Genomic DNA, 288,358 nt, shown 5'->3' with positions numbered 1-288,358 from the left:
CCCTTTTGTCCATTCTCTTCATGGGGAAAGTCCTTGGGGTTGATTTCATAGCTACCGTGAGGAACGAGACCTCGTTGGGTGAATCAGAGGGGAAGGTTCTGGGCTCCTCCACAGAGTCACTGTCTGAGAGGGTCCCAGGTCTCTTCTCCGAGAGCAAGTTACTCTCAGAGGACGATTCTGACAGAGGCCTCTTGAGGTACTGGGCGTGGTTCAAGAGGGAGTTCAGACACTCATCCAGGGGGTCCGGAGGCCCGAGGGGTCCCATCGCCTATGGTCCCGAGTTCCATTTGGGTTTCAGGAATGGAGGCCTTCTCAGGCCTCTGTTCTCCCTCCCCCGTCTGTGTCAGTGGGTGGGACTCCCTCAGGCACCACCACCCCCTCCCAAGTGTGTGTGGGTGGAGCCTCCGCAGACCCCACCTCCTCCTCCTGGGTCTGTGTGGGAGACCACTTGAGTGCAAGCCTCCCTGCCCATAATCCCCACACCGCCGGCAGAGCTTGGGTTGTCCTTGGTAGTGGATGTAGCCCCGGTTATCCCCCAGGACTATCATACTAGGTAGGTGCTTCAGGCCTTGGTAGCCCTGGGGGTCCTGCATTGTTGGATGGGGACCCTCCAGCTGCCTGTCCAAATGCCATCCACATCTCTGACCTTGATAGCCTGGCCTTTCACCGTGCAAAATCTTCCCAGCCACATACAAATGTCATCAGCACTCACAGTTTCATTGAACATTCTAACAATCACATGTTTCAGTGAGTTGTCAGTCAAATTCTCCACAATAAATGCTGTAAACTGGGGCTTCACCCCTTCAAACCTTGTCCAGAATTCTTTCAGAATTATCGCAGAGTGAAAGCTCACATCAAAGTCTTTGTTGAAAGGCAGGGTCAAGATACAGTTCAGGTCATCGGCTTTGAAATTCAGAGCTTTCTGGACGAGGTGTCGTGAAACGTGAAAACTGTGGTACTTTTCCAGACACCTCCTTCAGGGTGAAGCACACGCTGTGGTGCCTCCTCCTGCCGGCATGGGAGGCCGACATTCTGGAGGTACCAACAGCTTAAAACCAAATAAAACTCACTAAACCAAAACCAAATATAGTTTAAGATACTACACTTGCTCTTAGCCAAAAGGCCGAGAAGCGATACCCACAATGGGCTCTTGAGGTCCAACTCAACTGGACCCTCGACCGCCGCTCTTGCGGCCCGACTCAACTGGACCCTTGAAGCCCGACTCAACTGGACCCTTGAAGCCCGACTCAACTGGACCCTTGAGGCCCGACTCAACTGGGCCCTTGCGGCTTTTGGCGCTGGAGTCTGGGACCTTGCGGCCCGACTCAACTGGGCTCGTGCGGCTTTTGGCGCTGGAGTGTGGGACCTTGCGGCCCGACTCAACTGGACCCTTGCGGCCCGACTCAACTGGACCCTTGAGGCCAGACTCAACTGGACCCTCGACCGCCGCTCTTGCGGCCAGACTCAACTGGACCCTTGAAGCCCGACTCAACTGGACCCTTGAATCCCGACTCAACTGTACCCTTGAAACCCGACTCAACTGTACCCTTGAAACCCGACTCATCTGGACCCTTGAGGCCCGACTCAGCTGGACCCTTGAAGCCCGACTCAATTGGACCCTTTAGGCCCGACTCAACTGGACCCTTGAGGCCTGACTCAACTGGACCCTTAAGGCCCGACTAAACTGGGCCCTTGCGGCCCGACTCATCTGGACCCTTGAGGCCCGACTCATCTGGACCCTTGAGGCCCGACTCAACTGGACCCTTGAAGCCAGACTCAACTGGACCCTTGAAGCCCGACTCAACTGGACCCTTGAAGCCCGACTCAACTGGACCCTTGAGGCCCGACTCAACTGGACCCTTGAGGCCCGACTCAACTGGGCCCTTGAAGCCAGACTCAACTGGACCCTTGAAGCCCGACTCAACTGGACCCTTGAAGCCCGACTCAACTGGACCCTTGAAGCCAGACTCAACTGGACCCTTGAAGCCCGACTCAACTGGACCCTCGACCGCCGCTCAACTGGGCTCTTGCGGCTTTTGGCCCTGGAGTCTGGGACGTTGCGGCCCGACTCAACTGGGTTCTTGCGGCCCGACTCAATTGGGCTCTTGCCGCAGGAGTCTGGGCTCTTGCGGCCCGACTCAACTGGGCTCTTGCGGTCAACTGTCAACTCAACTTTCATAGGTCGGTCAAAAAACTACAAGATGCAGTACCTATCCAAGATGCTGTACCTATCCAAAATGCAGTACCTATCCAAGATGCAGTACCTATCCAAGATACAGTACCTATCCAAGATGCAGTACCTATCCAAGATGCAGTACCTATCCAAGATGCACTACTTGGGAAAAGATGCACTGCTTGGGACAATATGCACTACTACTACTACTACTACAACTGAAAAAACTGGGCCCTTGCGGCCCGACTCAACTGGGCTCTTGCGGCTTTTGCCGCAGGAGTCTGGGCTCTTGCCGCAGGAGTCTGGGCTCTTGCCGCAGGAGTCTGGGCTCTTGCCGCCCGACTCAACTGAGCTCTTGCGGCCCGACTCAACTGCACACTTGAGGCCCGACTCAACTGGACCCTTGAGGCCCGACTCAACTGGACCCTCGACCGCCGCTCTTGTGGCCCGACTCAACTGGACCCTTGAAGCCCAACTCAACTGGACCCTTGAAACCAGACTCAACTGTATCCTTGAAACCCGACTCAACTGTACCCTTGAAACCCGACTCAAATGGACCCTTGAAACCCGACTCAAATGGACCCTCGAGGCCAGACTAAACTGGAACCTTGAGGCCCGACTCATCTGGACCCTTGAGGCCCGACTCAACTGGACCCTTGAAGCCCGACTCAACTGGACCCTTGAAACCCGACTCAACTTGACCCTTGAGGCCCAACTCAACTGGGCCCTTGAGGCCCGACTAATCTGGGCCCTTGCGGCCCGACTCATCTGGAACCTTGAGGTCTGACTCATCTGGAGCCTTGAAGCCCGACTCAACTGGACCCTTGAAACCCGACTCAACTGGACCCTTGAAGCCCGACTCAACTGGACCCTTGAGGCCCGACTCAACTGGGCCTTTGCGGCCCGACTTAACTGGGCTCTTGCGGCTTTTGGCGCAGGAGTCTGGGCTCTTGCGGCCCGACTCAACTGGGCTCTTGCGGCTCTTGCCGTAGGAGTCTGGGACCTTGCGGCCCGACTCAACTGGGCTCTTGCGGCTCTTGCCGTAGGAGTCTTGGACCTTGCGGCCCGACTCAACTAGGCTCTTTTGGCCCGACTCAACTGTCAACTCAACTTTCATAGGTCGGTCGAAAAACTACAAGATGCAGTACCTATCCAAGATACAGTACCTATCCAAGATGCACTACTTGGGACAAAATGCACTGCTTGGGAAAATATGCACTACTACTACTACTACTACAACTGAAAAAAATGGGCCCTTGCGGCCCGACTCAACTAGGCTCTTTTGGCCCGACTCAACTGTCAACTCAACTTTCATAGGTCGGTCGAAAAACTACAAGATGCAGTACCTATCCAAGATGCAGTACCTATCAAAGATGCAATACTTGGGACAAGATGCACTACTTGGGACAATATGCACTACTACTGCTACTACTACTACAACTGGGCCCTTGCGGCCTGACTCAACCGACTCAACTGGGCCCTTGCGGCCCGACTCAACTGGGCTCTTGCGGCCTTTTCCGCAGGAGTCTGGGCCCTTGCGGCCCGAATCAACTGGGCTCTTGCGGCCCGACTCAACTGGGCACTTGCGGCCCAACTCAACTGGGCCCTTGCTGACCGACTCAACTGGCCTCTTGCGGCCCGACTCAACTGGGCTCTTGCGGCCCGACTCAACTGTCAACTCAACTTTCATAGGTCGGTCGAAAAACTACAAGATGCACTACCTATCCAAGATGCAGTACCTATCCAAGATGCAGTACCTATCCAAGATGCACTACTTGGGACAAGATGCACGACTACTGCTACTACTACTACAACTGGGCCCTTGCGGCCCGACTCAACCAACTCAACTGGGCCCTTGCGGCCGGACTCAACTGGGCTCTTGCGGCCCGACTACACTGGGCTCTTGCGGCCCAACTCAACTGGGCTCTTGCGGCCCGACTCAACTGGGCTCTTGCGGGCCGACTCAACTGGGCTCTTGCGGCCCGACTCAACTGTCAACTCAACTGTCATAGGTCGGTCGAAAAACAAGATGCAGTACCTATCCAAGATGCAGTACCTATCCAAGATGCCGTACCTATCCAAGATGCAGTTCCTATCCAAGATGCAGTACCTATCCAAGATGCAGTACCCGACTGGGCCCTTGCTGCCCGACTCAACTGGCCTCTTGCGGCCCGACTCAACTGGGTCCTTGCGGCCCGACTCAACTGGGCTCTTGCGGCCCGACTCAACAGGCCCCTTGCGGCCCGACTTAACTGGGCTCTTGCGGCTCTTTCCGCAGGAGTCTGGGCTCTTGCTGCCCGACTCAACTGGCCTCTTGCGGCCCGACTCAACTGGGCCCTTGCGGCCCGACTCAACTGGGCCCTTGCGGCCCGACTCAACTGGGTCCTTGCGGCCCGACTCAACTGGGCCCTTGCGGCCCGACTCAACTGGCCCCTTGCGGCCCGACTCAACTGGGCTCTTGCAGCTTTTGGCGCAGGAGTCTGGGCTCTTGCGGCCAGTCTCAACTGGAACCTTGAGGCCCGACTCAACTGGGTCCTTGAGGCCCGACTCAACTGGGCCCTTGCGGCCCGACTGAACTGGGCTCTTGCGGCTTGTGGCGCAGGAGTCTGGGCTCTTGCGGCCCGACTCAACTGGGCTCTTGCGGCTCTTGCCGTAGGAGTCTGGGACCTATCGGCCCGACTCAACAGGGCTCTTAGGGCCTGACTCAACTGGGCTCTTGCGGCCCGACTCAACTGTCAACTCAACTTTCATAGGTCGGTCAAAAAACTACAAGATGCAGTACCTATCCAAGATGCAGTACCTATCCAAGATGCAGTACCTATCCAAGATGCAGTACCTATCCAAGATGCAGTACCTATCCAAGATTCAGTACCTAACCAAGATGCAGTACCTATCCAAGATGCAGTAGCCATCCAAGATGCCGTACCTATCAAAGATGCACTACTTATCCAAGATGCAGTACCTATCCAAAATGCAATACCTATCCAAGATGCAGTACCTCTCCGAGATGCACTACTTGGGACAAGATGCACGACTTGGTACAAGATGCACTACTACTACTACTACTACTACAACTGGGCCCTTGCGGCCCGACTCAACCGACTCAACTGGGCTCTTGCGGCCCGACTCAACCGTCAACTCAACTGTCATAGGTCGGTCGAAAAACTACAAGATGCAGTACCTATCCAAGATGCAGTACCTATCCAAGATGCAGTACCTATCCAAGATGCACTACTTGCGACAAGATGAACTACTTGGGACAAGATGCACTACTACTACTACTACTACTACTACAACTGGGCCCTTGCGGCCCGACTCAACCGACTCAACTGGACCCTGGCAGCGCGACTCAACCGGACCCTTGCGGCCCGACTCAACCGGGCTCTTGCGGCCCGACTCAACTGGGCTCCTGCGGCCCGACTCAACTGGGCTCCTGCGGCCCGACTCAAACGGGCTCCTGCCCGTCTCCTGCGGCCCGACCCAACCGGGCTCCTGCCCGGCTCCTGCGCCTCCTGCGCCATTGACATCGCTGTCAATGGCGCACCCGGAGCCATCAGCGACGCACGCGTCTTCCTCGCGGCAGAAGTTGAAGCCGGCGCATTGAGTTTTAAGACGCGAGAGACCAAAGTTGTCACTTTATTTCTTGAACAGAGTTGGTTATTGTTGGCCGTAACCATGGTGATGGAACAGGAACATCAAAAACTACCTCGTCTCCTGAGCCCGCTCTTAGCTCCGCCCCAGAGACCACACACGCGCACTAGAGACGAGGGTCGCTACAATATGAATAAAATAACTGTTATGTTGTGGTGTGATGTAGCATTTATTTAGGTGGGTTAATGTGCAATATACATATTTATACATCTAAGTAAATACTAAGTCAAAGGAATATTGTTTAATTGCTGGATTAATTAATTGGAGCTTATATTTTGTAATAGCGTTTGTATTCTAGAGTTATTAAATATGGTCTTGTGTTTAATGCTTTTAATATGATGTATTGTGTGTAATGTAAAATATTTTCAAATTCTATTTTTGATACTGCTAAGTTGATTGATTTATAGTGGTTCTAGTTGACTGTTATGCTAGTTTTTGAAGGTTTTTACATGACCTTGAAGCCAATGGATCTGCAAAATTAAAGAGTGGAAATGTATCTAAAGCATTAAACTTCAAGTGTGGGAAACAGCCAAGTCAAACCAGTAACACACATGACAAACACAGTATCAGCTGAAACAGCTGCCCCAATACCAATACTCAACTTGCTCTTGTTCGGAAGTTGTTCTTATAGTAAAACACATGAATTTGTGTTAGCTAGCTAGTAGCTTGTGATTTGCAAGTTGTAACTTCTGTTAATAAACAGTGAGTAAACCAGATAAATTGAGTTTATTTCAGTCTGCAGTTAAGCCTTGTGTTTGATAGTCGTCCTTGTTCATGTGTCTTCAACTTAATTTAGCCAAGTAGCTTGTGTTATGCTGTTATAACATTATGCAAAAATGGCATGAGTTCAGCCGGACTCATTAGGTCCGGACCTGAACCTGAACCTCTGGATTCGAATCCGGACTTAAACCTGAACGAGGGTTTAGGTATGCATCCCTACACGTGACCCACAGTAAACACACGAGACCCACAGTAAACACTGTTATTGATATGTATAGTGCTATATAGTGCCATTTTTGTGCATCAAAACATCTCTGTCTGTTTTTTAGCTAAACCCATCCGTCAAGGCCAACTTCTCGGAGCGTTGCCTAACCCCGGAGTGACCTGAGCCAGCCTGCTGAAGGCAAGAGGAAGCCTTCTCCTGGTCACTCTCCTCTTTGTTGTTCAAATCAGATGGATGATGCTGTGCTGTCCTCTCTCTGCAGCTGCTTTGAGGATGAAGAATAGGCTCCACTGAACAGACTGTAGAGCTGCACACACCGTGGAACAGCAGAAGACACCAGCTCCAGACTTACCTGTCTCACCCTCTTCTTGTGTTTGCATCAGGGCTGAAGGAGAGAGTCATGTCATATTATCATTTGATAACCTCTAGTTACAGTGAGGGAAATAAGTATTTGTGTGACTGAATCCAGAAAATTGCCAGTACTATCTCAACAATATTCTGCAGAAAAAAAAAACATTTGTGTCTTCTGGACACTGTTTTTGAAAACTTCCATCCAAAAGTGACTCTCAATCCGTCTGGTCTGAGACCTCAGATATTTATTCTCTCCAGAGTAAGCCCTGCTGTTTTTCTATGTGTTTACACTGTCTAAGTTTCACCTGTTCACCTTTGTTCCCCTGACAGCCCTGTCACAGCACCCTCATCACTGATGGGCTGATCCAGTCACATGGTTTTCAAAAATACTGCTGTTCACTACTGGTACATTAAATTGAACTGTCATATGGTACTTTATTTTTATTTAAATGTATTTAAACATAGTCTTGAGTACTTTTAGTTTGGCACCTTATGTTTTAGAACTAAAAAAATAAATATTTCTAACAAACAGAATAAATTTGAGATTTTTGGTTACTCGCCGCACTCCAAATTGTGTGATTTCCCCTTGTGACCACGAGCTGGCACCACCACTCAACAGTGTCGGATAACACTCACTCTGCCACTCAGCCACCCTCTGCCCAGTAATGCAGGGTCCCCCTGGGCTCAGTCCTCGGCCCCCTCCTCTTCATCTGCTACCCCCTTGGTCACATCCTCCGCCAACTCAACCTGGACTTCCACTGCTACGCTGACGACATCCAGACCCTCACCCAAAACCAAACCCCTCCCCTCGTCCACATCCGAACCCTCCCCTCGCCCACATCCGAACCCTCCCCTCACCCACATCGAAACCCTCCCGTCACCCACATCCATCACCCCCTCCATAAGAGTTTTGACCTGGAATATTTCGCTCACGGCCATACCACCCCGGACCCGCCAGATCTCGTCTGATCTCGGAAGCACACAGAGCACGCCATGACTGACCCACACACTGTGACTGACCCGCACACCGTGACTGACCCGCACACCGTGACTGACCCGCATTCAGAGTACACCGTGACAGACCCGCACACAGAGCACACTGTGACTGACCCGCACACACAGCACACCGTGACTGACCCACCCACGTGACTGACCCGAACACAGAGCATACCGTGACTGACCAGCATACCGTGACTGACCCGCACACAGAGCACACTGTGACTGACCCGCAAACACAGCACACCGTGAATGACCCCCAGACCGTGACTGACCCGCACTCAGAGAACACCGTGACTGACCCGCACACAGAACACCCCGAGACTGACCCAAAACACAGAACAAACCGTGACTGACCCGGACACCGTGACTGACCCGCACACTGAGCACACCGTGACTGACCCGCACACAGAGCACACCGTGACTGACCCGCACACAGAGCACACCGTGACTGACCCGCACACAGAGAACACCGTGACTGACCCGCGCACAGAACACACCGAGACTGACCCGCACACAGAACACACCGTGACTGACCCGCACACCGTGACTGACCCGCACTCAAACCAAACCGTGACTGACCCACACACAGAACACACCGTGACTGACCCGTACTCAGAGCACACCGTGACTGACCCGCACACCGAACAAACCGTGAGTGACCCGCACACAGAGCACACCGTGACTGACCCGCACACAGAGCACACCGTGACTGACCCGCACTCATAGCACACCGTGACTGACCCGCACACAGAGCACACCGTGACTGACCCGCACTCAGAAAACACCGTGACCCACCCGCACACAGAATACACCGTGACTGACCCGCACACAGAACACACCGTGACTGACCCGCACACAGAACACCCCGTGACTGACCCAAACACAGAACAAACTGTGACTGACCCACACACAGAGCACACCGTGACTGACCCGGTCACCGTGACTGACCCGCACACTGAGCACACCGTGACTGACCAGCACACAGAGCACACCGTGACTGACCCGCACACAGAGCACACCGTGACTGACCCGCACACAGAACACACTGTGACTGACCCGCACACAGAACAAACCGTGAGTGACCCGCATACAGAACACACAGTGACTGACCGCACACAGAACACATCGTGACTGACGCGCACACAGAACACACCGTGACTGACCCGCACACAGAACACACCGTGACTGACCCGCACACAGAGCATACCGTGACTGACCAGCACACCGTGACTGACCCGCACACAGAGCACACTGTGACTGACCCGCAAACACAGCACACCGTGAATGACCCCCAGACCGTGACTGACCCGCACTCAGAGAACACCGTGACTGACCCGCACACAGAACACCCCGAGACTGACCCAAACACAGAACAAACCGTGACTGACCCGGACACCGTGACTGACCCGCACACTGAGCACACCGTGACTGACCCGCACACAGAGCACACCGTGACTGACCCGCACACAGAGCACACCGTGACTGACCCGCACACAGAGCACACCGTGACTGACCCGCGCACAGAACACACCGAGACTGACCCGCACACAGAACACACCGTGACTGACCCGCACACCGTGACTGACCCGCACTCAAACCAAACCGTGACTGACCCACACACAGAACACACCGTGACTGACCCGTACTCAGAGCACACCGTGACTGACCCGCACACCGAACAAACCGTGAGTGACCCGCACACAGAGCACACCGTGACTGACCCGCACTCATAGCACACCGTGACTGACCCGCACAGAGAGCACACCGTGACTGATCCGCACACAGAGCACACCGTGACTGACCCGCACTCAGAAAACACCGTGACCCACCCGCACACAGAATACACCGTGACTGACCCGCACACAGAACACACCGTGACTGACCCGCACACAGAACACCCCGTGACTGACCCAAACACAGAACAAACTGTGACTGACCCACACACAGAGCACACCGTGACTGACCCGGACACCGTGACTGACCCGCACACTGAGCACACCGTGACTGACCAGCACACAGAGCACACCGTGACTGACCCGCACACAGAGCACACCGTGACTGACCCGCACACAGAACACACTGTGACTGACCCGCACACAGAACAAACCGTGAGTGACCCGCATACAGAACACACAGTGACTGACCGCACACAGAACACATCGTGACTGACGCGCACACAGAACACACCGTGACTGACCCGCACACAGAGCACACCGTGACTGACCCGCACACAGAGCACACCGTGACTGACCCGCACACAGAGCACACCGTGACTGACCCGCACACAGAACACATCGTGACTGAGGCGCACACAGAACACACCGTGACTGACCCCCACACAGAACACACCGTGACTGACCCGCACACCGTGACTGACCCGCACTCAAACCAAACCGTGACTGACCCACACACAGAACACACCGTGACTGACCCGTACTCAGAGCACACCGTGACTGACCCGCACACCGAACAAACCGTGAGTGACCCGCACACAGAGCACACCGTGACTGACCCGCACTCATAGCACACCGTGACTGACCCGCACAGAGAGCACACCGTGACTGATCCGCACACAGAGCACACCGTGACTGACCCGCACTCAGAAAACACCGTGACCCACCCGCACACAGAATACACCGTGACTGACCCGCACACAGAACACACCGTGACTGACCCGCACACAGAACACCCCGTGACTGACCCAAACACAGAACAAACTGTGACTGACCCACACACAGAGCACACCGTGACTGACCCGGACACCGTGACTGACCCGCACACTGAGCACACCGTGACTGACCAGCACACAGAGCACACCGTGACTGACCCGCACACAGAGCACACCGTGACTGACCCGCACACAGAACACACTGTGACTGACCCGCACACAGAACAAACCGTGAGTGACCCGCATACAGAACACACAGTGACTGACCGCACACAGAACACATCGTGACTGACGCGCACACAGAACACACCGTGACTGACCCGCACACAGAGCACACCGTGACTGACCCGCACACAGAGCACACCGTGACTGACCCGCACACAGAGCACACCGTGACTGACCCGCACACAGAACACACCGTGACTGAGGCGCACACAGAACACACCGTGACTGACCCCCACACAGAACACACCGTGACTGACCCGCACTCATAGCACACCGTGACTGACCCGCACTCATAGTACACCGTGACTGACCAGCACACAGAACACACCGTGACTGACCCGCACTCAGAAAACACACCGTGACTGACCCGCACACAGAGCACACCGTGACTGACCCGTACACCGTGACTGACCCGCACTCAGAGCAAACCGTGACTGACTCGCATACAGAACACACTGTGACTGACCCGCACACAGAGCACACCTTGACTGACCCACAATCAGAGCACACAATGACTGACCCGCACTCAGAGCACACCGTGAGTGACCCGCACACCGTGACTGACACGCACACCGTGACTGACCCGCACACAGAGCACACCGTGACAGACCCGCACACCGTGACTGACCCGCACTCCGAGCAAACCGTGACTGACTCGCATACAGAACACACTGTGACTGACCCGCACACAGAGCACACCTTGACTGACCCACAATCAGAGCACACAATGACTGACCCGCACTCATAGTACACCGTGACTGACCAGCACACAGAACACACCGTGACTGACCCGCACTCAGAAAACACACCGTGACTGACCCGCACACAGAGCACACCGTGACTGACCCGCACACCGTGACTCACCCGCACACCGCGACTGACCCGCACACAGAACACACCGTGACTGACCCGCACACAGAACACACCGTGACTGACCCGCACACAGAGCACACCGTGACTGACCCGCACACAGAGCACACCGTGACTGACCCGCACACAGAGCACACCGTGACTGACCCGCACACAGAGCACACCGTGACTGACCCGCACACAGAACACACCGTGACTGACCCGCACACAGAACACACCGTGACTGACCCGCACACAGAGCACACCGTGACTGACCCGTACACCGTGACTGACCCGCACTCAGAGCAAACCGTGACTGACTCGCATACAGAACACACTGTGACTGACCCGCACACAGAGCACACCTTGACTGACCCACAATCAGAGCACACAATGACTGACCCGCACTCAGAGCACACCGTGAGTGACCCGCACACCGTGACTGACACGCACACCGTGACTGACCCGCACACAGAACACACCGTGACTGACCCGCACACAGAACACACCGTGACTGACCCGCACACAGAACACACCGTGACTGACCCGCACACCGTGACTCACCCGCACACCGCGACTGACCCGCACACAGAACACACTGTGACTGACCCTCACACAGAACACACTGTGACTGACCCGCACACAGAACACACCGTGACTGACCCGCACACAGAACACACCGTGACTGACCCGCACTCCGAGCAAACCATGACTAACTCGCACACATAACACACCGTGACTGACCCGAACACAGAACACACCATGACTGACCCGCACACAGAGCACACCGTGACTGACCCGCACACCGTGACTCACCCGCACACCGCGACTGACCCGCACACCGCGACTGACCCGCACACAGAGCACACTGTGACTGACCCTCACACAGAACACACTGTGACTGACCAGCACACCGTGACAGACCCGCACACCGTGACTGACCCGCACACCATGACTGACCCGCAAACCGTGACTGACCCGCACACAGAGCACACCGTGACTGACCTGTACACAGAGCACACCGTGACTGACCCGCACACCGTGACTGACCCGCACACCGTGACTGACCCGCACTCAAACCACACCGTGACTGACCCTCACACAGAGCACACCGTGACTGACCCGCACACAGAGCACACCGTGACTGACCCGCACACAGAACACACCGTGACTGACCCGCACTCATAGCACACCGTGACTGACCCGCACTCATAGCACACCGTGACTGACCCGCACACAGAACACACCGTGACTGACCAGCACTCATAGCACACCGTGACTGACCCGCACACAGAACACACCGTGACTGACCCTCACACAGAGCACACCGTGAATGACCCGCACTCATAGCACACCGTGACTGACCCGCACTCATAGCACACCGTGACTGACCCGCACACAGAACACACCGTGACTGACCAGCACTCATAGCACACCGTGACTGACCCGCACACAGAACACACCGTGACTGACCCGCTCACAGAACAAACCGTGATTGACCCATACACAGAACAAACAGTGACTGACCCGCACACAGAACACATCGTGACTGACCCGCATACTGAGCACACCGTGACTGACCCGCAAACACAGCACACCGTGAATGACCCCAAGACCGTGACTGACCCGCACTCAGAGAACACCGTGACTGACCCGCACACAGAACACACCGTGACTGACCCGGACACCGTGACTGACCCGCACACTGAGCACACCGTGACTGACCCGCACACAAAGCACACCGTGACTGACCCGCACACAGAGCACACCGTGACTGACCCGCACACAGAACACACCGAGACTGACCCGCACACAGAGAACACCGTGACTGACCCGCACACCGTGACTGACCCGCACTCAAACCAAACCGTGACTGACCCACACACAGAACACACCGAGACTGACCCGCACACAGAACAAACCGCTAGTGACCCGCACTCATAGCACACCGTGACTGACCCGCACACAGAGCACACCGTGACTGACCCGCACACAGAACACACCGTGACTGACCCTCACACAGAGCACACCGTGACTGACCCGCACACAGAGCACACCGTGACTGACCCGCACACAGAACACACCGTGACTGACCCGCACTCATAGCACGCCGTGACTGACCCGCACTCAAACCAGACCGTGACTGACCCACACACAGAACACACCCTGACTGACCCGCACACAGAACACACCGTGACTGACGCGCACACAGAACACACCGTGACTGACCCTCACACAGAGCACACTGTGACTGACCCGCACACAGAGCACACCGTGACTGACCCGGACACCGTGACTGACCCACACACTGAGCACACCGTGACTGACCCGCATACAGAACACACTGTGACTGACCCTCACACAGAACACACTGTGACTGACCCGCACACAGAACACACCGTGACTGACCCGCACACAGAGCACACCGTGACTGACCCGCACACAGAGCACACCGTGACTGACCCGCACACAGAGCACACCGTGACTGACCCGCACACAGAACACACCGTGACTGAGGCGCACACAGAACACACCGTGACTGACCCCCACACAGAACACACCGTGACTGACCCGCACTCATAGCACACCGTGACTGACCCGCACTCATAGTACACCGTGACTGAGGCGCACACAGAACACATCGTGACTGACCCGCATACTGAGCACACCGTGACTGACCCGCAAACACAGCACACCGTGAATGACCCCAAGACCGTGACTGACCCGCACTCAGAGAACACCGTGACTGACCCGCACACAGAACACCCCGTGACTGACCCAAGTACAGAACAAACTGTGACTGACCCACACAAAGAGCACACCGTGACTGACCCGGACACCGTGACTGACCCGCACACTGAGCACACCGTGACTGACCCGCACACAAAGCACACCGTGACTGACCCGCACACAGAGCACACCGTGACTGACCCGCACACAGAACACACCGAGACTGACCCGCACACAGAGAACACCGTGACTGACCCGCACACCGTGACTGACCCGCACTCAAACCAAACCGTGACTGACCCACACACAGAACACACCGTGACTGACCCGTACTCAGAGCACACCGAGACTGACCCGCACACAGAACAAACCGTGAGTGACCCGCACACAGAGCACACCGTGACTGACCCGCACACAGAACAAACCGTGAGTGACCCGCACTCATAGCACACCGTGACTGACCCGCACACAGAGCACACCGTGACTGACCCGCACACAGAACACACCGTGACTGACCCTCACACAGAGCACACCGTGACTGACCCGCACACAGAGAACACCGTGACTGACCCGCACACAGAACACACCGTGACTGACCCGCACTCATAGCACGCCGTGACTGACCCGCACTCATAGCACACCGTGACTGACCCGCACACAGAACACACCGTGACTGACCCGCACACAGAACAAACCGTGAGTGACCCGCACACAGAACACACAGTGACTGTCCCGCACACAGAACACACCGTGACTGAGGCGCACACAGAACACACCGTGACTGACCCGCACACAGAGCACACCGTGACTGACCCGCACACAGAACACACCGTGACTGACCCGCACTCATAGCACACCGTGACTGACCCGCACTCATAGCACACCGTGACTGACCCGCACACAGAACACACCGTGACTGACCCGCACACAGAACAAACCGTGAGTGACCCGCACACAGAACACATTGTGACTGACCCGCACACTGAGCACACCGTGACTGACCCGCAAACACAGCACACCGTGAATGACCCCCAGACCGTGACTGACCCGCACACAGAGCACACCGTGACTGACCCGCACACAGAGCACACCGTGACTGACCCGCACACAGAACACACCGTGACTGAGGCGCACACAGAACACACCGTGACTGACCCCCACACAGAACACACCGTGACTGACCCGCACTCATAGCACACCGTGACTGACCCGCACTCATAGTACACCGTGACTGACCAGCACACAGAACACACCGTGACTGACCCGCACTCAGAAAACACACCTTGACTGACCCGCACACAGAGCAAACCGTGACTGACCCGCACACAGAGCACACCGTGACTGACCTGCACACAGAGCACACCGTGACTGACCCGCACACCGTGACTGACCCGCACACAGAGCACACCGTGACTGACCCGCACTCAGAACACCCCGTGACTGACCCAAACACAGAACAAACTGTGACTGACCCACACAAAGAGCACACCGTGACTGACCCACACACTGAGCACACCGTGACTGACCCGCACACAGAGCACACCGTGACTGACCCGCACACAGAGAACACCGTGAGTGACCCGCACACAGAACACACGGTGACTGACCCGCACACAGAGCACACCGTGACTGACCCGCACACAGAACACACCGTGACTGACCCGCACTCAGAACACACCGTGACTGACCCAAACACAGAACAAACTGTGACTGACCCACACAAAGAGCACACCGTGACTGACCCACACACTGAGCACACCGTGACTGACCCGCACACAGAGCACACCGTGACTGACCCGCACACAGAGAACACCGTGAGTGACCCGCACACAGAACACACCGTGACTGACCCGCACACAGAGCACACCGTGACTGACCCGCACACAGAACACACCGTGACTGACCCGCACTCAGAACACACCGTGACTGACCCAAACACAGAACAAACTGTGACTGACCCGCACACAGAACACATCGTGACTGACGCGCACACAGAACACACCATGACTGACCCTCACACAGAGCACACCGTGACTGACCCGCACACAGAGCACACCGTGACTGACCCGCACTCATAGCACACCGTGACTGACCCGCACACAGAGCACACCGTGACTGACCCGCACACAGAACTCACCGTGACTGACCCGCACACAGAGCATACCGTGACTGACCCGCACACAGAACACACCGTGACTGACCCTCACACAGAGCACACCGTGACTGACCCGCACACGGAGCACACCGTGACTGACCCGCACACGGAGCACACCGTGACTGACCCGCACACGGAGCACACCGTGACTGACCCGCAATCAGAGCACACCGTGACTGTCCCGCACACAGAACACACCGTGACTGACCCGCACACAGAACACACCGAGACTGACCCGCACACAGAGCACACCGTGACTGACCCGCACACCGTGACTGACCCACACACAGAACACACCGTGACTGACCCGCACTCAGAAAACACCATGACCCACCCGCACACAGAACACACCGTGACTGACCCGCACACAGAACAAACCGTGACTGACCCGCACACAGAACAAACCGTGACTGAGTCGCACAGAGAGCACACCGTGACTGTCCCGCACACAGAACACACCGAGACTGACCCGCACACAGAGCACACCGTGACTGACCCGCACACCGTGACTGACCCGCACTCAAACCAAACCGTGACTGACCCACACACAGAACACACCGTGACTGACCCGTACTCAGAGCACACCGTGACTGACCCGCACTCAGAAAACACCGTGACCCACCCGCACACAGAACACACCATGACTGACCCTCACACAGAGCACACCGTGACTGACCCGCACACAGAGCACACCGTGACTGACCCGCACTCATAGCACACCGTGACTGACCCGCACACAGAGCACACCGTGACTGACCCGCACACAGAACTCACCGTGACTGACCCGCACACAGAGCATACCGTGACTGACCCGCACACAGAACACACCGTGACTGACCCTCACACAGAGCACACCGTGACTGACCCGCACACGGAGCACACCGTGACTGACCCGCACACGGAGCACACCGTGACTGACCCGCACACGGAGCACACCGTGACTGACCCGCAATCAGAGCACACCGTGACTGTCCCGCACACAGAACACACCGTGACTGACCCGCACACAGAACACACCGAGACTGACCCGCACACAGAGCACACCGTGACTGACCCGCACACCGTGACTGACCCACACACAGAACACACCGTGACTGACCCGCACTCAGAAAACACCATGACCCACCCGCACACAGAACACACCGTGACTGACCCGCACACAGAACAAACCGTGACTGACCCGCACACAGAACAAACCGTGACTGAGTCGCACAGAGAGCACACCGTGACTGTCCCGCACACAGAACACACCGAGACTGACCCGCACACAGAGCACACCGTGACTGACCCGCACACCGTGACTGACCCGCACTCAAACCAAACCGTGACTGACCCACACACAGAACACACCGTGACTGACCCGTACTCAGAGCACACCGTGACTGACCCGCACTCAGAAAACACCGTGACCCACCCGCACACAGAACAAACCGTGACTGACCCGCACACAGAACACCCCGTGACTGACCCAAACACAGAACAAACTGTGACTGACCCACACACAGAGCACACCGTGACTGACCCGCACACAGAGCACACCGTGACTGACCCGCACATAGATCACACCGTGACTGACCCGCACACAGAACACACCGTGACTGACCCGCACACAGAACACATCGTGACTGACGCGCACACAGAACACATCGTGACTGACGCGCACACAGAACACACCGTGACTGACCCTCACACAGAGCACACCGTGACTGACCTGCACACAGAGCACACCGTGACTGACCCGCACTCATAGCACACCGTGACTGACCCGTACTCATAGCACACCGTGACTGACCCGCAATAAGAGCACACCGTGACTGACCCGCACACAGAACAAACCGTGACTGACCCGCACACAGAACACCCCGTGACTGACCCAAACACAGAACAAACTGTGACTGACCCACACACAGAGCACACCGTGACTGACCTGGACACGTGACTGACCCGCACACTGAGCACACCGTGACTGACCCGCACACAGAGCACACCGTGACTGACCCGCACACAGAGCACACCGTGACTGACCCGCACACAGAACAAACCGTGAGTGACCCGCACACAGAACACACAGTGACTGACCCACACACAAAACACACAGTGACTGACCCGCACACAGAACACACCGTGACTGACCCTCACACAGAGCACACCGTGACTGACCCGCACACAGAGCACACCGTGACTGACCCGCACACAGAACACACCGTGAGTGACCCGCACACAGAACACACAGTGACAGACCCGCACACAGAACACATCGTGACTGACGCAAACACAGAACACACCGTGACTGACCCTCACACAGAGCACACCGTGACTGACCCGCACACAGAACACACCGTGAAATATCAAGCCCTTCCACTCAGAACGTCTCCGACAATTTTACTCACATGAGGGTATGATGGCACATTTGCATGTAACGTGACGGCGAAAACAAACTGAATGACTTTTTTTAACCTGAGAGAGGAGGTGCACCGTTCTCGGAGGTACTGCAATACCGAGCCGATGCGTGGAGTGGACGGAGCAAGCCCCAAATTCCATCTCCCTGGTCCAAAAATCTATTTAATATATGGTCCCCGGGTAGGGGACGTATCAGATATTAAACTGATAAGAACAGATACTACACTTGATCTTAGCCAAAAGGCCGAGAAGCGATGCCCACAATGGGTTCGGGGAGCAGTGAGCTCTCCCCACGCTGACCCTCCCGTCAACGGTCCAAAGCGGCACCCGCGCAAAGCGCCCGGCGGAGAGGCCGGAGCACGAGCGGCGTACATGAAAACGACCCTTTGGTTTTTTTTTTATCCTCTGACAAAAAACAAGAGGGGAGAGCGCGAACGCAGTCCCCCACTACCAGAAATTATGCAGTTGAGATTCCCACATTTGGGGAATTCACAGGGGTCAGCACATCCTGTTTGTGCAATGGACGAGCCTCGCCCTGGGTGAACCACCTTCCTGATCATGGTGTCGCCCCTGCCAGGTAAGTATGAGTTGCTCTGCTCCGAGCCAAGGCCCAGGCCCTGGAAGAGGCAATGTGGCAGCATGGTCCTTCCAGCCATTTGCATGGACCAGCTTCCACCCGACGATTGAGCCCCAGGTTAACCCTTTAGGCGCCAGAGATTATGGATGAAATAAATGTATAAATAAAAAACTTCCTGAGATACAGAGAACTGAAGCCGGGGCACAGCTCTGGGTCGGCAGTGCCCCTGGAGGCCCGTAGAAGCTCCACACTCCAGTTGATTCTTGGATAAAAGTGCACCCAGCCGGTCTCGAACTTGCGTGAGGCGGAGCATCCACCCCGCACACGGCCAGACTTTGCCCGGCCAGGGAGCACCTTCTGCGGGTCGGAGGCTCCGGGTCGGAGCCCCTGGAGCCTGGAGCCCTCACCGGGCCCCGAACTCGGCTGCCGGAGGCAGTGCAGTGCCTCATGGATAAAAGTGCACCCAGCCGGTCTCGAACTCGCGTGAGGCGGAGCAGGGATCATCCATGAATCAACCATGAAAATGGTACAAATCATGGTTCTATGTATACCGGACAAGGAGCTTGGTCTATTGGCACTCAAGACCCGCCATCGTAGGGCCCCGTTCTGGTTTTATCCAGCTTCGAAGGCTCCTGCGCACTGCGGGTTTGTTTACATTTTGCGGCTGTGGTTTTGCTCCGGCTAACCTCACGCCGGACACGTCTCACCCAGGTTTTCTCCCACGGATGTCCCACCAGGCGCGGGGCGTCAGTCTGACTGGCTTCCCCCGCGCCTGGCCCCTTGTCTCCGGAGATGGGACCGTCACTCACCCCCGCACTGAAGGGCGCGCGGCTTGAAGGATGATGGCTGCGCTTAGCCCCTGTCCCAGGGGCTCTGCACCAGTCCCCTTCAGCCTCAACGCGTCCGGTGGAACAACAGTCCAGGCCCACTGTCACTCACCCCCGCACTGAAGGACGCGCGGCTTGAAGGATGATGGCTGTGCTTAGCCCCTGTGCCAGGGGCTCTGAGCCAGTCCCCTTCAGCCTCAATGCGTCCGGTGGGAACACATAGTCCGGGTCCACTGTCACTCACCCCTGCGCAGAAGGACGCGCGGCTTGGAGGATGATGGCTGCGCTTAGCCCCTGGCACAGGGGCTCTGCACCAGTCCCCTTCAGCCTCAACGCGTCCGGTGGAACAACAGTCCAGGCCCACTGTCACTCACCCCCGCACTGAAGGACGCGCGGCTTGAAGGATGATGGCTGTGCTTAGCCCCTGTGCCAGGGGCTCTGAGCCAGTCCCCTTCAGCCTCAACGCGTCCGGTGGAAACACAGTCCGGGTCCACTGTCACTCACCCCTGCGCAGAAGGACGCGCGGCTTGGAGGATGATGGCTGCGCTTAGCCCCTGGCACAGGAGCTCTGCACCAGTCCCCTTCAGCCTCAACGCGTCCGGTGGAACAACAGTCCAGGCCCACTGTCACTCACCCCCGCACTGAAGGACGCGCGGCTTGAAGGATGATGGCTGTGCTTAGCCCCTGTGCCAGGGGCTCTGAGCCAGTCCCCTTCAGCCTCAACGCGTCCGGTGGAAACACAGTCCGGGTCCACTGTCACTCACCCCTGCGCAGAAGGACGCGCGGCTTGGAGGATGATGGCTGCGCTTAGCCCCTGGCACAGGGGCTCTGCACCAGTCCCCTTCAGCCTCAACGCGTCCGGTGGAACAACAGTCCAGGCCCACTGTCACTCACCCCCGCACTGAAGGACGCGCGGCTTGGAGGATGATGGCTGCGCTTAGCCCCTGTTACAGGGGCTCTGCGCCAGTCCCCTTCAGCCTCAACGCGTCCGACGGAACCACAGTCCGGGCCCACTGTCACTCACCCCCGCGCAGCAGGAGGCGCGGCTTGAAGGATGATGGCTGCGCTTAGCCCCTAGGCCCAAGGGCCAGTCCCCTTCAGCCTCAACGTGTCCGATGGCTCTGCGCGGGGCGGGGGGCAGGGCCGGCGCATATTTTTGGTCCGACTCCGGTCCCTTCCTTGTCTCTTGAGTTTGTCAAATGCGGCGCCTGTCCAGGGCTCACTTTGCTATCAACTGGGGTCACCCGTGGCTGGTCACCGCCATCGTAGGGCCCCGTTCTGGTTTCATCCAGCTTCGAAGGCTCCTGCGCACTGCGGGGTTGTAGGCATTTGTGGTCCTGATTTGCGCTGGCTCACCCTCACGCTGGACACAGCGCCAGATGATATATTTGGTCGGACTCCGGTCCCTTCCTCGTCTCTGAGTTTTTCAAATGCAGCGCCTGTCCAGGGCTCACTTTGCTATCAACTGGCTGGTCACCGCCATCGTAGGGCCCCGTTCTGGTTTCATCCAGCTTCGAAGGCTCCTGCGCACTGCGGGGTTGTAGGCATTTGTGGTCCAGAGCCCCGGCTCTAAATTAAACCTGTTACCCTAGTAGGCCGGCCTCCGGGTCCCCCTCTCTTCTTCGGTTATGGAGTACACTGGGCGCGGGGGCAGCCAGTGGAGGGCAAGGGCCCTGCCTCCAAGTGTGGTGTAGGGGACAGGGGAGCCAGGGCCTTGGGGCCCTGGTTCTTTTTATCTTTTAAAGTGGCTCAGAGTACCAAGGGCACGGACTTCCAGGGGGCTGCACCAAGGGTGTGTAGCTCGTGTGGGGGTGCTTAAGTGTGGGTACCCGGGGACGAAAGGTGGGCCGGGGCCGGCGCGAGCCTCTGTGGTGAGTGCTGGGCCGTTCCCTTGGTACTCCAGTCAGAGTACCAAGGGCACGGACTTCCATGGTATAGTACCAAGGGCACGGACCTCCAGGGGGCTGAACCAAGGGTGTGTAGCCCGTGTGGGGGTGCTTAAGTGTGGGTCCCCGGGTTCGAAGGGAGAGCCTGGTCCCCGGTGGTCATCCCCGGAGTCCCAGAGCCCGCAACCCGGGGAAGAGTGGCCCGTCCCCAGACTGAGTTTGGGGGAATGCGGGGTGGCTCTGGAGGTGCTCCGTGGGTTCCAGGGGGTGTTCAGTGGAGGCCATGCCCAGCCAGAGTGGCCCTTCCCCGGGCAGAGTCTGGGGAGAGTGGGGGGTGGCTCTGGAGGTGCTCCGGGGGCTCCAGGGGTTCCAGGGGGTGCTCAGCGGAGGCCATGCCCAGCCAGAGTGGCCCTTCCCCGGGCAGAGTCTGGGGAGAGTGGGGGGTGGCTCTGGAGGTGCTCCGGGGGCTCCAGGGGTTCCAGGGGGTGCTCAGTGGGGGCCATGCCCAGCCAGAGTGGCCATTCCCCGGGGTGAGTCTGGAGGAGTGGGGGGTGGCTCTGGAGGGGCTCCAGGGGTTCCAGGGGGTGCTCGGCGGAGGCCATGCCCAGCCAGAGTGGCCCTTCCCGGGGTGAGTCTGGAGGAGTGGGGGGTGGCTCTGGAGGGGCTCCAGGGGTTCCAGGGGGTGCTCAGTGGAGGCCATGCCCAGCCAGAGTGGCCCTTCCCCGGGCAGAGTCTGGGGAGAGTGGGGGGTGGCTCTGGAGGTGCTCCGGGGGCTCCAGGGGTTCCAGGGGGTGCTCAGTGGGGGCCATGCCCAGCCAGAGTGGCCCTTCCCCGGGGTGAGTCTGGAGGAGTGGGGGGTGGCTCTGGAGGGGCTCCAGGGGTTCCAGGGGGTGCTCAGTGGGGGCCATGCCCAGCCAGAGTGGCCCTTCCCCGGGGTGAGTCTGGAGGAGTGGGGGGTGGCTCTGGAGGGGCTCCAGGGGTTCCAGGGGGTGCTCAGTGGAGGCCATGCCCAGCCAGAGTGGCCCTTCCCCGGGCAGAGTCTGGGGAGAGTGGGGGGTGGCTCTGGAGGTGCTCCGGGGGTTCCAGGGGTTCCAGGGGGTGCTCAGTGGAGGCCATGCCCAGCCAGAGTGGCCCTTCCCCGGGCAGAGTCTGGGGAGAGTGGGGGGTGGCTCTGGAGGTGCTCCGGGGGTTCCAGGGGTTCCAGGGGGTGCTCAGTGGAGGCCATGCCCAGCCAGAGTGGCCCTTCCCCGGGCAAAGTCTGGCCGTGTGCGGGGTGGATGATCCCTGCTCCGCCTCACGCGAGTTCGAGGCCGGCTGGGTGCACTTTTATCCATGAGGCACTGCACTGCCTCCGGCAGCCGAGTTCGGGGCCCGGTGAGGGCTCCAGGCTCCAGGGGCTCCGACCCGGAGCCTCCGACCCGCAGAAGGTGCTCCCTGGCCGGGCAAAGTCTGGCCGTGTGCGGGGTGGATGATCCCTGCTCCGCCTCACGCGAGTTCGAGACCGGCTGGGTGCACTTTTATCCATGAGGCACTGCACTGCCTCCGGCAGCCGAGTTCGGGGCCCGGTGAGGGCTCCAGGCTCCAGGGGCTCCGACCCGGAGCCTCCGACCCGCAGAAGGTGCTCCCTGGCCGGGCAAAGTCTGGCCGTGTGCGGGGTGGATGATCCCTGCTCCGCCTCACGTGAGTTCGGGACCGGCTGGGTGCACTTTTATCCAAGAATCAACTGGAGTGTGGAGCTTTTACGGGCCTCCAGGGGCACTGCCGACCCAGAGCTGTGCCCCGGCTTCAGTTCTCTGTATCTCAGGAAGTTTTTTATTTGTACATTTATTTCATCCATAATCTCTGGCGCCTAAAGGGTTATTCCAAGTCTCACAGCTTCATCAAACCTGTGCATTATTGAAGTTGCCACTAGAGGGAGCTGTGACAAAACCAACGTCAGGACGTTTTCTCGCTGAAGTTGGGACCCCGACCACAAGGGGGCGGTGTGAGCCGAGGCAGCCTCCCCGTGTGTGCTGTCGCGTGCAGCGTGGGTACATCTGGGTGCTGTCGCGTGCAGTGTGGGTACATTTGGGTGCTGTAGGGTGCAGTGTGGGTACATTCGGGTGCTGTAGGGTGCAGTGTGGGTACATTCGGGTGCTGTAGGGTGCAGTGTGGGTACTTTTGGGTGCTGTAGGGTGCAGTGTGGGTACATTCGGGTGCTGTAGGCTGCTGTGTGCGTCCTAACTCCACAGGTTAGTGCTGTTTCTGGTCCTTTGGTGTGCGTGTATATGTGCCACAGCCTGTGCCACCGCAGGTTGGAGACTGCGCACGTGTGCACTGGAGTTATTGGCTCTGTTTGGTCCCGGATCGTCCCGTTTCCTGGGTTTGTGCTGTTTTTAGCCTTGTACACTTTTACTTTTGCAGAGAAGTGCTGCCTACGTCTGTGTACTTTTCAGAGCCAGTACTTTAGTGTATAACAGGCTCTTACTCAAGTGTTTTTCCTCTTAAATCTACAAGTCACCAACGCTTTGTGTGACAATATTATATGGTTAAAACATTTCTTCGCTTCTTCAGATTCAGTTTTTCTAATTTTCCTTTGAGAACAGTTTTTGGCATGAGCCGCCTTGTGTTTCCTCCACCACTAAAACTGTGTAATTAACAGTGTTTGGCAGTAACTGTATGAATGTATTAATGACTACAACTGAACAAAATATGATATTAAATCAGATGAAAACATTGTGGTATTTGATCATGACATTTAGGCTTCTAACTTTACTTAATCATTTGAAAAATTGAAATTACAGCTCTCAAAGCGTACGTGCAAATTTTACTCAAATGCATAAACAATGAAACAGAAATACAAATCTGTTTCAATCCGTGGTCATGTTTTCACACTATAATATTATGTAGAGTTTTCTAATACAAGTATTCCTAATACTACATTATGATTAGACCAAGTACCGTATTTTGCTCCAAAACACACTTTAACGTTATTATTAGGCATTCTGTAACTAAATACATTTTCTAAGTATTTTCCCACTGCCTCTATCGGCCCTAAAGCTCAAGTACAGGCCGAAACGGAGTAACTAAACTAAAGAGAGTAACTAAAGCTTCATTTGAACACTTAATGAAGAGGGCAAAACGAGACTCCTCAGTGTAAAACTGGAGTGTGGGAAACTCAAACGGCGCTTTATCTTACAGTATCTCAGCCTCTGCAGAGCTTATCGGCCTCAGGTTTCTCTGGTCATCGCCATTAGCCATGTTTACTGCCACGTTTTTACAGCGCCCATCTAACAATCTAATCTGTGTGCTTTCCTGCAGATCATAATGCCAAAGAAAAGCCGAGGCGCGATAAAAAGAAGCTCTGACCCGGTGGTGCAGGGCGAGCAGACGGTTCCCCCTAAGCGCACAGCCCAGGAGGAGTGCCCTTTGCGTTTCGAGAGCCCGGCGGAGCTCTTCGCCCGCCTCATCGCCCCGCTGAGCCCGGAGCAGTTCTTCACCGAGCACTGGGAGCAGAAGCCGGTGCACGTGCGCAGGGACGAGGCCGCGGTGGCGCCGTACTACCGCTCGCTGTTCAGCCTCGCCGACCTGCCCGACCTGTGCGCGCTCGGCCTGGAGTACTACCGCGACGTCAATGCGGTCCGCTGCGTCAACGGCAAGAAGAAAGTCCTGAACAAAGCGGGAAAAGTGAAGTTTGAAGCGCTCAACAAGCTCATCGCGCAGAGTAAGGCCACGGTTCAGTTCCACCAGCCGCAACGATTCAAGGTGAGAGCGCTCGGCGAACAGAGCGCCTTCGGTAAACCTTGTATGCCAAACATTAATTTAGGAGGTTAAGCGGTTACTTCATATAAAGTCACTCTAAACAATCTTCCATGTGTCAAAATATGGAAAGTCAACATTTGAGTAGGCCATTAGACTCTTTTAGGAAACAGTTTGACTTTACCTTGAGTATGATGTCTGTGTAACCAAAAGCCTCTTTTTTTTTTAAACAAAAATACGATTTAGATTTTTTTCCAGTTGATCTTTAGATACAAAAAATACACTATTCAAAAGAAGGTGTGGACCTTGGATCCCTTAATCAATTTGCCTTTTCTATTATACACAATGCAGGAATTTGTTGAGAATATATTTAAACTGCTGTAAATAAGAGGGTTACTTTTGTTACTATTATTATTATATTTATCTTTTATTTTTATTTATTTTACTTTTTATTAAGAATATAAGAGTTTTTTTTCATAAGAGTTTTTTCCTTAAAGCTTTCTCTAAGTTATCTGTTCTTTTACTTCTGTACCCACTTGCGTTGCAATACCAAAATGTCCCCAATGTGGGACAAATAAAGGCTTATCTTATATAAAAACAGCATGGCTCCTGCACTCTCCTGTCAGTGGGGCTCCTGTGAGTCACGCACCGTGGACAGCACAGGTCTGGATGTGGATCATCCGCTCCAGTAGCTGCTGTCGGCCCCTGGAGGCCGAGCACAATGTGCTTTCTAAATGTGGACAAGTAGATCGAGGAGGAGACGTGTGATTGGTACACAAGCCTCTGCACAGTGTCCACCGCCTGTTTGGTCTGGTCCTAGTTTAGTCCTGGTCTGGTCCTGGTCTAGTCCTAGTCTAGTCCTGGTCTGGTCCTAGTTTAGTCCTGGTCTGGTCCTGGTCTAGTCCTGGTCTGGTCCTAGTTTAGTCCTGGTCTAGTCCTGGTCTGGTCCTGGTCTAGTCCTGGTCTGGTCCTGGTCTGGTCCTGGTCTAGTCCTGGTCTGGTCCTGGTCTGGTCCTGGTCTGGTCCTGGTCTGGTCCGGACAGGGGATACACTCCATTCTCCAGGGATGAAAGAGTTCACCACGGTTACGCAGAGCTGCAGAACCTCCTGTACTCTACAGGCTTCTCGTCCAAGAGCTACGGTTACTACTGCATGGTCTTGGCCAATGAGACTGGGCCATACAGATTTGCATATGGACAGGACAACTGGAGAGGACAGTGGACCTGATCCAACCTCACTCTGCTCCGGAGCTGACTGTGGCAGTGCCATGCACAGAGGCGGAGCCAGACATTCCAAACATCTGTGGCTGAGCTCAAAAAGATGATGAGCATTGCTCATTCAGGCCAATAAGATGTGGTTTTAGTGCCCCCCAATACTGTATTTCCTGTACATACAGTAAGCCTCCTTTGCCTTGTTAAAACAGAACAGCAGAGGTGGTAGTATTTTGTTACATTTACTTGAGTAACTTTTTCATGAAATTGTACATTACTTATTAGTTACTTGGAGTAACTCTCTGACGCAATACTTTTACTTGAGTAAAATGTAGTTTGAATTAACAGTCTCTTACTTTATGGTTGATGAGACAACAGGTAAAAAGAGCCAGCATCCAATCAGAGAAGAGCGAACATGACAGACAGCCAGAGCAGCCAATCAGTGCTCAGAGCAGGGAACCGTGCAGAGAAGGTCGGCATCAGCTCTGCACGAATGACACGTTTATTCATGAAACTGCTGCTGTTGAATAGAATGCTCTGTAACAAACACTAGAGACTTTGCAATCTATGACTTTAAAAAGTTTCAATATGAAAAGAACAAAATGATTAAATTAAAGGCGCAATGGACTATTTTTCGGCGATTTGAGAACGCAGGCGGAAGTGCGCATGCGCACTGCCCCGTGCGGACTGATACAACACACACGTGCGTTTGTTTATTAGCGCGACAGATCGCATCGCATCTCTCGTCTCCCGTAGATTTCCGTCTTCTTCTGCGTCAGCTCGAACTGTCTTTCTCCGTCTTCATTTTGCCCCGTACACTGAGAGAACTGTATAATGATAGATCAATGCGCTCAGACACGCGGAAACGTGGGGACGAGCCTGACGCGGTTGCAGGTGAGCGATAGGTGCGTTTTATGATTGATACGTGGCAGGACTAATCGGCCGTCCACGCCACGAGGAAATAAGACTTAGATTTGGGCCAAAAAAATCGTCCATTCATCCTTTAAGGTCAGTGTGGGTCTCGAGCCTAGATCACTCGCACCCCAACGTATCATTTTACCTGCTGAGCTAAACCTTAGTATTCTTTGTGTATGTAGCATTTTATGATTAAATTAAGACAAGAATTATTTAAATTAAGACAAGAAGGAATTTATTGGTATAAGGATTTTGTTCTGCAAATGACCAAATTCCCCTTTTTTAAGACTCAAAGATTTTGGAAAAACATCCAAAGCTTGAGCCCCCTAAGCCACGCCCCCCGCTCCGGCGATGCAGGGCACTGTCCTCGCATTTCGCGGCCTGCTTATAGTGCGGAAAGTATGGTAATCATATATGAAAGAAATTAAATGTTTTTTCTTTGTTCTGTGGGCTCAAATTGTGCTCAGTTTAAATGTAGTTCTATCAAAGGTTGACTATTTCACAGAGTTTATTCTTGTCAACATTTACTTTTAAAAAATGTTTTGTCTGATGTTGGGAAAAACGTTTTATATTCATAGATTAAATGCATGCATCAGTGCTTGTGCCGAAGCAGCTGGGCGTGAGCGGTCTGATAAAGCATGCCAAAGCGTGTAGTGACAGTGGTGACTCGCTCAGGGTTCAGGTTAACTCTGTGGAATGGAAAAGTCATGAGTTTGGACTGGACCGCCGTCTTGACCCTTGACCCTACATCATACAAACAAACAACCTGTTTTCTTTCAGGACGAGCTGTGGCGCATCCAGGAGAAACTGGAGAGTTTCTTTGGAGCTCTGGTGGGCTCCAACGTTTACATGACCCCAGCGGACTCCCAGGGCCTGCCCGCTCACTATGACGACGTGGAGGTAACACTGTCCAGTCCTGTGTGAGTCTCTGAACCAAAAGGCAAACTCTATACATGATGCATGAACCTGTCTTAGGCCAAAAAAATTAAAAATATAGTGTGTTTCCGGTAACATTGAAAAAAAATCCAGGTCGGTAGGTCAGATTTTAATTTTAATTTTTTTTATTTTAAAATCCTCCTTTTCTCAGAAGTGAGCGCTTTGCATTGAAGCGGCCTTATTGGTATGCAGATATTGAATCAAACAGTGATCTAGTAATCGCCGCCCTGTTGCCTGCTCTGTCGCCCGCCCTGTCGCGGTTTGCTCGCGTTTATCTCACCGGTTAGATTAACTCGCCGGATGCTGAAGAGGGGGCGGGGCTTCGGCTTCTATTCACGCCGTGGCTCCGATGAGGAAATGAGCGAACACGGGATTGTTTGGTTTTGTAGTTTACCCACAAATGTTTCCAATCATTGCGTTCACACGTGCTATCACAGGCAACGCAACACCGCTCTGTAACCAGGTCTTGCTGGTTTGCTCACGGCGACAAACCACACTTTTTGGTTGCTGCTCTGAATTCAGTTAAATTCAATTGTATTTTTTAAATTTGTAACGCCCAAAATCACAACAGTTGCCTCTGAGGCCGACAGTAAAAAACGGATTAAACAATGTCTGTGGGGGCGAGGGACCATGTTCCAGAGTCCCCTGTCCTTAGACCCTCCTTCTTGGCCAGGAAAAACTACAAAAAACCTCCTTGGGTAAAAGTAGAAACCTGGAGCAGTTCCACAGTGAAGCGGGGATCTGACTCCTATAGACGGATGCGAGGGAGACAGTGGAGGTGGACCCACTCAAGAGGAGAACTAGCTCTTCAGGAGCAGAACTAGCTCTTCAGGAGCAGAACCAGCTCTTCAGGAGCAGAACCAGCTCTTCAGGAGCAGAACCAGCTCTTCAGGAGGTCTTCAGGAGCAGAACCAGTTCTTCAGGAGCAGAACCAGCTCTTCAGGAGGAGAACCAGCTCTTCAGGAGGAGAACCAGCTCTTCAGGAGGTCTTCAGGAGCAGAACCAGATCTTCCAGGCAGATAAAGATCCACATGGGGTAGAGACCGCTTCACCAGGAGAGGATCATCTGGGTCCACAGGTCCTCAGGGATAGAAGGGAGTGAGAGAAAAAAACAGAAAAGGCAATGAACAGTTTGCAAGTGGAATTAAATATTAAATATTGTTTGATAGAATAAGTAGTCAGAAGCAGAGGATAGAACAGCTGCAAGTTCCCCGAGTTGATCTGGCGCTGTACTCGCACCACGTTTGTGAAAGATGCTCATAAAACGATTATATGATTATATCCCACAAGTAAAGCGGGCTTATAACTTCACCGCTGAAACACCGGGCGTGCATATCGCCCCCGCCATGGCTGCCGGGTCTGCACCCTGACCAAATAATAGAGCATTGCGCGCAAACATGAATGCGCCCGTAGGTAAAACAAACCTATCAAAAGTGCAGTGATTTTCATATCTTACGATCCCCACAGATGATTTTTCCCGCAGCTTTTGGATTCGCTCTCAAAATGTTACATTCTCGAAACATACGGCCAGTAAATCTGCGATAAAATGTTTAAGGTCGGGTTTTCATTATTTATTTATTAGGGGCACTCTTGACCGCTTGTTTCATCCATACTAGGGGCACTCTTGACCGCTTGTTTCATCCATACTAGGGGCACTCTTGACCGCTTGTTTCATCCATACTAGGGGCACTCTTGACCGCTTGTTTCATCCATCCTAGGGGCACTCTTGACCGCTTGTTTCATCCATACTAGGGGCACTCTTGACCGCTTGTTTCATCCATCCTAGGGGCACTCTTGACCGCTTGTTTCATCCATACTAGGGGCACTCTTGACCGCTTGTTTCAGTGATACACCTGCACTGTAAACTGTCCTTGAGAGCTCTCGCAGTGCTGCATCTTTACCACTTTCTGGCACCATTTCTCCATCACTACATGACATCTCAGAAACTGACATATCAGTTTCAGTTGAAAAATCCTGGTGGAGAAGTCCTGTCGTCTCCGTGGAAACCATTTCACTCAGGTTTCTTCTTGGTGGTTTGTGTAAATTCAGCAGTGGGAAGTCTCGCTGTAACCTCTTCTTCAGAAGATCGGATCTGTAAAAATTAGACAAGGAATAGAAATTCATAAGTATTGATAGATTACTATTTTATTTGTGTTTTAGTTTTAGAATTATTATTTTATTTTGTGTTTTAGTATCCTATTGTTTGTTGTTTATTTTGTGTTGTGTTTTAACAGGGTAACCACTTTTCTCACTGGGTTTTCCCTGTATAAATAAACAAAATGAATGGAAATATGTAGACTCCTGTAGCTAACTGGATTGGTTTGATCTTGAATGAAATTTTATGAATAAACATAGCTGTGATGTTTATCTGATCTTCTATTGTTTTCTTTCATAAACAATAAGAAGAATTTAATTACCGGTAACTTCCATGACCAGGGTGTTTTTTGATGAATTTCTGGAACAGGGACAAGAGCTTCTTCATTCTGAGGATTTCCTGATTTTCAATCAGTTGTGTCCGGATGACAGTGTCACAGAATGCTGTATGTCTGCCGTACTCCCAGACTTTAGGTAACCTGTATAAAGCAAGGAAATGCAGTGATTGAAATATACTAGCTCACTACAAACAGAAATTTGCTTTGATTCAAACGTCTTTAAAATTATCGTGTAGTCATTACAATAATTTTCAATTAAATTATGAATTTATCTAAATATATGGAAATATATATATTTTATTTGATTACCAAAATGTTACCTTTCATCACTTGTCTTCTTTGTCGGAAAGCTTGAGTATTCTTTGTGACACCTCTTGTGATAGAGGTGCCTCTGGTAAACATCAGGATGGATTCATCTGCTCTTGATTCAGCTGCTTTGACCAAACTTCCCAGTAAAGGAGAAGTAAAAGAATTTCAATCAAGGGTGAGCACAATCAGTAAACAATCGCAAAAGTTGTATTGCCTTTTTATTCAACTCACATCATCATACAGTCTTACGTACATTACATCTACACCTACATGTAATAAACTAGGCACATATTCCTATAGTGATCTGTTCTTTTCTTCTGTATCTACCTCTGGATCTTCCTGCGTTGCATCAATGAAATGTCCCCATGTGGGACAATAAAGGATTATCTTATCTATGTATATTTTGGCCAACTTATTTCACTGTGATTAGTCATATTTACCACGAGCAAGAGAAAACACACATGCAATAATCAATATATAATCTACTCACCAGCAGTTAAAGTTTCAGCTTGGACCAATTTATCTTTCTTTGTCTTGTGAGCCTCTTTGATACAGCGATCAACCTTCTGCAAATGATGCAAACTGCAGGAAGTACATCCCTTGACTTTTTAGATGATTTTGTCTTTACATCTGTGGTAGATCTCAGTCGTTTGGGAGAAGGTGGCAGAGTAGATGTGGTAGATTCACCTTCTTTTCAGCACTAGTAATTCGTTTCTTGTCAATGAAACGTCTATAGCATGTAGGGTGAAACGTCTATAGCATGTAGGGTGAAACGTCTATAGCATGTAGGGTGAAAGCCTGGCTTGTTACTCTCCAGAAAATGAGAAAGATTTCCGTCCGAAGAAGCCACAGAAGACGTAGGATAGTTTTGTTTGGCGAAGTCATCATTGTGTACACAAACAGCTGCCGCTAACGCGCGGTCTATTCCATCGATTTCTATCCACTTCCGAGCACAAGTCACCAGCTTCCTCCAGCGGACAACAGTCTGTGGCTGTGTTTGCTCTTTTTCTACCGCTGAAATGTGTGTGATGCACGTGTAATCCATATTTTCATAGCGTTTTCTATCGGCTCGAGAGATAACATGCCGGTCCACGGGAGCAGCCATGTTTGATGTTGTTGTAGTAATCTCTCCCCTGATTGGCTGATTCAGAGGCGGAATGGTTCAGGCGTAGGGATATTGCGCTATCAGGCTGAGAATATAGTTCCGCCTTTAAGTTATCGCCGTAAAAAAACTGGCGTGATGCGAGTGGAGAACTTTTGGTCATGAGCTAATGGTACAATGATAATTTTATATTTGAAGTAATTTTTTAGTCTTGTGACAGGTGTAGCGAACTTGAACGATACAGGCTACAGCCTATGGCCTATTAGTAATAGAAATGGGTCCACTAACTTACTGTTCAAAACTGCCAAACGTATACGCCCCACCTCTTCATAGTGGTAGAGTGCAGAGCAGTGGGCGGGGATATGGGGCAGGTGAAAACTGGACGTTTTGGAGCACTCAAGCCTCAGTTGCAGAACAAGGTTTAACTCAAACATGCAGGAATCAGACAAAATACAACTGAGTCAACTAATGGTGAAGAAATACTGTTGTCATTTTGTGTGTGTGTGTTTGTGTCAGGTGTTCATCCTGCAGCTGGAGGGGCAGAAGCACTGGCGCCTGTACAACCCCATTGTGCCCCTGGCATCCGACTACAGCCTGGTGCCCGAGGACAAACTGGGGAGCCCCAGCCATGACATCCTGCTCAAGGTACGGACACAATGCACTGTAAGCCTAACAATAGAATCATCTGACTTGCACTGTGCAGCGGGATGTTTACATGGCAGTACATGAGTCAAATACATGAGGCGTCCCGCGGGCCAACTCCGGCCCAGTATTAAAAATATAGCTGTTTACGGCGGCCAAAGCCCCGGTTCATCTTAAAACTGCTCTGTCAAAGCATATACGTGTAGTGCTGGAAGTCTCATCAACAAGGAACGTCACAGTAGCACTGGAGGACAGCGGGTTTCTCAGGCCTGGCCGTCGGATTGAATGGGCTAGTAGGATTCATTATTTGTATTGTCATTAGCCGTTAAACATGCTCTTGAGTACCTTTTTTAGTTTTTGCATCTCATGTTTTAGAACTAAAAAAAATGCTTTATAGCAAACTAAATTACATGTGATTACTGCAGATGTAATTTCACACAGTTTAAGATAAACAGAGATCCATGATTTCAAGCTGGCCTCTTACTTCTGGGTCTTAGCATCCACTAAAAGACACAGCGGCATCAAAACAATGATGAATATAAAAATATGTGTGTGTATGTATATGTGTATGTATATCTGATTGATTGATTGGATTGATTCCACGGTGAAGGTGCATTTCTGAACAGGTCTCTGAAAGGTCTCTGAAAATCCTGAGCCACAATCATTAAAGATTAACAGGCCACTTCAGAGGTAACGTCAGAAACATTGTAATCTCATGAAACATTAGACACTCAAAACACATTTTAGGAGCAGCAGAACCAGTCTAGTACCAAATGTCCCTAAACCAGAAAACACTTCAGTACAGTTTGTAAATTCTTAGAACTTGACACTAAAGCGCCATAACATTAGTTGTGCAAACAAACACTTAACCAGTTAAATAAAAATAAATACATTGTGTACATTTTAACTTAAACAATGTTTTCAAACACAAAACTAAAGCTTATTGCCACTGCCAGGGCATTGAAAAGAACCAGAAAAGTTTGTAGATTCCTAAAACTGGGTGTTTTTTTTACTCCTCTGCACTAAGCCAGTTGCTAAGGCACCAGATTATTCACGTTTTCATCTGATAAAGACGCGCGCCGGGCCCTTCTCGCAGATCTCCCCAGCTACGACGCCCGTCGGGACCTGCTCATGCGGGCCCCCGGCAGGACCTGCTCACCGGCCTCCTGCTGGTGCCCAGAGTCAGGACTAAACATGGACCGGCCTCCTGCTGGTGCCAGAGTCAGGACTAAACATGGACCGGCCTCCTGCTGGTGCCAGAGTCAGGACTAAACTTGGACCGGCCTCCTGCTGGTGCCCAGAGTCAGGACTAAACATGGACCGGCCTCCTACTGGTGCCAGAGTCAGGACTAAACTTGGACCGGCCTCCTGCTGGTGCCCAGAGTCAGGACTAAACATGGACCGGCCTCCTGCTGGTGCCAGTCAGGACTAAACATGGACCGGCCTCCTGCTAGTGCCCAGAGTCAGGACTAAACATGGACCAGCCTCCTGCTGGTGCCAGAGTCAGGACTAAACATGGACCGGCCTCCTGCTGGTGCCAGAGTCAAGACTAAACATGGACCGGCCTCCTGCTGGTGCCCAGAGTCGGGACTAAACATGGACCGGCCTCCTGCTGGTGCCAGAGTCAGGACTAAACATGGACCGGCCTCCTGCTGGTGCCAGAGTCAGGACTAAACATGGACCGGCCTCCTGCTGGTGCCAGAGTCAGGACTAAACATGGCCGGCCTCCTGCTGGTGCCCAGAGTCGGGACTAAACATGGGGAATCTGTGTTTCAGTTTTATGCTGCTAAAATCTGGAACAGTCTTCCTGAAGATGTGAGACAGGTTCTATTTCATCCCTACTGACCGCCAGAGGCGGTGCATAAAGCACTGGATGATCATCCTTGCGCATACACAGGTCGAGAATTAATAACAAAAAAGTCACCTTTGACCCCCTGGTGGCTCACGTGAGTCTATATAGTCACGTGACACCGGGAGCTCAGTCCCTTTTCACCTTCTCGCATGCAGGTTGTATACGTGGTTGTTGTTCGGCTAATATTGCTGTTTTCCCACAAAGTTTTGTTCGTTTTGCCGCTTGTAGCCTATTAGCCCTGTGACTGTGGTACAGTCGGTGCAGCGAGTTCGCTCGCCCTCCTGGGGCTGCACAAGCGTGTCGGACCTGTTGCAATAGGAGGTATATTTACGTTGTTTTCTACGACTGGTAAGTACCCCTTTAATGCATTTCGCCGTAGCCGTGCGCTCGGTAGTTTTTTGTTGAATTTGAACCGTACAATTGTACCCGGTTCTGTATTTATCCGTGAGCTAAAGCCGGTTGTTTGGTTTACTGATACAGCCGCGCGGCTCTAAGTTCTAACTATAGCCGTTTTAGGGTCATTAGTTCTGAACTGCTTTGTTTTCAGCCAGTTATACACCAGCGGTGGCGTTTTCGGCTCGACCTGGTGGTTACATGTAGCTGGTTTTGTGTTTACATTGGGTCATTAGTGGCGTGCTCAGCTCAGTCTGACCCCGCGGTGTCCCCTCATATAGCGGGTCATTAGTGGCGTTCACTGCTCGACCTGACCCCGCTGCGCCCCTCTTACCGGGGTAGGTAAGAGGTTTTACATCTTAGAGTCGCTAGTGGCGTTCCGCTCGACCCGACTCTATTGGCTCCGGTCTTATCATGCTGGAGTCCCTGTGTTACCAGTCCTGCCTGGCGCCGCTGCAGCCTGACGATGGGCATGATCTCTGCCCTGCTTGTCTTGGAGTGGATCATCTTCGGGAGGCACTCTCCGATGATGCTTGCTCCAACTGTTCGGTTATGCCCCGGTCTGTGCGCGTGGCACGCTTGGCGGCTTTCGAGGACGCTTCAGACTGGTTGTCTGTGGCGCCTCCGAGTCAGTTACCAGCTGGCCAGACTGGGGGCCTCAAGCGGCCGTCCACGGCTACTCAAGGCGGCCCCCCATTTAAGAAAAAGAAGGGCCCCGGGAAGTTAGCGGCTCAAGTGAGCACGCTGACATCTGAACTGGCCCAAATGCGGGCAGTTATCCAGACTCTCCAGACTGATGCCAGTCGTGTGGTGGCACAACGGCATGAGGGGCATGGCACAGCCTCAGTATATGATGACGTCATATCTGTGGCTGCTTCAGACACGCAGTTTCAGCTGGATTCTGACCTTCTGAGCTCCAGAGTTTCAGAATCTGGCTCACTGGCCTCTGCCGGCTCTCAGGCCGACAGTGATGACACTGTCACAGCGCCTTTGCGGACGGCACTTTCCCGCTTAAAGCTGGATGTTCCGCGGGATGAGGCGGCACCCTCGAGCGCCTTCTTTCGGCGCCAGGCTGCAGCGTCCCACTTTGCAGTTCCTCCCTCGGAGGAGTACATTAAGGAACTGCATGCCTGTTGGACAGACCCAAAGGCATTTTCGAGGCCTACTTCAGATGGCAGGGTTTTGGCACTGATGCAGGATCCTCAGAAGCTTGGCCTGGGACATATGCCGGCAGTGGAGCCGGCTATTGCCTCCCTCATCGTCCGCCCAGAGGAGACTTTACGGACTAATGCCCGGTGTCCACGACCACAGTGCCGGGTTACAGACGACCTTCTGTGTAAGGCGTACGACATGGGAGCTCGTATGGGTCGCATTGGGAACTCATTGTCTCATTTAATGCTTGGCCTGTCGGTTTCCCTTGAGACGGTGCCAGTGGACCAACCAACACATGGGCTGGTTGATGCCTCCTTGCAGGCTTTTGCCCTCATGTCAAGGGAACTAGGGCGACTGCTCTCTACATTAGTGCAAGCTCGCCGCCAAGTATGGCTGGCACAGTCTCCGCTCTCTGAGGCCAGTAGGAAGACCTTGAGGGGTGTTCCAGTTCTTCCCGGAGAACTATTTGGCCCGGCCGCCCTGGAGGCTCTAGAGCGCACGGCCCAGGCTTGCCGTACACGGCAACAGTTGGCAGGGCTTCATAGGCGGGGGTCTCATCGACCGGCTCAGGCCGCCCCTCCCGTTCCTTCACGGAGATACACACCACCGCCCCATCATGACTCAGACTTTCAACAGGCCCCAAGATTTGGATTTCGTCCGTCCCGTGCGTCCCGTTCCTCACAGCCCGGCCGTGGCCCCCACAAACCCGGGCGGGGTCGAGGGGCCTCCAGATGAGGCCACAGGGCCGGCGGTAGGACATTTTTCCCCAGGACAGCTGGAGTACTGGACGGCTCACTCCCCAGATATTTGGGTGCTGGCCACGCTGTCCGAAGGATATCGTCTGCAGTTCCGCCGCCGGCCTCCTGTTCCTGGTCGGATCCGAATGACAGTTATTCAGGATTCGGCCAAGGCGCAGGCGCTCTCTCAGGAGATTCGCACCTTGCTGGACAAGGGGGCGATAGTTCCTGTGGACCCCCTGCTGGATCCAGGGGGCTTTTATTCCCATTATTTTTTAGTACCCAAGAAGACAGGCGATTTACGCCCAGTTCTGGACCTCAGGGGTCTAAATATGTTTTTAAAGGTACTCCCTTTCAGAATGTTGGCGGTCAGACAAGTGCTCCAGGCGATCTCCCCAGGCGACTGGTTCACAACAGTAGACTTGAAGGATGCATATTTTCATGTCCCCATTGCACCGCCACATTGGAAGTTTCTCCGCTTTGCTTTCCGGGGAGAACACTTCCAGTTCAGGGTCCTGCCATTCGGGTTATCTCTGTCCCCTCGAGTGTTTACAAGGTGTGTCGCTGCAGCCTTGTCCCCCTTGCAGGCCCAGGGGTTGCGGATTCTGCCCTATCTGGACGACTGGCTCATTTGTGCGCCCAGTCACGAGCAGGCGCTTCAAGATACAGAGACTGTGCTCAGGCACGTGGCCAACTTGGGGCTGTGGGTGAACTTGGCAAAGAGTTGCCTTGTGCCGTCACAGGTAGCAACTTTCCTCGGCGTGGTCCTCGACTCCCATACAGCGACTGCACGCCCTTCGCCCAAGCGGGTGGACGATATTTTGGGAATGTTGCGGGACTTTCGACAGGGGAGTTCTCTTCCCTACGTCTTGTTCCTAAGCCTCTTGGGCAAGCTGACTGCGGCCGCAACGGTGGTTCCTCTGGGGCTGCTGTCTTTGCGCCCCCTTCAGATGTGGCTCAACAGCCTACACCTGGACCCCACACGTCAGGATCACAGGCGGCAGCGGCTACCTGTATCTCCCCAATGCCGGGTGTCTCTATGCAGGTGGCGGAACGAGGCCTTTATGACACAGGGCGTTCCGCTGGGGCCTCTTCCTTCCAGACGGGAGGTTGTGTACACCGACGCATCCCTCTTAGGCTGGGGTGCGACATGGCAGGCACGGATGGTGCAAGGGTCATGGTCCCAGAGGCAGAGCAGGCTGCACATCAATGTGCTGGAGTTCTTGGCTGTCGAGCTAGCGCTGCGCCATTTCTTGCCACACCTGCGCGGCCGTCATGTCATGGTACGGTCCGACAACACCAGTGTGGTTTTTCACATAAATCACCAGGGCGGCACTGGGTCGGTGACCCTGTTCAGGATTGCACAACGGGTCCTGACTTGGGCTACCCCGCGCCTTGCCAGTCTGAGCGCTGTTCACATTCCGGGGGTTTGGAATGTGTCCGCGGACTTTCTGTCTCGCCATCGGCCGCTGCCGGGGGACTGGCAGCTTCACCCGGAGGTGGTGAGGGACATTTGGGAGACCTTCGGCAGGGCACAGGTGGATCTTTTTGCCTCCCGCGACGCGACACACTGCCCTCAGTGGTTCTCGCTGGCAGACAGGGCCAGCCCACTGGGTCAGGATGCACTGGCTCACGACTGGCCGAGGACGATGCTTTATGCATTTCCCCCATTCCCCCTGATTCATCAGACGCTTCTCAGGGTCTTTCAGGAGGGCCACAGTCTCCTGCTTGTGGCCCCGTTTTGGCCAGGGAGGACATGGTTTCCTTTGCTGCGCAGGCTCTGCTGCGGCACAGTGAGACCTCTCCCCCCCAGGCGGGATCTCCTCTCTCAACTAGGGGGTCAGATTCTGCACCCCAATCCCGAGCGCCTGAAGCTCTGGGTATGGCCGCTGCAGGGCCCGGCCTGACCTTCTCGAAGTACGCCGGGGAGATTGGGAACACAATAAGCAATGCTCGTGCCCGGTCTACCCGTCTTCTGTATTCCTGCAAGTGGAAACTGTTTGACGCCTGGTGTCGCAAAAGCGGGGAGGATCCAGTACATTGTGCTGTGTCAACGGTGCTCGCATTCCTGCAGGAGCTACTTGGCCAGGGGCGCTCTCCATCTACCCTGAAGGTATACATTGCCGCAATTTCTTGTGGGCATGTGGGGTGGAATGGTTTCTCGGTTGGCCGTAACCAAGATATTTCCCTTTTTCTAAAGGGTGCTCGGCGTTTGCATCCGCCGGCCCGGTCTGTGGCCCCGGCCTGGGACCTGTCCCTGGTGCTGGAGGCGTTGCGATCCTCTCCATTTGAGCCTCTGTCGCAGGTTGACCTTAAATGGCTGTCAATGAAGACGGCATTCCTTCTGGCGATGGCCTCTGCGAAGCGGGTGAGTGAGCTCCAGGCTTTGTCCGTGGCAGAATCCTGTTTTCGTTGGCACCCCGACAACTCTGGGGTTTCCCTTTGGCCGAATATAGATTTTGTTCCAAAGGTGATTTTGTCGGAGGCGCACAACCGCCCGCTACAACTTGCACGTTTTGGTGCGGGATCTGCCGCCGAACAGCTGTGTCCTGTCCGTGCGCTTGAGGCATATGTGCGTGCTACAGCGTTGATACGCAAATCTGAGAGCCTGTTTGTTTGTTTTGCCGGCCCACGCAAGGGCCAGGCTCTGTCCAAACAGCGTCTCGCGCGCTGGATTGTTGATGTAATCACGGAAGCCTATACTCGGCAAGGGCGACCGTTGCCGTCCGGGGTGAGGTGCCACTCCACAAGGGGGCTCTCAACTTCGTGGGCCGCTATGAACGGAGTGTCCTTGGACGTGATCTGTGCGGCGGCCTCTTGGACATCCCCGAATACATTTGCAAGATTCTACAGAGTGAATGTGGTTTCTCCACAACCGCTGGAAGAGGTTCTCCGGCAACACTCTTCTGCGTCCCATTGAGGTATGGTTTTGTCTATTCCTCGGGACTCTGCTGGTATTCGTCATCCAGTGCTTTATGCACCGCCTCTGGCGGTCAGTAGGGATGAAATAGAACGAAAGTTACGACTGTAACTACGGTTCTATGAATCCCGGATGACCGCCAGAGCATCCGGTCCCTCGGAATTCTCGTGCTTTGCGAGAAGGTTTCCAGGGACTGAGCTCCCGGTGTCACGTGACTATATAGACTCACGTGAGCCACCGGGGGGTCAAAGGTGACTTTTTTGTTATTAATTCTCGACCTGTGTATGCGCAAGGATGATCATCCAGTGCTTTATGCACCGCCTCTGGCGGTCATCCGGGATTCATAGAACCGTAGTTACAGTCGTAACTTTCGTTCTGCTCTGACAATGTTCAAATCTAATCTAAAAACTGTTGTTTATGTAATTTCTTTGTGATTTTAATGCATTTAGCGTGTAGTTAGTGTGTAGTGTGTAGCGTGTAGTTAGTGTGTAGTGTATAGTGTGGAAAAAATATATTTTTTTAATATTACTTGGCATGTTTGGCGGGCCGGATTATAAAGACAAAACGGGTCACATGTGGCCCGCGGGCCGTAGTTTGCCACCCCTGTGCTAGAATTTAAAATTAAATGGACTTGAAACAAAATGACGAAGGCACTGCAGCTTCCAACTCACGGAGATGAAACTGCTCTCTTTCAGGAAGGAGACTTGCTGTACTTTCCGAGGGGAACAATCCACCAGGCCAACACTCTGCCCGGAAACCACTCCACCCACCTGACCCTCAGCACCTGCCAGAACATGTAGGCCCGCCACCCACCTACCGAAACATTTAGGTCCCACCACCCACCTGCCAGAACATGTAGGCCCGCCACCCAGCACCCACATACCGGAAAATGTAGGTCCCACCACCCACCTACCGGAAAATGTAGGTCCCACCACCCACCTACCGGAACATGTAGGCCCACCACCCACATACCGGAACATGTAGGCCCACCACGTAGGCCCATCCCCTGCCTACTGGAAAATGTAGGGTGGTCCTACATCCAGTAAGCGGATACCCCGTCTACTGGGAAATGTAGGCCTACCTGGAATACAAAACAAGTGTCACCTGTTTGTTTTTTTGACGCACAACTAGGGCTGGGCACAGTTATTTGGTTCCAGCGTGTTAACAAGCCCTATCTGTTTATAAATCAGCCGCTCAGCGCGAGCCGAATGCGGAGCCACAGGAACACACAAGCTCGAACAGGAGAAAAAGAGGAGACGGGTAGTGCCAGAGCGTAATCTTACCTGATTGGTAGACAGGTTAATTGTTATAATAAACATATTTTCTTCTCACAAGAATATCTGCGAGTTTAAACATAAAACATACTATATAAATGTTTCCTTTTTCCGTTTTGTAGAATCTTGATATTTCTCGTGACTCTAAAATTTGATATACCCTGACATCCGTAACCAGAACATGAACTATCAAGCAGCAGTCAGTTATTGAGGCAAGTCTTGATAAGCCTCTACACTGATGTTCTGCTGTCCCATGCAAGAGATGACTTGTCAGAAGAACCAATGCTGATGCCTGTGTGACGAGATGTCTCTCCTGCAGGTCCTGGTCAGATCTGCTCTTGGACGTTCTCCCTGGCATTCTAAGTGAGAGCAGCAGAACGGAGATACGCCTAAGACAGGGCATGCCCAAAAGGATTTTACTGGTAAGATTTTCTTCAGTTCAATATCAGACAGACAACGATATCGATATCACTCATAAACCATCCCTAAAAGCAATAACATTTGTTGAATTTGTGCTGCCAATCAGATACTAATCAATAATAAAACTATTATCTAAATGAGATTCTGATTAGATTAGAAATTATGATTTATGTGTTAAACTTAAGTCTATTGTTTAAAAAATGTATATATACATAAAATTAAATACAATATTTTAATTTGTTTTAAAATATATTGCAAATTTAACAACATAAAATTTACACATAGCAAATAATACTATTTTAACTCACAAATGAATAGAAAATATATGTTACTCTTTTGACTAAAACATTCATTTGTATTATCTTATTTAGAACAGAAATAACTAACTGCCTCCCCTCAAATTCTGAGGCCTCAAATGGCCTCGTCTTTTTCGAGTGATCCGTGTGTAAATGTCTCCTCTTGCTGGTGATTGTAGCATACTGTCAGTGCGCCGTGAAGTGCGCCGTAAAGTGCGTGTGTGTTGCAGGGAGCCTGTGACGACGCAGGCCTCAGGAGGCAGGTGGCTGCTCACTTGCACCACCTAGCTGACAGACTGGAGACTCACACAGGGGACATGAGCTCTGCTAGTCTAAAGAGGGACTTTATCATGAATCGCCTGCCTCCACACGGCCTCGAGGAGCAGCTGGCCCCGGGTATGTCTGCACATAGACACACACACACACACAGACACACACACCGACAAAAGTGAAAAGCGAGCACAAGATCCAAAACTGGAGAGTTTTTGTAACTTTTTCAAAAAAAAATTTAAAGCTCTTTGTTGCGCCCCCTTTTGGTCTTCAGTGTTATTATAGAATTGGCTTCAAGTGGGAGATGACAATGTATGTATTTGGAAGCTGTGGGTGTTTTTTTTTTTTAGGGAGTGTCTGCAGTGCCGCAGCGCGCGGCCGAAACTGCCATATTATTTTTGTGCCGGCCGCGCGCCGCGGCTCCTGAAACTGCGCCGCTATTTGACCGCGTTTTAGACCGCGCCGGGTTAGGGTTAAGGTTAGGGTTAAGGTTAGGGTTAAGGTTAGGGTTAAGGTTAGGGTTAGGGTTAAGGTTAGGGTTAGCCATGATGAGGCTATAACGGGCTATAAGGGAAATTCCAGCCACGGCCTTTTTTTTAAGGCTGTGGGTTATTTGTTGTTTATGAATCTATAGTTAGGCCGAGACCGAAGGCTTTTTGCCATTCAAGTGGCTCCTCACTGGCTTCTCTCACCGGCTTGAGTTGTACACGAGTACACCCATACTCATATGTGCATTCTAATCATGAATACATAAGTTAGACATTGATAATATGGAAAGCGATTGTATTGTTTTAAATAATAATATATTTAGATATATTATATAATTATATATATATATATACAATAATATATATTATATCATAATAATTAAAGACAAATAATCCCTTATTGATTACTGTGAAATATCTAAAAGGTAAATTCACAAATGTATTAGTAACTATGCTCATTAACCTCTTATATTATAACAATTTTGCATTTTTGCTGCCCCTCATTTGTATTAAATATTATTGGCCTGTAGCATGTTATGATCATCATGGAGCCTTTTAACCAAATCCAGCCATAGCAATCAAATGAGAAGCAGAGATCAGACCCGCACCAGACAAGTTACATAATGCACCTTTAAGACAAAAAGCATCTCATTTTGTATCCCCAGCCCAGATCTGGCCAGGCCACTGACCGACTGAGATAGTCCAGTTCTGTCATGAGGCATTATACAAGGGAAAGCAGTGAGAAACCAATGAGAAGACAAAGAAAAGCCCGGGACAGAAAACTGGGGCCTCAACCCAAAGCTAAACCTGCACCAGGACGGGGCCAAGCGGGGCCAATCGGGTATAGATCAGGTCAAAACTTTGCTCAGACCAGGACAAGTTTGAACACACCCAAAACCCAGACTCTCCAACATGTGTGTGTTTTATGTGTGCGTCTTGTGTGTGCGTCTTGTGTGTGTGTCTTGTGTGTGCGTCATGTGTGTGCGTCATGTGTGTGCTTCATGTGTGGGCTTCGTATGTGTGTCATGTGTTACAAGTGTGTTGCATGTGCCTCATGTGTTGCATGTGTGGTTCATGTGTGCTTCACATGTGTGCTTCACATGTGTGCTTCACATGTGTGGTTCACCTGTGTGCTTCACATATGTGCTTCACCTGTGTGCTTCACCTGTGTGCTTCACATGTGTGGTTTACATGTGTGGTTCACCTGTGTGCTTCACCTGTGTGCTTCACATGTGTGCTTCACCTGTGTGCTTCACCTGTGTGGTTCACCTGTGTGGTTCATGTGTGCTTCACATGTGTGATTCATGTGTGTGTCATGTGTGTTTCATGTGTGCTTCACACGTGTGCTTCACATGTGTGCTTCACATGTGGGTTTCATGTGTGCTTCACCTGTGTGTTACATGTGTGCTTCACCTGTGTGTTTCATGTGTGCTTCACCTGTGTGTTTCATGTGTGCTTCACCTGTGTGTTTCATGTGTGCTTCACCTGTGTGTTTCATGTGTGCTTCACCTGTGTGTTTCATGTGTGCTTCACCTGTGTGTTACATGTGTGTGTCATGTGTATTACATGTGTGTGTCATGTGTATTACATGTGTGCTTCACCTGTGTGTTACATGTGTGTCATGTGTGCTTCATGTGTATTACATGTGTGTTTCATGTGTGCTTCACCTGTGTGTTACATGTGTGTTTCATGTGTATTACATGTGTGTGTCATGTATGTTTCAGAGGGGAGGCTGCCGCAGCTCCATGACACCGTCTGCTTGACCTTCAGAGAACACATGCTCTTCACTCTGGAGCCCGCGCACAGGACCAGCGTAAGTCTGTAATGACGCTTACTTTTGACATTTGAACAACTTGTACTTTTTGCAGTATTTTCAAAAGTATTAGTACTTTTTCCCCATTGAAATGAATGGGGCATTAGAATTATTATTCTTTAGACTTTATTCTTTAGGCTTTATTCTTTAGACGCTGGTATCCAAATGTTATATTACCGCAATACTGTACTTTTACGCTAGCACGCAGACACTCGCAATGGCTTCAGTCATTGCACATTTTCTAGTGTTTTTTAATCTAAAACAGCTCAGTTATAGAAACCGGTGCATTGACTTCCTGTTCAACACTGTGATCTGTCTCTGTAACGAGCAGCGCAGTCATTTGTCATACAGCGCACTCATACGTCATAAGGCGCTGGTACAGCTGGCAGCCCGGTGTAAACGCTCTCTCTTCTTTCTCACACTTATTGTGCTTTATCTCCTATATTTTGTAAATATAATTAGTATATTTTTTCTATTTTACTGTACGATAGGGACATGCGCTGGAATAGTTTTTTAATTCAACTGTTTTTGACTTTTTTCGGCTGGATTTGAGCGTTTTTCGTTGCGTTCGTTGTGTTGTTGTGACGTGAGCTAGCTCCGAGCGAGCCCACCAGCCCCCCCCCCCGCGCCCTCCGGCCGCGCTAAAGTACGGCGTGTCGTTGGTACACGTTTATATACACGTTTATATGAAAGAGGAACTTCACGAACGATCGGGACACGCACTGGAATCGCTTTAAATTAACTTGTTTTGACTTTATTCGGCTGGATTGAGTGTTTTCGTCGTGTCGTTACGATGTGTCTTGGCTCTGAGTCCCGCGGCTCCGGCCCCGCCCCCCAGCCGGCGCCGTACCGCGTTTACACAAAGGAGGAACTCATGAAACTGCGGAGAACAGTCGTCTTACCCGGAGATCGTCACGTTATCCCGGCGGACATCCTAAGGAAAACGCAACGAGGCAGACGGGCTGGACGTAAACTCCGAGAGAAGAGAGGGACAAACAGGAAGTCGGTTCCCGCCGTAGTCATGGGTAACGTGAGGTCCCTTCAAAATAAAATGACGGAAATAGCGAGCCTCATGCGGTCCCAGAGGATTTATAGGGACAGCAGCGTCTTGATTTTCACAGAGACCTGGTTAACAGCAGAAATGCCAGACTCTATTTAGGTTTGGACAATTTTCATCTGCTGCGGGCGGACAGAACGAGAGAATCCGGGAAGAAAAGAGGTGGAGGTCTGGCGGTGTATGTGAACACGAGCTGGTCCAAACCCGAACACTGCACAGTGAGGGAGCAGCTATGTAACAAGGATATTGAACTATTGGCTATTGGCATGAGGCCATATTATCTGCCCCGGGAGTTCTCACATGTGATTTTGATCGCAGTCTATGTGGCCCCGTCTGCCAATGCTGAAAATGCTTGTGAAGCACTGCTCTCCTGCACTTGTAGGCTGCAAACACAGCATCCACAGGCTCTCTTCCTCATCTCTGGTGACTTTAACCACGCTTCTCCCTCTTCTGTTCTACCAACATACACCCAGTATGTTACCTGCCCCACCAGAGAGAATAGAACATTGGACTTGTTTTTTGCCAACACCAAGGAGGCTTATTCTTCTTCCCCCCTCCCTCCCCTGGGCAGCTCGGACCACAACCTTGTACATCTGAGGCCTGTGTATGAACCCATCGTGCGCAGGCAGCCTGTGGTGTCCCGTGAGGTGAGGATGTGGTCTGCTGAGAGCGAGGAGGCTCTGAGGGACTGCTTCAGCACTACTGTCTGGACTGAGCTTTATGACCCACATGGGGAGGACATCAACACCATCACAGAGTGCATCACGGACTACATCAACTTCTGTTTTGAGAACATTGTTCCCTCCCGGACGGTGCGGTGTTTTCCAAACAACAAGCCATGGATTAACCGTGTACTGAAGGCTCTGCTGAAGGAGAAGAAGAGAGCCTTCAGGTCAGGGAACAAGGAGGAGCTGAGGACTGTGCAGAAGGAGCTGAGGAGGAAGATCAGGCAGGCTGAGGCCGGCTACAAGAGGAGGATGGAGGAGCAGCTGCAGCAAAAGAACATTCAGGGAGTGTGGAGGAGCCTGAAAACCATCTCGTGCTTCAAAATCCCCCCTGCCCAGACAGAGGGGGATCTACAGTGGGTGAATGATTTAAATGCTCACTTCTTGAGGTTTGATCGGTCACCCGCCCCTCCCCCTGCACAGCTGCATGCTCCCTCTTCCACAGCTGGACAATGCCCTGCATCTGTTCCTCTTCGCTTATCTGCCCCGGACCATCAGCTCCCCACTTCGCCTGGACTCACCCATCCCCCCAGCACACGGTCCCCCTGCCAACCACTGACTGTCACAGCAGCACAGGTGAGGAGTGAGCTGAAGAGGATTAAAGTGAGGAAGGCAGCAGGACCTGATGGCATCAGCCCCAGGCTCCTTAAGTCCTGCCCAGATGAACTGTGTGGAGTTATGGAGCATGTCTTCAACATGAGCCTGAAGCTGAGGGTGGTACCACAGGTCTGGAAGACCTCCTGTCTGGTACCTGTGCCTAAGACACCGCGCCCCAAAGATCTCAACAGCTTCAGGCCAGTGGCTCTCACGTCCCACCTGATGAAGACACTGGAGCGGCTAGTCCTGGACCACCTCCGCTCCACCGTGAGCTCAGCCATGGACCCGCTGCAGTTTGCATATCGGTCTGGCATCGGAGTGGAGGACGCCGTCATCTCCCTGCTGCACCGCTCTCTCTCTCACCTGGAAAAGCCTGGCAGCTCTGTGAGGATTCTTTTCTTCGATCTTTCCAGCGCCTTCAACACCATCCAGCCGCTGCTCCTGAGGGACAAGCTGGAGATGGCTGGTGTGGAGTATGACCTGGCAGAGTGGATCCTGGACTACCTCACAGACCGACCCCAGTTTGTGAGAGCCCGGAACTGTGTGTCTGACACTCGGACCTGCAGTGTGGGGGCGCCCCAGGGCACTGTCCTCGCGCCCTTTCTCTTCACCCTTTACACTGCAGACTTCAGACATGACACGGACAGCTGTGTCCTGCAGAAGTTCTCTGACGACTCTGCCATCATCGGACTCATCACGGACGACGATGTTGCGGAGTACAGAGGACTGGCGCAGGACTTTGTGGACTGGTGTCAGCGGAACCACCTCCTCATCAACGCGGGGAAGACCAAGGAGATGGTGGTGGATTTCCGCAGACGCCACCCCACTGCCCCCTCACCAGTGAACATCCAGGGACGGGACATTGAGAGAGTGGACTCATACAAGTACCTGGGTGTTCATCTGAACCACAAACTGGACTGGACTCATAACACAGACGCACTGTACAGGAAGAGCCAGAGTCGGCTCTACCTCCTGAGGAGACTCAGGTCTTTTGGAGTGACAGGGCCACTTCTGAAGACCTTCTACGACTCTGTGGTGGCATCAGCCCTCCTGTATGGTGTGGCCTGCTGGAGCAGCAGCATCACAGAGAGGGAGAGGAGGAAGCTGGACAGAGTCATCAAGAAGTCCAGCTCCGTCCTGGGCTGTGCTCTGGACTCGGTGCAGGAGGTGGGGGACAGGAGGGTCCTGGCTAGATTAACATCTATGCTGGACCATGAGTGTCACCCCCTGCAGGACACTGTCCGCTCTGGAGAGCAGCTTCAGTGAGAGACTGATCCACCCTCGCTGTGTGAAGGAAAGGTTCCGTAGGTCTTTCCTTCCTGCTCCTGTCAGACTTTATAACAAAAACTGTTAGTACTGAACACTCGCAATACTGACCTAACCATGTGCAATTCTGTCATATGTGCAATTGCTGTTGGAATTCATGTGCAATTCATGTGCAATTACTATGAAATTCATGTGCAATCTATGTGCTGTCGTGACACATATTCATGTGCAATTACTGTCGTGATCACATGCAATGGTATTTATGTATTTATTTATTCATTTGTCTATGGGAGTTTTTATTTATTTATAGGAGATCTTCTACTGAAAGTGTTTTTCAGACTTCCTATAAGTGATCTGTTCTTCTGTATCTACCTCTGTATCTACCTGCGTTGCACCAATGAAATTTCCCCATGTGGGACAATAAAGGAATATCTTATCTTATCTTATCTTATTTATTAGTTTTGAAAATGTGAAAAATGCAGCAGTTTTCAAAGGATTTGCAAGTACAATTACAGAGCCATAATCTGCAGCCCATGGAAATCTACTCTTTGTCTGGTGTTCCACAATTTGGCATTGAACTGATCTATCTCCATGGAAATGATCAGGTGACGCCACAAGGCCACTGTCGACCTGTGGAGAGGCGACCCTCAGTTCATGTTTTTCAATGAGGATTAAAAACACCTGTGTTTAAATAAATGCAAGTTGGATAAATATAATACCACTCTGTGGAAGATGAGCAGTTTGTGGACCCTTCACCACATTCACCCAGTTATGTTCTGGGTCCAGAGCAGCTGACCCAAACAACTCGTGTTTTCTTTATGAATTTATGAATAACCCGCCTCTATAGCCCCGCTGTGTGCTTCTGTTGCAGGATGAGGCCCCCGAGATGGCTGTGATTGTCCTGCACTCTCTGAGGAACCAGAGGAGCCAGCACATGATGAGTGAGGGCCCCGAGGACAAGGAAGACCCACATGTGTCCAGTGTAAGCGTTCTGCATGGACCCCTGCTCCAGCTTCAACACACTCGCACAAACACATCATGTGTGTGAGGGCTCAGCAAATCACTTCAGTTCATTTCAGTCTGAGTGTATCCCAGTATTACAGTGGCACCTCACAGGGCTTCAAAACATTTTAAAAGTACATATTTTATGTTTTAATCATTAAGCATTTCTACTATAAACAGTATATCTGAAAGTGAACGTGCATGTGAAGGATGTGTCTGTGCTCAGCCCCGCAAAGTTACAGTTGCACTCCGTCTCACTGTTTCAGCCAGAGTTCTATCCTTATGAGGGTTTCTCTGGAGCCATGCTCAAATAATCAGTATTTAAATATTACACAACAGACAGAGACACAAATAAATCGCTACTGAATTGAAATCAAAATGGATGCAATTCAAAGGTTTTTTGAAGTCATTTCCCCCACAAATGACAAAATATCGTAGTGTGACTTTACTGGATGGGCAAGCAGACTTGGGGTGTTCATCAGTATTTAGTGGATGACACAAAAGTGGGTGGGACCCCTCGGTGGGACTCCTCCTACATGAAGGGCTGAGCCAAAATAAAAATTTAAATTTGATATTTTGCACAAAGTGTTCTAGAACAAGCTCCACCCTGGCGCTTCCTGAATTGAAAGCAGGTGAAAGCATCAAGTGTTGTGTGTTCTAGGGTCTGCAGTTCCCCCTGTCCCACCTGGGGGCGCTGCAGCAGCTGCAGCGGGAGGAACAGCTGTGTGTGACTGACCTTCTGCTCCCTTGTCCAGAGGAACAGCTCAGCCTGGTGGTGGCGCTGTGGAGCGAGAGCCTGCTCAGGGCCCTTTAACACACTCAAATAAAAATCACTGACTCAAAGTGCATTGTTTATTAAATGTGGGTGAAGCGCAGGGTCGTTCTAGAGGTTTGCTGTTGGGTCGATTGTGTAACAAACACATGTAATAAGCATGCCAAGATGCATCGCCATTCTTAACTGTCACCATAAGGATTGTACAGATGTCTCGATGTCAAATATACAGACGCACTGAAAAACAACATTAAAACGACCCTGCGAGTCGTGTGGCTTCACGCAGACAAATGTGAGTGTCAAACTATCATCATCGTACGTGCTCGACACAGCTTTGATCAGATGTTCGCCACTCTTCAAACTTCCTCCTTTGTCTTTGTGAGAGAGGCAGAGGCCACGGACACGCACGCACACAGACACACACACACAGACACGCACACAGGGACAGACACGCACGCATACACAGAGACAGACACACAAATGTCCCTGAGCCCAACTGTCCCTGACTGGACAGTTGGGCTCATGGGCACTATCTCCTCTGTGATTGGTCTGATGCAAATGTACAGTGGCCAATCAGATGCTTAATTGTCCGTATATAACGAGCTCAGTTTTTTAACAGATGCCGTTGATTGGCAAAAAACCCCGACCTGCACTGTGTTTTGGAGAGAAAAAAACTTTTGAGTGTGATCTGAATGTTTAAAACTGATTCAAGCCTCTGTCAGAATGTGTTCATGGGTTTCAGTCACGTGACTTGTTGTCGCCACCATTTTTAAGACGGAGCATAAAGTTTAAAATGAAAAGGGTTGATATTTCTTATCTAGCACTCTGCACCGGACACGCTCTCTGCACGGACACACCCTCTGCACCGGACACGCCCTCTGCACCGGACACGCCCTCTGCCCCGGACACGCCCTCAAAGCTTTCAAGAGCACGGACTTTGTGTCTGATTCTAAAATATTACACCTGGACAGTGCAACGTGAGTTCTTACAGTGCGCTGTAAGACACACAGACACACACAGGCACACAGACACACACACAGACACGCACGCACACGGACACACACAAACACAAGTGAATTGCCCCGAGACAGCACATGTACAGGCAAAGCAGACAGTGGTGTATGTAAATCTGGCTGTAAAGACGCAAAAACGTGTTTATGCAGTAAAGAAGCTCCCACGTGAAATATGACGGGCACAGGCTAAAGTCTGAAGAAGATTCATATGTAAAGCCCTATATGAAAGGAAACCAAATATCATGAACTTTCAATTCTATTTATTTTGTAACGCCCAAAATCACAACTGCAGTTTCCTCGAGGGGCAACAGTGTGAACGGATTAAACAAGGGACTTGGCAATGTCCCAGCATCCTGTGTCCTTAGACAAATGTCCCAAGCTCCCATGTCCATAGACCCTCCTTCTGCAGGAAAAACAACAAAACCTCTTTGGGAAAAAGTAGAAACCTGGAGGAGTTCCACAGTGAAGGAGAGATCCGACTCCCTCAGACGGACAGGAGGACCCGAGATAGACAGTGGAGCTGGACCCACTCAGGAGGAGAACCAGTTCTTAAGGAGGAGAACCAGTTCTTCAGCAGAACTATGTAGGGTATGCTTACTCGTTTCCTCCTCACATATTTGTACCAAGATGTAATGTATATTCTCTGGGACTAGCCATTACATTGTGGACAACACGTGAAGGATTTTAGGTAGTTAATGTTCATATTTAGAACATTAGAGTAGAGAGTACACTCAATTAGGCTACAGTTCAATTTACTTATTTACAATAACTGTAATTAAAATACAGAATTAATTATTGCACCTACGCAGATACAGGAGAACATGCAAACTACACAGAAAGACCCTACACAAAACGGGAATTGATCTCGGGACCTTGCAGTGAAGTGAGTGCTAACCTTTGCTCTACATCAGTGGTCCCCAAACTTTTTGACTCGAGGGCCACATCGGGTTCTAAAATGTGGCCGAGGGGCCACAGGAAAATATGGTGTTTGTGTGAACAAATGAATTCCTATAAATTACACGCAAGATTTGACCTGTAACTTGTAACAAAGCAACAAATGCAAGGCTCAATGTACAAATTGTTTTCCAAATGTATTAAATAATGATTCATTATCTACTGTCTTCTACTGTCCACAAGAGTCTTCTTCTGTGTCAAACACTTGCCCTTACTTTCTTTCTCATTCCATCTACTGTCTAATAAAGCCTACGGCAAAAAAAAGAAAAAAAATATATATATACATTTTTATATTTTATTTTAATTTTTGATATAACTTGACCAAGCTTGGCGGGCCGGATTGAAAGACCCAATGGGCCGGATGTGGCCCGCGGGCCGTAGTTTGGGAACCACTGCTCTACATCTTTGTATTGCTGCGTACCTCTCACTGAGACAGACTCACACCTGGAGACATGATGGGGTCCGAATAAATGATTGTACTGTAAATGATTATTGACTCTGCTGCTGCTCTTTCTCTTTGGGGTTGAACGTGGATAATAAAGTACAAATAAAACAACAAAAATGATATTAGCAAGTGAAACTGGAAGGTGTGAGGGCTAAACTAGGGTGAAGTAACTCTTCAGTAACTTTTCCACCCCTTCCATGTGAACGCAGTGCACTAAACCATTCAAATTAGATTAATCACACCTAAGTTTGTGCACTAATGAGTGGATAATGGTTTATGTTTTTCTTGTGACCAGTAAAAGGAATTTTGTAAAAGTACTTAGATCAGGGAAACCCCTGATCTAAGGTAAACTCATTTTCCACCAGCAGGTGGCAGTATCTTTCTAGAATCTAGAAGAATCTTTGCATCGTTGTTCAATTGACTAAAAAAAAAGAAGAAAAATGATTGGTTTGTTTTTGTGTTTTGTTTTTGATTCACAAGACCAATATTTTTTATATCTGCTTTTTAATTCGATCATTTAACGTTCCATCATTTAGTTTTAAGTAAGTAAGTAAATAAGCTCAGTCCATCCATCCAGCTCCACTTGGGCAAGACACTCCCCCGGCTCACCCTCAGTGTTTGTCCACTAATGCGGAGAAGTGACCATTAACCATCCCCAGAGAGCCTTGTCCTCCGGCCTGCTGAGAGTAACGAGACGCTGTAAACACAGACAAGCCCGACAGCAAAATGTAAACCAATCTGACCGCTGTTTGTTCCGCTTCACTTTGTCTGGGAGAAAATGACAATGTTGTATTTATTCATCTTCTCCCTTATTTGTGTCCGTCCTGCTTCCTCTGCTCCATTTGTGTCCACATTACCTGGATAAATGTCTCCACTAAAGACAGACTCATTTTCTCATTGTACCATTGCTTTGGATGTGTCCTGCTGATGTGTCCCCCCCCTCCTGCTTCCATTTAGCTCGTTTATCACCCAAATCTCCTCCATAATAATAATCTGAGATCATATTCGCAGCCTGGAGAGGGTTTCAGCAGATATTTTACTGGTGTAGTAGAAAAAACACTGTCTGAGTTCCGCAATCATTCAGTTTGAGAATCTTTAGTCCTGTTGCTCTGGTCGTTTGGTTTGTGAAGTTTGTGACATAAAAAGAAAAATTGACACATGAGCTTCTAACCTTGAGAGAATGTTCCATCATCTACTGTACGTTTGTGTTGTATGTCTCCCATTTCAATGTGACGTACATTTTTGTTTTGATGAAGTTCTCTGATTTGAACAAATTGAGACAATTTAAACTTCTTTTAATTGAAAAACTATACATTTTATTGAGGGCAAAATATTATAGAAACACATAAATAATTTAAGATTGAATCCGAAGACCATCTATTGTCATGACCGTTGGGTAATGACCAAAAGGACAAGATAGCGGACACAAGCGGTCAAAATGAGTTTCCTCCGCCGGGTGGCTGGGCGCTGACTTAGAGATAGGGTGAGGAGCTCAGTCACATGAGGGGAGCTCAGAGTAGAGCCGCTGCTCCTCCAGCTGAGGTGGCTCAGGCATCTGTTTCGGTGCCTCCTGGGCGCCTCCCTGGGGGAGGTGTTTAGGGCATGTCCCACCGGGGAGAGGCCCCCGGGGAAGACCCAGGACACGTTGGAGGGACTATGTCTCTCGGCTGGCCTGGGAACGCCTCAGGATCCTTCCGGAGGAGTTGGAGGAAGTGTCTGGGGAGGAAGAAGTCTGGGAGTCCCTTAGGCTGCTGCCCCCGCAACCCGGCCCCGGATACGCGGAAGAAGATGGATGGATGAATCCAAAGATTCTGTGAAGATTATGGTTATGATATAAGGCAGTAGTGAAAAACAGAACTTTAAACTCTTTGCTGAGGTCCAAAGTTATTGCTCACTTAATTCTGAGCATCCATATTTTTATGGTTTGTATAATTAAACAGCACACAGTGGTCTGATTTTGACACTAAGATTTGGGGGAGGATGTGGAGGAAGGGGGAGGATGGGAGCCACACCATGAGTTGTGTAGAATTGACTGTTTGGGCTAAAATCAGAAGGTTCTATAGTTCGGCTGCTGGAGCAGGGGTGAAGATTAAGACGGAATGCAGAATGCGTGTTGGTACCATATATATAGAGAGACAGACAACTTTTAAACATACATGGGAATGGCCATTCAATTGTTTACAATAGAGGATAGAGATATGTACATCAGAGGTAAACGCAAATTAGTTCAGTCATATGAATCCATTTATCCAAGTATGAAAGTTCATGAGGTTCCAGCGTATTTCATGCTGACACGTAAGGCATTGTGTGGTTGAAATTGTCCATGGGCAGGAGGAAGTGTAAGGAAGAAGGCAATATCTGTACGAAAAGTGTCTGAACCATCAGCAGCGATGCAATTTGAAAGAGTTCTTGAGTAAACAAAAAGAAGGGTGGCTACAGGAGCCTCCTACCGGCCCAACCAGAGCAGATGGAGTTCTCATTGTAGAGTCCGGACTGGTGGTAAGGATGTAGGCTTGCTGCCAAGAGTTCTCAGGTTCAGGTTCAGGTTCTAGCTCGCCATCCAAGCTGGCTTGTACAGTAACAGGACCAAATAAATAAATAAATCATGTGCACGTCAAAAAGATAAATACAACTAGGTTTCCAAACATAAATACAACCAGGTTTCAATATCAGTGTTGAATATTACAAACTATCAAAAGAGCACCATTTATAATATAATAAATAACATTACAAAAGTAGATCAATGATCAATCATGTACTTAAAAACAGTGTATTGAATTAGTATAGATTAAAAGTAAAGTGCATGAGGCTTAAAGTGCTTTGAATGGCATAGGAGCAAACAATTAAGTTTCGACCTTAAAGTGCTTTAAATACATTCACAAATAATCAATAAATAGTTTTAAATAACATGATATTTGCAGAAAGACACTCAAGATATGCTAACCGCTCCATTGAAAACAATGGATGCGGCTAGGCTAAGCTAGTTAATATAGGGCACTCACCGGTTTCAAACGTTAGTGTGCTGGCCGGGTCGTGGACGAATCAGTTATTATAGTATTTTGTTGCAACAACGAGAATATTTCTCAAAGGCACGCAGATAAGTCGATTAAGAAGGAGGCTGGCCAGGTTCCATTTAAATTACACATTTTTTATTTCACAATAATATTGCACACAAACAGTATTTTAATCAATTTAATTAGCTATATAATCTTTACTAAAACACATTCACTCTCTCACTCATTCGCACTCACTCATTTTTCTAAAACTAACCCCGAATTGACTGCCTGTCAGTCAAAAATCGGGGGAAAGTGCCCCGTGCACAGAGTCCCCCTGTCCAGCCGTAACCTGACAAAGCAAAACAGGTGAACAAAACAGATCAACACAAGACCGAACAAGACAAAACAAAACCGGGAACAAGACAGAACAAAACAGAGGTAAAAGAGGGGCGAAATAAAAACAAAATAGGGACAGAGCAGGAACAAAACAAAAAAAAGCCAAGAAGGAACAAAACGGGACGGCAAAATAGGCACAATACGGGAGCAGAACAGAGCCGGAACAAAACAGATCGGCAAAATTGGAGCAATATAGGAACAAAACAAAAAGAAGCCAAGAAGGAACAAAACAGCAGAGGGGGGCGTGCCCAAGCCGCTGCAGACCACCACAGGAGACCTGCAATATTACCGGTGGGATTACTACATTCAATCGAAACTGATCTAAATAAATTCACGGCACATACCGGGGATGGTTGACGGAGTAGCGCGATACTTCCTTAGCTGCTCAATGGGATCGCTCCACACCACATGCTGCGTCCAAACTGAGTGGACCAGCGCACGCAACGTTGGCCAGCTGTTGCCTTCGCCGCAATCTGCGGCGCGTGCTCACGGACAAGGCGTTAAAAGCCAAACGGGTGTACTTGACCGGGATTTAGGAGCATTGAAACTGAATGACTGAGGAGAATTGGGCGTTCATTACCTGCGAGGTGATTTGACAGAGCCCCGGACTGGATTGTGGGTGCCTGTGGCACTGCAGCGGCACTACCGGAAGAATTTAATTCATGAATTTGTGAAATGAATGAATCGAAGCTGCAGGATTGTCATTACCTGGAATGGAGGACGGAGTGGCCAACAACCAAGGCCCGGAAGAGCGTGTGGGCGAAACCAGAGGCGGATGAGCGCGCTTAAATAGTCTGCCAGCTGAGCGCCACGGAGCACAGGCCTCCACAGCCCATCTTGCCACATTAGCAAAACACACTCTTAATTGGACGATCTGGGCCCTGTAGTCGGCTCCTAAGATTCGGCCCGTAAATGTATTTAATACATTGAACAAATGCAACAAAAAGAGGACGATCCATTACTATTTCAACCCAACTGTAGCATTCCCTGATTTCCCTCGACCGGCATGTCATTAGCTGCAGTGATTTCCTGATTATATGCAGATGGTTGGCTGCGCGCCGTCACGTGACGGACTGACGCGAGAGAGCGAGTGTGCTAGGGAACGCGCAAGTGAGTGAGAGAGATCAAGGCAGAGTTTTTAACCAGGGTTACATTCGCATCTCTGGTATTTTTGCCGATGCCCTTCTGAGCAGTGATCCTGTGTTGATCCATGTGCCCACCTGTCTTGGCCGCCATTATGCCCGAAAGGAGCTGCCACGTTGTGGAGAGACGGGTTATTGGCCGATAGTTGAACGGGCCTGTGCCCTTTGAAGACGCCCTTCGGTTAGCCATTCAGGGTGAGTTTTGTCCCTTAGCAGTGTGTTCATTTGGGCTGCTAGGCACTTGTGGAGTGAGCTTCTTGAGCCAGTATGTATCGTGTCAGGGCCCGGTGCTGTCCAGTTTTTCATGCCTGAGACTCTTTCCTGTATGTCTGCCACATTGATGGTAACTGGGTTCTGCTCAGGGATGTTGCTGTGGTCCTCTCTCAGAGCCATCAGCCACTGTGCATCTCGGTTTTTACCCTGCCACTAAGTGTACACTTTCGCCGGTTGAGACTAGAACAACTTGTTTATTCTCCTGGCTTAATTCTCTCTCGTGTACCTCCTTAGGCGGCTGACCAAGGCTTGGATCCTTTGTTTGGCAATTTCGAGTGCTTCGGGTATGGGCATCTGGTTGTGCTTTCGCATTGCACCTTTCCGGGCCTCAGACAGTTGGCTCACCTCTCTCCGAGCTGTCATGATCTCAGCCTCCAACCTTCTTTTCCATGGTGGGTATTTCATCTCATGGTTGCTCTTATGATAGCCGAGTGTCTCAAGGATCACTGCTGCTGAGTTGTATATCAGCTCATTGTTTTCAGTGATAGTTGCCGTAGGGATAGCTGTCAATGCTGCATTCCTGAGTGTACTTCACTGAGCCATTGTAATGGGCTTGTGAGTTGCCTGTTGTGCATTCTCGCCATGATCTTATCCTTCATGTCAGTTGCTGTCGTGCTCAGCGTGGTTATTGGGGCTCCGTACCCCCCCCCCTCTCCTCTCTCTCTCTCTCTCTCTCTCTCTCTCTCTCTCTCTCTCTCTCTCTCTCTCTCTCTCTATATATATATATATATCTATATTAAATACATATAACTGTACCCCCACATTTGGTTCCAACGTTTAGTGGATGTGATACTGTACATGGCCCTAGATATGTTCCTCTGGTCTCCATGTCACACGTGTACTCGTGTGAGTCTCGAGTGACTCACACGTCACATCTGCTCTCATCACAAGACACTACGCATTTCACTAAAGAAATTAATTGACTTAAGTTTGGGAGATGCCTTTTATAAAGCTCACATAAAAGCTTGAAAATCAACTTCGCTCCAGGGAGAGTAAAAAAACCTTTCGAAAGACAAAATGTTCTACAGTCTAGCATCTCAAAAGCTGAGCTGTCAAGGACTCCTGAATTTTTTAAGTTGTGTTGACTCGGATAATGCTGCTCAGGGCTTTGGGTTCTGATGACACAACTGTGGGTTTGAAGTCTTTATTCAATATTTGGACTGAGCAACTGTGAAAGAACCTGAAATGTCTCAGAGGCATCAGCGCGTGCACAGCGACATGCCTTTGTTTGTCCACTGTCGCTGCTTATTATCATTTTTATTTTACCTTTATTTAAACAGGATACACCTCATTGAGGTTTAACAATCTCTTTTGTAAGAGGTTGCAGCCCAGTATACACTCACAATCAATCAGCATAAAGTGACTGTTTTAATTAAAACATTTGCAGGATGATTGCTTTGTTTTGCACATAACTGTGACAGCTGTCTGACCGCACTGTGATGATATGTGATGATATGTAGCCTATCATTAATGCACAGTCTAGAACAAGGAACACAGCAACATGGTGATCAGTTCATTCCATTAGTGACAATGGTCCACATTATCAAAAGCCTAGTCAAGGTCGATACTCAAAATGCCTGTTTTAACATTGATTTGAAGGACACATATTGTGCAAAATGGACCTTTCTGAGAATTTAACCCTTTTCTAACATTGTTCCCTCCCACACACTTGGAGTTGCGTTTAGCTTCATTCACACTAGTTTGATGAATCCTGGTTAGAAAGTCTTCTCCCCCCGAGCGTCAGAAACACTCCGTTCTGAATCTCCTCGATGACTGACGTTTTCTCGACGTGTGGCGTGGCCAAGGCCCCGGAAGGCAAGATGGCCGCCATTGAAGCCTATGGAGCGTGCTCATTGGCGCGTGGCTCCCAAAAAGTTTTTTAGCATTACTTCCTGAATACTGTCTCATCTTCTCCCACTTTTGTGACGACATCACCATGAGGCTTTGGCGTCGGGAGCGAGCACGCCGAGAGCAGACTGTGTGAAAGACTGAGAAGAGTCACCGCGGACTTTCGGAATATTTCCACTTGTAATGGTCTATTTACGTAACGTATAATGATGAATTGTTTATATCCATCTTTAAATATACATGTATGATGTTGTAAAGGTCTGATATTTAAGAGAATTATAAAGAGGTGTGTAAAGAAGTGTAAAGAAGAAATGGGCAAATTAAAATTTGCCCATTTAGAGGTGTAATAACGTCCTCATCATTGTCTGTAGTTTTTGGTTTGGGTATTTATTTTGTTATTAACTTTTCAGTTATTAATTTACATAATATAATTTAGCCAATATGCAGATTTTTTTTTTTATCAAATGAGGAGAAATATAAAACATAATCATCGATTCTGTTACATAATGGAGTTAATCAGTATTTAATTGTATTCAGTTTCCTTGTGTGTATTTTTGTCTCTTCTTTATTTTCTTTAATAAATACAAAAAAACATTTGTTTATTCATCTATTTAATAAGAATAATGAACATGAATGAACTTGTTGAATAAATGTATATCTGATTATAGCTATAAATGTAACAAAACAATACAACAGACAAATAGAAGATTAACACAACACAAGGAATCAGGTTTGATTTTAGCCACAGTTTGAGTTGAGTTTTAAAGCTTCAATGTGGGAATCCCTTATTAAGAGGAGTTCTGGAGTCCGTGTACTGTTTATTATTATTATCATTATTAGAATCTGAATCAGAAAAGCTTTATTTCCATTGTCAAAGAACAGAATTCACAAACATAAGATCATGTCTTGGTGATTCAGTGCAACATAAAACAATGAACAATGATAAAACAACATGTATAAGTCAAATAGAACATACTGAATACTGAATATATCAGTATTTAACAAGACTTTGTTTCCATGGCTACACAGTCTTCTGGAGAAAAGGACTTCTGTAAACAGCTCCGTTCAGCTCCATCGTTTGACTGAGAGACAAACAGAACATGTCACAGCTTTAGATGATACAACTCATAAAACATACCACTTCAAATGTTTTAGATGATACAACTCATAAAACATACCACTTCAAATGTTTGTCCTGAACCTGCTTTACAGACACATGTGACACAGCAGTGGCTCTTTTGTAGAACAAGTATTATTTAGTTTTTTTGGTCATAACAAAACTAACAGACATTTTATAAGTTCAAAGTACTGATTCTACTCACGGTTTACTTTTAGTCGAGGCACAAGTTATTATTAAAATACCTTTTGCTGTGGAGTTGTCAGGAGTTTACTTGAGATGACCATGTCTGCAGTGACCTGTAGTGACCTGTAGTGACCTGTAGTGACCTGTAGTGGCCTGTAGAGCTCTGGTCAGCACAGACAGAGACCAAACTCACTGGTCAGGACGGTCAGCTCTGGACAGCTGCTTCACTCTGGAGAAGATGAGAAAAATAATCATTAGAACATCGATATATAATGTTGTAAAAACTGGATTATGTTATTGACACATTTACATTTCGCTCTGTAACACAAAAGTTCCTCTTTTCACAGTCATTTTTAAAGCTAGAACCAAAAGTCATTTACTTATGCATAAGTTTAAACCTTCGAAGTTAGAACATAACTGACATGTTTGCTAAATCTCTGCACATATTCCATGGAAGTAAATCCATGACATTCCTAAAGAAAACAAGCGTGTGCTTTGCTGTTTAAACACAGCACACTTCATTATGAAATTGGTGATAAAACCTCAAATGTAGTCACGACTGTCACATTTAAATACGTTTACATTTATGTAAACGTATTTAAATAGGTAAGATATTACCCATTTCAGCAGGTCATATTTGAATTATTGGTAGTTTTTGCACATAATACAAACATCACTTTATTTCCCCTTCTTTCTCTAGTTTCCCTTGGTCTGTGCTTAACCTTTTGTCTCTTTTAACATTTTGTAGGCAGAAATAATGAGTTATTTATTTGCAGAAGGCATGAGCCATCACAGCGCGTCGTTCCAATGCATCTTTGTGTAGCTAAACGTTAGCTTGTGTTAGCTTGTGTTAGCTTGTGTTAACTGTGTAATCGTTGATTTACACTTCATATTGAATGATGTGTGAAAACGTGAGGAATGACAAACAAAACAACGTTTTCGTCGTTCTCCCGAGGCTCGTTCATGAGGATTGTGCGCGCGCTCTGTGCGCGTACATCGTTCACCGTGAGGTTAAAAATGTATTTTTAAAGTATTTTAGAAACACTCAAAGAGTGAAATTCCTTCTATTTTATTTTTCATCCATCCATCCATCCATCCATCTTCTGCCGCTTTATCCGGGGCCGGGTCGCGGGGGCAGCAGTCTGAGCAGGGACTCCCAGACTTCCTTCTCCCCAGACACTTCCTCTAACTCCTCCGGGGGGATCCCGAGGCGTTCCCAGGCCAGCCGAGAGACATAGTCTCTCCAGCCTGTCCTGGGTCTTCCCCGGGGCATCTTCCCGGTGGGACATGCCTGAAACACCTCCCGAGGGAGGCGCCCAGGAGGCATCCGAAACAGATGCCCGAGCCACCTCAGCTGGCTCCTCTCGACGTGGAGGAGCAGCGGCTCTACTCCGAGCTCCCCCCGTGTGGCCGAGCTCCTCACCTTATCTCTAAGGGAGCGCCCAGCCACACGGCGGAGGAAACTCATTTCGACCGCTTGTATCCGCGATCTTGTTCTTTCGGTCACTACCCAAAGCTCATGACCATAGGTGAGGGTAGGAACGTAGACCGACCGGTAAATAGAGAGCTTTGCCTTTCGGCTCAGCTCCCTCTTTACCACAACGGTCCGATGCAGCGACTGCATCACTGCAGCCGCTGCACCGATCCGCCTGTCGATCTCACGCTCCATCCTTCCCTCACTCGTGAACAAGACCCCGAGATACTTGAACTCCTCCACTTGGGGCAAGGACACCCCACCCACCTGGAGAGGGCAAGCCACCTTTTTCCGGTCGAGAACCATGGCCTCGGATTTGGAGGTGCTGATTCTCATCCCAGCCGCTTCACACTCGGCTGGAAACCGTCCCAGTGCATGTTGCAGGTCCGGGTTTGATGGAGCCATCAGGACAACATCGTCTGCAAACAGCAGAGATGAGATCCTGTGGTCCCCAAACCGGACACCCTCCGACCCCTGACTGCGCCTAGAAATTCTGTCCATAAAAATTATGAACAGAACCGGTGACAAAGGGCAGCCCTGGCGGAGTCCAACATGCACTGGGAACAGGTCTGACTTACTGCCGGCAATGCGAACACAGCTCCTGCTCCGGTCATACAGGGACCGGACAGCCCTGAGCAAAGGGCCCCGGACCCCGTACTCCCGGAGCACCCCCCAAAGGACACCCCGAGGGACACGGTCGAAAGCCTTCTCCAGATCCACAAAACACATATGGACTGGTTGGGCAAACTCCCATGAACCCTCGAGCACCCGATGGAGGGTATAGAGCTGGTCCAGTGTTCCACGACCGGGACGAAAACCACTCTGCTCCTCCTGAATCCGAGGTTCGACTATCGGTCGGATTCTCCTCTCCAGTACCTTGGAATAGACCTTACCCGGGAGGCTGAGGAGTGTGATCCCTCTGTAGTTGGAACACACCCTCCGGTCCCCCTTCTTGAACAGAGGGACCACCACCCCGGTCTGCCAGTCCAGAGGCACGGTCCCCGAACGCCACGCGATGTTGCAGAGACGTGTCAACCAAGACAGTCCTACAACATCCAGATACTTTAGGTACTCAGGGCGGATCTCATCCACCCCCGGAGCCCTGCCACCGAGGAGTTTGCGAACAACCTCAGTGACTTCAGCTTGGGTGATGGATGAGCCAGCCACCGAGTCCCCGGTCTCCACTTCCTCTTCGGAAGACGTGACTGAGGGATTAAGGAGATCCTCAAAGTATTCCTTCCACCGTCCGACGACATCCCCAGTTGAGGTCAGCAGGCCTCCACCCGCACCGTAAACGGTGTTGGTGAGACACTGCTTCCCCCTCCTGAGGCGCCGGACGGTTTGCCAGAATTTCTTTGGTGCCGACCGATAGTCCTCCTCCATGGCCTCCCCGAACTCCTCCCAGGCCCGGGTTTTTGCCTCTGCGACAGCACGAGCCGCGGCTCGCTTGGCCTGCCGATACCCGTCGATGACCTCCGGAGACCTACAAGCCAGAGTGGCCTGATAGGCCTCCTTCTTCAGTCTGACGGCATCCCTTACTTCCGGTGTCCACCACCGGGTTCGGGGGTTGCCGCCACGACAGGCACCGGAGACCTTGCGACCACAGCTCCGAGCAGCCGCATCAACAATGGAGGCGGAGAACATGGTCCACTCGGACTCAATGTCCCCAACCTCCCCCGGGACATGGGAGAAGCTCTCCCGGAGGTGCGAGTTGAATACCCTACTGACAGAGGGCTCCACTAGACGTTCCCAACAGACCCTCACAATGCGCTTGGGTCTGCCAAGTCTGTCCGGCTTCCTCCTCTGCCAGCGGATCCAACTCACCACCAGGTGGTGATCGGTTGACAACTCTGCCCCTCTCTTCACCCGAGTGTCCAAGACACGCGGCCGGAGGTCTGATGACACGACAACAAAGTCGATCATTGACCTCCGGCCTAGGGTGTCCTGGTGCCATGTGCACTGATGGACACCCTTGTGCTTGAACATGGTGTTCGTTATGGACAATCCGTGGCTAGCACAGAAGTCCAATAACTGAACACCGCTCGGGTTCAGATCGGGGAAGCCGTTCTTCCCGATCACCCCTCTCCAGGTGTCACTGTCATTGCCCACGTGGGCGTTGAAGTCCCCCAGTAGAACAACGGAGTCCCCGGCCGGTGCACTGTCCAGTACCCCTCCCAAGGACTCCAAGAAGGCCGGGTACTCTGCACTGCTGTTCGGCCAGTAGGCCGCCACAACAGTGAGAGACCTGTCCCCCACCCGAAGGCGGAGGGACGCGACCCTCTCGTTCACCGGGGTAAACTCCAACACGTGGCGGCTGAGCTGAGGGGCTATCAGCAAGCCCACACCAGCCCGCCGCCTCTCCCCGCGGGCAACACCAGAGAAGTGGAGCGTCCAGCCCCTCTCGAGGAGATGGGTTCCAGAGCCCAAACTGTGCGTGGAGGTGAGGCCGACTATATCTAGTCGGTATCGCTCAACCTCCCGCACAAGCTCAGGCTCTTTCCCCCCCAGCGAGGTGACATTCCATGTCCCCAGAGTTAGTCTCTGTGTCTGGAGATCTGGTCGCCGAGGCCCCTGCCGTCGACTGCCGCCCAAATCTCTCTGCACCGGCCCCTTATGGATCCTCCTGCGGGTGGTGGGCCCACGGGAGGGCGGCCCCACGTCGCTCTTTCGGGCTGTGCCCGGCCGGGCCCCGTGGGGTAAGACCCGGCCACCAGGCGCTCGCCATGGAGCACCCATCCCAGGCCTGGCTCCAGGATGGGGCCCCGGTGACGCCGATCCGGGCGACGTAAACGGCCTTGTTCGTGTCGTCGTCATAAGAGGCTTCTGAACCGATCTTTGTCTGACCCGTCACCTAGGACCTGTTTGCCTTGGGAGACCCTACCAGGGGCATGAAGCCCCCGACAACATAGCTCCCGGGATCATTCGGGCACTCAAACCCCTCCACCACGTTAAGGTGTCGGTTCAAGGAGAGGTTTTTTCAACTAAAAATAATTTAGCATTTTTGGTAATTTTAGAGGCCGAACTCCTGAAATTGTCAAACCAAGAGGCTGCATTCTGCGGAGTGGCCACTACTCAATTTGGAGCCAGAGGCAGAGGGGGCGTACCCTATCCAGATAATATAATACATCCATGGGCGTGGCTCTGAGAATCTTCTGTCCATAATTCATCTCCAGACTTGTTCTGTGAATTTCTCCCGTCTGACCACGATCAGTACAACTGTGTATTGAACCCCGTAAGTGAGGCAATTTTGAAATGCATTAAAATGTTTATCTTAAACTCTCTGTTGCCAATAGATGATGTCAAAACACAGGTAGCCCTGGGTTAAACAGCAGAGATCCACATGTAATATTGTTTGTTATTCAAAAAAAAGTACTAAAGAGCATATTTAAAGCCTAATAACAATACAAATAATGAATCATATTTTCCCATTAACTAAAATATCTTAATACTGTTACATTTAGATCTGTGGATATTACTTTCATTTTAACAGTGCTTGAAAGTAACTTAAGTACAAAAGTAAAAGTACTGTAAGTACGATTTTTAGATATCTGTACTTACTTTACAGTGGATACTTTTTATTTTTACTTCTGAACATATTTCTACTCCACTACATTCTTGAAAAGGATGGAAAAGTAATACATAAGTTCTGAATGGTTTGACCCTAACCATGAATTTCTGCCTAAACATTTTGAGTTCAAGTCTTGGCTTTCAGCAAACAAAACAAAGAAAATAACAAAACAAAAGAAAGCCTAGACAAATTAAGAATTTGATTCTCGACCTTTCTGGATCACCAAATCTGTTCAAAATTAACATGCCCATGTACTTATTCATTATTTGTATTGCTATTGGCCTTACAACATGCTTTAGAGTACTGTTACTTTGGCATCTCATGTCTTAGAACAAAAAAAAACTTCTGGCTTTTCCCACAGTAGGAACTGACCTTTGGCTCCATCTAGTGGCAGTAGATGTAAATACATAAATGGCTTGTCTCTGCATGCTAATGCGCCACCCAGTTCTAAGTAGGGATGTCCCTATCAAGTTTTTTTGTCCCAGAGCCGATTCCGAGTCACCTGATTTCGGGTATCTGCCGATACGGAGTCCCGATCTGATACTTTCGTAACACATAAAAAAAATGCACAAATGCAACATAAACAGGTTGTCCCCAGTTTTTATTTTATTTTTTTAACACTTTAACAGTGTACCTTTCTTTGAGGTAGCTTGAATAAGAAATAATAGTGCAAAATTTGAATAAAATAAAAATAGCAGCTCAACTTAAAATACCCAGCAGGCATGTAAACAAATAAGCAAAGTGTAAAATGTGATCCATTCATGCATTATACGGAGGTGAGAGACTTCTACTGCGGTTTTCATCTCTAATAATAAGATTGAAATGCGCTGAACAAACTAATGTTACATTCTTCCCCTGACTTATGACTTGTTTGCAACACGATTTTATTTAGGTACATGAACCAGGATGCAGAGAGCATACGGGCCGGCAGCGGCAGACACACGCGAGCCCCGAAAACACAACAAAAAACACCAACACACTTCTGGGCTACGCACAATTAGTGTAAGATGTAGATCCATAAATATATCACTGATCAGGATGCAACATCCGATTCCGCTCTTGTCAGCTTCACCTTGAAAATAATTGACAGTCCTCACTCCATTGCCATCAGTTAGTGCAGAACACTCCCACTCGCCTCCTGACCAGTTCTTCCACCTACATCACCAGACCGCTTTGGAAAGCTAGTGCGACTCGCAGGCTGCTTTGGACCCCTTAAACGGGCCGGTACAGAGTGGAGGCTCTTTCGGATCCTCGAGTCGCTCCAAAACAAGGCCACTTGATAGGGGCTAATAGACTGCAGTTCATAACACTGATATATTTCAAATCTGTCTGCGTAAAGTATAATTATTGTGTTAATGTTAGGTGGCCACCCTCTGTCGTACCATCAACCTCCTAATAGTCTATGATGGTGGCCCCTGTAGTGGGCCCCTATAGTGTAGCCTCTGTAAACTGACTGTGTTCTGCTTTAGCCTCATGTTCCCACAGGGATCGATACAACTCAGTGCTTTCTAAATACCCTCACTTATATTACGCCTGTGGTGCGTGAAATTGGCTATTGTTGCAAACACTGTCATTTATGAGAAATGGCTTATTGCTCTAAGTGTCGTAACAAAATGTCACTTTGGGAAAGTTTCCTGAAGTGACTCATCATAGTTACGAGCAGCTTGTTCACAGCAAGGTGAGGATCCAACCCTGGTAAAAGGAGAAGTTGCCCAGAAGAGGCAGTCTACAGCTTTACGGTGTACAATACAATACAACACAATACAGCACACAAGCATCATCCCACACACATTATCATCTCTTGAAACTTCAAAAACAAGAAACAGAGAATAATTTCAATAAAAATATAAAGACAGAAAGAAGACATCAAAACAAAAGAAAATCAAGATATACAAAGTCCAAAATAAACGTCTAATTAAGTCGAAATAGATTTTTTAAATGATAAATTATAATGTCAAGCAGCGCATCAACTTCATAATACTCCTCACCTTCAAAGCTCTTCACCACCTAGCCCCCCCCCCCCTACCTGTCTGACCTCCTCATCCCCCACCGCCCCTCCCGAGCCCTCCGCTCCTCCTCCACTCTCACCCTGACTGCACCAACATCCCGACTCAAAACTTTTGGTGACAGAGCGTTCTCCCAAACAGCACCCAGACTCTGGAACTCCCTCCCCCAACCTGTCCGCCACTCTCCCTCACTCACAACATTTAAATCCCGCCTAAAAACATACCTCTTCACTCAAGCCTTTGACCTCCCCTACCCTTAGCCTCCTCTACTCCACTGTCTACTCTTCTACCCCCTGTTACATCCCCATCACTTTCTTTCTACTTCTTCTGTCTTGTTCATTTTATTGTGTATTGTGCGTGCTGTCCCCCCCTGTCTTTAAATACCCCCCCTTTTTTGTATATGTTAAGCGTCTTTGGGTCACTGAAAAGCGCTATAAAAATAAAAGTTATTATTATTATTATTATTATTATTAATGTCGGCCCAGTCCTTGATCGTAGGTGCAGTTTGTGTCACTTACTTTTTGGGATGGCCTTATTCCCTGTAACCAGAGGTAGAGTCCAAAGATATCCATTTATTTATTTATTATGTCCATGGCAGGAGTTTTGAGACCCAAATACACAGTTCTAAAATTGAGTGGGACGATATTGTCAAGAATAGGTTGCAGTGCCTTGTTAATTTCAGTCCGTATTTTTGAGCAACAGGACAGTCCCAGAACACACAGTAATTGTGTTCCTCCTGGCATGTACAATTTCTCAAACATTTCACCCTGGAGCGACTCAGACACAGGACACAGAAGAGAATGATTAGCGAGCTTTATTACGGAGGTTATTTGGCGCTCAGACCCCGGTGGAAGACAGTGATCATCATGGGCACTCCATAATCTAATTGAATTAGATGGCTCCCCTCGGAGCCTGGAGACTGGTGGTGGTAGATGTGGAGAGAAGGTTGAGGATGAGGGGAATGCAGAGGAGGAGAAGGGGAGGCGGTGGGTCGCAGTACGGTTTGAGTGGCCGAGCCATCTGCCTGAGGGCTCAAATGCGACCGCCTGGTGCTGATTGGGAGCGGGGAGGAGTCACTGAGAGCGTTGATTGGGGATGAGGAGCAGGTGCGAGAGCCATGATGCAACGCTTCCTGTCCTTTCACCATTCTTCTAGGCCGGGAAAAACTGCATAACCTTTTGGGATAAGCGCAGAAACCTGGAAGAGTCCATGGTGAAGTGAAGGATCTGACTCTCACAGACGGACAGGCGGACGCCGCTTGAGTGCGATGATGGCGCTTCCATGGTGGCCGACGGCGATTTACGTTAGGTCTTCCAGGTGAATTTACGCAGGCTTCATTTCACCCCGGAGAGACTCAGACACAGGACACAGAAGAGAATGATTAGCGAGCTTTATTACGGAGGTTATTTGGCGCTCAGACCCCGGTGGAAAACAGTGATCATGGGCACTCCATAATCTGATTGAATTAGATGTCTCCCCCAAAAACCCGGGGTCTGAGCCGCCATGGTTATTGCAGATGCCGGGCAGACGGCAGAGGGTAGGACTGGAAGTGCCGGCAGACGGCGGAGCGCAGGACTTGGAAGTGCCGGCAGACGGCGGAGCGCAGGACTGGAAGTGCCGGCAGACGGCGGAGCGCAGGACTGGAAGTGCCGGCAGACGGCGGCGCGTAGGAGTGGAAGTGCCGGCAGACGGCGGAGCGCAGGACTGGAAGTGCCGGAAGACGGCGGAGCGAAGGACTGGAAGTGCCGGCAGACGGCGGAGCGTAGGACTGTAGGTGCCGGCAGACGGCGTTGATGGGGAAGTGCCGGCAAACGGCTTTGATGGGGAAGTGCCGGCAAACGGCGTTGATGGGGAAGTGCCGGCAAACGGCATTGATGGGGAAGTGCCGGCAAACGGCGTCGATGGGGGAAGTGCCGGCAAACAGCGTCGATGTGGAAGTGCCGGCAAACGGCAGAGCGTAGGACTGGAGGTGCCGGCAGAAAGCAGAGCATAGGACTGGAGGTGCCGGCAGACGGCAGAGCGTAGGACTGGAGGTGCCGGCAGACGGCAGAGCGTAGGACTGGAGGTGCCGGCAGACGGCAGAGCGTGGAAATGCCGTACGGAGGGGTGCATGAGAGATGTGGGACATGAACGGGAGCGGGACAGCGGGAATGGGCAGCGGGGAAGGCGAGGGATGACTGGGACTTGGGTCACGAACGGGAGCTGGCCGGAGGCTGACTGTGGGACGTGGGATATAGGATATGGACTGGAGCGGGACAACGGGTATAGATATTACAAATTGGGATGGACGGGGAGTAGGCGGGGCAAGCGCGGCCTAGAAAACGAGGGGACAGGTAATGAGAAAATCCCCTGCGTTAAGAGGGAGAACCTGCGCCGTTTGGTGCTTCCCCGCGCCTTTGGGGGAGGGGGACATGCAGCCGCTCCGTGCCTCCTCCGCCTTTGGGAGAGGGAGAGCACGCAGCCACAAACATGAAAAACAGTTGAAGCAAATAAGCGACTTGTGCAATTTTACGCCTATTGAGAATAGACTGATTGATGCCCGAAATATCTCTGAGATTGTGATTATGCGATAGCCAAAAGACAGAATAAGACGTAGGAGAATACTTAATTCGACTGGGGGCGCCGTTGGGCATTCGATTTAGGGCCGCATGGCTGCAGCGGGGGTGTCGCCGCTTGGCCGGGGAGTTCAATTGAATGCATGGACTTGTGTTTTGCGGTGTCGCTACGCGGGGCGCTAAGCCATGAGACGTCATGGAGTTGACGAGAGAACCCATATGCTGTGAGTGCCCCTTCTCGTGCGTGTGCGCTCCATCAGGTGTGTGCTCCGTGCTCGTGTGCGCTCCGTGCTCGTGTGCGCTCCGTCAGGTGCGCGCTCCGTCAGGTGTGCGCTCCGTGCACGTGTGTGCTCCGTCAGGTGTGTGCTCCGTGCACGTGTGTGCTCCGCCAGGTGTGCGCTCCGTCAAGTGAGCGCTCCGTGCTCGTGAGGGGAGGAAGGAGAACGTGCACCGCAAACATGAAAACACGGTTTAAAAAACTCTACACGACTCTACGACTCCATTCGTGTATTGGGGAAACGACGTGGTTGAGACTCGAAAATATAACCACGATTGTGGTTTGCGCAATATACTCGGAAGAAACATTTAAGAATACTCAATTTCGACTGGGGGCGTCACCAGGCGTCCGGCTTGGGGCCCGGCATGGCTGGCAGCGAAACCTGGGGCCATCCTCCTGGAGTAGAGGATGAGAGCGGTGACGGCGTGTTAAAGCCCGACGCGGAGAGGAACGTGCCCCAGAGCCGCCGGGCGACGCAGCCGGACCCAGGCGTCAGCGCGATCCGGCGGAGAGACTCCGCGGCGCGGGAGGAGCCACGCGAAGGAGACGTCCCGATGCTCGATGCGAAGGAGAGGCGGCGCGGTGCTGCGGCGTGCGCGGGAGCGGCTGATGATTTCCTGGTTCCTGATGCGGGGCGCGCGGCTGGTGGATGGGAGTGTTTTGAGCGAAAGTGAGGAGTCCTTGTAATGAGAGAACGCGGCAAGCCGCTCAGCTCTTCCACCGGGTCAGGTGAATGCGCTCTTCCGAGCCGGAGGACCGCGGGAGGACCCGGAGCCCCCGTGAGAGGAAAACGGAGGGTCATCTGATTTGAAATCTGACATAATATCAGTCGCAGTACGGTTTGAGTGGCCGAGCCATCTGCCTGAGGGCTTAAATGCGACCGTCTGGGCACTGATTGGAGCGGGGAGGAGTCACTTGACAGCGTTGATTAGGGATGAGGAGCAGGTGCGAGGGCCATAATGCAGACGCCCCCTGACCTTTCACCCTCCTTCTTGGCCGGGAAAAACTGCATAACCTCTTTGGGATAAGCGCAGAAACCTGGGAGAGTCCATGGTGAAGTGAGGGATCTGACTCTCACAGACGGACAGGCGGACGCCGCTTGAGTGCGATGATTTACGCAGGCTTCATTTAGCATTTCCCTGTGAATAATGAGCACTTTGACATGGTGTTATGAATGAACAGGATTCATTCTTTCTAGACATGTGACTTTGTGGTCTCCATTGTGAAGTGCATATATTTACCCATTCTTTGTCAATCAAAACAAAATGATCTTAACTTTCCCATTTATTTTTAACATATTTAGTAGAGTGGTTGTCCAAACTATTTATGCATTTATATAATTAAAATATTACTCCCTTGAAATATTTCAGTCATAAGGTTATAATGGTCCCTGTTTAATTTCTTGGTTATAATAATTTCTTATTTGTAAATATCTATAAAAGTCCTGTTTCTCCAAGTCAAAAGATTTCTTCATCATATCTAGTTTTTAAATTGTTTTAAAAAAAATATTTTAAAAGGGGACCATGTACATTTAGAACATAATGTTACCATTTGATGCATTGTACCAGAGTTAGCCTTTGGCTAATTTACATCTGCCCCTGGCAGGGAAAAGTACAACCCACAAACCTTTGACTCAAGCACATACATTCTTCAAACATGGTTGAAAATCGACATCCATCACAACGGATACTGACACATACAGAGCCAGTGCCATCACAGCATGGGACCTGGAGAGTCTTATGGTTTTTCTGGGGGCTTTTGAGATGCTTTTTTAATTTCAGTTTTAAAGCTTTGGATTGTTGTGGATGTATGTCCTCATAGATTCTATAATTTAGAGTCAGGCAGAATATTCCACTGCATCGTGGTCTTCACTGAGAAAACTGATTGTCCAAAATCAAAGCTTTTCATTTTATTAGGCCCGAGCCCCAGCAGGGCGGAGGGCCTATTACTCCCGCAACGCTGCCGAAGGCAGTGTTGCAACTGTCTGACCAAACATGCGGGCGCAGCCCGCATGTTTGGTACCCTGTCGCCCCTGGCAAGTACAGTGAACTAGCCCATGCCGAAGGCATGGATCATGCATACTTACTCCTGCTATGACAGAAATAGTCAACAATGAGTGAATGGGCGTAGCCCATTCACTTATTGTTGACAACAGCAGCGCAAAGCGCTGCATTCCTCCAAAAACCCTCCTGGCATCGTCCTGTACGCGAGAGTCCATGCCGCAGGCATGGGCCATGCTTGTATCTGCTCAAATCAATGGAAGTCTATGGGGAGTGGGCGGGGCATCCTGACGGAATAGGGAGTGACGAGCGCGTAAGGCGTAACGGCTATATTGTTTTTGCTAAAAATATTATTACTAGGCCCGAGCCCCAGCAGGGCGGAGGGCCTATTGCTCCCGCAACGCTGCCGAAGGCAGCGTTGCATTTAGGGAGTGACGAGCGCGTAAGCGCTCGTAATGATGATTCCACCCCATGGCGGCATCGGGAAGGCTTAGAGCTTTCAAACGATGTATAATTTGTTGTTATAGTGGAAACGGCTATATTGTTTTTGCTAAAAATATTATTATTAGGCCCGAGCCCCAGCAGGGCGGAGGGCCTATTGCTCCCGCAACGCTGCGTTGCAACTGTCTGACCAAACATGCGGGCGCATGTTTGGTACCCCGTCGCCCCTGGCAAGTACAGTGAACTAGCCCATGCGTAGGCGTAGCCCATTCACTCATTGTTGACAACAGCAGCGCGAAGCGCTGCATTCCTCCAAAAACCCTCCTGGCATCGTCCCGTGCCGTGCCGAAGGCAGCGTTGCAACTGTCTGACCCAACATGGGGTACCAAACATGCGGGCGCAGCCCGCATGTTTGGTACCCCGTCGCCCCTGGCAAGTACAGTGAACTAGCCCATGCCGAAGGCATGGATCATGCATACTTACTCCTGCTATGACAGAAATAGTCAACAATTAGTGAATGGGCGTAGCCCATTCACTAATTGAGCCAAAGTCATATTTTGTACGGCGTAACCGTAGCGGTGACAGAAACATCCCATGTTATCCTTATGGGAAAATTGTAGAATCGCTCAAATCACCACATTTTTACGCTTCACACTTTAACGAACTCCTCCTAGGGCGATTGTCTGATCAAGTTCATATTTGGAGAATATCATCTACACAAGTGGGGCATCAAAACGTATCCATATTTTGATTCTAAGTGCTACGGTCTCTGTGTGGCGGACCCGCAAATATATGTCAGAAATGGGAAAACAGCGAAATCTCTAAAATGACCACATTTTTACGCTTCACACTTTAACGAACTCCTCCCAGGGCGATTGCCCGATCAAGTTCATATTTGGGGAAATCATCTACACAAACGGGGCATCAAAAGTTATCCATATTTTGATTTTAAGTGGTACGGTCTCTGTGCCGTGGAGCTGCAAATATACTGTCACAAATGGGAAAAACGCCAAATCCTTGAAATGTTCACATTTACGCTTCACACTTTAACAAACTCCTCCTAGTGCGTTTGGCCCACCGATCTCAAAATCGGTGTACCTCCTCTATACAAGTGGGGCATCAAAAGTTATTCAAATTTTATGGATAACATTTACGGTCTCTGTGCAGCTGAGCCGCAAACTTTTCGCAGAATTTGGACTATTTGGCCTTCAGAGTGGCCTATAAAAGTTTTTCCAAATGACATGACATTTTGCACACAATTCTCATTTGCCATCCCCAAAATAAAAGTATGGGAGCCAAAGTCATATTTGGTAAAGCGTAGCCGTAGCGATGACAGAAACATCCCATGTTATCCCTATGGGGAAACCGCAAAATCTCTAAAATGACCACATTTTTACACTTCACACTTTAACAAACTCCTCCTAGGGCGATTATCCGATCAAGTTCATATTTGGGGAGGATCATCTACACAAGCGGGGCATCAAAAGTTATCCATATTTTTATTCCAAGTGTCACGGTCTCTGTGCGCTGGAGCCACACTTTCGACCCACATTTGTGTTCATTTGCACTGGTTAAGCACAGCATTGTACATGTACAATGTGTCACTGTCTTAGTTCTTAGACAATTGCGTTAGCGCCATCTCTGTAAAATGCAGAGAGCAGAGTCGGAAGGCCGGCGGCCCGCGAGGGCCGTTGGATGCCGCTTGCGGCTTTAATTTTTCTTGTTCTTCTTCAGCGCTTTGAACTCTAATTTGACCCAATGAACATGCTCAAAAACTCACCAAACTTTGCCCAAAATTCAGAATCGGCGAAAAATTTTGTTTTTTCTGGGCCATTTTTTTTTTTCTTTAAAAAATGGCGCGACAGCGCCACCGACAAAAGTCAAAATACATTGCGCCTATGGGAGACACCTCGAGGTCAACTTTGGCGTAAAGCTACGAAATTCGGGACACGCATTCCTCTCGTGAGGACAAAAAAAAAATATTATTGTGGCCACGCCCCCAGACTTACCCTATAGCCGCCATCCTCCTTTGAAAATGAAAACACGCTGTGTTAGCCATTTTGTTCACGTCAAACTTTGACGAACTCCTCCTAGGGCGTTTTGCCCACCGACTTCAAAATCGGCGTACGTCCTCTGGACAAGTCGGGCATCTAAAGTTATCAAATTTTTTGAGATACCTTTTACGGTCTGTGTGCGGCGCAGCCGCAAAGTTGGACAACATATTTTGGAATATTGCAGATCTAAAAATTGCTCCCATTTGATCAAAACGAGTCCGATCAGGACCAAATTTGAATCAGTTGTTAAACTTTCTAGTTTGGACCAGTTTAGGCTGACAAAATTGAAATGGGCGCGATAGCGCCCCCTACAGAGTGACCTTTAAATTAACATTGAAGGTCAAAAATTAGTTTTACCAAAATTGTCTAAACTTTACCCAAAATTCTATTTTGCCATCCCGATCACAAAAGCCAATCACAAAAATGCCTAAATTTTTACGGCGTAGTCGTAGCGATGACAGAAACCTCCCATGTTATCCCTATGGGAAAACCACAAAATCTCTCAAATTACCACATTTTTATGTTTTACACTTTAACGAAGTCCTCCTAGTGCGTTTTGCCCACCAACCTCAAAATCGGTGTACGTCCTCTAGACAAGTGGTGCATCTAAAGTTATCCAAATTTTAAGGATAACTTTTACGGTCTCTGTGCGACGGAGCCGCAAACATTTCCCAGAATTCTGACTATTTGGCCTTCAGAGTGGCCTATAAACAATAGAGTTTTTCCAAATGACATGACATTTTGCACTAAATTCTAATTTGCCATCCTGATCATACAAGTATGAGAGCCAAAGTCATATTTTGTACGGCGTAACCGTAGCGATGACAGAAACATCCCATGTTATCCTTATGGGAAAATCGCAAAATCACTCAAATCACCACATTTTTACGCTTCACACTTTAACGAACTCCTCCTAGGGCGATTGTCTGATCAAACTCATATTTGGGGAAAATCATCTACACAAGCGGGGCATCAAAAGTTATCCATATTTTTGTTTTAAGTGCTACGGTCTCTGTGTGGCTGACCCGCAAATATATGTCACAAATGGGAAAACAGCGGAATCTCTAAAATGACCACATTTTTACGCTTCACACTTTAACAAACTCCTCCTAGGGCGATTGTCCGATCAAGTTCATATTTGGGGAAAATCATCTACACAAGCGAGGCATCAAAAGTTATCCATATTTTGATTCTAAGTGCTACGGTCTCTGTGTGGCTGACCCGCAAATATATGTCAGAAATGGGAAAACAGCGAAATCTCTGAAATGTTCACATTTACGCTTCACACTTTAACAAACTCCTCCGTGGGCAATAGCTCGATCAAGCTCATATTTGGGGAAAATCATCTACACAAGCGGGGTATCAAAAGTTATCCATATTTTTATTCCAAGTGCTACGGTCTCTGTGCGGCGGCGCAGCAAATTTGACTGACACTTGTGTTCATTTGCACTGGATTGGCCATGTCCAATGTGTCGCCGTCTGTCAAGTTCTTTTTTAATTCAACACACAATAAGGGCGCCATCTTTATCAAGTCGAAAGCGCAGAGTCGGAAGGCCGGCGGCCCGCGAGGGCCGTTGGATGCCGCTTGCGGCTTTAATTTTTATTGTTCTTCTTCTGCTTTTTGAGCTCTAATTTGACCCCCTGAACATGCTCAAAAACTCACCAAACTTTGCCCAAAATTCTGAATCGGCAAAAAATTTGATTTTTTCTGGGCCATTTTTTTTTCCGTTAAAAAATGGCGTGACAGCGCCACCGACAAAAGTCAAAATACCTATACGCCTATGGGAGACCCCCCGGGGTCAACTTTGCCGTAGAGCTACGAAATTCGGGACACGCATTCCTCTCTTGAGGACAAAAAAAAATGTAATTGTGGCCACGCCCCCAGACTTACCCTATGCCCGCCATCTTCCTTTGAAAATGAAAACAAGCTGAGTTAGCCATTTTGTTCACGTCAAACTTTGACGAACTCCTCCTAGGGCGTTTTGCCCACCAACTTCAAAATCGGCGTACGTCCTCTGGACAAGTGGGGCATCTAAAGTTATCCAAATTTTTGATATACCTTTTATGGTCTGTGTGCGGCGCAGCCGCAAAGTTGGACCACTTATTTTGGGATATTGCTAATCTAAAAATTGCTCCCATTTGATCAAAACGAGTCCGATTAGGACCAAATTTGAATCAGTTGTTAAACATTCTAGTTTGGACCAGTTTATGATGACAAAATTGAAATGGGCGCGATAGCGCCCCCTACAGAGTGACCTTTAAATTAACATTGAAGGTCAAAAATTTGTTTTACCAAAATGTTCTAAACTTTACCCAAAATTCTATTTTGCCGTCCCGATCAAAAAAGCTTATCAGACAAATGCCTTAATTTTTACGGCGTAGTCGTAGCGATGACAGAAACCTCCCATGTAATCCCTATGGGAAAACCGCAAAATCTCTCAAATTACCACATTTTTATGTTTTACACATTCACACTTTAACGAACTCCTCCTAGGGCAATTGCCCGATCAAGCTCATATTTGGGGAAAATCATCTACACAAGCGGGGCATCAAAAGTTAGTCATATTTTGATTTTAAGTGGTACGGTCTCTGTGCCGTGGAGCTGCAAATATACTGTCACAAATGGGAAAACGCCAAATCTTTGAAATGTTCACATTTACGCTTCACACTTTAACAAACTCCTCTGTGGGCAATAGCCCGATCAAGCTTTACTTTGGGAAATATCATCTACACAAGCGGGGCATCAAAAGTTATCCATATTTTTATTCCAAGTGCTACGGTCTCTGTGCGGCGGAGCAGCACATTTGACTGACACTTGTGTTCATTTGCACTGGATTGGCCATGTCCAATGTGTCGCCGTCTGTCAAGTTCTTTTTTAATTCAACACACAATAAGGGCGCCATCTTTATCAAGTCGAAAGCGCAGAGTCGGAAGGCCGGCGGCCCGCGAGGGCCGTTGGATGCCGCTTGCGGCTTTAATTTTATTTTGAATCTGCTAAAAAGCATATTTTCTTTGGCAAAGGCGTTGTGCTTTCGATATAGTTATTGAGGGGACCTTAACTCCAGTCCCGGATACAAATTCTGGGATCACATTCTAGCTCTTCGTAGTCTTGTTGTCCTGCAGTTTCACCACCTCAGCCTTCAGCTCCCACAGCTCATCCATAATGTCTCTGATACGCTGCTCCGCCTCAGCGCCGTGCCTGCCGCCTCCTCCCTCTTCAGTTTCTATTTTGTCAATGTCGCCGTGTTAAGATGAGTGAGTTTATTTATTGAGACAGTGATTGTGCGCAATATACCTTCATATTAACAGGAGAGATGCATTGTACCAGGTTGTAAGTACTAATTTCCACCTTTAGTCGCTGGGCAGGCTGATGTTATTAAGTCCCACTTAGATGTAGCATCTCTTTGTCACGCTGCACTTCACATAGCTTTAGGGCCAGATGTTATAAAGTTATGTCCCCTCGGAAATTGCGTGGTCTTGTTAGCCGTGTTAGCTTGTAGGAGGGTCTGTTTCCCACTCTACAGTGTGTCAGTTTTGAGTCCGTTTCTAGCTCCCATATCATTACCTTTGTTTTTTGTTTAGTTTTTTTTATTAAGATTTTTCCCCCCAAAATGTTTAAAGAACAAGAAAAAAAATGAATAAACAAAACAAGATCAGAGAGAGAACAACATATATAAATTTAAATACATCCAATAAAACAATTGTCAAGTTGTCTCACAGAATGTCATATTTGCCCATTTTCAAATTTAGTCTGAATGTGATTTTTTTCCATAATTCTAATGTCCAATAATGTTCTAATGACCAATAATGTTCTAATGTCCTATAATGTTCTAATGTCCAATAAAAGGTCTGTCCAATCTTTCATTGTCAGTGCATTTTGTGTCTTCAGTTTATTTGTAAAGGCTTTTTGTCACTGTCACTGTCACAGTCTGCTCATCTCCTGTCTGCTGGTGTCTTTCCACTCTGCCGGTGTCGATGTTGAGTCTATAACAGACTGCGAAAGGCGAGGATCGTTCTCAAGGTCTTTATTTGATCAAAACAGGGAAAAACAGTAAAAACAGTAGCATGTTGGTCGTCTGGCAGCTGAGATTGGACTTTCCACAAGATTTAACTGTGTTTTATCTATCTGTTGCTTGGATCTGATAAAATGGCGTGACATCAGCTTTAAGATTGTTTATACCAGTCCACAGATAATCAGAAAGTACACCGAAATTTCATTGTGACCCATATGCAGTAAGATCATCGTGACCCATGATAAATAGGACACAGAAATATAATATAACTGCATGATAATGCATGGGCACGGAGGGCTGCCACCCGTTCCTCACAAACTATTCCATACTTTCGCTTCTGAGGATGCCAGGATGGCGTTCATTGTGAATCATCTGACGGGGAGCATTCAGCTGTGGGGAACAGCCAAGTGGGAGCGTCGCACTCCAGCATGCTCCACAAAGTATTTTGAGAAGCTTCCCGAGGTCTGGACGATTCTGGAGGGCTTCTGGGCCTAGGGTTGCCAACCGTCCCGGGTCCCGAATTATGGGCGGGGCAGCTCCAGTCCCGTATTCCAATCACAGCCTCGCCGGCCAATAATTGGCTACTGCAAACGCGCTACGCACACATTTACCACGCGCCTCTCGAAGCACCACTTCCTGGAATTACCGTGACAGACGCGCGTCTCAGCCAATCAGCGCGCAGCAACTGAACAGCGGCTGCTGCGCGCTGATCCGAGGTTAGATTGAATTGAAATACCTGGCCTGTCCTCGCTCTCTGACTGCCACCGCCAGCTCAAGATCAAGTATTATTCATATCCAGAGAGGGAAACTGAAGGTAAAGCGCGTTTAAACCGAGGCGAACGATTTTGACTTTGTTTGTTAATTTAAAATTCTTATTTATGCCCCACACATAACCTCATAGGTTTGGGGCAGTATTTCTCAAACTAAGAATGATTTGTTTCTGTAATTTACTGCAGGGTAAGAGGAGGTCCATGAAACAGACAGCAAATACACAGACAACTGAGGATAACAACAGAGACACAGTCAAGACAATACAGTGTAAGAAACAACAGAAACAGGTCAGGAGAGCAACACCAATACAATTTATGTATGAGAGAAAAACTGAAGACAGATGGATAATAACAAAAAGTTCTAAACCCGTTAAATGACATGTTTTTTAAAAGCTTAAATGTCAGAGTTATAATAAAACGTTAATATATAACTTACATAAATGTCTGTCTTTTTCCCTCTTCAATATGATATGGCCTCCCATGTGTATTGCTAAGAACTGTGATAAATTAGTTTGACAATGGTTTAGGCCTAAAGCTTTTCAGTGTCTGCAGCATATGGTTATAGTCTAATGCTAACATGACATTTGAGAGAAACTTGTAATAATTGTCTTCACTATTCCCATGAACAATACATCCAAGCAAGTACAGTAGTGGTTTGCCAAAATTACACTGAAATTAGTAGGTTTATAGTATGGTTAATGAAACCTTGCAATTTCCATTATTGTTGGTCAGCTGTTGGCGCGCGCGCGCCTGGAAGAAGGTGTCCCTCATTTGGGGTTGAGGTAGTTGGCAACCCTATCTAGGCCTGAACCAAGGATCTCGTTCAGTGGTCGATTACTCCATCCAATTCCGCACCCAGGCTAGCTCTAGTGAGTAGAACCAGGCAGCAGGAGTGCAACGCATTTCTGTGGGGAATCGCCGACTACATTAAGGACGAACTAATTTCGTATGTACTTCCCACCACTTTCAATGGCATGACGTCTCAAAACCCTACTTCCTGGTCCTAACAGCTCCTATGGGTAGAATACACCCACAAGACCTTTACCAGCTCTGCCACCGGCCTCTCTCCCTTTTGAGTGCACCTATGGGTTCCAGCCACCACTTTTTTTGGGGGGGGGGCCGTCCTCCCGTGGACCCACCACCTGCAGCAGGATCCGTAAGGGGTGGGTGTAGAGTGATCTGGGCGGCAGTCGTCGGCAGGGGCCTCGATGACCAGATCTCCAGACACAGAAACTAACTCTGGGGACATGGAATGTCACCTCGTTGGGGAGTAAAGAGCCTGAGCTTGTGCGGAAGGTTGAGCGGCATCGACTAGATATAGTCGGCCTCACCTCCATGCACATTTTGGGCTCTAGAACTCATCTCCTCGAGAGGGGCTGGACACTCCACTTCTCTGGTGTTGCCTGCGGGGAGAGGCGGCGGGCTGGTTTGGGCTTGCTTATAGCCCCTCAACTCAGCCGCCACGTGTTGGAGTTCACCCCAGTGAACGAGAGTCCCTACGCCTTCGGGTGGGGGACAGGTCTCTCATTGTTGTTGTGTTGGCCTACAGGCTGAACAGCAGTGCAGAGTACTCTGCCTTCTTGGAGTCCTTGGGAGGGGTACTGGACACCGACCGAGGACTTGTTGTTCTATTGGGGGACTTCAACACCCACGTGGGCAATGACAGTGACACGGGTGATCAGGGGTGATCAGGAAGAACAGTTCCTCCCGACTGGGGATGTCGTCGGACAGTGGAAGGAATACTTTGAGGACCTCCTTAATCCCACAGTCACGTCTTCCGAAGAGGAAGCAGAGACTGAGCACTCGGAGGCTGACTCGTCCATCACCCAAACTGAAGTCACTAAGGTTGTTGGCAAACTCCTCAGTGGCAGGGCTCCGAGGGTGGATGAGCTCAGGTTGGATGAGCCCTGAGTACCTAAAGTCTCTGAATGTTGTAGGACTGTCTTGGCTGACACGTCTCTGCAACATCGCATGGCGGTCGGGGACAGTGCCTCTGGACTGGCAGACTGGGGTGGTGGTCCCTCTTTTCAAGAAGGAGGACCGGAGGGTGTGTTCCAACTACAGAGGGATCACATTCCTCAGCCTCCCCGGTAAGGTCTATTCCAGAGTACTGGAGAGGAGAATCCGACCGATAGTCGAACTTGGGATTCAGGAGGAGCAGAGTGGTTTTCGTCCCGGTCGTGGAACACTGGACCAGCTCTAGACTCTCCATCGGGTGCTCGAGGGTTCATGGGAGTTTGCCCAACCAGTCCACATGTGCTTTGTTGATCTGGAGAAGGCTTTCGACCTTGTCCCTCGGGGTGTCCTTTGGGGGGTGCTCTGGGAGTACGGGGTCCGGGGGCCTTTTCTCAGGGATGTCCGGTCCCTGTATGACCGGAGCAGGAGCTGTGTTCGCATTGCCGGCAGTAAGTCAGACCTGTTCCCAGTGCATGTTGGTCTCTGCCAGGGCTGCCCTTTGTCACCGGTTCTGTTCATAGTTTTTATGGACAGAATTTCTAGGCACGTGTGAAGAGTGTGAATCGGCTGGGATGAGAAACAGCACCTCCAAATCCGAGGTCATGGTTCTCAACCGGAAAAAGGCTTCCTGTTGTGTGGAGAGTCCTTGCCCCAAGTGGAGGAGGTCAAGTACCTCGGGGTCTTGGTCACGAGTGAGGGAAGGATGGAATGTGAGATTGACAGTTGGATCGGTGCAGCGGTTGGAGTGATGCAGTCGCTGCATCGGACTGTTGTGGTGAAGAAGGGAGCTGAGTCGAAAGACAAAGCTCTCGATTGACCGGTCAATCTATGTTCCTACCTTCACCTATGGTCAAGGTAGGAACATAGATTTGGGTAATAACCGAAAGAACAAGATGGTGGTCAAGTGGTCGAAACGAGTTTCCTCCGCTGGGTGGCTGGGCCTTCCCTTAGAGATAGGGTGAGGAGCTCAGTCGCAGGAGGAGCAAGCTGAGGTGGCTCGGACAACGGTTCCGGATGCCTCCTGGACGCCTCCCTGGGGAGGTGTTTCGGGTATGTCCCACCGGGAAGAGGCCCTGTGGAAGACCCAGGACACGCTGGTGTGGCTATGTCTCTCGGCTGGCCTGGGAACGCCTCGGGATCCCCCGGAGGAGTTGAGTGGAGTGTCTGAGGAGAAGGAAGTCCTGGAGTCCCTGCTTGGACTTATGCCCCCGCGACCCGGCCCCGGATAAGCGTAAGAAGATGGATGGATGGATGGATGGATTGAAGGAAGCATCCCGCCCCTCTGTCCAGGACTTCACCCGCCGCTGTCGCAGAACTTGGAACTCGGCTCTACTCCAGGTCGCTGATCGTTACACCGCTGCCTCCAATTGCCACTGCTCCAAGGCCCCGGACTACCAACCGGGTCAGAAGGTTTGACTCCCCACTTGCAATCTTCCCCTCCGGTTGGAAACAGGCTCCTTGCTTCATCGGCCCGTTCGAGATCCAGGAGATCGTCAACCCGGTGACAGTGAGGCTCAAACTCCGTACATCCATGTGGGTTCGTCCCACGTTCCACGTCTCCAAGGTTAAACCGGTCCGAGAGAATGCCCTGGTTCCTGCCGAGCCGCCTCCACCATCTCCTTGCCTCATCGATGGAGGTCCCACCTACACGGTCCGTCGCCTCCTGCTGTCTCGCCGGCGTCTGAGGGTATTCCAGTACTTGGTGGATTGGGAGGCATACTGCCCTGATGAAAGGTCCTGGGTCCCTGGGAGGGACATCTTAGACTGCACACTCATCAAGGACTTCCATTGACGTAACCTCACCCAGACGTATAGAATCAGGCCACCTCCCAGACCGCGCCCTCCATCGGAGTCCCCGAACGATAGCGACGAGGATAGGGCGGGTCCCCCCTACTCTGAGGAAGACGACGACACTTGTCATCTCTGAGGAAGACGACAACTCTCCCTATGAGACCAGTATAGAGTATAGACGAGTATAGACTTTTTTTTAACCCTGGCTCTGTGTGAACTGCTAAAATCTGATGTGAGAAATAAAGGTCATTGCTGCTTTTGGGTCCTCACCATACCCGTGTAATTTTTTGCTGCTGCCAGGAGGATGCTCCAGAGATATCTGCTGGTTGTGTCCATGGCAGGAGTCCTGAGGCCGAAATACATTGTCCTGAAATCCAGCGGAATGGATTGTCATAAATTGTCTGCTAAGTTTTCTATATATTACAGGACAAGATAAGATAAAATAAGCCTTTATTAGTCCACACAGACAATCCCAAAACACATGATACTGGTTGGCCTCATGACTGCCACATCCTCTCCAACAGTCTGCATTTCCCTGTGAGTAATGGGCACTTTGACATGGGGTTATAAAGAAACCAGACACACTTTTCCAAGAGAATTCCCTCCAAACATGTGATCCTGTGGTTCTCCAGTTAGATGCACATATGCTTTCCCACTCTTCATCAGCCAGAACAAAGTGACCCTCTCTTTCCGATTTACCTTTTAATATAATCAGCAGAATAAAAGGCCAAATTGCCAATACATTTATATAAAATGGATATTATTCCAAGTGAAAGTTCTGATATATTATCTTTTTTAAATATTTCAGTCAAAGGCTCATCAGAATGTGACAAGGTCATCATTCTGTTTAATGTATTGGTTATAATAACTTAATATTATTATTTGTAACTACCTATAAACGTCCTGTTTCTCTAAGCCTCATCAAAGCTCTTCAGATGACTCTCCTTTACATTCTGGTAAAAGACAAACATACTTTTTGTCCAGACTTTAAATCTTGAGTCTGCTGTTAGGTGTGAAATTTTGATTGTAAGCCAACAATTTAAGATTTTAACACCTTTGTTTAGTTTGTATATTTTGATTAGCTCCTTCCATGTTGCAAGAACAGATTTCACCCAAGGGTTCTTAACCTTCCCCAAATGACTCAAGCGTCCGTCATCTGCCAGTAAAGCCTGTACAGGAACCCCCGACACAACATTACTCTCAATATTTTTCCATTGAGCTTCATATTCTGGATCTCACCAGTAAACGCTATCCTCCTTTTTCTTTTGATAATTGTAAAGTTTTGAATCCGATTTGAGGTTTCTTGCCTTAAAATCTATAAATCTAGAGATTGCTTCATTCCACTCATCAAACAGCTGGTTGAGGATGGAAATTGGAATCTGGAATAGATAAAGTAATCTGGGCAAAATATACATTTTTATAGTTTCAATCCTTCGATTTAGACTTACGTATATGACTAAATAATCACTACTATAACTTAAATCTCTCCACTGTTGTCCCAACAGCGTGCCTTGGATTGGTCCTGAGCCATAATCTCAGGTGGCGTTGTTGGCGATTTGTGTTTAATAGCTAAATAAAGATTTGCTACATCTCTTTACACAGTCCTATTTTACCAGTGATAAACAGCTAAAACACCAGTTTAATTCCATGTTAGATGGTGTTAAAAGCATTTCAAAAGCAGAGACGTGACAATGAGTACAGTGGCGAGTTGGAACAGCGGCGCTGGAGCAGCGAATGTTCTGCTCATACGGACTGAACAAAAGGAAGGGGTTTGTTAAAGGAAAATAAATTACATGGAAGAGATTTAACCAACTATAAGATTCATGTTTGAATAAGAATTGGCGAGTCAGTGAGAAGATCAGAGGGGGACACTGTGGGGGACAATGTGGGGGACACTGTCAGAGAATATTGCTTTGAACTGAAAGTGTGACATGTGTTTGTGTTGCTGATGGTTGAGTGAGGTTTCATCCAGAGTGAGCACAGACAGAAATGACCAGATGAACCTTTCCGACCTGGGATCGTGCAGTCCCCTCTCCCTGTGCTCTTCTGCTTCGGATGTGGTGGAGATGATGGACCATGAATGACTTTGGAAATAAGAAACATGGTTAATATTTAACCATGTTTTCCAAGTCCCGAGTCCCTTTCAAAGGCCACATTGTCTAAAACCAAGGCACAAGCTACTTTAGCATCACACACCACCAATATGACTACACAGGACAAGACTGTGTCTGCCAACGGAAGACTGAATATTTCATTGAGCACTTTTCATTAAATAAATATGCTTTCATAACTTTTTGTTTTTAGTCGTCGGGTTATAGTTTCCTATTCGTGCAAGAGAAGCACAAGAAAAGTAGAAGAATGTGAGAGCTGCTATGTTCAGACTTGTCACCTACAAGTCACACACATGAACCTGAATAAAGGAGTGCAGACTGCTGTTAGTGATGGGACACCCCAACACCAATGTCACGGCGGAATGAGTGTTATGGAGTTGGGGGCAATGGTTGGATTGTTGAGAGCAAAGGTGGGTGGGACCAAAATAACATAAAAGGATAAGGTTTTCAAAATTGAATAAAGACATTTTTTTTTAAATAAATGAAATTAGCTAAAACCAAGCCTAAAATGTTGTTGGGGCTGGTGACCCAACAGTAATTAAAAACACTGCAAACAAGGAAAGGAAGACAAGACAGATTAATATATTTTACTCGCGAGGAGAACGGTCAAGGATAAACGACTCAGTCACAATAAGCGATCAGGGTCAGATCCCTGCTCGTTCTGAGCTCCTTTGGCCGTTCTCACCGCATTTATTGAAACTTCTTCACGCCCAGAGTTACATAAAACAAGTTGCCCGAGCCTGAAGGGAGGGGGGATAAACGCCAAGGCAACTTGGAACATAAGATAAAAATAAAAGACATCAAACATATAATGAGCAAAAGGGAAAGGGAGCTTCCCTTTTCCCGTACACTCCTAAAACCGTGATTCCGCTGCAGATGTTCACAGCACTCAGGGCAGGTCGACCTTGAGCGTTACTGGACACATCTCTGTTGCTCAAAAAACACATCATTCATTTCACGACACAGAATAATAAGAGTAAAATAATAGGAGATAATTATATACATTTTTCTAACAAATGTGTAATAATAACACTTGTTAAATACGTTAATTAAAAGGTGAGGATCATTCCATACAGCCTGGATCTTCCAGCCTTGGTCCGCTTTCCCATGCGCTCTGGACACTAAAGGACACGGGCCCAGCCAAGCACACGACACCCACACTTGGACTAGTCAGCCCATGTTCCAGGTTCCCCACTAAACAGCACGTACTGGGGAGGCAGAGCCAATGTCTTATGACACTCTCCCCCATCCACAGGGGGTGCCCAAGGCAAGGTGATGGCCCCCCTGGCCCCTTGCAGGGTTTAACGTAGCCTCTTATAGGATTATTTTGTCATGAATTTTATAGATATTGGGCCATCAAAAAGGGTCTATGAATTGATTAGTTCAGTTCAGAAAATGAAAAGGGTGTTTAGATGTGACATCAGTGCAGTAGCCCACAATAACACCAGTGCAATAACTAAAGTCAAAGACGGAATGAGATGTTGGTTTCTATAGGCTGAACTATTTTGAATGAATCCATATAGTCTTTGATTTTGCTCAGATGCAAAATATGAAATACAGCTAAAGCATACCTAATATAACAAATGAAAGTAAAACACAGCCATGAAGCCTACTTGTGCCAGCTGACAGTAATGCTATGTCAAGTATCCTGAGGGACATGGTCCAATGACTTCTCTAGATCCACAAAGCACATGCCACAAGTGTTGTTGTAAAAACTCATTCATAAAAGGGGTGGACATGTCCCTCTCACTTTTGAAAATGAGTGATTATGTCAATCCCACTTTTCACAGCAGCTGCTTGTCACTGTGAAATCTGACCTTCACTTTGCTGCTCTGCATCCCTGTCTCTCTGATCTATTGGCAAACTGCCATGAAATTCCCTCTTTTAAGTCAAATCAAATCAAAATCAATTTATTTTTGTAAGGCCCAAAATCACAACAACAGTTGCCTCTGAGGGCCACAGGGAGAAATGAATCAACAATCGAACTCTCTGAGCTCCGTGAGGCTCTTTCCTCCGTGCTCGCTGCACAGTGTGCTCCAGAGCAGGAGCAGAGCTGCAGTGTGTGTGGTCAGTGTGCAGGGCAGAGGAGGAACCAGAGACACAGCAAAACATTTTTAGCTCTTTGGGAGTTTTTGTTTAAACTCGATCCTTTCAGGGATTAAATAAAAAGCACTCAAGTGTCAACTTGTCAATGACGTGAAATACAGCAGGTTAATTCACCGCCCTCTTGATTCTTGTTAGCGATCGATAATGGCAGCACGCAGACTTTTCAGATTGTTTCATTCACATTTCAGTGTCTGTAATATGACAAAATCAGGCCTGTATTCACTTGTCTTTGGTGTTGGTTTACTTGTTTTTTAGCAGAATAGCAGGAGGAGAAGACCGGCTTTAGATTCAGATCATTCAAATGAATTTGTATTGTTCTGTAAAAAAATGACATTTGACGGTAATTGACTGAAGCATTAGCAATTTTTTGTTTTATCATGGAAGGTTTTGACTTTTCTGGTGGAGGTGCTTGTCTCCATAGAGCTGACCTCTTGCCTAGAATGTTCTGTATGGCATATAATATCTCCATGGAGACAACCAGTGGCCACTCCAGGCCCAGATACAGATCAGATCTGTGGAGGTGACCCCGCTCACTGTAAGAATACAGATTTCTCAAGGTAACTCTAACCCTGTAATTGTTCTACTGCATAGTGGGACATTCCAAGCAATACCATCTCCATGGAAACAAGAAGGTAGCGAATCCCCACCAGAAAAGCTACATGGTGCACCTTTAAAATAAACAGAATTGATCAGTTCATCTTCTGCTCAAAGGGCTCCAGTCTGCAGCTGTGTGATACAAAATAGGCCAAACATTAAGTGTGTAGGTTAAATAAAGTAGGCAATTTACAATAAGCTGTGAACCTGAGGTTTAGTCTTTAGGCTAAAGGCTAAAAGCCATGATTTTACTCACACTTCATCCAGCTATAGGAAACTGTAAGACTGCACCAAAAATCAGGAAACACTTTTGAAATAGCATGGTTTTCACAGAGAAAACAAGATGCAAAAAGGAAAGAAAAGAAAAGAGAGTTCTGTCGCCCCAAACTCTGACTTGAACTTAAAACAAAGCTAGCGCTCATTAACATAAACTGTTTCCTGTTTATAGATGCAAAATATTCGTGTCAACACCCAAAATATTATATTCTAAACCCAATGTATTACATAAAAGGATACAGAGGATACAAACTTGGAATAACTAAACGTCTTTTTGTGAATTGCTGTGATCGGCCACAGGATTAAAAAGTGTATTTTATTAAGGTACGATTTAGTATTTATTTGTTATGTTTGAGTGACGTCAGCATCACCGGCCTTTTCCTCAGCTACACCACCTCAGCCTCTCCATGTCTCCTTCTTCACTCCTGCCAGCTTTTAGATTTTACTTTTTTAAGTTTAGTATATTTTCAAACATAAAAAAGACAAGAATAGTACAAGAACAGGACCAGAGAAACAGCAGCAGTCAACAATCATAGTAAGCAGACATCCAACAGGTGAGAAAATAAAATAAAGAAAAATCAACCAAATCGTCCATATTCCTTCAAACTGGTCCGTCGTTCAATGTCAAATGTGAGTTTTTAAATTTTTTGAATGTCCAAAGTAATGTCTGTCCAGTCCTTTATTTTTTTTGTGATCCTTTATTGCTGCTGCCTAGAGTATCTTCCAGAGGTAACTGTTTATTGTGTCCATGGCAGGAGTCCTCAGGCCCAAGTACAGAGTTCCAAAATCAAGAGGAATGATAATGTCAAAAACTGTCTGCAGAGCATCTTTAATTACTGTCCGAAAGGTTTGAACCACAGGACAGTCTCAGAATACGTGATAGTGATTTGCCTCCTTGCTGCCACAATTTCTCCAACAGTCTGTCACTGTTCCCTCTAAGCTGCACACGTGTGCAATTGCGCACTGCTCCAAAGGTCTCTGCGCACAGAAATTCTTCACTGCGCACAAAATAAAAATCCAACCTGAATTGAAAAATAACTAAACACATAAAAATGTATGTGATTCAGTGAGTGACAGACAAGGGTGAACTGGCATACGGAGATTTGCCCGGTGGGCTGATGGGCAAATGGGCCGGTGTGGGCCGAGCTGTAGAAGAGGCGAGCAGCGCATCCGGCCCCTGTCTGCCCCTGTCTTAGCTGTGACTAGAGACCTGTGGCAGACGGGATTTCCCGCAGGTCAAATGCTGCAGGATCAGGTGGATTTGCATGGCTTTATGTGAGCGTGCCCCTGTCCCAGAGAGCAGCGGGCTGCAGAGTGGTGATGCCGGGCAGTACGCTCGGTGTGTGCGTGAGAGCGTGTGACCACTCACTGTAACAAAGGACAGAGCAGGTGGAGATGAGAGGAGGAGAGCTCTGCATCAGGGGATGTATTATCACAGGACACTTTGACCATGTGAGTAGAACAACTCTTTAGGAATGAGACAGCACAATGCAAGAGGCGTGGCCGTAATGCGAGACGTGTGGCCGTGATGCGAGAGGCGTGGCCGTGATGCAAGAGGCGTGGCTGCGGCGCAGTCTGGATTAAAGGAATAATAGAGGATTTTTGGCGACCAATCTGAGTCTCATTTCCTCGTGGCGTGGACAGCAGAGTAGTTCTTCCACATGTCAATCATTCCCTGCGTGCAATACACACCTGCAGCCTCGTTCCTTGGAGAGCATTACGTTTCCCTGGCTGTGCATGCGTGGTTGATATGTCGGTGTGTGTTTAGCGAGTTCCTTCAGTTACAGTACAAAAATTATGAGAGAAAGACTGTGTTCGAGCTCAGAAGAGACGGAAACCTGCGGAGACGAGAGATGCGATGTGATCCGTTGCGCTAAAAAACAAATGCAAAAGCAGCTAGGCTTTTGTGTGCTTCCGCACAAGGTTTGATGGGAGGTGGCGTCTTGGAAACAACAGGAGGGTGGGGGATGAGTGTGCGCATGCGTATAAGTTGCTTGAATCTCTCATTTCAGTAATATGAACGGGCCATAGCCTTCAAATACTAGGCCTATTTGAAGCTGTACTCTACACTAGTGTATTTTAAAGTATGTTTCAAGCATTGGTTCTCAAACAGTGGATGAGGGTCCACAAATGGGCCACAGAGAGTACACTATAGGTCAAAAGAACATTAGGCTTCTCAGATGAAATGAGCTTCACATTCTGGGTCACACCAGCTACGCTCTGATCTGAGCTGAAATAATGTGATTTTTCAGACAAGGCAAACCCCTCCTTTTTCTTTTGATAACTTTCCCCACTCTCTCCTTTCATCACAGAACATCTCCACCTGCCACAATCCAAGCACCAGGGTTTGTCTTGACTGATTCTCATGACCACCTCTTGTACATCTTCTTATAGACTGTACTTTCCCTGATGTTCTGAGCATGTGCACGAGGCTGCAGACAGCGTGGGTCCCGAGGAGGCAGCTGTCCGCGTGAGTCGTGCTCTGTGAAGGGTGCGTTTGATTCGCTGCCTGACACCTCTCTGACACTTACAGCGTATATTCTCTCTGCGCCCTCATATCTGTGCTGTCACGCGTCACGGAGGCTGCTGAGTCCATATCTCCCAGTGTCATTGGAGTCTTCTTATGACACGCCTCTTATCCCCGAAATCAAATCAAAATCACACACTGTGTAATCCCGAGAGCACAAACAACATTTTTTCAAGCACATACCACAACTCAAATATACGGATATCTGTGACACGAGGAGATTTAGAGTGTATCCCTTTTCTACAAGAGAACCTCAGAGGACACATCAAACTATCATGTTGGAGATATAGTTAGGAGTTAGGGGTACGCGGGAGAAAATAGCAAAATGTCTGAAAAACATGCCGCCCGACAAACAAGTCCCATTTCAGAAGAACTTTGTGATAAGGTGAGTCTAAGTGGGTAATGGGATTCAAAACGTATACACCGTTAGCCTCATTACCTAATTGCCTAAGTCAATCATCAGGCATCTTCTGGCATCAGAGGGTTGCACTCAGGGAAAAGGGGCTGAATACATTTGGAGTGTCTTTTTTATTTTTTTATCTGGAAATGTATAATTTTCCTTTCACGTCACAATAATGTGTCACTTTGTGTTGGTTGCTCTTTCACCAATACAATGTATATAAGTTTGAGACAAAATGCAGTAAAGTTCCAAGGGTACCACTTTTGCAAGCCGCTGCAGCTGATTTATCTCTGCAGCCCTAGTGCAATACAATATTCTTGATTGTATATTCTATATCTTTATACAATAGACTGATGTGCGTTGCATGATGACTCGGATAAGGTCTGTGCACTTACCACTGCTATGTCGTGGGTTCGATCATCATTTCATCATTTCACTTTACTACTGTAAATAGCACACGACGCAGTAGAGAGACATCAGACCAAAAAATCCACAAGGACAGCAAGACATCCACTGAAACCATTGTCCCTCTCATTTATAAAACATGCTTTTGTTAGCGTTGTGAGGGTAAAGAGGCGAGGAGGACATGGGGACATGGTTTTTGTCCTTCAGTACCAGCCTACTTTGGCCAATAAAGAGCTGATTTTGCTCCCCTGTGTGTTACCATGGAGAGAAAGTAAGAGGTATTGAAAAAAAAAAGCAGATTTGATAAACCACTGAATGATTATTTGTATGTTTTATTTCAATAGTACTGCAGTTTATTGTAATTCCTCTTAAGTCCATGCAACAAACTTTAATGATCATAATACAACATAGTTTCTGCAATCCATCTGTAACAGATTCATCTAATAACTTCATATTCAATTAAACATGAAATATTCTAATCTCAATCTCAGTTTTTAATGTTGTTTGTCTGAAAGAAATTAAGAACCGCTGATTTAGACAATTTTAATGATAGATCTTAACAATGGTTAAAGGAGCGCTATGGTGCTTTGTTTAAGTATAGCATTAACTGTAGCCCATAAGAAGCACAAACTGTGACTCCTGCTCTAGCTCTGCAGTGAGGGACATCGACATCAAAATATCGGCAGAGCTGATTGGCCATCGGCAGCTCTGGATTCAGCAACAGTATCAACCATGAGGGAAACACAGCGCTGTATCTCTGACTAAATCTCTTCAACAGCTCAGAGTGAAAAACAGTTTGAGGGACAGGAAGGAGTATCAGTTTGAATTTCTCACTTGGAATGTTTTTTAACCCTGAAAACCAAAATTTGCAGTGTATGTTTTCAATGTCTTTTTCCTCTAAATATTTAAGAATGTAGAAAAATAATTAAAAAAATATTTAAAATAATTCCAAACATTTTCCAGTAAATATGAATAAATAAAATAAATCACACACATTTTCTAGCACTTCAAGACATTAAGATGAATGAGTGAATTAAATGTAGTAACATTTGTCCAAGCTAACCTCATCTCCTTGATTATTTAACTGTAAATCCCACCAATCCACACAATCGATTGTTCAGGGCTTGGCATCTTGAACCGCTGCTGCTTCTGTTTTTACACTTGTAGAAATGTTGAATTTGAGGGCTTCAAAATCTATGCCTCGAAAAAGGGGATTTTTTTAAATTGTGAATTTATAAACAACAAAAACACATTGAAAATGTAGAAAATTAAGCTACTGAAATTCGTAGACGTTTCAAAACCTGATGGAAACTAACTAAAAGACTAGCAGTTATGTAGTAATCTAGTCATTTAAATGTGTGATGTGACAACAGTCGTATATGCATTACACAACCTGAAACCACATTGCTATACTGTTGAATTATAGATATGTTTGGCCCATTAATTTATTCATTAAGTCATTCATTAGTTTTTGTTTCTCTCAAAAGTGGAACAGCAGCTTATGTCTCAGTGGGCTGCTGATTCAGGCCATGTTTTCTCTTCACAACATGTTAAGATTCTTATCATTTATTATTACTATCCAATTTATTTATCAGCTCACACACAGACACACTTACAGAAACTCATCCATTTCTTTACTGCCTTTTTGCTGCAGCCAAAAGTACACTCCACAGGTATCCATTAATCATCTCCATTGCTGGAGTCCAACATCCGAGGTACATTGTTTTAAAGTCAAATTGAATATGAGTATCAAAGACAATCTTCTCTTTCCCATATATATATATATATATATATATATATATATATATATATAGGGTTCAGAATAAGCGGTATCGCATCGCAAAATGCGACGCAATTTCTCTCAAATGCGATGCATTCGTCAAGAAAAAGAGTGTTTTTGTATCGCAGCTTTTGCGATAGAAAAATGCGAGTTCAATTGTGTAACCAAAGCGCCTAAAAGTACTGATCACTCGTCAATCGATCGTCAATAACAACATGACACATGTAGGACACTGTGTTGTCATGACGAGTCCCGCTGCTGTCTCAGATCGAGTCTGAAAGTGGGAGGAGCCACGCGTGGTAAAGTTAGCGTCACAGATTCAGACTTCCGAGGTCAATAGCTCCTAAACGCAAAAGTCTTTGCAGATCATACACATGCCAAAATAATCATATTTACACTGCCAAGTGACGACAACCTCGTTTTTAACAATCAGATGCGTATTTTGGGCGCAGTGAATTACACTGATCCAAATGTGCAGCCGTAGCGGTGACGAGAGTACTTAGGGACCGTCATCAAATAGAAAAACGAAAAATGGAATGGAATGTCAAATAGAGCGGTATAATTTGAATAACACATAAAATACACCATGATGGACGCCACAGCAATCTTTATTTTTCCAAGTGTAATGACAATTAATATGTAAATGAGACTCCTGCAAATAGTCTTCTGATTAATGATGATATGGAAGAAAGTTGTAAATAAGGCCATCTGACTTTGCGTTGATTAATTTGTTCAACAATTGATTTTATTTGCAAGTTTTATTTAAAGAAAAAATGTTTAAAAAGTGTTTAAAAGTTAATTTGTTAAGAGTTTTCTTTAATAGAATGTTTACAAATACATTTTAAATAAATAATCGTGTTATATCAATGGAAAATATTGATTGTTAGTCACTTTCGTGTTTTGCTATGCAATTATGAAATTGCTATACAAATTTCGAAACATTAACGGATTGTTTAGCAGCACCGCTATACAAGTGAAAATCCTTAATCTGAGCCCTGTATATATATTATCCCCCTTCAAGCTCGGGCCTGGGAGCTTGAGGGTTCTTCAGTATCTTTGCTTTTCCTGCACTGCACTTTTCTGGACCGAGATGTCTGATGTTTTTCCTGGGATCTGCTCAAGCCATTCCTCCAGTTTTTCGTAGTGCTCCGATCACTACGGGCACCACCAATACCGTCACGCTCCAGGCCTTCTCCAGCTCCTCTCTGAGGCCTTGGTATTTCTCTAGTTTCTCATGTTCCTTTTTCCGGATGTTTCCATCCCATGGTACTGCTATGTCCACCACCACGGCTTTCCTCTGACCCTTGTCAACCACCACTATGTCCGGTTGGTTCGCCATTACCATTCTGTCTGTCTATATCCGGAAGTCCCAGAGGACCTTGGCTCGGTCGTTCTCCACCACCTTTGGAGGCGTTTCCAACCTTGTCCTTGGGGTCTCCAGCCCGTACTCTGCACAGATGTTTCTGTACACTATGCCAGCCACCTGGTTATGGCGCTCCATGTATGCTGTCCCTACCAGCATCTTGCACCCTGCAGTTATGTGCGGGATTGTCTCAGGGCCCCCTTTCCGCAGCCTACACCTTGGGTCTTGTCTGGTGTGGTAGATCTGGTGTTCGTGCCATGATCAAGGCCTCTGTGCTGTCCTTCAGACCGGCGCTTTCTAGCCATTGGTAGGATTTCGTGATATCAGCCCCTTCAGTTATGTTCCGGTGGTACATCCCATGTATGGGCTCCCATGATGGTCCCTCCAGCACCTCGTCATCCTCTATTCTCCATTGTCCGAGACATTCACTGGATAGTGGCTCTCACACTCACTAGTCCCCGGCCTCCTTCCTTACGGCTAGTGTACAGTCTCACAGTGCTGAATTTGGGATGGAACCCTCCATGCATGGTCAGGAGCTTTCGTGTCTTAACATCCGTGGTCTGCATCTCCTCCTTTGGCCAACTGATTATTCCTGCAGGGTATCGTATCACTGGCAGGGCGTAGCTGTTTATTGCCCGGGACTTGTTCTTGCCATTGAGGTGGCTTCTGAGGACTTGCCGCACTCGTTGTAGGTATTTGGCCGTAGCCGCTTTCCTTGTTACCTCTTCAAGGTTGCCATTTGCCTTATGGATTCCCAGGTACTTGTAACTGTCCTCAATGTCTGGTATCGTTCCATCTGGGAGTGAGACCCCCTCTGTGTGGACTACCTTCCCTCTCTTAGTCACCATCCGTCCACACTTATGGGACATTCCAATATCCGAGCTGTTAATCCTGGTGGTGTGGATCAGGGAGTCAATGTCCCGCTCGCTCTTAGCATACAGTTTGATGTCATCCATGTAGAGGAGGTGACTAATGGTAGCTCCATTCCTGAGCCGGTCTCCATAGCCAGTCTTGTTGATTATTTGGCTGAGGGGGTTCAGACCTATGCAGAACAGCAGTGGGGACAGCGCATCACCTTGGTATATGCCGCACTTGACGAGTGGTTTGCCATTGGCCTCAAGGGTGGTTTTCTACAACCTCATCGAGTTCCCTATGAAGGTTCTTAGAACCCCATTGATGTTGTACAACTCCAAGCATTCAGTGATCCAGGTATGTGGCATTGAGTCGTATGCTTTCTTGTAATCAATCCAGGCAGTGCTCAGGTTGGTGTGTCGGGTTCTACAGTCCCATGCAACTGTTCTGTCTACCAGGAGCTGGTGTTTCGCATCTCTGGTATTTTTGCCGATACCTTTCTGAGCTGTGCTCTTGTATTGATCCATAAGCCCACTTATCTTAGCCACCATTATGCCCGACAGGAGCATTGTGCACATTGTGGAGAGACAGGTTATTGGCCGATAGTTGGGCGGGACTGTGCCCTTTGAAGGATCCTTCTGGATCAGGATCATACGCCCTTCGGTTAGCCATTCAGGGTTAGTTCCAACCCTTAGAAGTGTGTTCATTTGGGCTGCTAGGCGCTTGTGGAGTGAGCTTCTTGAGCCAGTATGCATGTATCGTGTCAGGGCCCGGTGCTGTCCAGCTTTTCATGCTTGAGACTCTTTCCTGTATGTCTGCCACATTGATAGTAACTGGGTTCTGCTCAGGGATGTTGCTGAGGTCCTCTCTCAGAGCCATCAGCCACTGTGCATTTCGGTTGTGGGATGCTTCCCTCTCCCATATGCTTTTCCAGTACTATTACTACTATACTACTCAGTTTCCAGCCTTGGTGGGTCTGCTCTGCTGTTATTACCCTGCCACTGAGCGTACACTTTCGCCGGTTGAGAACAACTTTATTCTCCTGGTTTCATTCTCTCTCGTGTACCTCTTTAGGCGGCTGGCCAAGGCTTGGAGCCTTTGTTTGACAGTTTCGAGTGCTTCGGGTATGGGCATCTGGTTGTGCTTTCGCATTGCACCTTTTCGGGCCTCAGACAGTTGGCTCACCTCTCTCCGAGCCGTCTTGATCTCAGCCTCCAACCTCCTTTTCCATGGTGGGTATTTCATCTCATGGTTGCTCTTACGATAGCCGAGTGTCTCAAGGATCACTGTTGCTGAGTTTTATATCAGTTCATTGGTTTCAGTGATGGTTGCCGTAGGGATAGCTGTCACTGCTTATATACTGCATATGTGTATATGTGTATATGTGTATATATGTATATATAGATAGATAGATAGATATAGGGTGGTAACCCTTGTGCAGTGGAGATTTCTGAGCACATCTACAACTGGCTTTGGGAAAAGAGAGAGGCGACATCACTCGAGTCCGAGAGTTAATTTAAATGATAAACAAGTAAAGATAAAGAAGGCCTACTAAATGCTTAATTGTAAAAGGAACAGTGCAGCTGCTGCACAAATAGCCTATTTTGTCATTCAATCCAAACTGCCTGGTCAAGCTGGTGGTGCCCCTCAGAGCCCCTCATACCCTATGTGCATAATGGATGGGGCGGCACCACCGCCCTGCCCAATCGGATCAATGCTGAACTGTACAGCCGCTTTTCAGCATTTATGTGCTTGTTATCTAGTTGGTGCCCTTAAAACCATGTACATAGTATTTGTTGACAAATGGAGTGTGTTTTGGGGAAAGCCCACGCTCATACGACCTAAGTCATCTGAAGTGACCACCCAGAGATGAGCCCTGGGGGCAGTGCAGCAGTGTCAGACGCTCCTCTTCGTGTGTTCAGATTCAAGAAAAATAGAAACTGTGTGTGTCCCTCATCCAAATAATGCCAAAAAGTCAAATCTCACAAAAGCTATTTCAGGTGTCAATCAGATCAATTCAATTCATAATATCACTCACACAAGATACAAATACATAAGCATGTAAAATGTGGACTGCTAAACATTAGGTCAATTTCCTCCAAATCACTTTTATTTCATTAATTAATTAGTGGTTATAACATAGATCCTCTAGCTCTAACTGAAACTTGGCTTCAACAAGATGATTATGTCAGACTAAATGAGTCCACCCCACCCACCCATGTTATTTTTCAGACCTCCAGGAGCACAGGCCGGGGTGGTGGTGTGGCAGTGATCTCACACTCAAGCCTACTCATGAGCCCTAAAATTAACAGTGCAATTCAAGCTACCATTCACTCATTGTTCAATTTAATTCATTTTTGTAATGTCCTTTTTCACCACAGCAGTTGACACGAAGGGCGACAGTGAAAACAGATTAAAAAATGTTCATGAGAAATTAGCAAATGTTCCAGCATCCCCTGTACTTGCCCTCTTGGCAAGGAAAACCCAAACCCAACCATTTTGGGAAAAGTAGAAATCTCAAGGGGTTCCACTGTGAATGAGAGGAGACAATTCATGTTTATCACAAGCTAATCCTAGAAAAAGATTCAATTGTAGTCATCTGGACCCTGTTTTGACGTTTCGACTTTCATCCAAAAGTCATTCTGGTCTGAGGGGTATGCTATTTACCCAGAGGGCGTCCAACGCTCAAACTGCCAAATATTCAAAACACAGGATTCACGCCACCTGGACGCTCTGGACACACCGCAAAAACACTGGATGCCTTGGACGCATGTTTGCGTAATGGAGTGACCACTAGATAGTGCACTTGTGCTTTGTTTTCATTAAGATTATAATACTTTCATGTCCAAGGTCAGCCCCATAGCGAGGTTGTGCAATACAGCATTTTTTCTTACTTCCGGTGCTGGTGAGTGCCGGCTGCCCGTTGCAACACTCTCTCTCGCTTTCAAACTTTCTGTGCTCTATTTATTGTATTTGTGTAAATATTTTTGTACATTCACTTGTACGGCTGGGGCTCGCAGACATGCGCTGGACCCGCATTGATTCAACTTTATTCCCCTGGATTATTGTGTGTTTTTGTCGTTACGATGTGCACTGGCTCAGGGCCCCCCCAGCCTACGAGAGTTTACACAAAGGAACAGCTGCTAGCGGTGCGTAGCGATGTGATTTTCCCCCGTGATTTTCCCCTGTCACGTAATCCCGGTGGCTAGCCTACGTAAAACACGGAGAAGCCGGCGAGCTGCTTCAGACCTGTTCTCCCCGCCATCGTCACGGGAAACGTGAGATCCCTCCAGAATAAAACGGTGGAGCTGGCGAGTCTCACGCGGTTCCAGAGGGACGACAGGGACAGCAGCATCATGCTTTTCATGGAGACGTGGTTAACCCCAGAAATGCCAAATTCTATTATCGCGTTGGATCACTTCATCTGCTGCGGGCTGACCGAACGAGGCAGACATAATCATGTGCAATACTGACATAATCATGTGCAATACTGACTTAATCATGTGCAATACTGTCATATTCATACGCAATACTGTCATATTCATGTGCAATACTCTGACATAATGTCAATCATATTGGTGCAATATTCTTCGTCCATATAACTGCTGTAAATAAGAGTGTTACTTTTGTTACTATTATTTTTGTTTAAACTTTTTATTAAGAATATAAGAGTTTTTTTTATAACAGTTTTTAAGTTTTCTATAAGTTATCTGTTCTTGTGTGTAATTAATAGGGATGAAAAATGTATTAGATTATTAATTAAGGTTCCTGAAGCTGGGGAAGCTGAGACAACTGGGACCACGCCAAGCCCCTGGGGGACAAGATAGCTGTCAATTCAAGTCAATGGCGTGTGTTAAGTTGGCACATGTCGCCAAAAATATCTATTTTTTCCGCATTGGTTTTCCAAGCAGTGGATTAGTATGAAGTTGACCCGGGTACGAATCCTGCAGTCACATTATTCATGTCTTTCTTTTCATATTTAAATGTTTTAAACGTGAAACATGTCATTTGTGCAGAGCGGAGGGTCACTCTCCTCAAAAATGGTCAAATCGTTTATCAGTCATAAAGTAAGAGACTGTTAGTTGAGAGTCCAAGAATGGGTACATTTCAGGAAGTTTGCCTAGCTCAGGTGGTAGAGCATGAGACACTAATTCTAAGTTCGAGCCCCGGTAGAGAATAAATGGTTTTTCATATTGGTTTTGTCACCGTTTGTTTTAAATCAGAACACCAAGATGTGCAATTTCTTGAAAAAGTAAATGTAACTAAATGCGACCACCTCTGCTGTTCTGTTCAACATGGGTCTGTGTGCAGCTAAGTCTAAGTCGATCCCACACTGGTTAAAGCGCTGTTTTCGGACATTACATGACCTCTCAGTTGCTTTCTTATGGACATTTCACTCACTATTCATTGAGATTTGCACTGTTATTTCTATTGTGTGCGTATTTTGCACTGGACTAAATGTAAATACTGGGTTTTATGTTGTTTGTCAAATGCACTGTTAAATATATGGCACAGCCATGAAACCTAATTAATTAGTATTCTGTATTATTACTTACACGCACCTCCGATAGTTGACCTAGAATCTTGCGCACCCCCCTTCAGAATATCCTGGATCCGCCCCTGACTGCATGCATATTTTGCCGTACACACCCTTATAATCAGTGAATGAGAGTGGCCACAGTGTCAAGTGGCAAGCCTGTCCCAATCAATTCACATAAAGTATAGAAAGTATGTGTTTGTTGTATTTGTGCACTTACCATCAGCACATTACTGGGACAGTTGTGGAATGTTTGAAGGAGCCCAGGTTCAGAAAGGCTGTAAATGTGTGCTTTCACTTCTGTAGGCATCGCTCTGTTTGCCGTGTTGCTTTTGGTATCAAAGAGACAAAAACAACATCAACAAAACTTGTGGCAAATCTTGAAAATGGAGAAATCTGTTTTGCAAAACTCTTTACTGTCTCCTTTAAGATACAGTTCACTGGATAAAAGTAGATGATTGATTAAAAATAGAACCTTATGTCAAACCAGGAGTATTTCAGAAAAAGACAAAATGAACGTTTGCGTGTATTGTTAAATATTGTTTTTATTCAGATGTATAATATACTCAACGTCAATAGGTGATATTTAAAACAACCTCTACAGTAACTCAAGTACACTGCTGTTTGTACAGCAGCTCTGCTTCGTCGTGACAATTTCATCATGAGTGGACACATTTTGTGGTTTACAGAAATGAAAGACTAGCTTCATTAAATAAAATAAATATTACCCTGGTGATTGTGTCATCCCTTTATCTTCTATCGATGTTTGCTACATGTAGTGCAAAAACAATTTAAATGTAAAAAAACACATTTGTCATGGGATTACCTGTTAAATCTACAAGGAGGAAAAAGAATCAAATGTAACCACCACACAAACGTCAGAGGGCAGTGTCTGGATAAGTTTCCCCTCGGCCTCGGTCTGTGCAGTCACAATATGCCCACAGTGAGAACAGTAGCTTCATATACAGTCAGTGTGGACCCTTTTATAAGGCATTACAGTAGTTGAGCAGGAGTGTGACGAGCAGTAGAAAATGTACAGAATCTGAGAGGAAACGATGCTGTGCTGATCAGATGGACGTGTCTAACTTTGGCCCAAACTAAACTCCATGAACATCGTCTCCCTCTCGTGTCTGACGGAGTGCGTTCAGCAAGGCCTCATGGCAGCGTGATTACAGAGTCACTGTCCCGGCCCAGTCCCCGGCCCAGTCCCGGCCCAGTCCCACCCAGTCCCCAGTCCCGGCCCAGTCCCCGGCCCAGTGCCAGTCCCTCAAAGTGCACGTCACTGCACACTGCAGACAAGTCATGTATGACTACAAAGCAAGAATCCTTAAGTATTCATTCTTTTTTCTCATTCTTTTTGTATTAAATCACAAAATAAAACATCTGCTCAAAATGCTTTGCAACCTCTCCTGCTGACAGCTACATGACTGTGGAGAACATTTGGAATGCTTTCTCTTGGGATATTTCAAAATATTTGTGGCTCGTAGGTTCTTATAAAAAGTTATAATTTCAAATTTTAAGCATTCTTGCTTTACAGACGCCCTTACACCTGCCCGGTACATGGCGTGCATGAATGTGAACATGGACAGTCCAGTTGGCCTTGAGTCTGCGTAGAACAGTCACTGAGGTGTAAAAGAGAAACAAAAATGAAAGTCAGGATTAAAAGGTGGCGTTCTCAGGCAATCTCCTTTATTCTGCGCATGTAGTCGTGCAGTTCCTCTGGGTCCTGGAAGCCCATATCCTGGCAGACCCACTGAATGTCCTGCTCGTCAGCGACAGGGATGGCGTTGTAGGGCAGCTCCTCACTGGGCAGCGTGCTGAACGTGGTGAACTTGACCCTCTTGCGTTTGGAGGTGGGTGAGCTGGCATCCTCTCCGTTGTCTTTGGTGGAGCCGCCTGAGCTGCCGTCTCCTCGCCCGTGAGCCTGGCTCTGCACGCTGGTTTGCGAGCTGCCGCTGCTGTGGTGGTCGCTGTGGCAACAGGTTTGGACGCTCTCTAGTGGGTTCCCGGGCGTGTCGGCCTGCTGCGGAGACATCTCACACTGGGCTCGGAGCGGCTGCCCGTTACCCAGAAACACCCAGTGGTGAGAGTGGTCCATGTTGGCCTGGCCCTCTGGGGGGATTCTCTTGTGGCGGTATTTAAGCACAAACACAATGCAGTTGATGAGAAAGACGAGGATGGCGAGGCAGAAGACCCCCAGCAGAGCGTACATGCCAATCTCCAGATCAGTCATGTTCCGAGGCGAGTGGATGAACTCCTCCTCGTCTAAGTCGCTGTCCGTGGGCTGCTCCTGGTTGCTGATGGTTGGAAAGTTGGTATAATCGATAGGAACACTTGCTGGTTGCTCGTTGGAAGTCTCATAGACTCTGCCACCGTTACTAGGGTCCAGCGCTGGTCGGCGAGTGAAAGGAACCATCTCCATCTCTCCTTCTGTGGTGGTCTCTTCCTCCGAATCCTCCTCAGGACCAAAGCGCACCTTAACAAAGACATTAGCGGAGGCGATGACACTCTTGCGTTTGGTTTTCTGGCAGGCCTCACAGATAGTCATCTCCACTCGGACCAGCTCGCCGGACCCCTCGCCCTCCGCTGCCACCACAGGCCAGCGCTGGCCGGGCTCCTGAACCACAGCCACCACCTTCTCATCCAAGGACGAGCCATTCAGAGTGTAGTCTTTAGGGTCGAAGTACGTGAGCGTGGCAGCCGTGCGGTCAGTGAAGAGCATCCAGATGGACAGAGACGCCTCCTGCAAACACACAAGCACAAACCAAAGGGTCAGAGAACAAAGACATCTGACCCAACACCATAAAGAAGTGACAGACTGCTTCTCAGCCAACACACAGCTGAGTTTATTTAGTTGTTCATTTATCAGGGCATAGGCTGTATAGGCATGTTATGGCGCACGGTGGTGGGCGTGGCTGTCATATGTACCTGGGTCCACATATTCAGTAAAACAGCATATCGGGAAATCAAAGACTGAAAACAGTTTGGAATCTAAAATTATATCCTGTATCCAATAAACCTTTAGCCGACCCATTTCTCTCCACATTTCTGCTGAGTGGTTTTAGCTCTTTTAAAAGTGACACAACAAGTAACACAAGTATTCTTATAATAAGCAATGGCTTCATTTCAATCTTGAGAAGTCTACAAAGAGAAATATATACATATATATTTTCTATTATACCCCAGGTTTTATCTGACCTCCTACTTTCAAAACGACCTGCTGCAGAATCAATATGGATTTTATCCCATCACCACTGCACCACTACTGCCAGTGGAGGCAGCAGGGCAATATAACAACACTAACACTAACACCGACAACGACAACGACAACGACAACGACAACGACAACGACAACGACAACGACAACGACAACGACAACAACAACAACAACAACAACAACACCAACAACACCACTGACACTGACAACAACAACAACACTAACACTGACAACAACAACAACAACACTAACACTGACAACAACAACACTAACACTACCACTGACAATGACAACAACAACAACACTAACACTAACACTAACACTGACACTGACAACAACAACACTAACACTAACACTGACAACAACAACACTAACACTACCACTGACAATGATAACAACAACACTAACACTGGCAACAACAACACTAACACTGACAACAACAACACTAACACTGAAAACAACAACACCACTAACAACAACACTAACACTGACAACAACAACACTTAACACTAACAACAACACTAACACTGAAAACAACAACAACAACACTAACAACACTAACACTGACAACAACAACAACACTGACAACAACAACACTGACAACAACAACACTGACAACAACGCTAACACTAAAAACAACAACAACACTAACACTGACAACACTAACAACAACAACAACAGCACTTAACACTAACAACAATGACACTAACACTAACAACAACACTTAATACTAACAACAACACTAACACTGGCAACAACAACAACACTAACACTGGCAACAACAACACTGACAACAACGCTAACACTAAAAACAACAACAAAACTAACACTGACAACACTAACAACAACAACAGCACTTAACACTAACAACAACACTTAATACTAACAACAACACTAACACTGGCAACAACAACAACACTAACACTGACAACAACAACACTAACACTGGCAATCACAAAACTGACAACAACAACACTGACAACAACACTAACACTGACAACAACAACACTGACAACAACAAGAACAACAACACTAACAACAACACTAACAATAACAGTAACACTAACAAGAACAACAACACTAACACCAGCTATAAACTATAAAAACACTAACAACAACAACAACAACAACAACAATACTGCCTTACACCTGTAGCTCTGTACTGTGTCATTATTCATTCACTTCACACTCAGCAATTTTAACACACTTATGTAGCCACAACTGCCCTGGGGGAGACTGACATAAGTGAAAAAGTAAAAACAAATCTTATGTGCCTGAAAATGAAAAATCCTTCTTGTTCAGATCTCAAACTCTCTCATTGGCACTGACTGTGATTTGAATGCTCACATTGCAGCTTTGAAGTCCTGGCCCTGACCCAGAACATAAATCTGCAGAGAGTAGAGAGGACTGCAGTAGAGCTGCCCAATCACTCCCACAGGAGCACCAGCGCTGTAGAGCTCAGCGCTGTGGAGCTCTGCACACTGCAATGTAGAGCTCTGCACCAGCGCTGTGGAGCTCTGCACCAACGATGTGGAGCTCTGCACCAGCGCTGTGGAGCTCTGCACCAACGATGTGGAGCTCTGCACCAGCGCTGTGCTGTGGAGCTCTGCACCAACGCTGTGGAGCTCTGCACACTGCAATGTAGAGCTCTAGACCAGCGCTGTGGAGCTCTGCACACTGCAATGTAGAGCTCTAGACCAGCGCTGTGGAGCTCTGCACACTGCACTGTGGAGCTCTGCACCAACGCTGTGGAGCTCTGCACCAACGCTGTGGAGCTCTGCACCAACGCTGTGGAGCTCTGCACCAGCGCTGTGGAGCTCTGCACCAGCGCTGTGGAGCTCTGCACACTGCAATGTAGAGCTCTAGACCAGCGCTGTGGAGCTCTGCACACTGCAATGTAGAGCTCTAGACCAGCGCTGTGGAGCTCTGCACCAGCGCTGTGGAGCTCTGCACACTGCAATGTAGAGCTCTAGACCAGCGCTGTGGAGCTCTGCACACTGCACTGTGGAGCTCTGCACCAACGCTGTGGAGCTCTGCACCAGCGCTGTGGAGCTCTGCACCAACGCTGTGGAGCTCTGCACCAGCGCTGTGGAGCTCTGCACACTGCACTGTAGAGCTCTAGACCAGCGCTGTGGAGCTCTGCACACTGCACTGTGGAGCTCTGCACACTTCACTGTGGAGCTCTGCACACTTCACTGTGGCGCTCTGCACACTTCACTGTGGAGCTCTGCACACTTCACTGTGGCGCTCTGCACACTTCACTGTGGAGCTCTGCACACTTCACTGTGGAGCTCTGCACACTTCACTGTGGAGCTCTGCACACTTCACTGTGGCGCTCTGCACACTTCACTGTGGAGCTCTGCACACTTCACTGTGGCGCTCTGCACACTTCACTGTGGAGCTCTGCACACTTCACTGTGGAGCTCTGCACACTTCACTGTGGAGCTCTGCACACTTCACTGTGGCGCTCTGCACACTTCACTGTGGAGCTCTGCACCAGCGCTGTGGAGTCCCCCAAGGCACACTAGTGGCCTTCTGTATTTAGGTAGAAAATCAATGCCCTTTAGGCTATAGTTCAGTAATTCTTCCACGCCCCTCTCTCACTCCTCTCTCACTCCTCTCTCGCTCCTCTCTCGCTCCTCTCTCGCTCCTCTCTCGCTCCTCTCTCGCTCCTCTCTCGCTCCTCTCTCACTCCTCTCTCACTCCTCTCAGTCCTCTCTCACTCCTCCCATGCTCCTATCTTGCTCCTCCCATGCTCCTCTCTTGCACCGCCCATGCTCCTCTCCCGTTCCTCCCATGCTCCTCTCCCGTTCCTCCCATGCTCCTCCCATGCTTCTCTCTCCCTCCTCCCATGCTACTCTCTCTTTCCTCCCATGCTCCTCCCATGCTCCTCTCATGCTTCTCTCTCGCTCCTTCCATGCACCTCCCATGCTCCTCTCTCTTGCTCCTTCCATGTTCCTCCCATGCTCCTCTCGCTCGCTCCTCCCATGCTTCTCTCTCGCTCCGTCCATGCTCCTCCCATGCTCCTCTCTCTTGCTCCTCTCTCTTGCTCCTCCCATGCTCCTCTCTCTTGCTCCTCCCATGCTCCTCTCTCTTGCTCCTCCCATGCTCCTCTCTCTTGCTCCTTCCATGCTCCTCCCATGCTCCTCTCTTGCTCCTCCCATGCTTCTCTCTCGCTCCGTCCATGCTCCTCCCATGCTCCTCTCTCTTGCTCCTCCCATGCTCCTCTCTCTTGCTCCTTCCATGCTCCTCCCATGCTCCTCTCTCTCCCTCCTCCCATGCTCCTCTCTTGCTCCTCCTCTCGCTCCTCTCACACTGTTCACTATCGTCTGTTTGATGGTCCCACATAGACTTTGATATGGATGAGGTTAATAAAACATGGGAGTTTGGCAGATCGCTGACTGCACCAGTGAGAGCTCTGAACACGAGCTGCGCCTGTGTTTAAGGACATGAAAAATTATGTTTCTTCTGAATAAACCAGAACATGCACGGTACAACGAAGGATGTGTAACTATTAGAACAGTAATATGCAGAAAGCACAATTTACAATCTGAAACGGTTGTGATAAAGACTTTACAGTGTAAAAGGTAATTCCTTTGTCTAGCTGGAGTGAGGCACATCATTTTATTCCAATTAATTTTGTTGTATTTTATGATATAACTTGACAATCAGTCACTCTCAAAGACAACATTGGGACAATTAGAAAATGCAACAGTGTTGGATATGCAGATGTCCTCCCCCTGTTGCCATGGTGACAGGAATGCGGGCTAGGTGTTATCTACTGCCCGTGTGGAGTTTTACTGCCCTCAGAAGAAAGAGGACGTGATAGCGACAACAGAGACGCTCTGAACTTTGAAAATAACTCTTCATCAAATGACTCCTTTTGGATTACAGAGAGTAACGATCTCTCCAAGACAAACGCTAAAACGCTGAAAGACTATGCGGCTTTAGTGGTTTTAACAGGCAATCATCAGATTGCAAAAATGTGTCCACCAGATGACTTTACATGTACATATTGTGTCATCGTGTTTAACATGTCATTTTAACTGTTTCATAACTTGTTTTGTGGACAATTTTACCTTTTTGTGTAACTCTTGTGGCCTAAAGCCAGATCTCGTCTCCTTATCAGCTCTGACCCCAGTGTGCATGCTGATTGGCTGAAGCCACGGCGCCAAAACCCCCGCGGGGAAAGACAAAAGGAAAGAGCAGAGAGTTACAGACCAGTACCATCCGAGCTCCAGTGCGAGTTCCATCCGAGTTTCTTTCGAAGCTCGACCCTCCATCCAGGGTCCCACCAGCAAGGTCCATGAGGCCTTGGGAGCAGGCCTCGGGCCTAGTTAGCGTGAGCGATGCTACGCTACGGGACAAAGACTTTTCCAAGAGAAGCTAATGTTCCCTCCCGGAACTAAGAAACCTGTGCCCGTTTTTAAAAACGTGATTGATGCTGCATCACGCAAAATCAAGCAAGGACCTTTTGCAACTTTTTCAAGTCCACAGCCTTTTAGATCAGCCACATCGGTGGAGCAGCACGACGGTCTTTTCATTCAGGAACGCCTCAGAGCCAAGGAGAACGCCTCAGAGCCAAGGAGAACGCCTCAGAGCCAAGGAGAACGCAGATCGCAGAACCGATCCAGTCCTTCTTTGGCCAGACAACGTCAGAGCCGAACTCCAGAGCAGGCCCTTGGACCCCACGCAGGCCCTTGGCCCCACGCAGGCCCTTGGACCCCACGCAGGCCCTTGGACCCCACGCAGGCCCTTGGACCCCAAGCAGGCCCTTGGACCCCAAGCAGGCCCGTCTCCTCAGGATCACAGCTTCTGGTTCCGTTCGTATGAATGCACCTCACAGGCTGGCTGAATTTCATCTTAGAGTTAACTCTTGCACACACCTAGATAGATCTAGAACCATCATGTCTAGTGTTTTCCATCTGTTATCGACTCATTTGCATATTCCTGATTCCTATTTATCTGTTTAATTCTTTGGTCATTAAATCTTCATAACCCACATTTGGTTAAGTGTTCCTTCATTTCCAGAAAAGGGGTCAATGTCACGGTTACGTTCTCAAACCTTTAGATCAACGAGCAAATTAATTTCTAATTAATTAATTAATCTAGATATCTGATTTGTTAAATTGCCGATTATCCGGCTGGTGCCCCATTCTTCTCTTAAAAATACGATTCAAACTTACCCACACTTGGGCAGTGTGTCATGTTTGAATTCTTGAGTAATTCTTTAATCAATATCAAACCTTGAATGCCCCGCCCCCTTTACAAGTGGGTGGACATTCATAACCTTACAGTACTTGTACTAGTATGTTACCCTACAACAGCCTACACTCTTTGGTCCCACAGTAACAGCATTCCTCCACCGCGAGCCCGTCTCGGAGGGCATTTAGAGGGATATATTACAATCATTTCATTATAAGAAAGCAGACTTGTGGAATTTGTTTCTCCCTCACTGTTTTCGTCGCCTTTAGGCCACACAAAGTCTGCACACAACCCTCAGGAACACAAATGTTCATTAGCTGTGGACTGTGGACATAAGGGCAGTTCTCTCATTTCTGCTCATTGACACTTAAGCAGGGGTCCATGGATTCCTGTGGTGAAGCAGGATAATGTGCAGCTTTATGGCCGTCCTTGTGAACAAAGCCAACTGCAGCTTATGGAATGTACCCAGGAATGATTTCATTAGACAAAGTGAAACCACAGGCTTCAAATGACAACGAAGGCCAGGAGCAATGGAACGTTTCCCGATGGGCAACACGGCTTTTGGGCCAGTGTCCACGGGAATAAACCACCATTTCTCAAGGTTAAAAACAATAAGAATTATCATCAGGAAATGTTTTTCTGATCACCAGTAATGAAGACAAGTCATATCAAGATGACAATATGACCCTTTAATAGTTTACTCTTAAAGTACATTTTTGAAAAGTGTGAGATGTTTTTTTTTTCTGCTACTAGTATACTTCTTATTCCACCCCTGAAACCAGCCTATCTTGTTAGAATATTACTGGCTAAATACTGCAGGAAATATCTAACACTAAAAGTCACAAGAAACAACATTAAAACCATCCATTAAAAGCTAAATGTTGTGAATAAAAGTGTAGCAGTGGCTCAGAGGAGAGGTTTGAGCCATCTATAATAATAGAATACAAAATTAAAAATTAAATTAAATAATACATACTATTTTCATAGCGCTTTTCTGAACACTCAAAGAAGCTTCACATTGCATTATTCATTCACACCACACTTGGTACAGCCTAAGCTGTCCTGGGGCAGACTGATAGAAGTGAGGCTGCCAATCTGCACCATCTACAAGGGCTAAAGCCAAAAACTACAGCTACGGGACTATGGTTGGCTATGTGTACATTATGTAATTAGGGGCTTTAAGAATCACAATGAAACAAAACAAGACTAAAGAGAGAACAGTAGACAGACAAAAAAGAGAAAATAAGGCACATGTAAACCAGAACAAGCGTCATTTAGTCCATAGTCTGTTAAATGTGTATATTTTCAAATCAAGTCTGGATGTTACTTTTCCATTTTGTGAATGTCTAATATAATGTCGGCCCAGTCCTTGATTGTCGTGCAATTTGTGTCAACCTTTCCTTGCCCCGCTGCTGCCAGGCGTATGGTCCAGAGAGAGCCATCGATCGTGTCCATGGCAGGAGTTTAAAGGCACAGTCTGAGCAAGAGGACAGTCCCACAAACATGGTAATGGTTGGCCTCCTGGCAACTACAGTTTCTCCAATAGTTTGAATTTACTTGAATAATGTGCACGTTGCCATGGTGTTAAAACATTGTGACACATTTTTCCAACAGAATTCTTTCCAAACTTGTGATTTTAAGGTTTTCCTGAAATGAAGTATTTTTTCAGACTAGGCAACCCCAAGCCTCCTTTTCCTTTATGTTTTTTTATGTTTAATCTTTATTCCACTTATTGAACAGCCGGTTGGGGGATGGAGGATTGAAAGAGTCTGAAATCAATAGAGAAATCTGGGCAAAACATACATTTTTGAAGCCTATAACTTTGACTTATGGATGGGATAAGAGTCCATTCGTCAAGGTTTTTAATTAGTTTAATTAGAGAAAAGAGGGGTGTATTAAGATTGTTGATAAATCTTTATGGATGACACTTAAATATGGAAGAGATTCCATTTGACATTTAAATGGATAGGTCTTTCTCAAAAGGGGGTTGCGAGAAAGAGACCTCATCACAACACTGAGACTGCTCTTGTCATGGTGACACTGACACGGGCAAAGCCTCAGTCTTAATTCTGTTGGATCTGAGTGCTGCTTTTGACACTGTCGATCATGGGATCCTCTTACAGAGACTAGAGGACTGGGTGGGCATCACTGGCACTGCCCTAATCTGGTTAAGGTCCTATCTGGAAGACAGGAAGTACTTTGTTGAAATTGGTAGCTGTGTCTCAGACCACATGACCCTGACTTGTGGAGTGCCCCAAGGGTCAATCCTGGGACGCCTACTCTTCAACCTCTACAAGCTGCCGTTGGGTCAGTTGATACGCAGTGAAAATTATGCACAATTATGCAGACGACACTCAGATCTATGTTTCACTGTTCCTGGCAGGTGAATATGGACCAGTGGATTCACTCTGTCACTGCATCCAACAGATCAGTGTGTGGATGCAAAACAACTTTCTCCAGCTGAACTCAGACAAGACTGAGATCATCGTCTTTGGTCCACAGAAACAAAGAGAAAGTGTCAGCGGTCACCTCCAGAGTCTCGCGCTACAACCTACAAACAGGCCTGATGTATACGTGGCATTGTTATCTCTGCCATTATAAGGATGAGCATTTCCTTGTTTAACGGATTAGAGAGGGAGAGACTTCTATGTCAGGGACAATGATTTTTGCCAGGGGCAATTAGTTTAGCTGGATCTAAATCTAGGAGGGTGCCGGCGAGACTGAGTCTGTCGTTAAAGAACCAAAATTGCCACACAGAATGTGGGGGTTGTGGTAAAAGATAAATATTAATGACGAGTGTCAGTGCACTTAGAGGAATTGGCAGATGGAGGAGGAGGAAGGAGGATGAGGAGGTCAAGGAGGCAGCAGGAGGACCTCGTGAAAGTTTCACCTAACGCAAAGAACACTGATGAAGAGTGTGTGGAGTGTCACACCAAACCCTGGTGATATTCCGCAGTTTTCAATAAAAATACAAATAAAAATGTATTCTGCACCAGCAACTCCGACTCTGAGTTAGATCACTTGCGTCAGAACGTCAGAGAGCTTTAAAACTCTCACAACTCACGGCTTCCTAGATCGACCATAGATCAATGAGATCGACTGGTAGATTAACTTAACCTGTTACCACCCACCTGTCCGCCGGCGAACATTTTCTATATCTCAAATATTCTCTTACATCATCACTTTTATTTCCGTGGTCAATACCAGCAAGCTATACATCATTTTAAAGCTTACTTTCTCAACAAAACGAATATGTCATTGATTTACATTAAATAATATGCCCCAAGAAGCAATTGCCAATAGTTTGTGAGAAAGTCTCAACTTTTACAAACGCATGTCCTGTTTGCTGTTTATGACGGACGAAACGGCTTTAATTCTGTACATCCTTGTACTCAGTCTGTCCGTAAGGAACCATTGAACAACAATATCCACTTGTATTTTTCCTGAAGTTATCCGATTTCGAGATATTGTCAAGTAAACAAACTTTTCTTCGTTTCTCGCCGGACGAGAATGCGCTTGTCCGGCGCATTTCTCCGTCCATAACAAATGACCTGTTTGACCTATAAAATAATGTTGGATATCCTTCTTTTCCTCAGACTGTTACCTACAGAATGAGACCATCCACAACTTTCTGTCCACGGGTTTGTTTGCTACAGCCTCCGCAAAAAAAAATGCGCCGCTTGCGACGCACATGGATTAGTCTGTTTACATCTAAATAGCGCCGCGTGCGAATGACGTAGCTGAGATTGATTGACATATTATTCTAGCCAATGAAAATAGCTTTAGAAAGAGAGGCGGGACAAAGGGCTTATTGACACAGAATCTTCTGTATTCTCTTAGCCAGATTTCTCGGCAGGATTTTGCGCATAACGTTTTCTGATTTTATTAGCCTTTTGGATGTGCATATTGTTAGATATATGTATTATTATACCAATACAAAAATAAAATAAAAATATTATAATTTTTTATTTTTTTTTAACCTCTATATGGGAAATTCATGGGTAAACTCATATTTACACATTTTCACAATTTTTTTTTTAGCAGTTATAATTGCTATTAGTGGCCTACAAAACATCAAGATGTATGATTTATGATCATAGAGGAGCTAAAATTGTAATAAAACAGTTTGGCACAGTTGGCACATATTTGGATCACTTGTTCCGAATATCCTTTTTGATACAAAAAGGTCAACAGCACCAAAATGCCTGTTCCTAGAGATCTGAAACTTTACACAGTTGTTGTCAACAAGATAAACATCATGTACAGTGAACAGCATAAGCACACAATGAAGTATGTCATGCTCAGGACCATTACAAATTAACAATATTCAGGCGAGACTAAAAAAGGATGTTTTGTTTATGTTTGGGCCTCTGTAGTGTAAGTTCTGAAGCCCTGACAGTGTGTCATGTGCATCTGCAGAAACTAGAAGGCCTAAGCTTTCTAATGATGCATCACACTTGCATGTGGAACATAAGATCCTCTTTTAATAAGAAATGCCATTTGGGTATGTCCAACCATTGTGCACAGGGCGAAAATAGGTGGATGGTAACAGGTTAAAGGATGCTGGGTGGGCGTGGCTTTGGCTTGGGCTCCCATTCATTGAACTTGTCGCGTTCGAACGAGGAAATGAAGAATACGCGTTTTGACCGATTACATCAGAACCATTTTGTCGCTGCCTTTTAAAGGAATTATGGAGGATTTTTTGGCGCCAAATCTGAGTCTCATTTCCTTGTGGCGTGGACAGCTGAGTAGTTCATTCACATGTCAATCATAGGATGCACCTATTGCACAGCTGCAGCCTCGTTGGCTCATCCCCAGGATAGCAGCACGTTTCCCTGGTTGTCTAAGCCAGGGATGGGCAATTATTTTCCTCCGAGGGCCATATTCGAATCCAGGTAAGTAGCGGAGGGCCGGCCTGCGATCATTGGTGTGAAAAAAAAAAAAATCCCAAAAATTGAATATCAAATAAAATATCACTTTTCTGTCAAATATAGGCTATAGAATCTATTATTCAATTAATTTCACGTCATAGTTATTAAAGATACAAGTGCAGACAGATGCCTGAGGGCAAAAAATATTACTTGGACAAGCTTGGCGGGCCGGATTGAAAGGCCCAGCGGGCCGGATGTGGCCCGCGGGCCGTAGTTTGCCCACTCCTGGTTTAAGCGCATGGATCTATTATAATATAGTTCCCTCAGTGTACAGGACAAAATTAAGACAGAGAAAGACAATTCGAGCTGCTGAGAAGAGACGGAAATCTACGGAAACGAGAGATGTGATGCGATCCGTCGCGCTAATAAACAAACGCACGTGTAGCAGCGAGGCTTGAGCGTGTGAAAGATTCCTACGCCACAGTCACTGTGGCCAAATTTAAGCTGCTCAATAAGACATTTTCATTCATTGCACACTTTGTGTTCCTGTCAAGACTCAATAAAGTTTATCAAAGCGACTTGTTTGGTCACGGGATGATCCATTTTCTGAGAAGCTGTCAGTCTGGGACAACTTTCTGTCTGATCACTGTGAGTTCCACCTTCCATTAAACAGTTTAGTTTATGACATTGCAACGGTCCATCTCTGAAACCTATGGAAGGAATGTTTACTTTAAAAACAAAGTACAATGGATGTAAGTGTGTTAAACATGAATACAGGCCATCATAAAGGTGAAGTTCACTCATTCACCAGGCTTAGGGTTAATCACATTTTGTAGTCTACTTTATTGTGCAGTTGGCCAACATTTAATCAAAAATTATTGTGAACAGGCTGCACACCAGTGGTGCATCATTGACATTTTGCTGGAGCCATCTTTTTCAAAGGCATTTTTGTGCCGCTCAGTATAATCAGGGTTATTTTCTATTTCTTGCATTGATAACTATAATTATGTAGATAATGTAGAGAGGTGGTAGTAGGGCCTATATTCTAAGAATCCAATAAATGTATTTAGAATAAAATTTTATTTTTAAATTCAACTCCGACTTCTGGATGGTAGAGATGTGATTTGATAACGTGAAAATAAAAACTCTCGCCTTAGTTGTGTTCTGTGGCTTGTGCCAAGTTGTTGTTGTAAGTTGGAGCAAAGCTAACGCGCTAACTACAGCCTCAGCGTCGGAGTCCCACTCTTCATAAATAGACTTCAATTTTTTGTGTGGCCCGTAGGCTTTATTAGACAGAAGAGGACAGGGTGAAATGGGGACAGAGAGAGGGGAGGACATACAGTGAATCATCAAAGTCAGCATTCAAACTCACGACACTGCAGCCGGCTGCACTTGGCATACGTGTGCTGTGACTTAACCACTCGACCAACGGGCAGCACAGACTATAGACTGTTCAATTTAATTAAACAAACTGGAATAGAATCGCAAGGAACCTAGATTTATTGGAAACCAAATCTATTAGTTCCTTAATACAAATAATCTCAGCCGATTCGATTAAACCCAGCTGATGTAAACTTAATTACTGAGAGCTCTGTAGCTTATCAAAGAAAGAGAGAGGCTATTTTGACTGACAGCAATCAAATACTGATTTTATTAAACTTTGGAACAAGAGGTAAAGAAGCATTCTGATTTGGTATATGGTCAATATTTTGGGGAATGTGATCAGACAGGACTAGGGCTGGGTAAAAAAATCGATTTAATTGATTTTGGATCGATGTTAAAATTTAGCAATATCGATTCATAAGGCATGAGATAGATTTTTCCCCGTGAAGTTAACCCCAGTAGTCTTGTGCAGGTGCAGCAGTGGCGCGTTTACGTCCGCCTGTCAAGCGTGCAAGACGCAGGTAAAACTCGGCTCAACGAGCCGTCCCAACTCAAGTCTGACGTCTGGAACCATTTCGGATTTAAAACAACAAAGGACAAAGAGCCGGAAATACTACAAACCTCACTTGACCAGGTATCACACTACGCTAACGTTAGCTTCCAACAAAAAGCCGTCCAGCAAAACAAATGAAACTGAGGGAATCACTAACATGACCAGCAGATTCTCCGCGGGTCATAAAGACTCGGTAGTGCAAAACGAACGCTTCAAGCGGCTTGTTCCTGTGCTAGATCCACACTACGTTATGGTGCAACGTAAACATCTGACAGAAAGTTATCCCGTGTGTGTGAAAATACGCCATCCTAACGAAAATGCCGAATCTGCAGAGAGAGTATGCATAACACTTGGACTTCACGGTCAATGCAGTCGTACCTGACAGTGACCTGACAAGCCACACCGCTAATAATATGGGAGTGTCTACAGCGCGCGGCCGGAACTGCCATGTTATTTTGTGCCAGCCGCGCACCGCGGCTCCTGAAACTGCTGCGCTATTTGACCGCGTTTTAGCGCCGTTTTAGACCGCGCCGGGTTAAGGTTAGGGTCAGGGTCAGGGTCAGGGTCAGGGTCAGGGTTCCTGAAACTGCTCGGCCATTTGACCGTGCCGCGGCTCTGCAGCCACGGCCTAATTATATAGCTAATATGTTGACGGGGGCCACACAGGAGTGGGGGACTGACCAGTAAAGACCCAGCAGCCGTGACGGACAAAGCTGCAAATATAATGGTTTGTGCAGTGGAGATAATGCAGCTGATGCACGTCACACTGAACTTAGCCTCACAAGCAGCTCTAAAAACTACTTTATATTTCAAAATTGCACTTTTGAGACTTGAAACAGTTTTGTTACAGCTGAAGTTTAAACTGTCCAATTTACAAGTTTGCACTTAAAACCTGTTTATGGTGAAAAGAAAAAATGAAGTACATTTGTATTTTGTAACACAATTGAGCCATTTTCATTATTTAAGAGCAGATTAAATTGAATTGAATCGTATTGAATAAAATAGAATCGTGATTAATCGATTCAGGACGTTATGAATCGAAATCGAATCAATTTAGGAAATTGGCCATGATACCCAGCCCTAGACAGGACACTTCCCTTTTCCCGACAGTCACAAAAAGATTTGTTTTAACATGATTTAATTTTAACAAATGTGCACAGAACAAAAGATGAACTTTTTGGTAAGTGTCGTTAGGCAGCTAACGAGCTCAAGCAGGTGCTGATAATGTAGATTAATAAGTGGAGGTGAACTTTTGAATGGGACTAACAGGTCTTTGAGAGCCAGAATTCTTGCTGATTGGCAGGTGTTCGAATACAATTTGTATTTTTGTATGATTTAATATCATACAATGTGATTTCCGGATTTTTTTTATGATTCTGTCTGTCACAGTGGAAATGCAGCTACGATGAAAACGTCAGAAAGTTCAAATACTTTCCTCACTGTAATAATGGGGGGACCGCAACTCCAGTCTCAGATACATGTTCCGGGATCATGGTCTTGGGTGTTGTCACCCTACAGGACTCCCACGAGTCTGAGATTGTTTCTGCGGGATCTGGACTCTAAACAAAGAATCTTGCTCTTCATGGTCTTTCACCACCTCAGCTTTCAGCTCCCATAACTTGACCATGATGTCCGATATATGTTGTTCTGCCTCAGCGACGTGCCCGCTATCTCTTACCTCTATCTCCTACTGCTATCTCCTACTGCTATCTCCTACCGCTATCTCCTACCTCTATCTCCTACTGCTATCTCCTACTGCTATCTCCTACCTCTATCTCCTACCGCTATCTCCTACCGCTATCTCCTACCTCTATCTCCTACTGCTATCTCCTACTGCTATCTCCTACCGCTATCTCCTACTGCTATCTCCTACCGCTATCTCCTACCGCTATCTCCTACCGCTATCTCCAACCCTGCACATCAACTTCTACTTCTTGAACCAGGCACTGCTCTCATTGACGCCATATCACGCTGCAGTTCATGTAATAGGGGCAGCTGTCTTCTCCTCCGCCCAGGCTCTTTGGTGGGGGCATTCCCCTCAAGAGTCGTGTTAGCAATGTTAGCCTCGTTAGCTTGTGATAGTCTGTTTTCCACTAGGATTACAGTCCGTCAGCTTTGATTGTTTAGCTCCTGAAGCATTACCGTGTTTATTCAACTTACTTCTCGTTTTGTGGGGTTATGTGCGTGAAAAGGATATTTCTATGGCAAGTGTCGGCAGAGGCAATGCATGCGTCTATACCCGAGCCATAACCGGACGTCCCCAGGTCTTCCTGTTTTAATAAGTTTAAGATTTTTTATAGTAAGACGTGGTGTCTGGTGTTTACCTGATTGTAAATCACGATTACAGCCGTACAAATGTTCTCATATCTGGGATACAGCTCTAAAGAAGTGAAAGAGCTTATGTCATCCAATTTTCCAAGTAGGAAGACACCAAAATCATCAATAATTTCCGTTCGGTTCAATTTAACCCTTCTTATTGTAAAATATTGTCACACCTTGCTATGGTTATTGCTAAGAAACAAGCCATGAGGCATGTTTCCATGGCTGCTGTCTTTGCCTCTGGAGGGTTATGTCCAAGAATTTGCCAAAAATAAATCACTTACTAGGCCTAAAACAAACTTATGTTAATATACCAAAAACATTCATTTAGTGGAAATAAAAAACAGAAATCTATGTTTAGAGATTTAAGCATCTCTAAACATGGATCTTGAATGGGATGATTTAATGCTTTTATTTGACATGACATTTTTGCAGTTCACAAATGATTTCATAATAATGTTTTTCTCCCTCTAAAGCTCATCTGTCATTTGTGCTCCAGGACAAGCCCTGGGCTTCAGGGTTTAAGCTTCTTATTTTTGTAAAATCCTACTTTTCTGAAAAAGTTTTAACATGCACTAGTTTGATTTCCTTCAGTTTGACAGTTTTATGTCCTATAAATACAGTTTAGGCTACATAATTATTAATACACACTGTAGACATAGTAAGTAATTTATGAAAAAAGTGTAACTCTTAAAATATATACTTTCTTTAATGTAATGAGTCTGTTCCAGGATATCTAATCCTCAAATCTACAAGCTCAATGTCTACATTACGTAAATATTGTTTCAAATATTTGTTATTTCAATTATGACCGAAGTGTTTTTTCAATACGGAGCACACCTGGTTAATATGAAATTACTTTATTGCTATCATCTCTTTCCAATTCACTTGGTTTTCCTCCACAACAAGGGCCATCTCCTGTTCGGAGCCTCAGTGTAGAGACCTGCTCTGTCTGGTCTCTCCATGCCTGCCGTCCGAGAGATCCCGACGGGTCCAGAGCATTTTGGGTTTTGTTTTATACGCCAAAGAGGCAATAAAAAAATAAGTCTATTACACACCTTATGAAGGCTCCGGCTTTGTCTTTGTCCAGAGACAGTCCATACCATAATAAAGCCTCACTTGTAATACTGGGATATTATAATGCCTGGGAACTCGAAACTGTTCAGAGGGTCAAACAGCACATTTCACAGTTCTACTCACATGGTCTTGCCCAATCCGAAAGTATTTCCTGCCCATTGCAGGTCTCAGTGCTCAGCCTGGAGCCAGAGCCTGTTTACATATTCATTAGCGAGCGCTTTATATGAAGTTAATTCCCATGCACTCCCCGTGGGGCTGAGCACAGAGTGTAATTACAACAGTGTAGTTAGACAATAAAGGAGTGTGACCCTGAACTCAGCAGATCATTAACAGCTCAATTGACTGTCTTTCCTCCAGTGCCTTGAAAGCAGCAACGAGCTCCTGCCCTCTCAGAGAAGGTCTCTGTGAGGAGCTCCTGCTCAGAGAAGGTCTCTGTGAGGAGCTCCTGCTCAGAGGAGGGCTGTGTGAGGAGCTCCTGCTCAGAGGAGGTCTGTGTGAGGAGCTCCTGCTCAGAGAAGGTCTTTGTGAGGAGCTCCTGCTCAGAGAAGGTCTCTGTGAGGAGCTCCTGCTCAGAGAAGGTCTTTGTGAGGAGCTCCTGCTCAGAGAAGGTCTCTGTGAGGAGCTCCTGCTCAGAGAAGGTCTCTGTGAGGAGCTCCTGCTCAGAGAAGGTCTCTGTGAGGAGCTCCTGCTCAGAGGAGGGCTGTGTGAGGAGCTCCTGCTCAGAGAAGGTCTGTGTGAGGAGCTCCTGCTCAGAGGAGGTCTGTGTGAGGAGCTCCTGCTCAGAGAAGGTCTTTGTGAGGAGCTCCTGCTCAGAGAAGGTCTCTGTGAGGAGCTGCTGCTCAGAGGAGGTCTCTGTGAGGAGCTCCTGCTCAGAGGAGGTCTCTGTGAGGAGCTCCTGCTCAGAGAAGGTCTTTGTGAGGAGCTCCTGCTCAGAGAAGGTCTTTGTGAGGAGCTGCTGCTCAGAGGAGGTCTCTGTGAGGAGCTCCTGCTCAGAGGAGGTCTCTGTGAGGAGCTCCTGCTCAGAGTAGGTCTGTGTGAGGAGCTGCTGCTCAGAGGAGGTCTCTGTGAGGAGCTCCTGCTCAGAGGAGGTCTGTGTGAGGAGCTGCTGCTCAGAGGAGGTCTCTGTGAGGAGCTCCTGCTCAGATTATTTGGTGCGTTTTAATTGAGTGAATAATAATAAGTTAATAAAAACATGGAGATTGGAGTTCAGACTTTGGTAGAAGAATTTTGACAATGTTTTGTTTTAAATTCCAATTTGTCTTGTTTATGTCCCAGACATTTTTTATTTATTTATTAGATTTATTTGAGGACAAATTAAAAAGGTGTTTGTTCAATATGAGGAAACAAAATCATGATCACATTTTTTATTGTTGTACAGCCCAAGATGAGTTAATGGGCCCAATCCAGGTGGTTTGAGGGCCTTGGGAGGGGCCGATTCTGGAGATCTGAAGGTGCTCTGTCTCTGGTGGTAAACAAGTTCATGGAATGCCTCACTCGTCAAAGTAATCCAGACTTCCATCCAAAAGTCATATTCAATCTGATGGAAATGGTTTGAATGGCAACAGTTAGACTCTTCTGAGCTCTGATTGGTCCTGCCCAAAGGGAGGAGTCATAACTGAAACTCGCCCCTGTCTTTGTTTACAAGTCTGTCAGTTTTAGTCTTACAGTTTTGGGTCGTTAGCTTTAGACTGGCTTGGTTTCTGCCAAGGTCTTGTGGGGCTGTTATAGACTGAAGGGAGGTTGTATTTCAGACCCACGTTCCTATTTAAAGACGGTCTCTGTCACCAACCATCCATTCTCCTGCTTACAATTTTTACTTAGATGAATTGTGTCCATCCATCCATCCATCCATCCATCCATCTTCTGCCGCTTTATCCGGGGCCGGGTCGCGGGGGCAGCAGTCTGAGCAGGGACTCCCAGACTTCCTTCTCCCCAGACACTTCCTCTAACTCCTCCGGGGGGATCCCGAGGCGTTCCCAGGCCAGCCGAGAGACATAGTCTCTCCAGCGTGTCCTGGGTCTTCCCCGGGGCCTCTTCCCGGTGGGACATGCCTGAAACACCTCCCGAGGGAGGCGCCCAGGAGGCATCCGGAACAGATGCCCGAGCCACCTCAGCTGGCTCCTCTCGACGTGGAGGAGCAGCGGCTCTACTCCGAGCTCCCCCCGTGTGGCCGAGCTCCTCACCTTATCTCTAAGGGAGCGCCCAGCCACCCGGCGGAGGAAACTCATTTCGACCGCTTGTATCCGCGATCTTGTTCTTTCGGTCACTACCCAAAGCTCATGACCATAGGTGAGGGTAGGAACGTAGACCGACCGGTAAATAGAGAGCTTTGCCTTTCGGCTCAGCTCCCTCTTTACCACAACGGTCCGATGCAGCGACTGCATCACTGCAGCCGCTGCACCGATCCGCCTGTCGATCTCACGCTCCATCCTTCCCTCACTCGTGAACAAGACCCCGAGATACTTGAACTCCTCCACTTGGGGCAAGGACACCCCACCCACCTGGAGAGGGCAAGCCACCTTTTTCCGGTCGAGAACCATGGCCTCGGATTTGGAGGTGCTGATTCTCATCCCAGCCGCTTCACACTCGGCTGCAAACCGTCCCAGTGCATGTTGCAGGTCCGGGTTTGATGGAGCCATCAGGACAACATCGTCTGCAAACAGCAGAGATGAGATCCTGTGGTCCCCAAACCGGACCCCCTCCGACCCCTGACTGCGCCTAGAAATTCTGTCCATAAAAATTATGAACAGAACCGGTGACACAGGGCAGCCCTGGCGGAGTCCAACATGCACTGGGAACAGGTCTGACTTACTGCCGGCAATGCGAACACAGCTCCTGCTCCGGTCATACAGGGACCGGACAGCCCTGAGCAAAGGGCCCCGGACCCCGTACTCCCGGAGCACCCCCCAAAGGACACCCCGAGGGACACGGTCAAAAGCCTTCTCCAGATCCACAAAGCACATGTGGACTGGTTGGGCAAACTCCCATGAACCCTCGAGCACCCGATGGAGGGTATAGAGCTGGTCCAGTGTTCCACGACCGGGACGAAAACCACTCTGCTCCTCCTGAATCCGAGGTTCGACTATCGGTCGGATTCTCCTCTCCAGTACCTTGGAATAGACCTTACCCGGGAGGCTGAGGAGTGTGATCCCTCTGTAGTTGGAACACACCCTCCGGTCCCCCTTCTTGAACAGAGGGACCACCACCCCGGTCTGCCAGTCCAGAGGCACGGTCCCCGAACGCCACGCGATGTTGCAGAGACGTGTCAACCAAGACAGTCCTACAACATCCAGATACTTTAGGTACTCAGGGCGGATCTCATCCACCCCCGGAGCCCTGCCACCGAGGAGTTTGCGAACAACCTCAGTGACTTCAGCTTGGGTGATGGATGAGCCAGCCTCCGAGTCCCCGGTCTCTACTTCCTCTTCAGAAGACGTGACTGAGGGATTAAGGAGATCCTCAAAGTATTCCTTCCACCGTCCGACGACATCCCCAGTCGAGGTCAGCAGGCCTCCACCCGCACCGTAAACGGTGTTTGTGAGACACTGCTTCCCCTTCCTGAGGCGCCGGACGGTTTGCCAGAATTTCTTTGGTGCCGACCGATAGTCCTCCTCCATGGCCTCCCCGAAACTCCTCCCAGGCCCGGGTTTTTGCCTCTGCGACAGCACGAGCCGCGGCTCGCTTGGCCTGCCGATACCCGTCGATGACCTCCGGAGACCTACAAGCCAGAGTGGCCTGATAGGCCTCCTTCTTTAGTCTGACGGCATCCCTTACTTCCGGTGTCCACCACCGGGTTCGGGGGTTGCCGCCACGACAGGCACCGGAGACCTTGCGACCACAGCTCCGAGCAGCCGCATCAACAATGGAGGCGGAGAACATGGTCCACTCGGACTCAATGTCCCCAGCCTCCCCCGGGACATGGGAGAAGCTCTCCCGGAATGAATTGTGTATTTTAACATATTATTGGACTGTATTATAAGAAAAGCAGCATTCTACACGTTGTTCATGATAAAGGTCTAAATTCTAAAATAGCTTAGTAACAGAAACAGGTCGATTGACTTCCTGTTCAAAAGGGACATTTCACTGTAACAGACAGCTGACATTTTAGAATATTTTCACCATCCTGCAGACAATACAGGATTAACTCAAATATGCAGGAATCAATCCAAATACAACTCTGAGGATGGTGAAGAGGAAAAACTGTTGTAACCAGGTTAAATGCTCATTAAAGTTGAATTAGCATAATATGTCTGACAAATGATTAAACAGAAAAGCCCTGAGCCATGTGCCTACCTGTTTGGGGGCGATGAGCGTCTGCACCCCTGCCGCCTTGGCTACCATGGTGTGGCTGTTCCCTGGACTGGGCTGGACCGACATGCTGAGTCCAGAGATGGCGTGGACTCTCAGCTCAGTGATGGACACTTTGTCATCGGTGACAGAGAAGGCGGCCTCTCCCAGGACCGCGTCCACAGCGAGAGGAGACTCCACCTGCAACGCACAGCAGCAGGGCTCACAACACAGGCTTTAGACTGCACTAGGACTATTTTTCAAACTTGTAAGAAATAATAATAACCTTCCCACGGCTAGTACATTTCAGTTGTAAAGTCATTTAGATTTCAGTGTCTTTTGCATTTGACTCTCTGTTTGAGGCTGTTTCCGATCAAAATTATAAGTGAAACACTGAGAATTTCGTTGTATCATTTTGTGATCCGTCCTGAAATAAAACATCCATATCAAATAAATGTAGAAGTGTGTAAAAACAGGATTATAAAAAGAAACATTTGGCTTTAGTCTGCTTTAATCTACTGTATGACTACCATCTACTACAGGGGTGGGCAAACTGTGGACCGTTTGTCTTTATAATCCGGCCCGCCAAACATGCCAAGTAATATTTAAAAAAGTTTTTGTTTTTTGTTTTTGCCCTTAGGGATCTGTCTGCACTTGTATCCTTAATAAATATGACGTGGAATTAATTAAATAATATATTCAATAGCCTCAATTTGACAGAAAAGTGATATTTTATTTGATATTTAATTTTTTAGATTTTTTTTTTCCAAACCAATGATCGCCGGCCTCCGCTACTTGCCTGGATTCGAATATGGCGCTTTTTATATTTTGGACATTTTAAATCACAATATTGGTGTAAAACTTCATATCAGAAACAAGTCAGCTGATTTCTGAGTTGAAAACTGTGGCACTATAATGAAGAAGAAAAATAAAGCAATGATTATTATATTACTCTGACTGAAATCTTTATTAATGCATGTAAATCTGAACTTTCAAGGAGAATAATACATCAATTATATAAATGCATTGCTGACCCGGACAAACAATCTACTGAATATATTCAAATTACATGAGAAAGAGCGCAATTTTGTTTTGACCGATGAGAAGTGGGAACATGTGTGTACTTCACAGTGGACCACAAAGTCCCATGTTTGGAAAGAAGTCAGTTGGAAGAATGTGAACCGTCTTTTAATATCACCATGTCAAAGTGCACATTATTCAGAGGAAATGCTGTAGGTTTCCTGGAGGCTCACCATCTCCATGTGTTCTGCAACTGTCCTGTTACTCATTCATGATTTTTGACATCATCGCACACATGGACCCAATGAATGGATACCTCTGGAACATACTTCTGGCAGCAGGACAAAAAGTACAATGGACGATACAAACTGTGCCGATGATCAGGGACTGGACCAACGGCATAATCGACATACAGACAATGAAAAAAAAAAAATGAAAAAAAAATCTAATTTGGACTCACATTTGACATATACTGGACAAAATGGGACTTTTCCTTTGGATGCCTCACTGATCTGTGCCTTTCCCTTTATGGTACGTCACTGTAAACATTGGGGGAAAAGAGTTGGGGCCATGGCGTCTTGGATACATGAGAATAAAGATGACTCAAACAGCATGAATCACTCTAAATACAAGTTTGAGTGGGAGAAGATTTTTTTCCACCACAGCCTCACAAAGTAGGGCCAATGTTCCACTCCACAGGTGTGATTATTGTCAACATGAGATTGACAAGTTTGTGGAGCAATAACTAAACTAATAATGAACATTTAGAGATTTATTTCCAAAGCAGTAAATCTCCCATTGAGTTATACCATCTGAGATTGATCAAATACTAGAATGTGAATGCAAATGATCGAGCAAAGACCCAGAAGCTTCAGGTTTAAACGAGCTCTTCAGACCAATACTTCTGGAGTTCAAAAACATTGTCCAGATGACTACCTTGGAAACCTTTTCTACCAACAACAAAAGTGAACAGCTAATGTAGGAATTTCCTCCAACATTACTTCAGTTTGACCACACCGGACACATAATCCACCTGTAGTAACAGCTCAGACCCTCACAAAATGACTGAAGGCCAGAGGGAGATGGTGGCATTTCTGAACCACGCTTGTGTTAGTGCAGGAAAACGACTCGACTGAATGTCAACATAAAGCAGCAATGTAAACAGCGAGAGTGTATTCACGGGAGACAAGCACTTTATTGTCTTTGTGAAGCTCATAAAGTCTGTGACAAGCCAATTCAAGATTCAATTATGTGTACAAGCCAGGCCTGTCTGTCAGAGGAACGCACAGACTGAATCCATCAAGAACAACCGCCTCAGCAAACACTTTTCATCCAGGAGTGAGACAGAGCTTCACACACAACAGCTCAGCAGACAGAGGTGGCAGGAGTCGACAGAGATTGTACTCCAGTAAAAGCAGCTTCAAATAATATTACTATTTATATAATATTAAGATTGAAGAAGTGGTTCAAGGAATGACTCAAGCAAGAATAACTGTCTGGAATGAACATCTCATCATTTGAAGTGAAGTATGCACCTGATCATTATAACAGCATGTAGGAGAAACAATTTGGAATCTAAAACTATGATCTTTATTCCATATGCTTTCAGCCAGACTTTATTTGGGGTCAATCTGCATTTTAATCACGAATTACGAGCAAAAATTGCAGATGAACTAAAATGTCTGTAGATTTAATAGTGCAAATTACTTTGACACATCTGTTGATGGTGTACACCCCAGATTACAGAGAATTACTGTTGTCTGCTTTGTTCAAAGATGTCTAACTGCTACAAAACCCAAAGTCAGTCATTAAGTTCAAATGTCTTGGCAAACATTGGTGAAAGAGAAATATCCAATAGTTAAAATACTGATGGTTGTCATGTTCTTTCCCCTTCAGTTTGTCTCTGCTGTGTGTGAATAGTCTTCTGCGTCGCTATGATAACCCTGTACACGTCGCCACAGAGCAACAGAAAGCAGACATTCTCTCTCAAGAAATGAATTCAAAAAGGGCCAGTATCTGATCTTTTGCATGTCAAATATTGTTGAAAGCATCTATTCAGGTGAAAATGAGACCACAGCGCTTTCTCTGCCTCTAATGCTCTTTTCAGGAAGGATGTGTTCTCCCTTCGGACCTCAGGTAAATAGTAATAATTATGAGTGTAGTCTGTGTTTCTAGTCATTCATCATGAATCATCCATGTCTGTAAAAATGCCTGCAAAAAATCCCCCTAGTTTTACTTTCTGTAATTCAGCAAACTCAAAGTAATTTAAAGAATTTTGAAGTTCCCATATTCAAAATGTCTTTAGAATCCAAATTTGCGCTGGATTAATATGATTAACGTCTCAAATCCAATCATTATTATTTTTTTCTACAAATGAAATGTAAAAAACACAAAACAGACAAGAGACATGACCCCGGTAGTCTCATGTTTCATAAAAAGTGTCACCACATTTTCACACTACAACCCAGGCACATAACGCTCCAAACAACTATGCAATAGTTGAAAATAAAAGAAACACTGGATGGATGAATTAAAAGGTTCGTCAATGTAATTACCAGTTTGCCATTTCCAGAATAAAGTCTGTAAAAATGACTGACATTGCTGATCAAAAAACAGACAAAACACAGGGTTCGTTTCAACTTTACAGACGTCCTGGGTACGGCTAAGGTTAAGATCATGACTTGCACTGGATCGTGTATTTCTCCCAGTGAATATTATAAAAAGTGTTCCACAAGCTAAAAGTTCAAAAATCATTGAAAGCTCATGATTCACCACATATAGACAAACCCATGTATTGAGATCAAGATATGACAAAACGTGATTGTTGCATCCCTAGTTTCAAGAGCAAAACACATGGAAACAGCCTAAAGAGATGTAAAGTGGCAGCACATGTGTTTGTTTGAGACCGGCCTGCACATGTGCATCTGCAGTGGTGAGTGGTCACGTTCTGGGATTGTACTTTTGATCGATACACACGCTGTGCTGTGCTGTTGAGACATTAGTACACAGCTCCACATCGATTCTCTTCTTACTCTCTTTAATCAGGCTCTAAGAACACTGCTGAGTGGAGCCCCAAATCAATGTGAGCAAACAGCCACAGTCTGACGCTGTGGACAAAAAAGGACTAATCATGTTCATGGAATTCCCAGCAAATAGTATTCTGAGAGAATCCGTCGCCTCTATAAGAATCTGCTCACATTCTGTCTGTTAAACGAATTATTTGATATAGAATTGTCGCATTATTTCAAGTTTTAGATTACCATTCCATTTTGTGTTGGTTATCAAAGGTGCACTATGTTAATGCGTTTCCTGCCATGTTCCACAGTATGGCATTTCTGTCTCACGGAGAAGAGCTGGTGGCGCCACAAGGACAAGAGTGCAGATTTTTCAAAGATGGATACTAAAGCCTGATGCGACACTGTGGAACCTTCACTAAGCTAAGCCATAACATCTCTATAGCCACATTTCCACTGGCCCAGGCCCCCAGACCGGTTCACTTGGGAGGGTCTCGGGCCGCGCGTCCTGCAGCACGTGGAGACAAACATAACTGTTCTCTTTATGAATCAAATTCACAAAAAGACGTTCATTCATTCAGAGTATTTGTGTGCGTGAGGGGCGTGGCCATAGGTAGAGTAAACAGGAACAGTTTTGCCTCATTTCTTTCACTTCTCTTCAAAGCCTCTACGCTGCGTCCAACCTCTCTTTGTGTCATGCTTTGGCTCTGGATAATGTTAAGATGCATTATGAACTGGAAATATTATATTTTGGGTCTTGAACTTTTTCCAAAATTCAAGCTCAACAAATAAAGTCATCATGAGCGGAAATGTGTCGGCGTTTGGTGAGAAATTATTATATTGGATTTACATCAGCTTGAAATCTGATTTATGATTTGTAATTGATTTAGGACAAAATCTTAAATGAATAACAAAATCTGATATTTTCAAAGGATGGACACAAAAATTAGACAAACTACATCAAATGTGAGTGGAATCCGTGTAAACCATGCATTAGGTTCATAAATCCGGCTGAGAAGTAGCACTGTTGAGCCCAGATTAAACAGTTGTTGTTTTCGCTGGTGTGTTTGTGTGTGTCCGTGCATGTTTGTGTGTGTTTGTGTGTACACAGATATTAATGGAATAATCTCCGTTCTGTAGAGTTATGCCCAGCATACGACTGAGCGGTCAGCCTTTGTTCATCTGGGGATTAAAACCTTCACTACTGAAAATCCGACATTCTCTCAAAGTCATTACTTCCTTTCCACTAGAGATAAAATTAATTTAACTTAATTAATAAACCCCTAACAAGCTTAGCTAAACAAAGCTAGCAAAGCACGTTAGCAACAGCTTTTTCCTGTTTATCGACGCACGGCACTCGCTTCAAGAGCCAAATATGATATTTCCAGGTCATATGCATCTAAGATTATCCAAAGCCAACGCATTAGACAAAGAGAGGTTAAAATGCGGGTTAGAGGCTTTGCAGAGAAAGGAAATAATGAGGAAAAAGCTGTTCCAGCTTTAGCCATGTCTCACAGACACACAAACCTAGAATTATTAAATGTCTCTTTGTGAATTGCTGAGAACCCCCTCATGTTTAAAAAGTATAATTCAGGTACGATTTAGGTTTTATTTATGAAGAAACCTGAGTTATGTTTGGGTCAGTTGAGCCTCTGGACCCAGAGCCAGGCCCTGAACATGGAGACACACTCAGCCTGTAACAGAAGTGATACAAAGTGCTCTAAAAGGAAGCCGGCCTGGGGATCAGGGCCAGTCGAAACGTGGCTTTTTACTTTTGGTTATCAAAGACAAATACATCCTACTGATAATCTGTGAGTGCAGTAGACAATCACATAACATAGAATGGTGTATTGTATGGGACTTATGCTGAGGCCTCTAATCACTCTGAAGTCTCCAGTGGTTTATGCAGCGATGACATGTTCAGCTCAACATGTCGGCCGCTTCTTTTCTTTGACTCATTTTCACAAACCGTCACACTCTCACGACCAGCACTCATCCAGTCACAGGGTAAGCGGATCACCACGGAGACATACAATGTTCTTTTAGTGCCACAGCTTCACTCTTTGCCATGTAATCCTTTTTCTAATTGCACTTTCCCAGGCCTCTATCACTGCGGCACTCGTTTTGTTTTACAATGAAACGCGGACCGCTAAAGCTCCCCGCTGTGACCTGATTGGCTTCTGTTGGTCATGTGACTGTGACCATGGGAGCAGTGATAGATGAGTGGCTGAAGCAGGAGTGACACTTTAAAACTCCAGCTGCGTCCTGACATTGGACTTTCCTGTTGATGTCTTGTAATGTGCAGTGGTGCATGCTGGGAAATGAGGTTTGTTCCCAGATGACATTAGTGTGGACTAACTGAGTGAGTGAGATGCAGCGGGCCAATCACCAGCCTACATCAGGCAGGTACAACTGGCACTGATGACTAATGTGAGCACTCTTGCCTCACAGTAAGAAGGTCAAGCTCTGGAGTTGGAGCTTTTCTCCTCACCCAACATCCATCACCCTGAGACTGTACGTTAACCATAACGAAAGAGGCCATGGACTAGTGAGAGCCACTATCCAGGATGAAACATACGAGGCCCCAAAAGATGACGTGCTCAGTGAATCTCTCAGGCAATGGGGAACAGAGGATGAGGTGCTGGAGGGACCATCATGGGAGGACAAGCCCCTACATGGGATGTACCACCGCAACATAACTGAAGTGGCTGATATCACAAAATCCTACCAAGCGGACCGGTCTGAAGGACAGCACAGAGGCCCTGATCATGGCAGCACAGGAGCAGGCCCTGAACACCAGATTAATAGAGGCCCAGATCTACCACACCAGACAAGACCCAAGGTGTAGGCTGTGCAAAGGGGGCACTGAGACAATCCCGCACATAACTGCAGGGTGCAAGATGCTGGCAGGGACAGCATACATGGAGCGCCATAACCGCCATAGTGTACAGAAACATCTGTGCAGAGTACGTGCTGGAGACCCCAAGGACAAGGTGGGAAACATCTCAAAAGGTGGTGGAGAACGACCGCCATAGAAAAGACAACATTAAAACTTTCCTGAATAGTTTTAAAATAGTCTTGATTAGGGCTGCTCAAGTATGGCAACAATTATAATCACAACGATTTGCCTCATAATTGAAACCACAATTAGTTAAAAAAATTACTTATTTTTGGTTAAAATTAACCTGTATACAAACTGAATATATTTCTAATACATATACTAATGTTTTAGAAAAGTGCCTTTACTGTGTCATAAATAATACATTTAATTGCCTTCTGTTCAGAGTTATACCAATTTTGTGATTGAAATCACAATTATATATACAAATAATTGCACAGCCCAAGTCCAGAACTTGTTTTTGAAAATTATTATTGTCGTATCAGAATTGGTATCATATCTTCTCCTTGGTATTGGAATCGAAAAGTGTGAAATATTTGTGACAAGAGAGACTCAGAACCCGAGTCAAAGTTCAGCCGTTCTTGCTAATTGAGTGTGCAGGAGGTAAAGATGAGTGGGTAAACACTATTTATCTACTTTGATGACTCAATGTGTCAACTTTTATCTGGAGGTAAAAAGCAATTACTCATATCTGCCTGATAATAAATGAGCCATTATTCATTTGAGAGACGCTGTGTGTGTTTGGACTCGTTAATTTCGAGACACATCCATCAGAGGCTGTTGTGAGTATATGCCCAGCCCACACACTTAACCCCCGCCCCGGGGAAGGACACACCCACAAAAATCATCTTTAACATATCCAAGACTATTACATTTTTTCAATTCAATTTATTTTTGTAACGCCCCAAATCACAACAACTGTTGCCTCTGAGGGTGACAGTGAAAAAACGGATTAAACAATGTCCATGGGGACGAGGGACGATGTTCCAGAGTCCCCTATCCTTAGACCCTCCTTCTCGGCCAGGAAAAACTACAAAGTTTAATTAAAGCCGCACTAGCGGCGATGATGGCTCGCACGACCGCCTTCCCGCGCGATTGCCCCGATACTGCATTCTCTTAGACTTTATTCTATAGACTTTTTTCTATAGACTTTATTCTATAGACTTTATTCTATAGACTTTATTCTATAGACTTTTTTCTTTAGACTTTATTCTTTGGACCCCTCCTCCCTGTACCTCCGTCACCTAGCAACAGAGACCCGCCGCTAATGCTGATGCTAATGATAAGACCACGACACGAGAGGAAATGTTCCATCAAAATAAAAGAGGAAGAGGAAGTGCTGCTGGCTAATTGTGAAAATACACAATATCTGCGATGCACTTTTTTTCATGGCGTCTCGAGGAGAATATAATCCATGAGTTTCAAAGTTTCAATCAAATCAGACAATGTTGAGTTTTTCACACAATGGGTAGGGGGCTCTATAGTAAATTTTTTACATGGTATTAATTATTTCCAATCAGATCATAAAAACGCATTAGTGAGTGAAATATGGGCTCCGTAGATCACTTCCAATAGGCGTGACTTCTTGAAAAAAAAACAGGAAATTAAGCCTTTTTTGAGGGCGTGTTACACGGAGACCGTAAGGATTATCAACATTTTTTTAAATATTTATTCAATTTCAATGTCTTTAGATGCAAAAAGTGTTGTTTTGAGCTCGATCGGACAAAAAACCTTGGACAAGTACGATTTTGAAAAAAAAAAGTCAAACGTGGTGGTGCCACTTTGATTCAACATGACTGACTTCCTGTTTATCATAGAGCGATGCTGCCAGGTGCGTTTTACTCCTCAAAGGTCAGAGGTCAAAGGTAGTTCTATCACTGTCCCAAGTCTCATGTGCCTAGGCCAAAGATTAAGAGTTTGATGTTTTTTTCTTTTTTGAACTACGTGGCGCTGCGACGGGCGTTCTCCCAACCTCCATTTTATTGGAGTTCGGGCCGAGCCGATCGCGTCTATGTCTCCATGTGTGACATTCATCAATGTTAGGGGGCAAAATGACCATGAATAATAATAATAACAATAAGAAACCAGGCGAGAACAAAGTCTCTTCACATTCCATGGAATTAAATCCATTCCATGCGCGAGCCAATAACTACAAACTACTAATAATTATGTTAAAATTAATTCAGCCTTAGTCACAATTTATATTAAACATTGGTAATTTTGTGTGATATTTGTAGCTCTTGACTGCTTTTTTTAAATGACTATTAACATAAACACTTGCACATGTTTTTCAAATAGAGCAGAGTAAAACGCTCCTAAAAAACATATGGACATTTTTTCTAACAGGGCACAAAGTATAGCTAAAAACGTTCCAAAGTGGAATGGTCTTTAGCTATAAATTGATTTGAAACATTCTCTTTCACACATGCTGTCCTTTTCAAACAGAAGTCTTTGAAGATGTCCATACCTTGATGGTGGTGGCCCCCAGCTCCAGTCCCACCAGCACAGTGCGGTCCACCAGCTCAGCCACCCGTGCGTCGTCCACCTTCAGCGAGTCCTGCACCAGCTCTGTCACGTCCAGCTGCCAGTCAGGCCCCAGCATGGTGATGACCTGGTCTGTCCCCTCGGTGGACGTGGTGTGGAACTGTGTGAGCACTTTGACCTGTGCGCGCTGGAACTGAAGAGTACATCCGCGAGTGATGCGCCGCTCGTCATCGTCCTCCTCGCCCTCGCTGTCCCGCGCACTCCTGACCAAGACAAACAAGCAGAATACATTAGCCTTTATTGTCTCCTCATCATTTATGAATTTCCGTTGGACAACAAAGACAATAAACATTCCAGTCGCAGCTGTGGCAGTTACCAAAACCCAACATGGTTTGATTCTGCTATACAAACTGATCAATAGTTTCCAATCTGAGGCACATACAAATTGCACCCGGTCCTGGTACAAACACCACTGCTCAGCACACAATAAATCAATCCAAAAAGTACAAATACGCTAGCTGAAGTGACATACTAGTATCTGACAGTGAATCCACATCACTCAATTACCACAAGCAGGACAGTGTCTTACGATTTAGAGGAGAGATTGAGATCGGGACCATGGAATGTTTGTGTCTGTTCAGTTTCGTTTGGCTCTGTATCGTTTGTCGGAATGCATCAACTCAAACTCCGTCTGCAGGATGTGATTTTCTGACCCTGCTTCACAACTGTCTCCAGCGTTTCCTGCACCAGGCAAACCACTAATCTTTTTGATAGTATTTGTGATTTATGTTTGAATGTCAGATTACAGAACCAAATAAACGAGTCCATGGACGCGCTAGATAAAAGAAGCATTTGCTTTTCAGAGATTGGAGATTATCCAAAAAGAGTAAAGTTACTTCAAAATAACTTCACTCAAGTAATATACAAAGCAAAGATCCAAATAATGACCCTTGTGTGCTTATGCTGTTCACTGTACATGATGTTTATCTTGTTGACAACAACTGTGTAAAGTTTCAGATCTCTGGGAACAGGCATTTTGGTGCTGTTGACCTTTTTGTATCAAAAAGTATATTCGGAACAAGTGATTCAAATATGTGCCAAACTGTTTTATTACAATTTTAGCTCCTCTATGATCATGAAACATACATTTTGATGTTTTGTAGGCCACTAATACCTATTATAACTGCTAAAAACAATGTATGTGAAAATGTGTAAATATGAGTTTACCCATGAATTTCCCATATACCTAACTGAAGCATCTGAAGAATCTGAAGAAAAGATCGATGCCAAACACCATCTTATAAGTCAAACAGGTAATTTGTTATGGACGGAGAAATGCGCCGTACGAGCCTTCATTCTGAATATCGTCAGAGAAGAAAACTTTGTTTACTTGACAATATCTCGAAATCGGATAACTTCAGGAAAAAATACAAGTGGATATTGTTTTTTAATGGTTCCTTACGGAGAGACTGAGTACAAGGATATACAGAATTAAAGCCGTTTCGTCCATCATAAACAGCAAACAGGTAGGACATACGTTTGTAAAAGTTGAGACTTTCTCACAAACTATTGGCAATTGCTTCTTGGGGCATATTATTCAATGTATAAATCAATGACATATTCCTTTTGTTGAGAAAATAAGTTTTAAAATGATGTATGGCTTGCTGGTATTGACCACGGAAATAAAAGTGATGATGTAAGAGAATATTTGAGATATGGAAAATGCGCAGGTGGATGGTAACAGGTTAAGTAAGAGTACTGTTACCTTAGTAAAAATATTACTCAAGTAGGAATAAAAGTATAGCGTCGGTAGTACATGACCCACAATTCCTTTTGGATCGGAACTAATCTCTTTAGTTTTTGTCACATTTAAAAGTAGATTGTGCGTCTCACATATTCTTGTGTTTTTTGTGTATTAAACAGAGTATCATTGTTATCTGAGAATTAGAGAATGCAGTTGTTGAAAGCCGCTGTACTCGTGGGTGTAGAGAGTGAGTTTACCCATCCAGTGATGAAGAGGCAACGTTTGAAGACAGTTTAAAGCTCAAAAAAAGTCACATTTTACCACAGAACCGCTGAGGGATTACACAGACTATTTTTCATTACCATGGCACTAACGTGGAAAGCATTCATTTTTTATTCAAGCTGAAGTTTGTTATTAAAAATCTTAACCTTGTATAAAGCCATTATTCAACTGTAATTAGAAAATATTTCATCAAATTGATTTTATTAGTTTTTTTTCCATGATTTTGATTTTATTTTAAAAACAAATAAAAATACCGTTCAGTACAAATCTCCTGAAAATCGGTTTTAATAATTAACATTTAACACAAAAGCACTATAATGTTTTCGTCCAAACCGCGTTTTTACTCAGAGTTTGCATCCAGAACAAACAAAAGACAGAGTTCCATGTCAATAAAAATGTAATTAGTTGCTCAACAGTTTATGAAAAGCTGACTTACTATTGAAACTCTTTCAAAATGAAAGAAAAGAGAGGAGGAGGAGGAGGAGGAAAAGAAGAAGGAGAGTAGTGGTCACATTCTTCCAACAAAATCCCCTCCAGACATGGGACTTTGTGGTTCTCCAATGTGAAGAACACACTTTTCAAACTCCTCGTCCGGCAAAACAAAATTACCCTGTTTTCCATTTCATTTGAATGTATTTAGATTGGCTGTCAAGGTTTTTAATGCATTTATATACTTTAGATATTATTCCCCCTCTTGAGTCAAAGAGTTATAATTATCGTTACTTTGATTATTTCTTTATTATATGTATTATAATAACTCCTTATTTGTAAGTACCTATCTATATATAAAGGGGAACGCAAGAGGCAAGGCAAGGCAAGTTTATTTGTAGAGCACATTTCATACACAAGGCAATTCAAAGTGCTTCACACAGCAGGAAAAATGCATTCAAATCACAAAGAAATTACAGAAATACAATAAAATTAACTAAGTTAAAAATTATCAATCCAACTGATTTTCTAAACTAATAAAATCACAAACAAAAGAGAAGAGTGCAACGATAAAAATTAACTACAATAAAATTAACTAAATTAAAAATTATCAATCCAACTGATTTTCTAAACTAATAAAATCACAAACAAAAGAGAAGAGTGCAAAGAAAAAATCCCTGCAGTCATATGCGCAGCTAAACAAAACTGTTTTTAGCTTAGATTTGAACATTGTCAGAGTTGAAGCCTGTCTCACATCTTCAGGAAGACTGTTCCAGATTTCAGCTGCATAAAACTGAAACGCAGATTCTCCATGTTTTGTCCTGACTCTGGGCACCAGCAGCAGGCCGGTCCCTGAGGTCCTCAGAGTCCGAGATGGTTCATATGGCACTAACATATCCAAGATGTACTTTGGTGCTAGGCCATGGAGAGACTTGTACACAAGCAGAGCTGCTTTAAAGTCTATTCTCTGAGCCACAGGGAGCCAGTGCAGAGACCTGAGAACAGGACTAATGTGATCATACTTCCTGGTTCTAGTCAGGACCCGAGCAGCAGCGTTCTGGATGTACTGCAGCTGTTTTACAGCTCGTTTGGAGAGACCAGTGAGCAGGCCGTTACAGTAGTCTAATCTACTGGAGACAAACGCGTGGATAAGTCTCTCTAAATCTGGTTTTGACACTATATTTTTGATTTTGGCAATGTTTTTTAGATGGTAAAAAGCTGCTGATGTTATTGATTTGACGTGGCTATTAAAGTTCAAGTCTGAGTCCATTATTACCCCCAGATTTCTAATTTAGTTTGTAGGTTTTAGAGCGAGACTCTGGAGATGACCACTAACACTTTCTCTTTGTTTCTGTGGGCCAAAAACAATTATTTCAGTCTTGTCTGAGTTCAGCTGGAGAAAGTTGTTTTGCATCCACAAACTGATCTGTTGGATGCAGTGACAGAGTGAATCTACTGGTCCATAGTCACCTGCCGATAGTGAAACATAGATCTGAGTGTCGTCTGCATAATTGTGATAGGACACATTTTCACTGCGTATCAACTGACCCAACGGCAGCATGTAGAGGTTGAACAGAAGGGGACCCAGGACTGACCCTTGGGGCACTCCACAGGTCAGGGTCATGTGGTCTGAGACACAGCTACCAATTTCAACAAAGTAGAAAAAGCTTCAGTTGTAGTCATCTGGACTCAGTTTGAAAAAGTAGACGTTTCGACTCTCATCCAAGAGTCATTGTCAATAACAGAATTTAGGTCGAGAACTCCGATATTAATACTGTTCTGTGGTAAGACCCGCCCATTGGGAGGAGCCCTGGCTGAGCCAGGGTCTCACTAAGACAAAGAGGTTTTAACAGCCCATTAAGATTCTGAATAGGCTAGCTCGGTAGATACAAGGGGGGAGTTTCTGTTGAAACCAACAACTCTTTCTACTTCAGGAAGGCTCCTCCCAATGGGCGGGTCTTACCACAGAACAGTATTAATATCGGAGTTCTCGACCTAAATTCTGTTATTGACAATGACTCTTGGATGAGAGTCGAAACGTCTACTTTTTCAAACTGAGTCCAGATGACTACAACTGAAGCTTTTTCTACTATGGAACACGCCTGGACGAATGAGGGATTACACCGACAATTTCAACAAAGTACTTCCTGTCTTCCAGATAGGACCTTAACCAGTTTAGGGCAGTGCCAGTGATGCCCACCCAGTCCTCTAGTCTCTGTAAGAGGATCCCATGATCGACAGTGTCAAAAGCAGCACTCAGATCTAACAGAATTAAGACTGAGGCTTTGCCCGTGTCAGTGTTCAGGCGGATGTCATTTGTCACCTTGACAAGAGCAGTCTCAGTGCTGTGATGAGGTCTAAAACCTGACTGAAAAACATCAAATGAGTTGTTTATTAAGAGGAAATCTGTGAGCTGTTGGTAAACAACCTTTTCAAGGACTTTGCCCCAAAATGGCAGATTAGAGATGGGCCGGTAATGACTCAGTACTGCGGCATCAAGACTGCTCTTCTTTAGGAGAGGCTTTATGACCGCAGTTTTCAAAGACATTGGGAATGTTCCAGATTGAAGCGACATGTTAACTATGTGAGTGAGTGGTGCTAACAAACTGTTCAGCACAGACTTTAGAAATCTGGTGGGTAACACATCAAGGCAGCATGTAGATGAACTCAGACTGGTGATGATCTCATGGACAGTTTTGTCAGTTACTGGTGCAAAGTGAGTTAGCTCTAAGTGTCTTGGTGGTTTTAGGGTAATTTTTTGCATTGTGGGATTTAAAGCATTTTTAATGCCCTGAACTTTGTCATTAAAGAATAATGAAAACTCATTACACTTGGATGTGGAAATGAGTTCTAACGGCAGCTGAGCTGGAGGGTTTGTTAATCTGTTTACTGTGGCAAACAGGACACGCGAGTTGTTACTGCAGCTTCCAATTATTTCAGAAGAATATCTTTCCCTAGTTCTACATAAGATTAGGTTGTACATGTTCAGCTTTTCTTTGTAAATCTCTTTTTGAACCTGGAGCTTTGACTTGCGCCATTTCCGTTCGGCCCTGCGGCACTCCCTTTTCTGTGCCCTGACCGAATCATCATTTCTCCACGGCGCCTTCTGCTTATTTTTAACCATTTTAGCCTTTATAGGGGCGATGGTGTCCAGAACATTCAAAACACTAGATGTAACAGAGTTCAACAAATCATTTACATTAGAACATGAGACATTTTCAAAGTTTATCATTTCCATAAACAGTGCACCTGTGCCATCACTTATGTGTCTCCTCTGAACAACTGCAGGACCAACCGGAGGTTTGGGAGAAACAGACAGGTCAAAGAAGACACAGAAATGATCAGACAGAGCAACATCGATCACATTAACATTTGAAATATTTACCCCCTTTGTAATTATGAGATCTAGAGTGTGTCCTTTGCTGTGGGTGGGGCCTCTCACATGCTGAGTAAGACTGAAGGTTTCAAGGACAGCATCAAGCTCTTTAGCGTTTCTGTCACAAATATTATCAACATGCACATTGAAATCACCTGTAATGACCAAACCATCAAAGTCTGTGCATATGACTGAAAGCATCTCAGTAAAATCATCAATAAAACTTTGGCAGTGCTGGGGAGGCTTGTATAAAACAATGAAGAGAATGGATGGAGACCGTTTTAGCTCCATTTTAAAGGATACATACTCAAATGATGAAAACACCCCAAAAGACAACCTGCGGGTAATTATTTCATCTCTAAAGACAGCACAGACTCCACCCCCTTTTTTGTTTTCTCGTGTTTCAGATTCAAACTTAAAGTTGGGTGGAGCAGATTCTATCAGAACTACATTTCCTGTGTTTTTGTCAAGCCATGTTTCAGTTAAAAACATAAAATCAAGATTATAAGAAGAAATAAAATTATTAATTAAGAGAGATTTGTTACATAAGGATCTGACATTTAGCACAGCAAGTTTCAGACTAGTTTCAGTGAGACTGGGCTTTATCTTTTCACAGGGAATATGAATCACATTTCTCAGATTGGGCCTGACTCGCATTTTGTTTTTCCATCTGTGTGATGATGTGGCTACAGAAATAGCACTAGGGGGGGCTCTTTTTACATAGGGCCCCGGGTTGGTTTGATTTTTAATGTGACAATATGTCCCGGCAACGCTGAGACCCAGTGCATCCTAGCTATGGGAGATACCAGGTGAAAGGCGAGGTTGGATGGGTGGTGGGGCTTTTGTAGCCAAGGAGAGTTTGGGACCAGGTGAGAGGCGAGGGGGGATGGGTGGTGGGGCTTTTGTTGGTGTAGTCGGCATAGCCCTTGCTATATTGGGCGTGAGTGGAGCCATCTTAATGCCTGATTTGATCAGACTTTCAAAATGGCTGGGAAGGCCCATGGGTGAGAGTGGAGATGAGAAGGGGAATGATGAATCTTTAGTGGGAGTAGATGTTGCAGGGGGAACCCAGGGCTGGTGTGAAGGCAGGGGCGATGACAGGGATGTTGTTGGGCTTGTCACAGATGGGTCCAAGGCCTTTGAAGATTGTTCCTTTGCTGAAGAGGACATTTTATTATTCCTCTTGGCCTTTGCAAGAGCATTAAAACTTAATCATGTGTCAACAAAGATCAAGCAAAGAGGAAGATTCAAAAGTCTAAAAGATCAAAAACAAACTGAAGAGAATAAAGTCTCTTTTCACCAAAACATTGAATTCTTTTGCAGACACAAATCATCTGCAGTGTGTGAGGGAGCCTTGTCATGATCAAAGCAGAAGCATCACTCTGGACCTATCGTTGTCCTGGGGCCTTGGGCAGAGCCTTAAAACTATTCCTCCTTAGGTCAGTATGAAGCCAAGTTTAGACAAAAAGATGCACATGATTAAAATGTGGAAGCAGCTACTTCCTTCAGTCTTTGTAGATCTTCTACAAAAAGTCCATTCAATACAGTTGTATAATAATTCAAGGAAATATATAATGCAAAGTCAACTCTGAAGATATATTTTCAGATGTTTCTGTCTTGCTGGGGAGAATGTGATGGTTTTGTCTGTTGTCATGTCTATGTTGTGTGCACAGTGTCTCATTTAAAGGACATGTATTTCCCCAGTCTTTTGATGTCTTTCTGTCATGTGTATGGTGTTTTGTGCCGGTTACATGTCCTGTTTTCTTTCTTGTCTTTCTTGTCACAGATGGGACACAGAAGAAAAGGATCCTGCAGGGCTAACTCTGGCCCATTTACATGTTGGACTCACATGTTCATTATTACACTGTCCCAGAGTCAAAGAGCTTGTTTTCCCTTATTATGAAACCAGTCTAAGGTGTGTATGTGTTAGTAATCATTATTCTTCTGCATTTAAGACACAATTCCCCCTGCTCATCCCTGCTCTTCCCCATGGCTCCTCTTGCCTACAAAGGGCCCGGTAGAGTAGAATTGGCCCCTATCACAAGCTGTGCAGTGTTTACAGTAGCAGCAGTAATAGGGCTGCCCTTTGTCAGTCTCTTTCATTATTTTGGCAGCCAGGAGCTCAACTGCTGCGCCACCACAGATTACATCATTCTGCAGAGTCCTCGTCTGATGACATCATTCGAGAGTCTTACAGACAGGCCTACTTTTGAATGTCAAACACAGACACTTGATTTCTACTGCTCAGTCAAACACTGAGAACTCTATCTTGAATAACTGTGTAAAGTTGTGCTCAGCAATCTGCTTTTGACTGAAAACTGTACTTTTATCAAAATGTACTGCACTCTTAGCTAGCCATGTTCTCTCATGTTCTCCAATGTTCTCTCATGTTCTCCAATGTTCTCTCATGTTCTCCAATGTTCTCTCATGGAATGTTCTCCTCACCGTAATCCCAGAGCCAGGTTAGAGAGAGCCGTGGCACCAAACACGTGTTGTGAGCATGTGCGCTGCGCAACTGTTGACTCTTGTCCTCACGCCAAAGAGACGTAAACTTTCAGATGAACGTTTTGAAAAGCTCATTCTCCTTCATTATAACCACTATTTTGTATCTGAGGAGTAAATGTAACAGCGATGTGGTGAGTTTGATTTAAATAAACTACAGTTTAAAACAAGTATGTTCTGTTATGCATCGGTGCTCTTGCAAATCCACTAATATTGTTTTAGCGATGTTTTTCATTGCTTGAGGCCGACACGTGCTGATTGTGTGGCATTGTATTGTCATACATAAAAAGATACATAGAGCTCTACCAAACCCATTTACTTTGTTTTCTATTTGATAGCTTAATGATTATGTTACTGTGTTCAGCAACTCAAAGGCATTGTGGGCATAGGTTACACAGTATAGTATATAATGTTCATTATTGGTAACGTAAGAGTACTCTACTGCGTTACCTTTTAACTCAGTCGCACAGTAACATAACGCCTTAGTTTTCCAGGGCAGTCACAAGGTAACGTAACAAGGTGCTAGTAAGTAAGTACCGCTACCCAATCCTAGTCATGACGGGTCATGTGTTATTACATGTTCCGTTTAGAAACTGGCTCATATCTCACAGCCGTATTCTTGAACTCAAGTATCTATGAAAAGGGTTTGTGCAGAGATGCACTTGGCTTGACCTTTCTTTTTCCAGATAACGATGTTTGGAGACTAAATGACAGTAATAAGCTGTCATTAGTGGCTCTGACATTAAGCTGAGTGGGGCGGAGAGGAGGTGAGGCACCCTTTGCCCCTGGTCATTCTTCATTAGTTCATGTTCAGGCTCGCAGACATGAGGGGCACATGGAAGCCTGACTCATTTATTGTAGCTCATGTCAAGGAGACACAGACGATGTAGGTCATGCTTGTGCAACACAGTCCAGCTCTTTCTGTAATCTGCTCTCTTTCCACAAAGCACAAAGGTGTTGCGAATTTCTGTATGAATCATTTGAGGTGAGTTTCCATTCCCCATGTTCTCCATGTCAACCTAATAATCTTCAAGATCTCCTCAAAAAGTTTGAGAAAAAGTGTTATGTGAAAATGTTATAAATACAGTCACGTCACTAAAATCTAAAAACACCTAAAGACATCTAAAGAACACTTGTTGTGTTACTTTTAATGGCGGTTGGCGGCCAACTCAGAAGGTGCATTTACCATTTACCGCCACCTACCGTAGTTATATGTCTTAAAAGTTTGTGTTTTATGCTGTACCATAAAAAGAAAGGGAGAGAAAGAGAGAGAAAGAGAGTGAATGAATGAGAGAAACAAAGAGAGAGAGAGAGAGATAGAAAGAGACAAAAAAAGGTTAAAAACATCTAAAGAACATTTTAATACACCTAAAGACCCGTAGAGAACAACTTAAGCATACCGTAGGACACCTACAGACCCCTAAAGAACATTTTAACATACTGAGCCTTGTACTGAGCCCCTAGTTTTACCCACCCAACAAACCAAATCTACTACAGACACAATAATCAAATCATTTAATTCACTGATCACTGTAAATTGTGCAGGACATGCAGTACATGTGTACCAGGTGGCAGAGAGTACAATCAGAGCCTGTACGTGCGTGACTAGGCAGCAGTGGCGCAGAACGACACAGCTCGTGCACAGCCCGTGCACAGCTCGTGCACAGCCTGTGCACAGCCCGTGCACAGCCCATGCACAGCTCCAGCACAGCTCCTGTACAGCTCCTGCACAGCTCCAGCACAGCTCCAGCACAGCTCCAGCACAGCTCCAGCACAGCTCCAGCACAGCTCCTGCACAGCTCCAGCACAGCTCCAGCACAGCTTCTGCACAGCTCCTGCACAGCTCCAGCACAGCTCCTGCACAGCTCCTGCACAGCTCCTGCACAGCTCCAGCACAGCTCCAGCACAGCTTCTGCACACTTGTTGTTACTCACAGATGATTTAATGACGCCTTTGTAAACACATGCACATTCATTATGGCTCATTTCAGAATGACATCAACAAGGTCAGACACTCTTGTTATTGAAGCTGCCACCAGCTCTCAACACTTCACCGTCCTCATTTGTCTCCAGCTCTGCACCTGTCCACTGAGACCAGCTCTGCACCTGTCCACTGAGACCAGCTCTGCACCTGTCCACTGAGACCAGCTCTGCACCTGTCCACTGAGACCAGCTCTGCACCTGTCCACTGAGACCAGCTCTGCCGCTCGGCCTTGTGTATTACTGCAAGTACATGTGTCGACATTAGTCATGTACATGTACATGTGATGTCACTGATACTAATCGAATACTAAAACGAGTACTGAAAGTATCAATACTACAAAAATTGTGACCTTTCCTGCAACTTCATTAGAACTGACATAAGACCTCATGGTGACATAATGAAAGTACTATTACTTTGTGATATCTGATGGTATCAAAATTAGTATTGAATATAAAGATTTTTCCTTAGTATTGAAATGAGTATGAGATTATAATATGGTGAGAATATTACCCCGGATGTTACTGCTTTGCCTGGAATGTTCCAGAGTAAGGGAGTGTAAATATAAGTGTAAATTATTTTGAGGATAAAATTCCTCTACATGGATATTGTCCTGGAGCAGAATCTAAACCTGATAGACACTATCTAGACTCGTTTGTTGCTGTACAATGTTTTTTCTCTAAACGGCAGGTCAGGCATTTTCATGTTCTTTGATTTTGCCAGTCAACATTTTCTGATTAGAATGGGTTATAAAAAACAAAAGATACGCCTCATAGAACATGGGCCTTAAACAAACCCATCCGTCTTACGAATATGAAGCATTTACTGGTGGATGATTATGTAGGTGATTTTACTTTACTGTATTTCGTCCACATTTAATCTGTGTAGCGGCTGGAGGTTTGATGTTTGAAGCCCTTAAAATGTTGCATTCTAAGGCGATACAGGCCCTTTTAGACGCACAGCTCATTAACCCTGCGCGTCTAAAAGGGCACAATTTAAAACGGCAGCAATCAGAGAAACGCAAAGAGCACTTTACTTCCCTGAAAAGCACTGGGAAATTGTGTGTGATTTCAGGTCCACTGCCAGCGCCAGCTTTGGAGCCATGAAGTTCAGTCGCCTCAGACAGTTACATGTTTGGCTTAAATCAAGCAAATTCCATATGTGGACAATTTTGAGGAGTTTTTCCAAACAACTTGAACTGTTTAAACATGATTGACTTCATCGTCTTCTCTCTTTTAACATCGACCTCACTCTTGCATCTGCAGCAGTCGATGTGTGGCAATCATGTCTGATGACTACAAATGCTCATGGACCGCTTCAGATACAGTCAGGATTACACTCTATTGCACCTCTGCAAATGGGAAAGGAATCAGGTGATAATTGTGTAGTGAATAATAAATAAAACAGTCAAAACAGACAAAAAAAAAAATACACAAAAAACTTTAATCAACATCAAACCAGCCAATATCAAATATTCAATGCGATAATGTTCTAAACACCGACTTCAATAAATCAACTTTTGAATAAAAAAAAAGGTCTTATTATTATTCACATGAATGTGTGAAGGCGTTAGAGTGTGATATTTACTGTCATACTCATACGCAATAATGTCATAATTCATGTGCATATAACTGCTGTAAATAATTTTACTTTTACCACTATTATTATTATATTTTTTTATTTTGACTTATGTTGTCTTATTTTAATTTTGATTTAATTAAATTATTTTTTTTTCTCTCTATTCCTTATTAAGAATATAAGAGGTTCTGTCAATAGGAGTTTTGTTTATAAGAGTTTTTCTGTTAAGAGTTAAAGTGTTTCTAAAAGTTATCTATCTCTATTCCTGTATCTACTTGCGTTGCAACACTGAAATTTCCCCATTGTGTGGACAAATAAAGGCTATCTTATCTTATCTAATTTTGGGTAAAAAACACTGTCCTATTGTGTGTGCAGAAGGCAAAATGTATTAAGTCCAAATCAAGTTTAACTGTTAAAAGGTCCTGTAAGTGTTTGACACATGAAGACCTTTAATGATAAACATGCCCCTCTTAAAAGAGTCAGGGTCAAGAATAAGAATAATCCATGCTTCTATCCAGAAATCGCTGCATTATGGGCAGAAGCCACGGCAACCAAATCAGCAGCAGATCTGCAGCAGTTTTGTCATAAGCACAATAAATATGTCACTACTGTTCATAAAGTGAAAACTTTCACAGAATCACAGGGCAATTCTGCTATATTTTGGCAAACGGTTAAATCCTTATTGCAACATTCTACTCCCTCTTTATCAAATGAAATTATAAATGATTCAATCAGCTTGACGACAAAAATAATATTTGTGATGCGTTTAATCAGCACTTAGGTTAGGTTAGGTGTCTTTATCCGTACCCTTGGGTAAATTGGTTTGCTGACTCTGGAAATATCTTTGATGATGTTACTCCAAAACATGAGAATAAGATAAGATAAGATAAGCCTTTATTTGTCCACACAATGGGGAAATTCCAGTGTTGCAACACAAAGTAGGTACAGAAGTAAACAACAAAGAACAGATAACTTATAGAAAACTTAAAAAAAAAAAAAACTCTTAATAGAAAAGCTCTATAATAAACTCTAAAAAAACCTCTTATATTCTTAATAAAAAGTAAAAAATAATAATAATAGTAACAAAAGTAACACTCTTATTTACAGCAGTTATATAGACGGAGAATATTGCACCAATATGATTGTCAGAGTATTGCACATGAATATGACAGACCTGATGATCAAGTATTTTCCCTTAAGCCCTTTACATAGTATGAAGTATTAAATATATTGCTCTCTATAGATCCTGCAGACGGGAAGCTCCAAATAGAAGTACAAAGGAAACCGACACACACGGATTAGTACCTGCTCTTAGGCTCTAACCGCCCACTACAGCAGTGATTCCCAACCGGGGGCACGCTTACCCCTAGTGGTACGCAAGGGTACCGCAGATCCAAGGTAAAAGATAATAGAAAAATCCAAGTAAATATTATATATAATATAAATTATGTTTCTCCACGGAGACTATAGTACACTGGTCTCCAAAAGGCGGACCGCGAGACGATCTGGACTGGCCCGCACATTAATCTCTCAGAGACCACCGCAATTATAGGAAGGTCCCTGATAAGACTGTCTTCAGTTAGATTGCTTTCATGTAATGACATACAATAGTCACTAGTCCAATGTGAGATTCAAACCCCTCTCGATAGAGTTCTCAGTCAGGGTGCAAAAGGGAAAAAGAACAGAGAAGGAAGGGTGTTTCTATCTCTTTTGTATCGGGACTGTCCATGCCAACACAAAAACAGAGCAATGTAGTTTACTCTATCCAATGCAGTGAAGAAAATTGTAAAGAGCGGTACATAGAGAGACTAAACAGCCACTGCACACGAGGCTTTATCAGCACAGAAGAAGCTCGAGTTCAGGACCACAGAGCGCCGTGCATCTGCATCTTAAAGGCACAAACCACTCTATTGAAGACAGTGAGGAGAAGATTCTAAGCAGGGAAAAAATAGTTTGAAAGGAGTTAAAGAGGCAATCGTTGTTAAAAAAGAGAATCCGTCTTTAATCAAATTTGGAGGTTTAAGATTCAACCTTCCGGTCGTAAATAATAATGTCTTGAAACCGATCCAGGGTTTCAAGAGGAGGTAGACAGCCCATTACAGGACTGGTAGTAAACAAAGAGGGTATTTTTTCAAGTGCATCAAATACTCCCTTTAACAGGAGGCCCCGCCCTGGTCCTGGGGGGCCGGGCTTACACAGAGTCGGATAAATCGCCAGATGATACAACTGAATCTTTTCTACAATGGAACACTCCTGGACGAATGAGGGACTACACCGACATCTTTATCTCATATTGTATGTATACATCTATTGGTTCATTTTGTTGAATGTTTCATTTGTGTTTTAGTGCCCTGTGTTTGTTTGTTGTTTATTTTGTGTTATATTTTAACCATGAAAACGATAACTTTTCTCATTGGTTTTTCCCTGTATAAATAAATGGAGCCTGTTGAACCCTGTGCTCACATTGATCGCTCTGAGTTTCCACCGTGCTAAACGCCTCGTCCAGTGTTCACACATGTTCCTGCTTCCAGGTCTGTTCGCCTCAATCGCGCCGCTCGATTCGCCCGAAACACGGAGCGTCGCCCAATTGACCTAAGCCGTGCTGCTTTGCATGTTCCTGTCTGTGCCGTTCCACTGCACATTTACTATTTGGATTAAATGTGCACATCGGATCTTAAACAGATATTCATTCCCTCATATTTCATCATGCGCGCCTAACAACACTCAATACTATCGCCGAAACGGTACTGAATAAATTAAACCGAGTTGTAACGAGCGTTCCAACACATATGCTGTCTCCAGAGCCGAGCCTGGCTGGACCAAAGGCAGCACAAAGAAGTCATAAATGATAGATCTCAGGCGGATGAGACGAGGCGGCTTTAATCCTCGCTCTGCTCCTCAGTGACACTTCAGTCAGCATGCAGCGTGTTTGATTCACCAAGATGGAAGCTCTCACCAGGGGTCAATAAGGGTCAGCGCTCAGGCCCAATGGACCGTGGAACGCTTCTGACAAACGCATCCAGCTACGCTCTGGGTTGCTGTTGGAAAAGAGAAAGGCTTTTGTCAGGTTTGTTCCTTTTGCGGCTGGTTCTAGCTTGGGGTTGGTCAGATCTGGAGCCTTGGACTGGATTTCCAAAGGTGCAAAAGGTCCAAAGGTTCCAAAGAGCAGCGGTCGGCAAAAGTCAAGTGCGTTGATCAAATCTATGGTAAAAATTGCTAAAGGAACCGTATGTAGTCTGAGCTCTTACTGGTTCAAAAAGGAACTACAATCACAACTGCACGTATGTTGCCAGAGCTTTAACCATTTAGTTTTAACAGGTTGCAGCTCTTATTAATGATGAATCAGTGAACAGGATTCACAAACTAGGAACTTGCATTATGAATAATAATAGCTGTAAAATATATCAAATAGGGCATGCATACAATTTATAATTTTTTTTTTTTTTTTTTTGGTCTGAATATATACACAATTTAAAGTTGGGCAGAATAGTGCAAAAAAAAAGAAGAAGAAATGAGCAGGGCAGTGAGTGGTTATTGGTTTGAATAATAGTTAAAGTGGCAGGTGTTAAGCGCAAGGGCAAGCGGCCCTGGAGAGTTCGTCAATATTTAGAGGATCATAGAAAATAAAAGGAAAAAAAAGGTTTGAACCGTTTGGTCTCCCACATAAAGGACCTTATCTACATTCTACATGGATTCAACCCATTGGCTCACTTCACCGAATAATTGATAACACAATTTAGTGCTCTATGTTGTTAAATTAATGCCTGTATTTCTAACTAATGTCTAACCATTGGAAGCATGAAAAGAGCCTGAGCTACAAACAAAGACTTGTCTCTAAAAGATAGTTTTTAAGTCCGTTGTAGAAACTTGGCGCTGCTGTTGCTTCACTTCTCCTCTGCACATGCTCAGTTATGGCAAAACCTGCAAACATATAAGATTCCCATCCATCCATCCATTTTCTACCGCTTGTTCCCTTTCAGGGTCGCGGGTGACTGGAGCCTATCCCAGTGACTTCGGGCCTTAGGCGGGTTACACCCTGGACAGTGGCCAACTTGTCGCAGGGCCAACACAGAGACATAGACATTACAGACAGTTCACGCTCACATTCATTAGGGCCAATTTAGAGTCACCAATTTTGCCTAACACATGCATGTCTTTGGACGGTGGGAGGAAGCCGGAGAACCCGGAGAGAACCCACGGTAACACGGGGAGAACATGCAGACTCCACCCAGAGAGATCATGTGATGTTAGTCTGGTCCGGGAATCGAACCCACGATCTCCTTCTTGGGAGGCAAGAGCGCTAACCGCCTTTGCCACCGTGCACCCCGTATAAGATTCCCACACAGGTTTATTCGGCGTGGTTTGAGCACAGATCCATGTGTTTGAGGCTGTGTGGGCCTCAGAGCACATGCGCAGAGCTCTAAAACAAGCTGCTGTCTGCTCTGGTTCTAAAGGCTCATGTTAGAGAGCGGAGCATGAACGGGCCTCTGAACACGATCACAGACTGAGCAGCTGTGGATAAAGCAGAATCATGCTTCCCTCGCAGTGATGCCCAGTGCCCTGTAGAGGCCAGTAAAAGACACAACATCAGACGTGCGCACTGTGGTCACGCCAGTAAGTTACATACTTTTAAAATAATCACATTGCAGCAGTCATTTCTGTTAGATTACTTTAAATTAAGTGATTTAATCCACTTTAAAAAAGACCCTGTGTAGCAGGAGCGGAGTTGAAGGCAGAGCAGCCCACTATGACACCATAATATTACAGTCATATTTACTCCTGGGAGTGCTATTCATTCCATATTTATTTATTTTATAGACTCAGTTGGCCATAGTCTTATGATATCCCAGTACATAATGTCAGCTTGTTTCAATCGGTTTGTAATGTAAACAGATCTGAATATTGGTTTATATAGATTTTTAACAAGATGAATGAAAGATAGATGAGATCATACTGAGGAACCTTCCAGGCAAAGCAAGAACAATTTTGTGAGAAAACTTACATACAGCACCTTTAAACTCATTTCAACCTCATTTCACCTGAGAAGCCTAATGTTCTTTGGACCTGTGGTCTACTCTCTGTGGCCCATTTGTGGACCCTCACCCACTGTTTGAGAACCACTGTTTTAAACATACTTAAATACACTAATGCAGAGTACAGCTTCAAATAGGCCTAGTATTTGAGGTCCTATGGCCCAGGCCGGGCCGTTGCAGATCATCTTACTGCAATGGGACCGTCTGTAAATGGGCCACATTTAAAGGTGCCATAACATGCTTTTTTTCACATTTCGTAGTCTATCCTAAGTGTATAATTGATAATAATAAGGGTTGTGCAACACCCCTTAACATAATAGTTAAGAAATATCACCCAGACCTTGGACCCCCTCACCAACCCGGAAATGCAGACGGCTTGGTTTGACATTCGCCCCCACCCTTGTGAAGAGCGATCTGGCTCCCCCGCCCAACCCGTGACGTAGTCTCAGAGCATGTGTGTGCCCCGCCCACCCGTGACGTAGCCCCACAGCTGTCTGCTCCGCGATGCGCAGCTCCTGCCGCGCGAGTGAGTGAGAAACGATAGAACTTCAGATCAACATTACTTTGAGCCTAAATAAATCTGGTGTTTATTCTACAGCGTGTGCAGAACAGATATATATATATATAGATATATAGATATAGATATAGATATAGATATAGATATATAGATATATATATATATATAAGTCTTATGTCCATCGCGCTCTTATTTCCTGGTTTTTTCGGTATCAGATAGAACTTCTCTCCGTTTATTTTCCCGGTTGCTGCATCAATTGCCTCATAAACCTTCACCATTGTGATAATAGTAAAGAGTGCGATATCATTAATGAAGTTTTGCGCTTCTTTGAGCCGTGTTTCCTCGTAAATCGAAGCAGAAAAACTCCGGGGCTTGTATTGGGAGACGAGCAGCGCGGAGCCGGGGGGAAGGGGGCGGGAGGCGGCAGGCGGGAGGGGGAGGTGGGTGGAGAGGGGGAAGGGGGAGGGGGGATGATGACGCGTGCCTGTAGTTATGACGCGGTCCTGTGAACACCCCTCGTCAGTTTGGAGATTCGAGGAAAGGAGATAGTCTGTAGTATAGCTAAACACTGCGGGAATCAATCAAAAAAACACTCTGGACATATATGAAGCACAAATAGCAATGTAAGAAGGTTAAAAGCTCTGAAAAGTCGATTTTGCCCCTCGTCTCTGCGCAGCCCGCTGCTCTCTGGGACAGGGGCGCTCTCACGTGAGGCCATGCAAATCCACCTGATCCTGCAGCATTTGACCTGCTGGAAATCCCGTCTGACACAGGTCTCTAGTCACAGCTAAGACAGGGGCAGACAGGGGCCGGATGCGCTGCTCGCCTCTTCTACAGCTCGGCCCACACCGGCCCATTTACCCATCAGCCCACCGGGCAAATCTCTGTATGCCAGTTCACCCTTGTCTGTCACTCACTGAATCACACACATTTTTATGTGTTTATTTTCCATTCAGGTTGGATTTTTATTTTGTGCGCAGTGAATATTTTCTGTGCGCAGTGACCTTTGGAGCAGTGCGCAATTGCGCAGCTTAGGGAACAATGAGCGGCTGTAATCCGACCTGCGTCCAAGAGCCCTGGAGACGTAGAGGTCCTGCAGAGATGGAAGTCTGCAGCCGATCACCTTCTCAGCAGAGGGCGCTGTAGGCTCTGTGAGCAGCCTGTGCTGGGCTTATACAGGTTTAAACACACTAGATTTAGTTATAGCACCTGGAAACCCAAATGAGACTCATGTGAGGCGCATACTGCGTTCTGATTGGAGACGATTGCCTTGAGAACAAAACACAAAATGTCAACAAAAATAATGTCTAATATTTATAATTAAAATTGTTATCAGTAAAAGCTACACATGATTTGAACATGTTAATCTTGTATCCGGGGACACAGGTTCATGAACTTCCATCTGGTTCTTTTAAATTTGAGTTGCGGTTTTTGAAACTTTCTGACCTCAAGAATTGACCTCTCCAGGAATGATGAGACCTTCTGTGTCTAAATGAGCTCAGAATTGTGCTCCTTCAGTTGGAAAATTACCAAACAGTTTTCTGGCAGCAATTGTTTTGCAAACGGCAAGCCTCTTGAATTTAAGAGGTCATAATTTGAAACTTCTTCTGTGGTTTAAACAAGTTTTTTACTATGTCATGTTTTCAAATATGAAGCCTGCGTAAGTTCACCTGGAAGACCTAACTCCATCTGTGTCGACCACCATGCCAGGGCACCTCTTCCCAGCTCTATCAACGCACCCAAGTAGGGCGTCCGCCTGTCCGTCTGTGAGAGCCAGATCCCTCCTTCACACGGGGCTCCTCCAGGTTTCTAAGGACAGGGGACTCCCGGGATATTGCCCCTCGCACCTGCTCCTCATCGTCAATCAACGCACCCAAGTTACTCCTCCCCGTGGCACGGGGCACCTCCTCTGCCTCCCAATCAGCGCACAGGCCCATTTAAGCCCTCAGGCAGATGGCTCGGCCGCTTCAGACCGTACTGCGACCCACCACCTCCCCTCCTCCTCCTCCTCTGCATCCCTCTCATCCTCATCATCCTCTCTATCTTCTCACCATATCTACCACCACCAGTCTCCAGGCCCTGGGGGGGACATCGAATACAATAAGATTATGGAGTGCCCATAATCGCTATGTCTTCCGCCGGGGTCTGAGCGCCAAATAACCTTTGTAATAAAGCTTGTTAAACGATCCTTTCTGTGTTTGTCTGAGTCTTTCCAGGGTGAAATAAAGAAGGCATTTCATTTCATGTAAATCTGGACAAAGAGATAGAGCCACGTTTAATGTTCATGCTGCATTTTGTTTACATAATATAGATACAAAAAATGTTCTTGGCGATTTTGGAAATCATGTTTTTGAGTAAATTTGATTTGACTGAAAATTGGCTAAAAAAATCAAATTTTGTCTAGTTTTGAGGAAAAACTTGAATAAATCAGGCTTAGAATTGCATCAGAACAAATCCTTCTATTCGACCTGTCAGAATCTTCTAAGGTTCCAGACAGTTTGGTGTAGGAGCTGCTTTAACGCCTGATCTTTATGTCTCTGAGGGAAAAAATGCATTTGAAGGAAATGGCCATGATGTCCCAGAGAAATCTATGGATGAACATCTTTAGGTGCAGATGTTGTAGTCCGTTCTCCACTTTGGTCTGTTAGCAGCTCTCATCTGCATTGTCAAGATGAGAAGTGCATTCTAGTCAAAAATAGTGTGTAACTGTGTGGGAGTCCTCCCCCCTCAAGTCCTTCACCTCCCCCCTGCTGGACCCCCTGCAGTTCACCTACAGAGCCAACAGGTCTGTGGACGATGCAATCGACCTGGCTCTCCACTTCACCCTGCAGCACCTGGACTCCCCGGGAACCTATGCCAGGATCCTGTTTGTGGACTTTAGCTCTGCATTCAACACCATCCTCCCTGCTCTGCTCCAGGACAAGCTCTCCCAGTTCCACGTGCCTGACTCCACCTGCAGGTGGATCACTGACTTCCTGATGGATCGGATGCAGTGCGTGTGGCTGGGGAAGAATGTCTCAGACACGCGGACTATCAGCACAGGTGCTCCACAGGGCTGTGTACTTTCTATTCTGCCCTCCCCCCTGTACACAAACTGCAGCACCTCCAGCCACACCTCTGTAAAATTGGTTAAGTTTGCGGACGACACCATCCTCATCAGGCTCATCTCGGACGGGGATGAGACTGCCTACAGGAGGGAGGTGGACCAGCTGGTGTCCTGGTGCAGCGGTAACAACCTGGAGTTCAATGACCAGAAAACAGTGGAGATGATCGTGGACTTCTGGAAAGGCAAAGCCCCCCAGCCCCCCCTCACCATCTCAGACTCCCCCATCTCCACTGTGGACTTCCTCCGCTTTCTCGGCACCACCATCTCCCAGGACCTCAAGTGGGAACTCACCATCAGCTCCCTCATAAAGAAGGCCCAGCAGAGGATGTACTTCCTGCGGCAGCTGAGGAAAGCCAAGCTGACAGAGGAGATGATGGTTCTACACGGCCATCATTGAGTCCATCCTCACCTCCTCCATCACCTCCTCCATCACCGTGTGGTACGCTGGAGCCACAACCAGGGTCAAACAGAGACTACAGCGCATTGTGCGCTCTGCTGAGAAGGTGACCATCCGCGAACATCCATTTCTGCAGGACCTGTACGTTTCCAGGGTTCTGGGATGTACAGGTCGGATCACAGCTGACCCTTCTCACCCTGGACACGGACTATTTGAGCCACTCCACTCAGGCAGGAGGCCACTCCCCTCATGCAGGAGGCTACGGTCCATCCGGACCAGAACCTCCCGTCACAAGAACAATTTCTTTCCCTCTGCCGATGGACTCATGAACACTGTCTAAGCACCTGGCACTCACTGCACTGTTCACTTTTTATTGCACTACATAACTTTATATTTTATTTATGTACATATCATGCCTATTTCTGAACTTATTTTAACTTTACTATTTAACTATTTTTTTATATATCTGGTAGCTGTTTTGTATACATTGTTCAATGTTTTGTTGTTTGTGTTGCAACGAATCACCAGGACAAGTTCCTATGTCTGTGAATTTTGTTCATTGACAAATGGCAATAAACCTTATTCTGATTCTGATTCTGATTTAAAAAGAAATATATGATGCTCAAATGTTGAACCTAATAACCAACAAAACTGCTCATATCAATTATATCCTTTCAACTGACAATAATGACCTGTTGGGGGTGAATAACGACAGCACAAAAAAATACTTGTATTATTGTATTTATACTGACTCATTGGACTTTGTGCCAGTCTTTGTTTCATGTGGATAGGCCCATTATTACAGAGACATGAACGTGTCTCAGCCACAGTTTAAACTAAGTATAACAGGGATTCTACAGTGTTGCTTCATTATTCAGAATTTTGATACCTTTTTCTTTAAGTTATCATTATGGGAGTGTCTACAGAGCCACGGCGCGCGGCCGAAACTGCATGGGTTTTTTTGTGCCACGGCTCCTGAAACTGCTGGGCTATTTGACTGCACCGGGTTAGATCACGCCGGGTTAGGGTTAAGGTTAGGGTCAGGGTCAGGGTCAGGGTTAGCCATGAGGCTATATGGCCATGCCGCGGCTCCTGAAACTGCTGGGTTATTTGACCGCGCCGCGGCTCTGCAGCCACGGCCTATTATTATATGAAAGACGGGTTTATGATTAAAAGCAGATATACTGTATATATATATATATATTTCTATTACTTTATAATAATTACACCTTAATCATCCCAAAAAAATCATGAAGAAATACTTAATTCAAGATGGTTAAGAATCACTTAATTAAGTGGTTAGGAGTATATATGAATACGTAGCCTGAATAATTCTGAATATTTTTTTTTCTTTGTTCATGCTTTATTAAGGCTATTAAAAGTGTAGTTATTATAAAGGGTTATTATTGCTGAGTTTGATCCAAATCCTGTTACATGCCTCTAATGGTTGATTTAAAAGCTTAACAACGAGATGAGATCAAACATCACGCGGGCTGTTTTCTGTCCGAAGCCGGGCTCTGCAGCAGTAATCTGGTCATGGATCTGTATAAGCCCCTGGGGGAGACCGACAGAGACACACCTACTGTAATGAGACGTGGGACGCTCACATGTCACAAAGAGCCCACGGGCCCCGGCGGGAGAGCAGCTGTGCCTGAACGTGCCCCGCCACATTCAAAGTACTGTACTGAGATAACGATCTGTACTTGACTTTACGTAGGATAATTTTTACTGTTACATTTGAGAGCAGGACTGTACTTTCCACTACATTACACTTTTGACTCCAAAATAAATCCCGTCTTAAGATTCTGAGGTGACAACAATATAGAGCTAAAAATGACTAGATAAATGCAGTTATCAATTCAGCTTCTTCTTTTGACAAACAATCAACCGCCATAGGATCACTTTAAGTACTGGAGTACTTCTTTCACCACTGGCTTTGCTCCTTCAAATGCAGCCTCGAAAGAGCACTTTGTTGCCCAGTACCCAGTGCCCTGTGCCCGGTGGCCTGTGCCCAGTGCCCTGTGCTCAGTGGCCTTGACATTTGACAATTCTTCCTTAAAAGGGTCTTTATAGGGCTTTGTTCAAATGTATTTTGAGTGATTCATGTTAAAGTAATCCTGTATTGTCCTTTTTTTAATTTATTTTTTAACTCAGACTCTGGGTCAAACGTAAAGGGATACAAAGATATAGTTTTGTCACGAGTCAGTTTGTATCTTGATACACAATTTTGATTCTATTTCGATATGTTCTGGCTCTTATTAAAACATTATAAACGAGTTCCATCGGATTTGTGGTAATTAGAAAAATATATTCAACATCCATGATATTATCTTGAAACATCACATTTCAATAACTTGCATGAAAGCGCACGCACACACGCGCGCACGCGCCGCGCACACACGCACGCGCACACACGCACACATGCGCAAACACACACACGCAAACACGCACTCACACGCACAAACAAACGCACACGCACAAACACGCACACGCACACACGCACGCACGCACACACGCACACACGCACACACAAACACACGCACACACACGCGCAAACGCAAACACTCAAACAAACGCACACGCACAAACACACACACACGCACACACACACACACGCAAACACACGCACACACAAACACACACAAACACACGCACACACACACGCACACACACACACAAACGCACACACACAAACGCACGCACACACACACGCACGCAAACACACGCACACACAAACACACACAAACACACGCACACACACACACACACACACGCAAACACACGCACACACAAACACACACAAACACACGCACACACACACGCACACACACACACACACACAAACGCACACACACACAAACGCACGCACACACACACGCACGCACACACACACACACAAACACTCTCTCCTCTTTTCTTTCAGATCACTGAAATTATCATTTTATTTCAAATAAAGGTCTTAACAGACCGTTTGTAGAGTACAAATTTGAAGATAATATCTGAAAAGAAGATCACAAACCAGGAGTTGTGGGTGAATTACGAGTGCCTTCATTTAATGACATATAAAGCAGTTCTGGAGTCTTGTAAAATAAAACGTAACTGAACGATAAAATTTTCCTCTGTTAAAATATAGCCGCTGTGAGTCTCTGGGGAAAAGTTTACTTCCTGAATTTCAGAAGGACGAGGCAGCTCAACCTTCTCCTCCCAAAATCAAAATGACCACGCATCGAGCAAGCACCTGTACTGAATTGTGACACCCGTATCGACCGATTCGATATCATATTAAATATCGTTGCATCCCTAAGTAGGATTCTAAAATGTCATATAGCCATTTTTCAACAAAATACAATAGTGCATAAATCAAAATCTGCTGCTCGTTACAGTGAAACATGACTACGAAGGCTTATTACTCTGAAGAGGCGGGGCTTATTACTATGAAGAGGCAGAGCTTATTATTATGAAGAGGCGGAGCTTATTACTATGAAGAGGCTAATCAGTTTCAGAAGTCAATGGACCTGTTTGTATGACTAAGCAGTTTTAGATTGGAAGTAGATTTCAGTTATATCAGTTGAATACTAAAATATTGAACTATAATAACATTTAAATACCAGGGAGGAAAGCATGAGATGATGATTTGAACACATATTCAGTTGTTTTCTCGTCTGCAGCTCTCATTAGGACTGGTTTTGGAGACAGTGCTTATGAAAGTGATCAGAAGTGCTGCTACATTAGCGTTTCCCATATTGCTCGGCTGTCTCTCAGCCACGACTCTTAATTGGAACAAAACAAGCCTGCGAGGAGGCTGTTTTTTAAGGCTGACGCTGACGAGTGCTGCTGCTGTGCTCTCTGGGTAATATGTCCAAAGGTAATCACAGCAAACGCACTGAAGCCACTGCCTCTGTGTGCGGGGCCTGGGCTGAACACACCGCACACATGAGCCGGCAGCTGCACTTTAAACGCACACTCTTCTCTAATCCTTGTCCCAGGAAAGAGGCTAATGAGTAAATACAACACTTTGAAAAGCTGTGTTTAGTTAAGACCAAATGCTAAACTAACGCTGCTGCATGTCGCTTAAAGAACTTCAGGCCATTGAAATGACTAAATCAAGAGGCATTTATTCATTTGTTTACCCTCGGGACTCAGATATTTGCTATTTTATCTTTTATCAGAACCTAGATCAACAAAAAAGAAACAACAATAACAGACAGAGGAAAAAAACACAAGAACACAGAAAACGAGCAGCACCAGGTAGACACAAGGCAGGTCAAGGAGTAAAAGTAGAAAATAGAGTGGCATCAGAGCATATCAAGATCTGAATAATTGACCGAAGTTGAGTCCTGAGGTAAATTTTTCCATTGTGCGTATGTCTATTATAATAGTCTTTAATCGTTGTGAGCGGTTTGAGTCATCTATTTTTTACCTTCTTTCCAGCTGCCAGGAGCTAGCCATCCACATTGTACAACAGTACGACAGTTCCAAAACACATGATAATAGTTAAGAGGCATTTATTCCACCGTAATTTGATCACCGTGAATATTTACTCATCTATTAATATACTATATACTATACTACATAGTAGTATGGGCGGGGCATCCACCGTCGTGAGACAGGTTAGTTTTACCCTACTGATGATGTGTTGTTGCAATAGTAATCCTTTGTGCGAGAGAATCCCCGACATTCTTGTCTCCAGGGAAGGTATCGTTAAAGATAAATCAATATTACACTTATTGATACTGTTGTTCTCTCCTGCAGTGTGATCTGGGCGTCAGTCGACGGCAGGGGCCTCGACGACCAGATCTACGGACGCAGATCCTAACTCTGGGGACATGGAATGTCACCTCGCTGGGGGCGAAAGAGCCTGAGCTTGTGAGGGAGGTTGAGCGGTATCGACTTGATATAGTCGGCCTCACCTCCACGCACAGTTTGGCTCTGGAACCCATCTCCTCAAGAGGGGCTGGACGCTCCACTTCTCTGGTGTTGCCCACGGGGAGCGGCGGTGGGCTGGTGTGGGCTTGCTTATAGCCCCTCAGTTCAGCTACCACGTGTTGGAGTTCACCCCAGTGAACGAGAGGGTCTCATCCCTTCGCCTTCGGGTTGGGGACAGGTCTCTCACTGTTGTGTCGGCCTACGGGCCGAACTGCAGTGCAGAGTACCCTGCCTTCTTGGAGTCCTTGGGAGGGGTACTAGACAGTGCACCGACCAGGGACTCAGTTGTTCTACTGGGGGACTTCAACGCCCACGTGGGCAATGACAGTGACACCTGGAGAGGGGTGATCGGGAAGAACGGCTTCCCCGATCTGAACCCGAGCGGTGTTCAGTTATTGGACTTCTGTGCTAGCCACGGATTGTACATAACAAACACCATGTTCAAGCACAAGGGTGTCCATCAGTGCACGTGGCACCAGGACACCCTAGGCCGGAGGTTAATGATCGACTTTGTTGTCGTGTCATCTGACACTCGGGTGAGAGTGTCAGATGACACGAGAGGGGCAAGAGAGGGGCAGAGCTGTCAACAGATCACCACCTGGTGGTGAGTTGGATCTGCTGGCGGAGGAGGAAGCCGGACAAACTTGGCAGACCCAAGCGCATTCTGAGGGTCTGTTGGGAACGTCTTGCAGATTCCTCTGTCAGTAGGATATTCAACTCACACCTCTTGAGACATTGAGTCTGAGTGGACCATGTTCTCCACCTCCATTGTCGATGCGGTCGACTGGGGTGGTGGTCCCTCTGTTTAAGAAGGGGGACCGGAGGGTGTGTTCCAACTACAGAGGGATCACACTCCACAGCCTCCCAGGTAAGGTCTATTCAAAGGTACTGGAGAGGTGAATCCGACCGATAGTCAAACCTTGGATTCAGGAGGAGCAGAGTGGTTTTTGTCCTGGTCGTGGAACACTGGACCAGCTCTATACTCTCATGGGTTCATGGGAGTTTGCCCAACCAGTCCACATGTGCTTTGTGGATCTGGAGAAGGCTTTCGACCCTGTCCCTCGGGGTGTCCTTTGGGGGGTGCTCCGGGAGTACGGGGTCCGGGGCCCTTTGCTCAGGGCTGTCCGGTCCCTGTATGACCGGAGCAGGAGCTGTGTTCGCATTGCCGGCAGTAAGTCAGACCTGTTTCCAGTGCATGTTGGACTCCGCCAGGGCTGCCCTTTGTCACCGGTTCTGTTCATAGTTTTTATGGACAGAATTTCTAGGCTTTCAAGGGTCGGATGTTGTCCTGATGGCTCCATCAAACCTGGACCTGCAGCATGCACTGGGATGGTTTGCATTCAAGTTTGAAGCGGCTGGGATGAGAATCAGCACCTCCAAATCCAAGGCCATGGTTCTCAACTGGAAAGAGGTGGCTTGCCCTCTCCAGGTGGGTGGGGTGTCCTTGCCCCAAGTGGAGGAGTTGAAGTATCTCGGGGTCTTGTTCACGAGTGAGGGAAGGATGGAACGTGAGATTGACAGGCGGATCGGTGCAGCGGCTGCAGTGAAGCAGTCGCTGCATCGGACTGTTATGGTAAAGAAGGAGCTGAGTTGAAAGGCAAAGCTCTCGATTTACCGGTCAATCTACGTTCCTACCCTCACCTATGGTTATGAGACCTATGGTCTCTCGGCTGGCCTGGGAACGCCTCGGGATCCCCCGGAGGAGTTGGATGAAGTGTCTGGGAAGAGGGAAGTCTGGGAGTCCCTGCGTAGACTGCTGCCCCCGCGACCCGGCCCCGGATAAGCGGAAGAAGATGGATGGATACTGTTGTTTGATCCAGTCTCTTAAGGCCTTAGTTATTTTATTACTTGATTTACGGATCCGCCGCACATAGATTATTGATTTCTACAATAGAAATACAATTTATTTTTATTTAAAAAATGTATAAAGTACTGCAGGCAACGCAAAATAGCATGAAATTAAATGTAAAAAGTGGTATTAAGTCAATATATGCGGTATTTACCACATTTTCTTCAGCGTGTTTTGCCGTGACTGGGTGGGTGGGGGAGGGTGCACACTTAAGCGTCAGTTCTGTTCGTCTAAAACACCCTAAATCTACTGTTACACTCTCCTGCCCGCCGCGTCTCCCCCCCCTCTCCTCCTGTAGTGCGTTTTGGGCAACCCCGGAAGAAAACATCTTTTGAAATTGAAATTATATTAATATTTCGCCCGCCTGTGCAATATATTTCATTAAAAAATCCGTAAACCAAGTAATAAAATAACTACGGCCTAACCAATAGTAAAACTGCTGACCTGGAGGCTGCACTCGGATGCCCCGCCCCCTGAGGTGTGCTGCACTCGGATGCCCCGCCCTCTGAGGTGTGCTGCACTTGGATGCCCCGCCCCCTGAGATGTGCTGCACTCGGATGCCCCGCCCCCTGAGGTGTGCTGCACTCTGATGCCCCGCCCCTGAGGTGGGCTGCACTCGGATGCCCCGCCCCCTGAGGTGTGCTGCACTCGGATGCCCCGCCCCTGAGGTGGGCTGTACTCGGATGCCCCGCCCCCTGAGGTGTGCTTCACTCAGGCAAGCAAATTAAGGCCAATGCTACATTTGATTAACATATGTAAATCATTTTTTAACATTATAACCTCTTTACAATAAGAATAAATAATTTAGCACTGGCTGGTTTGGATAAAGACACATTATCAGGCCGCGAAATAGACGGGGGCCCGGGGCCCGCAAGCAGTCAAATCTCCGGCGGGCCAGCGGTTTGAATTAGGAGGGGGCCTGTTGTGCCCCTGCATCTAAAATCAAGATTTAACTAGTAATTTGGCCATATTCGGCGCATTTTCATCACTTAAGTTTTGTTTTGACAGACATGGCCACTTCGCAGTCTTCTCGCTTCTCATTGGCCGAGCGGGGTCCGTGAAAGCGGGCTTCTGATTGGCCGCTGCATTCGTGTCCTGTTCATGTGTCCTCGGAAATGCCCGGTCTAATTTTTTGGCAAAAGTGAAGACTGAATAGCGGACTGAGTAAACTTGTTTACAACAAAAACTGTATGTCGATGTGGAAGTACCACCCCCCCACCCAAAAGACAAAAAGTTACAGAAGAACAGAAGAAGAAAAAAAAAAGATTATGAGAAGACTGAAAGGGACAGACAATATATGGAGTGGTGGGACACACCTGTCCCCTGCATCAGTCTGACAGGAGCAGGATTGTTGTACTGCACCGTGTGTTTGGCTTTTCCTCAAAAGGGATTCAACAGGTATTTATTATTTTGTAGACTGTGATTTTATTTATTCCTGCTGCAGAACATATAAGATCTCCTTGTGTCAAATGCTGTAAACAGTATTTATTTTGTATCTAAGAAACATTATTATATTAAATTAAACAGTATTGAAAGATCATGATCTCTGGTTTATAGGGATTCAGTATTTGTGCTCTTCATATCAAATAAAAGATAAAAGTACTTTAAATTGTTTTACATGCTAATAACGAGGTTTAAAACAACACATTTATCTTGTTCTTATGACAGCGCGCGCTTGTGGGCCCCTGAAATTGCTGGGGGGCCCCTACATTTTTTAGGTAGGGGGCCCCCCCGGCCCCTAACTTTGAAAATCTATTTCTCAGCCTGCATTATGAATGTCAATCCACTGCTATCTTTACTTATCAATATCAACTATTGCTGTGGGGATTTTGAGAGAACAAATCTCAATTTATTCATCTTCATATTCATCTGTTATTGTCAAGCAAATGTTTATTTTTGACAATATGTTTTTTCACAATAAGCACAAGGTCAGGGTTAGGATAAGGTTTAGGAGCAGATCATTTGGAACACTAGTCCTGCCCCTCACCAAAACACCCAACATTTGGGGGAGGCACAAATGCATTTCAGATATAAATCTACAAAAACAATTGCCTAAGTTAGGGGCACCAAGGAAGGAGAACCACACAGAGAGTTAAGGGTCTGAGGGCGGGGGCGTCTCAGTGTGGGGGCAGTGCAGATTCACCGTGTTCCTTTTACCTGTACTTTTACATCCCAGAACATACATTAAGTGTGAGACCAGAGGCACAGTGAGGCAGCACATGTACCACGCCCTGCTAAGTATGAGTGACTGGTGCTGGTTGGTGATGTTAGTGCTTTGGCTGGAATGTCTCACAATGTGGCATTAAATACACCCAGATTGAATAAATACAAGATATAGAAGTTGTCATGCTATAAACCAGTGGTTCTCAAACTTCCTCTACCTCTATATGTACTTTTCCTAAGGTGAGGCTACTCCTTTTGAGGTTCACCTCGTGTGATAAAATACACATTATAAAGCAGATGTGAAGGTTATTTTGAGTTCTGGTTTAAAGCATTTACTTTTGTCCTCCTGCATGATAATTAAACTAGCCCAGTTAATTTTAAATACATTTAAATATTGTGTTGTAATCACATTTTCGGTTTTGTCTGCTGCTCTCTGCTCCGGTCTGTTCCTCTCTTCTCCTCTTTCAGGACAATCACAGTTATGAAAAGAGGTTGTGTGCCACTTCTGAACATATTTCAAGGCAAATGTCATTGACAGATGTTTAAAAAACGTGCGTTGTCGCTGATTGATCATGATTATCTGTGCAGCGTGTACACGTTCATTAGGACTCACTCTGGGATTAAAAATGTACATGAAATATAAAGCATCAAAACCGTTTCAATCTCGTCTGACGTGAGCTTTTGCTCCATGTTTCCCTCTCGCTCATGACTCATCACAAGCCTCAGAGAGAGAGGGAGAGGCACTGCACAACTCCCCCTTAGACTGTATGTCATGTGTTTTTAAATATATTGTTGCATGAATTACGATTGTTTTTTGTTGTATCAAAAATAACTTCAACAGCATTCTGTTGAATGGTTTACAATGATTATTTCATGAATCAATTATTGTATATGCTCATTTTTCTTCAACATAAAAATTCCATCAAACTCTACAATTTAGCGTGGCACCCCTGCACTCGCGCTGTGGCTGAAAGCAATAACGTCTCCAAGGAGATAGGCAGGTGACACAAGTCAGATCTGTGAAGAGGCGACGCTCACAGTAGTATATGTTCTTCAAGGCATATTTTACAATAAAAAGACCAACATTTGAAAAAATGTCATATTGAGGATCATTTCAGGAATTACATCTCCGTGGAGACAAGCATGAGACAAAGTTACATACTGCACCTTTAATGGAAAATGTATTCTAAATCATTTGCCAGATAAACTGTTTGAAAAGTACTAGAAGAGGAAAACCTGTAATTGTATTTTTTCAATCAAATGTTTGATTGTTTTTTAATTTAAATGGATTGACTTGGGTGCAAGGTGGCAAAGGCGGTTAGCGCTCTTGCCTCCCAAGAAGGAGATCATGGGTACAATTCCCGGACCAGACCTACATCACATGATCTCTCTGGGTGGAGTCTGCATGTTCTCCGCGTGTTACCGTGGGTTCTCTCCGGGTTCTCCGGCTCCTCCCACCATCCAAAGACATGCATGTGTTAGGCAAAAATTGGTGACTCTAAATTGGCCCTAGTGAATGAATGTGAGAGTGAATGTAATGTCTGTAATGTCTATGTCTCTGTGTTGTGCGACAAGTTGGCCACTGTCCAGGATGTACCCCGCCTAAGGCCCGAAGTCACTGGGATAGGCTCCAGTCACCCGCGACCCCAAAAAGGGAACAAGCGGTAGAAAATGGATGGATGGATGGATTGACTTGAGCGTGACTTGATCATTACTTAATATATTGTTTGGTATTCAAACGAATTTCATCTCCTAAACAATTAAAACACAAACAAGTGCATTGTTCATTCTAACTTGAGAATCCCACAAAAGGTTTGGATGCTACAAAAACAAAACACCACTGTGGATGACTCGGCACTCACCGGCGGTCGGGCAGGATGGGCACCCTCCAGCCCTTGATGAAACTCAGGTTGTAGTCGCTCAGCTCCACCAGCAGGGGGAGTTTGGGCACCCATACGGTGAGCTCCAGCGGTGCGCTCAGGTGCTCATAGCTGAAGATCACTCTGGCATTCATGGAGCCACGCGTCTCCTTCCCGTTCACAAAGACGTAGTCGCAGTTCATGGACACCTGCAGGTCGAGGTCAGAGGTCAGATGTATGGGCCATGGTAACGTTCAGCGATGTGTGGAGGTGCCTGGCCGAGCTCACACGGCTTCATCGTGTGCGACTAGTTGACTCTAAAAATAATCACACTTGTATTTTGATAATAGTAATCAACCACGGAAAATATCACAACACACGATACTACAAACTACTTTATGCCACTGATACAATAACCCTAAACCAATTTCTAAATATGTAACATCAGCAAGTATGAAAGAATGAAAATTGTTAGAACTAAATTCTACAATTGTTACTAATCTAACCCTTTTAAGTTAATTGTTCTACAAAAAAAAAAGTATGCCGAATGCCGCTCTTGACATTAACCCTGTGGTAGAGTGGTCAGATCCACTAGTCTACAGGTTGGCGGTGCCTCAAGTGAATACTGCCGTTGTGTGCTTGGGCAAGACACATAACCTGCCCCACCCCCAGTGTCTATGAACAACTGGTGTGTGAATGGGTTCCTGGTTCCTTGACGTAAAGCGCTTCGAGTACCTTGAAGGTAAACATACTATTAGTTTATTTCAGCTCATGTCAGCGCGTTGCTGTTGTGGTGTGACCCAGAATATGAAGCTCAATGGAAAAATATTGAGAGTAATACTGTGAAGGCCTTACTGGCAGATGACAAACGGTTGAGTCATTTGGAGGAAGTTGAGAATCCCTGGGTAAAATCTGTGCTTACGACATGGAAGGAGCTGATCAAAACATACAAACTAAACAAAGATGTTAAAAGGTTTTGTACCAAATTGAACTGACCTGAGATTCAAGGTCTGGATTACAAAAGGTATAAAAGTTTTCACCAGATTGTAAAAAATAATCACATAAAAAGCGCTGCTGTTGAAAGAATCCTTTGGCTTGAAAAATGTGTCATTTTTTCATAACCTCGTGTCAAAATGCCCATTATTCACAGGGAAATGCTGACTGTTGGGGAAACTGTGGCAGTCAGGAAGCAAACCACTATCCCGTGTTCTAGGAGTGTCCTGTTGCTCAGATATATTGAGCAAAATTAATAAGGCACTGAAGATTGTTCTTTACATTTGACACTCCATTTTAGAACTATGTACTTGGGCCTCAAAACTCCTGTCATGGATGTAATAAACGGATAACTTTGGAAGGTACTATTGTCAGCAGGAAAAAAGTCCATCACAATGACATTCAGTCTTAATTTAAAAACTGATTTAGACTTTGGACTAAAAGGGACTTAATTGTAGTTTGAAGTTGTGCCGCAGTTTTATTTATGTTTTATCATGCAGCGCCATTTCTGTTATTATTAGGCCCGAGCGCCACAAGCTGGCGAGAGGCCTATTAATCTCGTAAGGCCGTGCGAAGCACGGCTGCGAAAGTGCGCACGTAGTGCGCACGAAATCGAGCGCGAAGCGCTCGCCCACTTCCAAACACTCACTAACGCACTCCTCCACTCATGCACGCCCCGTGCATACTAATTAGTTGTAGGAAAATGGAACATTACCGTTGTAAACGGGCGAAGCCCGTGCAAAAGTTCGCACTAAACGAGCACTTCAGCTTCGCGGTCGTCATCCCCATATAAAGCACTCATTTGCGCTAAGTAGCTCACGAATACGTTCCCCATCTCTTGCATGTTCCGTGCATATAAGCATGTAATGCAAAAATTGAACATTATTACTGTATAGAGGGCCAAAAACACAAAGTGGGCGGAGCCCACTCAAAATTATCGAAAGTACCCGTCAGTGACCAGGGACCCACACCATGAGGTAGGAAAGCGCGAGCGCTTTCCGAAAATGTATAGTTTATGATATTTGAAAAATGGGAAACATTGTTTTCGCATCGGAATATTATTCTTTCTTTCTTTCTTTCTTTCTTTCTTTCTTCTTCTCGGGACCAACCCCCCTATTTTTCACCCAGTGAACATTGACGAAAAGTCACAAAAATTTGCACACCTCTAAAAATCGTGCCTCTCTACATTCTGGCTATTTCCCTTTTCTAAAATAAAAAAAATTGGCGCGTCAGCGCCACCAAATGTACCAAAAATGCATTGAGAGATGGGAAATGACCCAAAAAAAATCTGATCGTAGAATCATGAAATTTGGCGCAGAGGTAGATGGTGACAAGAGAAGTAAAAAATATTATTACGGCAACGCCGTCCGCCCAACCAAATGTCGGCCATATTGCTTCAAAAATGGCTAAACATGACTTCGGAGTTTTTCCAAACGTCGTACTTTTACGAACTCCTCCCAGGGCGTTTGCCCTAAAAAGCTGAAATTTGGTGAAAATGCTACTGAGGAGTGGGACATCAAAAGTTATCCAAATTACATTGATACCTCTCACGGTCTCTGTGCGGCGAAGCCGCAAACTGTAGCTAGAATTTCAGAAATCTCCCAAATTTAACATTTCTGCCGTTTGCGCAGATAAAGTCCGAATTGCGTCAAATTAGAATCAGTTGTTAAACTCTTTGCCCTAAACCTACTTGAAGTGAAATAAATTCATTTGGCGCCACAGCGCCCCCTACAGATTTTATATGGAGGTTAAATGTTTAGTTTTGCGAAATTATATGAAATTTGACACACAACTCAATTTTAGCCCCATCAAAAAAGTCAATGAGACCCATGTCATAATTGTTATGGCGTTGCCGTAACGATGACCGAAACCTTTCATGTTATTCCAATGGGGAAATCGCCAGAACATGTTTACACTTTAGACTTTCACAAACTCCTCCCAGGGCGTCAGCCCTATTAACCTGAAATTTGGTGAGACTCATCTTCAGGGGTGGACCATCAAAAGTTATCCACATTTTCATTCAAAGAGTCACGGTGTCTGTGCGGCAAAGCCGCACATTTTGCCAAGAATTCAAAATAAAATAGCTTTTTGATGGTAAAACAAAGGGGAGAACATGTGACAGCGTCACAGATTCAGCAGTAGGCGTAATAAAAGGACAATTGGGGCGCGTTAGCGCCCCCTCCTCTTGCGGCGTGGCGGCGGTGTGGCGGCGGCGTGGCGAGGGCCGATCATTGCCGCTTGCGGCTATATTTGTTGATTATTTTTCTTTCTTTCTTTTTTTGTCTCTGGTCTGCTTTTGACAAATCCCAATAATAACACCACATTGAAAAAGGTTGTACATGTAAAAATGTACTGAGTCTGTTTGAAAAACCAACCCAGGAAATTGTAATTTAAGAACAAACGGGAACAAACCAGGGTCTACAGCATAACCAAAGGTGACCAGGGCCGTGGCTGCATGTCCCTTTACTCTCTTTGGCCCCTTCAGAAGATGAAGATGAAATCCATAGTTTAGTTTTTTCACTCTGGAGCTGTGGGCTGCTTTAATCACATCTACAACACAGTCAATTATCCTGTTGTGTTTATGAAACTAAACTATGCATGCTAACCACTGCAACCCCCCGCGCTCACACTTCTCTGCCTAATGAGGCCAGGACAATTACCCAATGTGCCGGCAGCACTTTCAGACATAATTCATTATATGTATGCAATGACAGATGTGTGAACGTTACATCACAAGAGCTCAAACACACGCTAAACACATTTATATAGTTCACCCATCAGCAAATATGCTCTAAATCATGTTATTATTTCAGTTTGAACTAAGTCTTTTGAGACTAACTTAAATTTGAACTCTATTGAGCCTGTGGTCTCCATCTCCTCAGGCCATGGACATAAATAGCCTCCTTGTGCAACTGGGCTCTGCAGAGGAGCGCTGCAGATATATCGTGGGAGGAGCTGCCATTGTCATCAGAAGCTCTCATCTCCGGCAGATGGAGGTCTATTCATCGGCAGCACGGGGCCCCTGCAGCACGGGGGCCCCTGCAGCACGGGGGCCCCTGCAGCACGGGGGCCCCTACAGCACAGTCCACGTATAATTGGTTCAATTTATTCAAATTTTGAATAAAAAATGGAAAAAAAAACATGTCCTTTTCCTCTTGTTGTTTGATTGTTGTTGAAACAAAAACCCTAAAACAATCAGGAATTGTCAATTCAAAACAAGCATAATTAATATTGCTGTATTAGTTTTACACGCTCCAGAAGTTGGTTCTGTTAAGTGTAACCATGGATCCATTTAAATGGATGTAACCATTTCTCTGACATTCTGAACCTAGGTTACTTTTGTTATCAGCCCCACTAATACACTAGTAAATTGTTTAACTCGTTTTTTTGATCTCACAGTTCACACTGAAAGTATCTAATCACTATGGAAACTGCTTGTGTTCTCCCTTTGCACAAAGGAGGCCAGAAAAAATATCTGAATAATTTCCGTCCAATCTCAAAACTTTGAAAAGCTAATACGTGTGTGTTTTCTTCACCAAAGTTATACAGGATAATTCTGTTGCATTGGATCATGAAGAATGTGCTGCTGTTTCTGTTGATTCGTCAAAGGCCTTTGATTCTGTCGATCAGAACAAGTCCTAAAGAAACTCTCCTTCAACAAACACATACAAGAGCTGACAAATCATCTTTAAGGCAGATGGTCTCTAAGGTTCAGCTCTATGGTTCAGCTCTAAGGTTCAGCTCTATGGTTCAGCTCTAAGGTTCAGCTCTAAGGTTCAGCTCTGAGGTTCAGCTCTGAGGTTCAGCTCTAAGGTTCAGCTCTGAGGTTCAGCTCTAAGATTCAGCTCTAAGGTTCAGCTCTGAGGTGGTTCAGCTCTGAGGTTCAGCTCTGAGGTTCAGCTCTAAGGTTCAGCTCTGAGGTAGTTCAGCTCTGAGGTTCAGCTCTGAGGTTCAGCTCTAAGGTTCAGCTCTGAGGTTCAGCTCTAAGGTTCAGCTCTATGGTTCAGCTCTAAGGTTCAGCTCTGAGGTTCAGCTCTAAGATTCAGCTCTAAGGTTCAGCTCTGAGGTGGTTCAGCTCTGAGGTTCAGCTCTGAGGTTCAGCTCTAAGGTTCAGCTCTGAGGTAGTTCAGCTCTGAGGTTCAGCTCTGAGGTTCAGCTCTAAGGTTCAGCTCTAAGGTTCAGCTCTGAGGTTCAGCTCTAAGGTTCAGCTCTATGGTTCAGCTCTAAGGTTCAGCTCTATGGTTCAGCTCTAAGGTTCAGCTCTAAGGTTCAGCTCTGAGGTTCAGCTCTGAGGTTCAGCTCTAAGGTTCAGCTCTGAGGTTCAGCTCTAAGATTCAGCTCTAAGGTTCAGCTCTGAGGTGGTTCAGCTCTGAGGTTCAGCTCTGAGGTTCAGCTCTAAGGTTCAGCTCTAAGGTTCAGCTCTGAGGTAGTTCAGCTCTGAGGTTCAGCTCTAAGGTTCAGCTCTAAGGTTCAGCTCTGAGGTTCAGCTCTGAGGTTCAGCTCTGAGGTTCAGCTCTAAGGTTCAGCTCTGAGGTTCAGCTCTAAGGTTCAGCTCTATGGTTCAGCTCTAAGGTTCAGCTCTAAGGTTCAGCTCTAAGGTTCAGCTCTGAGGTTCAGCTCTGAGGTTCAGCTCTAAGGTTCAGCTCTGAGGTTCAGCTCTAAGGTTCAGCTCTAAGGTTCAGCTCTGAGGTTCAGCTCTAAGGTTCAGCTCTGAGGTTCAGCTCTAAGGTTCAGCTCTAAGGTTCAGCTCTGAGGTTCAGCTCTAAGGTTCAGCTCTAAGATTCAGCTCTAAGGTTCAGCTCTGAGGTGGTTCAGCTCTGAGGTTCAGCTCTGAGGTTCAGCTCTAAGGTTCAGCTCTGAGGTAGTTCAGCTCTGAGGTTCAGCTCTGAGGTTCAGCTCTAAGGTTCAGCTCTAAGGTTCAGCTCTGAGGTTCAGCTCTAAGGTTCAGCTCTATGGTTCAGCTCTAAGGTTCAGCTCTATGGTTCAGCTCTAAGGTTCAGCTCTAAGGTTCAGCTCTGAGGTTCAGCTCTGAGGTTCAGCTCTAAGGTTCAGCTCTGAGGTTCAGCTCTAAGATTCAGCTCTAAGGTTCAGCTCTGAGGTGGTTCAGCTCTGAGGTTCAGCTCTGAGGTTCAGCTCTGGGGTTCAGCTCTAAGGTTCAGCTCTGAGGTTCAGCTCTAAGGTTCAGCTCTAAGGTTCAGCTCTAAGGTTCAGCTCTGAGGTTCAGCTCTAAGGTTCAGCTCTAAGGTTCAGCTCTAAGGTTCATTTCAGGAGAAGTCAATCGTATCAACACAGAGACAGGAAAAAAGGCTTTCAACAACAGCTCCTGTGGAACAAAACACAAACGTTTTAAATCATTTTATGCCTTTTAATTTGGCATATTTGATTTGATTTTAAAGCACTGGTCAAGGACCCACAGTGCTAATGCACTTGTTTGATATCATTTGATCTCATATTGTATGTGTAAATGTGTTTCTTTGTATAAGTTTACTTTATTGAATGTTTTATTTGTGTTTTAGTGTCCTGTGTTTGTTTCTTGGTCAGGCCAGTTAGGAACAGAAATATAAAGCTACAGTTTCAGCTGCGCTGCCCTAGGAGCAACTATGGGGGATGTATGGCAGCTTGAGCACTATCCTCTGCTTCTGACTACTTATTCTATCAAACAATATTTCATATTTAATTCCACTTGCAAACTGTTCATTGCCTTTTATTTTTATTTCTCTCACTCCCGAGGACCTGTGGACCCAGATGCTCCTCTCCTGGTGAAGCGGTCTCTACCCCACATGGACGGTCCCTCATCTGCCTGAAGAGTGGCTCCAGCTCCACTGTCTCTCTCTTTGGCATTTTTGATGAAGGTCAAATACTATTTTTTAGTTTTTACTGAACAAATACTCAAATGTTAACCCCACAATAGTTTGTCCTTTTATCTCCAGATCTATTACGTATTTTATCACAAATAATACTTTTTGTGAAGCTCAAAAACATTTTTATGGCCAGAAATTAAAACATGTCTTTAATTAATTCCAATATTTGTGCCCTGGCAATTAAAAAATGTTGCTTATTTATAAAATATTCCCCTTCCATTGAATATGCAGGGTGCCCCCCAACCGCGCCCCCCTTCCTGCCAATCAAATTATGCAGCGCAAATCGTCCATCCAAATTGTTCTGCTGCTCAAAGGAAACTACTGTTTTCATAGAAATCTAGCTCGCATTTTCTCTTATGCTCCTCCTGCCCAATCCAGCCCTGCCTCTCACTGATCCGCTCCACGTTCTGCGTCTCCATGGCTTCACAAGCAGGGAGATCCATGGGACACATGCGGAAACTCTCCCTGTGCTTTCCTGCTCCGAGGTCGAGTGGATCGCCCCATGTGCTCCACAAAGTTGTGAGTTTGAATCAGGATTGCAGCAATATCCTTCCCCAGTCTCAATCCCATTTCACGCTATACTATGCCGTCTAATAAAAGCCTACGCATCAAAAAAAACTTGCCCTGCTCAGAGTAAGTTAAACTAGAGTGAGTAGATGCTATTAATGTCAATATTAATGTTAACTGGCAATTTGTGCTTGATGAAATGCAAGTGAAACCTAGCAGCTAGCTAAAACTGTCAGCATTATGAATTTCACAGTTGAGTTGTTCATGGGTTAATTCATGCATTCATGCTGAAAAAGTTTGAATATAAAATTAACATGAAATATTAAAATAAAACAAACTGTAAGTAGTAACATTGCAAGGAGCTGGCCCATGTCCAGAGTTTACCCCACCTAAGGCCCAAAGTCACTGGGACAGGCTCCAACTATAAACCTATAAGCCCAGCGTGTGCACGTGTGTGTATGGTCGACCACCTGCGCAGCCAAAACCCACCTGCAACACCCCGTGCCAAACCCCCCCTGCCAAAAAAAACCCTGCCAAACCCCCCCTGCCAAACCTTGGGGGAAACACTGATTTACATTTAGATCTTATGCTAGGTAATCACTGAAAGTGTCTGATGGTCAACTTCATCTTGCATCCAGAATTTTGGAACTCTCTGATTAACATTAGCATTTCAAAGGATCGATACATCTGGGAGTAGATTTGAGGTGAGGTTGTGGAGTGTAAAGAGTCTCCTCCCAGACAATCTGTCCTGCTGTGCACATGTCAGAGCGCATTAGCCACGTTAGCTGCATTTGCAGCATTAGCCACATTAGCAGGAGCATGTGGCATGTAGTGTCCCCGGTGTGAGACGCCACCCGCGGGGACATGATCTGCAGCCGCTTCTGACTCATGATCAGGCTGCCCAGTCTGTCAACTCGGAGCCTGGGGCCGATTCAGAGAGACACACCAGACTCTGCACTGCCCACAACTGCAGAGCTCAGAAACAACAACAAAATGTTCTACACTAGGTTGTCTTCAGCCCTATTTGGATGGGGTTAGTTTTACCTAGAGCCCTCGGGTGAATTGTCTTTTGTCACCCCGTGCGAATCGTCCAGGTCTGTAAAAATGTCTCAAAAATGTACCTCCTGTATTTCAGCAAGCTCAGATATTTATTCAAAATGTCTCTTTGGTCCATTTTAGGTCCAGGTTTGAACTCAATTAATAATAATAATACTCCATGGACAATTATCCAAAGCATGTAAAAAAACAAAACGGACTGCCCCATTGTTGTGGCAACGAAAGACCAAGAAGTGTTGACCTCTGAGGGAGTGGCCACTAAAAGACTCAATGAGTTATAAGACAGACTGCAGAGAACATGGGTTCTGTTGTCATGGCAGTTACAATGGAAATCATCAAGAGTGCAGAAGCAGCAAAATTCTGCTAGATAATAACATAAACATATAATGGTATATTTGTGGTCCTAATAATGCACAGAATTCTATTTGTGTCTGTCAGGATTGTTCTTAATTATGTAGATTAATATTTATCCTAAAGACTCTGAACTGCTTTGTATTTTATGCACCCCATGACACAATCATAATCATTACTTTACTTCAATTATAACAAACAACTCAAGATTTTACAACCTAAAATTAAATATATGATTTTTCAATGTTTTTCCCACATTAATTTGGGAGAATGTGCCCATTATTATGAAGTGTTTAGTTGCAAATTATGATTAAAAAGTCCACTTCCATATTACCTTGTCTAAAAAAAGGTCACCACCTGGATTCGACCAAGGAAACGGGTCCTCTCGTCCTATTGGAGAACTGCTGAATGGGTAATTTCAGAAACTATCATGTGGAACGACAAATCCCGTGGTCATGGAAAAGATGTCAGTGGGCCGTATTTGGCCCCCGGACATAGTGTTAATGGGAGCCTTTTCCAGGGAGGTGGTTCCAGGGCGTTCCTTCCCACACACACTGTGGTGGAGAGGTCATAACTCATATACAGGAAATGAAAAGAGTGAGCAATAACATTGATTTTCAGTTCTTAAATTAGTTCCCAAGATTGAAAAATAAATCAAATATTGAAATACAGCTCGGAGCAGTGTTTCTTTATTTAATTCAAGTTTATTTGTTTTGTGCAACCCCCGGTGTGCCCGGAGACTAAACCAGGAGGCGATGAGCACAGAATGCTCCACAGTCCACGCTTATTAACTCCACTTGTGGTCCATAAACGAGGGCAGGCAGCAGCAGAGCCACGCCCAAAGCACACAACCCCAAAGCACACAACCCCAAAGCACACAACCCCAAAGCACACACCCCCAAAGCACACCCCCCCAAAGCACACACCCCCAAAGCACACACCCCCAAAGCACACATCCCCAAAGCACACACCCCCAAAGCACACACCCCCAGACTCCTGCGATGTCACGGAGAGTCAAGCTTTACAGAGATGTGTGAGCGGACTGTGGTGCGCTCTGTGCCCAGCATCGCACCGTGACGCACAGCTGGACATCTGAGCGCTCGGTGCCAACGAAACATGTCGGGAAATGACAATGTTCCAACACACGGCTGCTGGAACTGGACTTTGAAACAATCCATTCATTTGAATGTGGAAGAGCTGCTTTGTTCCTCTGTTAAACAACTACAAGAGCAAACACAGACGTCAGGAGTATTGTGCCAAATACAGACACAAAGACACAATGCGTATACACGACCATGAATGCTAACAGCAGTTGTGAGCATGCTACAGCCAACAATGTGTTTACTCTTCACAGGTAGCGCCATGGTAACAACCTCCATTAAGAGTCAGTTATGAATCAAGTTGAATTAGTTTTGCTTAAAATGCACATAATTCACCAGGAAAAAACAGAGAGCAAATGTTGCATTTTCCATTGTTTAGTTGAAAAATGCTACAGAGTTCTCACCCACACCAGACCACACCCACTTATGTGACTCCTGTATCTATGGAGGCTCTTTCCATAGGTTTGTCTGCTTTTGGTGCAACATTTAGATCGAGGGGGCTGTGTCAGTGTGAATGGATTAAAAGAGAGATGTTGCAGCTCTTTTCTTCGCAGCAACGTGGTAAAGAATGACCTTTGACATTAAAGGTACTTCATGCTAAACAACAAGCCCAGAAACATAGAAATCGAAATAGAAGAAATGCTTATGACGCACATAAATTGGAAGGTCATATTTCAGTGTGATTATCAGTCCCCCATTTCCAGAATAAAGTCTGTAAAAATGAATCGATTACTGACATTACTTATCACGTCCTAATGCACAAACGACACAGGTGTAATGTCATTTTTTTTTACCCCCAAAGCAGTAAGTTCTCTTCTAAACATGGCTGAAACACAAGAAGAAATACGAACTGTTGTGATTGTGGATGAGACATGTTCTTGGCAACATAAATATTGAAGTAGGAGAGCTAAATAGATGGAAGGCATCAGTGGCAGATGGTGAGGTAAATGAATGTGGATCTATCCTGGGCTGCAGACTGACAAGCCAGAGGATCTTCATGGTTCTAACGGTGGCACAGCGTGTTCAGTGAGCAACCTATTCACCCACACGTTCAGCTTTAGGTGCATTCAAACATTATGGATAGGTTTTACATTTTGGATTTATTTTGTTGACGCTGTGAATACAAAATCCACCTTGTTTGAAGTGAAAAGCAGTAGGCGATTTGAGGGGGATAACAAGATGAGCAAACTGCATTTAGAATGTATGTAAATGTAAACTATTTTCACCAATGTCCACCAATAGATAAACTTTGTAAGAATTTTATTTACTTTTACCTTAGAATTTATTTTAGTGTGTAAACTGCGCTGCTAAAACTGCCATACTTTTCAGGCTATAAAGCGCTCCTGAAGAAAACGAAACTTACAAAGAAAAAATAAATTGTATATATACAGGCCGCACCTCTCAATAAGCCACATGTGCCCACGTTGTAACATGAGATATTTACTCCAAAATATGGTTCATGGTAGTGATGCAGGGCTGTCTTATGTCAGGTCGGGCCAAGAAAGTCTCATTTTAATGCGGCAGGTTCGAAACTGCAGACCCGTACATCGCATGTCCGCTGTCTTTGTGTTCGGCCACGTCTAGATTCACTTCCTCATTAGACTCTCCGGGAATATGGGTCTGATTGTTATAAAACACACACTGGCCGTTAGCCAGTAAAAATCTATAAATTAGACGCACTGTTGTTTTGGCCGCAGGGCTCAAATCGTGGGGGAAAAGTAGTGGCTTAAAGTCTGAAAAGTATGGTACCAATTTTATAGCTAATACTGTAATTTAAACTAATAGTGTAATTCAAACACATAGCGGATGCTGCTATATCTGCTCTATATTATATTTTGTGATATGGAAAATGTGTGAGTGAATGATTGTTAGAGAATAGAATATTGTTACACTGTAAAATGTTGCAGTTTCACTTTCTCCAGGGACATTTGCATCCTTAATCATCCTCCTGCTTAACAAATAACAAATCACCCACAGGTTAAAAGCACAATATACAAAGCTAGGAATTAGATGTTGAAAAAAGAGAGCTTAAACCCACTGATTGAAAAAGGATTTTTGGCTTTTGTGTTTGGGTTTAAAGCTTCCTCTGACTTGATTTTGTTCCGTGTTTGAGAAGCACGTGTTTCCTGTTCAAGCTCAGTCACTACCATCACCTTCACAGACCCCTGTGTCCTGGACGGGTGTCCAAAGAGTCTGCCTTCAAATGTACATGCGTCCGACTCGGGCGGGGGCGTCCGACTCGGGCGGGGGGCGTCCGACTCGGGCGGGGGGCGTCCGACTCGGGCGGGGGCGTCCGACTCGGGCGGGGCGTCCCACTCGGGCGGGGCGTCCCACTCGGTCGGGGCGTCCCACACGGTCGGGGCGTCCCACTTGGGCGGGGCGTCCCACTCGGGCGGCGCGTCTGGCGCAAATTTGGATGCCGCAGTGTGAACGCCCCTTAAGACAAGATTCAAGGCGACTGCAGCACCATGTGGGTTATTTCGATAAACAATCGACAAATTAGGACTTTGGACATCGTATGTTTTCACCCCTCTGTTCTCCACCTTTTTCTTGAGTTTTCTCCACCTTGTTTGTTGTTCTATAAATAGTAAAAGAAACACATTCGATCTGAACAAATCCTTGTACAATATGTCAAAATCTTGTTGAGTCCAAGACTGTTCAGTTTGGTGTAGGAGCTGCTTTAAGGGCTGATCTTTAGGTCTCTGTGGGAGAAAACAGCCTTTGAAGTTATAATATCTCATATAAATCTATGGATGAGGATTCTAATAATAAAACATCTTTAAGAGCAGATTGGACAGTTGTGTCGTTTCCACTTGAAAGTGTGTATGTTGAGAGAGCAAACCGACTCAAATCAAATCAAATATACTGTAAACAATTGTGTTTTGCCTATAATGTCTCAACTCAATAATAAATACAATATAATATGTTTCCTGTAAATGGCTAAACTGTCTTTCTTTTGCTTCGTAACGTATATTTATAGCTACAATATGCAATTATACTAATATACAATTCTTTCGACGATTCCCGCTGAAGTTTGATGCATCACACTAATTACATCCATTTTTATTGTGGTGACCGTATGCAACAGTGTGCACACTATATATGAGTCAGAGTGCTGTGGGGAGATTTAAACAAAAAAAAAAATACATATACAACTACCCATCATATTATATTACTCTACCAAAGCTACGGAATAAAGACGAGAGTGTGTATTTGTCTGAAGTATTCTAGAAGCTCTGTTTATCTCACAAACACTCGAGTCTGAGCCGAGGCAAAACCAACACAATCACCTTTCTAACATAGAATTCAATAGTATCAATTAGATTTAGATTAGATTGGTGCAGATGTATGTACTGCGTGTGGCGCACCTTTGTAGAAAAGGCTAATATCTAACATGTGCTGCAGTGACAAAATTATTTGGTGAAATATAGTTATCACACAAAGAAATGAAACATTTTTATTCTAAAACAATGCATATTTTCTAAAAGACATTTGTACCTAATTTCATTTACAGAAACATCCCTTGTGTGTCTCACGGGCCTAAACGGAAACTCCAGGTGAAGCCTCATTGGTTCATGTCATTGTTGTGTGAGCAAAGGGCAGAGTTTATGCACTGGACAATCATCACAGTCCTCTGCACAAACCACCTCTGCACAAACCACCTCTGCACAAACCACCTCTGCACAAACCACCTCTGCACAAACCACCTCTGAATGACAGTTGTCCAGACCCCAATAACTCACAATATTTCAGTTTTATTACAACGATGCCTTGCTGTTGTTCATGCCCTCATTTATTAGTCAAACTGTGTCAAAATAAATCAAACTCAACAGAGACTAAACCATAACTAAATCAAGGCAATTTTAAATCATATAAGGAAAATTATGAATAAATTATGCCTTTTCCAACATTTTCATTTTTAAATCAGTACATTTCTTCTAAGCTCAATTATTGAGTTATTAATATGGCCAATATTGACATATCAAAATCTCGATGTGCTCGACAAACAGGGGACGACCACTCGCGCTCCCACACATTGGCTTGGCTGAGAAATTCGAGAGAATTTTTAGGTTTTAAGGTACTTAGGTCGTAAGTATTTGAGACACTTAACGGGTGAGAATCCGCTTGTATAAAGTGTCACAAGTATTTTGCACAAATTAAATATTCAAATTGAGATTATATTGCAAATGATCATAATAGTAATATAATAATAATAATAATAATAATCCTCATATATTTGGCTTATTACTTGGAAATAGTATTCTAGGGTTAGGGTTAACCCATATAAAGTGTATTTGTAACACGATATTACACCAATTTCCTGCAGAAATGTAATGATTACCCTCATAGAGGAACCAGTGCTGCTGAACGATGGAGAATATGTTTACATCCACAGACATGGTTCTAATGCGGGGTCTCCACTGTGAGAACGCTCCGTGTTATGGATCACTGCTGTGAAATGCCCCACTTCAACAGAACAAGCCAAAGTCACAAAAAGCCTCTTCATTATTGCTGCTGCTGCTCAACATTATTTTATTGTTTAATTAGGCTCGTTGGAAGCTTTTGCAATGTTTGCATTTTGCTCACAACACAGTAGAAATCAGGTTATAGTGTTACCATGATACAAATATTTCGAAGATTGTGATACTAATTAGTACTTTTTTATGTTTTTGATAAGATTTCATCAAGTTCAAGATCATTTTACTACTACTACTACTTCTACTACTACTACTACTACTACTACTACTACTACTACTACTACTACTACTACTACTACTACTACTACTACTACTACTACTACTACTACTACTACTACTACTACTACTACTACTACTACCTACCACTACCACTACCACTACTACTACTACTACCTACCACTACCACTACTACTACTACTACCTACCACTACCACTACTACTACTACCACTACCACTACTACTACCTACCACTACCACTACTACTACCTACCACTACCACTACTACCACTACCACTACCACTACCACTACCACTACCACTACTACTACCACTACTACTACTACTACAACAACAACAGACATTGGTCTTAAATGAGTCTTCCTCCCTGCCTCATCTTTCTGTGGGTTCCTGAGGAGGTTTATTGGTCTGTCAGGGCTGAAGTGCTCACTCTAAATGAAAGTAGAACATTCAATGGCAGAGGCACTGAAGCAAACCCACTCAATAGCCTGCAGGCCGGCCTCACCTTTAATGGATGCTGAAAAATGAGAAACGCAGGACTGGCCCCACCTGCTCCCCAACGGGCTGGGCCCCACCGCTGCACTAGAAGACGCTCTATTACCTCGGATTTAAACCTGATAAGTTACATTTGAACAGAACTAGAGTCAAGTCATGGGATGGAGAGTTGTTAGGAGACAGCAGGGACGTGCAAGACATTTTGAGGGGCAGGTGCTCTACCAGGAAAAAAATGACACTTTACCATATCGCTTCTAATCAATGTATGCACACGGCTTAAAATGTACCAAAAATGTGAAGATATGACTTTTATATTTGTGACTGCTTAAGATCTAGTGGTGAAGCTTTGTGCATAGGTGTTGCCTGTATGAGCTGAAGGGTCTGGAACAAACATGATACAACCACAAGCATGGGGCATCAGAACATGTGAGGGGGGTCCAGGGGGGTCCAGGGGAAGTTTGAAGACTATTATATCACATTAATGACCTTCTTCCTTAGCAATATAACACAAGACCTGTATCTGTATAACCTGTGTCATTGGTTCCCAGTGGAGACCAATGACGCTCCGCCCCGCGCTCCGCCCCGCCCTCCTCCCCGCCCTCCTCCCCGCGCTCCGCCCCGCACTCCGCCCCGCCCTCCTCCCTGTGCGCCGCCCCGCGCTCCGCCCCGCACTCCGCCCCGCACGGGGCGCTCCGCCCCGCTCTCATGGCAGCACAGAAGGGCCTGTGGCTGGAGGCCTCTTAACGCTGCCACTCTCTGTGAGCTACAGCCCCACACTGGACAGAGCACAGACGCCTCAGACAAACAGTCTGTTGTTCAGACTCCTGGACGTGTGTGTTATTTTTCTTTGATGAGAATTTCAATGATATTTTCAGAGAAACGCGCCTCACACCGTAGGATGGACAGGCTATAAAACATCTGACCTTCAGCAGATAAATCAGGCTGACTTTGAAGACACTTAAACTGTGGAGACTTTAAAACGGCTCCTTTTCTTGTTTAAAGTGCACATGGCTTTTCGTAATGAAGGAAAGTTGAAAAATTGTGGAAAATTACAGGAAGTAGCATCATTTTTCAACTTAAAGGACACAAATTCTGCTTTATTATTTTGTTCTTGTTCTTTAAACATGCTGTTGTTCCTTTACTTTGACGTCTGCATAATATGTGTAAAACATACCTTTAGCAATATAACAGTGGTGTCATACATTAAGTCAGATAAAACTACTGTGTATAATTAACACATTGGCCCTTTTACAGTTTGGTTGCTTGGGAACTATTATGCAATTACCAGTCACATCTGCAGCCCAAGTCTATACAAGAAGTACAATTGAAGAGTTCATTTACAGTGTCATTTGAAAAAAAAGTCATTTAAGACTTACCGTTTACTCTGTATACGGCAATGTTTTTAAACTAAATGTATTCAATGACAATGAAACAATGATTCCATCCCTCCTTCATTCAAAACTAAGTACAATAGTTTTAAGAAAGAAAACGTGATGACATGAAGTTGTGTAACTTGTGCTATGTTCACACGTCACACAGGACATGACTCGTTTAATGTGCAGTATTCAGGCTGATTTAAACACATTATCTCAGTGTGCATTTATGTTTATAGCCCTGACCTTGTGTGGCAAATATCATTAAGTCTTTAATATGGCATTGCCCTCCAGAGCTGACAGTGAGGGGGAAGGAGATAAGGCAGCTGTAAATCTGTCAAGCCATTCAAATATTTTGAACTATTCTGGAAAAAACAACACATTAGCAAAGTGAAAACACAATACAATGGCCCTGAATGTAAAATATGACATATTAGCCATTTTTGATGGCTAATATGTCATTACTTGACTCAGAGCGAGACTAGAGTCTTCATGGAAAGTGATGTTAATGGTAAACTTTCTGCTGACATAAGTATACATTTTTGCAATATTTGTAATTCTGAAAATAGGGTATTTAGTCAGATGTATATTCTCATAATTAATTATTATGAATAATAAATGGTAACAATGGTTAATGATCCCATTCATTTTGCATTTTCACCTCAAAGGCAGGGCTGCTGCTGGCCATTTGGGGGCTCTCAGCATGTGGGGGCTCTCAGCATGTGGGGGCTCTCAGCATGTGGGGGCTCTACAGCATGTGGGGGCTCTACAGCATGTGGGGGCTCTCCCCAACTAACTTTGGAAGCGTATGAACCCCACGGAATATGGATATGCCCATGAGGCTTTGAAGGCTGAAATACAACCACATTTTTAAAGTTCATTTTAGAAATATATATGATATAAATCACATTCCTGAGGAGGGTGTGGGGGTCCTCCCTTAAGAAACTCTCAACAAAAATCTCTGACACAATTACTATGAAGCATGATTATCAGCATGAGCATGATGATTATTAAACCCTTAGCTAAAGCCGCAATAAATACCACAACAAAACACTTCAGTAGTTAGTATTAGACTATATATCAGGAAGTTGGAGGTGCTGATGGCCAACATAACTGCCCACATATTTAGACCTTGTGTGTCTAAACTTTCTTTTTCTTTGGATAATGTTTTCTTATTTTAAATTTTACACAATTTGTTTATTTCTGGTCATGTCTTGTTTGTTTTTATTGTTTTATGTTTTTTTTTATTTTGAAAAATAAAAATAATAGTAACAATAATACAAATTAAAGCCGCAAGCGGCAATGATCGGCCCTCGCCACGCCGCCGCCGCCACGCCGCAAAGAGGACCAAAGAGGACCATTGGGGCGCGTCGCCTACTGCTGAATCTGTGACGCTGTCACATCTTCTCCTCTTTGTTTTACCATCAAAAAGCAATTTTATTTTGAATTCTTGGCAAAATGTGCGGCTTTGCCGCACAGAGACCGTGACTTTTTGAATAAAAATGTGGATACGTTTTGACGGTTCACCCCTGAAGATGAGTCTCACCAAATTTCAGGTTAATAGGGCTAACGCCCTGGGAGGAGTTTGTGAAAGTATAAAGTGTAAACATGTTCTGGCGATTTCCCCGTTGGAACAACATGGGAGGTTTTGGTCATCGCTACGGCAAAGCCATAACAATTATGACATGGGTCTCATTGACTTTTTTGATGGGGATGCTAAAATTGAGTTGTGTGTCAAATTTCATATAATTTTGCAAAACTAAACATTTAACCTCCATACAAAATCTGTAGGGGGCGCTGTGGCGCCAAATTAATTTATTTCACTTCAAGTAGGTTTAGGGCAAAGAGTTTAACAACTGATTCTAATTTGATGCAATTCGGACTTTATCTGCGCAAACGGCAGAAATGTTAAATTTGGGAGATTTCTGAAATTCTAGCTAAAATTTGCGGCTTCGCCGCTCAGAGACCGTGACAGGTATCAATGTAATTTGGATAACTTTTGATGTCCCACTCCTCAGTAGCATTTTCACCAAATTTCAGCTTTTTAGAGCCAACGCCCTGGGAGGAGTTCGTAAAAGTACGACATTTGGAAAAACTCCGAGTCATGCTTAGCCATTTTTGAACCAATATGGCCGACATTTGGTTGGTAATAATATTTTTTTGTCACCATCTACCTCTGCGCCAAATTTCATGATTCTACGATCAGATTTTTTTTGGGTCATTTCCTATCTCTCAATGCATTTTTGGTACATTTGGGGGCGCTGACGCGCCAATTTTTTTAATTTTAGAAAAGGGATATAGCCAGAATGTAGAGAGGCACAATTTTTGCTTCGCGGTCGTCATCCCAATGTAAAGTGCTCGTTTTCGTGCGCACTGTGTGCGCACTTTCGCTGCAGTGCTTCGCACGGCCTTACGAGATTAATAGGCCTCTCGCCAGCTTGTGGCGAACGGGCCTAATAATACAAAATAATAATAAAGTAATGTAAAATAAATAGTTTATAGGCAGCTTATGAAGCGTTATCAAGGCGACATTTATAGATGTTTCAGTTCATATGGATACTTTTGGGCTAGCGCTATGGCCACGCCCCTTTTGGGTGTAAACAAACAGTGTTGATGGATCGAAAATACAAATTGTTAAATGGTTTTCGCTTTGTTCCAAAATATAACCAAATATTGATACTGGCGGAGAATATTTTTAATTAAATCCCAATATCCAATCCTGATCGTTATAAGAAATAATTATATTAATATTGAGAACCAGAATCTCTCTCCCTTTTTAAAAGGGAAATAGCTTTAACAGCCCCATACAATTTAGAAATATAAACTAATTCATTTAGTTGCTTCGTGACAATAAATTAAGTAAATATTCAACCAGGCGTTTGATTAAGGGTTCCAAAATGTATTCTGTTATCCATGTATGTTATGTATGTTATCCATGTATGTTATGTATGTTATCCATGTATGTCATGTATGTTATCCATGTATGCATGTATGTTATCCATATATGTTATGTATGTTATCCATGTATGTTATGTATGTTATCCATGTATGTTATCCATGTATATTATTTATGTATGTATGTTATGTTTGTTATCCATGTATGCATGTATGTTATCCATGTATGTCATGTATGTTATGTATGTTATCCATGTATGTTATGTATGTTATCCATGTATGTCATGTATGTTATCCATGTATGCATGTATGTTATCCATGTATGTCATGTATGTTTTCCATGTATGCATGTATGTTATCCATGTATGCATGTATGTTATGTATGTTATCAATGTATGCCATGTATGTTATCCATGTATGTTATCCATGTATGTTATGTATGTCATCAAGGTATGTCATGTATGTTATGTATGTTATCCATGTATGTCATGTATGTTATCCATGTATGTTATGTATGTTATCCATCTATGTTATGTCTGTTATCCATGTATGTTATCCAAGTATGTCATGTATGTTATGTATGTTATCCATGTATGTTATGTCTGTTATCCATGTATGTCATGTATGTTATGTATGTTATCCATGTATGTCATGTATGTTATGTATGTTATCCATGTATGTTATGTCTGTTATCCATGTATGTCATGTATGTTATGTATGTTATCCATGTATGTTATGTCTGTTATCCATGTATGTCATGTATGTTATCCATGTATGTCATGTATGTTATCCATGTATGCATGTATGTTATCCATATATGTTATGTATGTTATCCATGTATGTTATGTATGTTATCCATGTATGTTATCCATGTATATTATTTATGTATGTATGTTATGTTTGTTATCCATGTATGTCATGTATGTTATGTATGTTATCCATGTATGTCATGTATGTTATCCATGTATGTCATGTATGTTATCCATGTATGTTAGCCATGTATGTTATGTATGTCATCAAGGTATGTCATGTATGTTATGTATGTTATCCATGTATGTCATGTATGTTATCCATGTATGTTATGTATGCTATCCATGTATGTTATGTCTGTTATCCATGTATGTTATGTATGTTATCGATGTATGCCATGTATGTTATCCATGTATGTTATCCATGTATGTTATGTATGTCATGTATGTTATGTATGTTATCCATGTATGTCATGTATGTTATCCATGTATGTTATGTATGCTATCCATGTATGTTATGTCTGTTATCCATGTATGTTATCCATGTATGTCATGTATCTTATCCATGTATGTCATGTATGTTATCCATGTATGCATGTATGTTATCCATGTATGTCATGTATCTTATCCATGTATGTCATGTATGTTATCCATGTATGCATGTATGTTATCCATGTATGTCATGTATGTTATCCATGTATGCATGTATGTTATGTATGTTATCCATGTATGTTATCCATGTATATTATTTATGTATGTATGTTTGTTATCCATGTATGCATGTATGTTATCCATGTATGTTATCCATGTATGCATGTATGTTATGTATGTTATCCATGTATGTCATGTATGTTATCCATGTATGTTATGTCTGTTATCCATGTATGTTATCCAAGTATGTCATGTATGTTATGTATGTTATCCATGTATGTTATGTCTGTTATCCATGTATGTCATGTATGTTATGTATGTTATCCATGTATGTCATGTATGTTATGTATGTTATCCATGTATGTTATGTCTGTTATCCATGTATGTCATGTATGTTATGTATGTTATCCATGTATGTTATGTCTGTTATCCATGTATGTCATGTATGTTATCCATGTATGTCATGTATGTTATCCATGTATGCATGTATGTTATCCATATATGTTATGTATGTTATCCATGTATGTTATGTATGTTATCCATGTATGTTATCCATGTATATTATTTATGTATGTATGTTATGTTTGTTATCCATGTATGTCATGTATGTTATGTATGTTATCCATGTATGTCATGTATGTTATCCATGTATGTCATGTATGTTATCCATGTATGTTAGCCATGTATGTTATGTATGTCATCAAGGTATGTCATGTATGTTATGTATGTTATCCATGTATGTCATGTATGTTATCCATGTATGTTATGTATGCTATCCATGTATGTTATGTCTGTTATCCATGTATGTTATGTATGTTATCGATGTATGCCATGTATGTTATCCATGTATGTTATCCATGTATGTTATGTATGTCATGTATGTTATGTATGTTATCCATGTATGTCATGTATGTTATCCATGTATGTTATGTATGCTATCCATGTATGTTATGTCTGTTATCCATGTATGTTATCCATGTATGTCATGTATCTTATCCATGTATGTCATGTATGTTATCCATGTATGCATGTATGTTATCCATGTATGTCATGTATCTTATCCATGTATGTCATGTATGTTATCCATGTATGCATGTATGTTATCCATGTATGTCATGTATGTTATCCATGTATGCATGTATGTTATGTATGTTATCCATGTATGTTATCCATGTATATTATTTATGTATGTATGTTTGTTATCCATGTATGCATGTATGTTATCCATGTATGTTATCCATGTATATTATTTATGTATGTATGTTTGTTATCCATGTATGCATGTATGTTATGTATGTTATCCATGTATGTCATGTATGTTATCCATGTATGTTATGTCTGTTATCCATGTATGTTATCCATGTATGTCATGTATGTTATCCATGTATGCATGTATGTTATCCATGTATGTTATGTATGTTATCCATGTATGTTATCCATGTATATTATTTATGTATGTATGTTATGTTTGTTATCCATGTATGCATGTATGTTATCCATGTATGTCATGTATGTCATGTATGTTATCCATGTATGTCATGTATGTTATCCATGTATGTCATGTATGTTATCCATGTATGTTATGTATGTCATCAAGGTATGTCATGTATGTTATGTATGTTATCCATGTATGTTATGTATGTTATCCATGTATGTTATGTCTGTTATCCATGTATGTTATCCATGTATGTTATCCATGTATGTCATGTATGTTATCCATGTATGCTAGCCTGCTAACTGTTGCATTTGATAAATGAACCCACAAACATTAAAGATGTATACTTTGTTCCTGAACCAATAAACTGTAGAAATCAAAGTAGAAATCAAACAATTAATTTAACAATATAAAATCAAACATAAAAAATACTAGACCAAAGTCACCCAAAAAATAAAATGACAGAATTTAAATGTTACAGTATACCTAACAAAAATACCAAACAAAAACGTATATGAAAACACAAATCAATTAATATTAATCATTCATATTTTGTTCATGCCAGCCCATTTTTCATAAAACGTGAACATTAACGGTGGTGTTTGATATGAAAAAGCATGCATCCAATACACACACATGATTATCTTTGAGTCAAGTCGGTCGGTTTAAAAGCCAAAACACTGGTCCTTTGTGTTCCTTTTGTCTTTGACATTTCATTAAAAAATCACAAAATATAGTTCTTGGATGTTTAATTGTCACAGATCACACACCATTTATTTCTATGGATGCAGTGTTTTCTGGTGGCACAAGAAGTGACCGGAGACATCTATTGTTTTTCTGCCTCTGTGAATCTTAAAAGGCTGAAAGTATGTTTGCACATCTTTGTTTTTGATTGACTTCAACTTTTGAAGTGAATTTACGAGCCTGCGGCGAGCCTAAGTAATGCATGTGCGTCTTGGTAATTAATATGCGTAAATTCCAATCATTAACGCCTCTTTTCAGGAATCATTTACATGTCAGTGTGAGTCCAGCCATAATCACTTTATAGTAGCCAATGAGAGAACAGAGGCAATGTGTACTATGTTGTGGTAGCACTTCATGTGCTAAGCGCTAACTACAGTGAACGGAATAAACAAAGCATCAAAACAGAGCTCAGACAGGTCACCTCAGATCACAATATTTTACAAATAAGATTTATTTTAATCTTGACTTCAAACGATTGTTTGTAGTGAATATAATCAAGCATTTTGTTGTCGACAACAGCAGTGGCAGCGTGTGTGCTAACTTTAGCTGACCAGAATCTTCTTTCTTCTCCACACTCACACTTTGATAAAAAAATAAGTCCTATGTTGTCACTGGTGTGATATTTGCTGAAGTTAACTTTTGTTTGTGAGTTTGTAACCGAGCTCAGAGTATTTAAATCCAGCGCTGCCTCAGAGCCAGAGCCATGATTGGTCAGAGCGTCACTCTGGAGCTACATTCAGCTGCACTACCGCATATCAGACACACAACCAAAGAAAAATGGAGCAGGACTAAATATTGGGTCAATAATCCGTCTATAAATTGGATAAAACTACAAACAAAACCCCACTAGTGCAAACAAACATATGATGATTACTGGGGGACACAACCTACCTCAATCATGTTTTTAACCATAATTTCACATAATAATTACCATAAGTATCATAGTCAAAGATAAAAAATAAATAAAAAAATCCTGTGTGTGGGATTGAACGAGCAAAGAAAAAAACAAGCTCCAACAGTTCCACACAGCAAATACTCGCTCACACACAGCTCTCGGACATCTATTGATTTTGTCCAGGAGAGTCTCAATTGAATTACTTCTACATTAAGTGTGTGGGTCTGTGTCGGCTCCAGGCCAGACTAGCAGTGCGAAATTCATTAAAAATATATGGTCCACATACCTTCACGATGTCCTCGTTTGTGGACTTGCACTGGACAAAGGCGGAGACGTCATTCACTCCTCCATTCATCTCGATGGACACCATTTTGACTGGAATGGCCACGGTGCGGCCCGTCAGGATGGCCGTGTTGATGATCTCCGTGTCCTGTGGAGACATTCGTGTCAGAGATTGAACACAGATTCTGGAGTATTTCATCAGCCATTCTGGTATTCAGGTTTTAAAGCCGTCGGAGCTTGGTTAATTCTCAGAACTCAGCAGGTTTACTGAGGTCCAGATACTTTCACCAGCTTTCATCAGCCTCCGAGCACAGGAGCACGGAGGTGGCACATACTCACTGTCGTCAGAGGGTAGGCAGTCCAGGCAATGGAAAAATCCTTCCGGATACCGTCAATAGCAACATTTAGGAAACCAATGACAAACTACACAACTTCAATCTTCTTTAACTATACTTACAATATACTAACGTAGGATATACTATACTTACGCAACATCTAAATCTTACAAACAGATTTTTTTTTAAAGTTAAAGGGGAAAAGCACATCAGTATCATGTGTTTTGGGACTGCCCTAATGTTTATACATACTAGATTAGGCATTGGGACAAATAAGAGAATTTAACTGGGGGAGATATGCCACATTAACTTTCTATTTTACTGCGCTAATTACCACCATGGTTATGGGGAGGAGGTTCTCACCATGGCGATGGGGAGGAGGTGCTGTGGCTATGGAGAGGAGGTGCTCACCGTGGCTATGGGAAGGAGGTACTCACCATGGCGATGGGGATGATGGCCTGGATGTCCTTCTGCACCACGGTCAGCTCCGTCACCACTTTGTCTGATTCAGCGGCCGGGCTTTGGCCTCTGTAGTCCACGTTCCAGTTGATCCTGCGGGTCACTGACAGGCTGGTGAAGTTCTCCATCTCAAAGTCCAGTTGCATCAGCTCCAGGCTTCCCTGTGTGTCCCTTGACACAAACACAAAACAAAGCATTTATTCAAGGCACAAAAAATAAGACAGAGAAAGGAGACACGGTAGTGCAGGAGTTAGTGCTCTCGCTTCACAGCAACAAGGTCATGGGATTGGTTCCCAGGTGGTGCAGGGCCTTTCTGTGTGGAGTTTGCATGTTCTCCCCGTGACTGAGTAGGTTTCCTCCAGTTAATCCGGTTTCCCCTACCACTAAAAACATGTTTATGAATGAGAGTGTGTTATAAGAGTGAATACAGAAGAATGGATAAAAATTAGCCCACGGCTAATCCGGCGTGTTTACAGCATGTGCTTCATGTATGTCCACAAACCTGCACTGTCCTGACCAAATAAATGACATTAAAGAGCAGAGTTCTCGCTGCAGGGTTTTAGCATGGCGGGCCGCCATTAACGCCATGTACCGCCAGGTATTAAGATCATGGCAAGTAGGCGCTCGCTCGGCACGGCGCTCGCTCGGCACGGCGCTCGCTCGGCACGGCGCTCGCTCGGCACGGCGCTCGCTCGGCACGGCGCTCGCTCGGCACGCTTGTACCTTCTTTCAATTCTGTGAAGCCATGAGAGGCAAGTGCTGATTTTAGGCTTTAAAAAAATACATTCATTTAAATTGTTACTGCATGAGAATCTTGTACATACAGAGTGTATTTTGTGTGAAGCTGAGATGGAATGTTATTTTAGGCTAAGGCAATTTACTGAATTTACTGAATTTGTATAGCTTTTTGTCCAACCAGGCAATTGGTTTTGTTTTTCTTAATCAGCGGTTGCAATAGGGAAGGCCACGAGGAGACGAGGTTACAACGACACGTACAGAATTTGAAGTAGAGAAGGTCACATCACAATGATTGGACTATTTGTTGAGTTATATTTAACATGTTCAAATGCAGAGTATGGACCTTCTTATCGGGTTAAGCTAAATTATTTTTCATTGGTTTTTCAGTCCATAGAATCAGAGCTCTTTCATTCGCTCCAAGTTCTTTAGGTTTTGAATCCATACAAACAGAAATGCAAACGATTTGGCTGTTGATTTAAAATGCTTAAAATATATAGCTGAAATACATTGAGAATTATTATCATAACTTTGCACTGACAATTATATACTATCCTTCAAGCATATAATTGTCAGTGCAATCTGTCCACTTAATAATCAGAAAAGAACAGCACACATTGTTACCAGCTTCTGCTTAATGACACTATACTTATATTGCAGCGCTTGATTATACAACTGATTACAATTAAGAAATGACCATAAGGTCCAATATGCAGGCTGTACAGAAATAATTGATAAGCCGAAAAACATTTATAAAAAGTAAATATATTTGCAATAGTCAACACTGACAGTAATAAATATCTTTCAGTGAGATAAAGTATTGCTTTTTCTGTTATTGAAGGCCCCGACAGGAGGGTAATGGAGCCCTTTGCCGCTTGGAGCACATGGAAATGTGCTCCATGAATGTTTTTCAGTTATCTTTGATCTGTGCTTGAATGCACGGCTCTTTAAGAGCATCTTTACTAAAACATGTTTGTGAGCGGATTTCATGGCAATACTTATTCATAACACACAGTGCAGAGCCGTGACACTTCTATATACAGACTGTTCAATCGATTCAGCAGCATCACAACCTCCTGGCTTCCAACCTGCTGCGTACTTTCTCCTCACAGGTTTAAAGAGCTCAGGCCTGTGTTAAAGGGCTGCCCTTGTGTCCCCAGTAGACCCCCAGAAGCCTTTAATGGGATCCTCCCCAAGACTGAAGACTACATGACATGGGTCATCGACTAATGATGAACTGTTTATATTAGCCACGTTTACAATCCATAGTGTGAATTTAGAGCAATATGACGCTTTGGGATGAGAGCTGATTGTCCTTTGGTGGTCCACCCTGCTTCACTTTTCCTTATAAAAACGCTATCTTAGTGGCCAAAAATGTTATGCATATGAAAACAAGCGACATGTCAAAGAGCAAGAAATAAGTACGACAACCTTCACAGTTTGAAAATTAGGGTCCCTAGCTGTAAGCGTAAACCTGACTCTCGGCCCATGTGACAGTAGACACTAGACCCCTGTGACAGTAGACACTAGACCCCTGTGACAGTAGACTCTAGGCCCCTGTGACAGTAGACACTAGACCCCTGTGACAGTAGACCCTAGACCCCTGTGACAGTAGACACTAGACCCCTGTGGCAGTAGACACTAGACCCCTGTGACAGTAGACTCTAGGCCCCTGTGACAGTAGACTCTAGGCCCCTGTGACAGTAGACACTAGACCCCTGTGACAGTAGACCCTAGACCCCTGTGACAGTAGACACTAGACCCCTGTGACAGTAGACACTAGACCCCTGTGATAGTAGACACTAGACCCCTGTGACAGTAGACCCTAGACCCCTGTGACAGTAGACCCTAGACCCCTGTGACAGTAGACACTAGGCCCCTGTGACAGTAGACACTAGGCCCCTGTGACAGTAGACCCTAGACCCCTGTGACAGTAGACACTAGACCCCTGTGACAGTAGACACTAGACCCCTGTGACAGTAGACCCTAGACCCCTGTGACAGTAGACACTAGGCCCCTGTGACAGTAGACCCTAGACCCCTGTGACAGTAGACACTAGACCCCTGTGACAGTAGACACTAGGCCCCTGTGACAGTAACACTAGACCCCTGTGACAGTAGACACTAGACCCCTGTGACAGTAGACTCTAGGCCCCTGTGACAGTAACACTAGACCCCTGTGACAGTAGACTCTAGGCCCCTGTGACAGTAACACTAGACCCCTGTGACAGTAGACACTAGGCCCCTGTGACAGTAACACTAGACCCCTGTGACAGTAGACACTAGGCCCCTGTGACAGTAGACCCTAGGCCCCTGTGACAGTAGACACTAGACCCCTGTGACAGTAGACACTAGGCCCCTGTGACAGTAGACCCTAGACCCCTGTGACAGTAGACACTAGACCCCTGTGACAGTAGACTCTAGGCCCCTGTGACAGTAACACTAGACCCCTGTGACAGTAGACACTAGACCCCTGTGACAGTAGACTCTAGGCCCCTGTGACAGTAACACTAACCCCTGTGACAGTAGACTTTAGGCCCCTGTGACAGTAACACTAGACCCCTGTGACAGTAGACACTAGGCCCCTGTGACAGTAGACACTAGACCCCTGTGACAGTAGACTCTAGGCCCCTGTGACAGTAACACTAGACCCCTGTGACAGTAGACACTAGACCCCTGTGACAGTAGACTCTAGGCCCCTGTGACAGTAACACTAGACCCCTGTGACAGTAGACACTAGGCCCCTGTGACAGTAGACTCTAGGCCCCTGTGACAGTAACACTAGACCCCTGTGACAGTATACTCTAGGCCCCTGTGACAGTAACACTAGACCCCTGTGGCAGTAGACTCTAGGCCCCTGTGACAGTAGACTCTAGGCCCCTGTGACAGTAGACTCTAGGCCCCTGTGACAGTAACACTAACCCCTGTGACAGTAGACTTTAGGCCCCTGTGACAGTAACACTAGACCCCTGTGACAGTAGACACTAGGCCCCTGTGACAGTAGACACTAGACCCCTGTGACAGTAGACTCTAGGCCCCTGTGACAGTAACACTAGACCCCTGTGACAGTAGACACTAGACCCCTGTGACAGTAGACTCTAGGCCCCTGTGACAGTAACACTAGACCCCTGTGACAGTAGACACTAGGCCCCTGTGACAGTAGACTCTAGGCCCCTGTGACAGTAACACTAGACCCCTGTGACAGTATACTCTAGGCCCCTGTGACAGTAACACTAGACCCCTGTGGCAGTAGACTCTAGGCCCCTGTGACAGTAGACTCTAGGCCCCTGTGACAGTAGACACTAGACCCCTGTGGCAGTAGAATCCAGGCCCCTGTGGCAGAAGACTCTAGGCCCCTGTGGCAATAGATTCTAGGCCCCTGTGACAGTAGACTCTAGGCCCCTGTGGCAGTAGATTCTAGGCTCCTGTGGCAGAAGACTCTAAGGCCCCTGTGGCAGTAGAATCCAGGCCCCTGTGGCAGTAGATTCTAGGCTCCTGTGGCAGAAGACTCTAGGCCCCTGTGGCAGTAGAATCTAGGCCCCTGTGGCAGTAGACAGAAGATGTTTTATTACATCTTGATTTTATTTTTTTCACTGCTCTTTGAATTTTAGTAACTATTATTTCAGCAAATGAATGTTTTTGTTTTACTCTTTGGTCATGACAGGTAAATTCAAAGATTCAAAACAATGATTGTATTTGGTTAAAATTATATTATTCTGCATGTCTCGTATTTTAAAAATTGTTCTCTCAGTCGGTTGTTTTCTAAGCTTTAGAGCTAATCATTTTGAGAATTTTGAACCACGTTCATAATATTTCCTGTGAGAACAGGCATTTTTGGATGTTGTTGTTTCTGTTCCAGATCTACAATGATGTAAATAGAGGGTCTATCTGTAATTTTGTATTGGCTGACAGTACGATTCATCTCCCTCCAGATATCGATCAACCCTACATTATGTATTAATTTACAAAATGTAGTATTTATAGATTTGCAAGTACTTTGAGACATCCAATGTCAGCTGAACATGTAAATTCCAGTCTAAACCACAAACAATGGTTCCCTCAAAGTACTCTTGTATTAACTAATTGGAAATCAATATTGTGATTATAAATCTGCTTTTGGTTAAATGCGACACACAAACACGGGGACCATAATAGAAGAAACAAATTGCCCCCAAAAATGTAAAAGGCTCATGCCAAAACCATGCAAAGAGCCCACAGATCGATCCAAAAAGGGCTCGGCCCTTTGGTACGATTAATACAACATTTTCACCTGGGTATATTCAGGGATCCCAGTCTCCATATACTCTGCAAGCGTGACAATCTGCAGACTTCCTCTGCAATTACAATTCTTCAGGTCGTCCAGGTTGTCCAGTTCGTCACTCATGACATCACCGAAGAGGAAAGCGAGTGGGGGTCCTTGTGCGCCTTAGGAAACGCGGCATACAGACACCCATACCAGGGATTTTCCACGTGAACTCACTACCCAACAAACTAGACGAACTGGCATTGCTGATGGGACGAAAGAGATTTTTCTTCATCTCCTGTTTTGTGCTTCACGGAGACGTGGCTCAGCGAGTCTGTCCCGGACTGTGCCGCACAGCTGGAGGGCTTCCAGCTTCTCCGCTTTGACTGACTGAGAGCTCTCTCTGTTTCTACATCAACAACACCTGGTCTTCAAATGTGACAGTGATCTCCAAAGACTGCTCTCCTGCTCTGGAATATATGTGACTGGACGTGGCCAATCCAGTTACATGTCTACCCGGAGACATTTTGAGTTATTCACAGATTCTGAAAGTGTGAATTCAAAGCTTTCCAATGATGTCTCACTCATGTAGATCTGATAATATTTGAGTAAGTTGTGGTCATTTGAATGTATACAACTCTTAAACCCATTCACTGAGAAAACGGCTTCCAAAGTTTCTCACCGGAGTGAGCCCAGAGTCACAGGGGGGATCATTTGCATCTCATTGAGATAAGCCCTCCCCCCTGTCACACTGACACCACCTCCCCCTACAGCTGTCACTGAAGACTCAAGAGGAGTGTTGTTATTGATGGTAACTGGACTTGAATCAGAATTAGAAGTTACTATATTAAAATGGAAATACTTGGATTACAAAAGGCCCTGAATAGAATCAAAGAATCAGAATGAGAATAGGGTTCATTGCATTTGTCGGTAAACATAATTCACAGGTGATTCAGTGCACCAACAATGGTGCACTGAATGATTCAACACAAACAACAAAAGATAAGATAAGATAGCCTTTAATGTTACAACGCAGTAGATACAGGGGGAAAGGACAGATAATTTATAGGAAGTTTAAAAAAACACCCTCAATAGAAGAACTCTTATAAACAGATGCCAGGGCCAGGTATACGAACTGCAACATATGAGATAATAGACATCATAGGTACACCATCAGAGTCCAATTACGTCCGCAGCCTCTTTTGCACATTCGTCTTCTGTGCTGTGACTCTCGGCGCTGGGCATGTGATGTCTTTTGCCTCGTCAGCACAGAAAGGCCTGATTTTTTCATGCAGGTAGGTCTGCCTGTCAATGTTCAATCCAGGTGGGACCAGGACATGGAGATTGTCAACCGGAGGCAGAACAGCTGTAGTGCGTAGTAGCTGAAATTCCACTGGTTCTGCTTCACAGTGACTTTTCGCAAGCACCACACCTGGTCTCTTGGCATCAAAGCTGTAAGCAAATAACAGGACATTTAAGAAATGGCTAACTATTTCACATGAAACACTCATTAACTATTTTTTTTTGTTTGAATATAAATACCTGAAGTGCTGATAGCTCTTGATCTTTGGAAGCCGTCTGAAGAAGGGACTCAGATGCTTCTGCCAGTCGAAGTTCTTGACGAACACTTTGCCATCCGCCGTTCCAACAAGCTGTGGGATATTGAGGTGAGACTCAGGAGAGCTGTTTTCCACTACCTGATGACAAGGGCGAGACTGTAAAAAAAAATTAGAACAGAAGAAAAATATCTGCACTGAAGTTTTGCCAGGCTAATGTTTACACATTACAGTAGTCAAATAACATAAACTAACCTCAGCGATGTCTTCCAAAGTGTCAACCCTGGTCTTCATGTATGCTTGCTTGATAAGTCCAAAGCCACAATCAGGGGAGAATTTCGTGTGGCCAGCAATGAGGAAGTGGATGTCCATTGTGTGGTGAAGCTTGTGTCCAACACGCCAGGCAGCATACCACAACATGAAATTGTTTTTGTTTTGGCCACTGCAGTTGTCACAATGAAGATCCACGTATTTTTCTCCAACCCCGAAGTTGTTGAAGAAATGATGCATGTAGCTTATGACTTCATTGCTTCCCTTACTTGACGACATGCCTTCGTCAATCAGGAAATTGACCTGCTTCTGTATCCCTTCACAGGAGACACCAAAAAGGCCACATTTTCGTGGAGTCAGGAAATACATTGGCCCCGGCTGCAGAGGGTTTGAGGGAAAGTGTATCTGTAGTTGACAGAGAGAGAGAAAGGAGATTAGATTAATACATATGACATTTGATTAAGACGTATATGTCTCTATAATTGCTATTCTGCATTTGCACTATTAGTAGTACCTGCTGTGCAAAGTCGAAGCTGTAATGCATCCTGATGTCTTTGCTTGCTGGCGGTGAGGGTCCGAAAGACAGCACATTAGATTCTGTGCTCAGTCTGCAGGCAGCAATCAAAGTGTTGTAAAAAGTCCTCTCACTTTGCACAAGGGCAAGATGATGCACTTGCTTCTGGACAACTTCAGATTTTCTTTCATCTGGGACATTTGCACTTCGTATCAGCTGCTCGTTGTTGCTCTGACACTGCCAACAGAGATCTGTGCGTGGCCTGTAGCTTCTGATGTGTGGGAGAAGCTGTTTCCACAGTGATCTGAAGCTTGATTTACAAACTGCAGGCTCACCTAAAAAACAGATGTTGCTTATGGTTAATTATACTCTAATCATTAAAACATGAAAATCACCAAAATAATGTTTTACACTTACCAAGCTCCTTAGCAGACTTCACGTAGAGACGCCAAACTGAGGCCTTAGTCACAGGGGTTGGGAGCAACTTCACATGCCAGTCCTTATGGCCAGGATGTCGACCAGGTAGCATTATGGAATGGACTTCTGCATAGTTTTTGATAAACTCTACAACGGTGTGGATGACTTCATGGCTGATGAACCTGCGTGAACGTGGCTGTGCGTGCTTCTTCCTCAACCGTGGTGTTGCTCCATTTTCATCATAGTGTTTAATTATTTCAGTCAGGGTGTCTTTGCCAATTCTGAAAAGGGGGAAAAAAGGATTAGGGTTGACAGTAATATGGGAATAACACGCTTCACGTGGCTAGCTAGCTTGTGATATCATGGCTCACCAGGTTTAGACCAAAACAGGCACTCACAACACAAACACGACCACAACAGCACACCAAAACATAACTTTCAAGCGTGTTTGTGATGCCATTTATTCTGCATTATTCACATTCTGACGTTTACGTCGTATTTAAGACTTAAAACGCGGAGGAGCGGGACACGGCCGGGGCTAGCGGCGCTACGTGGCTAGCTAGCTTGTGATGGCTCAACAAAACAGGCACTCACAACACAAACACGACCACAACAGCACACCAAGACATAACTTTCAAGCGTGTTTGTGATGCCATTTATTCTGCATTATTCACATTCTGACGTTTACGTCGTATTTAAGACTTAAAATGCGGAGGAGCGGGACACGGCCGGGGCTAGCGGCGCTACGTGGCTAGCTAGCTTGTGATGGCTCAACAAAACAGGCACTCACAACACAAACACAACCACAACAGCACACCAAAACAGGCGTATTTAATATTAATCATTACTTACGCCATGAGGAACAGGAAAGTACTTCTGCAGACTTCCGTGCCTCCTATGAAAAAGCTTGTCCGGGCAAACTTGCGCTTCTTCTGGGGCTTTTTCGTGGACGTCGTCAGCTCAGAAGTTATGACAGAAGAAACTCACTCCAGACATGAGTTCTGGAGTGAGTTTCCCGCTACACGATTTGCTTGAGAGTAGAGAATTTTCTTTTCTTCTTGAGTAACATTTGCAGTCAAAGTTACGGAGCATAGCAGAAGGATCCATTTTTCAACTGATGTTACACAGCGCGTGTTGCTCCCTGTGTTGCTGCTTATCAAGTAGCCATGCGGCTGGCGGCTCAGCCCATTGGCTGACTACAATAGCGCAGCTGTTCATATGGAAATGCGGTCACACCCCTCTGCACGTCCAGAGATCGCCCGAAAACACCACATTTTAAACGGCTTTATTTATGCTTTTAATGCTGCAAATACTGTTATCTGATACATCGAATGGCTGGTCCATATCTTCAACTAGCACATTCTGCAAAAAAACGAAAATCACAAATTTGGGGAAAAAAAAGTAAAATGCTGTTTTTCTCAGTTTCACCGAGGCCGACATGGTCCGACAATTCCGGTGGCGAGTCACATATTTTCATCAATTGCAAACATTCTACTCTCCACATGAGTTCGCCTCACCCATTCTGTCCGCTGTTAGCGCGAACGTATTCCTTGTGTATTATCCTGAGCAATTTTAACTAGGGGAATCTCAGCCACGAACTCCCAAAGTACAGACCGTTTATCAAAGTCCCGACCAGAGAGTGGAACACGCTGGATCACTGTTACACAACAGAGAGCAAAGCTTTTCAGGCTGTGGCCCGAGCCACGCTGGGCTCGTCAGACCACATTATGGTTCACTTGATCCCCACGTACAGACAGAGGCTGAAGCTCTCAAACCTGTGGTGAGGACTTCTAAGAAGTGGACCAATGATGCAGTGGAGGAGCTATGCGTGTTTGGACATTACAGACTGGGAGGTTTTCAGAGCTGCCACAGACAGTTTGGTAGAGTACACGGACACTGTGACGTCATACATTTGATTCTGTAAAGGACAGCATTATACCAACACACACCAAAGTCACTTTCAATAACGACAAGCCCTGGTTCACACCAAAACTGAGGCAGTTAAGGCAGCAGAAGGAGGCAGCGCACAGGGCTGGTGATAGAGCACTACAAAGAAGTATGGATTTAGCAGGAAGGTGTCGAGAGCTAGATCTCAGTGCAATATGCGTCTGAAGCAGCAGTCTTCTTGCAACAACCCTGCCCCTGTGTGGAGTGGGCTTCAGCTCATCAACAGCTACAAGCCCAGAGCCGCATATGACTGGAAACTGGCTCAGCAACTCAGCTCCTTCAATTATAGATTTGATGTTACCACCTTTGCCAACCCAAACCAGGATCCTGTTTGTGGACTTCAGCTCTGCATTCAACACCATCCTCCCTGCTCTGCTCCAGGACAAGCTCACCAAGCTCAACGTGCCTGACTCCACCTGCAGGTGGATCACTGACTTCCTACGATATCGGAGGTAGTGTGTGCGGCTGGGGAAGAATGTCTCGGACACTCTGACTATCAGCACAGGTGCTCCACAGGGCTGTGTACTTTCTTATCTGCTCTTCTCCCGGTACACAAACTGCTGCACCTCTGTAAAACCTCATCGGGCTCATCTCGGAGGGGATAAGTCTGTCTACAGGAGGGAGGTGGACCGGCTGGTGTCCTGGTGCAGCGTTAACAACCTGGAGTTCAATGCCCAGAAGACAGTGGAGATGATCTTGGATCAGGTAAGTCACAACCCCCCAGCCCCCCCCTCACTATCACAGACTCCCGCACCACTGTAGACTCCTTCCACTTCCTGCAGCAGCTGAGGAAAGCCAAGCTGACAGCGCAGATGATGGTGCAGTTTTGCACTGTCTCCAGGACTCTGGGACGAGCAGGTCGGATCACCTGGTGTAACAAAATGGTGAAGACGTCTTGTCTCTAACCGCAAGTGATTTGGGCCGGCATTTTGGACTCTGTAACTTCCGTTCCGATAACTTCCGTCCCTATATGATCTAGTGCCGACCGGAGCAGTAGTGAGAGGTAGCGAAGCAGTCGCGGCGCTAGCAAGCTTGTTTATAGCATTGCTAGCCCGGTATTCTGTGGCGTTTTTCTTCTTCGGTTTCTTACACATGTTCCAAGTGTCCAAACTCATTAAATGTCTGCTCCTATGTAGAAACATTGAATAAACCATAATATAGATGGATAAAACTAACGGACATATCCCGGGGGAGGCTGGGGACATTGAGTCCGAGTGGACCATGTTCTCAGCCTCCATTGTTGATGCGGCTGCTCGGAGCTGTGGTTGCAAGGTCTCCGGTGCCTGTCGTGGCGGCAACCCCCGAACCCGGTGGTGGACACCGGAAGTAAGGGATGTCGTCAGACTGAAGAAGGAGGCCTATCAGGTTGGGAGGAGTTTGGGGAGGCCATGGAGGAGGACTATCGGTCGGCCCCAAAAGAAATTCTGGCCGACCCTCCGGCGCCTCAGGAGGGGGAAGCAGTGCCTCACCAACACCGTTTACGATGCGGGTGGAGACCTGCTGACCTCGACTGGGGATGTCGTCGGACGGTGGAAGGAATACTTTGAGGATCTCCTTAATCCCACCGTCACGTCTTCCGAAGAGGAAGCAGAGACCGGGGACTCAGAGGCTGGCTCGTCCATCACCCAAGCTGAAATCACTGAGGTTGTTCGGAAACTCCTCAGTGGCAGGGCTCCGGGGGTGGATGAGATCCGCCCTGAGTACCCAAAGTCTCTGGATGTTGTAGGACTGTCTCGGCTGACATGTCTCTGCATCACACTCCTCAGCCTCCCTGGTAAGGTCTATTCCAAGGTACTGGAGAGGAAAATCCGACCGATAGTCGAACCTGGGATTCAGGAGGAGCAGAGTGGTTTTCTTCCCGGTCGTGGAACACTGGACCAGCTCTATACCCTCCATCGGGTGCTCGAGGGTTCATGGAAGTTTGCCCAACAAGTCCACATGTGCTTTGTGGATCTGGAGAAGGCTTTCGACCGTGTCCCTCAAAGTGTCCTTTGGGGGGTGCTCCGGGAGTACGGGGTCCGAGGCCCTTTGCTCAGGGCTGTACGGTCCCTGTATGACCGGAGCAGGAGCTGTGTTCGCATTGCCGGCAGTAAGTCAGACCTGTTCCCAGTGCATGTTGGACTCCGCCAGGGCGGCCCTTTGTCACCGGTTCTGTTTATATTTTTTATGGACAGAATTTCTAGGCACAGTCAGGGGTCGGAGGGTGTCCGGTTTGGGGACCACAGGATCTCATCTCTGCTGTTTGCAGACGATGTTGTCCTGATGGCTACATCAAACCCGGACCTGCAGCATGCACTGGGACGGTTTGCAGCTGAGTGTGAAGCGGCTGGGATGAGAATCAGCACCTCCAAATCCGAGGCCATGGTTCTCAACCGGAAAAAGGTGGCTTGCCCTCTCCAGGTGGGTGGGGAGTCCTTGCCCCAAGTGGAGGAGTTCAAGTATCTCGGGGTCTTGTTCACGAGTGAGGGAAGGATGGAGCGTGAGATTGACAGGCGGATCTGTGCAGCGGCTGCAGTGATGCCTTTGCTGCATCGGACCGTTGTGGTAAAGAAGGAGCTGAGTTGAAAGGCAAAGCTCTTGATTTCCCAGATGGTCTACGTTCCTGACCTCACCTATGGTCATGAGCTTTGGGTAATGACCGAAAGGACAAGATCGCGGATACAAGCGGTCAAAATAGGTGGCTGGGGGCTCCCTTAGAGATAGGGTGTGGAGCTCGGCCACACGGGGGGAGCTCGGAGTAGAGCCACTGCTCCTCCACGTCGAGAGGAGCCAGCTGAGGTGGCTCGGGCATCTGTTCCGGATGCCTCCTGGGCGCCTCCCTGGGGAGGTGTTTCGGGCATGTCCCACCGGGAAGAGGCCCCGGGGAAGACACAGGACACACTGGAGGGACTATGTCGCTCGGCTGGCCTGGGAACGCCTCGGGATCCCCCCGGAGAAGTAGGAGGAAGTGTCTGGGTAAAAGGAAGTCTGGGAGTCCCTGCTTAGACTGCTCCCCCCGCGACCTGGCCCCGGATAAGCGGAAGAAAATGGATGAATGGATGGATGGAAAACTAATGGATTTGACTGCAGCCCTACAAACACGACCAAGCTAGGCAGGCATCATCCCAGAAAAACATTTTATTTTAAAGTTAAAAAATAAGAGTATGGAACACTGCTTTTGGCACTTATCATGTTGGCTCTAAATGTAATAGATCATTTTTAACACATTTGTGTGATAATTATTTAAAAACAAATGATAATACGGAGATGAGAGGATTTCAAAATTGACTTGAAAAAGCATCTCATACTACTACATCAAATAAAGACATAGAGTATGTATTTATTTGATGGGGGGTTAGGGTTAGGGCATTTGAGAAGTAATTTAGGTTCTCCTTTTACTCTATTATAAAAATTATATTCTATTTTAATTAATTCTAGATATCTTATATTCTGTTATACCAAAGAGTTGCCAACAGTTTATATAACAACTCGCTGTGGCAGGAGACTCACCCCTGCTTGGAGCCTCTGTTGCGTGTGACCTGGATGGTACTGATTGAGTGCTTGGCCCCAGACTGCACCTCCCAGTCCACCTTCCATTGGGCACTTAGGGACCTGGTCTGGAGCAGGTTCACACCCTTCTTTGCCTTCACCCTGAAAAAAGGACAACAAACACAAACAGGCTGCTTTTAATATTCATGAAGCCAAATGTTTGTCCCAGCAATCAAACATGACAAAATGTGAATTTTCAGAATAGCACCTCAAATGCGGGACAATACAGATGACTCGAATACACATGAATCACTCAGAATGAGAGATAAGATAAGAGAAAGGAGAACATTTATTTATCCAACAGCAGGAAAAGTTCAGTATAGCAATGTGTAGTTCAAAACCAGCAGGAGGATAGAAATATACAATAACAAATTAAGACAAATACAGTTTTACATTTTAACACCACTGCAAATAGAGTAAAAAAAAAAATAAGGCCGCAATGCTTTTATATGCTATTATATACTATAATAGACTCTTACGTACAGTGCAGCAAATTGACAGAACAAATAGTAGGTAAAGTAATTTCACAGTATAACAATATATTAAAATCTCTGAAAAGTCCATTTTGTCTCCTTTAAGCATCACAGAAATGTAGAGCATTGTGGCAATATCTCAAAACCAGCAATAAAGGTAAACCAGACAAAGACGGAGTGTTATTGTGGTAAAAAAAAATACTTTGACCGCCGGGCAGTGTGCAAGGTTCAGGTCACATGATAGATCCCTGGTTTTGGAGTATGAGACAGAATGATGTATATGGGTCATAGAAACGGTAGACCTCGGCCTCACCGGGCCAGTGGCAGCAGCACTCGTGGATGAATGGATATGAGAGATGAGCAGAGACGACAGAGGAGCTGAGCTGAGGAGAAGAGAGCAGACCCTCACCAACGCTGTACACAATCACACAGGGATTTGGAGATATTCCCAAGTCAAAATTCAAACAATTAAATGGAAGTGGGATTATGTTTGTAGGCAGCATATCTTTACTGATCAATAATTACGGACATTCATAGGTACTAAAACCCCAAAATAATTTTCTCCAATTTTTTTTTGGTTCCCAATTTTATTCAAAATTGTTGTTATTATTATTTTATTTATTTATTACAATTATTGTAGTAGTCAACCATAAAGCACTTATTTGTTTTAATTAGTTAGTGTTTTTTTTAACCTGTTAGGCCCACCTTTTTTCACCCATTCTCGCTCAATGTCTTTAAATTATAATTTTTTCAAATCAAAACCAGCATCAAAAGAGTATACTTTGTCCAAAAATATGTGTTATGCACCTTTTGAAATTCTAGTTTCCGGTGATATGCATTGTGTAAGTGGCAAAACTAATGTACTTTATTTTATGGCCGTGGCTGGAGAGCCGCGGCGCGGTCAAATGGCCGTGCAGTTTCAGGGACCGCGGCATTTCCCTTATAGCCCGTTATAGCCTCATGGCTAACCCTAACCTTAACCTTAACCGGTCAAATAGCGGCGCAGTTTCAGGAGCAGCGGCCGGCACAAAAATAGCATGGCTTTTTCGGCCGCGCGTCGCGGCTCTGCAGACACTCCCTTATTTTATATGAAAATATTTTTTATTGCCTGTGTGTAACAATTGTGTGAACTCTGGGTCCATCAGAGATCTGGCCAGAAGTGAAAGACCAGGGCTTTTAGATCTTTTAACAATGACATGTTGTGCTTCAGTATTTCTTTAGCATTAGTTTACTCAGAGTTGTGTTTTGATTGACTCCTGCATGTTTGAATAATCCCATATTGTCCTGCAACTGAGGCTCCAGCACTCGGAAAATTTCCCTATGTTTGAAGTTGCAAGTAGCATTAAAAAAAAAATTCAGGATCCGGGTCAAACATTTATGTTTAATACTACGATAATCACTATTTAAAAAAATGCTAGTTGTAATTTGATAATGGTAATGTTTAGCTGGACTATACAAAAAGACATTTTATAACAAATACATTCCTATTATTAACTCAAAATGTCTAAAAGGAATGGAATATTTCTGAGAATTTATTATTCTTTGGATACTATTTCTGAGAAGCCTGCATATAAGTTTTTCTTCCACATTCTCATTCGATCATCTTTACAGGAGCTCCAGTTCCTCAGAGTCGCACACGTCAGTCTTTACCGGAGCCTGTAGTAGAGTCCTTCTTTGTCTCAGCTTCCACACACGACTACACTTTCATTGAAATCTGAATCTGTCCAGTGTTTTTGTCCCACTCCAGCTCGGCCTGAACACAGCCAGTATTGATCAGAGCTTTACTTTCATGGAACACTAGAAGAGCAGTATTAAATATTCATGGGATGGGTCTTTGCTTGCAACCTGAGCCTTATTGTTCTAAAACACACTCTCTCTATGCACTCTTTTCTAAAATTCATTGTTTTTGCATTCCATCCTTAATTTGTAAAAAAATAATAATAATAATAATAATTATCTATATCTATATCTATATCTATATCTATATCTATATATATATATATATATATATATATATATATATATATATATATCTGCCCTGAGTACCTAATGTCTCTGGATGTTGTAGGACTGTCTTGGCTGACACGTCTCTGCATCACACTCCTCAGCCTCCCGGGTAAGGTCTATTCCAAGGTAATGGAGAGGAAAATCCGACCGATAGTCGAACCTCGGATTCAGGAGGAGCAGAGTGGTTTTCGTCCTGGTCGTAGAACACTGGACCAGCTCTATACCCTCCATCGGGTGCTCGAGGGTTCATGGGAGTTTGCCCAACCAGTCCACATGTGCTTTGTGGATCTGGAGAAGGCTTTCGACTGTGTCCCTCGGGGTGTCCTTTGGGGGGTGCTCCGGGAGTACGGGGTCCGGGGCCAGGAGCTGTGTTCGCATTGCCGGCAGTAAGTCAGACCTGTTTCCAGTGCATGTTGGACTCCGCCAGGGCTGCCCTTTGTCACCGGTTCTGTTCATAGTAATGTAGACAGGAGCATGGTTGCTTAAGTCCATTGTGCCTATATCTGCCTCTTTTTGATTTGTCTTTATTGAAGATAAAGTCATTCTGGAGAAGATTGTATGTGGATTAGAAAAATGGGTCAATCAGTCTTCAATAAGATTCGGAACTTCTTATTCATTGTTCACCCAGTGCCTATTGAGCGCGACACATCTAATGTAGGTTAAATGTGATGATTCCAATCACCACCACAGATTAGGGTTCCCTCAGAGTGGTTTGCAATCAGGTCCATAATATTATTATAGAAGGTGATATCACTCCCTTGTGTTGTGGAGCAAAACAGTAAAAACCATTCCAGACTATTTGGTTTGAAATCAATATTGCAACTCCCCTCTTGTGTTTGCGTCTGTACAATGAATAGTACAATTTTGTATAACAAAACTTTTTAAAAAAAAAAGTTTTATATCGCTTAATCGCTTCGTGTTGTAAATATATAAAAACATTTATTTTTTTCATTTGATCATATTTTTGATTATTTGATTGGGTTCAATATGTTCTTAATGTTAAATTCAATTAAATTCAATTTATTTTTGTAACGCCCAAAATCACAACAACGGTTGCCTCTGAGGGCCACAGTGAAAAATGAATCAACAATGTCTGTGGTGGCGAGGGACGATGTCCCAGAGTCCTCTGTCCTTAGACCCTCCTTCTCGACCAGGAAAAACTAAAAAAAACCTCCTTGGGAAAAAAGTAGAAACCTGGAGGAATTCCAGAGTGAAGGAGAGATCCGACTCTCACAGACGGACAGACGGACGCGAGGGAGACTGGAGCTGGACCCACTCTTCAGGCAAATGAGGGACCATCAGAGTCGAGCTGGACCCACTCTTCAGGCAGATGAGGGACCATCAGAGTCGAGCTGGACCCACTCTTCAGGCAGATGAGGGACCATCAGAGTCGAGCTGGACCCACTCTTCAGGCAGATAATTGATTGATTGAATGAGTCTGAGATTTTTTCTCTGGGACCTGGACTCCAGAATCTTGCTTTTCATAGCCTGTTACATAATTGCCATAATGTCATGAAATATGCTGTTTCACCTCAATGATGCATGCGCCGCCTCCTCCTCCCGCCTTCAGCTCCATTATGCCGACTTCCATATGGTCAAGCCTGGCATTGTTGTTCCCCGCTCTGACCACAGCTCAATGACACAATGTCACGCTGCATTTCATGCAACATAAGGGCCAACATGAAATGTTGGTGCTAAATTAAAATATTTGTCTCTACCTATAATTTGACTGCATGAATATATTCTGCTTCAAAACAAATCTAGAGTCTCTAACTAGCAAAGCAGAACATCATTTAAATATTTACACATTTTGCTCAGCTTTCAATCCTAAAAACAGCGACGGTGATTTCAGATACAGCGACAACTGGAGCTTTTCAAATAATTAATTTAAAGAAGAAAGAAGTGAAAAATCAAAAGACCATCTATCTACCACCATTCCAATTAAAAGTGGATCCTTTCTGCTCCCTTTCAGATTATTTTTCACTTCTTTATGGAGTCCTCAGAGCAGACTTGTGCGGATCTCTGCTCAATTAACGCTGTCTGTGTGTGGATGTCCTCACTGCTGTTTGACATCACACACGACCCAGTTTGAACTGCTTCCAGTCTTCACAAACATGTTCTGCTCAAAGTGGGCCATGGTTCATCTGCAAGCTGTAATAGTTTTAAATATTTGTAAAAAAAATTAAAAAAATAAAATCAAAGGAGGTTTAAAAAAGAAAAAGAAATGTGAAGATAAAATTAAAAAAAATACACACTCAAAACCTGTGTACTGCAAATGCATGCTTTTTTATTTCAAACCTTGCGTGTACTATGTCCATTTTTTTCCACATAATTTGAATAGTAAAATGGATTTAAGTGTTCCAGCGAGGCTTCCCACATGATATAATTTGAATTAATGCAAACAAAAGACAAGAAGCAAAGCCATAAATAGTTTTTGATCTAGTTAGAAAGGATTTTAACCTGTTACCATCCGCCTATTTCGCCCTGGGTTAGGGTTAGAGGTCATTGTGTTTGCCCACTCAAAATTAACGAAAGTACCCGTCAGTGACCAGGGACCCACAACATGAGGTAGGAAAGCGCGAGCGCTTTCCGAAAATGTATAGTTTATGATATTTGAAAAATGGGAAACATTGTTTTCGCATCGGAATATTATTCTTTCTTTCTTCTTTCTTTCTTTCTTTCTTCTCGGGACCAACCCCCCTATTTTTCACCCAGTGAACATTGACGAAAAGTCACAAAAAATTGCACACCTCTAAAAATCGTCCCTCTCTACATTCTGGCTATTTCCCTTTTCTAAAATAAAAAAATTGGCGCGTCAGCGCCCCCAAATGTACCAAAAATGCATTGAGATGGGAAATGACCCAAAAAAAATCTAATCGTAGAATCATGAAATTTGGCACAGAGGTAGATGGTGACAAGAGAAGTAAAAAATATTACTACGGCAACGCCGTCTACCCAACCAAATGTCGGCCATATTGGTTCAAAAATGGCTAAGCATGACTCGGGAGTTTTTTCAAACGTCGTACTTTTACGAACTCCTCCCAGGGCGTTGGCTCTAAAAAGCTGAAATTTGGTGAAAATGCTACTGAGGAGTGGGACATCAAAAGTTATTCAAATTACATTGATACCTGTCACGGTCTCTGAGCGGCGAAGCCGCAAACTTTAGCTAGAATTTCAGAAATCTCCCAAATTTAACATTTCTGCCGTTTGCGCAGATAAAGTCCGAATTGCGTCAAATCAGAATCAGTTGGCACCACAGCGCCCCCTACAGATTTTACATGGAGGTTAAATGTTTAGTTTTGCGAAATTTTATGAAATTTGACACACAACTCAATTTTGGCATCCCCATCAAAAAAGTCAATGAGACCCATGTCATAATTGTTATGGTTTTGCCGTAGCGATGACCAAAACCTCCCATGTTATTCCAATGGGGAAATCGCCAGAACATGTTTACACTTTAGACTTTCACAAACTCCTCCCAGGGCGTTAGCCCTATTAACCTGAAATTTGGTGAGACTCATCTTCAGGGGTGAACCGTCAAAGGTTATTCACATTTTTATTCAAAGAGTCACGGTGTCTGTGCGGCAAAGCCGCAGATTTTGCCAAGAATTCAAAATAAAATAGCTTTTTGATGGTAAAACAAAGGGGAGAAGATGTGACACCGTCACAGATTCAGCAGTAGGCGTAATAAGAGGACAATTGGGGCGCGTTAGCGCCCCCTCCTCTTGCGGCGTGGCGGCGGCGTGGCGAGGGCCGATCATTGCCGCTTGCGGCTATATTTATTATTATTATTATAAACGCATGCGTCGGAAGCGGCGCATTTCTTTTCCCGGAAGCTTTAAAAAACAAACCCGTGGACAAAAACATTTGTGGATGGTCTCATTCTGTAGCTAACAGTGTGAGGAAAACATGGATACCAAACACCACATTCAAGTCAAACAGGTCATTTGTTATGGACGGAGAAATGCGCCGGACGAGCGTTCGTTGGGAATATTTTCATAGAAGAAAACTTTGTTTACTTGGCAATATCTCGAAATAAAAGTGATGATGTAAGAGAACATTTGAAGTATGGTTTTCGGGTGGGCGTGAACAGGTTAAACTCCAAAAACAATTATGTCTATAGGTGACTGGAAAGGTATAATAAGATGTATCCATTTATTTATCAACCTTTATTTAACCATGTAAGAAAACCCATTGAGATCACACAAAATCGCAATAAGACGGCATTACGATCGGGTAAGATATTTAAGAACCAATGAAAAGGGTGCTAAAATTTTAATTTCAAAAAGCATCCTGACTTACATTTTCATTGTGAATAGTATTGCATAGCATAATTTTGCTTTTGAAAAATAATTTTAAAATCTGTTACAATCCTGCACATGAATTGCTCCCTGTAGTCGTGACTCGAGAAGGAAGTGCACAGTCTGGAGTGTGGACTTAATGGGCCTTTAACACTGTTTATAGAATACATATTTAAAGAGAATGTCGCCAAAGGGAAGAGCCACAGCCACACACTGCAGTAAAAATGAATTTGACACTTTATTACGTTGCCCAATAAAGTACAAATCTAATCATCTCTGCTCTGATGGTCAATCCCTCACTACATTCTTCATCATTTTCCAATGCAGTCTCCAAGAGCTGAGGGCAGAGTTTAGAGGGCCTCAGTTCAGACTCCAGGGCACTACGCTTGTGGCAGAAGCTGTTAAGAACCATTTATGCTCCATTTTTGTACTTTTAAAGGATACCATAGCTTAATTTATACTTCGAATCATTTCTAATGTCACGGTGGTATTCTCGTAAATGACCACCAGAGGGTGCTCAAATTCAGTTTCGACCAAAACGGAAGAAAAAGTGCTAGAATAATAAGCAGAGACGGCCACAGCAGTTTTAGGGTGCATTCCCAATACACTTTTGATTGGAATCAGGATTGGTTTGCCTGGCTGGTTCGGTTCATTTGTGAACGTGCAATTGAACTCTGAACCAAAGAAGCAAACTCTGGTCATGTGACTGCATCCTGAACATCCGGCTTAGCACAAGCTAACGTTTTTTTCAGATCCTTTTTATCACAAAAGACGACAAAGTTAGAATAAAAAACGCAACGCGCGCATTAAAAGACACACAATTTAATGGAATTGAAATGATCATAACTTTGGTTTTATTTGATGGATTTACATGAAACATCACTCAGACGTAGCTTCGGGTCTCCACTTCCGCATGACGTCGACGGCAGCCGTCTACGTGACTTAGTTTTCATGCTGCGTGGTCCTAAAGCCGACCATGTTTGCACACGCGCCAGCGCGGGCGTCGACCCCGAAGGGTTAATTACAGAAATAATAATTTTATAAAGCTAAATGGAAAAAAAACTTGGGGAAAAAGTGGCCAATCCAAGTGGTCCAAGCTGAGGTGGCTCAGGTATCTGTCCTCCGGGCGCCTCCTGGGCTCCTTATTGGACAAATAGACCGGGTGCTAAGGTAGGACACACTTGTTTTGTGTTCATTTCCTTTTGGGATTTGCACGCAGAGGATGCATTTTCACATCATATCCTCAGTGTTTGATTTGTAGGAAAATTACACTTTCTTATAACATACAGCACAGTTGTGTTGACAGAAAAATAACTTGGAAACTGGTATGTCTCTGCAGCATTAGCTTTATCTGTTGTCCAAAGCTCATCCCAGTGTTGGTGTTATTCTCATTTTCTCTGACAAAAGTTGAATGACCCAGACTACATCTTAGTCCAAGCCTTCGTACCATGTCCTGATAAACTAACACACGGACCGGCACAAGCGGTTTAAAACAGTTCAAATGAAGCCAGCGATCTTGCTTCAATGTCCAGTCAGTGCCTTTTCATGCAAATGAAAAAAAACGATTTCATAACATTCGGTTTTGAGGTCTTGGACAAGCTAGGTGGCAATATGCGTTGTTTGAGCTGACTAATATGCCCCCCATTCCGGTTGATGTTTTGCGTCACATATTAACAACTATAATGCGCATTTTCGAACAACAGCAAGATGCAGCTTTGTTAATCTCGTATGTAATGCAGATAAAGTGCACGCTAACCCTTGTGAGTGAATGCGGTTGTGTTCTTCCTTGTAAGCGACCGGCTTCCTTGTATGGTTTTGTTGCCGGGGTCATAGGTCAGTGTGGGCCGTGGAGCGTGGACCGTGGAGCTGTGCATGCGCACAAGGCTTGTGTAGTTTCAGTGCGATTACGCAACCGCATAATCTAGGTGTCTCAATCAGAGATTTTGAACGCCGATTTCAGAATAAGGTGTTTACACGCACACGAAGATGTCTGATTGTATCAGATTAAAGCAACTATTTATTTTCTTTGTTTGCATGTAAACCCATTGAGCCTCTCGCATCTTTGAACTCATTTTGCCGGCTTCAACTTATGCGCCTGGAAAGATGCGCGTGCGTCGCTAATGGTTCCGGGTGCGCCATTGACAGAGATACATGGCAGTGTTTACGTCATTTCCAGTGCGAATTTCGCGATCTATGGGAGGTTTAAGATGGTCTAGATTCTAGAACGAAAAAGAATATAGTATGTGAGTGCTAGATTTTTTCCAGACCAGAACCGTATCACCCGGGTTTCGTTTTTTTGGGATCTGAAACAAAAAAAAAAAAAAAAATTCGAGATCCGGACCTGCGTATCGGTACACATCCCTAGTCTGATAGCTTCTGGTTCTTACAGTAAAAGTTTATCAAAACGCTTCTGGAGGCTGCTCTTCTGACCTGAACATGAAGTTTGTGTTTTCATGTGACTGGAGCTGGAGCCGCTCAGGTCTTTACAGTGCAGTGTTAGCTGCAGTAACACGTTCAAAATGGGCGGTTTACATGATCGCCCCATCTGTAATCTCACGCACACCAATGATGCTGGTGCTTTTATGAGAAGATTTCATTAATAATAATAATAATAATAATAATAATAATAATAACTTTTATTTATATAGCGCTTTTCAGTGACCCAAAGATGCTGAACATAATAAAAAAGGGGGGGGGGGGTATTTACAGACAGGGGGGGACAACACTTACAATACACATTAATATACAGATAAAATGAACAAGACAGAAGAAGTAGAGAGAAAAAGATGGGGATGTAACAGGGGGTAGAAGAGTAGGCAATGGGGTAGAGGAGGCTCGGGGTAGGGGAGGTCATAGGCTTGGGTGAAGAGGTATGTTTTTAGGCGGGATTTGAATGTTGTGAGTGAGGGAGAGTGGCGGACAGGTTGGGGGAGGGAGTTCCAGAGTCGGGGTGCTGTTCGGGAGAATGCTCTGTCGCCAAAAGTTTTGAGTCGGGATGTTGGACAGCATTGGACAGATTAGTTTAATAGGGTCGATGGGGCCGATACACAAACTTACAAAGGGGGCGATATTTTCATGAAATGTATACTGTTGATAGACACACATTCATGTATTACGGTATTTATAAACTGATATTTTTGAATTATTTCACTGCATCCAACACATATAAAGGTACAATGCATAACTTGTATTACTAAATAGAATAGAACGACAAAAAAGGATGTCATAATTTTCCAACAAATTTTCTATTACATTTTTATACTGAAACCACATTAAAAAAATACATATTATATTCATGAACAAACGAGATGGAAAGACTTGTAATCAGTCCCATTTAACACTAGAAATTGTTTGATTTATTCCACCAAAGTGTGAAATCTGCTCCAAACCATACTTTTACTGACCCATCATTGACTGTGGACATCTGCCTTAAAAAGACCCAAGCTGATCATTGACGAAATGAAAACAAGAAAGATTCGAGGCCCTCTGACATATTATAAAAGCCCTTTATTGTGGCTATGGACATGTGAGAACAACACAGAACAACAATACAATACTAACTGTGGAGAGAATACACATAGGAGAGTGCACCTGCAACATTAAATACACTTTCTGGCCCCTCGTAGTTGATCTACAACAGGAGGTAATTAGGAGTGATCACTAATAAATTATGGTAATCACTAAGACTAAAAGCAATAAAATAGGCCCATAGAGAAAATCTCAATGAATGTGTAGTTTTGTGTTTATGGCAGAGAGGGGAAGAGCTCATTTAAACATGATATATCTTCTAGGAAAACAGATAAAATCAATGTCCTCATTCAAGCCCAGAATGTGATTCTATTAAAATGTTTGTCTTCAAGACAGTTTTAAGTCTGTCCCTTGATTTCTGGGGAAGGTGTCTAAGACCATGACTTTTGGGTGGTTGGGGGTTTGGGTTCCTATGACATGTTTGTGTCCAGAGAACAAGTGCCTTGTCTAATCTCCTTTTAGTTAATGAAATGTAATAACAGTCCAAGCGATAAACATGAGTGGAGCTAAAGTTAGTCTCTACACCTTGAGAGTCTAATCATTGACGATTTGATATAATTGGATCTCGATTTGATTGTACTTCAATTCATGCACAGCCCTCCTCTTAATGCAGTAATATGCATGTCCAGACTAATATCCATCAACAGCTACTTGCCTTTCCAGCAAATAGTCTGGAGCCGCAGCCCTCAGACTGGCACAGGTTTCTGGCGTGCAGCTCTCTGAAGCTGCCAGGACACACTTTTAATGAGCTGCAGTCAGACTGAAAATATGGAGATCGGGGAAATACTCTGCAGCAGATTGGCCACATCTGCTGCACTGCACATGCTCTGTGGATTCATTTCCCACAACAGCAAATGCGTGATGTAGTTTGCTTGCAGCAGCAGCAGCAGCTCGTATTCCGCTCTCTTTTCACTCGAGCAGACGTGAAACAATGAGTTATGACTAATTATGAACCTCAGCTCCTCGTACAGACTAGGTTTTAGAAATGTCATTAGGCCTATATACACTGACTCCAACATGACTCCAGGGTGGGACTGTGCGTGTTACTTGCAGAGTATCTGTTGCACCTCTGTTGCAACTCCGCAGCACTGTGGTCCATATTTCACAAACGCAACGCAGTTTCACGCCCCCCTGAAAACCACTCCAGGCCGCCGCGGTGTTCAGCAAAATTAGACTTCTTGTGGATTGTTCCGAGCCCTGCGTCCGCAGTGCGTGAGGTCAGTGTACGAGGGCGCATTAGTTTCAAGCACTTTATACATTTTGTGTGGCCCACGTGGGTCTTGAACCACACTCACACCAGAGTCTGTGTACATTAAGCACTAGTCAATAAGTCACACCACCGTTCATAACTGTGCTGTCACACCTTAACATATGCATTTAAGTGTTAAATATATCCACACAGACTGCAGCAGTGGGCTTCACAACAGCTGAAACTTTAGGTTTCCGTTAAAAAGAAAGTAAAAAGCGCAGTGTGGGAACGAGGCTGAAACTGCATTTAAAGGACTGGAGGCCCAAAGCAGTGTTGCTAAGACAAATCTTTAAGGAAATAGACGAGTAGAACTGGTTTTTGATTCCATTTTGATTCCTAACCATACATGTCCAAGCATACAACACATGGATGTTAGCCAAGCACATGGTTTCAGTCCACACTTTGTTTGTGTGTGATCCTTATGTGTCGTGATACTGTTGTATATGCATAATGCATAATATGCACAACCTTTTAATGGTCCCTTGAGCATGTCCTGGGACAACACTGTCATTTTTCTAAATAAATAAATAAAAACATAAAATAAATACCTTTCAACTAGCATTGCCTGTTCCTGGGTACAGCGATATATTATGAATATAATGTTGAAATTCATATTCTCACATGAGATGAGTAAGCAGATAACTGCAGCCTTGCTGTGAGGACACTGCCGGTGCTGAAACTGTACTATTAAAATAGTGCTTTGTCATTCCCTGTGTGGGCCCGCTTTAGGGGCCCACCTGTTCCCCATGTGACAGCAGAGCTCTTCAGGAGAGGCTTTTGTTTAGGTTCTTCGTGGTGTTGAATTCAAATTTGCTGTCCCTGTGTTAGGGAGATAGCACAGCTAAATGAGTTTCTCTGCAGCATCAGCACAAATACACCACAATGAACTTATGTAAGCGCTAGATTCAGATGCATTTGTGATTCCAATCTTGTTATGTTCTTCTGTTCTTCTACACACACACAATAGAGCACCTTTAATGTCAGTGAGAAGTCTACTGAAGGCACCTTGTGGTAAAAAGTCTGAACTATTTAAGCAACACCATTTGCTCAATCATGCAAGACATTCTCATTGGTTCAGCTTGTTCATACTGACCATTTATGTCAGAGTACATGAAAAGCTCACCACTGTTTCCATGGAAACGGCAGGAGTGGGCTGCTCAGAACCAAAGCCAGTGAGGCCAAGGCAACAGCACAAGTGTGACAGAGGAGCAGCTCTGACCCACTGCTGACATCATCTCTGACCATCACTCACCTCCCTCTCCCCCCGTCTCCCTCCCTTCTGTTCTCTCTCTCTCTCTCTCTCTCTCTCTCCTTTTGACTCTGTTCTCTTGCCCCCCCTCTTTGCTCCTCCCCCTCTCTGCTCTCTCCCCCTCTCTGCTCTCTCCCCCTCTCTGCTCTCTCCCCCTCGCTGCTCCTCCCCCTCGCTGCTCTCTCCCCCTCTCTGCTCTCTCCCCCTCTCTGCTCTCTCCCCCTCTCTGCTCCTCCCCCTCTCTGCTCCTCCCCCTCTCTCTCTATCCCTCACACAGACTCGCTCATGATCTTCTCCAGCGCCACACGACTCCATCTGAGCAGCTTATACAGACTGACACTAGTCCATATGTCAAACTCCCTAAGTGAAGCCTGTTCACCATGCGTCCCCGGGACTCCAGGGAGAAGTAACACTGCACATGCTCACTTGGCGGAGCCGCACAGAGCTTCAAAGATCTGAATGAATCTGTTAATGAGTTTGACAATCATTTGATCGGTTTGCCGATTAAATAGGCCGATTTAGTTGCTTTTGTTTTTTGAGTTTGTTTAACAGTCCAAACATCTATTTCTGATCGTGAGGCAAAAGACACACGCCCAAAGAAAACACACTTTTATCAACATTATTCAGCTAACTTCAGCTCCGTCCAGGCATGCTATACGCCGCTTTCACAGTGATTTGCAGTTGGAAATGTTTTTTTTTTTAATTGTTTTTAACTAATGTGAAAAATGCAAACAAACAGTATTAACAAAACAAAATCAAATCTAAATGAAAAATGTATCTGAAAATATATACAAATATATTTTTGTCATATTGCCCAGGTCTAGTTATCCATAATCGCCAGATTACAGTCAAGCTGTCATTGAGCTGCTGCAGCTCTGAAAGCTCCGTTTGGTGAGTTTCATAAAGTATTTTGTTTCTCTTAAGGACCAAGATGCAGAAAAGTGCGACTGTGCTCACATTTACTCTCACACTCACTCATAACGTGGAGTATGTTGTTCAAGGACACATAATGCAGCAGGTCTCAGCACTTTAATACAACAAGCACAGTTCTGTTTAAGAGATAAAGATGCCAGAGGCAGTGGACAAAACATGGACGCAAGTAAGTGTACAATTTGAATAAAATTATTCAAGTAGAAGCAGTACTGACACATACCATTACACAAGTTCAGAAGTACATTTACTCAGATCCACAGTTTGAAAGATCAATAACACTTTCTACTCCACCACATTTCTAAAAAGCTTGAAAGTAGTTAAGTTGAGGAGTTTGCCACATCTTTCGTCCCAGTTAAAGCTTCGTGATGCTCACTCCAGAGACGGTGAAGATGCTGCTACAAACTCACAACTAAGTCAGTTTGACGGTTTGTTATGACGTGGGTTTCATTTATTTCAAGGTTGTTAACAATATAGCTTTGACTTGGCTTATCATGATTATGTTTTGGAGAGGAGATGGTACAGTTCATTTACAACATATAGTGTAATTGACTATTTGCAGTGCACCATTTCTAACCAATCTCTAATCTAATCTTTTAAAACAATTATCTTTTACAGTTATCGTGGAATGAACAGAAAAGACCAACATGTTAGAAGTAATTAGAAGTAACCCAGGTAAATGGTCAAATTTATACAGTGTTTTTCTACCTTCGCGCCGCCATCCTGTGGGTCAGTGGATCTGACCGCTCTACCAGGTTGAGAGAGGGACTCGAACCACCGAGCTTCGAATCAGAAGACAACCACTCTGCCACTGAGTTAGTTTTGGAAAAATACAGTTTCTACACAAAATACTTCAGTGCTTAAGTCATTTGTTGACTGAACAACTTCTACTTGTATTACAGTAATATTTGACCAGGTGAATCTGTACTTTTGTCAGTGAGGACACTACTCTGGACACACCATCTGTAATCTGAAAAACAACTAAATAAAACGTTAATAATGCGCAAATTCTAGTCAAAAATAGACATAAAAATAAAATCACGTCTGCATTGAGTTTTGTCTATTACAGACTTGTAGTGTTCAGAGGAACATTCAACTCAAGAAAATGTCCCTAAAAAGTTTACAAAAGTAAAATGAGGGTGTGAGTGTGGAGACCTCTGAGACCTGGCGTGCCTTTGATGGAGAGCTGGGTTAAATCAGCTCTGCTGCAGCTCCGCTCTAAAACTCCTCAAACAAAGGCTTTCCACAGACGTCAGGACGAGACACGGCTCAGGGTTTTACAGTGACAACGGATCAAGAATTGTTTCAAGATGATTTGAAAAGATCCACATTTGAAGCATTTTACCACAAAAGTGCTTCAGGTTTAATTGTGCTGGTCGGTCGTTATGCAGAGCTCTGTAGATGGCGTTGCCTGACAGAAGACTCTTCTTCACTGTGGACTGACAGATCAGGTGTGGGGTCTCATCCAGGGCTTCAGTCTGGGACTTTTTGGGATTGTTTTGAGATTGTAAGGGTTGTGTTTGTGCGTAGACCAGAGACATCCAACGCTGTGAATCAAAGCCATCCAATTATATTTTCCACGGAGCCATTGTCTGGGGACCACAATTCTATTATTTACAGTATTTTAAATGACATCAGGCTTAAACAACATCTCGAACAGGACTAGACAGAATCTGAACCTTAAATATAAATGGCATTGCAACATCTGATTCAATTTACATTAAAAGTATAGTAGTTTTACTGAATAGGGATGCAACAATATAAGATATGCAAATCTCACTGTAGCATATTATTGCAGTATGAACCTCACGGTACAATATTATAGTATTAACGCAATATTGTGGGAAGGCTCACGATGACATTGAAGAGCGATATTGAGGTTTTGCTTACAACAATAAGAGCAATAGCCATATCATCTTGTCATTCTCATTCATTGTTCAGTGATTTGTTTTCTAACGTGCAAAATGTACATGAACAGCCTGCTGGAGTAATAGCAATGCACTTTGACTAAGAACCTACTTTGTGCTGTGCACTACAAACACAGTTAATGAATTCAAATGTGAAAGCCCAATAAAGTGCAGTGCAGTTCATATGAAGGTGTTTTTGTCAACAGTAGAGACCACGTGCATCCCTGATGTTTCTGCAGCTCTGGACCTTGTGCTGTTGTAAGGCTGTTGGGTCTGAAGTTTATAGCTCGGACTGAACTTTTTTGCGGATGAATTCCTGGAACTTTGAGTGTCAAATGAGTCCTCTCGATGCTTGTATTTCCCGAGGATTTGATATATCCATGAGTACCACGCTGTTCTTCAGCAGAGCTACTGTTTGACGTCTTACTTTCTCCTCGTTTGTTGTCTTGGCGAAACCAAACCAAATCTGGGACGTAGAAGCAGGGTTTTTCACAGTCTCTGCTCGGCTTTCCGTTCCAAGCCATTTACTGTTCTGTGCAAACAACACGCCGAGTGCGGCTGTTGTTGTTGTTGTTAACGTCATGTGGAAAGCATGTATCCAACGATCCTATTGGCTCAAACAGCGGCTCTGATGGTGGCGCGGCACAAAAGACCATGTATTTTCCGGACTATAAGTCGCATCTTTTTTCATAGTTTTGGACAGGGTGCGACGTATACTCCAGAGAAACTTATATGTGATATTATTCGTTATTTTAACACTGGCAACCACACGTCACATGTTGATTATTTTCACTCTGATAACCGAGGAAGAATAATTCAATGGATTTAGTGATTTAGGGTAATACTGATGCTTTGGTAAACTTGTTAGCATGTTCTTTATGCTATAGTTATCTGAATAACTGGTGTTGGATTTGATCAAATACATTTCCCCCAAAAATGTGACTTATACTCCAGTGCGACTTTTATATGTTTTTTTTCTTCTCTATATTGTATTTTTTGGCTGGTGCGACTTATAGTCGGGAAAATACGGCAGTTATCTTAGTTTTTTCCATCCATCCATTTTCTTCTGCTTATCTGGGGCTGGGTTGCGGGGGCAGCAGTCTAAGCAGGGACTCCCAGACTTCCTACTCCCCAGACAATTCTTCCAACTACTATGGGGGGATCCCGAGGCGTTCCCAGGCCACCCGAGATAATCAAATTCAGATCTAGTATTTTGGATGCAAATCCATGCCATTTAATAACAAGAGCAGACAACGACAAAATCGTGGCAATTTTGCATCCATGATATCGGAATATTGCAATACAGTTGCATCCCTAGTTCTGATGAGACCATTTGCTTGCTGAAAATCGTGGCATCTCTGCTGCTGTTCACTGTAGGCCAGAGGCGACACATTTGCCAGGCTTGATTGCAATGTGGTCCGGACCATGGCCCGGCCTATTTCACCATCAATGGGCGAGACCATATTGCTTAGTGGGTCGGATTTGGCCTGCAGGCTGCCAGTTGAATAGCCCTGCTGTAAATACACCAGATTCAGCTCAGAGCTAGTTTTAATCCATAGTCTCACTGGATTGAGGGTTTCTTTTTTTAATATTAGTTCTGATAAAGCTCAACATCATTCTTAAACTGTTCAGGAATGGCCACATTTTGTAGTGTTCATGTAATTTATTTAGTATAGATACTTGCTCAAATGAATATCTAGTTTCAATACTTTTGACAACCAGAGCATGGAGACAAGTGTAGTATTTAAACACTGAGCACTCTTGGCATAACCCAAAAGTCCACACCAAACACAAAGGTCTGTGAATGAGATTATGGTGCTTGTTTGTGAGGAGCGCATGAGGCCGGTACCACAGAGGAACCTGAAGCTCTCTGACGGAGCCGCTGTGACAGATTGAATGTCACTCCGTTTGAAGCCGGTGTTGGCACTCTCCCCCAGGACCTGCTCTTTCAGGTGTCGGTGCTCTTCACCAGATCCTGCTCTTTCAGGTTGGACCGCGGCTGGAAAATGAGCCCTCTCTGGGGACTAGCTACACAAAGCCATTGTGGAAGAAATCTCAGGAGGCTCCAGGAGAAAGAAACAAAGGCTGAAGAGGGAGTGATATCACACTTTGATAGGTTTGAAGTTCTCATCTATCTATATCTATTGGTTACTTTTACAATTTACTTTGGTAAAACTTTTTTTTTTTTACTTTATTATGTGTAAAAAATATTGTGTACAGGCTCTTTAAGTGACATCACATTGGCAAACTTGTATGTTTATGAAGTTAGACTGAATCAGAGTGAATAAGTGTTTCATACAACAATGTGGTGACCTTGAACTGCCCAAAGCCTCTGGTCCAGAGAAGCTGAGGCCTGAAGGAACAGAGAGAGTTCCGCCTCTGGGCAGGTCTTCATACAAAATCATTCACTCCTACTACATTACTCATATTTAAAAGTAACCACCTTCTCACTTGAATAGGTCTTCTCATATGTCCAAAGCCAGGGGCCTAAAGCACTAATGTGTCTGTCTGGAATGACACATGTCTTCACTGTGAGTTGTAGGTCTCACAGTGAGAAAGGGACAAAGATTAGACTTTGAACCGTCACACAAACAAAGACCAGCAGCATTTATATCAAACCATCAGATGTATTCTCAGAGCGAACCCTCTCCTTATTATTCTGTCAACAACACAAACATGTGACCGACAGTAAACAAAAAAAAACATGTGACCGACAGTAAACACAAACATGTGACCGACAGTAAACACAAACATGTGTCCTGCCGTTAGCTGGTGCCAGAGTCAGGACTAAACATGGACCAGCCTCCTGCTGGTGCCCAGAGTCAGGACTAAACATGGACCGGCCTCCTGCTGGTGCCAGAGTCAGGACTAAACATGGACCGGCCTCCTGCTGGTGCCAGAGTCAGGGCTAAACATGGACCGGCCTCCTGCTGGTGCCAGAGTCAGGACTAAACATGGACCGGCCTCCTGCTGGTGCCAGAGTCAGGACTAAACATGGACCGGCCTCCTGCTGGTGCCAGAGTCAGGACTAAACATGGAGCGGCCTCCTGCTGGTGCCGGAGTCAGGACTAAACATGGACCAGCCTCCTGCTGGTGCCAGAGTCACGACAAAACATCGACCAGCCTCCTGCTGGTGCCGGAGTCAGGACTAAACATGGACCGGCCTCCTGCTGGTGCCAGAGTCAGGACTAAACATGGACCGGCCTCCTGCTGGTGCCAGAGTCAGGACTAAACATGGACCGGCCTCCTGCTGGTGCCAGAGTCAGGACTAAACATGAACCGGCCTCCTGCTGGTGCCAGAGTCAGGACTAAACATGGACCGGCCTCCTGCTGGTGCCAGAGTCAGGACTAAACATGGACCGGCCTCCTGCTGGTGCCAGAGTCAGGACTAAACATGGACCGGCCTCCTGCTGGTGCCAGAGTCAGGACTAAACATGGAATCTGTGTTTCAGTTTTATGCAGCTAAAATCTGGAACAGTCTTCTTGAAGATGTGAGACAATGTTCAAATCTAAGCTAAAAACAGTTTTGTTTAGCTGTGCATATGACTGAAAGGATTTTATTTGCACTCTTCTCTTTTATGTCTGTTTTGTGATTTCTGTCATGTCTTTGTGATTTTAATGCATTTTTCATGTTGTGTGAAGCACTTTGAATTGCCTTGTGCTCTACAAATAATCTTGCCTTCACAATCACAATCGATTGCATTCTACGATTTCAACATGAATGGCATATCTAATCTCGAACAAAGTCCCCAAGCAGAGGCTCTGGTCCCTGTGTGTGATGTGGTGTCAGTGAGGAAGGAGCTCACTCACCAATCGAGTCCAAAATATCCCACACTGTTTGGGAGAAACCACAGTCTGTGGCTGGTAATAACACATGCCTATTTCTATTATCGGTCCCTGTCTTACTCAAAGACCTAATATGGCCCACTTTTAGAGTTAAGACACAAGATTTTCCCCATGATGAGTAATCTTGCATCACAGACGGCCAAAATCATGCAGTTGACCCGGCTTAAGAGGGAAAATCTTTCTCCTGGAATTATGAAAAGATTTAGTATGATTCCCTTGCATTATTTTGTGTTTAGTGATTAAAAAAATAAAAAGACAGAACGTTTTTCCATGAAATACAACTTCCGTTACGCTTGCCCCATGGAAGTGCTTTCCTTGGAATCCTGATCTGTTGAGAGTAAAAATGCAAAGCAAAAGAAGATTGAATTCTGCCAAGTGGAAGTGGAAGTGTAAATTCTAAAAACTATGTTGTTGACAGAATTGCACCTTCTTTTGCTTTGGCCCCTACCTGGATAACGAAGGATCACACATACACTAGATGCATGATTTTAGGATATTTTAGCAAAGTAAACAATGTTAATAATACTTAATAATAGCGGTGTAACAATTCAGAAATCTCAACATTCAGTTCATTATTCCCACTTCTGTGATCAAACGCTGAAAAATGTCTTTAAACTATTATTATTGTAAACATACAAGTAAATTACACAGCTGTAGCCAAATTGAGGTTAAAGTGCATATGACAGAGTCGGAGATTGTTTTAACAATTACTTTGTTTAGTGGGAGAGCCTCTGTGGTAAAAATGTATCATAGTTTTTCAGTCAAGTTGCAAAAATTTAAAGTTGAAAATTACAGAAAGTAGAACAGAATCTCTGTCTATGTCATCAATATGCAACATTCCATCAAAAATGCAGAGAAAATGTTCAAGGCATGAAACGACTGCATGAGTAAATCGAGAATTATTATTTTGTTGTGTTCAAAGTGGTCTGCAGTGGGCGCTGTGCTGTCTTTTCTGCCCACACACTGTTTACTGTGCACGTTTACGACTCCTCTGTGCTCGCTGGACTGGAGCTGGATGTGATTGTTTGTTCATCAGCAGAATGGAATGAGCTCTGTGTTTAAACAGTGAGCAGTAACAGTTGGAGGGCCACAGTTAGCCAAGAGTCACAGCTGCTCTGCAAACACGGCTGTGGGAAGCACCAAGAACCAGCAGAGCTCAACACATACAAAATGCATATATTTAAAGGGCACATATCATGCCAAAATTCAGCTTTTAACCATGTTCTGATGTCTTCAGCTGTATTTAGCTTAATTTAAAAATATTTCAGCTTTTCACTGGCCCTGTCGCTGCACCCTCTGACTAGGGTGAACAAAGACAAAGCCACTCTGTGTCTCCTGTTTTTAGTGACAAGGCGGCGCCATAAACACACACATTTGTCCCTCTCCTTTCATCTCTGTCTGGGTTTCCATTGTAATGGGGAAAAACGACTTTCTTCGCTCAAACAGATCCTGGAGCGTTTTGTCCCTCTGCAGTTGCCACTGTGACACTGCTGATTCACACATTTGTATCTGTTGAATGACCTTGGCTCTTGGCTGTATAAAACTCCACTGTGGGGCGCTCCTCTGTACCTTCTGCTGTTCTGTGCTGCTTTTCCTGCGAGAGAATCAATTCCACAAGGCCATGCTTAGACTTTAGTTGATTTGATCGCAAATTACAGTCTTGAGTCAGAGTTAGGGATTCCTGCAATCGTAGAATAATCCATTGTGCTCATTGTAAACAGATAATCCTCTGTAGACTGAGGCACACAAATGCACAGAGGAGACTAAATTCAGCCGGATTTTAAAATTGTCATACCTAGAAATTGCGAGTGGAGTAGAGAGGGCCCAGTTTATGGTGGACCGCATCTAATCAGATGATTAACTTATTCAGTCTAAAATGCATTATTTTGTCACAATAGTGAAAATAAGAAGAAATAGAACCAATTTCCCCCCTCCCCCCTAATATTATAGATAATACCAACAAAGTATCCACAGGGCACATAACCATTTACAAGATGCAAATCAGCTCCCAAGTCCAACTTATACAATTTCAAAATAACTCAAGATGATATTCACACACAATCACATAATTAACGTGATTTGAGGCAGAAATGATCAGAAAGGAAGCAGAGAAGATGAGCTCCTAAACGAGAATCTTGAAAGACGCAAAGTGAATAAACCTATGTTTTAGGAAACAACATTGGAAAGTCCATTTTGCATGCTATGTGTTGTTTAACAACACATATTATGCATACAACAGACTAAAGCATATGTCTTCTTCAAAGAGGAATTCAACGTGAGAGCCATCACAAAAAGCCATCCCTGGCCAGTGTGAATCTTCCCAGTGCACATCGCTCATGACAAACACAAAGGATGGACGTCTTCACCCTCTGACAGCCACTTTGATCCGTTCTCACTCACACTTCAACATCTGCGTCAACTGTCAAGTCAAACTGCGCTCTTTCATCCTCCAACCCAGAGTCAGCCATACAATCACAATGTGTGAGCGAGTGTCAGCGAGCATGTGAGGGTGAGGGTGGGTGTGAGTGTGAGCCTGTGTGTGAGTGTGAGGGTGAGTGTGAGCATGAGCGTGAGGGTGAGGGTGGGTGTGAGGGTGAGTGTGAGTGTGAGGGTGAGTGTGAGGGTGAGTCTGAGTGTGAGTCTAAGTGTGAGGGTGAGTGTGAGTGTGAGTGTGAGTGTGAGTGTGAGTGTGAGGGTGAGTGTGAGGGTGAGTGTGGGTGTGAGGGTGAGTGTGAGGGTGAGTCTGAGTCTAAGTGTGAGTGTGAGGGTGAGTGTGAGGGTGAGTGTGGGTGTGAGTCTGAGTCTAAGTGTGAGGGTGAGTGTGAGGGTGAGTGTGAGGGTGGGTGTGAGTGTGAGCATGAGCATGAGGGTGAGGGTGAGCGTGAGGGTGGGTGTGAGGGTGAGTGTGAGGGTGAGTCTGAGTCTAAGTGTGAGGGTGAGGGTGAGTGTGAGGGTGAGCGTGAGGGTGGGTGTGAGGGTGAGTGTGAGGGTGAGTCTGAGTCTAAGTGTGAGGGTGAGTGTGAGGGTGGGTGTGAGTGTGAGCATGAGCATGAGGGTGAGGGTGAGCGTGAGGGTGGGTGTGAGGGTGAGTGTGAGGGTGAGTCTGAGTCTAAGTGTGAGGGTGAGTGTGAGGGTGAGTGTGAGGGTGAAGGTGGGTGTGAGGGTGAGGGTGAGTGTGAGTGTGAGTCTGTGTGTGAGTGTGAGCATGAGCATGGGGTGAGGGTGAGTCTGAGTGTGAGTCTAAGTGTGAGGGTGAGGGTGAGTGTGAGTGTGAGGGTGAGTGTGAGGGTGGGTGTGAGGGTGAGTGTGAGCGTGAGGGTGGGTGTGAGGGTGAGTGTGAGTGTGAGGGTGAGTCTGAGTGTGAGTCTAAGTGTGAGGGTGAGGGTGAGTGTGAGTGTGAGTGTGAGGGTGAGTGTGAGGGTGAGGGTGGGTGTGAGGGTGAGTGTGAGCGTGAGGGTGGGTGTGAGGGTGAGGGTGAGTGTGAGGGTGGGCGTGAGGGTTTGGTGAGCCTGAGCGTGAGCCTGTGTGCGAGTGTGAGCATGAGCGTGAGGGTGGGCGTGAGCGTGAGGGTGGGCGTGAGCGTGAGGGTGGGCGTGAGTGTGAGCATGAGCATGAGTGTGAGGGTGTGAGGGTGAGGGTGAGTCTGAGTGTGAGTCTAAGTGTGAGGGTGAGTGTGAGGGTGAGTGTGAGCGTGAGGGTGAGTGTGAGGGTGAGTGTGAGTGTGAGGGTGAAGGTGAGTGTGAGTGTGAGGGTGAGTGTGAGGGTGAGTGTGAGGGTGAGTGTGAGGGTGGGTGTGAGGGTGGGTGTGAGTGTGAGGGTGAGTGTGAGGGTGGGTGTGAGGGTGGGCGTGAGGGTGTGGTGAGCCTGAGCGTGAGGGTGAGTGTGAGGGTGTGGTGAGCCTGAGCGTGAGCCTGTGTGCGATTGTGAGCATGAGCGTGGGCGTGAGTGTGAGTGTGAGCATGAGCGTGAGTGTGAGCGTGAGTGTGAGTGTGAGTGTGAGTGTGAGGGTGTGGTGAGCCTGAGCGTGAGCCTGTGTGAGAGTGTGAGCATGAGCGTGAGGGTGGGCGTGAGTGTGAGGGTGTGGGTGTGAGGGTGAGTGTGAGTGTGTGGGTGTGAGGGTGAGTGTGAGTGTGAGTGTGAGGGTGAGCGTGAGGGTGAGTGTGTGGGTGAGTGTAAGTGTGAGGGTGAGGGTGAGTGTGAGGGTGAGGGTGGGTGTGAGGGTGGGCGTGAGTGTGAGTCTGAGTGTGAGGGTGTGAGGGTGAGGGTGAGGGTGAGTGTGAGTGTGAGGGTGAGTGTGAGGGTGAGTGTAGCTTGAAAGACCACTGACTGCCACACGTTTTATTATTAAATAATAATTATTAAAAATTAAGATCATAAATCAATTAAATAAAATTGACCTTATTCCATTCAAAATTAATGACATTTTAAAGGATCTCGAAAGCACAATCTGCACAAATGAACAAAACCCAAAGGAAGCAAAAAAGCAAACCTCTTCCAAAAATATGCAGAGAAAAGATTGATTTCTCATGGTGACGAAGCAGTGGCTCCCACAGAACAACAATGGAATTGTATTAATGAATATCACATTACAAAACACATCAAATGTGGACAGTGAAAGGAAAAACTGTTGACAAAAAGAAACTGAAAGAACATGAAGAATAATTATAATTTTCAGTGAAACAAGAGACTATTTCTGGCCGATATTCAGGTGAAACCAGAAGAGCATCAAATAAGTTCCATCTCTCTAATCAGAAAAAACAAAATGAAACAGTAAAATAGAGCCCATAAGCGCATCCCTTTTGGAGTGAATAACAAAAACAAAGATGAAGGCTCTAGCACAGATGAAGAGAGCGAGCAGACTGGGGTACGAGGTCAACGTCACAGATCCAGTAATTGCTTCAAAAACAACGTAGGCTATATAAAGCTATTTATTTCTTATATTTTTTATTGTTTTATGTTTTACGTTATGTTTCGGCCCGTGACCCAGCCTGAGTGTCAAAATTCGGCCCGCGGCCCAAAATTAGTTTGACACCCCTGATCTATGATAATAGAAACAACCAGCACCTTACCACAACTGTCAACGAAACACGCTGTAGTCTCGGGTACTCTGACTATGGTCCAGTCAGAACCCACTCAGAACAAAGACAGATACAGGATTTGAAGCAACAGGTGTTTGCTCTAACAACATTTGTTTCCAGCCAAAATCACATCTCTAAATTCATGCTTGAGCAAACAGTGGCTCAAACAGAACAACCTGCCACCAATGCATGGTCACCACCTGAAGTGGCTTCAGACTCGGCCTGTGTTTACATTCCACGGTCTCCACGCTGAGACTACGTTATGGGGCGGGCGGGGGACACACGCTCTTGCTGAGACTACGTCATAAGATAAGATATTCCTTTATTGTCCCACGTGGGGAAATTTCTTTGGTGCAACACAGGTAGATACAGAGGTAGATACGGAAGAAAAGAACAGATCACTTATAGGAAGTTTGAAAAAAACTTTCAGTAGAAGATCTCCATAAACAAAAACTCCCATAGACAAAACCCAACAAGGGATGGAGGGGAAAAATAATAAAGATAAAATAAACAAATAAATAAATACATAAATCGTATCATATCATATTTTTCGTATAAATCATAAACATAAGTCACGGGGTGGGCGGGCGGGGGACACACGCTCTCGCTGAGACTACGTCACGGGGCGGGCGGGGGACACACGCTCTCGCTGAGACTACGTCACGGGTTGGGCGGGGGAGGCGCATTGCTCTTCGCAAGGGTGGGGGCGAATCTCAAACCAAGTCGTTTGCATTTCCGGGTTTGTGAGCAGGTCCAAGATATGGGTGATATTTCATAACTATTATGTTATGAGTGTTGCACAACACTTATTATTATCAAATATACCCATAGGGTAGACTACGAAACAGGGAAAATAGCATGATATGGGATCTTTAAAACAATCAGCGGTGTTTGAGTTGGACCGATGCACCTGGGCTCGGCTGTTACCTGGTAACAGCTGTAAAAGGAATGATCCATCTGAATTCATTATCCATACTGAAGGCAGATAGCAGAGTGGCTTTATCTGAAACAGGATCTACCATCACACACAAAGGTTATTGATGCTTCGTTTAGATGGACATAAAGAATCCATTTGAAAGACAGACTTCTTTGACAACTCTTTTGACAACATGTCTCAGTACATTGTGGATAAATGTAACTGCTTATTACTGTTATGTAGCACTGTGCAGATTAGAGGATAAGAAGTCTGATGGTAGTCAATAAGAAATGTATTGTAATAATCGTGTAACGGATATGTGATTACAAATATATCAACCATAAAATGTCTCCATTAGCCACATTTCTGATCCCCAGGCCGGTTTCCTTTAAGAGCACTTTGTAACGCTTTACAGGCAGAGTGTGTCTCCATGAGCAACTGACCCAAACATAACTCAGGATTTCTTCATAAATCAAACCTAACTTGACGCAGTATTGACACGTGTGCCATGCTAAAGTGCGCTAGCTTTGTTTTGCTAAGCATTTGGGCATTGTTAGCATCAGTGGAAATACAGTGGTTTAGCACAAGATCAAGTCAGCGTTTGGTGAGAAATTCTTCTTCTTCTGCAGTCTTGTTTTCTGTGGGCCTAGAACCTCTCATGGCCCTCGTTAGATCACTTAAATAGACCAGTATGATTTTCTTAGAGCTTAGTTTATGCTCGACACATCAGCGAGGTCCACATGGTGAATTTCATATTTTTTGCTGACATGCTGACATCGCACGGCATAGCAGCAAGCTCAGATCTGTACAGTCTGATTATTAATGTTGCCTCATTTTCTTCATGCGTCTCATTTCCGTGCGGGATATACATGCAGAAAGTATAATCCAAGCTTTAGACAGAGGCACTTTCCGATCGTACTTATCTGCTAAAATGGGAACCACTCAAAGTGACAGAATTGTGACCAGCCTTTCAGTTTAGTCATTTAGAACCAAATCAAACATCTCTAACCTCAGTATTTAGAGCTCCACTTATTGATTTGCAATGTTTTTCAGTCCCATTTTTATGTTCTACTTTTGTGTACTAATTCAACCATTGACAACATTCTAACTCGATTTTGATATTCAATTACAATAGCAAATTTATACTATTAAAACTTCCTGTTTTAGACTTGAATGTAGTATCAGCTTGTGGTCTAGACGTAGTTCTGATATAGATCATTCTATGTTTCTGAAGCATCAAGAATTCTAACAGAATGTTTTACTTTATTAACAACAATCAAATCAAAGGCACGTGTTCATACGTAAACAGCTCTGTGCGTCTGCAGCGCAGTTAGTGTAGCATCATTTATACTTATCCAGCTACAGGAGGAAGATGAAGGATCAGCTGCAGCAGCAGAACATTCAGGAAGTGTGGAGGCGCCTGAAAACCATCTCAGGCTTCAAAGTACCCCCTGTCCAGACGGAGGGGGACCTACAGTGGGTGAACGAGCTAAATTCTAACTTCCTGAGATCAATCACCCACCCCTCCCCCTGCACAGCTGCATGCTCTCCTCCACAGCCCACACCCGTTCCTCTTCACACCTCTGCTTCGGCCCATCAGCTCACCACTCCACCCGGACTCACCCATCCCCCCAGCACACAATCCCACTGCCAACCACTGACTGTCACAGCAGCACATGTGAGGAGAGAGCTGAAGAGGATTAAAGTAAGGAAGGCAGTAGGACCTGACAGCATCAGCCCCAGGCTTCTAAATCCTTCAGAGATGAACTGTGTGGAGTTATGGAGAATGTCTTCAACATGAGCCTGAAGCTGAGGGTGGCACCACAGGTCTGGAAGACTGGTGTGGAGTCACTCTGACGTGTCAGAGTGGATCCTGGACTACCTCACAGACCGACCCCAGTTTGTGAGAGCCCCGGACTGTATATCTGACGCTCTGACCTGCAGTGTGGGGGCGTCCCAGGGCACTGTCCTCGCGCCCTTTCTCTTCACCCTCTACACTGCAGACCTCAGACACGACACGGACAGCTGTGTCCTGCAGAAGTTCTCTGATGACTCTGCCATCATCGGACTCATCACGGACGACAATGATGCGGAGTACAGAGGACTGGCGCAGGACTTTGTGGACTGGTGTCAGCGGAACCACCTCCTCATCAACGCGGGGAAGACTAAGGAGATGGTGGTTAACTTCCACAGACGCCACTCTGCTGCCCCCTCACCAGTGAACATCCAGGGACGGGACATTGAGAGAGTGGACTCATACAAGTACCTGGGTGTTCATCTGAACCACAAACTGGACTGGACTCATAACACAGACGTACAGGAAGAGTCGGCTCTACCTCCTGAGGAGACTCAGGTCTTTTGGAGTGACAGGGCCACTCCTGAAGACTCTGTGGTGGCATCAGCTCCTGTACGGTGTGGTCTGCTGGAGCAGCAGCATCACAGAGAGGGAGAGGGAGAGGGAGAAGTCATCAAGAAGCCCAGCTATGAACATGTGTCATTCAGCTTCATATTCATGTGCAATACCGTCATATTCATGAGCAATACTGTCATATTCATGTGCAATACCTTGACATAATGTCAATCATCTTGGTGCAATATTCTCTGTCCATATAACAGCTGTAAATAATAGTGTTACTATTGTTATTATTGTTAGAGTTTAAGAGGTTTTATTATTATTTACTTCTGTACCTACTTTGTGTTGCAACACTGGAACTTCCCCATTGTGGGTCAAATAAAGGCTTATCTTATCTTAGAAGTCAGCTCATGTACTGCTGTGGTCAATGCGGCCCCCAGTGGTCAGCTCATGTACTGCTCCATTGCGACAGAAAAGAGCAGAGGACGGACAGAAGCCTTGTGTGAATCTGTACAATGTAGAGCAAAAATTAGCCTTTAGAATCAAGGTGTGAGGTGAAGAGGCTTAATTCTCGTCTGCCTCTTCTCCTTTTACGTCCACTGCTCCTAGTGTTTTAAGCTGAGCCCTCTGACCTTTTGGTCTATCTACGTTTCTACCCTCACCTATGGTCAGGAGATTTGCGTAATGACCGAACGGAGAAGCTTGTGGATACAAGCAGTTGAAATGAGTTTGCTCCGCAGGGTGGCAGGGCGCTCACTAAGAGATAGGGTGAAGAGCTCAGTCACACGGGAGGAGCTCCTCCACATGGAGCAGAGCAGCTTGGGCCTTGGTTCCAGATGCCTCCTGGGCACCCTAACCGCCGGGGAAGAGCCAGGACACGCTGGAGGGTCTATGTGTCTCAGTTCGCCTCCGGAAAGAGACGTCTGGGCCTAGATGCTCAGCCTGCTGCCGCTGCCACGCAGCCCGGATAAAGCCGAGGATAATGGCTGGACCTCAGATCTCTCACAACAAATAAAACTAAACAATATTTACTATAAATACAATTTGTTGACGTTTTTAGGGAAAGATATTCTAACACTTATACCTCAAGTTCCTTTGCAAATAATCGGGGCAGAAAAATACAGACAAAGAGCTCACACTCTGCTCTCTTTACGCTCAGTGTGAATTGCACAATATCAGACTCACATTTGGTTCTCTGGTGTGATATATTTATATCTGTGCAGTTTTGATCAGTCAGTTTCGAAAGTGCAAAGGGAAAACGCCCGTGTCACAGTGAGAGAAGAAAGGAGAATCTGGGACAGTGCAAACGGCGTGTGACACATGACGTGTGGGCTAAGTCAGATGTGTGACGGGGGATTAGCCTGTTGGCTCTAAATGGGTGTAGCAGCTGAAGGTAGAGTCTAAGTGGTGTCATATCTGAGAGGAGGCGGGGCACATGATAGTACAACTGTCAAAAGCTGCACTTCCTCAACCATCAAATGTCAAAACTAAAGTGTTTGTTCGTCAGAACTAACTATTATTTTAGAAGTCAAAGTGGGACTTTTAAATACATTATCAACCAACTAAAGGTTGAAATATGTGACTGCAGCCTTCTAGACAGAGAATATTTAAAAAATAAAGTGTATTATTGATGAATATTATAAATAGTCATTTCTTTTTTGACATTTTAATTTAATAATGCCACAATCTTTGTAATAAAAGGCCTTTTGTATGTGTTTTAGAGTCTGTCTAGTCGAGAGAAACATAAGCATTATCAAAATACAACTGCTTGATTAGTTGATTAATTGCTGCAGCCCTCGTCAGAACTGGTGATGCATGAGCCTCTCTTATATTGTGTACCAGGGGAAATAAATCAAAGCTAGCTGATGTGAGCATGCAGGTGTAAAGAAGGTGATTTGAGGCAGAAAAGCTCAGAATGAGTAGGTTGATTTATGGACTTAAAAACAGCACAGGAGACGTCACAAACCTGGGATATTGAAGAGAAGACGAGCTCGTAAGTGTGAGTGACGCTAAACGCATATGTCTGTTGATTAAACAGTATGTATAAAACACAGATAGCTCTGCATCAGTGGTAATGGCCAAACACACTGCTGTGAGAAGGTTTATACTGTCCCCGTTTACACCTTTTGTTCTGCTCACAGCTTTTATCCCAGGCTCAAACTGTGGCGTGTTTATGAGGCATGTGCTGGCCTCCTCCTGTGTGCTGAAGCCTGAGCGAGAGTGAAGGCGGTTTTGTTTTCATTGGAGGCTGAAGTCTGGTTTGAATATTGCGGCTGACAGGGCTGGAGAGTGTTATTTGGACGAAATCAAACAGTGTTCGGGGAAAGCCGTGGGCAGCAGCTCTGATTCATATGCCACTGAATTTATTTTCTTCTCATCATTGTGAGGACTGAGGATAAAAAATAAAAAAAAAACTGCGTTTCCTTTGGTTTCTATGCGGACAGTGTTATCTGTGCGTGTGTAAGAGGTGGTCCATCTGCTGCAGTAATCATTTCTTTGGGTCAAGCCTTTATTATTATCATCATAGTCTGTTTAGTCTTGTAGGATTTGACATAATATTGACAGATAACTTGTCCATCGTAAAAGAGAAGATTTCTTTTGTTTCAAGTTTGTTTAACGATAATGGCTGAAATATCTGTCAAAAATGTATAAATCTATTACTGTGCTATTAAAAATATTTTTCAAAGTTAGGCCGCTGTTATTTTATTACTTGGTTTACGGATTTTAAATGAAATATATTGCACAGGCGGACAGAATATAAATATAATAATATATTTCAATTTCAAAAGATGTTTTCTTCCGGGTTTGCCCAAAACGCACCACGGAAGGAGCGTCAGTTCTGTTTTAGACAGACAGAACTGACGCTTAAGTGTGCACCCTCCCCCACCCACCCAGTCACGGCAAATCGAACTCAAGAAAATGTGGTAAAATGTGGTTTAAAATGTGTATTTGCGATATAAAGGCGTGCAGCAGGAGGGAAACGGGGCAGACCCGCTCCGTCAGACTTCCGCAGGAGTTTGGCGAGAAATTGCTTCACGCGCTGTGTTTTTTTTGACTTAATACCGCTTTTTACATTTAATTTAATGCTATTTTGCTTTGTCGGCGGTACTTTATAAAAAAAATGAAAATAATGTACTTTATTTATATTGTATAAATCAATGATCTAAGTGTGGCGGATCCGTAAACCAAGTAATAAAATAACTAAGGCCTTATGTCCGTGAGGGTGGGGACACTTCAAAGCCTGGATTTTCTTGCACTTGACCTTGTGGCGACTGCCTGAGAGACCTGTTAGAACATGTCATTTTGTGCTTTTGTGTAGAAGTGTACTTCAGCAGAGCTACTGTTCTGTGTTGTTTGTCGTCTCCTTTTCTCCTTTCACACTTGTTGCCTTGGTGAAACCAAATGCGTCTCGCACAAAAAAACAACAGTTCCTGCTCGGCTTTCAGCAGCGGCTCTGACGGTGGCGCAGTGCAAAGGATCATGGTATATGTAATCATCTTAGGCGTCATACGCGCGTCTCCAGGCTTTTCAACAGGAAACACAGGAAAGAGGCAGTGTCAAAATACTGTCCTTTCAAAATAAGTTGTTTTAAAACATGGCACATAAACTCCAGGACCTCGGGGAAAGACTCATGATAAAGTAGAGAAATAGACTACTTTACGATGTCAGGACAACTTAAGAAGTAGTAGTCTAATTACTACAAGCATGACAGCCACGGTTTGTTATTGATCCGTGAAGAGAATCATCCCTCTTTAGTACAGTTCAAACCGTCTTCATAGTTTCTTCAAGCTGTATTATGTAAGCAATATAAAAGAGTTTGGTGTTTAACTAGTGAGAAGATACACAGACTGTGTAGCAAGACCAGCTTGGACGTCTCTGGGGTGAATTGAGGCTTTAGTTATATGTCGCTGTAGCTCCTGGTGTAAATTCTAGGTGGCACCAAGTGTTCTTTAATCAGCAAATTATATGTATTCTGATGCCAGTTGAAAGGAAGAGCTCTTCTGTTATTTGATCCATTCTGAAAGCGATTAGAGAGAGAAGGCGCTGGGAGTTACGGGATTAAGCTGAATCTTTTCTGTCGAAACATATGAAAATTATTCCACTTCTGATAAAAATAAATGCAATAAGTGGTTTTGTGTGAGAGCAGATCACAGAGGTCCAGAACAATTAACTGTGCTCTGATTAAAGACAGCTTCTAGTGGGTGAGAAAGGAAGAGCGAGTATACGCTCTGACGGGCTTGGCAGACTGAGGAGTGCAGAGCAGGATATTTAGGGAGGCCAATACTGCCACCAACATAATAAATAATAAATAAAAAGCTGGATGGGATATTTTATTGCATAAAGATACTAAAACTACACCTTTATCTCTTTAAATGTAAATAAAGTTAGAAGAAATGTAATGCTGTCCAATCCAATGTGTGCCCCGTGATGTGGAATGGAAAATATATATTATTTTTTATGATCAACTTTGAACATGCACAAGGCTGTTGTGTGACAGCTGACAACTATTTAAATATATATATATCCTTTCGAATGGGACAGAAGTCACTGCTTCTGCTCTTTATGGAATAACATTTTAATATGCCTTATATTTATAAAGCCTATATGGTCTATAAAATGTGCTTGTTTTATTTTCATCTCAACAGCTTAAGTCTTTCTGTAAATGCTTTATTAGTTTCACTCTTGTCTCATTCCAGTTGTTGCTGAATTTACTGTCTCCTGTACTCTGCACTACATTACAGAGGGAAACCCGTCTCTAAAAGGGCTTACGGGTAAAAGGGCTCGTAAAGTACAGCGCTGTGGCTAATACTACAACATTTACATGGTTTTATTTTAGTATCACGGTCTGGTATAGTCATATCTTGTCTTCATAACCCGGACAGCAGTAATTAAGTTGAAGTAACTTTGTGGTTTGTTTGGCTCACAACGTGCAGCAGGTAAACTTTCTCCTGCTCCGACGCCTTGACAACGGCCAACGATGATGCAGCCGGAAGCGCCTAAGTCCGATTTACTTTTCATATACTCCAAATATCACTCAGATCTGACACAGCTCAACTTTTCTAGACAAGTTGCAGATCAGGTAGAGACTTTCCTCGGTTAGCACTAGTTCATAAACGGAATTGGGACGAAAGTGACTGAATCTAATATGGCGGCGACCGAGACCGGTCCCGCTGATACAGCTCAGGCAATCATTTTCTCTCTTGGGTCCAAATCCGAAGTGTACCCTAACCCTAACCTAGTGTCTGAAGCGTATCGAGGGCCGCCATATAATTTTTGTCTTTTAAGATAGTGATTTGGGCCACCACATGGGCCGCCATATTGGATTCTGTAACTTCCGTCCCGATTCCGTATATGATCTAGTACTGACCGACTATCCTCTGGCCAATAGGCGGACATAGTTTTTAGTTTGTTGTTGATTCTTATACTTTTTCCACCTATTTGCGATGCAGCGGCACCTCAGGCGATGGGGGTGTTATATTTTCTTTGGGTTCAGTTTGTTTGAGCTGAAGTGTGGTGAGAACGTCCCAATCGAACCTCTGAAGTAGAATAAACATTTTTTGGGCGATGTCTGAAGTGTTGAGTTGTCCGCATGTTGACTTGTTCTTCCCTGTGTTTGTGGGCAGATTACACTGCAGCTGAGCATCTGATTGTCTGAGCACCTGAGCGTCTGGGCGTCGGTGCGTCTGAGCGTCTGAGCGTCTGAGCATCTAAGCGCCTGAGCGTCTGAGCGCCTGAGCATCTGTGCGTCTGAGCATCTGTGCGTCTGAGCGTCTGAGCGCCAGAGGAGGAGGAGCAGGTGACACTCTAGACTGAGCAGGTGCAGCTGACGTAACACAAATATACTTATGTAACACTTAATTTTGTAGTCCCACTCTGTGGTTCACCCCTGGCCCGCAGGGTCACAGTCGGGACGCCCGCGTGCCCAACTCAACTAAGCCCTTTGCTCTTTAAACTCGTCCAGGAGCATCAGAGAACAACAATCATGTGTTTTCTCTCTTTATTCCTGTTCTAAACACTGTTCCCTCATCACGAATACGTCTGGAGTTGTTAAAGGTGGTATGGATGATTTTTTTCAGCAAATTTTGTATCATATTTCCTCGTGGCGTGGATAAATCATTTGTCCTGCCACGTATCAATCATAAAACGCACCTACCGCTCACCTGCAGCCGCGTGCGGTTTGTGCCCACGTTTCCGCGTGCCTAAGCGCATCCATCCATCCATCCATTTTCTGCCGCTTATCCGACCGGCCCCGGATAAGCCTAAGCGCATGGATCTATCATAATATAGTTCCCTCAGTGTACGGGGCAAAATGAAGACGGAGAAAGACAGTTCGAGCTGACGCAGAAGTGGACAGAAATCTACGGGAGACGAGAGATGCGATGCGCTCCGTTGCGCTAATAAACAAACGCACGTGTGTGTTGTATCAGTCCACACGGTGGAGTGCGCATGCGCACTTCCGCCTGCATTCTCAAATCGCCAAAAAATCGTCCATACCGCCTTTAAGATTCATTCGCGCTTGTTTCATATTTCATCCTGTTTGCGAGCTCGTCTTCTCAGCTCCTTCTCTGAGCCCCACAAAAACTCTCAATTCATAATTGTGACATCATAGGCAGAGATCTGCGCTGTATTTAAAAGAGACTTTTATACAAAATCAACCTTTATGATTTTTTAATCAACAGGTATTTTTATTGATTCCTTCCTGTTTTAATAATTCTGTAATGTCCTGCAACTGGGACTTCAGTGCTCTGTACCCACTTCCCTACACTAACTTGTGCTTATTTTATTTTTTTAATACTCTGGGTCAACCATGCATGGTTAAGAAATGTTGTGTAGCCATTTTTTAACAATAAACCCAAGTAAAAAATGAAAATGCACTGTTTTTTTTACTTTAAATTCAACCATGAAAAATAAAGGCCTCAGCATTCTTTAAGAGGGAGTCAGCTCTCCCTTTGAGGCATTTTAGCTTAATTTTGTAAATTAGAATGGACAAAATGTAGAACAGTGCTCTACTGTATGTATGTTTCAGTATATTACACCTGAATAAATTTCAATATCTCCTTACTCATATAGTTACTCATTCTCATATCAAAAGATGCATGATGGAGCTTCAAAAATTCACAGTGACTTTTAAAACCTGAACAACAACATTTAAACGATAATAAATAATAACAGAATAACATTTGGGATTATTAAAGTATTCAAAAATGACCTAAACAATTATAAGTACAATTCCCCCCAAAAATTGAGCGGCCTGAGCTCTATAGAGTGAAGAAAAGCACATGCAGTCAGTCATGGAAAAGGTGCTCTTTTTAGATATTCAACCCTGGATATAATAAATCCGCCTGTGAAAGAGGTCCTCCTTCAGCAGAGTACTTTGTGTTTACTGAGTGCAGTTTCTCTCACAAAGAAGCTTTCCCATGCATTTGCCAAGACTGTAATGAAATGGTCCATTTAGAGGAGGGGTTAAAGTGCTATTTGAGCCCAAATCCTGGGCCTTTGTGATGCCGAGCTCACACGGAAGCCGAGCTGAGCAGTGTGGGGTCTGTTTGGTATTCGCACAGTGTTTCTGCCGCTCTATAAAAGCCTGGCAGAGAAATAAACTGCCACTTTAGTTGCTCTGATTAAATTCTCCACTGTGTGTTGCAGTGGCCCAGCGAGGTCAGAGGTCGCGGAGGAACAGCCACGCTATTACACGCACATAAAGAATTATGGCTCATGCTTTTGGAAATGTTTCAGCATCATAAATAATGAACTGTTAAACTAATGTTGATTAAATTTCTCCCCAAACCGTGCTGCCCTGTGGAGTGGGTGGGGCGGCAGCACTTATGCCAGAGTTTCAATCCCGGCTCTGACAATTTACTGCATGTCCTCCCTTCTCTCTCATCCCCATTTCACACTAAGCTGTCCTGTCTGATAAAGCCTATGGGCTGAACATGTAAATAAAATACACATTTCTCCCCAAACAACTCCGCAAGCTTTTTATCATTTAACACTGTGTGGCATTGTGGGTAATCGTGCCGAACAGTCAGAACAGTTTTGTAAGTGCCTCGATTTCACCACGATTTGTGTACCTTTCCTGTTGTTATATATGCATTATAAATGAAAGTTCACTCTATCACACAGCGGGACAGTGCCAAGCTCACTCACACTCAGAATGCATGTGTTTCAAGGTATTTTAAGGCAATAAAAACACATTTGATTAAATAAATGCAAGATAAATAAGTTTTAACACCATATTGCAGAAGACTCCAATCGAAGCCATAACATGTCCATGGAGAAAGGTTAGTGCTAGACTTCTCCTTTAACAAGCGTGTCATGTCACTAATGTGCAATTACAACAATAGCTTGTAGCGGATTTTGGAATTTGGGTGAATACTTTTGAAAACCTTCATTTATTCAAGCTAAGCTCTCTATGTACATAAATCTATAATTAAAGCCGCTCTATGTAACATTTGGCCAAAAAAAATATTAAAACCAAGTCTGTTTTTGTTTTTTGGTTAACTTTGTTTATTTTGATATATATGCAAAGTATTCTAATAATCTACTTTCAAGTTGCCATTATGAGGTTTTGTTTGAAGATTTTTTAGGTTAAAAATTAATTTAATAAATTTTGGAATAAGGCTGTAACATAACAAAATGTGGATGCACAGTAAGTGATCATGCTCCTATTTACATCTCTGTAGATTTGGAATGGAGACAAAAAAAACACAGTTTTAAGTGTCTACTCACTGAGTTTATGAACATAACAAAAAAAACAAAAACAATTTTTTAAAAGATTTTTGTAGGCTTTATACGAGGTGGAAGAATACTTTTGATCAGCTGTTTGTGCCGTGCTCCTCTCGGACCTGATCAGAAGCTCCTCTCGGCCGAGGTGAGAAGGAGCTGTGGACCGGATCAGAAGCTCCTCTGGGCCGAGGTGAGGAGGAGCTGTGGACCTGATCAGAAGCTCCTCTGGGCCGAGGTGAGGAGGAGCTGTGGACCTGATCAGAAGCTCCTCTGGGCCAAGGTGAGAAGGAGCTGTGGACCGGATCAGAAGCTCCTCTCGGCTGAGATGAGAAGGAGATGTGGACCTGATCAGAAGCTCCTCTGGGCCGAGGTGAAAAGGAACTGTGGACTTGATCAGAAGCTCCTCTGGGCCGAGGTGAGGAGGAGCTGAAGACCTGATCAGAAGCTCCTCTCGGCTGAGGTGAGAAGGAGCTGTGGACCTGATCAGAAGCTCCTCTGGGCCGAGGTGAGGAGGAGCTGTGGACCTGATCAGAAGCTCCTCTGGGCCGAGGTGAGGAGGAGCTGTGGACCTGATCAGAAGCTCCTCTGGGCCGAGGTGAGAAGGAGCTGTGGACCTGATCAGAAGCTCCTCTCGGCTGAGGTGAGAAGGAGCTGTGGACCTGATCAGAAGCTCCTCTCGGCTGAGGTGAGAAGGAGCTGTGGACCTGATCAGAAGCTCCTCTGGGCCGAGGTGAAAAGGAACTGTGGACTTGATCAGAAGCTCCTCTGGGCCGAGGTGAGGAGGAGCTGAAGACCTGATCAGAAGCTCCTCTCGGCCGAGGTGAGAAGGAGCTGTGGACCTGATCAGAAGCTCCTCTCGGCTGAGGTGAGAAGGAGCTGTGGACCTGATCAGAAGCTCCTCTGGGCCGAGGTGAGGAGGAGCTGTGGACCTGATCAGAAGCTCCTCTGGGCCGAGGTGAGGAGGAGCTGTGGACCTGATCAGAAGCTGATCTGTGCAGAAGATGCTGCTGCAGCAGGTTCAGACCATGAAACATGCAATACTTTACTAGAATGTGTTCCATATATTTCTATTTGGATCAGTTGGTTGGATGTATGAAGTTATTAGAGCAGAATGAATCTATAAATAAGAGCTTTGTGAATAAACATGAAGTTTCATACATTTTCTTATCAGGAGTAAAACAATTATCCATTTGGTAAAGTTTTTGAGACCCTTTTTTTCCAAAATTTATTGGGATACGCATTGTAATGAGGAATATACAAGTATCGGGATACGTATCGCGAGGGTCTTGGCAATACCCAGCCCTAAATGCTACTGGAAAAAAATAAGGGAAATTATTGACCTGGCCTCAAAAGAAATAATTAAATTAACGCTCTTCGCCAAACAAAGATATAATGAAATATAACAATTAAAAGACTAAAAAAACATATATCTCCAGTGGCGGGTTTACCTCAAAATGGTATAAAGCTTGAAAATGCACACTTACTCCTTTGCTTTTATTAACTTTTAACTAAGCATTTAAAAAAAGTAGGGAGTAGGGAGTTTATACTTAAAAAAGGTCAAAACTGACTCGACTATGCCTCATATAGACCAATCTCAAGGGTCACCGGACAGACCCACTGACTCTGGAAAGGGTGATGGAATGGAATGGGATGGGATGGAACATAAAATTACAACGTTCTATTATATTTGACCAAACCAGAAATGTCTGGTTATACCTAATGTGATGAATTATCTTCAAAATATAGGTCCAATGTCTGGATATAACCTCTCCTTGAACCGACACCTTAACGTGGTGGAGGGGTTTGAGTGCCCGAATGATCCCGGGAGCTATGTTGTCGGGGGCTTCATGCCCCTGGTAGGGTCTCCCAAGGCAAACAGGTCCTAGGTGACGGGTCAGACAAAGATCGGTTCAGAAGCCCTCTATGATGACAACACGAACAAGGTAGTTTACGTCGACCGGATCGGCGTCACCAGGGCCCCATCCTGGAGCCAGGCCTGGGATAGGTGCTCCATGGCGAGCGCCTGGTGGCCGGGTCTTACCCCACGGGGCCCGGCCGGGCACAGCCTGAAAGAGCGACGTGGGGCCGCCCTCCCGTGCGCCCACCACCCGCAGGAGGATCCATAAGGGGCCGGTGCAGAGAGATCTGGGCGGCAGTCGACGGCAGGGGCCTCGGCGACCAGATCTCCAGACACAGAGACTAACTCTGGGGACATGGAATGTCACCTCGCTGGGGGGGAAAGAGCCTGAGCTTGTGCGGGAGGTTGAGCGATACCAACTAGATATAGTCGGCCTCACCTCCACGCACAGTTTGGGCTCTGGAACCCATCTCCTCGAGAGGGGCTGGACGCTCCACTTCTCTGGTGTTGCCCGCGGGGAGAGGCGGCGGGCTGGTGTGGGCTTGCTTATAGCCTCTCAGCTCAGCCGCCACGTGTTGGAGTTTACCCCGGTGAACGAGAGGGTCGCGTCCCTCCGCCTTCGGGTGGGGGACAGGTCTCTCACTGTTGTGGCGGCCTACGGGCCGAACAGCAGTGCAGAGTACCCGGCCTTCTTGGAGTCCTTGGGAGGGGTACTGGACAGTGCACCGACCGGGGACTCCGTTGTTCTACTGGGGGACTTCAACGCCCACGTGGGCAATGACAGTGACACCTGGAGAGGGGTGATCGGGATGAACGGCTTCCCCGATCTGAACCCGAGCGGTGTTCAGTTATTGGACTTCTGTGCTAGCCACGGATTGTCCATAACGAACACCATGTTCAAGCACAAGGGTGTCCATCAGTGCACATGGCACCAGGACACCCTAGGCCGGAGGTCAATGATCGACTTTGTTGTCGTGTCATCAGACCTCCGGCCACGTGTCTTGGACACTCGGGTGAAGAGAGGGGCAGAGTTGTCAACCGATCACCACCTGGTGGTGAGTTGGATCCGCTGGCGGAGGAGGAAGCCGGACAGACTTGGCAGACCCAAGCGCATTGTGAGGGTCTGTTGGGAACGTCTAGTGGAACCCTCCGTCAGTAGGGTATTCAACTCGCACCTCCGGGAGAGCTTCTCCCATGTCCCAGGGGAGGTTGGGGACATTGAGTCAGAGTGGACCATGTTCTCCGCCTCCATTGTTGATGCGGCTGCTCGGAGCTGTGGTCGCAAGGTCTCCGGTGCCTGTCGTGGCGGCAACCCCCGAACCCGATAGTGGACACCGGAAGTAAGGGATGCCGTCAGACTGAAGAAGGAGGCCTATCAGGCCACTCTGGCTTGTAGGTCTCCGGAGGTCATCGACGGGTATCAGCAGGTCAAGCGAGCCACGGCTCGTGCTGTCGCAGAGGCAAAAACCCGGGCCTGGGAGGAGTTCGGGGAGGCCATGGAGGAGGACTATTGGTCGGCACCAAAAAAATTCTGGCAAACCGTCCGGCGCCCCAGGAGGGGGAAGCAGTGTCTCACCAACACCGTTTACGGTGCGGGTGGAGGCCTGCTGACCTTGACTGGGGATGTCGTCGGACGGTGGAAGGAATACTTTGAGGATCTCCTTAATCCCTCAGTCACGTCTTCCGAAGAGGAAGTAGAGACCGGGGACTCGGAGGCTGGCTCATCCATCACCCAAACTGAAGTCACTGAGGTTGTTCGCAAACTCCTCGGCGGCAGGACTCCGGGGGTGGATGAGATCCGCCCTGAGTACCTAAAGTATCTGGATGTTGTAGGACTGTCTTGGTTGACACGTCTCTGCAACATCGCGTGGCGTTCGGGGACCGTGCCTCTGGACTGGCAGACCGGGGTGGTGGTCCCTCTGTTCAAGAAGGGGGACCGGAGGGTGTGTTCCAACTACAGAGGGATCACACTCCTCAGCCTCCCGGGTAAGGTCTATTCCAAGGTACTGGAGAGGAGAATCCGACCGATAGTTGAACCTCGGATTCAGGAGGAGCAGAGTCGTTTTCGTCCCGGTCGTGGAACACTGGACCAGCTCTATACCCTCCATCGGGTTCTCGAGGTCTCAAGGGAGTTTGCCCAACCAGTCCACATGTGCTTTGTGGATCTGGAGAAGGCTTTCGACCGTGTCCCTCGGGGTGTCCTTTGGGGGGTGCTCCGGGAGTACGGGGTCCGGGGCCCTTTGCCCGGGGCTGTACGGTCCTGTATGACCGGAGCAGGAGCTGTGTTCGCATTGCCGGCAGTAAGTCAGACCTGTTCCCAGTGCATGTTGGACTCCACCGGGGCTGCCCTTTGTCACCGGTTCTGTTCATAATTTTTATGGACAGAATTTCTAGGCGCAGTCAGGGGTCGGAGGGTGTCCGGTTTGGGGACCACAGGATCTCATCTCTGCTGTTTGCAGACAATGTTGTCCTGATGGCTCCATCAAACCCGGACCTGCAACATGCACTGGGACGGTTTGCAGCCGAGTGTGAAGCGGCTGGGATGAGAATCAGCACCTCCAAATCCGAGGCCATGGTTCTCGACCGGAAAAAGGTGGCTTGCCCTCTCCAGGTGGGTGGGGTGTCCTTGCCCCAAGTGGAGGAGTTCAAGTATCTCGGGGTCTTGTTCACGAGTGAGGGAAGGATGGAGCGTGAGATCGACAGGCGGATCGGTGCAGCTGCTGCAGTGATGCAGTCGCTGCATCGGACCGTTGTGGTAAAGAGGGAGCTGAGCCGAAAGGCAAAGCTCTCTATTTACCGGTCGGTCTACGTTCCTACCCTCACCTATGGTCATGAGCTTTGGGTAGTGACCGAAAGAACAAGATCGCGGATACAAGCGGTCGAAATGAGTTTCCTCCGCCGTGTGGCTGGGCGCTCCCTTAGAGATAAGGTGAGGAGCTCGGCCACACGGGGGGAGCTCGGAGTAGAGCTCTCGGCTGCTCCTCCACGTCGAGAGGAGCCAGCTGAGGTGGCTCGGACATCTGTTCCGGATGCCTCCTGGGCGCCTCCCTCGGGAGGTGTTTCAGGCATGTCCCACCGGGAAGAGGCCCCGGGGAAGACCCAGGACACGCTGGAGAGACTAGACTAGAGTCTCTCGGCTGGCCTGGGAACGCTTCGGGATCCCCCGGAGGAGTTAGAGGAAGTGTCTGGGGAGAAGGAAGTCTGGGAGTCCCTGCTCAGACTGCTGCCCCCGCGACCCGGCCCCGGATAAGCGGCAGAAAATGGATGGATGGATGGTCTGGATATAAACTACCGGTAAATGTACAAAAAAAAAACAATTATCTCTTACTGGCGACCCGCTTTGACCTTTAGAAAGATCTACCATGTAAATGTCAAACTCTTAAGCATTTACTGTAGGTGTTGGCCTCCATAAAGATCTGTCAACAATTGAAGAGACAAACTATTCCCCTACTGAAATCAAAGGGTTGAAACTAGAAAAGTGAAGGACAGGACAAAATGTGACCTTTCCTGAACAGTTTTAATCATATAATCATCTACTACCCAACTAGAATAAGACCATAATGTTAAATAAAAGAAAAGTACAATGATTTAGTGCTGAAGATGTCAGTCTGTTGTCTAAGCCCTTAACCTAAAGAGCATTTTAATTATCATTTTGGAATAAAAATTGGTATCAAGGATCAAATCATTTCCTTAGCATTGAATCGAGTTTGTAATGTTAGTATTGTGAGAACACTAGTTGTGATTTGTCAGATTAAGCAGCCCTTATACAGATAAACGAGACACAAAGACCAAAGAGAGAAGGTTTTCTTGAGATTTGAGTCTTGATCGTCTAAAACATATAGAATGCTTCTTCAGGTCAGGCCGCGAAATAGACGGGAGCCCGGGGCCCGTAAGCAGTCAAATCTCCGGTGGGCCCGCGGTTTGAATTAGGAGGGGGCCCGCCGTGCCCCTGTATCTTAACCCCTCGAAAAAAATCAAGATTTAACTAGTAATTTGGCCATATTCGGGGCATTTTCACGGCTTAAGTTTCGTTTTGACAGACATGCCCACTTCGCAGTCTTCTCGCTTCTCATTGGCCGGGCGGTGTCCGTGATCTAATTTCGATGAAAGCGGGCATCTGATTGGCCGCTGCGTTCGGTCTTGTTCGGGTGTCCACGGATATGCCCGGTCTAATTTTGTGGCAAAATGAGTAAAGTTGTTTACAACAAAAACTGTATGTCGATGTGGAAGTACCACCCCTCCACCCAAAAGACAAAAAGTTACAGAAAAACAGAAGAAGAAGAAAAAAAATATTATGAGAAGACTGAAAGGGACAGACAATAATATTATCGTACTGATGCCATGGGAAAGGTGTGTGTGGGAGTGGTGGGACACACCTGTCCCCTGCATTAGTCTGACAGGAGCAGGATTGTTGTACTGCACCGTGTGTTTGGCTTTTCCTCAAAAGGGATTCAACAGGTATTTATTTGACAAGCTTTGGTATTTAACAGAACTCTTACAAGCTACTGTTTTAACAATATTGATACTTGATTTGTTCCCTGACAAGTAGAGCTGGGTTGAAATAATCGATTTTCCGATTTTTAATCGATTCGCATATTAATGACCGATTATCGATTCGTATGTCCAAAGATCGATTTTTTTTAATTTTTTTTATTAAAATTATTTTCTACATTTCCCTCGGAGAAATTCAATCTACCGTCAAGAAAGATAATTCAGGACTCCTGGATTATCTTTGTTGAAGGTAGATTGACCCTTAACCTTTTCATCAGTCTTCCATCAGTAACTACCAATACTTGTAAGATTTGCTGTTTAATATTGATATAATACTAGTTTTAATATGTTGCTTCTCTACACAGTCATGAAGTGAAGGAAACGGTTCAAATACATTTTTCATTTTTAATAACATTAACCCCCGGATCGAATCGAAATCGGATCGAATCGGAAATCAGATCGAAATCGGAGCAAATCGGATGGGATCTGAGAAATCGGAAAAAAAATATTTTGAAACGTAAAAATCGGAATCGAATCGATTCTTGGAAATTTGAATCGAAACCCAGCTCTGCTGACAAGAAGATTATGATTCAGAATATTTATTATTACAAAAACATAAAAGATCTCCTCGCTGTGTCTGTACTCAGGTTATTTTGTAGACTGTGATTTTATTTATTCCTGCTGCAGAACATATAAGATCTCCTTGTGTCAAATGCTGTAAACAGTATTTATTTTGTATCTAAGAAACATTATTATATTAAATTAAACAGTATTGAAAGATCATGATCTCTGGTTTATAGGGATTCAGTATTTGTGCTCTTCATATCAAATAAAAGATAAAAGTACTTTAAATTGTTTTACATGCTAATAACGAGGTTTAAAACAACAAATGTATCTTGTTCTTATGACCGCGCGCGCTTGTGGGCCCCTGAAATTGTTGGGGGGGCCCCTAACTTTTATAGGTAGGGGGCCCCCCTGGCCCCTAACTTTGAAAATCCATTTCTCCGCCTGCAAGTTAAGTGAGCAACATCCCGTTTTCTTTTTATGTTATGCTTTGGTGATCCAGGCGTCCTGTGAGGCTTTTGGCTAATTTATGATCCTGGTTTTAATTTGGAGCGAGCGAGTGGCACCAATCCCATCAGAGCGGTCCACAGCATCTCATCAGGCGCCTCTCACCTTGACCCCTACACCACCTGCTATGAAGGGAAGGGCGGGACACAGGCTGGGATAAGTACGCCTGTGCACTGGAGTTATAGAGAGAAGCTTAAAGGGAATAGCTTTTGGCAATTTGTTTTTTATTTGATGAACATTATAATCCCAGAGACAGACCTTTTGTTCACTATTGGCTGAAGTATGTTGATATTCACCAGCTCTACGCTTGCGCTGTCTGCTTTTCATTAAGACAGAAGTCAACAAATAATGGTCGACTAAAGATCAATTAGTCAACAAAAAAAATGGGTGTGGCAAAAGCACTCAAAATTCAGGTTGTTTTGATGATGTGACCATGTATCTGACCCACACTGCCCTGAAAAGAATAAAACCACTACAAGAGTTCATTTACATTAAAAGGAGAGATTAGAATCATGATTCAGGCCTAAATCTTCAGATAATCCACACTATAAGATCTCTTTTCTGCTGGTGTTCCATAGAAATCCTTACATTCAAAGTAAAATAATTAAGTTTACTTTTCAAAAATGTTGTCTGCATTGACCGAGTATTGTATTTTCCAGTAGTTGGCTTTTTTTTTTTTTTTGTCCAACAGCTCAAGGTTTCTCAGGGTTTACTCCTACGCAGTGGCAGTGGTCGGCCCTGCAGAGCTGCACAGTGGCAGAGTGGTCGGCCCTGCAGAGCTGCACAGTGGCAGAGTGGTCGGCCCTGCAGAGCTGCGCAGTGGCAGAGTGGTAGGCCCTGCAGAGCTGCGCAGTGGCAGAGTGGTAGGCCCTGCAGAGCTGCGCAGTGGCAGAGTGGTAGGCCCTGCAGAGCTGCGCAGTGGCAGAGTGGTAGGCCCAGCAGAGCTGCGCAGTGGCAGAGCTGTCGGCCCTGCAGCCTCACCGTTGTATGCTGTCAGCACAGTGGATCTGGCATGTTCTATGTCCTCAGTACTGCTCCGTCTAAAACCATACTGTGCAAACTCTTATATCCTCAGCCAGAGTAAACAATAGAGTCTGTAAAAGCCAGTGGGAGTGAAAGCATAACATCCACACTGAATCATATCCAGATTAACAGAAAGACTGAGCGCTAGCTGTGACAGAGGAATATTCTGTGGTTATTCTACTAGGCCCGGGCGCCACAGGCTGGGGAGAGGCCTATTAGCTCTGTAAGAAACACGGCTGCGAAAGTACACACGCTTCAAAACTCTGACTAACGCACTCCTCCACTCATGCACGTCTTGTGCATAAATTAGTAGTAGGAAAATGTAACATTATCGTTGTAAATGGGCCAAAGCCTGTGCGAAAGTGCGCACTTGCGTTACATGGGGATGACGAAGTAGCTCACAAATACATTCCCTGACACATGCACGTTGTGTGCATAAAAGCATGTAATGCAAAAAATATCATTGTATAGAGGGCCAATAACACAAAGTGGGCGGAGCCCACTCAAAAATAACAAAAGTGCCTGTCAGTGCCCAGGGACCCACACCATAATGACCAACTGGCAATCTGCTTTTCCTAAAATTCAAAAATCTGATGGTAGAATCATGAAGTTTGCTGCAGAGGTACGGTAGATGGTGACAAGAGAAGTAAAAAAGTTATGGCAACGCCGTCAGCCCAACTAAATGCAGGCCATATTCGATCAAAATGTGCTAAGCATGACTCAGGGGTGGTGACAAATGTCGTACTTTTACAAACTCGTCCTAGGGCGTAGGTCCGAAAAAGCTGAAATCTGGTGAAAATAATGTTGAGGGGTGAGACATCAGAAGTTATTTTGATATCTTTCACAGTGTCTATGTGGCAAAGCCACAAAATGTCGCTGCCATTTCAGAAATGTCCCAAATTTTAAATTTGCTACCGTTTGCGCATACAAAGTCCGAATTGCATCAAATTTGTATCAGTTGTTAAACCCTTGGCCCTAAACCTATTTGAAGTGAAACAAATTAATTTGGCAAGATAGGGCTCTCAACAGAGTGAATTTTATATAGGGGGGGAAATATTTAGATTTTTGAAATTTTATTAAATTTGGCACAAAATTCCATTTTGCCATACCGATCAAAAAAGTCAATGAGACATGTCATATTTGTTACGGCAAATATGACGGCGATGACAGAAACCTCCCATGTTATTCCAATGGGAACATCGCCAAATCTCTGAAATGTGAACACGCTTTCACTTTATACTTTTATGAACTCCTCCAAGGGCGGTCGTCCAATTAACCTGAAATTTGGTGAGACTCATCTTCTTTTAAAGTCATGGTCTTTGTAGAGCGCAGCCGCAAACCTTTCCCTTGATTTGTAAAGCAAAGGGGATAAGGTGCAATAGCGCCACAGATTAAGCATTAGGTGTAATAAAAGGAAAATTGGGGCGCATTAGCGCCCGCTTCTCCTGCGTTGCCGGGCGGCGTGGAGGCGGCAGGGGCGCAGCGAGGGGCGATCATTGCCGCTTGCGGCTATATTTTGTATTGTTCTTGTCCTTTAAATGTATATGTCATGAAAACCATGCATGACATTCGCTCAGTCAGGTGTTCCCTCATCTGCAATTTGTTTTAGCACTCCAACTACAAGCAGCAGAAGGAATAACCATCAGGTAACAATGATTATAATGATTACAAATAGCTCAGAACGGGTCGAGCGTTAGTCTAGATTTATGGTCTTAAAAATAGCAATGAGACCTCTGGATCACTCCTTCGACATCATAAATGGGATATTGTAAAGTGAGTGTGGTTGAGAGGCTCAGAGAAGGAGCAGAGAAGTTGAGGATTCAGTGTGAATGAACCTAAGCACAACTCCAGCTAGGTTTTTGATGAGGGAAAAATTAACAGGTTTAAAAGCTAAAAAAATAATAATAAAATAATATAGGACCTTTAAGTTTGAGTAGTAGAAGTTGTGGTTCCTCCTAAAATCTTACTCACCAATGATCAGCTTGTGTTTTCAAATCGAGGAGTAGAGCACATCCAATCCTCGAGCAGGGCTGCTCGATTATGGAAAATGTATCTTTACGATTTTTGACCTCATCAAATTGAAATAATCCTGATTATGTCAAACAAACATTTCTATACTGTTATGTTTGTGAAACTTCTGATTAAATGCTTAGGGTGAATTCAGGTCAAATGGGTCTTTGGTAATAGCCTCAGGAAACCTCCATCAACTTGACTTGCTATTGTATGTTTTCCATTTCTTGTTTGCCTTGTGAATTTTAATTATGGTTTTAAGTAATAATATCTAATTGGAAACTGTCGCCCGAAAAATCTCAAAAACATGTTTACTCAAAGCAAATTTAAGAGCACGAGCTGATGAGAGGCTTTTTCATTTACACTGATAGTCCCACTTTAATATGTAAGTGTCTTTGCTCCAGTTTTTTAGGCGGAAATATCACATGAAATTCTGAACAGCTCTAACTGAAAGTATTTTTTTATTCCACGATTAATTATTATATATTTTTTGCTTCTTGCCCAGCCTTAGAATGTAGGCTGGGGAGCAGGCCTACATTCAGGAGGCGCACACTATACGGCCACTCTACCATCTTTAGCAATAAAACCACCTGTAATTAAACAACTAAACAAACTATTTGGGCCATGCCGTTGAGCGAAAGCACTCCGACTCTCCTTCACGTTTGGTGCTACAGACAAGTTGAGCAGGAAAAGCGCGTCCTCAATGATCCATCGCAGTCATATCTTTACACCATCAGTCACACAGTGTTTGTGTCTGACCTCCGGATGCTTTCTGATCGCTGTGACTCCCATATTCACCAAGCGCGTGTTTGATGTCATGCTCCGCGGAACATTATCAGCGGGACGTGCGTTTGAACGAGGAGCTGAACATGTTTGTGTGGAATCAAAGCCTGATCTGTCTGCAACATGCTACAACTGTTTCTCGCGTGGAATTGATTCTCGCTGCTGTGGAGAAAGAGATATGAAAAACATCAACAAGATATCACAAGAGCTCCAGGAGGTCCAGGTTTGAGATGAAACCCACTGTCAGATCTTAGTAACAGCAGAATCTTAACTCAATCTCTTCCCACTATCAGGATATTGCAACATTAAATACTGACAGGACAGGATCGGTATTGAAAGAAAAAATATCGGTTAGATAACAGTAACCAAGGTGTCTGTTAAATGTTTTAATGACGCAAAATACATGGTCATTTAATTTTCTTTCTTTTTTTGAAGAGGGAACTAATCATACATAAAAGGAGAGAAGAGTAAATAGAGTGTAAAATGTAAGGCAGAACAATTTTGGAAAAACATCTAATTGCAATTTTTCAGACAAGCGTTGCAATATTTGTTCGATTCACAATTTATGCAGTACATTTTCCACAAAGTTAACTACTACTACTTTTTTGTGAAGGAATGAACAGAGGAACCGAGAAACAGAGACAATGTGTTCGGTCATGATGTCATTAATCGTGAGCAATCATAAAATGGTATTATTAACACTAATATTTGATAGTCTGACATCTGTACCTTGGATATGAAGTTTATTTCTAGGTACAATCTGGTTGGACTTCAAAAAGCGCCACAACCCTCCGTAACATTTATTGTCGGACTAAATATAGCCATCAGCGACGGCACAGACAGGATCTTTGTCTTTTCGCAGAATAATGATCACATTAAGGACAGAGCATAAGCCTGTGTCACAGTGCAGCGCCGGATGAACAATGCTCTCTCACACGCACGGCGGACTTCACACTTTCTGTTTGCTTACATCCGCGTCGGGAGCCAAACGAGCATGTAATCAGTTATTCATACGCAGCATCCTCCTCCTCACTGAGCCATGGACAGGCCATTAAAGCAGGTGGGACAAGGAGCGGCAGGCAGGCGGGTGCTCTGGCTGGCTGGCGGGCGGGTGCTCTGGCAGGCGGGCGGGTGCTGTGGGTAGGTGGGCGGTCAGGCGGTTAGGCGGGCGATCAGGCAGGCAGTCTGGCAGGGGGTCGGGTGGGCAGGCGGGCGGGTGGTCAGGCGGTCTGGTGGGTACGCAGGAGGGTCGGTTGATGGGCAGGTAGTTGGGCAGGTGGGTGGCAAGTAAGGAGGGCCGACAGGTGGTCTGGTGGGCGGGCATGTGGTCGGGCAAGCGGGCAGGTGGTTGGGTAGGAGGGTGCGTGGTCGGGCAGGCGGATGGGTGGTCGGGCAGGGTGGTCAGGCGGATGAGTGGTCAAGCGGTCTGGCAGGCAGTCTGGTGGGCGGGCAGGAGGGTTGGTGGTTGGGCAGGTGGGCAGTAAAGCAGAAGAGCTGGCAGGCAGTCTGGTGGGCGGGCAGGCAGGTGGTTGGTCCAATAGGCAGTCAGTAAGGCAGGTGGTCAGGCGAGCGGGTGGTCAGGCAGACTAGTGGGCAGGCTAGGACCCACTAGGAGGACCCGTGGGCAAGTAGGCAGGCGGGCAGGCGGCCGGACAGGTGGGCGGTTAGTCACGAGTCTCACAAGACTTCGACAATCGGCCAAAATGTTGCCTATTGGCTCTGATGACTTTCATTATCGCGAGGCAGAGGCACGCCAAGACTTTTCATCTGCAAATTATGTAATTGTGCAATTTGTCCAGCGGCAAATATTCTCACATTCCTCAGGCTACTGGCCACGCTGATCATTCAAGTTTGGTTAATGGTAAGTTTATGACAAATTACACTGTGAATTGTCATAAATCTCTCCGCGATTGAAATTAAAAGTTTTACCTGAATAAGCAGCTGCCAGTACTTGCTTGACGTAAACTTTACTTTACGGCGAATGGCCACTGTAAACAATTTAGAGTTTTTTGAACAGCACACGACACGAGGCAACAAAACCACCAAGGTACAAGAACGGTGTTGTTTTCTGTTTGGTATGCTTAAAATATAGGCTCAATAATATAACTGCTCCTCGCAGCTGATGACGGGATCGCCATGCCTCACCCTCAAACTCTATGGAGAGAGCAGTGCTGCGCCGCTGCGATTATATCTTCCTCAAAATGTTATAAAATATTGTTTCAGGAGGCTGAAACTACGGAATATTAAATACATAGTTTGTCTGAATAAAATGTACTACACATTGTGCACATTAACGCTATGACAATTTACCGAGGCGTTGGCAGGTGCAGGCTGTGGATTGGTGGAGCGGGTAGATAACGCTCTAATATTCATCTTTTTTCATTTAATTTAACTTCAGTCAAAACCGTATATTAATATATAATACAAAATATGAATCCAATTCTTTCCTCTGTTGCCTGGGACTGGGTCCAAACATCTTGGACTAAAACAGCAAAAACAGGGACCTTGTCTGATCATCCTGATGAATTAAAGACACAGATTGAAGATTCAACCCACAATTCCTTATTTGTATTTTTGTTTTCAGGGGTTTTTGGCCCGTAGACTTTACCGGGCAGGACAGTGTGAAATGGCCATGGGACTGGGTTGTTTTTGCATTTTTATGTTTTTTTCAGGCCGTGGCTGCAGAACCGCGGCGCGGTCAAATAACCCAGCAGTTTCAGGAGCCGCGGCATAAAAAACCCATGCAGTTTCGGCCATATAGCCTCATGGCTAACCCTAACCCTAACCCTGACCCTGACCCTGACCCTGACCCTAACCCTATCCCTAACCCTAACCTTAACCCTAACCCTGACCCTAACCCGGCATGGTCAAATAGCCCAGCAGTTTCAGGAGCCGCGGCACAAAAAACCTATGCAGTTTCTGCCGCGCGCTGCGGCTCTGTAGACACTCCCTTTTTTTTTATTATATATAAAATAACCATCTCCGGAAGAACCAGAAGACAACTTTTGTCTTGGTGCAACAAAACAGTTTAAACATTTTAAGCTGGGTTCAAAACAAATGAAAGAGCTATATTCAGCCTTTATTGGCATCCACATTAGCAAAAGCAGACGAGAGAGCTCCTTCTTGTTTAGACAGGAAAACAAACTATTACAATAGTCTAGCATGGATTATGAGTTCTAGATAGTGTTAGTTATGTTGTCACATGTCAACTGTACAGCCACAACAACTGCACAATTCTAAATGCAAAATCTACACTTTTCTGCATATTTCCCCATGTGCTTCAGAAGGAGAGAGTATAACAGTAACTATAGCAACTTTTGAACAAAGGAAAGGGTAATGAATTAAATAACTTGTTATGCAGCTAGTGTCTCATACAGCGTTATTCTCAACACCAAAGTCTGTGAATGTGAGTGCCATCCAAATTCAACCACTAACAACACACTGGAGGTTATTATTGTTAATACTCACAATCTACAATAAATTGTTCTATTGCATTAACCTACTTTGACCATGATACGTTGTCATTTTCATTGCAAACATGGTTGAATTAAACAAGAATCATTTCTACAGTACAATATAGCTGTGCTTTTTACTGCACTATGGCATTTGGAAATTGTTGCATCCCAATAACTCAATTCTCAAACAATATAACTCAAACAATTGAAAAGTCTGTTCTGTTCTACCGCTGAATCATAGTCTTTTGAGAAGACACCAGCACAGTTTCATCCATGCGTGACCAGCCAAAACACACTGCTGATTTTAGATGGAGTTATGGTAAAGTGAAGGGACTCGCACTCGGCCCCACACTCTTTTACTGCAGACTGGATCTCACAGTCTAATGAACACAAATACAGTCTAAACTCTGGAATGGAGGCAACTGAAGGCAAAAATGAAGTGGAACATAATGTAAAATCAATGAAAAAGTTTGGATTAGCCCCAAAATATCATAAAATATGCTTTTATCAACCAGGAGACAATAATAAATATAATAGAAATATAATAGAAGAATATGAGACAACATCTGAATGGCAAAAGAATGGGAGTCATCTCTTACCGGAGAGTGAAGTGGTCCACAGAGGAGTTGGGCATGAGGAACAGGTAAATCCTCAGCATCTCCCCAGGTCGCAGGGGCTTGTCTGGCAGCCTCAGGAACATGTTTTTATCCAGCTGCTTGTCCACCAGCAGCTGCTCCTGCCCCGCCTGATACAGACTGATGCTACCTATGCGGAGGAGCGGGTGCTGCGGGGCCCCCATGCCTCCGCGCTGCCCAGGGCCCTCGCTACAGCCTCTGTCGGGGGCGGCTTCATGCAGAGTGTAGTAGAGCTCAGCCTGCAGGGTCTCGCTCACACCCTCCAGCATCGCCTCTGCAGAGCCCTTCCTGCGGCCCAGCGGAGCCACGTTAGTGTTGAACCAGGACTGGGGCAGGTCCAGCTGGGCCAAACACTGTGCTAGGTTCCCTTTCATCCGACATGAGGTCTTGATTTCCCGTACATCCCTGAACGCGTGCAGCCGCACGCACGGAAGCTTATCCTGAACCCTGAAGTCGTCCCAGTCTCGTCCAGCGATGTAGAAGAACACCTGCACTGTGGGACTGGAGGAGTAGACCCGTGTCTGAACAATAAATGCTCGTACTTTCCAGTTGACCGTCAGCGTCCCGGGAATGTCCAGCGGACTGGCCGGCTGCAGCAGTTCCTTGGTCAGGGCCTGATCGCGTGCAAAGGGACCAAAGGTGATGTTGATGGCGGGCAGCTCTTTAGTCTGGAACACCACAAAGCTCTCAGCCCGCTGCAGAGGGTGGCCTGCCCCGGGGGAGGTCCTCTCACTGGCCCCGCCCCCAATGCGCTCAGGGGCCGGCGTCTCCCTCAGGAAGAATGCCAGCTGGGCGTTGGACATTTTGAAGTGGGCGGGCAAATACAGGCTGGGGGGCGGGGCGCTGGGGGGCGAGGAGGTGCTGAGGAGCGCCTCACTGGTGGGAGACACTTTCCCTCCGACAGCTGCGGACACAAGACACACCAGGTCAGATACTGCACTTTACTGTTGAGTGTCACATTATCAGAGGCTAATAGCACAGATGGATCCAGAGTCATTGGGACTGAAGACAACAAACATCAGCTCTGGATAAAAGAGGCAATAGAAAGCTGGAAATGTGCCCCTCGTACACTAAACCGAGCCGAGGGGGCTTTTGTACTTTCTCATACTTCATACTATTCTGAAGAAGTCAGATTTTCATTGGTTAAACAGCATCATGTGACCCCTGGCCAACCAAAACAGAGGTAGTGGGATTAAAAAAGCTGTAGCACTGGATCCAGCTGTGATTCTAACTTACTCTGGAAGATCTAAAATGGATATTAAAAGTGGCAACAGAGTTGTTTCTTGTGGATTTTATCAGAGGAAAACCTGTGGATCATTTCTGATGCAGACGTGAGCCACACGAGGAAGAAACAAGAGGAGGAGGTGAACCACGCAGTGGTTTATAACAGTGTTTCAGCTCTGATTGTAAATGTAAAAGTAGTGCGTGTGCCCTTTCTGTATTATTAATCTGATATTTAAGCCTTGTTCTCTCTGTAAAGACGAAAATAAAAAGTTATAGTCCAGACTGTTTGTCTCCTCCTCTCCTAGTTGTTGGCTGCTGGGCTCCATGTACAGAAGTGTCAGTGTCAGGCTTATAATTCAAACATGTTTCAATTACTACTGGAGTCTAATCGCATCTTTCTTTCTGCAATTCAAATATGAGTCCAGCTCCACACTACGAGGCCGAAGCAACCACGACTGACTTCAACTCGTGGTGACTGAGAGTGACTTAAAGCACAATTGAAAATTATACGAAAATCTCACTAAAGGTGTGTCCTCAGCTTTAGGCGCCTGTGTGCAGGCCATCAGAGCAGATTAAGGAGCGGGCCTGGTGGATTTAGTCAGGCGCTTTCAAAGCATTTAGCCAATGAGCTTCGATCTGACCTGCTGAAAAGTGAATGTGTTCCCAGAAGCAAAGGTCCATTTTGGTTTGGAGGCGCAGAGGCCTAGGTCACGTGGGCTATAAAGTATGTCTGCAAATGGAAGCAATGAAAACCCACTTCATGTCCCTAACCTGGTTTGGGCTCATGAAAAAGAGTAAAGTCCACTCTTGTCCCTGGTCTCCGCTTCTGCAGCATAAGAGACCTAAACCAGGCCTGAAACAGGGTCTGGACTAGAAGCTAGAACCTGAACAAGGACTAACCAAGGAAAAAAAGACATATCAAAACCTGGCTAAACCAAGACTAATCCTATTACCAAACCCAAATAGGACTGGCACATGACAAACTGAAACTAAAATGTATCAGTACAATTCAGCTTGTTCTAAAATAAACCTAAAACAATTCCAAACCAGAACTGAACCAGGGATCAAGGTGATCTTCAGTATACTTTAATGGCGCTTATAGTACTCTTCTACGTTACATTACATCTCCGTGAATAAGTGTGGCTTCATCTTATTATTACTTATGAATATCATACTTCATCTTCATGAATGTTGCATCTGTGCACCAGGGACCGCTTTGAATGTTCAGTACTCACTATTATTTATTTATTTTTGTTACCATGTAACAACAACATGTAATTACATGTTACATTGTAAATGCATGTACTGAAACTATGTATTCATACTCTTTTATTTATTATTCAGAGTAGTTACTTGACTAAAATCAGATGAATACACACTGTGGTTAATGATGTCATTTAAACTTCAAACTGCTCAGTATTAGAGAGAAAAATACAAAACACTGCTCTTGATCTCAATGTTTCCTTCTCTATTCAACAATAGGTTATAACAAACAGTGCCACAAACATAAAATTGTTTTCATCTTTTAAACACATTTTTACTCATCAAATCTGACATCAAATCAAAATATTCTATTGTTCAGACTGATTTCACCCTGGAACGGAATATGTTACTAAATGCATTTCAATGCAGGTATTCAACATTCTGTAGCTAAAAGCATTTTCAAAGTATTCTTCTCTGTTGTCAAGGTAGGTACATTATATTTAAATAACCGTTATAGTTTATAGTAATAAACATATAAGGAGCTTATGCTTAAAATAATACTTTGTATTCTTAATTTCACAGAAGTACGTCCCCAAAACAGCAACATTTCACTTCACCAGTCCGAACTGTTGTGTTTGTATATAAAGAATATATATATAAAGGACTAATTAACTTGTTGTTTGTAACATTTACAGTAGTTATGAATTAATTAGCGTTTATGTCACGTCACTTAAAATAAGAAACTTGATGTAAAACTTCATGTTAGTGAGGTAAGTGATCCCTGGTGTTTTGAGCTGCTTCATCGCCCTGTCATCGCGATCTTTTGGTTTCATTATCGTGGCCCTCCGTGCTCTTTCACACAACAAACTCTGCTTCCCAGTCACACTCTGTTGTGGTTTAGATGCAGCACATCTGTGCGGAACAGTTTCACATGTCTTTAATTAAAATATGTACGTTAAACAAATCATCATGCTTCTGTAAATGAGCCTTCATGAGACTATACGTCTGCAGCGCTAACAGTCAACATGTTCATCCAGCTAACTGTCTGTGTTGGATGAACTCAACACGCTCGATATGGGCAGGACAATAGTCTGGTGGCGTAATGAACGAGGGGGGAGTAGTGTCACGGAGGTCAGCACTAATCACCACTAACTGCCCGGGGTCAGACATGGGCTGCTGCAGGCGGCCAAGAGCAACGTTAAACCCACGCACAAGTGACCTGGGGCCCCCAGGAGTGTCTTGCTCCGGGGACACTCAAAAGCAAGCCTCAACACACCAGATCAGGGCCCGCTTAAATCAGGGGTGTGCAAAATAGAGACTGAAACGTTTGGGTAACACCACATTTTAAGCATGAGAAATACTTATTTCACAATGAATTAAAAAAAATATTCGGGCTTAGTTACTTAATAGTGACTTAATAGTTATAGCAAGCCATTGTGGGGACTTTCAGTTATGGCTCTGGTGAAGGTGGACATACACCACCTCTCTGCCGACATTTGCTTTAAACATTTCCGTTTTACCCCCAAAAAAATCGAAGCCGACAGACTAATAGTGCTAATGCGAGTTAAATGGCACCAACATGGCGTCATTGAGAGCATTAGACAAATGGAAAGTTACAGTAAAATGCATATTGTGCATGTTATAAAAAAAAAAACTAAAAATAAATTAAAGGTTGAATGGACGACTTTTTTGGCACAAATCTAAGTCTTATTTCCTCGTGGCGTGGACGGCCGATTAGTCTTGCCACGTATCAATCATAAAACGCACCTATCGCTCACCTGCAGCCTCGTGCGGTTCGTCCCCACATTTCCATTTCCGCGTGCCTAAGCGCATGGATCTATCATAATATAGTTCCCTCAGTGTACGGGGCAAAATGAAGACGGAGAAAGACAGTTCGAGCAGACGCAGAAGTGGACAGAAATCTACGGGAGACGAGCGATGCGATCCGTTGCGCTAATAAACAAACGCATGTGTGTGTTGTATCAGTCCACACGGGGGAGTGGCATGTGCACTTCCGCCGAAAAATCGTCCATTGCGCCTTTAACAATTCGTTCCCAAATTTCCGGCCAAATGACCCCTTGCCTAAACCCTTCTGCTGCTGCACATTCACCACACCAAGGCTGACACTAAACATAAGCCCAAGACCAGGACAAAACCAAGTCCATATTGGGACTAAAACATGCACAATTTAAGAACAAATACCAAAATGTGTGAATATATCGTTTGTTACTGAAACTAAATTTGCATTGGTGCTGTTACCAAACCACAGAGATTCAGATAAGAGAAGATTTGTTTGTCCCGCAATGAGGAAATTGTGTTGAGTTGCAAGTGTTGCAACAGAGATTAAGCACAGAAACACAGATTAGAGTAAGAAACACAGATTAGGAACACAAGTGGAATAATTAAAACACATAATTTATTGAAAAATAATACTTAAATCTAGTATAAATATGATATATTTATTTTATTTGTGAGATTTGCTAATCAAATCCCAAAATCATAAATCCTGATTAGATTGCCCAGTAAAAGTGAAAGCAGATCTGGAAAAGGCTTGAACCATGACTAGATGAATAATATTAGAAGTGTTTATCTTCAACCTAACTGAAAGATCTAAAGTGGCACAGACTCACACAGGAGCTGATGATGACGACGACGATTTGAGAGCAATATCAACATGCTACTTTCCTTTACAATTCATTCAATTCAGCTCACATTTAAAACCCAAAAAGAAGAATCGACAAAAAAAAGCAAAATGTCTTTCAGGACATGTTTGTACAGATCTAAACTACAGGCTAAGCAGTTAATATACAGACTAAAAGAGGTGATTTGCCTTTGTAATTGTTTCTGATGCCATTCTGTTGCCATGAGTGTGACGGGCCCTTGTCCACAGCACACAGCCAGAAGAACCACAATGTTCTGCTCCAACACATTCGACTGTGAAGCCCACATGAAGCAGCAGACACTTGTCAAGAGCCTCCGCGCTGAGTGTGTTCAACCACTAGTAAAGTGACATAGAACATCTTTAAACATGCTCCGACTGCAGGGCGACTGAAGCGTGACTACACCAGGACTCTGCACATCCACCACACCAACACTGGAACACCTAAAGTCTAGACTAGGACCAAACGAGGACTAGAACTGCACCAAACTCCACATCAGGGCCAAAACATGCTCCATTTAGGGTCCAATAACAATATATTGCGATCCAATCGAAATTGAGGCAAGTATTTTTTTTTATTAATAGTGTGTCCTCTACAAACAACAGAATATTATTACCAGGGAAAACAATGTTACACTTAAATGTTAACCTTTACAAACTGTTGTATGAGATTGTATTTGTATAAGTTCGTATTTGTCTTTTCTCTTTGCTCATGGACGAGTTCCAAATGTGCACTGAATCTGATATATCTGATTTTAAAACTATTTGAAAATCTAATCGCAATCACTTTCAGAAAAATCGCGGTTTGATTTTTATCCCCCAGAAATGCAGTGGTGGCGTGAACGCAGCTTAAATCAAGTTTAAAACCACGACTGACTGACGGAGCTGAGACGGGACCTGATGGAGACTATTGGGGCCGGTTATCTTTGTTCGCCTGGATAAAAGATGCAAAGCAGGAGCTGTTCCAAAAGCTGAGGAACCACAATGTTCTGCTGCTTTGCATGAGACATAACGCTGATGTTTGGATCCACCAGACAGACCACTTGTTAACAGACTCCAGAAGCGTGCCTCGCTCATTCTTCAGTCTGAAGTCTGCACCAACACCTCATTTAGACCAGATCTGTGCTGGAGGCAAAACGAGGACAAAGTTACCAAGAAGCAAAGAGCAGAAAAGCCGCACATACTTATCAGCAGCAGGAGCCAGAGCTGCGCGCACACGTCTCCATGCGGCCAATCCGACATTAAAACTCCCATATTCCCAAGGCTTGGATCATCGAAACAACATCCTTCCAAAAGATATATCAATATATCAGAATAATCGTTCTCCAAAACGCACGCACAACTCCAGTGCACGTAGGTCCAGCTCCGTGCACTTGTGTGGCCGATTCCCCCGCGCGCTGCTCCTCCTAATGCGCCGGTGGAAGAGGAGCAAAGCAAAAGCCGGGGCTCCTCCGTGCGGCTCCTCTTTGCGGCTCCTCCGTGCGGCTCCTCTTTGCGGCTCCTCTTTGCGGCTCCTCGGTGGGGCTCTGCCTGCGCTCGCTGGGGTGGGCCGTGTGCGTCCCAAAAAGCAGCTACAGACAAAGGGTGAAACGCCGCCCCATCGCGCCACACCTCGCGTGCTTCTTTCTCATCGACCGACAAACTGCATTTTAGCTCGAGCCGCCCGTGCGTGCCCCCCCTGCGTGCGTGCGTGCGTGTACGTGCGTGCGTGCGTGCGTGCGTGAGTGCGGGTGTGGGTGCGTAAAGGGCTCTGAGAGAGAAGGAGGAGGGAGGGAGGGGCTGTGCTGCTTGAATGCCTATGAGCTGGAGAGAGAGAGAAGAGAGAGAGGCTGAGGGGCGAGGGGGGAGGGGGAGAGAGAAGAAGTGAAAGAGAGGAAGAGAGAGAGAGATTAGGTAAAGATTATTGATGAATTAGCCTACTGCCTCCAGCCCCCTGTCTCCTCCTCCTCTGCTGCCCAGCCTCTGAAGAGTGTCTTTGGGGAGAGAGAGGCGTCCAGGCGGGGGCGGGGGGGAGGGCGAATCCCCCAGAATGCAGTTTTTGTGTGTCATTGGCTCAAGTGCAGACTCAGAGTGAGGGGAACATTTCTCAGAACTCCTCAATCACCGGGTTGTTAAAAAGCTTGGCCAAATCTTAAGTTTTTTTTCTCTTCTTGAAAATAACTGTTTTGGTGTGGGGACGATAAGAGTAAGTGGGGAGCTGCAATTGGAATGCAGATTAGCAGCGGTGCACATAACAGGTCTGTGCAACTACGACAGCCCTTGCACATATTATCATCCCTACTGTGGTCACATATAGCAAACATGTAAAAGGGCATGAAGACAGAAGAGCCGTGTGATCACAAAAAAGACAATTCTCTTTTCTCTCATTGTTGCCACTGCAGCTCATTGCTTCCCACCACAGCGTCCCATGATCTTAGGCCCAGTGCTCTTCAGATCAGTCAAACAGTGGCTTTGGCTCTGCACAGCACCCACGGGCTAGGCTGTGAAGAGCTTTACCTGGAATTTACACCTGGAGCTAAGGAAACAGGCAAAGCAGTGAAATCTCGTATATTTAAAAGCCTCAGTTTACACCAGAGAGGTCAGAGCCTGTGTGTATCTTCTAACTGCTCAGACAGCCGAATGTTTTAGATTGCTTACACATTAAATGTTGGTCAGACTAAGTAGGTTTAAGCAAACCTTACAAAAGTTACTTTTCATAGCTCCCAAACTGCACTCCTACTGCACTCCACGTGTACACGTGTTTGACTTTAATCTGCACCTGGGACAAAAGTCTTGACTGATTTGACTAAATCCCAGATCAAAAGTGTTCTCAGATTAACCTGTGCCTGTGAATGTGGTGAGTGAAGTTCTGGGCCAGAGCAGCACAGACCTGTTCACCAGCTGCTGATGCAGAGTCATTTGCAATGTTTTTTGGGGGAAATAGGCAGACAACACACAGCTCTCTTGTGTGGCTCCCTTGTAGCAAAGCTCAGGGCAGGAGCCAGGGCGTGGTCTCTTTACACTGATAAAGCAAGTCATGAAGTTCAAATACATACTTGGCTAATGCATTATAAACAAGTAGTTCAGCCCACGGAGCTTTGAACGGCCTGTGTTTGTGCAATATCACAACATTCTGGGTTTAAAACAAGTACGCCTCCAAAGCTCAAAATGTTTTGTTCCACCATGTGATCTCATTGAGTGGTAGTTTTGTTGTTGTTGTTACTTTTAATGGTGGTTATCAGCCAACTGAAAATGTGCATTTACCATCACATACTGTAGTTGTATGTCTTCAAAGTATGTGTTTAATGCAATATTGTAAAAAAAAAATGAGAGGGAGAAAGTGAAAGAAGGAGAGAAAAAGAGAGATTTACAAAGAGAAGCTGAACATGCACAACCTAATTTTATGTAGAACTAGGGAAAGATATTTTTCTGAAACAATTGGAAGGTGCAATAACAACTCACGTGTCCTGTTTGCCACAGTAAACAGATGAACAAACCCTCCAGCTCAGCTGCCGTTAGAACTCATTTCCACATCCAAGTGTAATGAGTTTACATTATTCTTTAGGCGAGAGGTTTTATATAAGTTGTTTCGCGAGCCCGCCGACGTCTAAAAACGGAGATCCAAAAATATATATACATTTGTTTGGGTTTTTTTTGCGGATTTTCCGCTGTTATTTGGGCCAAAACCTCAATAAAAATAAAAATGTGTTCTGCACCAGCAACTCCGACACCGAGATCACTTGCGTCAGAATGTCAGAAGGGTTCTATTGGGTCCATCCCCTCTCGACCTGAGTATCTCCGAGCCATGAATGGATCCACTTTTGGGCTGACTTGTGGGCAGCCACCGGGCCCGCCTGTGTCCGAGCCGCGCCGGCTCCGGACAGCGACGCGAGTGCAAGCGTCCACTCTCCCTCTATCATTCAGTTTTATTTGTTTCTTTTGTGTTTCTTCTCTTGTCTGATGTGTGTAACCGTGTGTATTCCTTATTCGTTTGTGTTTCGGGTGGTGTTATGGGTGTGTTTTGTCTGAATTTTCGTGTTGTTTGTTCCGGTTGCTAGGCTAGGCTAGCGCCTTGTTCGTTGTTCTCGGCCTCACTGCGGCTTATTTTTCGATGTTGTTCTGCATTTCTTGACCAGTGGGTTGTGTGTGTCGTGCGGGGTGTGTTTTATGGTGGGTTGGTGTTAGTTTTCGTGATTTTACTGTCACTTTTGCCGGCTTTTGCCTCCGGCTAGGCTGAGTTTGGGGGCCCGTGGGCTAAGCTGAATCAAAGTAAATTTAAAAGAAAAGGGTGGGCAAATAAAAAAAATAAAAGTGAATAAAAGTAAATAAAAACAAAGAGACCGTGTTGCTCTGTCTAGTATGACCAGTTTGTTTTTAAATAAACCTGTTTAATGAAAAGTTCTCAAATAAAGAATAATCACTACTTCAGAATATTGTTTATTATTTTCAATTTCTTGCTTTGATGGTTATAATTATGTAGATAATGTAGAGAGTTTGGTAGTAGGGCCTATATTCTAAGAATCCAAGAAATGTATTTAGAATGAATTTTATTTTTAAATTCAACTCCGACTTCTGGATGGTAGAGATGTGATTTGATAATGTGAAATTTTATTTTTATTTTTAGTCTGTCCTCCCCTCTTAAAAAATGCCAAGGAAAGTCCGTGAAACAATTTATTAAAAAATTCTCGCCTTCAGGGCATTAAAAATGCTTTTAATCCCACAATGCAATGACCCTAAAACCACATAGACACTTAGAGCTTACTCACGTTCTGTAACTGACAAAACTGTCCAGGAGATCATCACAAGTCTAAGTTCATCTACATGCTGCCTCCATGTGTTACCCACCAGATTTCTAAAGTTTGTGCTGAACAGTCTACTTGCACCACTCACTCACATAGTCAATATGTCGCTTCAATCTGAAACATTCCCAATGTCTTTGAAAACTGTGGTCATAAAGCCTCTCCTAAAGAAGAGCAGTCTTGATGCCGCAGTACTGAGTAATTACGGCCCATCTCTAATCTGCCATTTTGGGGCAAAGTCCTTGAAAAGGTTGTTTACCAACAGCTCACAGATTTCCTCTTAATAAGCAACTCATTTGATGTTTTTCAGTCAGGTTTTAGACCTCATCACAGCACTGAGACTGCTCTTGTCAAGGTGACAAATGACATCCGCCTGAACAGTGACACGGGCAAAGCCTCAGTCTTAATTCTGTTAGATCTGAGTGCTGCGTTTGACACTGTCGATCATGTGATCCTCTTACAGAGACTAGAGGACTGGGTGGGCATCACTGGCACTAATCTGGTTAAGGTCCTATCTGGAAGACAGGAAGTACTTTGTTGAAATTGGTAGCTGTGTCTCACACCACATGCCCCTGACCTGTGGGGTGCCCCAAGGGTCAGTCCTGGGGCACCTTCTGTTCAACCTCTAAATGCTGCCGTTACAGATTTTTAAATGAAATATATTGAACAGACGGGCGAAATATAAATATAATTTCAATTTAAAAATATTTTTTCCTCCGAGTTTACCCAAAACGCACCACGGGAGGAGAGGGGGGGAGACGCGACACGCAGGAGCATGTAACAGTAGATTTAGCGTGTTTTGCATTGGTAGAATTGACGCTTCTAAGTGTGCACCCTTTGTCACGGCAAAACACGCTGGAGAAAATGTGGTAAACAGGTTCAAATGTATATTTGTGATATAAAGGAGTTGGCGCTGCGCGCAGCAGACAGAGTAAAGGGGGCGTGCGTCTTCACATGCTCTCCCGGGGCCGCTCGCAGGGATGGACCTGCTCCGTCACAGACTCCCGCAGGAAAATTTGCTTCACGTGCTCTTATCTTTTGACTTAATACCACTTTTTATATTTCATGTAATGCTATTTTGCGTTGTCGGCGGTACTTTATAAAAAAAAAAAAACTGTATAATAATTTATTTGACTTATATGTCGGTGTAATCCCTCATTCGTCCAGGCGTGTTCCATAGTAGAAAAAGCTTCAGTTGTAGACATCTGGACTCAGTTTGAAAAAATAGACGTTTCGACTCTCATCCAAGAGTCATTGTCAATAAAAGAATTTAGATCGAGAACTCCGATATTAATACTGTTCTGTGGTAAGACCCACCCATTGGGCGGAGCCTTCCTGAAGTAGAAAGAGTTGTTTGTTTCAACAGAAACTCCCCCCTTGTATCTACCGAGCTAGCCTATTCAGAATCTTAAAGGGCTATTAGAATCCTTTTTGTCTTTGTGAGACCCTGGCTCAACCACCCTGAGTACCTGATTAGCATCCGAATGTCCTTGTCCTGCCTGGTCCTCTACCTTTCCAGGGGTTCAGTAACCCATTATAAATAACAGGAAGATTAAACCTTAGCCCTCCATTTCTGTTTAAAGAAGGTCTTTCTTTTTTAACAAAAATAGCTTCCTTGACTCCTCTTTCAAACCATCTTTTCTCCCTGCTTAAAACCTTCACCTCACCGTCTTCAAACGAGTGATTAGAGGCTTCAAGATGGAGATGCACGGCACTCTGAGGTCCTGAACTTCCACCTTGGTTCCAACCACCCACTACAGCACAAGCTGGGTGTGATCAGAACCTTACAACACAGAGCTCAAGGTGTGCCCACCAGCTCAGAGGGCAAGAAGAAAGAGGAAAAACATGTCCGAAATGCCCTCTCAGCCTGTGGTTACCCCGCTTGGGCCCTCAACAGAGTGAAGAGAACCAAAAAGCAGGACAAAAGGGAAACTGAACAGAGAAGGAAGGGTGTTTCTATCCCTTATGTGTCTGGCCTGTCGGAAAAACTGCAGAGAATTTTTAGACAACACGAAGTCCCTGTTTATTTTAAACCAGGAAACACTTTAAGACAAAAACTGGTTCACCCTAAGGACAAGTTGCCGACTCAAAAACAGAGCAATGTAGTTTATTCGATCCAATGCAGTGAAGAAAGCTGTAAAGAACGGTACATAGGTGAGACAAAACAGCCTCTACACAAGAGGCTTTATCAGCACAGAAGAAATACAAGTTCAGGACCTCAGAGTGCCGTGCATCTCCATCTTGAAGCCTCTAATCACTCGTTTGAAGACGGTGAGGTGAAGGTTTTAAGCAGGGAGAAAAGATGGTTTGAAAGAGGAGTCAAGGAAGCCATTTTTGTTAAAAAAGAAAGACCTTCTTTAAACAGAAATGGAGGGCTAAGGTTTAATCTTCCTGTTATTTATAATGGGTTACTGAACCCCTGGAAAGGTAGAGGACCAGGACAAGGACATTCGGATGCTAATCAGGTACTCAGGGTGGTTGAGCCAGGGTCTCACAAAGACAAAAAGGATTCTAATAGCCCATTAAGATTCTGAATAGGCTAGCTCGGTAGATACAAGGGGGGAGTTTCTGTTGAAACAAACAACTCTTTCTACTTCAGGAAGGCTCCGCCCAATGGGTGGGTCTTACCACAGAACAGTATTAATATCGGAGTTATCGATCTAAATTCTTTTATTGACAATGACTCTTGGATGAGAGTCGAAACGTCTATTTTTTCAAACTGAGTCCAGATGTCTACAACTGAAGCTTTTTCTATTATTTGACTTATATTGTAGAAATCAATAATCTAAGTGCGGCGGATCCGTAAACCAAGTAATAAAATAACTGCGGCCTTAGGTCAGCTGATACGCAGCTAAAATGTGTCCTATCACAATTATGCAGACGACACTCAAATCTATGTTTCACTGTCGGCAGGTGAATATGGACCAGTGGATTCACTCTGTCACTGCATCCAACAGATCAGTGTGTGGATGCAAAACAACTTTCTCCTGCTGAACTCAGACAAGACTGAAATGATTGTCTTTGGCCCACAGAAACAAAGAGAAAGTGTTAGTGGTCACCTCCAGAGTCTCGCTCTAAAATCTACAAATCAAGTTAGAAATCTGGGGTAATAATGGACTCAGACTTGAACTTTAACAGCCACATCAAATCAATAACATGAGCAGCTTTTAGCATCTAAAAACATTGCTAAAATCAAAAATATAGACCTGTATTATGTCGCATGGATTGACCGCATGGATAGACCTATCATGGAATAGACTACTGTAACGGCCTGCTCACTGGTCTCTCCAAATGAGCTGTAAAACAGCTGCAGTACATCCAGAATGCTGCTGCTCAGGTGCTCACTAGAACCAGGAAGTACCATCACATTAGTCCTGTTCTTTATTTTATTTTATTATTTTTATTATTTTATTTTATTTTATTTTAATCTTTATCTTTTTATTTTATTTTTTTCCCATTCCCTATTAAGATTTGAAAGGAGTTTTGTTAATAACAGTTTTTGTTTTGTTTATAAGAGTTCTTCTATTAAGAGTGTTTTTTTTTTTTGAAATCTGTCCTTTCCCCCTGTATCTACTGCGTTGTAACAACGACATTTACGCATGTGTGGACATGAAAGGATTATGTTATCTTATCTTATCTTATCTTATCTCAGGTCTCTGCACTGGCTCCCTGTGGCTCAGAGAATAGACTTTAATAAAGCAGCTCTGCTTGTGTACAAGTCTCTCCATGGCCTTGCACCAAAGTACATCTTGAACACGTTAGTGCCATATGAACCATCTCGGACTCTGGGGACCTCAGGGACCGGCCTCCTGCTGGTGCCCAGAGTCAGGACTAAACATGGGGAATCTGCGTTTCAGTTTTATGCAGCTGAAGATGTGAGACAGGCTTCTACTCTGACAATGTTCAAATCTAAGATAAAAACAGTTTTGTTTAGATGTGCGTATGACTGAAAGGATTTTTCCTGGAACTCTTCTCTTTTATTTCTTAAACTGTTTTGTGAATTTCTTTGTGATTTTAATGCATTTTTCCTGTTGTGTGAAGCACTTTGAATTGCCTTGTGTACAAAATGTGCTCTACAAATAAACGTGCCTTGCCTTGCCTTCATGTATTACATAAAGAGACATTAAAACGTGGTGTAGAGGTGCAGAGATGTGACATGAATGCAGAAAAGGGTGAGGAGAAACCAAAAGCATATTTTTGTGAATTGCTATAAACTATTCTTCAGGTACAAGTTAGATTTTATTTATTAAGTAAACATGGGTTATGTTTGGGTGACGTCAATTGCTCACAGAGCGCTGGACCCAGAGCCAGGCCCTCAGAATGGAGGCACTTATATGAATAGAACCATCCATAGACCTCTAGAGCCAACCATTCTGGGAGCCATTCTGGGGGACAGAAATGTGACTTTAAGCAGGACAGGTGGCAAAGGGCTGCCTCTGTATTTACTGTGCTTTACATCTATATTGTGGTTTACAATGAACATAATGCAAAATGATCTACATGTGTACCAAGTAAATAAAGTAAGTAAATGCAAGAAAACAATATATCAGGGAATCAGACATAACACTTGAAATGATTTTTTAAAAAACACTCGACATTTATGGCCTCTACCATCTGTTACCTTATATTTTCTTTTCATTTCTGTGTTTCTCTGTTTTCCTCTTCCAAGGCTGAAAACTGTGGGAGATAAACCATGCTAAATGTTCCACTTCGACTGTGACCTTAATCTCAAACCTAACTCGGCAGCCTGGCATTAGCCTCTGCATGTTTCACTATTATGAACGAGCTGCACTTATTTCAAGATTTTCTGTAATCATTGAATTCATTCCAAATATTGTGGCGGAGGCATTTGTTGGTAGAAAACAGTAAAAAATGCTGCGGGTTTGATTTGGTTTATTGCTGGATCCTGCCACATGACAAAAACAAATAGAGTTCAGGTATTTTATTCTCCATAGATATAATAAGTGTCTTCAGTCAATGACAAGCACAAACCTACCTTATATAAATCTTGGGATTAAGAGAGAAGGGAGGACATGCAGCAAATTATCGGAGTCAGGAACTCTCGATACTGCAGCTGGCTGCAAGTACGTGTGCTGTGTCTTAACCACTCGACCACCGGGCAGCACTAATCTTATGTCCTCTCAACTGATAACAACCATGGCTTTGTGATTGAGCAGATGATTTCAGATTTGTTAATTTGTGCAGACAGAGGAAAGGTTAAACTTTAATTATTATGTAAAAAAAAAATACAGTAATGAAGAGTTGAAAGAGAGAGGCAACGTATATTTATAGATCAAATGCTCTGATTTTAATTGCTGTTGCTCTTTTTATTTGTATGTGGAAAGTCACCTCTCTGGCAGGGGAGTAAACTGAGCTTGGGCTCACCTCCACGCACAGTTGGGCTCGGGAACTTGAGATGGCAAAAGTGGGCATTTCCACAGGCTAATGTCAACCTCAAAGAGGTTCTCACTAGAAATGAGAAGGAAAGCGGCAATAGCCAAATATCTACAATGAGTAAGGCAAGTTTTAAGAAGCCAGTTCCATGGTAAGAACAAGTCCCGGGTAATAAACAGCTACGCCCTGCCAGTGATCTGATTCCCTCCAGGAATAATAGGCCAAAGGAGGAGATGCAGACCACAGGTTAAGACTTGAAAGCTTCTCACCATGCAAGGAATGTTCCACCCAAAATCCAGCACCCTGAGACTGCACATTAGCCATAACAAAAGAGGCCCTGGTCTAGTGAGCGTGAGAGCCACTAATCCAGGATGAAACATCCAAGATCCATACCTTGGATGGCAGATGATGGGTTCAGCATCTTTTGCAAGGCCAACATCCCATTCACTGACAAAGAAGACATGAGAGCAATCAGCCAGTTTTTGTCTGAGCCGGTCTTTCAACTCTTGGGGAACAGACGAGTTACCAAAGCTGATCTGTGTGCTGTCAAACTCAGGAATTTCAGATGACACTTTCAGTGCGATACATTTGTCCCATGACTGTGCCTACAGGAATTGATTGGTTTTGTTCTAGGACACGGAAACTGTTGATTTGGACAGCGTTTGCAGGCACAACCATTGGCTGTAGTGAGACATCTCCCGGCAGTGGAGCTAAAGGAGACGTATCAACCATCAAGATCTATTGGCCTACTGTTTGCTTGAAGTTGACTTTTGCACGTTTTCTCCTGGAGGTAGAGACAAAGAGTTTGGGCCTTGCCATATTAGACAGCCTACCTCATCTTCACTACAGGTCAGAGAAACAGCATCAGAGAGCACCCATTGCTGATCACTTTGGGCTTGTATCCCTAATACTTGGGCCATGTCAACACCCTTTTTTCTGCATTGATGAACCAAGTGGCAGACATGGCTGGTGTTAGTGCCAACAATGACTGGGATGTGTTCTTAATTTGGACTTGGGCAGATCAGGGCCAGAACTGTCACTGTGTGATTGGTGCCAGTAACTTCAGCTGGATACTCAAAATCGACCACCACATAACCACGATAGGGGTAGCTGACATTGGACTCACATAAAACCCCAAAGGTCAAGGCCAGTCACTGGTTGCACAGGGACTGAAGACAGGTGGGCGTTGTAACAGGACTCAAATATTATGGTGACCTGCGAACCACTGTTGAATAAAGCATCACAGGGCTCTCCATTTTGGGTGCACGGTGGCAAAGGCGGTTAGCGTTCTTGCCTCCCAAGAAGGAGGATGGGTTTGATTCCTGGACCAGACCAACATCACATCACACATCACTCCCTGTGTTACCGTGGGTTCTCTCCGGGTTCTCTGGCTTCCTCCCACCGTCCAAAGACATGTGTTAGGCAAGATTGGCAACTCTAAATTTGCCCTAGTGAATGAATGTGAGAGTGAGGTGAGAGTGAATGGTTGTCTATGTCTGTCGGCCCTGCGACGAGTTGGCCACTGTCCAGGGTGTACCCTGCCTAATGCTGGGATAGTGCCAGCCTATCCCAGTGCCTAAGTAACTGGGATAGGCTCCAGTCACCCGCGACCCCGAAAGGGAAAAAGCGGTAGTGAATGAATGAAAGGGCTCTCCATTCACTTGTAGACTTTTAGGGGTACAACACTAGGTGGTCCAATCAGTCCTTCAGGAATACTGTGTGAGACTGTGGTGAACAGACCTTGTTTGACATTGCAGTTAGTGTCTATATTTGAGCTTGTTGTGGTGCTCGGACTTTCTTTCATAGTATTGACAGCTTGGATGAGTTTTCTGATTACTTTTCCCTGGTTTTCAGATTTGAGACACTCGTCCTTCTTCCCCACAACAATAATACAACTGCTCATCATGGGTTTGCCTGCTTCTGGTGGTCATGCTTGGTTTTGATGTAGCTTCCAGTGCTTTAACCGTAGCTGGGTTTGCAGAAGATTCTGACTTTGTGATGAAGATGTGACTTTGTGCAGGTCACTGTGCTCACTTGACTGCATTGTGGGCAGAGGTGGCGCATGGTCTCTTACCGACAAACCCACGGCACAAACATATATAAAGTGTTTTTCTAAACCTACTGTTTCCTGGATCTCTCTTTCCTTCTCTCTCCTCACACAAGAACATTCACAGACAACTCCAGAAATAGTAAAAAAAACTTTACAACATGTAGAGTATTGAAAAAAATTAAAGGAGAAAAAAGTATTACCTGTTTTTTAACTTTTGTAAATAAGTTTTAACCATTAACTTTAACTATTTTATATAAATGCTTTGAATGAACATGGATTTTCATCTCAGGAAAATGGTGTCTCAAAATGATCTAGAACTCATAATCCATGCTAGACTATTGTAATAGTTTGTTTTCCTGTCTAAACAAGAAGGAGCTCTCTCGTCTGTAGCTGGTCCAGAACTCTGCAGCGAGGATCTTAACCCACACAAATAGAAGGGCCCACATTTCACCCATTCGCAAAGCCCTTCACTGGCTGCTGATTTTACTTTTAGAGCTTTAAATTCTACTGAAAGTGTTTTTCAGACTTCCTATAAGTGATCTGTTCTTTTCTTCTGTATCTGCCTCTGTATCTTCCTGCGTTGCACCAATGAAATTTCCCCATGTGGGACAATAAAGGATTATCTTATCTTATCTTAAATGGTCAGGTCCCTTTGTACATCAGCGATCTGATCAAACCATACACTCCCCCTCGCTCTCTGAGATCTTTGGGTGAGAAACTGCTGTTGGTTCCTCGCACTGGTTTTGGGACCAGAGGAGATAGATCCTTCCAGGCTGTTGCACCCAGACTCTGGAATGATCTTCCGCTCTTCCTGCGGTCACTGAACTCTGTTGTTGCTTTTAAGGGTCAGCTTAAAACCTTTTTATTCAGTCAGGCCTTTTAATTACAGTTGTTGTTAGGAACTGATAAGATAAGATAAGATAAGATAAGATATTCCTTTATTGTCCCACGTGGGGAAATTTCATTGATGCAACACAGGTCCCTCTTCTGCCTGAAGAGTGGGTCCAGCTCCAGTCTCCTTGTGTCCGTCTGTCCGTCTGTGAGAGTCGGATCTCTCCTTCACTGGAACTCCTCCAGGTTTATACGCTTTTTTCCCAAAGAGGTTTTTTTGTAGTTTTTCCTGGCCGAGAAGGAGAGTCTAAGGACAGAGGACCCTGGGACATCGTCCCTCGCCACCACAGACATTGTCTGACCTCATCGCCACCACAGACATTGTTGATTCATTTCTCCCTGTGGCCCTCAGAGGCAACTGTTGTTGTGATTTTGGGCCTTACAAAAATAAATTGATTTGATTTGATTTGATTTAGATACAGAGGTAGATACAGAAGAAAAGAACAGATCACTTATAGGAAGTTTGAAAAACACTTTCAGTAGAAGATCTCCTGTCATGGAATTAGACAAACACCGATGCTATTCCGTAACACATCGAGAACACAATTCAACTTAGAATATGAAACGACACAGAAATATCAGACATTTGTATGGCAAGCTTGGGAGAAAACGTTGGGCTGTGTCAGCCAGGCCGTTGTAAGGAGCCTGGCTGACCCTCCTGCATCTCACCCCGTTTTTTCCCATGCTGGTTGGTTTTATTAGATATTCTGGAATAGGTGGGTCACATTTCTCATTGGTCAGCTTCACATCAAGGCACTTGTTATTTTTCCGTAGAGATCAAGCCTTGGGTAATGTTTACCCAAACTCCTCTGGGCTGTCACCCCCCCTCGGGTAAACATCCTTTGGCCCATCTTTATGACCCCTTCACAAATGCAGTTTGTCACACACCCGTTCTTCTCTTAGACTAATGATGCAGATAATATATCACTATTATGCAGATAAAATACATCACAGAAATATAATCATATATTCACATTTTATCACATCTCCTATAAACAAAAACTCCCATAGACAAAACCCAACAAGGGATGGAGGGGAAAATAATAAAGATAAATAAATACATAAATACCATTGCATGTGATCACGACAGTAATTGCACATGAATATGTGTCACGACGGCACATGGATTGCAGATGAATTTCACAGTAATTGCACATGAATCACGACAGTAATTGCACATATGACGGAATTGCTCATGGTTAGGTCAGTATTGCGAGTGTTCAGGACTAACAGTGTTTGTTATAAAGTCTGACAGCAGCAGGAAGGAAAGACCTGCGAAACCTTTCCTTCACACAGCGAGGGTGGATCAGTCTCTCACTGAAGCTGCTCTCCAGAGTGTCCTGCAGGGGGTGGCACTCATGGTCCAGCACAGATGTGAATCTAGCCAGGACCCTTCTGTCCCCCACTTCCTGCACCGAGTCCAGAGCGCAGCCCAGGACGGAGCTGGACTTCTTGATGACTTTGTCCAGCTTCTTCCTCTCCCTCTCTGTGATGCTGCTGCTCCAGCAGGCCACACCTACAGGAGCTGATGCCACCACAGAGTCGTAGAAGGTCTTCAGGAGTGGCCCTGTCACTCCAAAAGACTTGAGTCTCCTCAGGAGGTAGAGCCGACTCTGGCTCTTCCTGTACAGTAAGTCAGTGTTATGAGTCCAGTTTGTGGTTCAGATGAACACCCAGGTACTTGTATGAGTTCACTCTCTCAATGTCCCTTCCCTGGATGTTCACTGGTGAGGGGGCAGTGGGGTGACGTCTGCGGAAATACACCACCATCTCCTTGGTCTTCCCCGCGTTGATGAGGAGGTGGTTCCGCTGACACCAGTCCACAAAGTCCTGCTCCAGTCCTCTGTACTCCGCATAATCGTCGTCCGTGATGAGTCCGACGATGGCAGAGTCATCAGAGAACTTCTGCAGGACACAGCTGTCCGTGTCATGTCTGAAGTCTGCAGTGTAAAGGGTGAAGAGAAAGGGCGCGAGGACAGTGCCCTGGGGCGCCCCCACACTGCAGGTCCGAATCGAATGTCAGACACACAGTCCCGGGCTCTCACAAACTGGGGTCGGTCCATGAGGTAGTCCAGGATCCACTCTGCCAGGTCATACTCCACACCAGCAGTCTCCAGCTTGTCCCTCAGGAGCAGCAGCTGGATGGTGTATATATATATATATATATATATATATATATATATATATATATATATATATATATCCATGCTATATATATATATATATCCATGCTATATATATATATCCATGCTATATATATGATGTATATATCATGCGTTCTCGCATTCTCCAGCTCTTCTCTGCAATATCAATACAAAATCATGTTGCCCTGTTACAGTAGTAAGAATTATAAAATAAATAAATTGACAGCAAGAAATCTAATCACTGAAATCTAGATCAACTCCGAGGTTAAAGCCTAACTCCTTTTTGTTTTTTACCATGCTCCTAAAGCTGTGGCCCTCTGTTGCAATCAGTAAATGTTATGGGCCCTCAGAGCGGCACAGGGGCCCTAACGGCATCTCACACAGATGGAGCTTGGCTGTAACCTGATCACCACGCTGTTAGACCTCGGGCCAATTCAATTCATCCTCCTCCTGTGGTGTCCTCATCTCCTCTAACATCTGCTGTGTGGAGAGGCCTTCTCTATGCGGCGGGGCGGTCAAACACAAAACAGTCAAAGAGCTTGTTTGGCCCCTAAAGATGGTTCAAGTTGGGAATTTGAAATTCTACTGAAATTGTTTTGCTTTAGCAACATATATTTGTAGAGCACCTGACATGCACAACTCAAAGAAATTTACACAGAAATCCCCACAACATTTGAAATATATAGAAAGTTCACATAATACTGCCAGTCAATAAATACACAAACCACATGTAACATGGGCTTAATTTATTCATGAGAAGTATAAAAAGGTATCTTTAATTAGATTTCAAAATATTTGGCAATCACTAAAAGACCAGTCCCAGCTGATCTCAGGGGCCCATAGTCAAGTTTTGGCCCTGGCCCTCAGACCGGTTCACTTTACGACGCTTTGGAATGGTTCTATCAATGCCGGAGTGTTCAGTTGGGTTCAGTGTTCCATGTTCAGGGCCTAGCTCTGGATCCAGAGGCTCTGCTATGTGAGCAACATCACCCTAAACATCAAACATAACTCAAAATGAGTTATTCCAAAGGGTAGGTATACTTCCATGCCACTGGGCCAACCTGTCGGGATCAGTTGACATCAGAGCACAGCACCCGCAGACCCATCTCCAGATCTTGGGCTAGACCTGATCAGGACTACTATAGCTGGAGGATTTTTACATATGGTGTCGCTGTGAGAAATGGCTAAAGCTAGAGTAAACAGGAAACTACACCTTCTTTGTGAGATACAATAATTACACTGTAACTATTTTGTAACCAAGGTTTTCTGTTGCCATTTGAATTGAATATTGTGAATGTGTGGCAGTAATTTCAGCAGGGAGCCTGTGGTCCACCCAAGACAAATCTGACTCTTTAGTCAGGCTCCAGTTCACTTTTCACAGACGTGAGTTTTCAGTCTGTGCTTTAAACAGAGCCACAATCACTACAGGCTTCAAGCCTTCATCAGGACGTCTGAACATGTTTTATCTTATCTTCATGATGGCACTGCAGGGATGGTGAGACTTCCAGTGCGCACTCCGTGGTTATGCATGTCTGGGTTCACAGCCGAAACTAAGTACATGTCTGGGAAAAGAGGGCGTCTTGTTACCATAGTGGAGACACTATTGGACCAATGGAAACAGGCAACCCCAGGGCAACTCTGTTGTGGCTTACAGCACATAGTGAGAAGAATGAATACATTATACAATGTTTAGTGCTCCAGTTGTAATGAGAGGTTTAGAGTGGAGCCCCTCATATTGACATGTCATTGACATATGGCACTCTCCCCCAGCGGCCCTTTGATTGAATATGTAATGTGATGCATGTGAAGAGGGCTGGCATGTCTCAAGAGTGCCTCGTTTGTTGCTCTAGCCTGTTTTATTACCTCTACATGTGGAGCATTTCCGATAGTCCATTTGCATATTTAAAAAAATATGTATTTACAAATACAAAACGAGGACAACAAGAACAAAAACAGCAAAAGACAGACATTAACACAGACATTAGACAAACATACATACACAAACATACACATTTAAATTCTGCCCCTGCTTTAAAAAAAATCTGTGTCATGTATAGTGTCTAAGGTGCATTAAAAGAAGGAGGAGTCCCAGTGTCTCCACTTGGGACAGAGATACTGTACCTCTCGTCGGCCATGCCAGCCTGAGTGTGTTTCAGTGTTTGTACAATTCACCTACTACATGGTGGTGCATTAAAAACACAAGAAATTATGAGGGGGTGTTAGTATTTTCAGTTGTGACAATGAAAGTGATAGTAATGATATGGCAAAAGTGATAAATGAAAACAGTGATAATAGTACTAACTATAGCAACAATGATAATGATGATAACAACAACAACAACCACCACCACCATACATTTTCACCATACATGTATGTGTTAACATGTTTTTGTGGCAGGGTGGTGGTTGTGTGGGAGTTGGCTCACTGATAAATACATAAAGTTGGTAGATGACTGAAATGTGTGAAGAGTGGAAGATGGTGGAAGAAGAGAAGGGGATCAGAGTGTTAAAAGGTCAGAAAGCGTTGGGTAGGGGAAGTTGGTTTCAGATATGCATATAGGTTTGGGTGATTGGTGGGATGCCACATCCCATTTGGTTTTATATAGCGGGAGGATGGATTTATTCCAATTAATTGCATAATCTGACATTTTTGAAAAAGACTGAATTGTTTTGATTATTTCTTGAATAGATGTTTGAGGTTCTTGTATAAATAGGAGTATATCATCTGCATGAAGTGGGATTTTATGGGCTTGTGCTGTTTCAATACTTTTGATAGGATGATTTGATTTTTTGATTTGATAGAGATGGAGAGAGTGGACATCCTTGCCTTGTCCCCCTGTCTCGTGAGAAGCTTTGTGATGTTAGTCCATTGGTTGTGTCTGTGGTAGATGTGGATGTGTACAGAATCTTGATCCAGTTAATAAATGGCTCTCTCAAATCTGTGTGTGTGGGAATCAAAATGTCCAACATTGCAACATTTATAAGTGAGATGGGACAGTAATTAGATGTGAGTGTGTGGTCTTTGTTGGGTTTAGGGATGAGATATATTAGGACTGTGTTCATGTGGGATGGGAATGCAGCGTTTTGTTTTATTTCTGTTATTGTTCTAGTGAATAGTATGGAATTGGAATAAGGTTGACCAAAAATGTTTATAGAACCCAGCAGGGAAGCCATCTAGTCCAGGTGTTTTATTATTTAGAATTTTACTCATGTGGCCATAAAGCATTTTGGGCCCGTATTCTCATTGGCCATTCATAAAAGTGTACAGTAGTGTACAAGTGGTCCTTTGAGCCGGATGGTCCTTGGCCTTGGCTGATCAAGATGACAACTCCACAGAATCGAGCTTTATGGTCCAGCCTGTACTGCAGTTAGCTCCTCACCCAGTAAGTCCTATTATTCAGAGAAGGAGGTTACGCGCTCTAAAGAAGATGGAGAAGCCATAGCTATGTTAGAGGCCAAGACCATTAGAGTTCCTGTAGAGGGGGTAGAGAGATATGCCACTCCCCTGCTCAGGAGAAAAGAAATCCCACTGCTCCAAGTCTCTCCTGAAGTAGTCAAAGGCCTCCTGAGATCCACAGAATGTAAGCTAGCTAGAAATCCTGATCTAGCACTCACTTACAACAAAGAGATCAAAAGGTTAGTAGACACAGAGATTCATTCTACTGAATCCTGGTATGTACTACACCACATCATACATCATAACAACAAGTCTAGGGTTGTCTTTAACTGCTCTTTTGAGTTCCAGGGGACCGTCCTCAACCACTACCTCCTGCCAGGACCTCCACTGGGCCCCACGCTGCTCGGCGTGCTCCTCTGCTTCCGGCAGGTTCCTGTGACTGTTAGCGGAGACATAAAAGCCATGTTTCACCAGGTCCGGCTGCTTCCAGAGGACCGCTTCCTCCTACGGTTCCTGTGGCGAGATGGTGAAACAGAGTGGCCCCCAGACGTGTATGAGTGGAGAGTCCTGCCATTCGGGACAACATGTAGCCCCTGCTGTACTATCTTTGCACTACAGCGCCAAGTGAGGGGGCACAAACCCACCAGGACATCTATGACTCGGTGCACACAGCCTTTTATGTGGACACCTGTTTGCGGTCCCGTTCCGATCCACAAGAAGCCGAGGCACTCAATGACAAAATGAGAGATCTTCTCCTCCAAGGTGGATTTGAAATTCGCCAATGGGCAAGTAACATTGCTGAAGTGGTTTCTCACCTACCCGGCACAGCCAGGTCAGATAACTGTGAGTTATGGTTAAACTTCAAATGTCTTGATCCCCAGGGATCAACATTGGGTCTCAGCTGGCATTGCCCAATTGACGTCCTGGGATACAAGTACCGCCCAGTGACCTACAAAACTCCTACACTGCGTAATGTGTACAAAGTCCTGACCAGTCAGTATGACCCACTGGGTAATATCTGCCTATACACCACAAGAGCAAAGCTTATTGTGCAGGCCCTGTGGAGCACAGAGAGAGGATGGGATGAGCCCATAGAAGGCACGCTGCTTCAATCCTATCCTGGCTTGAATGGGATGTCACATCTTCAACACATTGGCATACCTCGCTGTTATGCTCCTCTTAAAAAAAGCAACAGTGTGACATACATATAAGGTACACATATTCTGTCATGCCTCTGAGAGGGCTTATGGGGCTGTTGCCTATCTCAGAGTGAAGAACCAGCAAGTGCACATTTCCACTTTGTTTGTCATGGCCGGGTCCAGAGTCGCGCCCCGCAAGCAGGTGTCAAGCTGTGTGCTGCACTCACCGGAGCCCAACTAGCAAAGGTGCTCCAAACAGAACTCACAATTACTCTGCTGTCTGTCTACTTGTGGACAGATTCCACCACAGTGCTGCAATAGATCCAGTCCAGCTCCTGCCGCTACAAAGTATTTGTAGGGGCTCGAATCTGAGAGATCCATGAGCTGACCTCCCCAGAGCAGTGGCATTATGTAAACTCTGACAATAACCCTGCTTATGACCTCACTAGAGGCAAACCTCTGGCAGAGTTAACTGTCTCCAGCTGCTGGTCTGACGGGCCACATTTTCTGACTCAAACACCGGACATGTGGCCACAGCCCCCGACAGAGCTCACAGACTGTGGCAATGAGGAGCTCAAAAAGCAACATTTTGTGGCCATACCGCTGCATTCCCGAGCTTCCCAGATCCAGCCCAGTATACAACGCAACTTTCTCTGCACAAACTGACAATTTTCCTGAGGAGGTTCAAGCCTTCCGAACAGGCCACACTGTACACTCCAGCAGCCGTCTGTGTGCTCTCTGTCCCGAATATGACAGCCTCAGTGGACTGATCAGAGTTGGAGGATGTCTGCGTTAGGTCACAGATGTAGACCCAGATAGCATTCATCCTAAGTGCTGGCAGCAGATCATCCTCTGTCTATACTCATCATTAAACACTATGACGCTTAAATCCTGCACCCTGGCGCAGATAGACTCTATGCAGAGATACACCGCACCTATTGGATCATAAGAGGACGCCAGGCCATTAAGAAACATCAGTACCAGTGTGTTGACTACAGAAGATGGCGCGCTTCTCCTTCTACTCCTAAAATGGCTGGAGACTGTACAAACCACCATTCTGGTCCACAGGCGTGGACTTTTTTGGCTCATACCTGGTGAAGATTGGCCGCAGGAGAGATTCACTAGCAAGGACCACAACCCCAGCTACGATGCAAAGTGTTTATTGGCAGACGAGAAACATGAACAACACAAATGTACAGAAGTTGATGCCGTTTTGGGGCTTCTTGCGATGAGGGCTGAAGGCTCCCGGGCCTCGATACCCCCAAAAGAAGCTTAACAGAGGCAGTGCCAATTGGCAGACTGGAGAACGCAGAGGTAATGGTGGGTGCAGACCTTGAAGGCCATCGAGAACCAGTGCTCCATGATAATGAGGTGGTCAACAACTCCTTAACTGGAGGCAGATGTGGCAGCGCCATGCGGGAAAAGTTTGGTAGGAAATGTGGGGCCCAGGCGAGGATCAATTTAAAATAAAGGATGAACCAGACCCTGCTGCAATCTGGCCTTGGTCGGTAGAGAGGATTAAGTTCTGAGGGAAAGAGCCACTTGACGACCAGTACGCAAGGTCTGGGAAGATTGCAAAGGGGCTCAGAATAGATTTAGCTTGAACAGTCATTCGTGTTTGAACTACCACTGTCGTCCTGCTTGTTTTAGGGGAAGACTAAGCGTTGGTTGGAGGTCCTTGATGCCGAAGTGAGGAGAACTGGTGTGGACGAGGCAACCTCTGAGCAGGGGAACAAGCCTGAAAAGATGTCAATGCCGCTCGGGTAGGCTTTGAGTACCTGCAAATGGAGACTGGTAGTCGAAGGTGAATGGGAAGTAATAAGTTAATAAGGAAAGAAGGATAAATGCGGTAAAGGTAGATTGAAGCCATGATGGACGGAACGGTCTGAGCTGGGTGGTCTAGGAAGAGAAGGTTAGGTTGCCTGAAGCGGGCTTACGTGTGGAACGTGGTAGCTGAGGATGGAGTAACTGGGGTCGATGACTGTTCCACCTCAGTAATAAATGTTCTGAATGTATTTGTTGATGGCGGTCATCGGACTGGATAGCCATGAACATGAATGAGCAACCAGAACTGGTCAAGCTGGGGGGAACAACCACTTGCCTTCAAGTAACCCCCAAAATGGCTGATGGAACGGCATATCAAAGTGGAGCAGCAACTTGATGGACTGGATGAGAATGATGACGCTTTGAGTGATGAACAGAAGACGTTAGGGTCGGGAGGTGGGAGATTAGGGGCTTGTCCCTAGGGGATGATCTGCATGGTAAAGTTGGGATGACCAAGCTGCTGTTTGGAGGAGGAGGAGGAGAAGGTTCCTTAGACGAGAGCTCCGGTTTAACTTGGTACCTGGGAACTCCCAGAACATGGAAGGACCGGCATCCCGGTGTCCGACGAGACGGCATCCCGGTGCCCGACAAGGCGGCATCCTGGTGTAAGAGGGAAGCGGCTGCGAGAGGGAAGCGGCTGAGAGAGGGAAGTGGCTGCGAGAGGGAAGAGGCTGCGAGAGGGAAGAAGCTGCGAGAGGGAAGAGGCTGCAAGAGGGAAGTGGCTGCAAGAGGGAAAAGGCTGCATGAGGGAAGAAGCGGGAAGAGGCTGCATGAGGGAAGAGGCAAGAAGAGGCTGCATGAGGGAAGAGAGAAGAGGCTGCATGAGGGAAGAGAGAAGAGGCTGCATGAGGGAAGAGGGAAGAGGCGGCATGATGGAGGGCTCTGCACTTGACTGGCTCACATCCTACCTCACCAACAGGCAACAGTTCATCTCCCTCTCCGGTCACTCATCCACCCTCTCCCCAGTAACGCAGGGGGGCCGCCAGGGCTCAGTCCTCGGCACCTCCTCTTCATCTGCTACCTCTTCCCCCAAGTCAGTGGTATCTTTGGGTTGGGATTGTAGGGGAATGAAGATGTGACATTCCTCAACTGCAAGATAACAGAAAATCTCTCTCTGAACAATGGGGGGGGGTTCTTTCTCACCACAGGAGGGCTCTGGTACTTTTTGTGATAACAAACATTCTCCTCTCACGAACTTTTATTACAGAAAGACTGCCGTCGATGAAAGTTATGGATTATGTTATAATGTCATGAATGTTTGTCTGTATCTGCTCCATACACTGCATGTTTTACCATTTTCCACTGTTTAAGGTTTTATGTTTTTGACGGCAAGTCGAGTATGCCCATCAAAGGTGAAAGAAGATGTAAAATGTGTCTGACCGTGGCTAAACCAGTTACACATCTACCCGTAGACATTTTGAGTTATTCACAGATTCCGAAAGTGTGAATTCAAAGCTTTCCAATGATGCCTCACTCATGTAGATCTGATAATATTTGAGTAAGTTGTGGTCATTTGAATGTATACAACTCTCAAACCCATTCACTGAGAAAACGGGGCTCAAAGTTTCTCACCGGAGTGAGCCCAGAGTCACAGGGGGGCTCATTTGCATCTCATTGAGATAAGCCCTCCCCCCTGTCACACTGACACCACCTTCCCCCTACAGCTGTCACAGAAGACTCAAGAGGAGTATCTGTCACTGAAGACTCAAGAGGAGTGTTGTTATTGATGGTAACTGGACTTGAATCAGAATTAGAAGTTACTATATTAAAATGGAAATATACTAAGATAGCCTTTAATGTTACAACGCAGTAGATACAGGGGGAAAGGACAGATAACTTATAGTAAGTTTAAAAAGATAAGACAAGATAAGATAAGATAAGATATTCCTTTATTGTCCCACATGGGGAAATTTCATTGGTGCAACGCAGGTAGATACAGAGGTAGATACAAAAGAACAGATCACTTATTGGAAGTCTGAAAAACACTTTCAGTAGAAGATCTCCTATAAATAAATAAAAACTCCTATAGACAAATAAATAAATAAATAAATAAATACATAAATACCATTGCATGTGATCACGACAGTAATTGCACATGAATATGTGTCACGACGGCACATGGATTGCACATGAATTTCACAGTAATTGCACATGAATTGCACATGAATTCCAACAGCAATTGCACATATGACAGAATTGCACATGGTTAGGTCAGTATTGCGAGTGTTCAGTACTAACAGTGTTTGTTATAAAGTCTGACAGCAGCAGGAAGGAAAGACCTGCGAAACCTTTCCTTCACACAGCGAGGGTGGATCAGTCTCTCACTGAAGCTGCTCTCCAGAGCAGACAGAGTGTCCTGCAGGGGGTGACACTGATGGTCCAGCATAGATGTGAATCTAGCCAGGACCCTCCTGTCCCCCACCTCCTGCACCGAGTCCAGAGCACAGCCCAGGACGGAGCTGGACTTCTTGATGACTCTGTCCAGCCTCTTCCTCTCCCTCTCTGTGATGCTGCTGCTCCAGCAGGCCACACCGTACAGGAGGGCTGATGCCACCACAGAGTCGTAGAAGGTCTTCAGGAGTGGCCCTGTCACTCCAAAAGACCTGAGTCTCCTCAGGAGGTAGAGCCGACTCTGGCTCTTCCTGTCTGTGTTATGAGTTCAGTCCAGTTTGTGGTTCAGATGAACACCCAGGTACTTGTATGAGTCCACTCTCTCAATGTCCCGTCCCTGGATGTTCACTGGTAAGGGGGCAGTGGGATGGCGTCTGCGGAAAAACACTCTTTAATAGAAGAACTCTTATAAACAGATGCCAGGGCCAGGTATACGAACTGCAACGGGTCCATGGCTTTGAATATATGAGATATGAGATAATAGATATGATATGTACACCACCAGAGTCCAATTACATCAGAGATCACATCCTCATCCTCTTCTTCGTCTGTGCACTCTTCTGTGCTGTGACTCTCGGCGCTGGGCATGTGATGTCTTTTGCCTCGTCAGCACAGTAAGGCCTGATTTTTTCATGCAGATAGGTCTGCCTGTCAAAGTTCAGTCCAGGTGGGACCAGGGCATGGAGATTGTCAACCGGAGGCAGAACAGCTGAATTGCGTAGTAGCTGAAATTCCACTAGTTCTGCTTCACAGTGACTTTTCGCAAGCACCACACCTGGTCTCTTGGCATCAAAGCTTTGGTAAACAAATAACAGGACATTTAAGAAATGGCTAACTATTTCACATAACACTCATTAACTATTTTTTTTTTTTAACACAATGTGAGAGTTTCAATATAAATACCTAAAGTGCTGATAACTCTTGATCTTTGTAAGCCATCTGAAGAAGGGACTCAGATGGTTCTGCCAGTCGAAGTTCTTGACAACGTTCCAACAAGCTGTGGGATATTGAGGTGAGACTCAGGAGAGCTGTTTTCCACTACCTGATGACAAGGGCGACAATGTAAAAAAAATGAGAACAGAAGAAACATATCTTAAGCAGAGAGCAGCACTGAAGTTTTGCCAGGCTACAGTAGTCAAATAATATAAACTAACCTCATTGATGTCTTCCAAAGTGTCAACCCTGGTCTTCATGTATGCTCGCCTGATAAGTCCAAAGCCGCAATCAGGGGAGAATTTGGTGAGGCCAGCAATGAGGAAGTGGATGTCCATTGTGTAGTGAAGCTTGGCCCCGGCTGCAGAGGGTTGGACGGAAAGTGTATCTGTAGTAGACAGAGAGAGAGAGAGAGAAAGGAGATTAGATTAATACATATGACATTTGATTAAGACGTATATGTCTCTATAATTGCTATTCTGCATTTGCACTATTAGTACCTGCTGTGCAAAGTCAAAGCTGTAATGCATCCTGATGTCTTTGCTTGCTGGCGGTGAGGGTCCGAAAGACAGCACATTAGATTCTGTTGTAGAGATCTGTGCGTGGCCTGCAGCTTCTGATGTGTGGGAGAAGCTGTTTCCACAGTGATCTGAAGCTTGATGTACAAACTGCAGGCTCACCTGAAAAACAGATGTTGCTTATGGTTAATTATACTCTAATCATTAAAACATGAAAATCACCAAAATAATGTTTTACACTTACCAAGCTCCTTAGCAGACTTCACGTAGAGACGCCAAACTGAGGCCTTAGTCACATGGGTTGGGAGCAACTTCACATGCCAGTCCCTATGGCCAGGATGTCGACCAGGTAGCATTATGGAATGGACTTCTGCATAGTTTTTGATAAACTCCACAACGGTGTGAATCACTTCATGGCTGATGAAGCTGCGTGAATGTGGCTGTGCGCGCTTATTCCTCAACCGTGATGTTGCTCCATTTTCGTCATAGTGTTTGATTATGTCAATCAGGGTGTCTTTGCCAATTCTGAAAAGGGGAAAAAAAGGATTAGGGTTAACAGTAATATGGGAATAACACGCTTCACAGATAACAGTTCACATTGTGACGTTAACGGTGTATTTAAGATGCAAAATGCGGAGATATTGGGACATCTGCCCTCGGCTAGTGGGGCTAGCTAGCTCACTTGAGATAACACGGCTCATAAAAGCAAAACACTTGCAGAACAGCCCACCAAAACACACACTTGAGTTTAAAACCGGCGCACATTAAAGTGATTAAAAGCGGGTGTTTTAGTTGCAAAGCTTACCTGGTTCAGTCGTCTCTCCCAACACCGTGCACAGAGAGACACACATGAAGCTGATAATGGCCAGGCAAGCGCGTGATTGGTTCGAGTGACGCAGTGCTGTTAGTGACCAGAAGTGGTATCGGGAGTTGTAGTTTTTTTCTATTTCTAGTTTTTTATTTTCTAAAACTAACGCAAAACACCATAAAACACACACAAAGCACAACCCACACAACCCACGGGTCAAGAAATACTACATAAGTATATAATTTGTACAGACAAAACGCCGAAAAATAACCCGATAACATAGCAAAGTTTAGCTTATAACTTAGCTCTGAATAGCTGCGTTTAGCTCCGGGTTGTGGAGCTAACAGCCGGTTTAACACCATAAAACACACACAAAGCACGACCCACACAACCCACGGGCCAACCCACGCCGAAAAATAACCCGATAACATGGTGATAACAGCAAGTAGTCACATTAAGCCCGTATTGCAGAGTGCACTGAAGTAACATGTTAGCTTAGCATTAGCTCCACCGGAGCAGACAAGTTACGTTGAGGAAACGTTCCAATGTTTGAAAGAGACTAAGCCATTCCGCTCTCGCTGGACGCCGCCTTCGCGCCGACAAGGACATCGCTGCTGATACATGCCTGAGACGGACCTGGTCGTCGGTCCCGCTGCTCCATTTCCACGGATCCAGTCCGGAGAACAAGGACCAGGCTGCGGACCTATTCTACCGAACCGTAAGCCGATCTCAGTGTGTGGTCTTAATTAGCAGTTGTGGCGTGGTTTTGGATAAACCCTGGCTGGTCAATATGCCCTCCTCACTAGCGTAAGCTCATTTTCCCCCTTTTTGATATAGATTAGCATAGACACGTTTGATTATTCAAGGCAAAAACCCTGGTTTAACTGACTACCTGCATGAATCTGCTGTTAAAATCTGATACGAGCCATCACCTGTGATTTACCTGCAATCAGCTGTAGCTGTGCCATTTTGATTGTTTTTGAAAAATAAACCACACAAAAGAATTTATTGACTATTGTTTGTTTGATTAGACTATGTCGTAAGTCGCTGAACCGTGAAGTCACCCTTCAGACCTTTCAACAAGCGCGATTAAGGACCTTATTTTAGCTTTGGATCTTATCCTGGTGCCCCGCGATTATACAAAAACATTGTTGCTAAATCCTCCTTAATCATTTAACTGAATATCTGTAGCTTGAGACCCTACAGGATTATATCGGACGGCTGAATCAGCCCCTACCATACTGCAGGTGGCTCATGTTGAAGGGTTTGTAAGTTTGTAAAGTTCAGTGTATAAGTTGTGGTTCCGGGTCCAGGCTGGTTCTCAGTTCGCCATCAGTTCAATCTTTTGTTCTGGTACCCCACTAGGCACACCTGGCCTGCGGTCAACAGACAGGACTGTCAGTGAAATACCCAAACATTAACTAGCCTCTATTTCATTTAGTTAATTTCTTTTAAATTACAAACAATGCAGTAAATACTTTAGTACATTCATCAATTCTATAAATACCTTGAATAAATACCTTGAATAAATTCCTTTTGTTAAGATAAATAACCGTTTGGTACGGGTAATGAATATATAGCAATGTAACACAACAACAAGAAGACACAGACAGACAACTCAGACGGACTCACCAAATTCCACGTTTGTCCTGAGTGCTAAAATCCAGCGTCAGCGGCGGTTGATAAGGCGTCTATGAACATACACTTGAGTTTAAAAACTGCGCACATTAAAGTTACTAACAGCGGGAGGTTTAGTCGGCAAAGCTTACCTGGTTCAGCCGTCCTGTCGTGTCTCTCCCAACACCGTGCAGAGATGCACAGGAAGCTGATATTAGCCAGGCAAGCGCGTGATTGGTCCAAGTGACACAGTGCATGTGTGACGTGCGACATACGTAATCCACGTGACCAGAAGTTGTATCGGGATTTGTGTTTTTTTTCTATTTGCGATAAAAATTACGTGGGT

General features: G+C 45.5%; 2 protein-coding genes, 2 non-coding genes and 1 pseudogene across 4 annotated transcripts; 1 reads left to right on the top strand and 4 right to left on the bottom strand.

The window, feature by feature from the left end:
* Window positions 1-993: 993 nt before the first annotated feature.
* Window positions 994-1,135, bottom strand: LOC140361285 (U2 spliceosomal RNA; annotated as a pseudogene).
* An 18,073-nt stretch (window positions 1,136-19,208) lies between these two features.
* On the bottom strand, window positions 19,209-19,400 carry LOC140361321 (U2 spliceosomal RNA). Its single transcript, XR_011926996.1, has one exon. It is a non-coding gene; the product is annotated as a U2 spliceosomal RNA (small nuclear RNA).
* A 163-nt stretch (window positions 19,401-19,563) lies between these two features.
* On the bottom strand, window positions 19,564-19,729 carry LOC140361316 (U1 spliceosomal RNA). Its single transcript, XR_011926991.1, has one exon. It is a non-coding gene; the product is annotated as a U1 spliceosomal RNA (small nuclear RNA).
* A 4,720-nt stretch (window positions 19,730-24,449) lies between these two features.
* Window positions 24,450-50,824, top strand: riox2 (ribosomal oxygenase 2). Its single transcript, XM_072446970.1, has 10 exons — window positions 24,450-24,665; window positions 25,735-26,178; window positions 29,079-29,198; window positions 33,594-33,722; window positions 41,469-41,569; window positions 42,367-42,469; window positions 42,994-43,159; window positions 45,246-45,334; window positions 49,851-49,961; window positions 50,643-50,824. The coding sequence occupies exons 2-10, from the start codon at window positions 25,741-25,743 to the stop codon at window positions 50,793-50,795; spliced, it is 1,410 nt and encodes a 469-aa protein (XP_072303071.1). The 5' UTR covers window positions 24,450-24,665; window positions 25,735-25,740; the 3' UTR covers window positions 50,796-50,824.
* A 51,431-nt stretch (window positions 50,825-102,255) lies between these two features.
* tmem132e (transmembrane protein 132E) lies at window positions 102,256-261,512 on the bottom strand. Its single transcript, XM_072446962.1, has 9 exons — window positions 261,314-261,512; window positions 255,008-255,947; window positions 203,115-203,255; window positions 189,923-190,115; window positions 189,155-189,298; window positions 165,053-165,258; window positions 133,292-133,571; window positions 123,898-124,092; window positions 102,256-103,722 (listed from the first exon to the last, which is right to left on the bottom strand). The coding sequence occupies exons 1-9, from the start codon at window positions 261,381-261,383 to the stop codon at window positions 102,655-102,657; spliced, it is 3,237 nt and encodes a 1,078-aa protein (XP_072303063.1). The 5' UTR covers window positions 261,384-261,512; the 3' UTR covers window positions 102,256-102,654.
* Between the last annotated feature and the right edge of the window lie 26,846 nt (window positions 261,513-288,358).

Source organism: Eucyclogobius newberryi, unplaced genomic scaffold (assembly GCF_026437365.1).
Source record: "Eucyclogobius newberryi isolate DKJ021-1_F unplaced genomic scaffold, fEucNew1.0.hap1 SCAF_15, whole genome shotgun sequence".
Taxonomy (NCBI): Eukaryota; Metazoa; Chordata; class Actinopteri; order Gobiiformes; family Gobiidae; genus Eucyclogobius; species Eucyclogobius newberryi.
The sequence above is the reverse complement of the archived record's forward strand: the minus strand, read 5'-3'. Positions and strand labels throughout refer to the sequence as shown.

Bases quoted from the DNA above. Each gene is read 5' to 3' on its own strand.
- tmem132e (XM_072446962.1), bottom strand. From the start codon at position 261,383: ATGGGAGTTTTAATGTCGGATTGGCCGCATGGAGACGTGTGCGCGCAG. The intron at 203,256-255,007 runs GTAAGAGATGAC...TCCTTTTTTCAG, and splicing joins GTGGACCACTTCACTCTCCG to GGTGAAGGCAAAGAAGGGTG. The intron at 133,572-165,052 runs GTGAGTGCCGAG...TGTCTTGGTCAG, and splicing joins CCCATCCTGCCCGACCGCCG to GAGTGCGCGGGACAGCGAGG.
- riox2 (XM_072446970.1), top strand. From the start codon at position 25,741: ATGCCAAAGAAAAGCCGAGGCGCGATAAAAAGAAGCTCTGACCCGGTG. The intron at 33,723-41,468 runs GTACGGACACAA...GCTCTCTTTCAG, and splicing joins GCCATGACATCCTGCTCAAG to GAAGGAGACTTGCTGTACTT. The intron at 41,570-42,366 runs GTAGGCCCGCCA...TCTCTCCTGCAG, and splicing joins CTCAGCACCTGCCAGAACAT to GTCCTGGTCAGATCTGCTCT.